Raw genomic sequence first — 239,732 nt, forward strand, 5'->3', positions numbered from 1 at the left:
CCCAAGTTATTCAGACTCCTATAATCTGATTTTTTATATGTTTTTTCTCTGCATGAGAATTAACATTTTCATTTATCAAAAACACAAGACTGTAGAAGCTGGAGTTTGGAGAAACTTTTGACAAAAGGTTAGCACAATTCTTCCTTCTTCATTTTCAACTATCTGGTTTTGCTGTAAATCACTAAAGACTCCCTCTATGTTCTTGTTTTTCCACATAGAGAAGATGGCAGGGTTACAGATAGGCACTTTTCTCCTGGTGAAATACTGTTTCAACTTGTCAAATTCTTAATGTTCTGTGAAAAGGGCATTTCTCCATTTCACTGAGGCTCAACAAGAACAGCCAGCAGGTATCTTATGTTTGCTGTCAAAAACAATTTTATAACCACCTTATGCATCAGTTTGTTACATTAGTCCCCGACTTAATGCCATAATGTTCTTTCCAGATGAAGCTCAGAGATCTGCAAAATCCATGTTTCCAACACAAGAAAAAACAAAAATCAAATAAAAAATGAAGAAACTAGATTTCTGGTGGAAGTCTTTGCCTCACCATTTTCCAATTAAAAGACGTTAATAATAACAGTCCTCTTACAACAGCCCATAGAGTTTTTCACCAAAACAAAAGGTAAGTTCGTAGAATCTCAAAATGTAACAAAAACATACGCGTTCAAAGCTTTTGCAATAATTTGTTGATTATTTTCCACTATGTTTTCTGTGAGTAAAGCTGCAACATATTTACTCCTTCTCTTGATCTCTTCTGAATTATTTGCAAATGCTGCCATTAAGTTTGCGGGATTTTTTTGCGTCCTTTTTCTTCCCATAGCAGATACATCTGGCCGAGTGGTTTTGTGTTTAGCTCTGTCTGTTTCCTGAACAGAGCCATTGAACAAGCTATTGCTGCTTCTAATGATGCACAGTCTTTGTTTATTTTTTCTACAAAGTACCTCTGGCTCTGGGTGTTTTCTTGTAGCTGAGTCTTTTTCCTGTATGGAGGTACTGACTGCTTGACTTTTACAGAAAAAAACCTAGAACAAAACTAAGACAATAAACTAGGGGAAAAAATTCTGGTTTTAACCATACTCTTCATTTTATTTTATTTTTCATCTAATTTTTCCTAGTTTATTATAATTATTGTTGGTTTATGCAATAATTAGAACTCAACGGTCCTAATTAGTCTCAGTAGTCAAATAATCAGGCTGTATTATTCTTACAACAGTGATTATTTGTTTATTGTTTTATTTTCTCAATGGTGCTATTGATTTTGCCATTGCTGCCTCTAGTTATGTCTGCTCTTACTCTTTTTTTTTTTCTTTGTCTACCATTTCCTTGCTTTGCCTCTTGCCTATTCCTATCACAGCTCACAGACCGGAGTCATCAGGGTACTTTTGTGAGTGATGATTGGATTCAGAGTTCTGATGCAAGTCTGAGGAGCTCAGAGTGAAGAGAAACAGTAAAGGTACAGGTCCCTGTGGTGCACCGTGGCTGTTTACCACCCACTCACTCCCATTCATCCAGGTACAATAGTGTTCTGACTGTCAGATAGTCAATAATCTAGGCCGTTGTGGAGGCATGCGCCGGTATTTTCAGGTCTTGTCTCACAGCAAGGCTGGCTGAATTGTGTTTAAAGCCCCAGAGAAATCAAAGAACATGGTCCTTACAGAGCAGCCTGCTCTGTGTGGATGAGAAAGGGCTCACTAAGGCAGGTAGACAGTAATATGGCAGAGTCTGTTTTATAGAGCGAGGCTGTGGAGAAGTGATAGGGAATCCATGGAGGGGATGAGAGGCTGGGTGCAGGTGAGAAGAACTTAGAGTACTCCTCTGAACTTAATGTAATGAAAATGTAATTTGGTTCATTAACTCTATTAAGGTTTAAGTTAAGTCAAGCCTTATTCCCACTCTCCCTAAAGTCTGAACCCTGGAAAACACATCCTTCACACTGTTTTGCTGGTCTTAATTATTTTTCTTTTTTGCTATGAAGATACTCCACAGATCAATATCTTCAGTTATTTATTACTCACTTAGACATGTTTTCCTTTGTTTTTGTGGTTACAATGAGACACAGGAGAAAAAATGCATTATGGTCAAAAGCCATGCGGTCAACCATGTAATTAAAGGTATCATACTTGGTAGACCTTCAAATATAAAAGCTATAAATAACCAGGTTGTTTTTAAGTGCATTTTCAGATCAGTGATTTTTTTTTGTTTTTGTTTTTTCTGTTCTGCAAGTGTCTGTATTAGGTCCTACACTTTCAGCATGTGACTTCAAATTAGGGTCGCCATAAAATGTCAAAAATTCCTTGTCCACATAGAAACGATTCAATAAACAGAGTGGAAATTAAAAGGGGTTTTATAAGCTCTTTTTGTAATAATAATTTTATGTGTCAGATGAGAAGAAAAACAAAAACACTTGCATCACGTAAGTTTTTTTTTCCCACTTACCATTCAGGGCTTAGGCAAAAAATAAAATGAATTAAAAGAGACTGAGAAAAAACAAATAACTTTTTTCTCGTGCTGGAGAAGAAAAAAAACTTTGGAAAATCACACAACTGATTTTCTTCACTTGCCCTTCAACACTTGCTCTTCTGAGAGATATTCTTTAACACTCTCTTTCTTTTCCACTCTTTTGGTTGTTTGCTGTAGAAAATAAGAAAAAGTGTTTCTAGTCAGACATACTTTACAGAAAAACACAGTTGATCAAACTTTGCACGCCATAATTTAATGTATGTTTATCCTTAATTTTTACTTGCACATAAATAATAAAATGTACTTTTTTAAAAAATATCGTCTCATCTTATGTGAGTTCACACTCATAACTGCACAATTTCACTGGCCAACATTCTATTTATTCCCTAGTTTACTTGTAATAAAGCACACAAAGTGCCCATTTCATCAGCTATTAGCTGTAACTGAAGCCTTTCTCTCAGCAATTAACTGGGCAAAGCAAGATGTGTTGAAATGGTGCAATAATAATTCTGAACCATAACTGGACTCTGTTAAAGTGGCCTACAGGGAGGTAGAAGGCAACTGTGTTGCACAAAGCAGATGGCATGGAGTAGGCTGATGGCATCAGAGCACACTGATACAAATACACACATGGAAACAAACACACACTTTAACATGCATTGTGACCCCTCTGTGCTCCCAACAACACCAAATGCTCCTTGCCATCCAACAGCTAGACATTACAGAATGATTAGGGAATGACACACAAACACTATCAGCTGACCACCAGACACTTTGAGCACATTGCTGCCAAATAAAAAGTCAGCTGGGCGGTTATGAGTTGGCTGCCTTCTCTGCTGATGAAATACGTCAGGAGGTTCCATTTCAGTCTCTGAATGCACAATATCAGTAGCCATAGAAAGTGTTGCTAATTCACAAAAGTGGAAAGTCATTTTCCTACTTGGCAGCTATAAGATGTGACTCATTTGTTTCTCTGTCTTCTCCTTCGTCTGCCATCTTTATCTGATAAAGTTTATATTAGGCAATCTGAGAGATATTCTTATCTTGATGTTAAATCCCCATGTGGAGAAGATAACAGTGTTCATGAATTTCTTCTGTTGTCTCTTACACAGATAAAACCCACATATATCTGGTGTTATTGCTGGCCAACAAACAATCTACATACATATAAAAAGCAATAGGTTGACCCAAGAGCTTGCTTGTATTCAACACTGCTTAGAAAGACAAATTTGAATATTTTGATGTCTAGCGTTATCAAATAAATCAAAACATGTTTTCAGTGGAGCTGCTGCAAAACTGCTGCTTATTTTACGGCTCAGTGAGTGGAGTCTCCAGTTCTCCACCAGCGCCTGCTGACTTAAGCAGCTGACTTCTCCACCTTGTCGTGCTGTGTACATTATGAGACCTGTAATTGCTTTATAGTTTAATTATAGTTCATTATAGTTGTAATTTGCAATGTGTGGATCTACAACTGCCCCCTTATGCTCAAAACAAAGTGTGTCCTTCCACACAGCCAACATGTCTTTCTGTCCAAATTTATGTGCAGCTGTGCTGTTCCTGAAAATAAAATTAACTCTAAAGCAGCCAAAATACTGGAAAATGACAGGGATTGTTTTATTTTTCGACAGAACAAACCTACTGATTATTTTCTCTGCTATATTTTTATTTTGTGTTAAAAAAAGATTTAGTATAATCAATGTGCAAACTGTGTGGAAAATGGTAGCCTACTTTACTCCTTGTGGATTTCTTTGACAAATATTCTCAAAACACTTTAAGTCACCAGTTGACATATATTCCACACAAACCAAGGATTGCATTGAAAGCACTTTGCTGCCACCTGGAGGTTGGAGGTATGCAAAATTTAGTTTTATTTAGCTGATTTGCAGTATATGGTATATATTCAAATGAAATGTCTCTTTTTAATGTAGCCTTTGCTTGAAAGTAAAAAAAATCACCAAAAATAATTTATGTATAATTAGAAATAAATTCAAGGGTCAAGTTTTGCTAGTCATAACATCCCTGCATGTTTATACCACTAATAGTCCAAGCTAAGAAATGAATTTCTCCTTAGGCATTTGCAGACATGCAGCGCTGTCAATCCAGCAAAAGAACAACATCATGTTAAAGCATAAAAACTTTAATATACTAATGGCATACTTTTCATGTCTGCATAATGTATTGATATTAGAATATACATTTCACATCATAACATATATTTTTTCACACATCTAACATATATTTCATGAATGTGATAATTTACAGTGTAATGCCATAAAGATATTTTTGTGTTAGATTGTAAAACATTTTACATTCAGACATAATAGTTTGTTTTGTAATATGACAACAGTGTGCAGTTGATGTATCATCTATATCAACTATTTAATTTGGACTCTGTTAGGGTTGAACAACTGCAGAAAATGAATAGATGGATGTTAGCTTGGGTCCTATCAGAGTGACCTGAATCACTGCTGATTCTGAAAGTAGCTGTTTGAATTTACCTTCATGTATTCTTGAGAGATTCTAAAATCAATCTTGGAGCAATGAGAAATATTTTTGGCACAGCTGTGCATGTTGTCCCCCAGCGTTTGTACACCATCTGCCTGCTGAGTGTGATTGATTAAGTCAGTCAAGATTCAGGAAACAGTTTCACAAAGGGAGTGTCTAAATACGGTTTGTTTATCTCCTACATCTGCTGAGCTAAGGAAATGCTAAGCATGAATAGCTTAATATAGTAAAACAAGAGGCAGCAGAGGATCAGTGACACTGTGAATTACATCTTTGTTTGCTTTCACCGTCCTTCCACCTCTTTACCTTTACCCTATAGGGAGAGTTAAACCCTGAGCAGAGTCTTGTTGACTTTTTGAATCATTTTAGTTTCCAAATTAGTTTTTTCTTTAGATAAAGTTTATTTAAAAAGTTTTCCTTTGTCAGGAATAGTCTTCAGAAACACCTACATTTTAATTTATGCCCAATTTCGATAAAGCATATAGCCAACAAGGTTCTGAAAAATTTAAAAGCAAACAGCAGCAATAAAATACTCTTTTTTAGGCTCCATAAGCATGCCACTTTTTAAAAGATTGAATATTGAAGGACAGCTCAAATACAAATTACAGAAATTAAACTGTTTTTAAATAATTAAAAGATTGCAGCTAAAGTAAATGTCATATCTTAAGTCCTTCTATTAGCTTAGCTCTAATTCATGCAAGAGGTAAACAAAGTGTTTCAATATTACTGGAGCAAACAATGATGTACAGCCATTTGAAGCTCAAACACAAACCATACATTCTGGTTTGATTTCAGGAATAATCAGTATTTTTTATTGCATGCGTGTCTCCTGTCATACTTTGACAGCTACTATTAATTGCCTTTTGTTGTGTATGCTGACAGAAAAATAATTTCATATGGACATAAAATCTCACAAGACTGAAACTGTCACAGAAGAATTATTATGGTTATTAAAATTACACGTAAGGAGGCTGGAGGGGAAAAGATAATTCTTTTCAAGCTTTCATTCATTTTAAACTTTTATTTTCTCTGTTTAGCATTAGATGCAATAATGCTGACAATTGAATGTGTAATTTTAATAAAATATGACATTTTTAAGCTATGCATTTATTGTGTGTTTGATTGTAAAGTTAGTTAGGGATGTCAAAAGTTACAGAGCATCCTTGTTTAAAAAAATCAGTTGGCAGATATTTTTGTCATGTAACTCTTCAATTTACACAACTATTTTTTATTGATAGAGCAAGATCCTGCGTTTCTTGATAAAACAAGAAATACATTTTTTTTCTGATAATTTGATTAAATATGAAAGTCATGCAAACATGCAAGATGGGTTGTTTTTGATTCTCTAAATAAATGAAAAAAAGACAGTTACCAAAGAAAACTGTTTTCTTTATTAAAATTAAGAGAACAAAACACAATCTGTTATTAAATTTTCAGGAAAAAATATTTGATTTAGGTGTGCATATTTCATCTTTCTCAGTTTGGCAGGGCCATAATGTCTAAATTGAGTGTTATAATCAAACAGATGTGTTGTCTTCCACTTATTTGTGCTGAGAATGCAAACAAAGCTCTTTGCCTAAACAAGGACTGGATAACTCTTGAAGTCATTGAAATGTATTTGGACTGAACAGACAAACTGACATGTCTTTCTTAGCAACTCTAAAGGGACAAAGATGTGGTTCAATGTTCCACAGAAACCTTTTAAACACCCCTATCTGATGATAGACTCACATTCTGGTTCCAACACAGATGAAGAAGATCTTCACTTCGTTTTGCTGACAATATCCTCTTTCTGGGTCTACATTTCCACAACCTAGACTAAATCCAGTTTGGGATGGTCTTTTGACTTTCTGAGTTATCAAGAGGATTCCCAGAATGTCCTTGAGCCAAACTCTAACTCCTTCTCCATAACCTCCAGACATGCTTAGCAATTTTTAATTAATCTGTCCATGCATTGTCTATGCCCAGGGTTAAGATGGAGCTGGTTAGTATCTCCAGCATAAATTGGACAAGAGGCAGAGTACACCCTGGACAGTTCATCATAGTGCAACACAGATGCACACAGAGCAAACAGCCATGCTTACACACATACTCACAGAAAAGGGCAATTTAGAGAGACCAATTACCCTAACAATCATATTTTTGGACTATGGGAGAACGGTGGAGCAGCCAGAGAGACGGGTACCACAAGAACATGAAAACTGTCCAAAAGAAAGACAAAAAGAGCCAAATGTCTTTTTTTCTTCAATTCCATTTACTTTATCCAACAGCATCCAAAAATGATCCATTTGAATAAATCCTTTCAGTGTAAACCAGACAAAAAGACAAAATAAGTGGCAAGCATAATACCGCTGAAGACAAAAGATTTAAAAATTTCATTTTGAATTAAAGACCTTTGAGACCAGTGAAACACTCTTCATCCAGTGTGTGTGTTTGTTTGGGCCATTAAGGTAGTCATTTAAACTGGCTTCACTACCCTCTCTTACAATTCATCACTTTTATAAGCCAGTCTATAAAGGATTTTATTGTAATTACGAACCAGTTATAAAACACTTATTGTTTAGTTTATTTTTGAAAACATGAATGATGTGAAAATTGGCCTTAAGACACACACATTCACAGCCTCACTGTTTCTTTCTCACTGGTGAGAAGAAGTGTCTTCTGTTGCCAGCCAGGATGATGTGGCAGAGGAGAGTCAGGATAAAAGTAATGCCAGCTGTGCTCTGCCATTACCTGGGACATCAACAAGAATCCATTTACTGACGCTCCCACTGGGATGTCCCATTATTCCCGTGTCAAGACTGCGGCTGGAACTCCTAATTTTCCCTCAGCTGGGAGGGAAAATCACACACAGTCAGACTCAAGATGAAAGCAGATCAGTAGAATTGCAAAACTACGAGTATCTGTGGTTATATACTCATAGTATGTACTATGAGTATATATATATATATATATATATATATATATATATAACACACACACACACACACACCCACGCACACACACACTCACACACACACACACCATGCTTGCTTCGACTGAAGTGACAATAACAATGTGCAAATAATCCTTTAAAGTCTTCAAAAGTTTTCTTTCGAAACCACCTTAGATAGGCTCCTGTTTAATATCAGCTATAGAGAAAATAAAACCAAAAACTAGGACATCTTGTCTAATCTGCATAAATAGAAATTAGTCTATATTAACAAATGAAACATGAAGATATAAATGCAGTTTTTTTCCCCAGAATTTCAGGCATGCCATATAAAGACTTATAATTTTTCACATGGAATTAAGAAGAGGTTATATTTAGAAGGGGATAAATCTCACTGCAGGTAGTTTCTGCTCCCAGAAGTCACATCCGTCCCCAGCAGACAACCACTAGCTACATATTAACTAACAAAACAGTTTTGTAAATATGCCTTACATGAATTTCCTTCTTCTCGATCACCCTGACATCATCCTGACTGCGGTGCTGAAATGAAACCAAAAAGCTGAGGGTGGGTGGCTGGGTTTTGCTGTAGTCTGACCAAGAGTTTCTAATTTGATTATGCGTTAAGATTTTAACTCAATGAACAGAACACCAGAGAGTCAGAACTCACTGCCAAAACCGCTGATTTGGCATGAAGTCAGGTAACTGAAGCTCCACATAATAAACAGACCAGCTCAGGAATTCATGTTCTGTTTATGAGCCACTGTGTTGTTCTGTGGTTTGGGATGCTTTCATGCCGAGTCTTAAGATGACCCACAATAAGAATAAAAACTCAATTTGTTTTATGAGTTCATAGGGAGAAATGATTCACTCTGTTTATTCTGACATGATTTAGAGGAAACTCCAGCTGTTCCAATTTGATGCAAAGCCCTAAATTTGTAGTTTTACCTTTTTAAAAAAAATAGCTTTCACTTGTTTTCTTTGTAAGTCATTCCTTTATTTTGCTGCATGAAAAAAATAAGGAGAGACAGAGCACCTTTCGACAAAGTTTCATTTATGACAACTTTGAATGCTAGGTGTGGAGCTATCAAAGAAAATGACATCATAAATGGCATGAAAACATTTTTATGGCACCTGCCATATTTACTTGCACACCTGATAAATACAGACTGAAATCCTCAAAACAAATTGTATCTGGGGAGGCTTTGCAGCACTATGTGCAGCAACACTCTAATTCTCACTTTGCATGTCGGAAACATAAACCGACATCATTTTCTATTCTAGTTTGTCTTTTTCTTGGAGGGTTTTTTCAGATTACGAAGCTTTACAAATATCTGCTTCATTTTAACGACATGCTCTCTTGTTTCCCCAATTTGAAGAAGTGGAGTCATTGTCTGTAATTGATGATAGAATGTCTCTAATAAATAAATAAAACAAATTAAAAATACATTAATATTTATTTCAATGTTTTAAAATTGTTATAAAATAAAAGTGATGTTGTTACAAACAATGTTTACACACCTAACCTAAATAATAGTATTTTTCTATTTTCATTGCAATGCTATTATAACTCTAGCAAACCGATTTAGTTTAAAGCTTTTTAATTATACAGCGGCAGTGGGTTTGCAGCATCCATGATGGCTTGTTTTAGTCATTTCTTGGTTGCTTCTGTGGAAGTTTAATTCCACAAATAAGTTTGAAACAGATGCTACAGACCTCCATTGTTTCCTCCACAGACGTTTTGGAATGAGTCAGCAAAACGTCAGAGCACCAAGATGTATGAAAAATGTCTAAATGAGATTTCAAAGAAGAAAGTGAAATTTATCATAAGAATTTATCAAGAGCCAGGGCCACGGAGACGCTCCTTAAAATAGCAATTTTAACATCAGGAACACAAGGAAGAAATCAAGAAAGCACATGTAGAGAAGATGAATAAAAATAAGGAATTGCAAATCAAGGTTTTCTCTCACATTCCTGGATCATCTTTTCCTGCTGAGAAAGAAATCATTGTGATTTATTACACCTGCTGATGCTGTGTTTTCTACTTGCTGCAGATGGTGTTTTCCACAAAACCTCAAACACACATTCAGCCAAGCAAAAGACACTCACACACCAAGATCCCACACCATCTACACACATGAAAACCTTCTTCAGCAATCATTATTTAACATAATTACTTAGCCTGAACCAACAGACGCTGAAAATAAATGCTTAGATTCAACCAGAAGGAAAATGAATATCTGGTGAAGTTGAACACTGTGGAAAATTCGCCCCTTGAAAGATGCTAAGTAAAAACATATTCAGACAGTTATGATTAAAAGCTCCTAATAAACATACCAAAACCTACAGTAAATGTTAGTGAGACCTTTACTGTATGTACTGTATTTTTTTCCAATATTTAATTTCAAAACAATGTTCATTAACCAACTTAGTCTAATAAATTATTGGCTCGCATTGAGTTACAAAAACAGGAAAACCTTTAATAGCAGAACTTCAGACTCCTATCTATAACTACAAAGGACACTACAGAACTCTCTGTGTAGTAGGAATTCAAAACAAACATTATATAGTGACAAAAAGCACTATATTTAATTATATTGATCTACACAATAATTAACCAGATAAAACGAATAACGGCAATTGAAATCAAATAACCAAACAAAAAGAACAAAAAAAAAAAACACAAACAAGGAAGTATACATTACAAAACAGAACATCGTCAATTGGTGTCACGACAAAAATGAAATTAACATGTGGATTAGGATATGCTTTTTTCCCCCTAAACTTGTCAGTTATTTTCTAATTTGAATTATTTTTCTGTTCTCTAATTAATCTCACCTCACAGATATTTTGAGAAAAAGTGGAAAAGGGAGGGGAAAAAAGAAAGCACACAAAAAGAGAATAATTAAATAAACGTATATACCAGAACAAAGAATAAATAAATAAATGGTAAGGATGAAACACCATGAGTCTTATTATTTGGCTCCCTCATTTCCCACCCCTGGTCTTTGCTTCCGCCATGGTATGGAGTATATTTTACTGAAATATTCCAGTTGGTTTTTATGTATTGTTGATTGTTGCTCCATTGGTATCTGTTGTGTGAGTAGATCTAGCCATTGTGAGGAATTGATTTTCTTCCTATTTTTCCAGCTAAGCAGTATTGTTTTCTTGGCGATAGTCAGGGCCACAGGCAGCAGGGTTTGGGTCTGTTTGGAGTTTAAGCAGACGGGAGGGGATAGTGGGACGTTGTGGCCAGAGATTTGAAACAGTTTGGTGGTTGTTTCTTTCCAGAAATTTTGTATTGGTGGACAGAGCCAGAATGCATGGAGGTGGTCATCAGTCGAATCAAGTGTACAGTGTGAGCAAATGTCTGATTCTGTAAGTCCCATGACGTGCATCCTGTGCTGTGTGAGGTGTGTTCTATGGATTATTTTATATTGTATCAACTGTATCTTGGTGTTGTTGGACATGTTGAAAGTGTTGTGACAGACATTATTCCAAAATTGACTTACCTTTAAAGTATTCTTTTACCATCAAATCAAAACTGCAGTTTATCTTGCAATTTCCACCTTCTCACTGAAAGTAAACTTAAGTCATAATTAGACTGTAATCTAATTATGCACCGATGGATGAGCTTGAGATTAGGGTAATGTCAGAGAGGCCTTCCAACCTCAAAGACTTGGAGCTCATCATCAGGAATAAATGGTTCTAAACACCGGTGGAGAACTGGGCAGCAATTATAAAGAGCTGTAACTTCTGTATTACAATGGAAGGTATAAATAAATTCTACATGCAATTCTTGTATTAATATTAATGTATTTTTTTTTTTGAAAATTGTTTTTCTTTTTACATTGCTTTATTGTTTTTTTTTTCTTTTAGAAAATAATGCCTCATTTTCTATCAGAAACAAACCTTTTGATTTAATGAAAATAACATTAAATCTAAATCTTGCAGGAGTATGAATCATTTTGGGTTCAACTGCAAATCGAGAAAATTCATGTTCCCAAAGTTTCTCCTTCCGAAATGAGAATTGGCAATAATGTCATTCACTAAAAGTGCAAAGTGTGTAAAGCTGATGTCCTAACATTTCCATCTGTAATTCACAAATTGCACCAAAAAGGTGGTCCTACTAAGTATTCATTAAGTGGTCACACTTTTCAGGTTTCGATTTCAGAAAAAAATAATATAATTTTCCTTTCACTTAGTAGTAAACATTCTAATTTGTGTAGTTGTATCATAAAACTTGCCTATAACGTACATTAGTTGCAACAATACAATATGAAAATGTTTAAGAGGCATGAATATTTTTGCAAGGCACTGTGATGCCATGACTGGAAAAAGGCATGTCACTTTTGTGTAAATAGAAGAAAATCTACAGCTGACCAGCTTTTTCACGTGAAGTGCTGTTTTTGTATTTTTTTGTTTTCAAGAAAACAGTGAAAACACACAGGAGGGTTGATGAGATCTCAGTCAGTTGTCTATGAAGAGTCTCTAAAATCCTGCATGAGCCACTTGTATTCCGCTGCTGTGGGTGGTCTCACAAAATCCATCTATTTCCTAGAGGGGAAGGAGTTTTGTCATTTTGGTGAGATTGAACTTGTCATCAACAGAAAACAGAGCGAAACAAACAACTGCTGTTTCTTCTCTTTTCTTTTCAACTCTCGGCTAAAGGCACACTCACCCATTCTGTTAGCCTTAAGCAGAAACAGAAAGTAGATCTCTTCAGATACGCATCTAGTTTATAGTTTATAAGGTTTACATATATGAAGAGAAAAAAACAATGACATTATAGCTTTTGACAAAAGAGAGGATAGGATTCATGTTCAGTTCTATTTTACTGCAGTAATTCCAGTTTCATCAGTCCACCTAATCTATAAACGCCACTTTTAAAACCTTCTCACTAAAAAAACCCTGACTTTGTTCCTTTATTTCTCACAATAATATTAGGAACGATTATTTGTGCCTGTGCTTTTCTTATCTGCCCATCACATGCACCACACTTGAAATGTCGTGCATGAAAATTGAGACATATCTCCATTTCCCCCCCCAAAGCTATTGTCAACTTTTCTCAGCCTCCTCAAAGCAGAGCAATTACAGTGTGGGCTGTGAATGGTCTTGAGTGAAAATCCATCTAAAATGTTAGGCTAGACTTGGAATGATTTGCAGATGAAGGAATAATGACCCACTGTCAGTCTGTCAGACAGATTAGATGGAAATTTAAGGAGCAGAAAATCAAGATTGCCTCTGCAATTAATTCACTATGAGTGCTAAAATAATTTTCCTTTTCAGGTTTCTGAAGACGTTAGAAAGCTAAGTTGCTGTAGCTTAGAAATGAGCTGCTGACTACAATAAAACTAATTTTAAATGTTCATTTTTGCTGTAATATCGCTGGATCAGCTGTAATACCGGTCACATTCTGCATGATCTTGTGTGATTATTATTTAAGTCTACAGTTACGTAGATAAAGTTTGAGCCATTTGAAACTAATGTTTTACATTCCTTCACTTTGAGAACAGATCTTGTGCCTTACCAATTTGAGAACAAAGTTGAAACAGAGTTACTATGTGTTGACATTTTATGTTACGGACTTGTTAAAAATAAATTATACCTTCTTTAACGTCTTGAGCTTTAGCATGCAAACAATTTAAAAATCATGTAAGTAATCCTATCAAGTACTAAAAAATGCATGTCACTTCTTTTTTTAAAATGTAATTGTATTTATATTTACATCTAAAATGTTAAAAAAAAAATCAGAGCGAATGAGTTGGAATTCAGAAATCAGTTAATCAGTTAATAATCAGTTAATCTAAGCTACCTCGTCTATTGCTGATCTTTTCCACCTATCCATCTCCACACTCATGATTAGCCTTATGAAATGTGCTTCTTACTCCACCACTCCAGTAATATAATCAGGTGAGAATTCCCACAGGTCACTCTCCTCCTTCACAGTCCGTCTGTCTGAGAGGGATTCCATCGTAAGTTATTGCTAATTGAATACCAAGTTCTCACATAAGGAATTGCTTTCATCTTCTACGTCTCTGTTGTGAAAACTCAATTGTTTGGAGGACAGCGATGGGAATCATTTCCTCTTGTATATCGAAGGTAGACTAAACTATTCTGCTTGTTTCATTCATTCATTCTTACTGAGTGCTGTGCTGTGCTGTCCTCCTCCGTCTTCTGTGAGGCTACAGATACCCAACTGGTGTGCTGGGTCTGCTGCGTGTGGCATTATATATATAGTATGAAAATCCATCTGCTTGCTATTTGCATTACAAATTTTGCTTTAACCATATTCTTTTACTCTTTTTGTTTTTCCTTACATAATTTATCAAATCAAAACTGCAGTTTATCTTGCAATTTCCACCTGACATAGTTTTACCTACAGATTTTTTTTTCCCAACTAAGACACAAAGAATCAAGGTTTTGCTAAAGGTTTTCTCAAAGTCTAAACGTGCACGATAAAGTGTGCTGTACAGTTGGTTTTCTGTGGTCAGAAATGACAGAAAAGAATAGGTGAATAAATTCAGCAGCACTGAATAATCAGAAGGGTTACCAAACAGAACCTCAGCTTTTAATGCTGGGGGGATATAATTTCATCCTCCACAAACTGTAAATGGTGGAAAATGTGAAATTAATTTATCTGTAGAAATCCAAGTTACATGATCTTGAATCAGTGTGAAAGATTAATTCTCCAGCTGAACCTGAATGTGTATCAGAATGTGTTTTTTCCTTTACCAAAGGGTGACTTCCACAGAAAGATGTCCACAATCTGTAACCAGTTTAAACCCTCATCAAGAACGATTTGATCTTCCGAACTGAATTCATGTTATGTGTGGATTATGCTGCTCCCCTGATTTTACTCTCCTATGATCTTGTCATTGCATCTGCTACTCTACTTAACTAATGTGCATGACTTTTTATTTTCTTTTTTGTTTTATGATAGAGTAAAGCCAAATGAGTTTGCTTGTTAAGAGGAAATAAACAAGTGCAATAATCTAAATAAAACCACAGACATTGTTTCTCCTTTGTGTTATTCTATTCTGTTTTCACAGATTCAGCACATTCAGTTAATTACACTCACCTGTTCCTCCCTCCAGGACTGATGTCCCAGTTCAGCTGAGGACACATATCAGTTTTGCCTGATTTTATCCCTGATTATCTGTAAATTCCCAGAGCCAAATGTGTAATTCCTGGTCTGTTAGTTTGGACTCCAAATCCTGAAGACTCTGAGTTAATTTGTGTTTCCTCAACTTAAAGCACAGGTGAAATTACTCAAGTGCCAGAGTCCTGCATCTTTCCTTGGTTGAACACACCTGATTTAAATCAATGAATTATTGTGAAACCTAGACATAATCAAAGACATAGTTAAGACCATTAACAAAATATATATATATATAAAAAAACACTAGTTACCTAATAAAAGCATTGATAAATTAATTTTCTCAGTTTGCTTCATTATTTATAAGACTTTTATGTGCAAATCATGTAAGGTGTAATTTACCATACATGACAACTTTAGTTTGAGACTCAGACTTGAGTCACACTTAAGCTACAAAATGAAAAGACTTCAGGTTTGACTTAGACTTGTGGTCTAAAGACTTTTGCATTGAACTTGGATTCCTGATCTGAGACTGGAGTGTTAGTTACATGTATAAGGAAAGTTTCTATGTTAGCAACAGATTTCAGCTCTGACCTACAAAGCTCATCTCTGCAAACTTTAATGTGATTGTCAACTTGTGATATTAATGGATTATAGTGTGGTAATTGCATACAATATGTTCATGTCAGAGATCATAGATTACAGTAGCTGAATAAAGCTTTTTGAATGAGGTCACTGTATTATCCTCACACGGACAGCAAATGTATGTTTTGTAGAAAAAAATCCATGACATAATTTTACATTAATCACTTCAGCTGTGTGGCCTGAAGTTGAGTTATGCACCAATGACATAATGATGTACATGGCTGCTCTGACAAAGTACTTCATTTGGCTCAAAAGCAAATTTAAATGAGTTCTGGGAAAAAGAACATTTGCATAATGTAACTCTCATGCATTTCAAAAGCTCTTTTTCTATGACAGATTGATCATACATCATGATCAATGAAATATATACATAAATTCCTAAGTCGAGACTGAAATGAAAGAAATTCAATTGAGTCTGGATTTCCCCTAAGCCACATTTGGTGAATATTTTTAAATATCTACATACATTCCTATTGGATGCATGTCCTTTAAGCAAGTTGCAGAGGATCTGCAGGTTTCTGTGGCTTCCAGCAAGCTTATGACATGATACTAGAAGATTAAAAAAATGTAACACAATTTTTCGCAGAGCTTCCTGGTAGATAGAAAGAGATACAGTTCCACTGTAACTTGCTAAGGGACATTTACTCATATATTAGTGCAGTGGATCTATATACAGTATATATAACTCTATATGCACTTTTTTTTTTACTTCAGCTCTAAATTCAACACCACTTTCTTTTTAATTGTATTATGTATTGTCCTATTCCACAAATTAAGCTCTCTAAATTATTAATTGACCTGGGGGTATGTGAACTTTTCACCAGCAATGTGTCTGGATATGATGAAATATATATTAAAATCTAAACTCTCTTTATTTGGTAACTATGACTTGTTGAGTTATTTGTCTGCTTACTAATTTAAATTAAATGATTATTTCCATTTATTCTGTATCTGTAAAACAAAAACAAACCAAACCTGTAGGTAATGCAGATTCCTCCTTGGAGCCATTTCTGGTGCATACTAGAGTAATTGTCTGATTCCTGCCTTTAAGAGAAGAACTGCAGGGAGTGCAGCACATCTTTGTGATGGGAAAGTCACAACTGAGTCATCACCGGAGTCACAACATGAAGTCATGACTCATTCTCCAGGAAAAAAATAAAATAAAATAAAATTTGGCCTTTTGCTTTAATAGGATCTCCAGTGCTAATCTTTAAGTTCATGAAGAGATGGTTCTTTCCAGGTAAACTGAAGATAAACACTTTAGGCATACAAACAGGTACCCAGTGAAGGCAAATATAATTTTTGCATTGTGAAACCAAGGTATTTTCGGCATAAGAGTGCAAGATGTGTTTGAATTATTTTGAGAATGCATGAGGTTTTTCTCTCAGAGAGTTGTGAAATGGAGTGTAACATGTTTTCCTTTCATCCATTGCTGTTAAGCATCTCTGTTAAGAAGCTGTCCTTCATGTGCGTTATCTTTATGAGATTTCCTTGCTGACCTGCTGATTTAATCTTTCTGAGAGCCTTCCTGGTGTCACGGTGTGTTGCAGAAAAGTGGAAACTGAGAGAAAGATCTCGCCTTAGTCTCCTCGGGTGAATAAGCCCTTTAATGACATTTTGATCAGCGAGGTATGTCTGACTCCAACAGTGTTGTTGAACCCACACAGACAGTCAACATCAGGCTTATCAGCACCTTCTTAGTCTTTAATTAGTCGAATTGTCAAATAGCAACAGAAAAAAGTCCTATACATTTCAGCTCCACGAAATAGAAGCTTTTTATCTCCTTGAAAATACTTATTTTGTGCTGTCAAAATAAACATGGAAGATGTCTGTAAAATTAATTATTAGTTTCTTTAGGACAGCTGTTTCTTTTTCATTTAATTTACACATTCAGAAAGAATGTTGAGGGCAAAAAAATACTTGTTTAGTAAGAAAGAAATCCCAATTTCTGAAAGACATTTTTACATATTTGTTAAGTTTTTTCTGCAAAAAAAAAAAAAAAAAAAATGAGCAGGAATCCAACTACAGATAGATTGAATGAGATTTGTAGATAAAATATGGAAAACTAAGTTAAAATATTAAAGTTTACAATGTTTTTTTAAATTTTTTTATAATAAAAAAACATGATAAAAAACAAATGACATATATGTTCACTAGACAATATTACAACATATTAATTTTTTTTCTAAATAATGCCTATTAGGATATAGAAAAATACATGTATTATCAAATGCTTTAGATTAAAATAAATTCTTTAGAAAAAAAATTAAGTGGCTGTTGATAAAAGAATGCAGGTCAAGTTTTATCTTACTTTGTAACATAAAAGTTGTATAAATGATTCACAGTAATAGTAATAAGTGATTACACTTACTGTTTCCTTTCATTCCACTACATGTTGCATAAGGATTTTCATATTAAATTAATCTTAACTTGTTAGCAGTATACTTTTAATTATTTCCGGTTATGTTTGAGAGTTTGATAATGCATCTAATTTCTCTAATAATGAAAAACTGTTAGTTTTGATGAATATTTTAGAGACAGATACAAGTCACGCTAGATTTAGCAGAAGGCGATGAAAACATAACTGTAGAAAAAAAAACATCCCTGCTCTCTATCAGTTAGGTAGTAAATGGTAGAACTGTAAGAAACTGTTAGAAACTGGTTTCTCTACTAATCTTACTAAAGAGGAAGATCAATCGAGTTTTTGATGTATTTTTACAAACAGAACAACATGGAGTTCTGCTGATCTTTTTAACAGGATTTAAGGGGATTGTTCTGCTCAACAAATGGGAATAAAGGAGGGATTTAGTTCCTTAGATGACTTTGGAAAGCCAGCCAAGATTCTGGGGAGATGCACCGATTTTTATCTTTCCAGGAAGAAAACTCTCAGACTTTGTTGGTTGAACACCACTCACCTCCAGGTCATCACATGAAAACCTTAAGCTCTAAGAATTATCTCTAATGAAGCAAAGGCTTTGAAGACTCAAAATGGATTTCACAGATCTCCTCGGTGGATGAAAACTCTTTAAAGTAGTGATAAAAATGAAGACTTTTCACCTGAACGTGTTTCCATTTAGAGTAACGCTGTCTTCTCAATTCCTGTCAGCCTCAAATTGCAGGATGACCCCTTGAATCCCTCACATGTTCTCTGGCTTGACCGGCTCTCCGGTCAAGCCAGTGATGTGTCTATTGCGTCTAGAAATTGTCTTCAATCAAGATCTTTAGTTTACTGAATTTCATTAAGGTAGGCGAGCATGAGCTTATAATTTTAGACTGTTGACTTCCCACACAGCATGAGGGAAAAATGCAGATATGTACACGCACTGCCTGACATTCAACCGTAACCTCAAGATGCCATGGAAACTGCAGTTGCTCTAGAGGGTTGCCATTAAATGGCCCAATAGAAAAGACATAATAGTCATTATTTGCCATTGGGATTTTTACGTCCTGTTTATATACAAATAAAAAAAATATGAAGTCATTTTTAAAATAACACCATCTGTTTGCATGTTGTCAGGTAGTTTAATTAAGTTTGCCGCCTTTGTTTAAAGATGTTTGTTGACCAAGTATATCCTGAACTTTGAAATGACAAATACTATCACTTTACACTTTAAATTTTAATAAGTTTTTATCAGGATTAGATGAAATAGGTTGACAAAATAAAGAAAGAACATGAAAAAAGGTTTTCAAAAGTGTGTTTTTCCATATAAAATTCTGAAGATTTTTGCATTTGTTTCAAGCTTTTTATATTTTGATACCTTAACATAAAATTCAGACATCTTCCCTAATGAATCCCTAATCACTGCTAATTTATGCCACCATGGTAACCACTGGAAAAGCATTTCACTATCTATTTTTCCATTCTTTCTCAAAATATGTATGAACATAGATTGTCTAAATGTTTGAAATGCTTTGATACCCTTTACTTTGTTGCCATTTGTCACTTTGCAATCACAAATCTAACAGATTAATTGAAATTTTATGTAATAAAGCAAAACATAATGAGTGCATGGAAAAGTATACATGGTTTTTAAGATGGTTTACAAGTGTAAGTTTGAAATTCACCATATATTTAACTGCTTGTATCAAGACCAAATGTACTAATGTTTAATTTGGTGAGAGTACTGCACAATTGTCTTCCAGTGAAAAATGGAACAAATGGATAGCAATTGATATCAAAGCTTTAAAATATTTGAATGTGGAGAAAGTTCCAGTTGCTTCATTTAATTTGATTCTTTGAAATCAAGAAACTATCCCAGAATGTCTTTCATGCCAGAAACTCTAGGGTGCAAATGGTCCCTGTTGTTTCTAATGACATGTCGTTTTCTTATAGCTATGAATGGCCTGTTAACCCCCCCCACCCGCCAGAAACTTTGACTAAGAGGTGAAGCATGTAAGGAAATGACAAGAAAAAAAATGAAAGACCACAACTGTGTTTAAAAAAGGACAAGTTTGTATTATGAGTACAAGAAAACATGTTGCTTTAGTGTTACGTTTCCTTGAATAAAACACGCGGAAAGTCCTCCAGTACATTCCTTATCTTAACCTCCAAGGTGAGCACAGACCCAGGGGAGTACATAGTGTGTCTAGAAGGAGCAAAGCATTTTTGGCCGATGAAAAAAAAAACACAAATCTCATACATACACATGAATCACATTATAGGAGGTGTATGCACACACCTGAAATCCACTCAAAAGCATCTCAAGAGATGCACAAACCAGCAAACAAACAAACAAAAAAACAAACTTGAAATGTAATCACATAACAAGAACAAGCACACAGTGCTCTAACATCGTTCAGAAATCTGTTGAATCATTCATGAGCAGCTTCCGTAGGTCATGGTCCTCTTAACTTTTTGCAGTGAAACTTAAAACATTCAGATGAGCGTGGGGAGTGATGAACTCAGGAGTGCTAGCAGTCTTTATAATAATGCACTTGGACCGTTTAGGTCAAGGATTTAATTCAGCCTTGGAAACCCTGTTTCCCTTTTATCTTGGTGAGGACTTAACAGAGCTAGGAAGCTTTGACCTAGGAGAAAAACTGTTTTGTTCCTGGAAAGGAAAACACATGTGATGTCTAATCAAAGACAAAAAAAAATGTTCTGGGCTTATCTCTTCTTGCTTCTGAAGCTCATTTCTCCCTACCTACACGGTCAAATACCAAAGAACAACCTTTAAAAATCTAAAGTAAAGTTTTTCTGTCACTAGAAAACAACCGGGAGCATCATAAAATAATCAGGAACAAGTCCAATGTATGTGTATGAAAATCACTTTGGCAATGTAGTTCACCTCTACAACTCCCCAGCACAGTAAATATTAATATCAGCTGAGCATTTCTCCCACACACTACACCACAACTGCTGGTTCTGCACAATACAAGATGAACACAGAGTGTGATTGGGCCAGCTCAGGCTCTGCAGTCCTGCAGATGAGAACACTAACACATTACCCAGCATCAGAGAAACGTTAAGCTGGTTTCAAGCACCCTGCACACGAAGAGACCTCAGAGAAACTTAGGTTAAGTTTTGACTGAGCTGTAAATTCAGTGGCAGTGCCTCGCTCATTCTCCGGATCCCTACAGTCCTTCCTGGGATCCGAGTTGCAGTCCCACTCTGAGTGTGCGAAGGCTGCTGCGTTCCTTTCAGGACTGCGCTGACGCTGTGAGAGCCAAGGCCGTTGGAGTTGTGACTGTGGGGTCGCTGTTTGTCACAAGCAGGACTCACGGGAGCCGATGTTTGTGTGCTGAGACTTCTTATTCTGCTCTTTGTGATTCCCGTTGTGAAGAACAGAATACCTGAGTGGAGAAAAGGGAAGGGAAGTGATGGGACAAAGAAAAATCACAAAAATTAGGTTAAAGAATGTTTAATTAACGACTTTTCAAGGCAAAAAAGTGAAATCCAAAAATAGCTACCCATCACAACTTTCAGAATATTTTTATGGGAGATGTCTTCTATGTTCAGTGTAGTAAGAAATCCTTTAAATTATTTAAAAAAGAAGAGTACATGAAGAGAAACGCGAACGAGAGAAATGCCTACAGTGCTTCTCTGTGCTCTCATGAATAGAGTAGTCACTCCTGACACTCCCTTGTGCTTTTTTTTTATGCCTGTCAAAGTGTGTTACTGTAGCTTTGGCATATGGCTGAAAATACAATCTAAATTTCTTGCTTTGCTAAGTTATGTTATGTCTATACATAACTTCAGATCATCCTTTCAATTTGATGTGTACATGTGCTCTGTAAGCGCGCTGATCCACACTCGGACAGAGGTGGACTCTGAAAATTATGACAGATTCAGATAACAACCTGTACATGTCATCTGAATCTCAAAAGATTAAAAAAGTTTCTATATTTCACTAACTGAACTGGATCACTTAGCCATATCCAGGACATGAGCTGGTATCGTCACATTTTTGTATGTTTAAATAGTTTGTTTTTTTAGGATACAAAGATTTAAATATTTACAATACTGGAACATGTATAAACTTCCTGTTTTGTTTTATTGTATTGAAACTTGCCCACATTGTCATATAATTAAGTTCCAGAATCAAGAGGGTGTAAATGATGCTTGAATATGTTGTGAGATATTGCTTCAATGTCATTGTTACGCTGATGATTGTCAAGTCTGCATTCCTTTGAAACAAATATTCTGACTCTGTTAAACTTTCAGTTTTTGAGCTTCTATGATAAAACGACAGGTCATATTATTCATCCCACATGGCCTTTGTGACACCCACCATGTTAATTTTTGCTCTTTGACTCCACATTTGAAGTCCACTGCCACTCAAATCTGTAGGAAAAAAAAGCTTTCCCAGCTGCAACAAATTGGCCAAATCAAAATAATTTTGTCCATGCATGATTTTGAAAAGATCATTATTGCCTGCCTTGATTATTGTAATGCACTATATTTCTGGGTCAGACTGGCTGCCCTCTCTCGAATGCAGCTTGTCTAAAATGCAGCTGCCCATCATTCTTGAGCTGCCTGCTCTTCACTGGCTCCCTTTGTGCCACAACACTGATTTCAAAATTAGAATTTCATTCTTAAAATGTTCCAGTGGACTTTCTCCACTTTATTTTTCATATTTGCTTCACTCATATTCTCATTCGCAGACTCCAAGGTCAGCGGACCAGCTGCTCTTGACCGTTCCAAAGTTCGGAGGTGATCAGGTTTTGGCAGCTGCAGCCTGGAAGTTGTGGAGCAAGGCAGGCTCCTTCAGTTTTGTCTTATTTTTTGTTTAAAACTCATCTTTTTTACATGGAATTTGACACAGCATGAGGCATTGTTCTTTTTCGTGAGTTGTTGTAATGTCTAACATTGCTTTTTGTCTGTTTTTACTTTAATTTCCATGTTTTATTTATTTTCCTAAAATACATAACTTTGGTTAACCATTTGTTGTTTTGAATGTGCTTTATAAATACATTGGATTGGGTTCAGAAATAAAGATTCCCAAATCTGGATTCAGTCATGATGTAAGAAGCAAAGTTATCTGGTCTGCTATGTACCAGAAAAGCTTAAAACATTAAATGCTTCCCTCTGTGAAGCTTGTAAAACAGTCAGATTCAAATTTAAGTATTTGGCGTGTGCCAAACTAATCGCTTAGGGAAAGAAATTGAATCTGTCAAAACATGCATTCAGCAGAAAACAAGCTCATAGTAGAATTTCTTTAGAACAAAACATGTCAAGAGAGCTTTAAGTGAAATATGACAAAAGAAAATTGGTATCTGTAACAGGCCTTACAGATCTGCTAGCCTCAAAACATTTGTATTAGAAATGTGCCTCACAGCACACAGGCATGCTTACATGTTATTCTACACATACAACATGAATGCTGGAACCTAGTTTTTTTTTTATTTTCTGTGTGTGGGGGGGGGGTCAGAAAGAGCTCACCTCAGGCTAAAACCATTACAAGCTGTTTAGACAAACACCCCGACCAAAGACACTTCCTGCTGCCAAACTGGCCGTGAAATACACCTTTCAGACAGCCACCAACATTTAGGGCTTTGCTGAAAGAAACAGACTTCAGATTCTCACCGAAGCAGAACACAAAATTGCTCCCACATTGCAGCGTTAAACCTTTAAACGGCTTCACTGTTGTGCTCTGAAAGTGAGCACACTGATGCTTCCAAAAAACTCAGTCACAATCAGTGCAACTGCCAGTAAATTTCTGAAAAGCTTCAGCTGAGCTTTTGACCAGATGCATGTATTGTAGCTGCATGCACAGCAATATGTAATACGTTATGTAACTCCTGAAATATAAGGGATTAGATTTTTGTTAATTGAAAAACAATTGCTTTGACAGTGTGTTAATCTGTAGTGTAATGTATTTAGCAACATTGCAACAAGCTCAAGTGATTCTATAAATGAAATGATGCAGTGATCTGTTCTGTTACAACCAGCTGAATGGAAAAAAACCCACATTACTGACCCAGTAAGTCCTGCAGAATCAAATTTAATCCTGTAGTTACCGCTATATAGCCACGTGACTTTTAGAGGTCTGAAATGAACTCATTGAGTGGGAAAATAGTGGCAGTGGGAAGATTTGTACAGCATTTTTATAACAACTGAAAGTAACATAACTGCTTGATTCTGCTATAAAATCAATTAGTTATGTGCCTGGAAAATGCATAATGCTGCTTCTTTAGAAGAAATTTGTCTTTGCATAACAGCCATATCTGACAGCATGAAATTGGTCTTCAAGAACACTCATCACAACAACCATTCTTAGGAGCACTGCAGCTTGTATGTCAAGCTCAGCAGATATGTAATTCCACCAGATGTTTGCAGATTGCTGCTGCCGCTAGTCTGGAGGGGCAGTGTGGTGAAGATGTGGGGAATGGCTGCTCTGTGAGGCAGAAGCTCGGCTGGGGACCGATATCAGCAGGCGTTAAGGCACCCCCAAATACTTGCCATGGGAGTTTCAAGGATTCCTCAGATGAATGAGTCAAAGCAACATTCAGAGTGTGTTTGATGAGGAAATGACATTAAATAAAGCTCAAAAAAGTCAATTTTACATTATACCCCCCTTTTAAATTCCTCAATTCACTATGCTGCTTCCAAACTCTTGTCAGCACTTTCACCCTGCTTCTTCACCCAACATGACAAACATAAATTGTTTTCAATACAGATGAGGGGGGTCTATGACTTGACAGAGCAGGGCTGTTTTGGTAGGAAAAGGGGGACCGACACACTATCATTCAGGACCTGGGTCTCCAGGATACAGAGTTGCCAAAAAACCAAAACTTAAACTTCAAACTTCAGCAAAAAAAACAAAAAAAAAACAGTGAAAGCATAAGTGCTATCATATGTGTACATGAGCAATGCTGGGTACAAAATTTGGTTAGGACACTACATACAAAGACAATGTGTAGTCATTTGGAGCATATATTTAATTTAATACTTGGATCAAATGAAACTCCAAAGCAGGACATGTGGCTCGATCCGTACAGTGTTTACCCGTGGTTTTATTTGTACACAGCTGAGCCAACAGGCCAACTGGCAGAGCAAGAGACAGGATGGAGATTTGTTTAATGAGGCCAGAGGAGAGACACAGTGAGACAGAAGGCCCGGATCACAAGCAGACTAAACAGTTCTACATATTTCAGGCAGCAATGTGGCAAGCATTCATCTTGATGAAGTCTCGCTGATGAAGACTTTGAACGGTCTGCACAGCAGACTCTGACATCTGATGCTACATGTGGAGGAGGTGGGAAGTAGAGATCTATCTGTCTGTTACAGCAACATTACCTCCAGATGAGTGTTATGTAATTTTAAAGAAAATTGATAAAAGGCGATTTTAAACCTGAACCATATAATCACATATTCTGGGCTCCTAATGGCACCGATTTCATCAGAAGCTGTGTGATGCTCTTCATTGAAGCATTGGTTTTACATTATTCATTTATTACATTATTAATTCTTGAAGCTGTTGAGATGCAGCCTGGCATTTATTTAAATGCAAACAAAGCACAATATGAAAAAGTCTTTATTAATTGTATACACTGAGGGAACAAGACTTTCTTGAAAATGTTTAGAGGTTTTATAAAATGGAACTTGTGATGCATTTTTAGATCATCATCTAACTATTTTCAAAGGATTGTTTGGTTTAAATAATTCATGAATTAAGTAGTTGGACCAGTGTTGTGTTTATATGTGCAGACAGTTTGTTCCATTTTTTGATTGAAACTATAAAAAATAACATCCTTGTTCTTTGAGATCATAGACCGTGCTTTAGCACAGAGATTCCCAAATAGGTTTCAGCTGAAATGTTGGTAAATAGTAGTTAACAGCAGAAGGATGATGCATTTTTCCTGTTCTGTGTCAGGTCTTAATCCAAAAGACAAAACTTTTCGATGCACCTTCTTTTAGATCTGACACTTACTGCTTTGTCCACAACCTTTCTGATATAATCATTGTCTTAAGCACTCACTATATAACATTTTATCCTGAACTGTATTGAAAGTGAGTCGTAAATGCCATCAAGCCCAAAGGAAAACTTTGAAAGGTGTTCAGAGTCTGAAGAACAATTGACAAAAACAACCTGAACAGATTATAAAATGAGTTCTGACTGCTTGGAACCAAAACAGAAATAAATTAGGTGTGATATTCTTTTAAAATAGCTATGCTATCTGTAGCAATGATTTTGTCATTAAGGAACATGGGTATACTTTTATAGAAAGAGGAATGTAGCAGAGCATGGCTACAGCTAATAAGGGCATGAAGACAGAGTCCTTAGAGCTACAGGAGAAAGCAGCTGGACTTCATTTGTTATAACATGTTTAAAAGAAATACAAGTGATTGTAAAAATCCACCATTTTTATTCAATTGTAAGCTACCTATGATGTTCAATATTTTGAAAATTACAATGCTATTTCTCTGATACATGCAGACCCTTATTAATGAGGTGGATATGGATCAACCCTTCAGTAACTCTCCCAGATTACAGCAAATGAGTGTGAGAGTCTACAAATGTAAGTCCCAAATGTTACTACTTTTACATCGCATAAAGGGCTGTTCTTACTGAATACTGATTAAAAACATGTCCGTTCTTCTTAGTTAGTAGTGCCATGCAAGTAGGAGAAGGTTTTAATCATGATGGTGAGAGTTGTTCTTAAACAACTCTCACCATTGTTTACATGTAATGTTTACATGTAATTACAGTAACCTCAAATGTTAAATTGAGGTTACTGTATTACTATATTGCAAAACCATTTTAATATAAAATGAAGAAAAACAAGAAAAATAAATGTTAGTCTTGATATCATTTAACTAACGTATTATTTGACCCACACAGTCATAGCAATCTAAATAAAATCTGTTGTTTTTTTTTGTTTGTAGCCTCATTCCTATAAATATCCATGAACACACAATGCCCTCTGGCCTGCAGCGTAAGCTCCTCTTTAATATATTGGATATATTTGATGAAAAGCTAAAACATTTTAGAGGTATTATTTTCTTCCGTGACATGCAAAATTAAAAGCAACAAAAGCAGGCAAGATACATTTACGACCTGCTCAACTTTGCATGACACTACCTAGTGATATAATAATCTGTCTCATGTCAGATTTATTGCAGTTCATGCATAAGCTTCATAGACATAGGCTTTTTGGTCCTCTCGTTCAGCTGCATTAACCTCAGGATTAACCTTCTGGAAATGAAACGCTGAAGCTCTTGCTTAGTCCGTTCATAAAGGAGATCTTAACAGAGTATGATTAAATGGTAAAAGTGCTCCTGGAGATGCTTAACCAAGGTTAATATATGGGTTAATGCAGTGGGAACACACAATGGGATAACAATCTGACCAGATTAAACATGGCAGAGAATTTCCATATCTAGACAAGCCTAAATATAGGATTCACTGTAAAACAAATACGTTAAAGAGGTAACAGGCATGTCTAGATATGGAAATTCTAGACATACCTGAATTGGTGTTTGTCATTACTATTTTTTTTATTTAATTTCAAATCCATAGAAAAGTCCATGACTTTTAGGAAAAAAAAAAACAGAAACACAACACTTGTGGTTCAGCCAATGTCCTGTTATTTTACATTTAAATTTGACCCTCATACTTTACTTATTTCATAAGCTGTTTATGGTTTCAAACTCTAAATTTCAGCATCACAGAGTTGAGATTTTATGTTACCATATCGACTCTATCCTGAGTGGATCAGAGAAAACGGAGCCCAGCACAATCTGGATTCATTTTGTGTGTGTGACAAACAGCTGAGGCTTCAATCCATGCAGACAAAGAAGATTTAAAACCAGAAACACGAGGCAACAGAGCTGTCCACTAAACCTGTAGTTTGAAATGTAGTAGCTAATCCCTAAACAAACAACAAAAAATACTTTCCAGGATGGTTATATTGAAAGTCTGTTTTTCTTTTCAGTCCTTCACTCTTCTGATTAGCCCTCTGTCAAACTCCTCTGGTGATTCTGGTCCCTCTCATTCAGACTATGCTACTTTACCAAATGACATGAACCTCTGAGGTCCATCTTGATATTTTAATTAGAGAACAACCAAGATGTTCATCAGAGAAGAGATGTGAGGTCAAGTTAAGCCTCCTGTGCTGTATTTTAGCTGCCTGGGAACAGATTTACAAATGTGAATCCTGAACTAATTTTGAAAACAAATCTAACTGAAAAAAGCAACATAGAAAGTCTTCAAAGCTTTACTCAACAGAATACACAAGCTTAGTGATGTAATTTAGGGTTATCCTCCCCTATACTTCTGCTTCATGCTGTGTTAGAAACGACTCTCTCACATCCTCTATGGTGGTTTAGTTTTTCAGGTCTGAATAGACTAAAGCATCACAATCAGAAAGCTTTTTCCTTCTTTGTCTTTGTGGTGTTAGGTGTGTGTTGTTGACCAAGAAAACATTTAAGAAACAAGTTAAGTCTCTCAGCCACATAGTACTTGAAACAAGAGCATCTTACTGAGAAACGAATCCACATCCTGCTGTGATGCTGATGATAGGGATGAAGGGGAACAGTAAGTACAAAAGCCTCGAGTTCAAGAAGAAAAGAAATGATGGCAGAAGATAAGTGAAAAGAAGTCTGCTTGAAGTGCAACAACACAACAGAAAAATATGTATTTTGACAAAGAGCTTGGCAACTTTTAAGAGATTTGAAGAAAGAAAGCATGTATAGTTGAAGCCAAGAGTGTGTGAAGTGATTTGTCTTAAAGGTATTGAGAAAAGTTTGCAAGAAAGAAGGTATGTCTTGATAGTACAAATAATTATATTTAAATGTACCATTACCTCTAAGGAAGCATTATATCAATGTCTTAGAAAAATAAAGAGTTTGATTTTCATGTTTTTTGGATATGGGAAGAAGGTCAGAAAGAATCCATGCATGGGGACATCATGAAAAATTCATACAGAAATAAAACAGATCGGCACAGAAATCCCAGGACATTCTTGCTGCAAGCCGCTACCAACTATGCAGCCCATAAAATTATACTTTTTATTCCAAAAGAGTGCTAACCAAAACCAGATACCCTTAAATAAAACAGAGTCTCACAAGTCATCTGGTTAGGCATCTGATCCTTTAATCTTAACATAAACACAGCTGTTCTGTGAAGGCTTCAGAGACACAACTTTAAACCAGAGGTGCTCCAGTGAAAGTAGAGCTGCATTTTGGTCAATATGTGGTAGAAGAGTAACTCTGCATATCAGTATCAACATGGAGAGGGTAGCATGTAGGGACACTTTACATCACTATAGAAAGATCATTAGGTCAGAATTGATGGGATGTCGACTTAAAGCACAGATGTCTGCTCTCTGATGTTAATCATAGGACAAGTATAGAACAGTAAATCATTTTAGTCAGTTTCCATTGTATATTATAAGATGATTCCTGCTTGGTTAAGTAGTGCAGTACTTACTCCCCAATTACTGCTGAGCTTTTGGTCCCACTTATCTTGCCGATTTTCCTACTCCCATGTTCCATTAGAAATCAAATAAATTGCAATTCTATCCTCATTTTAGCAGTTCTTCTGCTTAATCGTTTGTCAGTGAGTGAACATATTTATTTTTAGATGATTTAAAATATAGTTGACAACTGAAAAAAAGAGTCTGGATTTTCTTCAAGGTGTCAAAAAGAAACATGGAGAATTTAAAACAGATTACTACTTCAAGCAAATATTATTTGATGATCTTTGAAGCCACAATGTTTCGCTCTCGAATCTAAGTTCAGAAAAGGATGAACTTAGACTTGAGTCTAAGTATAAGCAGCTTTTCTGACAAGTACTACCTGAAAAATTAAGGAAAGAGGACTTTCAGAAAATGTAATCTTTCTGGCAATTTTTCCACCTCCACTGTTTGGTGAAGCTGGTCTGGAAGGATGTCAAAAACCATTAAGGAAACCTTGGAGATTTATTGCTGAGGCCAAAGAAACCAATCTGCAGCAGATAAACTGAGAAAGTGAAATACCAAAGGAAAGCCGCAGCACGAGTCTGTGTTATTTTCCCAGTGGTTCAGAACCAAGAACATTTCATATATGGTTTGAGGAAGAAAGTTTTTCATTGTTTTCAAAACTTTGAACATGTTTTTGTTCTAAAAAGCTTGGGGCTGACATTGGAAGACTCAAAAGAACATTAGAACCTGAAAATATGAAGTAAACACTTAAAGCTCATGGTTAATTAGTTGAATTTGTGCTTCTGTCTATCTCTGACAACATACTGTAGCTTCTTGCTGCTTTATGAGCCCTTGTCATATAAAGCATTACAGTGCTTGGAGAGCGCTGATTATTGCATTTTCCATTCTCACTTTAGTTGTTTCATTTTCCCCAAAACGGTCTTTACAAGTAGCTCCTCTTTTAAGCCAGACAATTTTCACTCCACTGAAATTTATTGCTAAGTTTATAAAGTGTTGGCATTTGCTGACATTGCATTACAGTATCCTTAAGCTTAAAAAAGCCGATTAATTCTGAAACCATATAATTTCATGATCCAGAATTTAAGATTGTTGTTTTTTTAATGTCTGTGATTTTAGTGAAGTAGATGCAACAAAACTGTTCAATCACCTTTCTTCAACTTCAAATATTCAAAACAGACTTGGGGAAAAAAGTCCAACCTTCACCAATAACACATGTTTACTCAGTTTTTTTGTTTGAATTAGAGAGCCATGGTAGGATCACCTTTTGGAAAATGTAACCAAAGAGGCTCCAGTGTTGAGTCTTTGGAGTGACTGAAAATGGATAAGCTTCACAAATTCTAAAAGCATTTTGACTTGTTAAAAATGATGTAAAAAGAAGAAAATCAGAAAAGTGAATCTGATGCAGTTTTGCTCTGCAGAGCATTAAAAAGAGGAAACAAAGGCAGGGGAGAATCCTTAACAACTGAAAGTTTAAAGCAGCGCTAAGAGAACGCTCCTCTCAGCCTGAGCTCTTCATCAGCATGTAAAACACCACAGCCCTTTCTCACCTTCTTCAGCCATTATAATCAATTGACAGCTAAACTCCCCACTGAGCAGTGTGGAAAAGCAGCTAATTTGCACTGTGTTGCTTAGTTCAAACAAAAACAGTCTTATTTGGTCAAACAAACAATTTAGACAGACAAATAAAACCGAGGAGGCATTTTGAAACCCTGGTTTTCTGGGGTCATGATGAGGTAAAGCATCAGATGCATCAAAGTGTTTGAGCCAGGTCAGCTTGTCATTTCTTCCTTCCTGTCTTTGATTTGAGGAAAAGGTTTTTGGCTCAGAGGGATCAGTTTGATTGCGTCCAAACTCCACTGAGACTGATGCTGGTTCTCAACACTGTGATAAAATTAGTGAGCAAAAGAGGGGCGTCTCCAGCCATACAGTCAATAATAAAACTTCCCTTGGTGACGTATCTTATATTTAGGATTGGTAAAGGCTAAACTATTCCTTGTAGTTAAGCTTAGACAGGTACCAAGGTGTACTAGCCACCTTTATCTTAACTTTCTTTAAGTGCTTCTTGATAAATTACACTTTCTAATAAAACGTACATATTATAAAAGACTGATCACACACAAAGCGATGTATTTCAAGAAATTATTTATTTTAATTCTGATAGTATATTTATTTTCTTTTGTTACTTGTTTGGAATTATTCAGTAACAACCAGTGATGTAAAACTGATTAGCCTTCACATTGCCCATTGCAAAGCAAATTAAATGATAACATTTAATTGTGATATATTGAATTAGAAATGCAGAAATGTTAAGGATTTTTAAAGTTTACGCTGCACATTTTTTGGGGGTTTATTTATTTCTAAAAACCTTTAATAAGTAATCCATAACTTGCAACATGCTATGTAAGGCAAATATATTTACATGAATAAACTTGGACATATCTGCATTCGGAGCAATAATTGAAAAGCTTTAAACTGGAGCTGTGACAGACGAGGCTGAATGAGGTCCCAAATTTATCTTCCCACCACACAGTGAGCACGATGGTGAGAGATGTAAAATACATCTCCAAAGCTCATTGCTGTAAACACAAACACATCCATTTTTATTACTATTTTCATACTATTTCTTCATCACATTTCCCCCACTTCAATTGTGCTGAGCTATAGCTGCTCAACCACTAGTAATATAAATCATCTGTGGGTATTGAGGGCAGGGAAAGTCCGTCCAAGACGTCAAAAATATTATTGCCATGCAGAATTAACATGAAATATGGCTACCTACCAAATACTGGATTTAACCAGTCCTTTGCAATTGTGATATTGCACACATTAATATTGCAAGTGATATATTGTCCAGCTCTACTCTACAATCATTTTATGCAAATTATGCGGCACTAAGGCTGAAAACATTGAACAGTAGTTTGGAAGGCAAAAAGCTTTTTTTCCTATTCATTCATTGCATACATAAATTTGTGTATTTGCTAAATACTACATATATTTTTAGAGAGATTGAGCATTTTGTTCAAAATTGACTAAAATTTGGCAAGAAATACTCCAGATATTTGTGGAAAAACAAATTAGTTTGTTTTTCCACATCGTTTCTGCTCAAAAATATCACTGAAGATGACTATTTTTTGTGCTTTTCTATTCCTCAAAAATGTATTCCTCAAAAGAATGTGCCAATTATTTACAATTTTCTTTCAATAAGAGTCTGTAATTATTCTGATTTAACAGTTTTTTTTTTTACCAACTGCCTTTATACCTTTCACCTTACCTGTAAACTCCCATTCTGAGCAGGTAAAACACTTAATGACCTTTTCTCGGTAGTGAACACTGACTTGCAGTGTTGAGGTGAGCAGCACTGAGGCTGAAAACACTGAACCTCCTGTTCTGTTTGTCTCAGAACATTAATCCGGGTTTCTGCCTGGACACATTCACAAGGGCACAGGGGTGAAATCTGCAGGACTCCAGGGAACACAAGGCAACACAACACATGTGCCTGCTTGTGTGTAAACCATGCAACATCTGGGCATACAACTGTCAGAACATGAGTGTGGGAGGTGAATTCTCAAAGAAGAGATACTAATAACACAGAGTTCAAGCAAGCAGAGCAATAATAACGTCATGGTTTCTTTGTGTGTCTGAGAGTGCGTGTATTTTTTCGGACTAAGATCGGTGTACTGCTGGATCTCATTTGATTATTTCTGGATGGCTGATATCTGCATCACAGCGTTCCTCAGCTAATTGCTTACATGACTGGAATGACAAGAAATTGCCACATTGTGTGTGTTTGTGTATGTGTGGAGCTGAAAGTACACAGTGTGCCACATAAGTATGCCAGTTGTATGTGTGTTTTACAAATGGACCAACTTTTGTGCACAGAAATACAGCCATCTGTCTGTATACAAATTACTCCAATTCTTCTGCAGTTTCCAATTCTCCACTCAGTAATATCATTTTTACTTTAAGATACTTTATCCTGCTGTGGGTTTTTCCCGCATGAATGTCTGACCTGTTTTCATTCGCAGTGTGCCACATGCTGCCATTTTATACAAGTCAATGGTGAACTGCAAGCCTGGCTCTAGCAGATTTGACACTAGGAACAAGCAGTGTCTGACTAACAGTGGATAAACTCCACATTAGCAGGCAAAAAATGCTGCTAATGTTTGCCCCTAGAAAACTTGTGCATATTGTTATCATGCATAATTTCCACCTCCAAGTTGTATAAATGTGTCCATTTATTGAATCCACAATGTGAATAACATGTTGAAAGCAGAAACCCAGAAATGATTCTTCTTACAAAAAACACCATAAATTTAGTCTCATAAAACCTATTTAATTTAAACGAATAGTGAAATATTAATAGTAATAATGTAATAGTAACAGTGATGTCCCAATAGTACTATATAATTTAAAACTCTTTAAATTTGCTACTCTGACAGCCAATTAGGAGTACAGCATGTTTAATTAAAAGACCAGATCTGAAACAGAATGAAACATCATGACAACTTGTGTGCTAACCCCACCCAGACTGCCACAGCATGTTTCACAGTGCACTGATTATACTTCATAACAGTTCTCTTTAAAATAGAAATAATGAACATCTGTGGAATGAAAGTGTTTTGTTTTTCCATTACTGATTTGGAGCTTATTATTTCCTGTTAGCTAACCAGCCAGCGTGCTTGTCTGGGCAGATGAGTGTCACCTACACTGACAAAAAGAAATTTTTTCTTTCATTATGTCACAGTAGAGCATTGATATAGCCAACGTTTTAACTTCACCTCCCTTTCAACCTGCCGTGAAAATTGGACAAAGGATTGCAGCTGGCTGGAGGAATGAATGTGGCTTCAGTTACCATTAGCAGCAAAAGAGTTCAAGGTTTAAAAATGGCTGGAAACAACTGCTAAGTTCTGTGAAGCTTCATGGAGTTAAACTGAGTGAGAAATAAAAGACAAATTCATAGTGAGAGGAAACATCATTAGCTGCATTACATTGAAATGTCCTCTGAATAAATGTATCAGTCTTTCACAACATAGTACAATTTTTTCCAAGCCTTGCCACTCTACATTGATTTGTAATGTTTCAGCAATGTAAAGTCATTGTTTCTGCTCAGGCTTCTTGATGTCGCATCATGACATTTCACTAGGCTGTGGTCTGAACTTTGACTAGGTCAGTGCAAAACCTTGGTTGCTTTCTTTATCAGCTAGCATGCTGAAGATTTGTTGCTGTTTTGGGGAACATTTTTCTGCTGATGACCTAGATTGGGTGAAGCTGGACAGATGGTCTCACACTTGACATCAGAAAACATTGTGTGGTTGCTAAAACAGGCCAGATCAGTTCCCTACCAGCATGTTTGACAGTTGGTATGAGGTGTTTGTCCTGACATGCGGAGTTTGGGTTTCTCCAAACATGCTGCTGTGCGTTACAGTCAAACATCTCAACTTTGCCCTCATTTGTCCAAAAGACATCTTTTCACAAGTTATGTGGTTTGAGTAACAACACAGTGATATTATCATATTGATTTTACAAAGGTAGAACTTTCTCTAGGCAGTGCCTCTGAGCAACCTGCTTTGTTCAGCCTTTTCCTAATTTATGTTTTCCTTTTTGTACTGTATTTGTTCTACGTGATGTTGTTGTCATCTCATCTCATCCTATTTTTTGTATCTTAATTCAGTTAATTTCAATTGATTTTAACTCCTCTTATAATTTGGTTTTGTTCATTTTTAACTCAGCTTACCTGAGTTTTGCTTATCATATTTAAACCTAGCTAAGTTGTTATCTGATCTTAGTTTGTTTTATCTTAGCACAGTTTACTTTATACTAGCGTATTTTATCCATCCATCCATCCACCCATCCATCTTCTTTACACCCTTGTCCCTTAATGGGGTCGGGAGGGCTGGTGCCTCTCTCCAGCTAACGTTCCGGGCGAGAGGCAGGGTCACTCTGGACAGGTTGCCAGTCTGTCGCAGGGCAACACAGAGACAAACAGGACAAACAACCATGCACATACACACCTAGGGACAATTTGGAGAGGCCAATTAACCTGACTCATGTTTTTGGACTGTGGGAGGAAACCGGAGTACCCGGAGAAAACCCACACATGCACAGGGAGAACATGCAAACTCCTAGCGTATTTTATGTTCATTTATTCAATTTTATATCAGTGTAGTTAAGGTTACCGTTCATTAATTTTGGTTATTACTTTTATCACCTCAGATGTTCTGTCTATAATTTGTGTAATTTAACACAGGTCTGAGAATACTTTATATTGTTTTTCAAGCTCTGCACAGTTTGAGCTCATTATCACTGGAAGGACTTGATGTTTGAATCTGATAGGTTCATTACTCCGTCGATTATAAGCTCTGAATATAATTACAATGGATGTTGAAGAAAGAGTTTTGTTCCCACTTGCTTCCGAAATTGTTTTGGTTCTCATCTGGAGTAAGCATCTTTCTTCATGATGCCATCATTCTGCTGCTTCTTTGTATAGATAAAAAATAAAGATTGCAACTTTTGGTAAATATATCTGGTTTTATATGAAAGAAACTTTCAGAATTAGAACAGGAATGACTTGGTTTTCTCTATAAACAACAATCCATTGTTTGTGCTCTTGTCTCGAACACAACCAAAAGAATTTTATAAATCAATGACATGTTTGGTGTCACTGGATCTTTCCTCTATTTAAGTACACATAATCCCCAGAATGACAAAGTGAGTTAATCCTACTGTAAACTTGATTTGGTTGTGTGCTAGTAAATATTTCATATTTGATAAAGTCCACAAACCAAAATTTGTTTTTGTGTCTGAACAATGATCCCCCATGTACCAGATAGTCTGTGAGCATTATGCTGACAGGCTTGGTTCTTTTGGTCTCTGCTCCCTTCAACCAAAATGTTGTATACAGTTTTCACTGCTCAGATACATTGGAAAAATACCTAACTTGAAGCAGTTGGAAGCAAGTTGATCTTTGTAATCCATTTAGACATTTATAAAACTTATAGCTTGGTAATTGGAAACAAAAGAAAACAAAGGTTTAAAGGACAATTGTGTTTGCTTAACATTTGAAAAGGGATTCCTGTAAGAGTCATTTACCATTTGCTGAGAAAAAAAAAAGGCTAAATAGGTCACAAACTAGATCTGCTTTATTCATCTGATTCCTCTACCTGGTGGAAGACAAGCCCAGGAAATGTGCAAATCAGATTTGGTGATCTTGGTTAATTAAGAGTCTTGATGCTTCTTTTTTAGAGTTAATTACTTGGTAAGCTCTTTAAATGTTTATTTTTCTGCCCTTCATTAGATTTAAACAAGAAACAAATCCAAATGGTATCTTTCTGTTTTATAAAATGTTAAATATTACAGCAGTTAGAACTAAATACACTACACAAACTACTTCTACAGCATTATTTTCTCACTTATTGCTAGATGAACTTGTGTGATAATTTTCCTTTAATAGGACAGAAAATGACTTCTATTTCCCAAAGAACTATCAATGCAGCATGATTTAAAAAGTAAAGTTTGTAAGATTCTAAAGATGGACTTCTAATTTTTTAAGTCTAACAGGCAAATAGTAATGCATTAGCGCACCTTCATATTGGACTAACATTGCACCATGTCAGGGGTCTGCAACTTCAATCCTCAAAGGCCAGCGTCCTGTAACTTTTAGATGTGTCCCTGATACAGCACACCAACATCAAATGGCTGAATGACTTCCTCAGTCAAGTTCTGAAATCCAGTGAGCTGATTATTTGACTTAGGTGTGTATTACCATGGAGGCAGGACATCTGGGTCCATGTTATACAGCTGCCACTCAACCTGATCATGCCCACACTAGACTGGCAATACTCCAAGAAGCCTGATTTACTGTGATGTTTTTAGCAACACAAAGAAGTTCTACCGCTGCTCTGGTTGCAACAGCAAGAGTCTCACAAGGACCTGATGGAAACAATCCATGTTTTCCCAAAACAAAAAAAAGGAAAACGAAAGGAATATGATTTCACTTTGCTTATGCGCTTTTCGGTTGATGATTAGAAAGCTTCTTATAGAAACACACATACCACACTTTCTGCTACTGCAGAAATACACCCACACCTCTAAATTGCACACATATGCTAGTTGGGTTGAGAGAGGACTAAGGAAAGTTCTGAGTTCTTCAGACTGCAGTTCAAATGCAAAACACCTTTGAACCAAATGCACTGTATAAACACTTGTCTTACCAACAATGCTTGCTTAAGAATTGCTCATTTATTAACTATGCAAAATAGTTAGGGTCAATGATCAGAATTACAGAGTCAGTATACACAGGCACATCTCAAAAAATGTGAATATTGCATAAAAATGCAATATTTCTTGCGAGTCACTGCAGAATTTCATTTTTATTATACTTTATAGAGATCATGAAATGAAATATTTCAAGCTATTAGTTTTTTTTTTAATTAACAGTTATAGGAAAAATATGTAGTTTATGTATTTTTGAGGTTTAAAATGACAACTTGTCATTTTAAGAGGCACTCTAGATAATATCTAATTTTTAATTTTTAATGCTTGAAAATTAAGTACAAAGCATCTAATAGCTGACTGAATTATGTCCAATTACTGGATGGTTAATTGACTATGTTTTCAAACCTTTCTTACCTTTAATCAGATGTTTTACTTTAGGTAACATTGGATAGATACAGAGGGACCTATTTTTGCCTTTCTTCTTTATAAACCTCCTTGGACACCAAATGCTCCACTATATAAGTGTCTCTGCCTGTTCACACACCACACATCTCTTACTGAGGCAACATGAATAATATAGAAGGGAAAGTAGAAAATTTCCTGCCAAGCTGAGCTCTATACCTGGCAGGAAGGAAAGATGACGTCCCTGCAGTGTGGAGTCCCGTGAGACGAGGCAGAATAAGTTCATATTTACATGAAGCTCAGAAAGAAGAAAATAAACAGGCCTGCATAAACAGATGCAGAGTAATCATGAATGAAACCTCAGAGAAAGTCAATATGTGTGTGAGTACAGGTTTTATGTATTGGCTTTCTGAATTTGTGAGTCAGCAAGACATGGAAAAGAATTGTGTGTAACCAAGAATAAAGAAATATATATTAAAAAAAAGTAAAGGAAGGGGTAAACAAATACTGCCTTTTTGCTGCATATCATTTTGTGAAGCTAAGAAGGATCCAAGAAACTGCACAGGATTTGAGCTCAGGTTTCTTTGTCTCTGCTGCCTAATTGCTAATCACAGTAGTGCCAACCACACAGGCCACAGCTTTATTTTTGGCGAAAGGCTTTGTTTGATATTCCCGCCAGGACTCCATGATGGAAAGTTCAAAGAATTCCAGACTTTAAACACATTTTGGTTTACCACATCAAACTCCACCAAAATGATGTTCTAGTTGTGGTTAATAACAGCAGGTGCTGGAAATAAAATGTAATTTAATGTCTAAGAGATTTGATGAAAAATAATACATAATAATTAGGAAAAGAAAGAGGAAGAAGGCAGAAATGTGACTATGCATCACAGGGATTTAAAATATTTAATATCCTGTAGTACATTTAAGAAGCCATGGATATGAAACAAATGTTCAAAATTACTTAAAAAATAGACTTGATATTTGTCAGTCTAAGCAAAAGATCACAAAATGATACAAGATCCCAAAGTGTTAAGTAATTCATATATTTTAACCTCATTACCAGAAAAAACAACATTTGGCATATGAAGGAATGACTTTTTGTATTTATGTGAACCAGTTTCATCTCTCAGTTTTCCTCGTAAACCGTGTAGATCCTAGGAAAAACAGAATACATTTTCTGAACACCCTTGCTGCTAATATATGATTTTAAAGTAAAATATTCCAAGCACATTTTAAGCTGTATAGTTGCAAACACTTAGATCAGCTTCAAATTTTCTCAGGATATTCAGGCCAGCGTCAGAATATATAACACTCCTCGAAGTTGCATAACACCCAGGGGAGCTTCATCCCTGAGTCTATGGGCCCCAGTTTGCATATTAAATCCACGACAATACAATTAGGAAAATGACTGACCTTACATTTGACAGCAGTAAAATGTAAAGTTACCTGTCTACAAGAAAATGGCTAGGATTAGGACTGTTTGTAACTGTTACTGCTGCTTACTGTAGTTTTGCAAAGTCATTTTACATTCCTTCAGGAATGCCAGAGATCATAATCTCCCTTAATCCCACAATATGGAAACTGCATGAGAGCTGCTCAAAGATCTACTAACTTGAGAATTTAGCACAATTTTGGATGCAATTCAGAAAATGTCAGCACACTGGAAGGCTCATCAAAAAAGGGAAGGAATTCAACTCTGCCTCTACAAACAAGCACCTTAAATAACAGCTCAACCTTAATAATAATAATAGCTGGTGACATGAAGTAAGCTAAAATCAATATTATACCCAGTAATATGAATATGTATTAGAAACTGCAGAATACATTGGCAAAGTCCCACAATTCACTAAAAATCCTTGATTCTGAGTACACACAGGCACACAGACAAAAGGGCTGAGCTTAGGGGTGACATGCTTCATATCCAAACGTATTCTTACATTTTTTTATTCTTACATTACATCTCGGAATGGTTTAGAAGTTAGGTTAAAAAAATGCATGATTTAGAATATTAAACCACTGCGGCGACAGATGCCAAGTTGAACCGAGGATGTTGGACACAGACATGCACATGTGGCTGTGGTAAACCACTTACAGGCTGTTTATGCAGACTTTATAGTGTGTGTGTATGCATGTGTGGGCCAGATGCATCCATCTTGTTTATAGTAATTGTTGTTTTCATCTTAGTGAAGCTGCATTTTCTTCTAAAAAAAGACAGAGGGAAAGATGGAGAGAGGAACAAAGAAACGGGAGACTGGTGTGACGCAGAGGTGAAGAGACAGCGGCCCACACAGCGAGTCAATTCAATTAGGAAGTGAAAATCCTTCCTGACCACTTTAATGTGGTTACTGATTGAGGGCAACTCTCTTGATGATCAATGCACATGTTTAGAATGCACTGTTGGCACCAGATCCAATGACAGGTTTAAAAGTAATTTGAATTCATAGGATCAGGATTTAATGTTGACCAGTCTGTTCCAGCAACCACAGCAGAACCTACTGAAGTTTGGCCAGAGCTTTCAGGGAAGGTCAAGTTGACTAGAAGGTCTTCTTCTACAAAATAGGTGATAAAATAAAGCACATGCCAGCACAAAGATAAATTGCTGACGATTTTATTTTAAATTCAAAACCAGAATGTTTTTTGTGTGCTGGGACTGATTAGTGTTGGACCACAGATACGTCTAAAACTGGCAGGGCACTGGGCTCCCAAAAACTGGAATAATTAACTCCTGTTTTATATGATTCTTTGCTCCAGCTCAAAACTAATACAAAATCTTCTTTGGCTATCCATATTTCAGTTTTTTGGATTAATAAAGAGTGTAATGTTTTGAATGATGTGTCTGAAATCAGTGTCGGCCCAAGTCTGTCTTGGCAGAAAAAAAGTGGAGATCAGATATTGCACACAAAATTTGGATCAGTGCAAAACGTCTGGACATCATCAAGCTAATGCCTTTTGAACAGCAGGTCCATACTGTTTAATGTACCTAACACATTGCGGGTACATTAAAATGAATTTGTGTTTTTCTTCACAATAAGTTGGTGTGTCAGACTGAGTTGAAGACTCACGTTTTTAATTTTATTTTACAAATTAAAATAGCCAGTAATAACAGACTTTCATAAAATTATTTTCCCATAAACACAAGCAGTAATAACACCAAACATGGGTGGCCTGTAAAAATGAAAAACACACCACAATTCAGAACATCTCCTCCAGGGTTCACTGAATGTTTGAACAGCAGCTAAAACACACAGCGGAGCAGTAGAAACAGCTGGAAACACACACACACGCGCGCACACACACACACACCTATTAAACACAAACACAATTTAACCTGAGAACAACAGGGTGCACAGAAAGGCTAAGTAAAGAACACATGGAGTAACTGGCTTACTGGCTTTTCAGATATGAAAAAGAAACACTACAGCAATAAATGCCATCATCCACATGACCCTTCTGACATCATTTGTTTTATGTAACAGGAAAAGATCCAAGGCTACTTGCAAATGGAAGTGATTTGCACACAGAAAACAGCTACTGCAGCAGAACCATACAACCATACAAACACTGTTTCCAATTTTTTACAAAATATAAATACATGTTCTAAAAAGCATTCAGCCTCCAAGTTAGTACTTTGTAAAACCACTTTTCACTGGATTTATAGCAGCAGGTTTCTTGGGAAAGGTTTCTACAATCTGTTCATACATGGGGATTGATCTTTCTACCAATTCCTTTAAGCAAATCAAACTCCACCTCAGTCAAACTGGGTGGAGAGCATCTGTAAGCAGCAATTTTCTCAATTAGATTTAGGCCTGGACTCATGCAGTGACGTAAGTCCATGGGCCAATCAACAAATGCAGTCTGGTGCCAATCAAATCACTTGCATGTAATACCCAGGTTGGCCTGGCTCGTGCCACTGCCGAGGTGGTTCCAGAAAACAGGGACAAACAGTGCAGTATTTGCAAATGGAGACAAATCCAACCAGGGCTGATTGGGGAACAACCGGTTACAGCCAAGCCGAGGAGAAGGGGCTTAATCAAAGCTTTCCTTGTTCAACCCGTCAGTTTTGATGGACAGTTTGCAGTTATGCAATACATTCTTAATTTTAAAATGATGACATTAACAGTTCTCCATGGCATATTTAGAGCTGGGGATGATTTATAACCTTCTGTTTTTACTGAGATGAAGGTACTGGCATCTGAACTCTTTTTACTAATTCGATTACTTTAGAACATAATACACTGCAATAGATTTCATTCAGTTATATCAGAATAAAAATGGTTGAACTGGATGTCACATTTTTTTATATTTTCTTGCAAAACATTTTGAACCATGTAATGTATCACTTTCCTCCTGCTCCATAAACATGTTGCTACTGTTGGTCTCACACAAAAAGGCATAATTAAAAACACTCAGGCTTCTTGTTGTAATGTGACTAAATGCAGAAACCTTCAGAGGATATGAACATGTTACCAGACATTGTAGTTCAATGGGATTTTATGCAATGGAGAAACACAAACCTCAGCCAAGACAGTCGACTTCCGCAACAAATAAATAAAAAAACTGAGTGACTGCATTCACTGACAGGTCTTTTCATGAGAGATTATCACTAGTGGCGGCCTTGCTAACCTCTGTCAAACATTATGTCAGATTATTATTTTGATTCTGAGAGTTTACGGTTTTGGCACAAAGGTCAACATGAAAAGAGGCTACCCACAAAAGAGAAAGTTCTGACTGACATGATTGCTTTTTTTTTCTCACATTCTTGGTACTAAAATGATCAATAAAGTGAGTCCAGCAACTCTTTGCTCATAACGTGTGGAAATATAACACCTTTACTTCTTGAAGAATGAACAACAGCATCACAGTAGCAGTAAAAAATGTCTGAAGAACTTCCTAGAAGGTGTATCTTCAGCAGCAAACACAGTTCAGCTGCTGGTTGGAGCAGGCTGTTGCGATATCTTCCAGTGAAGGAGGTCGATTTCAGGCAGATGATTATCTGAATGCATACTGCAGTACCATTTAAAGAGCTATGACAACATTCACACTTATAGCTCTTAAAATGGCGCTAGAGTCTGCAACAAGCTATGTTAAAGTTCCACAGCTAAAACTTGTCAGCATCTTTTGTTTATTGACAAACTAAACGTAGAGATAATCTAGAAATAAAAACAAATATAAAGAGCAGGAATGCAGAAATTTCAAAGTTGTACACTTTTTATTTTATCTAAATAAAACAAGTATCACCTTGTATCATCTGTACTTTTAGGAATTCGCACAGTCATCAATGCTTTGTAAAAAAAAAAAAAAAAAAACCTCTTAAGCCAAATATTAGTGGAGATGTATGTTTATAATCATATTTTAAAAAAATATGTGTTTTGATGAGGATGTTAATGGATCAAATGTGACTTTTAAAAATAATTTTAAGTAGGTACTTTAGGTATTTTTTCACTAAGTCAACACTTCTTTATTAAAATAGTTTTTTTATTGTTCTGGTAATGCTTTTATTAGTTGTAAGCACAAAATCATCATAATTAACAGGAATATAACACCAATCTGTGTGTAATTAATCTATATGTGTTTAACATAGTGCATTGAATTACTGAATTTTCAATGATATTCTAATGTAAAATTATGAAACTATATTTGACACTACGTAAAATATTAACAGTATTTTTCATGAAAACAATTTTTGTTTTTAAAATTCAAAAAGTTGTTTGTTGTACCGTCAGCCCACTCCAAACAGGGTGATTCATTTGCCACCAATATTGTCATGAACAAACTTCCTATTGGGACATCCATGCCCAAAAATATTGCATGTAAACATGTGACCGTAACAGATATGTACTTTTTATAATGATGAGTGTTTCTGGTTGTCGTAAACCTGGAAAAAAAAAAATCTTGAAATTATTTTTCTCTATAAGAAGATTGTTTTAATGAACACAAATGTGACAAAATGAGTTCTCCAATGTGTGTGTGTGTGTGTGTGTACTTTTGTGTGTAAGAGTGTGTTTCTTGATGTCTCGCAGCCTGTAAAGCCCTCCAGGGAGACAAACAGTGTTGAGTAGTGATGTAATTAGAACCAAGTATCTTGCCAGTGTAGCCACAAGTGCACCAGAGGGGTCCAAGGAGATTTAAGTGGACAAAGTGGACAGAGGAGGGACAGTAAAAAGATTGCCTTCCATTGCTTAAAACCTCTCTCATTCTCTTTAACATCCTTCTCAATTTCACTGTTTTATCGCCCTCTCAATTGAAATCAAGCTGTGAGCTGCATGTCCTGTAAATGTCTTGCTTCTCTACCTTCTGCAATTATCATAAATCACAATATAAAATATTTTCAGTGTTTTTCATCCATCTGATGTGGCAGGTCCATCCATTCTGTTAATCAGTTAGCATTATTTATAGCGGCTTTATCCAAATTAATTTACACATTTTGCCATGATTTCTTTAGTAAAAAGTATATATTGGACAACAACATGATCTAATTTGAGAAATTGTAAGCACAAAAACATATTGACGCCATAAAATGTGATCATTGTCCTCATTGTAGTCTAAATAAATTGTTACATATTGATGAATCTATAATAACTGCAGCAGTCTTCCCTGAATCCTTTTATTTAAATAACTCTAAATGCCTCACATGCTAATAAATGCCTTGGCAGTAAATGTTCAAACTAACTGCTGTCGAATATTAATGGTGACAAGTTTTGTTTTTCTCAAGTGATTCTTAGAGCGTTTTGCAAGGTTTCTCAGACTCCCAAATCATTCAGACACGTTAAGATGAGGAGGAGCTTCACCTCTACTACGATTTTCTTCAAAACGACTGACTTTGTACCTTCTAGCAATTTTACATTTTCTGCCCTCTCACAGAGTAGAACTGCCTCGACCAGTAAATGGACCACTTTTCATTCCGGCTCAGCTTGCTCTTCTGTCTGTCAGTCTTCCGTCACCTCAACCAAGATCCCAAGAGATGATAATACACATTCAGTAATACCTAAGTACTATCTGACATTAGACGTAATATACCTCATTTGGGTTTTCAGGAAAATACACTCCCTGTTCTGAAATGTCCTGAAGCCATGCACAACCCTATATTTTAAACCGTGGATAATGTTACCATAACTAAATTAGCTTCCTACTTGAAATTATATATTCTAGCAAGTTTTCAGCAAACATCTTGTGAAAAAAAAATAAAAAATTCTAATGAATTATTTATTTAATATAGTTTACAAGAAAGATCCTCAACAAATGATTTGATTGTAAACTTTTAATTAAACGTCTTAAATCGAAGCCTGGAGTCTGATAAGATGAATGAAGGGGATACTGAGTGCATAGAAAACAGTTGATCATAATTGATTTCTTTGTTGCATGATGATGTATGGCTTTGTATATGGCTACAGTATTTATTTATAATAAATAAAATATATAAATACATGGTAGGAATAGTAACATATAAGAATGTTGCCAAAACTGCAACACAATGTCATCTTTTGCATAATGTGAATGGGAAATCATAGCATAATCTAATGAGTTTTCATACATTTTTAAAATGTTTTATCAAATCACACAAACTTGTCAAATTAAGCAACATTCTGGACATGGCTAAAATTCAAAAGGCTTGGGTAACATCTGTCAGTGTTAATCCAGATGGATAGTTTTAATTTTGATGATTGTGGGTTACAAGCAAATAACTAAAACCTGACATTCAGTTATTCCTGTTTTTCTGGACCTTTTTTAGCCACACTTTTTCCATCCACTCAACTTTCCATTAATATGCTTGAATACAGATATCTGAACAACCAGTATTTTCTTCTTCTTTTTTTGCCTCTTTTGTGAATTTTGTGTCTTGTCTGCTGGACAATTTTAACTTACAGCTTAGTGTTAAGCAAAACTTATCGTGATAAAAAGACACAACAATTTGAACGCTATGAGTTTTCTTTTATGAATAAAATTACTAGAATAAAGAAACTTTTAGAAAGCACCAAAGTTAATGAGATGCGTCTGGAAATCGTAAGTTTCATTGCTTGTGTCATGGTGTGCAAGGTTTGACAGACTCACTTGACAGAACCTTGAGGTTCCCTAGAAATACAGCAGCTAGACAGGTACTGGTCTGGTGTTGCAGAACCAGAGCAACAGCTTGGAGGCAGAGGAGCAGCCACTGGAGAAAAAGGAGAGGGAAGAAGAGGAAAAGTAAAGGAGAATGTGGATCAAACAAAAAGAGATGAAAAATTGAAATTAAAAGTGCAATACCAATAAGGGATAAGAAAAATAAATGACAGGTAAGATGATGCAAAAAAGAAAGGTATAAATAAGGGAAAACAATGAAGAAAATGTTTTATAAAACAATCAGAATGAAGGAAGGACATGAAAATAAAGTGGAACCAATAATGGAAAGTGTCAGGAAAAGGCAGTTAAGCAAAAAACAAATGTAGAAACAATAATGTGACAAAAGAATAATAATAAAATGTGATGATGTACCAAGAAATGGAAAAAAAGATGCACAAAACACAAGATTAAAGGAGTAATTAAGGATGGTTGTTATAGAGGGAGGGGCCAGGAGAAAGAAAGGGAGGAGCAGAGAAAGGAAAAACAAGGTTAGTTTTCACCAAGAGGAGTCATCAGACAGCAGGCAGGAAAGACTTCAGAACGGGTGTGTAAATCTGAGTTTGTGATATGCTGTAGATCATTTCTCAATAACAACAGGAGAAAAAGCAAACCTGATGTGCATAAATATAACTTACAATAAAATGTTTTTTTTTTCTTTTTACCATTGTTTCTCAAACTTTTTCAACCTTAAATCTAAGTGTCTGTCGTTACAGGAGACAGACAATGTTAAATAACCGAATAATATTTTTTATATTTTATGTCCAGTACAATAGATTAAATACTTATAGTAGTAAAACTAAGATGTAATATAAATACAAATATTAGTAAAGTAGTAAAGTATGAGCTTCATTATCAGCAGTCAAATCTCAAAACTAACTGTAGGAATCACCAAATGCTTTGGGTCACATGCTCAGCAATACTGCTTCATATAAACAAACATTCATACATTTGCACAACAAAACCATGTTTAACCCCATATCAGGATCAGCCTGGAGCAGAATTTTTCAGGAAATTAATATTAAAGTAAGAGAAAACAAAAACAAGTATTTTGCTATTTTTGAAGAAGGGGGAACAGAGACCAGATCTGTAGATGTGCAAATCTAGTAGAGACATACCCCAAAACTGCAGTAAAAAGTGTTTCTACAAAGCATAAACTCAAGGGAACTCAAAACAAATGCATGTTGCACTTCTCAAATTTTAATTGTAAGAAAAGTTGAAGCCTATGTACGATTCTTCTTCATGTTCATGTGCTGTTTTAGCTTGGTCTGAAACATAAAATGCTGTAATGTACATTTAAGTAACATTACATTGAAAATTCAACTCAGGAACATTTTCAAGGCAAGGCATTGCATATTTGCAAGAAACTGTTTTTTTCACCAGATTCAGTTGATCCCTACTCTGACTTTCACAATTAAATTATTATCTATCTGTGGTAAAACTTTCTGAGCAGATTGATGCCCACACAGATCTTGTAGAACTAAGTTCAAACTGAAATGTTTTCTTTTTAACTCTAAAAATGTTGTCTCCAACTAGCAGCTACAGTAATGACCTCAGTCTGCTTTTGATTACAGTGTGAAGCTGGCATATGAATATTACTTTCCAAGACATTTGGAAGAAATTCGACTGTGACTTCAACAGGTACTGACATAATGAAAAAAGTTGGTTTGTGAATATAATGAGAAGATGAGAGAGAGAAAGTGATGGACCAACAGATTGAAAAAAACGTGGCAACCACAAGCTTACTGACTACGGTACACCAAGTTGAAAGACAAATCAGGCTGGGATATTGGACAAGAAGAGTCTGTGCGGGCGGGGGTGGATGGTTATTTCTTTCCCATTATAACAACATTCAACAGAGGAAAATGGAAAAACTCTTTTGATTTCCAGCAGTTTAAGAAACTTTGGGATTTCTTTGCTGCAGATAAAATAAAAGGAAGGCTCAACATGAAGCGTTTTAACACTGAGAATTAGATGCATCAAATTAAAATCAACGAACCTCTTTTTTTTATTGCATCTTACTGAAATATTTAACGAGAAGTTAGGCACAAGCATTGACAAACCAAATGAAAAGCGGTTTTATGCAGAAAATCTGTCTCACCTGTTGAGAGCATGGAAACCTGTACAAGACTGACTCTATTATGAATTTTGTCTCCCAGAAGTAATGTCTCAATATATGTCCAGGACTGAAATTGCATAATATAGACTTATTCCATAATTGTCTTTTCTTGACATAAGATTTGTTTCTAGTGAAGATACATCTCTCTTTACGTTAGCATTTTCAATCCTGCAGATGGATGTTCATTTATATAACATTTCAGAAAGGTTGTCTTCTCTCCAGTAACCTTTGTCGAATAATACCACTGTGGTTCACACAGTAATTGTACTTTGCACCCGGTGACACAGGCTACTATGGCAACCTGTTACCTATAATCAGCCCACTTCCTTCAGCTTGTTCATCCTATGGCTGCATTTCTTTGGTCTGAAAACGATGAGCAGGGAGCTGCAGCTGAAAACAACTTGATGAATATTTGTGCAGCCACAACATTCTCATTACTTTCTCTTCTTGTTTAAACAAACATCAAGCGTTGGTTTATGGGATGACATACGCAAAACCAAGCCCCTGACTAAGCACCAGTAAAAACATCATGAAATTAGAGGTAAATTGGATCATGTAAAACTATCCAAAGCTGAATAATTTGAAAGTAATTATCTGGGTTTGGCTTGGCTCAGGTTTAGTTGTTGGGCCCAATGGACTGACTTTAGGTTTAAGTGAGGACAGAAACTTCCTCCTTTCCCACATTTTAAACTTACGACTAATAACAAATGTGAATAACTACCGTCTTGTTCAGAAAGTGCTGACTTTACATCTGAATGAGAGCATGTGTTAGCCTGACTTGTATGTTATAGGTTTGATGTTGAATGTAGCTTTACAACATCAACAGCCTGAAGCCACCACTTCCTGTTAGGCTAACAGGAAGTGATAGGTAACAAACCTAGTGTGCAATTCAACAAAGAAAAAAAATCAAAAGTTAACAGGTAAGCTTTCAAACGTGCAAATACTGAGCAGTTACGACTGCAAAAACGTGATATGAACTTATGCCTTAAGTCATTTTCACTGGCGTATAACGATTCTCTAAAAGAAGCTGTAGTGATGCAGCAGCTGCTGCTGTTGGACCAGAAAGCAGGTGTGTTTTATGACACCATGCACTCTCACACACACACAGCAGAGTATTTTTAAGCTTTGTCCTTTCTTGTTCCTCACCTTCTACCTCCAGAATAATGAGCAAATGGAACAATAGCATGAAAAAAGGGAGAAACATTAGCCATTAATCATATTTATTTATGCCTGAATAAAAATAAATAAATAAATAAAATAGTTACTTTTACTGAAACCTTTTTGTTTTAGACTGACAAATTACTACCATCATGTTTACGGTCAGTATAATGTTCCTGTTTGTTTAAACGCTTCCTTAACTTTAAGCAAGTTACAGCAATACACAAACATTTCAAAAGTTCCAGTTCTATCTCATTAATCCAAATGACTTACCCAAAATCTTTGCAGAGGGTTTAAATCAAAGACGAGACAGGCCAGCGTGTGTCAAATCAGCAGTTTAAGAAGTTCCTCTGGAAATTAGTCTCATAATGTTATGGTTTGTATGCAGATATACATGCCAAACTAAAGCACATTGAAATTGATGTACTCTGAAGTTCATCTTGCAATTACACTGGTAATAGATCTTCAGCAAACTGTTTAAAGTTTGTTTAATTAAGAAAGAGGTCTTATAAAGGTTCTAATGTAACCTTTATAGTTTCATCTCTACAGTTTAGCGCTAATTATATTTCAAAAGTTAAAAAGTGTTTTTTTCTTTTTTTCACATCAGTCAGACTAAAATAAAACAGTTATTTCCTTTGAGACAAAGGATTGGTTTTGAAATGTTCCCGTTTTCTCCAGCATGAAAGCTGTTTTGATAAACTAATTATAAGGCTGAATGATTTGCTTCCTTCAAACATCTGCCTACAGTCCACGGTTTATTGATTAATGAACTAAAACATCTATAGTAAAAATTACAAAGTTTTTACTTTGCATTAAAAGTTACCTCCTAGAAAAGCCAAAGTTTCTGTGAAGCTTTGCAGTTCTTTGCTGTAATCAGTAATTTAAACAAGAAAAAAATCCTCCTTGACTCACCTTGACGTTGAGAGTTTTCTTTATAAATGGAGAAGGGAAGGGCAAGGATGGCTTTTTAAAGCTTCACTAAATTATACATGAACATGTTCTAAATTGTGAGAAGGTGCAATCTCTTTTTACCCTTTCAAAGAGACAGAAACACATTTAGAGAAGAGGCTTTGACATCTGCGGATACATAAAAAGCATGAAGATGTGAGAAACTAGGGACAAATAACTTTATATTTCCTTAGATTTTTTTTTAACTGAATAAGCTCTTACATAATCCAAGTTTTTTGCACTTCACCGCCGCAAACCTCCTGCTTATTCCAGATAAAGGTCATCATCTCTCAATCTAAACAAATTTGACACATTTGACTGAAGATGGCCTGTTATTGAATGTTACACTGTAATCTGCTCCCCGGCACCAATCAAATCCATTTGTCGCCTGAAGAGTAATCCTTCCTTTAATAAAATGAGGTAATGTATTTAGATGAGCTTGTTTCAATTCAATTTAAGATGCTAAAGTGCTTAATTGATTCTATTTGAATAAACAATTATGATTTAATTTGAGGCAGAGTCAAACAGTGTTGGCTCTGTGGCTGTCACAAAGGAGAGTGAAGTCTCTTCTCTATAACCAGCCCTGCAGATATGTAAAAAGAGAAAAAATTAACTGAATGATGTGCTTAAAATACAATGCACTGAAAAAAAATCACATTAAGTGGCGATTCCATTACAGGCTTAATTATGAAATGTATGCAGCTTGAGAAAGGATATGTTTCTGGTTCCTTGAAGAACTACTGGAGTTCCAAAGGAGTCAGAAATGTATTTTCAAATGAATGTTACAAAACAGATTAAACTGTCTATAAAACAGACAGGTACCGAGTGGCTACAAAAGGCTGTGGTGTCGGTGGTTGCAAAAGCAAAGACTTGGGCTTCAGGTACTTTAGAGAAAGACTTTTTGGTGGCTTCAAGGAAGTTCTGGTAAATTATTGGGTGACTCAGAAAGAGAAAGAAGGATCCTTCTCAGGGTGTTTAGTTTGGGAATGGAACTGCAGACTCAGACTGGGAATATTTTTGGCTGGTGAAAGGGGCACTATGAGAATCTCTACAGTCTGGTCACCATGTCTGCTACGGGGTGAGGAGAATTTGAGCACTTGAAGGGAAGCAAAGGGATTAAAAAGCTCCAAAGTGGTAGGGCATCAAGGATGGACACCTCTCAGCCTCCGTTGGAAAGGCATTTGTTAGGTTTCTGGAGGGAATGATGGAGTAGTGTGGGTTTCATTCATCATTTTGAAACAAAGATTGTTCAACGCAGTTTCTCACGTATTGGGAAAAAAAACCCCAAAACAAAACATGGAATTAAAAAGAAAAGTCAGACTCATTTTGTTTGATTGCAAGCCGTAGTTCAGCTACAAATCCTGCTCAGTGAATTCAGCTTACCAAAAAGCCAGTAGGAAGACAAAAGAAAAGATTTTAAAAACTGTAATTCTTTTTCTGGATCACCACTCCTCTAATCTCTTTGTGACAACCAACCAGCAGGGGGCACCCTAGATAGACAGCATTAAATTCGTTCAGCTTGAATTATTAAAATTCATGCTCCAGGTATATTAACTTAGACTAAGAATACATATTTTTTTCCCCTCCCGCTTACTGAGTTTTCCAAAAGTTTCAAAACATATAAACTACCTAAAACTGGATCTATAGAAGGAAGAGAAAAAACTGAAGAGACAAGGAGATATTGTATGAGCATCTCACTCTAAAACCCCTCTGTTTTGTTATTTTCTTAAACAACAGAACCTGTTGCACCATTTGCATTGTGATTTGTAATGGTTACCAATATATTTCACTGCTTTGCCGTTAAACTGAAATGAAGGTGACAGCAAATTAACTGCTGTGAAGGTGGAAGGTATAAGATCCAAAATCACACTCTACTGAAGTCTCCGTAAAACCTCAGACATGCCCTACCCCTTATATTAGTGTATCAAGCTACATTAAAACAGGTTTATTCTATTTTATCTGAGTGACTGAAGATAAGATAAAGTTATGGGAACTTCTAGTTCTTAAAACTATCAAATCCAAAGTGCAACATATCACAGAAACAAATGTATAATTGGCATTTTAAAACTAATACACAGTCTGATTCTTCCAGCATCAAATCAAAAGCTTTGAAGAATAGCTGTGCTTGCTTCAGAATTGATATATGTCCTTAGAACTAACAGGAAAAATAATTGTAAAATTCCACTCTCTTTAAAATTGTTGTTGGCTCAGTTTTTGGTGCTTTATGGCTGTGAGTTTAACCACCTCTGTGTTTTACTGCAGAGCAGCTGAAATAAAAACGTCAGCAGCATACCAGCCAGCAAAGTCTGAGTCAAAGGCTTCATCTCCCAGCAGGGGGGGAGCTCACACACGGTACATTTTGACTGCCACAAATGATGGAAACTGGTCATTAACTTTGCGTTTTAAAAGACCAAAACATAAATCATTTCACCTCTTATTTTTAAAGTAAGTATAGCAGGTTTAAAAATGAAGTTTAAGGCATTTCTTTTTTAAATATTTACTTCTTTATGCTTAATTTGCTTTCCTCCTCTCCAGATGAGTAATATCCATCTGCTTTTTAAATATTATGTTTGTGCTTTAAGTCTGCGATTATTTATGTCCTTTTTTGGTCTACCTGCAAGAGTAGCATTTCCTTCTCCAGTTCATTCTCTAACCTTTGCAATCCAACCCTCATGTACTTCACCTTAGTCATTATTCTCTCTAATTTCTCACCTCCACTCTGACCTATTAACTCATCTCCTACTCACTTCTTCCAAACTTTATCTCCTCGTTCTACTTTCTGCTTTCATCTCACCCTTTTTTCTTTTCTGCTTTCTCCTTCCTTGATTTTCTCTTTACGTTGTTTCTCCTCATTTGTTCTGAATGTGTTGTTCACCTTTGCAATTTGTTTATTTTTTCAGTTTTTAAATTATTTTAAATGTTTTTGATACTCCATCAGCCCTCTTTCTTACTACTTACCATATTTTCTTCATTTATCTATCTCACATTAAAATGTCCATCTCATTAAAATGACCCTTTCTGAATTTTATTTTGTCTTTCCTCTTCCTCTTTTGTGTACAGTGAACAATTGTTTCTCAATACTGCTTGTTGTCTTGGGACTGACTCTTTTTAGATAAATTACTCCGATGAGAGTATAAATACTCGGGAGGCTTTCTGTTACTGTCTGTGACAGAGTGTATAATGAACAGTGTTAAGACGCCATGGAGAATGAATGTATCATATGTCATTCCTTTACTTTGCCAGCTTAAGTGGCTGATTCATCATAATCAACATACATTTCACTGTTATGTTTGGAGTGCAGCAGGCATATATAATGATTCAATAAATCAAAGTTCATTGTGAAAAGTAATTTAAGGATTAGTCTCCTGACATATTAAGCAGTGGTTGGATCCAACAATTACCAGAAACAATTTGCTATAAGCTGTTTTTCTTCCCTGTAAGCAAACGAGTTAATGAAAAGCTTGCAGATTGCTGGTTTGGATCTCAACTAGAGTCCTAGAAAGGATGTGTTATTTATCTAATGTGTTATTTATCTAATATATTTGATATTTCAAGTCTTGTGAAGATTCTACAGTTATAATGCAGCAACTATTGAATTTAATACGCCGGGAGTTTAGTTTCTCATGATAAAATAAAAAAATGACAAAAAAAAGTCTCCAAACACAACAGCTTTGTCCTGTGCAGTCTGAATATATAAACATCATTTTCAAAATTTTACAAATTTAAATTCTGACAAAAAGACCAAAATAAAATTATTTATTTTACGAGTCTAAATCTCCTTAGGGCTGCAGTAGGTAACTAATAAAATTATGCTTTTAACCTGTTTTCTATATCCTCCCTGTTGTCCTGCAGATCTGCAGAAACAGAGGTGCAAAAAGTGGGTATGCAGCGCATGCAACGCATAGGGGCGCAGCAACAGAGGGGGCGCCAAAACCCCGTCTGGAGGGGGCGACGCACCGATTATGTTTTCCCATACAGTTCAGCGCGCCTCACGCTCCTTCACCTCTCGCACATAACGACATACATGTAGCGAGTTTTACACTCGACGTAGCGTCGCCTCGGGGGGAGGTGGAGGGGGGTGTGTTTGAGCGTCGGTCCTTCACCCTGAAGTTCCTTCCCTCGGAGGGGGTGGGCGCCGATTTATGTTTTCGCATCCACCTGACTAATGTGCAATTGTGCCACTGTGCAGAAATACACATCTTCCAGTCCGAAGCAACCAGTCAGAGCCAGGAGGAATCGTCTCAGTGTCTATCATGCTCATATATGTATGAATCCAAATTAACATATGAGTTGTAATAGTTTTTTTAAGTCTTGATATTTCTTGAATAAAATTCCTTATAAGACAGATTTTGGAAAATAAAACACACTGAAATCAGCTTCCACTGAGTATGAATGTGTCGTAGTTTTGAGATCACAACATCTCTTTTATGCTAATATCTGGAATAGCATAAAATGAAAAAAATGAATGAGATTTTTTTTTGTTTGTTTTACTTCCTCTGAGTAATAACAGGGCTCATCAGGGACATGATTTCAAAACCCTGAGACTGACCGGCAATAATTCCACCATGGGTCTCACTCAACAGGAGCCTAAAACCCAATCTGGGCCACTCTGACATACCCCTGGCATTTTAAAAGCTCCGACTCTCACAGCTCAGTGGCTGCGCTGTAATGGACCATGTGGGAAAGGCTTACATAAAAAAGGACCCAATCCACAAAACTCTTCAGTAGAATGGGCATCTGACTGAGCCAGTATTGAAAATAGTTATGTTTTGGTCTGTTTTCGTGACTGCCCCAGGCAATCTCCTCAACCTGAGATTCTGCATGTCAAAGCAAATGAAATAGTGTCATCATTTTTTATTGCTTCAATGTGCTTTCAGTTGATGAGGAGTGATGTTTGTGCAGGACATCAGAGGACAGAGTCGTGGTGTGCAGATGTAGAACTGGTAGGTTGAACTTATCCAAGTTTATTTTTCCAGTGCTTCTATTCCTTTTACACTTTTCATGCTTTTTGAATCATGACTCCTTCTGTCAGCCCCCTCAGTTTGTATTTTTGTAGAGTCCCTCCAGACATCTTAAACTCTGCTGCTGATTGAAAATAAACCTGTTCCTTTTAGCAACAGTTTTTGATTATATGACGTGTCCCCCTGTGATCTCCAATGAAACGTTTCATTATCTGTTTTGCTCATCATTTTACCCATTTGAATTTTCCTTTGCATGCAGACAATTTACTTGTATTTTAAAGTTTTTAATCATGACCCATGCTTTTCAGCTACAACAACTAACAATGAGTAAACTATTCTTAGCAAGCACCTTGGTTTCACATTACTAATGTGACATAAAACTGGTAAAATTAGACTTTTTAATCCCTTGTGCTGTTTGATCTACCCACCATCGCATGGTCTCTTCTCTTTTATTTTAAAAACAGAGCAAACAGTCAGAACCCAGTTAATCAAAGATGTTTTAAAAATGTTCATGAAAGCAAGACTACAAAAAGAAACTCTGACACACCTTTGTCTGCTCTAAGGAGATTGCTTAAGTGTAGCGTCCATCAATCTATTGTGTTTCGCTTATCTAAGATGATTTCACACTGCTATCATGTCTGAAAGGAAAACACATTACTGCAGACAAATCCTCAGTCTGTCTATTTATCTCTATTCAAACCCTCTGGACCCATCCAGAAGGGAAGAGGTTCATTGTTCCACAGTCAGGACAAAAGCCAGAATGCACTTCTTAAACTTGAAGTTTGACTTTAACACAGAAGAGAAAATTTTCCCTGTAAATCAACTACTTCTACCTTACAAAACACAAACCTATAATTTTCATACAGAAAGGATCCAGCAAAACTACACAAGTTCAACAGTTTGAGGAAGTAGAAAGCTTTCCTAAACCAAAAGTAAAACTTACCTACAAACTGTGATATTCATTATAGGCTCATTAAGCTAAGCATTAAACAGACGAGGTTCCAAAAAGTCCCGTTAAATGCAACATTTTTAACAGGATACCTTTTGGACAACAGGGCTACGTTTTGATGGCTTTGGTATTCAAAGCAGAAACTTTGACAAGTGGTACACAGACCATAGGGTGCCCCTATGAGTCATAAAATGAACCTTTCTGAGTGTTTCTGCAGTCCAGCTATTCAGGTTCAGGATCTCAGGGGACACCAGCACTTAATAGATGGTTACCAGCACACAGCTCCAACCTTGCAGAGCCGTCAGTGAATTTTAGAGTCCTAGCAAAAAGACAGGAGCGAAAATGAGCGAATATATACTGTAGTATATATATATATATATATATATATATATATATATATATATATATATATATATATATATATATATATTGGATTAAATACTGGCATTACAAGGATTAGGAAAATCTAAGTGAAGCAGGACCAAGGAATCATTGAAGCCTCTAGGGATTTCCACAGATGCACTGAGGTGTAATGTTTGCAGCCTGGCGACAACTGAATAGATGATATCACATTGAGTGTTGCCAGGTAACACAGGTAATCCCTGGAAGAAACCATGAATGGAAATTCACAGTAGTTCAATATCTAGCGTGTGGAAATATTACATGCCTAAAGCTGCAAAAAAAAAAAAAAAAAAATCAGTTGATTATTTTTGCTTAATCACTTGAAATCAGTGACCAACAGGTCAAATAGAAAGATACACTTTAAAATCTGAATTTTTAAAGTGGATTAAGCGCATCAACACAAAAAACTGCCACCATTTGCCTTTAACTTGATGTACTTATGTTGGCATGAAAACTGATAATCCTTAAGAATACATTGTATGATGCAGAAAAAAATAATTATCTTGTGATTTCCTCATTTTCTGTTGCATCAAAGTCACTCACTTCATCAGAAAACCTATGGCATATTTTTTCCTCTGAAAATAATCAGCAAGTAGGACTTAAAACATATCCAGAAATCGGGCGAGGCTTGAACAATAATGCAAGTAACAAAAACTGAAATCCCTCCTCTCAATAATGTAATAATTGCAACGCAATAATGTTAGAAGTTTTTTAACATAAGAAAATGTAGTGTTCACTATCGAAGCACTTGAATAGTTAACCGTGTAACAAATGAAGGTGACATGTTGACTGTGCTCTTCTTGAATGTCAGCACATTCCACTAATTAATCTAATTACCAAATAAATTCAAAAGTTAACTGAATAATATTTATCCACTTATAAAATAATACATTTACATAATAAGCCACTGAACAACAATCTAAAGCTTTTGTGTAACACTGGGCCGCACAACAATAATTAGATACAAACCTCACAATAATATTTATTCTTAAAAGAATGGATATGACTATATTAATCAGAAAATATTAGTATAATAACCAGAAAAGGTTTGTTTTGTTTGCATGTACCTTTTCCTTATAATCTGAGGCCATTTTCATAAACTAACTCCTACCAATAGAGGCAATTCAACCAGATGGAGATTATATAAGACGCATTATCTTCCCATGCCAGAGGATTATGCAGTATGTAAATATGACATTCACTGAGACACAAATAATTATTTAACGGACACAGATTTGAAAAGTGAATTATGAAAAAAGTAAAAAAAAGAGAGTACATGATTAAACCCTCGATGATATCAAAGGTTACAAAATGCCTTTTTTGTTACTGTTTTTTTACATCTACACTTTACATGTGCGATTAATCTCTGTCAGCATAAACAGGATGAAGATGACATGAAAAGGCTAAAGTGACACACTGCCATTCATGAACAAAGATACGATTCTTATCGAGACATAAAGACGGATGGAAAAACACTTAACTGGCAACTGGGGAGTATCCTGAACATAATGTCCTTATCAGCGTGAAACATGAGCTCCAAGTCACAGGTTTAGAGAATAATGATCATTTAAACCCATAGGGACTAGGAGAAATTCTTATGGAATTAAACTCATCTCCATAACACCTGGAAAGAAGTTAGTTTGTTCTCAGATGGCTCATGTTTGCAAATTGTATTATCCTGATGTCAACAGTAACAAGTTTTTAAGATCAGACAACACACTAATGTCTTTTTGTAAATTGTATAAGGCTACCAAAGCAAAGACATATGGTAGAAATATAAGATATTAAATTATAAATTCACCTGTAAGAAACAATTAAATAGTTCCACCGACAACATAGGACCTAATATTTTGCTTTTGTCAGTGCTGATTAGCGTCAATGCATGTTATGTAGGTGTTATACTTTTGGTACAAAAATTATATACTGTAGTCATAAAAGGCAGCTTTAAATGACCAGATGTGCTGTAACTCGACAACTCAACCTTTTAATTCAATATTTAAAAATTAGGAAGTTCCTCATAATTTTCAGTCTGTTTCTTCTTCAAACATGTGATTGTTTTAAACTGTTAAATGAGATTCCAGCAACAGTTTTTTTTATGTTTTAAAGTAATAAAAAACCTATTGCTAATAGGGCTCTAAAATAAATGAATGTATGCGTTTCATGATGTAAACCTTCCAAAAAATGCATGTCTTAAAGTTTACACATAACAAAATTTTAATATAAATCCTCTGTTGCTTGATGCCTCAGGACTATATTCACAAAAAAAAAATGGTTTATAGAACTTACTTGAGTACATGTGTTGAACCGTTGATCTGCGTGGCTGTGCAGGTTGTCCCTGTTGCCATGATGGATGGCCTGCGATACCTCTTCCTCCCGCAACATAGGATGATGAGGAAGGCACGGCGGAAGGATTTGTTGAGGAAGGCGTAGAGAATGGGGTTGAGCATGGAGTTTATGTAACCCAGCCACAGGCAGGCGGTCCACAGCTGTTCGGGCACTGTATAGCCTATAAATGGGTCCACCACGTTGGTGACAAAGAATGGTGCCCAACAGAGGCAGAAACATCCCATAATGATGCATAGAGTCTTTGCTGCTTTTGTTTCTGTTCGCATGCGGTGGTTGCGTTGATGGTCAGCAGACTCTGAAGTCGCACCTACTCCTGGGCTTGAACCGGAGGTACCAGGAGTGCAGGCCCCAGCCCCGCCTGCCCGCTGTAACATGCTGATCTGCAGGGCGTGTGCGCGAGCCGTGATGTAGATCCTCTGGTAAGCCAGCACCATGAGGACCAGAGGGATGTAGAAGGCCACCAAAGAGCAGGTGAGGGCGTATGGCTTGTTGACCATGAAAACACAAGAAGTGGAGTTGCTGCTTCCATTGTGGCGCCTCTCCTCAATCTGGGAAATACATGAACAAAATACATGAAAAAAATCAGATAACGTAAATTTTAAAATTAGATATTGATAGTTTTGAAGAAAAAAATGCTTTACAAATGTTTATGAAATTCAGAACTATTTTAAAAACTTCCTTTCATTTTTTTAGCCCCTCATAGCACGTAAACTGCAAAAGAAAGTAAGAATAAACTCATACTCCTCTCAGTATGGATTGCTGAGGGGGGAGACTGCATGGTTTGAGTTATTTGTCGACGTATTGTCACCAGTTATGTTGAACACTGTCTTCTCTTGCAATTTGTCAGACAGAAACTTTGCCATAATATGACGTATATGGCACAGATGAGTTTTGGTGTATCTGAATTGTCCTTTTATGTTGTCAAGGTTTTCGTTGTCTGGTTTATTTAAAAACATGGCATACTATACAATTTTCTTTGCTAGTGACATACCTCTGTATAGTGTTCTTGCTTAGTATATTGTTGCATAAAGATGCATATATAACTTATTTTAATTGGTCATATAAATGTAAGTTGTGCAGCTTTCTGTCAGGGTGTTTATCAGAAGAGACTAACACTAAGATTCTCAGTAATAAACACTCTGCATGGGTCTGGTGTAATAGAGATTCAGGCCTGTTTTTCTTCCAAATGCCCAGGAAACACAGTTAAAATTGTATGATTTTTCATAGTTTCATTACACCTTAAAACACAGGAGATTTTGAAGAAAAATCTGGTTTAACAGAAAACACCTTCAGTGACAGACTGCTGCATCCTGAGTGCACAAAGATGCATTATCGTAGATCCTTCCTCCCAGCAGCAGCTGCTCTACATACTGCTTCTACCATAATCAATAAGTGCTTACATCCCTGCTGGTATTATTTGCAGTTTTACACATCTTAAATAATACTTCTGCTGGTATGATGTATGCTATTACACCTGAATATCCCCAATGTGGGACAATGAAGGGTATTTCTTTTCTACTCTTTAACTGAGCATGTAAAATAGGTGCATTTGCATGATAATTCAAAATGTCTGGCCAAATAAAAGCAGAAGTAGTTAACCAAACAAAAATCTACTGTCTCTGGTGCATCTCAGACAAAAGAAATGCAGGGCTAGCTGAAGAGAAGCATAACCAAAGATTGCAGACTATATTGAGAGATTATGTAAGAGTAATCAAGGATTGATTAGTCTGTAAACTCCTACTTTGTTAAGTAAGGGCAGTTATATACTTGATGAATTTAGTTAAATTTGTACATTCCACCTCATTCAATTTCTTTTTATTTGAGCTTAAACCTGAGAATCACTTTTTCCTACTTAATTCTGTAACTAAATCTTTTATTTATCTTTTACTTTAATACAGCAAAAGTGTAAAGCATATTTAGTATGAGAACTTGAACTTCTGAACTGTGATTTGCTGTGGTATAAGACATCTTTAGACTTGAAACAATCCATTGAAAATTCCACATTCTCCCCTGTTCATTCACTACAACCCAGCCTCCACACATCAGCATTAATCCAAGTGAAATCTGTTTTACTTGTGTTGTACACTCAGCTTAGGAAAAAGAGATGAATAAAAAATAAATCTCCATCCCCAGATGGAAGCTTCTTTCTTTTCAGTAAATAGTCTGTTAAAAATGAAACTTTAAAGATTTTGTTTGTCAGTGTCTGTTAACGCTGTTGAATCTCTTGCTTAAAGGGACACAGCAGTAAGAGAGTTGGGTTATGAACGGGATAAAACACAATAACTTGTTCATTGGACACAGCCATTAGTAGGATATAGCACTTCCAACTTTACAGCTTCACCTTGGATGTACACTACATGCATATCTGCTCTGCTGCAAACCAACAGATGCTTCAAAAAGCCAGCAACGAACAGTGGTGACATATGAAATGACACCACTCATCTTTGAGTGGTGTCAAGGAAGGACTAACTTCTAAATTAGTAATGGCTGATGGAATTGGAACTGGCAGATTTTCAATTTGGTCGACTAAAAAACAACTGTAAAAACACAGTAAAAAAAAGGGAAAAAAATCAACCTTATTTAATCCTTCTTAAATGGTTTTATATTCAAATTCTTGAAGAGAAATCTAAATCGTATAAGGATTCTCAACAGTGCGTCATATCTCCAATACTTAATTACAACATGACTTCAGTAAAGTGTCTGGAAGCTGCTAAATTACTGTTGTCTCGTGGTGCATCATTACAGAGCCCAAAACCAGACTCAAAACTTGTTGACTTGTCTTGGGATTGAGGGTGAAACCGTCTCTTCTCTGGTCAGTAGATACAAGGAATTCCTGAAAACCACAACAATAACATAGGACAGCACAAACAACTACCGAGATGTTGCAAAGTCTGCCTCTTGTCACCTTAGTCCTGGTTTATTTTGCTGAGTTTCAGAAGCTCTAGTTTGTGCCAAAAGTGACTGGCTTCACAGAATATTCAAACAGCTCTAATTAGACCCGCAGAGATCTGCTGCCACTGCATGGGGCTAACTTTGGATTGCAGCTGCACTAAACTCATGTTTGTGTGTATTTGAAAAAAAGGGAATGGAATATGTGTGTGTATGTGTTCTTTGACTAAACTTTGGCCAAACTGAGCGGTCCAGTCTCCCCCTCGACGAGCAACTCAGACGTGATTTCGGCTGGCAATAAGATGGAGGAGCTAGAGAGATTTACTTCTGTATTGGCAACAGTGTGTAGCATTTTTAACACAGAACCTGAATTAATTTGTCAGATAAGTCTTTCAATAATACTTACAAATAAAGTTTAGAAAATTATTTTATTTTGTAGCCAGTGTTACCTGACAAAAAGTATTGTCTGTCTGTCTGTCTGTCTAAAGAATCAATTCTTGGGTGCTTGGGCTTTGTTTTTCATTTGTGCTTTTTGATCTTTTATTAAATTATTTTAGGTTATTTCTTCCATTTAATTATCGAACATTGTGGAACATTAAGCTAATATGCTGATTTGCTCTCAGTTTTCTGCTGTTGACTTTGTTTTTCCACTCCACTGCTGCTACATACATGCTCGGTTTAAAGAATTGCTGTAAAGTCAGCAACTAAATTCAAATGATTTTCTACTCATTACATGCTTGTCCAGAAGTAAATGGTGCAAGTAACTCCATTCAGTGGAGTTACTGACTTCCTCAAACAGAAACCTTTTAAACCTCTTTGAATATTTAACTATGCTTACTGTACTCCATATAAAACCAGACGTACATTTCAACAAGTTACTTTAAATGCTAAACTTTAGCATTTATATAATAATAATACAAAATTTGCTTTTAAATACTACCCTCCTTCCAAGAAAACATTTTGATTCTAAAGTAAAAAAAATGTTTTGGTTCAAACTTTCGGCTCTTCAAATTAAATAATTGAGAAAATATATTGCTAAAACAAAACACTTCATTCAGAACACATCATTTACATTTTAGTTGAAGAAACAAAAACTGACAGCCTGTGCTGTCGGTGTTTCATTTGGTGGCATGTTTACGCTGTTTTTATGGCAACATATGAGGCATTTCTTCAGTCTAGTAAACAAAGATCCACGAGACAACAATTTATCTCATTGTTGCATGTGGACACTAACCGCTTATACAAACAATGTTCTGAAAGACTTGTATTTGCGATTATTTTTTTTTATAGCTTTGTTTCCCCGCAGTTGCTTTGTTGCTCACTGAGATGTTCAACATATTTGACAATAAATAAAATACATAACTAAGTAACCAAAAGTCTAAAATAAATCTTTTTCAAGCTGTAACTCAAACTCCTGCGACTCACCAGGTGGTCGATACCGATGCTGTTCCAGCCCTGCATGATGGGCAGGAAAGAGATGAAAGTGGGAATGACCCAGCAGCCACCGATCATTAAAGCCACTCGCATGGGCGTCATTTTGTTCCGGTAGACCAGCGGCTTGCAGCAGATAGCGTAGTACCTGCAGAGAGATCATTGCAGGGAGGAAAATTGCATCAGCTCAAATCAAAAGATTTAGCAGGTTTTTCAGTTCATCAGAAGCAGCCAAAAGAAATCAAGCTGCCAATAAACTAACAAGTATGAAAATTAGGTTTTATCCCAATGACAGCAGCCCAGCCTTTTAATCAAAAGTATTTTGTTCATGGGAAATACCAAAAGTTGCAGTGTGCTGCTCTGATTTTCTTTATCATTCTATATTTTAAATTAGCTCCTTGGCATGATTAGCAAAACTATGCTCCCATGAATTTGCAAAAACATTCTAAGCCAATACCCATAATGCATTAAATCTCTACACAGAAAAGTTAAAACTGAAAAAAAAAAACATATTCCACACATTTTATTCAACTGTCATGTCTGAACCTAGATGTTTTTGTAATTCTACTGTCCTTATTTATTTTTTAGTTAATATACCTTGTGAATTATTTTGTGTATTTGAGCTGTTTTCACTGCAGATAGCCTGCAGATTAAACAAGTGGGAATCAACTACTTGGTTAGGGCAGCAATATTTTCTGGATGAGTCAAAGTTAGGTTGCTGCAGTGTTGTAATTTTTTACAGGATAAAAAAAAATCTAAAATGTTCTGTAAACATAATCATTGTGTTAGTGTGCAAACAAAATATTTGAGTGTTTTACAGCACTTACATTCAAATATATTAATAAAATCAGCTAAACAAGATGAAAACCTAATTAAAGAGAAACGATGTTTGCTGTTTCTATTGCATATTGTGGGTAAATGCTCCTCTAGGACAGAGGACATGCTTTAATTATTTGAAATATATGGATGGAAAGACCTTCTGACTTAGAAATTATTTTAATTCTGTTTTAATGTTACCAGTGATAAATTATTTTATTCTGAATATGACATGCTCTGAACTTTCTACATGATTCTTCACTGAAAATAGAGCCGATGTCACTGCGTTCTGTTTATCCACAACAAAGTACAGCACAAAGCAGATATTGGCTATTTTTACATGGAATTCTGTCAGCTGGAATAATGTACTTGCTGTGTTAAAAACAAGAACAAGATCAGAACTATGAGCACACCTGCTAATAGAGGGGAGAAAATGATATTGAATTATTATGATGCAAGGAGTTCTGGAGCTTGTAAAGGAATTCTGCTACCACAGTTTGAAATCTAATGTTACAGATTTCAACCATGTGCAGACATGTATACAATATAAGTCTATTTTTACAGATAGCTGAACATGTTGATATGATTTGTTTGTGATTAGATTTTTACTTCTTTTTATTCATTGCTACTTATCCATTTGTTGTGTTGCAAGCTTTATCTTGCTGCAGTGTAAAGTCTTATGCATTTCAGTGAGAATAAATTAATTAAATTTTTCATATTCTTAATTTAATCTTATCTCTCTTACTTTTTCTGATGCTTAGATGCTTAAATTAAAAAAACAGTTCCAAAATTTTAGTGTCTTTCTTATCCATCAGACAATCAAACTTTAGTGACCTGGGTTCATAATTAAACAAAGAAGAAAATGCACATTATAAAAACACTCAAACATTATAGGCAACATGTTTACTAGCAGTTATTACTAGCTATTTTTTCGTATTTAAAATAAAAGCAAAAGCCCTGAAACTGCCATCGTATATTCAATGCTCAAATTCTCCAAGCATGCATTCCCATCAGCTGTAAATCTACATCGGCTTTATTACTACAATGTAGTTAATTTTTCATCATCTACCTTTATATGTTGTTTCATCATCTGGCTGATAAAATCTGTGCTTCAGGCATTTTGTGTACAATATAACTTCTACTATCTATCCATTTTCTATACTTGTTCAATCCTCCTCCTCGTACTACTACTTAATATCCTCAGCAGTTACTGTTTATACCTCGTACAGGTCATCAGTTTATTACAGAAAGACACAGGACAGACAACCTTGGCTGTCCTTGGTCATAACTAAAGGACAGTTAATTGCATTCACGTCTTTAGTCTGTTGGAGGAAGCCAGAGTACCCACAGAAAACCCTCAGAATGGGAAAACATGCAAACTTCACGCAGAAAGGTTCAGAGTATAGTTCAAACCCAGACAGCATGCGATCAGTCAGTGGCATCCAAATAGCTACACTTTATCTGGAAAGGATGAATAAAAATGCAAACATATTAGATAATTATGTGAAGGAAGGAAGGAGGAAACAGATTGCTGGAAGCCATATTAATATTAAATACACAAAATAAAACAAGTGAGACAAAAATACATTAAGATAAAAAAAAAAGTGAATAAACAGAAGAGGGTTTATGAGATGAACGCATACTGTAACAAATCTCCTTCATGTCTGCATGTGGGAGTGTTTGTTTGTGCAAAAAAGCCGGAGCTTAACTGTCCTCAGATTACAGGAAACTGACAAAGTCAACCGGCTAAACTTTCTGACCTGATGTTTCGATGTCTAGGCGTATATTTGCAAACAGGTTATTTGTGTGGGCCTTTGAACATTCCAGCTATGCCAAAAATAATGTCCAACTGCATCACATGTGGGGCACAGTATTTAAATGTGGACTGATTCATCCACATCAGTGCATGTATTGTGTATTTTTGCAGCAAAAATAAATATAGAGGAAGGTATGACGTGCAACATGGGTGAAAATATGTGCAGGTGGAATACATCTGCTAAGGGGGTTATTTTAGTTTAAATCAGATTTTTCTTGTACTCAGCTATGGTTTAAGGTATACTCACTACAGACAGCATCATCTACAAATATCATTTCACATTTAAAAACGCAAGCAGGTTTTTTGAAGCCATTGGGTGGTATACGATGGATGTAATATTTTAAAACTAAAAACCTATGTGTCTTAGGACAACGGGCTACATTTAGATATTGTGCTAACGCTGAAATATTGACCCTGAGGCTCACTTCTAATGTTTTCACTAATTAGTGTGGCATGTTTCCTCGTTGTGGAATAGTGGATGCTTAGAAAGAGTTTTGTAAGACCAAAAGAAAGAACCATGACCTGATTCTTAGCACAAAGAGTTGGTGGTTTGCCATGTGCTCTCCTGTTTGTGGTGTTCTTGGGCAGAGTCTGTTCAGATCAGCAGGATGGTATGTCCCTTACAGTCAGGGAAAGTCTTGGGATTTTCTAAAATGAGATTGATCGAGCATCTGAGGAAAGGTATGTCTGAGTATCTCTCCTAGTTTTGTTGTCCCCCCTACTCAATCTTGCATAAACATGGAGGTATGTATATTGAATGCTGAAGTCCAAAGCCTCCACAATCACCATCCATGCCCAGCTGAAACATCAGCCCACTGTGATGTCTGCAAGCCCCACATGAAGGATTTTACATGAGAGAACTATCTAGTTTAGTTCCTCTGCCAAATGTGGGTTATGCTGTCAATTGTGTTACACATAGCAAAAAAAAATCCCATCAATGTTGTTATTAATTTTAAGATCTTTTTTTTTTGCGCCAAAAATCAGATATTAGTTTTCAAAAATTTTCTCATGTTTTAGTCAACCCCAAATCTTAAAAAAAAAAAAAAAATGAAGTAAAATTCCTTACTGGGAAGATGACCACTTCACTTCACTTTCTTGAATTACGTAAGACAAGTATTGTAGTAAATTATGAGGGATTCAGTCTGAAATCATCTGAAATCATGCTTCTACAAGAAATAACTATCGCTTGTATTGTTTTAATGAAGGGAATAAGTCCAAGTTAAAGTAAAAATCTTGTATTGATCATATCAACAGTTGAGAAAATTATTATAATGTTGCTACCTTCTAGAAAATAAAGGATAAGCAAAAATATGTATTTTTTTATTTATCTTGGTTGTGCTGCTGCTGCTATTCTATCTCAAAGCACAACAAATCCCAATTATTTCATTTTTAAAAATACCACATGAATATCTGATTAAGCTTGGGAACATTTTAAAGGAAAGTTTTGACATCTAGCTCATAAATTTCTTTTCCGCAGAGGCTGAGCTGATACATTTTTTTAACCTTTGCCTTTTCTCAGGAGGCTGAGTGAACACTATGCTCTGCTGCAGGAGCATTAGAGCTAATCCAGTTTATGCCATCGTCAGTCACTGTGGATGCTTCCCTGCCTGCTCCTCTGTGATCCTAACTCATTACCTACTTGCAGTGCGTGGCATTTCACAGCCATCAGTAATTTGGATTGCTTGTGTGTACTGTGTGTGGTCTCCATGTGCTGTGGCATTAAGAAAAAAAAAGGTCAAGAGGCCCTTTTTCTCTTTAAATTCCCAAAGTAGTTGTGTTGAAAGGTTGCAGATTGATTCTTTAATGGTGGATGTGCAGGTCTGAATGACAGAACTCCCCTTCAAGTCTGCAAATGTGAGTCCTTGAATTTTGTCAATACAAGTGTCCAGATCCACAGACACACGCGACTTCCAGCACGCTGTATCCCAGCAAACCCCCGCAGCTTAAGTGCTCACAGAAAGGAATTAGATGTGGACAGAGGAGCACATTCCTATTCTTCAACACATTAGCCTGAGTAAGATTAGAAGCAGGCAAAGTACAGTTGAATGGCAGCATGTCATGACCACGGGCACTTTAAATGGCCCCTTCTTCCCTTTGATCCGCAAAACACGTCGCTCTGTTTATTTCTGACATTTTTATTCTGACATTATTTACTTGAAAGCTGGTTTCTGAGACCAGCCAAACCCAAAGTGTACTGCTGTGCTCTACATTCGCATGCAGCAGCAGCACATGTGACATCTGCAAAGGACAACTGTCTACAGATTAGAATTCAGAACGCCATGCACAACATAGTAATTATTCTTATCTGGAAGTAAACAAAACTGCATTGCTTTAATTTTCTGCATTACTGCTGTACATTGCAAAGATTAATGAACATTTGCGAATAGTATTTCAGAGAACGTCAAATGAAGTTACAGTACTTTAGTGTTTAGATTTTAGATCCAAAAAGTTCAGTGCTACATGTGGAAACCTTGTTTTTATACACTTGTATGAGTCATAAACTTCATCAATAATGTGTAAACTTTGATGCAGTACTGATGTTAGCGTGACTCTATGAGCATGTAATAATGTTTGTCACAACTGAGCGTAAGATATCCACCATCATCACGTTAAAATGTGAAACGTACCTGATTTTGGAGCAGTGTGATAAATCCTAACAAATAGGCATGTTGGTTAGTTAATGGAAACAGAAGATTATGATGAATGCTTTGATGTTTAGGTAAATGTGGGCTATTGGAAATTTCCAGTGTGGTCCGTATGGTGCTAGATTTTAAATATCTTACCCTTTAACGTTGGGGCATGGCATGGCTGTTTGAATATTTACCAATATAATGCCTTTCGGAATATGCCTGTATGAAAATATAAAATAAGTACTAGTATTCATCTTTTATCCACCAGAATTGCTTCTACTTTATTTAATTGTGCTCTACACCATAACATGCTGTAAACAGCATTCATCTTCAATGTTTGTAAAGACAAAAAGCTGGTTAGGCAGCACAAATGAGCATTTTACTTTGCTATATCACTTCATCAGGACAAAACAGATACTCCAGTGAGTATGCAGTTATATTTCTATTCTCTTAAAAGACTATTTTATTCTCAATGCTCATTTCCTGATTTTCTTCTGCTTTATGTTGTGAATATCTCTGAGTTAGCCACTTTACTACTGAATGCCTTTATGTTGGTGCATCCTGCTTGCAGCAGTTATTTTCAGCCTCTATTCAGAGGCTTTTTCAGGATCGTCAGCTTAAATTATGAATAAGAAGCTTTATTTGCAGCTGCTCAGTTTTATTTCATGCTACTATTCAGTTCCCTTCTCTTTTTTCTTCTCATTTTTTCAGTGTGACTTTTTTGTTTTCTTTGTCACACTTACAAAGAAAACCTTTGTTGTTTGTCAGCCAAGTGATGAAGAATAAAGCAGAAGCTTCTGAGTGTTGATGTCCTTACTTCACTTTTCTTTGACGAACTACACATTAACTTTGCTGTCATTGCTTTCATGGCACTCACATTTTGTTTATCTTTTCATTTTGTTCATCATTTGGTACTTTAGTTAGTTGACATTAAACTCTGACTTGTTTGATGGTAATATATCTAAAGTTTGTATTTAATTTGATCATGTGTTCCAGATTTCAGATACCTATACTGGCTCACCAAATGTGTTTCATCGACCCACATAGTAGATTTAAGATAAGGGAATTAATATTCAATAATTTAGTTATTGAAAAGATAAGGAAACACGACTACATAATGTAATAAAATCTTACCCCTGATTTTATGAACACACCATATGAAACCGCACCAGATTGTATAGATGAAGATGCAGATATTTGAAAGAAAGTTGTATTTCCTACAACAAAACAAGCATAGATAGAACACATCTATCTATATCAATTTAGGCTTTAAGAAAGTAAGACATAATTTCTCTATTTTTCATCTCTGATTATTTTAACATCTACTTGCACTTGCAACATGATTATGTTTTAATTGTGTTCCAGGCTTTACACAGTTTTGTGAATGTAAAAAATGTGCATCTTTACGTGATACATTTAAAAGTCTCTTGCCTTCTTCGTCATGCATCACTATATGCTTCCCTAAAGATTTACTATAAGCAGAGGATAAATGTTTTCTTTCTTCATTGACTGTTTTGTTTAGGAAGCTGGAAGCTGCAGATGACAACAACATCCTTCTTCCCCATCAGTCTCTAAAACATAAACATGTTGAAAACGGTATTTCCACCTGCATTTCATGCAGTTGACACCTGAAGCTCTAAAACATTTAGATTATTTTAGGTTGGAACATCATGAAACAGTTGCTGATATAAAAATAAATACATCAACATTGATCAATTATGGTGCTTAAAACAGAGATTTGCCTTGGCAAAGCTGAGATAAGAGCAGTTCATTTTATTAAGCAGCTGAAAACCTTTTGAACATAAATAGGGCTATTGCAATAGTTGCTTTTTAAAGCACAACTGCAAAAAAACAGATTCAGACAAATATAAATACTGTCCAGATGGTAAACAGGCTGTCTTAAAGTCTGTTATAAACACATGCTCCATCCCTCTGTAAGTTAATGGATAAGCACACAGACGACTGAAATTGTGGTTTGCGTCCAAAATGTGCTTCTTGAGCCTGGTTTTCCACAGGAGCAGAGGTCAGGCCTCTGGATAACAGTTTTTTTAATATTTTCTTGGCTATTCTGATAAACCTGTGGCAGCTGGCAGCCCACAATGCAGAGTGTGAAAATTTGTCTAGAGGCTTGATCTTTGAGCCACCACTCTACCTGTCAGAAATCAATCACAGGTTTTCTCTACGGTGAACAGATTCCACTTTCTCTCTCTCTTTTTTTTTTTTTTTGTTTAAAGCCACATTGCACATTGACCTTACCATATCATTTATAAAACGCACATCCTTGATATTAAAGCCAGAGTCTCTTCCATCCAGGTGAATATGTTAGCACAAGAAAATAAGAAAAACTGAATCATGTGTTAAAAACTGAACTTTTTCTTCTCCACTATTGCTAATCTATGCCTGCTATGAAGGATTTCTGTATACATTTCTGTAAAAGTCAACTACTCAACTTAATTGATTGCTTTTTGATGCTACATGGTTGTTCAGGAAGAGGCAATGCTGCAAGTCAAGGCAATCTGCTGGACTTCCTTAGACAGAAAGCTCTTTAAATTAATTTAAATAATGAACTGAACTGATGCACTGTGAAATAACTAGTATAAATTGCAAAGTATCTGTGATTAAATGTGAAACAACTTATTTTGTATATACATACATGTATAATATATGTATATTGTTTGTTTGCTCAATTAGTAAAGCATATTTGATTTTTGCTTCTCACTGGTAATTACATCACTTCTTTTAGGAGATGGATAAACAAGATGTTTAGTTTTATTTAATCACTGAGCAAGCTGCTCTTCCTGAAATAATAATGTCAAGCCTCTCTGCCTCTTGGACAACTTCGACCCAAAACCTCACATCAGTTTTGAAATTCAGAATATACTTCAAATTATATGTGATCAAAAGCTTCTCACCTAAAGCACTTAACCCCAGTTTTTTTCCCACAGAGCAACTCGGTGGTTTCCACTGATATGTTTTATCATTATCTGTGCCTTCAGGGTAGAGCTGCATGTCAGAGAAAATGCCCATCTATAAGACCTTGCTCCAAGCCACGGCCTTGTCATCAGTCCTAAACAGTCTGTGAGCTGAACGACTTTATTAAACATCCATTTGCCAACCTATCCAATGTTCTGCACTGAATAGTATAAAGGGAGCAAAAAGTTTAACCAAAAGATTTATGAGCTTCAACTAAAATAATAATAATAATAAAATTGTGCTTGTTTTTTTCTTTTAAACAGAAAACATCACTAGCATGCGGTTGAACCAACAGTTTCTGCCTCAAGATGTTTGTCTGACCTACTTCACTAAAATAAACATCAAAGTTCACAAGATCCTTAAAGGATTTCAGTCCTTAGTTAAACTAAATAAAACACCTCTGGGAATACTGCCCAACTCAATGAGGAGATGATTATTTTCTCAACAAGATCGTCTCTGAAGCTACACAAATGCTTGAAATGTATTGTTCTAATCGGTGCTTCAATGTGGTAAAGAAGGATGCAATCTGCGGCGGATTGTATGCTGCTGTGCAAAGTGATTAATCTTTAAATTAAGCACCATTCAACTCAGGTCTGAAAGAAAAACTAAATCTGTAGGTTGTGATATAAAGAACCCTGTATTTTTGAGTTTTCAGAGCTAACTTTTTGCAGCCTCTTTATGAAAACTTAACATATTTTTGATTTTTGGAGCACTATTCCTGAATATTAACATCATGTTTCAGATGAGTTTACCTGATGCAATAAAATGAATGTCAAAACAAATTGTTCATCTAATAGGAAAAAGTCATTGTTGAAGCATCAGTAATAAATGATCAAACTCAGACAGATGCATTTCTGCACAGGGAGGAAGTAAGTATTGGTTCCAAAAGACTCTGATTGAGAGAGATTAAGCAAAACATAGCATTAAATCTGATGAAGCTTGTTCCAGTTGCCAGTGCCAGTTTTTGTTATTCATTAATATTAATATATCTGTGTGTCTTGAATATTTTTAGACCTCTACTTAGAGTCACACTTAGGTTTTGCTTCAAAGGCTTAAAGGACATCTTCATTAACTCATGGTCAAATCCTGCAGTTTTACATAAGAATATTATTTCATGCTCTATTTCTGTAAGCCTTTCATATTTACAAAAAAAGTTGTTTTTTTATTTTCACTTGTTTTACTTGGGACAATGAGAACAAGCAAAGCTTGGGAACTTCAACTCTTACTACAGCAGAGGAACTGGATAAGGAAAAGCCCGATCTGACACTAGACAGAATAGACCTGTCATTTCAAGGAACAGGATCAGGTTTCAGTGCACATGTTAAACCAAAAACAGTTTTTCCATTTTGTTTTTAAATTAAAATAACTCATGATTTTTAAAACTGTTTTGACATGTCTGAGGTCTTACTTTGAGTGTTTACTGTGCAATATTCAGATGAAAAGCATCAGCATGTCATAGTTAAAGAAGAAAAGGGCAAGTAAAACAGAAAATGAATTCAAGAGTGAAATACTGGATGATGTGGAAAGACAATACATCTTGTTCCTTAATAGCACAAAGATAAAAGCTCCAACAAAAACACCCAAACAGGCAGCCAATTACAGTAAGAAAGGAAATTGGATTCACAGGAAGATGTGACATGATTTACAAGGAAATTGTGGTAATTGTTTTGCTATAAACTAGAAATGGAAGCACTGCTGTGCCAGTATGTGAAGGCAGCTGCTCATATAAAAGATGACAAAGCTCCTCCAGCAAGGAAATTTTATGAAAAGATCATTTCCTCATCCGTAGCTTGTCTTAGCTGAAAATTGTCCTTGGTTCTTATTAGCTGATGTGAGCCACCCACATACCATCCCCATTCTACTTCTGATTCTTAGGAATCAGACTTTGTTTGAAAGTCAGTTCAGCTAAATCTTCCTTCAGTTTTTATTTTTATTTATTTTTATTCTCTTTTATTCAGTACTCCCCAAATTTGTTAGCACAAATGTTCACTTAATAATATAACATGTGTTGTGTTTTTGAGAAGAATTAGAAAATGTAACATAAATATATTATTACAAAAGTATGCAGTTGTAATATGCTGTAATCTACAGTTGTCATGGTTAGCATACTGAAATAATAGTCTGAAAAATCAATATTGCTACAATAATAAGATATAGTGATGATGTTGCACCAAAGTGTTGATAATCCCAATAAACAAAATGCTTTTTTACAAACCAAAGCCACAGAAATAAAATTCTGCCTGTAAAATAAGACTATACTGGGGAATATTTATTATGAACATTTGTCTCTGAGGAGCATGTATGGTAATTAAGTCTATTCAGTCCTAAATCTACTTTTCCCTCTTACCTCTAGCCTTTAACATTTTGGCACAATGCCTTTAGTACCTAGGCACTTACACTGTCTCTGTATGGCATCTTATTTTATCTGTAGAACACTGAAAGGTGTGTGTGAGTTTGCCCAGTGTGCACACAACATCCTCACCTATCTAGAGCGATGCAACAGAGGTGGAGAATAGACGCGGTTGTCAGAAGAACGTCCAACGACGTCCGAACCAGACAGAACGTCTCGCCGTAGATCCAGTGCTGGTGGACCAGCTCGATGGCACCAAACGGCATCACCAGCACTGACACAAGCAAATCAGCAAATGCCAGAGACACAATGAAATAGTTGGTCTTGATTTTCCTGTTGGAGGAGAAATAAAAAAAAGAGATAAAATATGAACAATCATTAAACAGAATAGAACTGTCAATTTCAAGGGTCAATATGACAAAATTATAGATCAAATGGTCAGTCAAAAGAATAAAATTATTAAAACGTCAAGTTTAAATTCATACTTTTTTCATACCGTTTTGTTTTGTTTAATCTAACCAGAACAAAATTAAATGCAAAACCCATTGTCGAAACAGGAATAAATGCTGTGTAAATTGAGGGGCCACAACCAGTAAAAGCCTTATTGTTCTGCATTGAACAAAGAATTGTAAGTGTTTCCTATTTATGCTGCTTTGGGAGAAACTAAACAAACAAATTAAATGTAATTACAGAAAAACAGGGAAACAGTTCAAAAGAAGCTTTAGTGGTGACAAAAATCTACCCCCAAAAATAAACTAAAAAGAAACGGTTGTTTTATTTTTCATTAAGCCGATTTTTTTAAAAATTAATTTGTATTTTTCAGGAAAAATCAAAATCACATAGTTCAGTTTAAAATAAAAAAAAATAATAATTGTTTATTCAATAAAAAAAAGCTAAAAAGAAAGCCTAAACATATTACTTACCCTGTTAAATAAATGGAAAAAGATGTTATTCAGAGTCCTGTCCAGAAGCAAGCTAACACTGCTGAGAATAATTTTATATCTACTTTGCATTTGAAAAGTATTTTTAACCTTTAAACTTATGCACATGTTGACATATTACAACCATAAACTAATCTATTTTTAAAGGACTTTAACACAAAGTAGTATTAAACTGTAAAGTAAGCAGAGTGACATTTAATATTTTTCAATAAAATTCAGAATTTGAGTTTTCCCCGTTATCTCATACATGCCTAAATAAAACTCGGGCATCGCTGAAAGAAAGCCAGAAGATGTCTTCTGGCAGTTTACCACTGAGGGTACAGTACATGTGTGCAAGAGGTTGCTCTTGCCAGATGAATCAATAGAAAAAATAAATCAAAATAAAGTCTTTAAACTTCACATAAAACAAAATGTGCAATTAAAAAAAGGTAACATTTTTCAGTTTCTAGATATGCAGACATTTAGAAACAAATTGTGTAGTATGTGCAAAGACATACCACCAAAGATTTAATTAATGTGAAATATTGTTTAATCATCTATTTAATTATCTATCTATTTAAGTATTGACTCAAAGGAGCTGAACACTAGTCCTCACCACAGATTTGTGAAGTGAATGGAAAAATGATACATTGGCTTCAAAATGTTCAATTATACATCAACTTTGTGTCGGAGGTTTGGTTATAACATTACAAAACAGAAAGACATTTAAACCTTGCAACTAACTCACTGTGTATGACATTGCTAAATGTCTCTTGAAACATTTTATTTTAACCACATATATCTTACAAAACAACTGGATTTAACAGGAGCTGAGTAAGATCAAATATAGCACAGAAAGTCTCAAAAGACCTTAACAGTTCCCTAAACATAGACAAATGACCTCTTCCACACCAGAGTGTCCTCCACTTTACTATTAATTAGGATCAACTTGGAATACCAAATGCAATCAAGATAATTTTTCATTCATCATAAGAGCTGGACTGCTTGATGCAATGAAATGGGAGCAAATCACTACAGGGTACATCCTCGTATCCATGGGGAGCCTCCCAGAAGAGTGAAATATTACATCACATTGACACCTGTTATCACCATTAGGACAATAAAGATTTTGTCCCAAAAATAAAAAAAAGATGCATGGCAAACCTGGGCTGATAAAAAAAAAAAAAAAAAAAAAAAAATATATATATATATATATAAAAAAAAATTCCCCTCTCACCCTCCGTGGGTGGTCTCTTTCATCCTCTGAGCTCGGGTCCTCTACCAGAGGCCTGGGAGCTTGAGGGTTCTGCGCAGTATCTTGGCTGTGCCTAGAACTGCACATTTCTGGACTGAGATGTCTGATGTTGTTCCTGGGATCTGTTTGAGCCACTGCTCCAGTTTGGGGGTGACTGCCCCGAGGGCCCCGATGACCACAGGCACCACTGTGGTCTTCACCTTCCAGGCCTTCTCCAGTTCCTCTCTGAGGCCCTGGTATTTCTCCAGTTTCTCATGCTCCTTTTTCCTGATGTTGTGGTCACTTGGTATTGCTACATCCACCACAACGGCTTTCCTCTGTTCTTTATCCACCACCACAATGTCCGGTTGGTTCGACATTACCATCTTGTCTGTCTGGATCTGGAAGTCCCACAGGATCTTAGCTCGGTCATTCTCCACCACCTTTGGGGGTGTCCCCCATTTTGACCTCGGGGCTTCCAGTCCATATTCTGCACAGATGTTCCTGTACACTATGCCCGCCACTTGGTTATGTCGTTCCATGTACGCTTTCCCTGCCAGCATCTTGCACCCTGCTGTTATGTGCTGGACTGTCTCAGAGGCCTCCTTGCACAACCTACACCTTGGGTCTTGTCTGGTGTGGTAGATCTGAGCTTCTATTGCTCTGGTGTTTAGGGCCTGTTCCTGGGCGGCCAGGATGAGGGCCTCCGTGCTGTCCTTGAGTCCAGCTTTCTCCAGCCATTGGTAGGATTTCCTGATATCAGCCACTTCAGTTATTTGTCGGTGGTACATCCCATGTAGGGGCTTGTCTTCCCATGATGGTTCCTCCAGCACCTCGTCCTCTGTTCCCCATTGCCTGAGACATTCGCTGAGCACATCGTCCGTTGAGGCTTTGTCCTTGATGTATTTATGGATCTTAGATGTTTCATCCTGGACAGTGGCTCTCACACTCACTAGTCCTCTGCCTCCTTCCTTACGGCTCGTGTACAGTCTCAGGGTGCTGGATTTGGGGTGGAACCCTCCATGCATGGTTAGTAGCTTCCGAGTCTTAACATCCGTGGCCTTCATCTCTTCCATTGGCCAGCTAATTATTCCGGCAGGGTATCTGATTACTGGTAAGGCATAGCTGTTTATTGCACGGATCTTGTTCTTGCCATTGAGCTGGCTTCTCAGGACTTGCCTTATTCGTTGGAGGTATTTGGCTGTGGCTCCTTTCCTTGTGACCTCATCGAGGTTGCCATTTGCTTGTGGTATTCCCAGGTACTTGTGGCCCCATTCTTAAGTCGGTATCCGTAGCCAGTCTTGTTGATGATTTGGCTGAGGCCTATGCAGAACAGCAGTGGGGACAGAGCATCTCCTTGGTATATGCCACATTTGATGGACACTTGTTGGCTTCAAGGGTGGTTTTCCACAGCCCCATCGAGTTTGCAATGAAGGCTCTTAGAGTCCTATTGATGTTGTACATCTCTAAGCATTCAATGATCCAGGTGTGTGGCATTGAGTCATAGGCTTTCTTGTAATCAATCCAAGCGGTGCACAGGTTGGTGTGTCGGGTTTTGCAGTCTCGGGTGACTGTGTGGTCTACAAGGAGTTGGTGTTTGGCTCCTCTGCTATTTATGCCGATGCCCTTCTGTGCCGTGTTCATGTATTTATCCATGTGCCCGCTTATCTTAGCTGCTATGATGCCTGACATGAGCTTCCATGTTGTAGAGAGACAGGTTATCGGCCGATAGTTGGATGGGACTGAACCCTTTGAGGGATCCTTCTGGATCAGGATTGTGCGCCCTTCAGTTAGCCATTCAGGGTGAGTCCCATTCTGTAGCAGCTGGTTCAGTTGAACTGCCAGTCGCTCATGGAGGGCAGTGAGTTTCTTTAGCCAGTAGGCATGGATCATGTCAGGCCCTGGTGCTGTCCAGTTTTTCATACTTGGACATCTGCCACAGTGATGGTTACCGGGGCTTGTTCAGGGAGGTTGCTGTGGTCCTCTCGTAGAGAGGTTAGCCACTGTGCATTGCTGTTGTGGGACGCCTCCCTTTCCCATATGCCTTTCCAGTATTGTTCAGTCTCCAGCCTTGGTGGGTCTGCTCTGGCTGTACTTCTTAGGTACTGGTCTTTTCATTGCACCTCTTTGAAATGCCGAGCATTTCAAGGATCACTGATGCTGAGTTGTATATCAGCTCATTGGTTTCTGTTATGGTGTTGGTAGGGATTGTTCTCAATGCTGCATTCACATCTTCAATGAGACTTTCTGATGGTACTTCACTCAGCCGTTGTAATTGGTGTCGGGGTTGCCTGGTGTTCATTCGGGCCACGATTCTCTCTCTCAGGTCAGTTGCTGTCTCGTTCAGCTTTGATAGTTCGTTCATTACTGGGGCTGCATACCCAGTCTCGGGGTGGGGAGTAGTTAACTCCCCCCTTTTGCCGTAGCATTTGTGTTGTACCTCGTCAATCTCAAGTTGTGATAGCAGTTGCCGTTTGCGGATGTTGGAACACTGAGCTACTAGTTGTTTGGCAGTCATTGTAGACTGTGGGTGTCGAAGTAACCATTCCACCCTCAGTCTTTGCATGTAACCCCTCTGACTAGGGTTACTTGAGTAGTAGCATTCCAACAGATCCATGTTTTCGTCTCTCGCCCATTTCCGTCTTGTTCCAGTAGCCCATTTTTCATCAAGGTGCTCTGGTTCCCCAGCACCTGACGCAGACCTTGTTTGGCCGGGCGACGTCTGAGCCGGCATGTTATGCGTATCAATGTCTCTCATGGTATGAGGTAGGCTATATAGCTCCAAGGGTCTTGCCTAAGGACCCACACTGCATAGCTCAATTGCACAATTGCACTGTTGTAACTCGCCCCAGCCCGGATTCGAACCCCGGTCTCCCGGGTGGTAGACTGGTGTCTACCCACTGAGCTATACAGTCAGCTATATATATATATATATATATATATATATATATATATATATGCACAGTCCAGAAATGTGCAGTTCTAGGCACAGCCAAGATACTGCGCAGAACCCTCAAGCTCCCAGGCCTCTGGTAGAGGACCCGAGCTCAGAGGATGAAAGAGACCACCCACGGAGGGTGAGAGGGGAATTTTTTTTTTTTTATATATATATATATATATCTATGAGCAGTAACAGAGAGAAAAAGAGTAAGAAAAAGAAATTTAAAATTAATATGGGTTTCTTTATGAACAAGAATAGACTAGAGGTAACCTTTATTGTCCCACAGAAAATTCAGGGACAATAGTCTATAGAGGAGTGTGAAAAATAAGAAGGGGACTACATGCATCCATGTTGTTGTTCATCAGAGAGCAAAAAGACAAGTAAAACCAGGTCAAAAACTAAAACTGAATGCACCTTGATTGCTCAGTACAGTACTCAGCCTTTTCTTTCTCACAAACTGTGATTTTGTTTGTTGTTGAAGCATTGTATGATGGAAGACTCTACTTGGAAGAGAAAAAAGAAACTTTGCACAAAAAATAAAAAGTGCCTTTTTCCACCGCAAGATTTGTATAATAGCAACTTTGAGTGAGGGAGAAATGTCACAGATAATATTCTAAAGTTTTTTTGATGCAATGAAGTTGGTAATTGGGCTTCGTTTTAAGACCTTTTGCATTAGACAGGATTCCAAACATCATACTGATTAAACATTTTACGAAACATTATTAATCCATGTATTAGCAAGATTATTACCAAGATTAGTGCTTTCTAGGCACTGATATAACGTCTACACATCAGGCATTCCTCAGAAGACTTGATTTTACTTAAACAAAAGCTGTATTCTGAACCTATAACATTATTTACTTTTTTAAACCAACTAGAGTATATTTCATGAATGAAACATATTTTTTTCTTATTTTTACATGCTAATACTGTGTTTACTAAAGCTGCAGTCAGTAAATTTTATAAAATTATATTATTTATATACTTGTTAAAAGCACAGCTATGTCCTGACAGTATAATATGAGGCATAATCTATGAAAATATATGAGCTCCTTTGCCTCCTCCTAGTGGTCCTACTACCATCTGCAAAAATACACCACCCCAAGTCAGAACCAACCAATCACAGCTAAGAGGAAGGTCTTAGTTTTGTTAAACATGCCTGTGTATGCGCTGCTGAAAATAGTCAGTTTGCTGAAACTGTGCTAGAGAAACAACTTTTTTTTTCCGAGTTTTGTCCTTCAGCTTTAAGGTCTTCATCAAACATTTGAGGTATAAATACAGTTTCCAAAGCCTCCCTGTTTGAGCTGCTATATATTGAGTCTACACTTAACAATGAGTACTGTCTAAATAAAAACCATACTCCAGTGACAAAGTAAGGCAAATAACTAAAAATAAAGTTACAATATTCCTATGTCAGGCTAACTTTAGAGACTGTCACTCAAATATAGATGCACACTCTCCATTACTTTTAGAAAATCAGATATTTGGAGATGTCCCAGTTATGAGCTCAACAAAAAGCAGAACTGCCGATACAGGGAAATATTGTCTCCTTATAAGCCAGCCAAAAATGTCAGAGACCTATTATTGATGCCAATTTTGTTCTGATTATGCTATTTCTGACATATCACATCTGTCACATCTGTCAAAAAAACAAACAAAACAAAAAAAACACAAATTCAGTTGACGAGCTTGTTTCATCAGATCTCTAATTTTTGTTTTTAGTCACTTCAACCAGAAAACCAATGATGCAAAGAAGTTGTTCATTTAGCTGCCCTGTCCTCTTCAGTGTCTCTGCTGTGGATGATCTCATTTTATAAATAGCAGTGGTAAGAGCTGACTGCCGTAAGGCTTTCCCATCTGCTCAGCTCTATCCCAGACAGAGCCTTCGAATAAGCTCTGTCTGATGAAACCAACCAGCAGTCTGCTGGTGGCGCTACTGAGTATGGACAGACACACACGTGAGACACAAGAGAGCGTGCAAAAAGATGTAGAGAAATGCTGCACATGCACACACCCAAACTGTAGATGAACTAGCAGATGTTTATCCATTACGCGCTCACACCTTCAAGCTGGCAGTAATTTAGAACAGTTTAGTAACATTTAGCAAGTCCTGAGGGGAAGCGTTGTGTTTAGTTAGAATGACAAGTTGTGTTACTGCTTCCAGAATAAATAAACTTTAATAGAAGAGACTTAGTGCGAGTTTGGAGAAATTATGGATGGACATGGTTTTGGGTGAGCGATGCCACAGTGCGAAATTAAAACAGACTGCAACAAAGAAGAGGAAAGACATCAACACACCAGAAATCATATACAAGTCATTTCTATCTTTACTAAATTATCTCTGTTATGATTACAGAAGCAGCAATGCATTTAAGTACACAGAAGGTGAAAATGTTTTTTATACTTATAATCCTGTGCAACTCGGCTGTTTACATGTTTGGGAGGATTGTTTTGTTGCCTGTTTTTTTCCTACATTGAAAAGTGGCCCTGGAAGACTTCACTATAAAACAACTTAACATTTTATGTTTTCCACAACATGAGCCCTATTTAATTGATGCCCAATGATGAAACGTCTTAATTTCTGTTAAATGTTTTCATAAAATTAATTATAAAACATTTTATTCAAAGATAGATCACTAAACAATAAGATAAATGTTTCAAAAGATAGAAACTATACCCCCATTTGGTGAGCATTACCCCTTAACAACTTTCAAAACATAAAACAAGAATTTTTTATGAATAGTCACATCCATGGTTTTGTAAAACAAACATGAACTTGGTCATCTGCTGGATTTCCTCTTTGTACTTGTCCACATGGTACATTAAATTGAAGCTGGGAAAAAAAAATTGCACAACAGCTTCATGAATTTTCCTGACACTTTCCTGCAAATTTCCTGGAACTTAATGGTTATTTTGTCCGAGCACCTTAGATACTTTCTTGGATTTTACAAGGCACTTTCAAGAAACTTTAATGACAGTGTCTTAATTACTTTTTTAAAATGTACCAGTTTTATAACTGGGACACTCATGGAACTTAGAATTGTTTTTTCCAACACTTCTGTCAACAATAAATGCCATAAAATAATGTGATAATCTTTTAAGTCCATATTAGCCACCTTTAGTGACTGACTGATTGCAGATGCTGCATTGATCCAGATATTGATTTCACCCCTACTTGTGAACATAACTCCAAGACACAACTCAGGTTGAGGCATGAGTCATTCTCACAGATGGAAGCCCACCTTTTCCAGCTGAGTACCTGTCTTCTCTCTGGTGGTTTCACACTTTGAATTCAGAGGGGGTCTCTGCTTGATAAAGCCAGCAAGACCGCATTATCCATAAAAAGACAGAAAAGAAATCGTTATCTTATAAAACTGGTAAGCTGCCTACCACTTTGTGTCTGCATTTGGAATGCTGAAATATATCTGCAATTGAATTGACAGAGCTTCCAGATGAAGACATGTCATCTATGTGGTTCAGGGAAGTGAATGAAAGTATCAGCATACACTTATGTATAATATGAATGAAACATTCTCTTCATGACAGAAGTTCTGTGAAAACACTGAAAAACAAACAGAAGAATCGCTAACTTAAGTCCAAATTATTGCGAGAACCAAAAGTTCCTGACACAACAACAGTGTCACTGCTTCCAGATCTGTTCAGTGTCCGGTATAAACAGACTGTGTGGCAGCATGTTTCAGTGTGTGTGGGTATCTTCCCCACACACTCAACATGTCACTCTGAGGGAAACAAGAGCTTGTGTTTGTGTGGTGGTTATTGATGAGCAGTGCAACACCCTCTGAACCACCTTCTGCTGGTATCAGCTCCTGCAGAAGAAGCTGTGGGGGGTTTATGAGGAAAATGCCTCCAGGTTGTTTAGCAGCTTCCCTTCCTTGCAAGCTGAACACACATCAATCCAACTGACAGCTGAAGTCCCAGCTAAAGTATTCAAACCAATTGAACTTTGACATTTGTTCTCAAATTACAACCACGATCTTCAAGTGATGCACCAACCAACAGAAAGTGGAATGAAAATGGTGGACAGTTTTTACAACTTTCATCCCTAACAAAATATTTTGCTGCAATTACAGCTCCAGTTTTTTTGTGGATTCTCTCTACAAAATAGCTCATACTAAGTCATGTAACATGTGAATATAAGTTACACATATGGATGTAGATTTGGACTTTGACTGAGCCATTGTAACAAATGAATATGCTTTATTGCAGCCGTTGTAGCTCTGGCAGTAAGTTTTCAGATTATTGTACCTTCCACATTATTGTATGTGATGTGGAAGGTACACATCACATACCCACCCCAGCCTAAACTTTTCTGTTTTCGTTTTTTCTCTACTACTATAACAGAGTTGGAGTTATTACAATAACTCAAATTCTACTTCTCTGCTTAAAACCAGCAACCCGACAGCATGATCTTACCACAACTATGTGGGGATGTTGCTTTCAAGGGAATGTGGAGTGTAGGTTTTCTGTCACACTTAGCATTTTTGAATGGACACCATTTTGGTTTCATCTAATCAAAAGGAGCTTCTTCAACATATGTGCAGATTAAACTTTCTACGACTGTCTTCTTTCCTCTCTTCTATAAAGGGCAGATTTGTGGATAGTTGTCCTATCATACAAGAGATTTCCCCACCATAGCTTTTTTAGCTGCTTGCATAAACAATGCTCTCCTTGACTGGTCTATCACTTTAAGTTGATGGCCATTGTAAGTTTGCAACACACTCATTTCCACTTTAAAATGGAGGATTAAACAGTGCTCTACGAGATGTTTACATATTTGGATGTTTTTTTATTACGTAATCCTGTTCCTGATTCCTGACCTGTCTGGTTTGCATGTTGCACTTCATAAATCTCACCAATTAGGCCTTTGTGGAACAGCTGTATTTATATATCAAAATTAAATTAATCACAAATGGACACGTCAGAATAAAAAAGCTGCATGCCACAATTTTCAGATCATCGTTTATTAAAGAGATGGATCCATTTCTTTCACTTAACTATCCACAATCTACTGTTACGCTTTCAAATAAAATACATAAAAATCTGTAAGATTAGAGTACAGTAAGATAAGAGTAAATAAGGGATTTCCTTCTGAAACTATTGATTGCTTTTCTGCTGCATGTTTGGTGGGAAACAGTAAATCCTATTTTCCAGTGAAGAACAGTTTTGACAGTTCTTAATGAGATGCTCTGAGTTCAGCTTTATTTTTGTAAGGATTCTTCACCCAAGGGATACCCCTATTGTGCAGATGTGCATCATATGTGTAAGTGTGTGTCCCTGTGCAAATTTCCCAGCAGGCAGTAGGGCAATGATGATGGGAGCAACAAAGGCCCTGGATAATTATTTTCTCCACAGGGAGGTGAGACAACATAGCAGAGAATTTAAATTAATGGTTTTAAATGAACACTTTTGTATACACACTGCATGAATGAATGTCAAAGTCAACTGATTTTCATTGTTCACAACTAAAACATCTGGCCACACTGCAATCTTTCAATGTGCGTCTGCAAACAGACAATCCTTCATGTCAACATGACGAGACAGAGGTCACCCCGAGCTATGAGGTGTCATGAGATAAGAAAAGACAAAGATGGGAAGCGAGAGAGAGAATGAGAGAATAAAAGAGATGACACAAGAGCAGAAGAGGACAGGAGGAGAGTGAGGGACAAAAAAAATCAGAGATCACAGTGACAGCGGCTCCCACGTGAGGAGGTCTGCCTGCTGGCTCTATCACAGTCACTACAGCTTCACACGCACTGCTTGAGTTTCTTATCTGAATGAAAAGACTACAGAACCAAAGACTATTGTTACAATCCATTTTGTCCACAGCAAAAGTCAATTTATTTTCTGCCTCAAGTAAATCCTGTCGAGATTTGTAGTCAATGTTTAAAGAAAATCTTTATATGAAATGCAAAAGTGTTTTATATAAACATCTTTTGTTCATCTTTTTCATCTCCTTATTAAACTGAAACATTAAAAGCAATAGTTTTGCTCATAAGATTCCAGGATCAGAAACTAACTGTACGCAAGAGACGCTTTGTTACAAAAAGTAATATGGAAAGTAATGGATGGGGAAGAGAAAGGAGCTTCCTGATATTCCTTTGAGTATTTTTATTTAAATCTACTATATAGAAACAAGATTGTATGAAATAGACAATCAAACCTATATAATGTTTCACATGAAAAGGTGATAAAAGCGCAAACCCACCTGAGTTGTCTGTCCTTGCACACGGCCACCATGACCAGCAGGTTTCCCAAGACGCTCATCAGCATGACCAGAGACAGGAAGCAGATGAGTGCTATCCGCTTTGGCATGCTGTCACTGAAAACCACAGAAAAACCCACATTATTCTACATGCTGAAAGTGACACCACTATTTGCAAACTACTGAGAATGAAATTAGTTTATTTTGGCTGCATGTAGGCAAGTAAAAATACTGAAAAATATGTGAAGACAAGAAAAAATGTATGTGTTTTTGTGATATGCTATTGTGTAATGAGAGAAACATGTTTATTCAAGTAAAGTCTGCTATTCTGCTCTTACTGATTGCTTCCACCTACATAAGCACTCAAAAAGTTTAATACCACAGAGAGTAATAGGTTTCACATCTTTCTTGATTAGTAATAAATTGAGATGTAAGCAGATGTATTAGCGGCTATAGCAGCTGCACCTGAGAAGAAGACGAAGTCAGAGACACCTGCAGGAAAATCAGCTCAGAATGGTTTGGCAATCAAAACTCTCATCTGTGACATTTGGTAAAAGCATTTTTAGAAAGATTTTACACAAAACTTAATGCGCAAAAAGTGTGTGGAAAAAACTGCAGCAAGTTTCTAAATGCCATAGGTAAATTTTATGTATGCATCATTGGGAGCACCTATCCGAGTATGACAGCCTTTGTTTATTCCTTAGTTTATCTGGAAACTACATATATTGGTTGCTGCACGTTTATCAGATTTTTTTTTTTTTGCTAAATACTAGAATTCATTTTCTTTCCAAACATAATAGTCATCTCCTCTTTATGGCAGATCATACTTTTTGACATAAGTTTTTTTATTGCCATGGCCAGTCACAGATAAGACTTTCATTTTTTTAATCCAAATTGATCAGATTTTACTGATGTAAACATGTAAGAACAACTCAATCTGGATTTCTACCGGTCAGGATATTTCTAGTAAAAACGATATGATGCAACTACATGCTTATGTAATCATTTACAAATCCAAATTGAAAGAGTTTCAGTAATCCACACAATGTTAAATTTTAGAATACTTTCATTGTTGTTTTATTAAATAATGTGAGGCTATTGTGCAGTGTATCAATAATTAATGGCAAATTCATGCTACTCTCTTAATTGAAAATTATTCTGTTAAAAAATAAATGTTAATCTATTGTAAAGTGCAGAATTTTCAAACATAAATGATGGCGCTGTGCATAATGTGACCTTGTAGAGATTTACGGTCTTTGCATCAGAAAATGAAATTAAGGGGGAGGTCACAGTGAAGACAGTCTCTTGTCTGGGATCATTGTTTCAGGAAAAATTAAGTCCTTCTGCCTCAACATAGCAAGAAAATCAGCAAAAGGCTAAACTACAGAAAAATGCCATCACCATCGAACACTGAAGCTATAAGATCTGTGTTTTGGATCCATGATCCTGTATACCCAGGTGTACCCTGGTGATCAGATTTAGCAGCTTTCAGGAGTGGGCAGACGGCCCGGTGGCGCCGGTACATCACTTCTGTCAGACTGCTAAAGGGCTCTACATGTAACATTTACCAATACCATAAAGAAAAAAATAGTTTATATTTTTCCTTCAGGATGTTGTACGAATCTGCAGATGTAGCATTTGTTACTATGGGTATAACGTTGGCCTGGCTTAACAAGACATTTGAAGGTGCAGTAAAAAATCTGGTATGAATAAAAGCTCACAGAGGGAGCTGTGTGGAGTAAGAGGTCTATTTAAATGGCGTGTTTAATCAGAGACTTGTTTGACATTGGAACTGCATTAAAGTAATTCCCCGTCTGTAGCACTTAAAGACTTGACACGAAACAAGAACTCGGAATGTCAGTGATAAAAAAACAAATATATATATGTATGTAGTAATAAACAGCTTGAGTCAGAATGTCTCCATCAACATGAGTAATTTCTATGTGTTTATGTTACAAGCCTACACACACACACGCACACACACACAAAAAAAATCCAGAATTGATGGAACAATGTCTTTGTGGATTTTATGGTGTGTCAGTGTCAGCTGAGTTATGATAATTTAGCTCCACATTGGGTACAGAAGTCGTGTCTGGTCCCTGTCTGCCAAATTATTTGACTCTCAGCATCTGAAGTTCAAAGCTGAAGTGATCACATGCAAATGAGGCTTGTTCTTTGATCAGTGTTTGCAACGCACTAATCAGATCAAATGGGAACTCTGACAGCTTCTCAGCAAATGTATTATTACTGAAAAAGGAAGATACAGGCTGAATAAAGCCACTAATATTCTTTGATCTTAAATTTGCAGGATACAAAGCGTAGCATTTCTTCTAAATGAGACTCCGATAACTGACTCAGATAGCCATGTCATTGTAGCATCATCTACCTTTTAATATGATCGAAATGGTGATGGGAAGCATATAGTTTAAGTATACTTTTCCATGCAAAAGACTGTTGGGTTTGATGACAAATCAATCAGATTTCATCGAGTCACTGACTTGCAACATTCATGCCTGAAACTTCTGGAAGGTTGGGAAATTCAGATATCTATCTCCAGTAGTCATTGGAGGAAAGGAAGCTTTCAATTTGGTCACCTCTGCATCACATTCTGTTAATTCAACTCTTCAAGATACTCATTTCAAAATTGTCTTATATTTCAGACAGTTTGGAAAATAATTACATTTTGTTTATAAATGCATGCACAAACTCAAACTTTGGGAGTGTGTGGCAACTTTACTTGCAGGTTTGAAAGTAGAGCCTCCTAAGTAAAAGGACAAAGCGGCTATGAAGTTCTGATTACACTGAGCAAAACACAGATTAAATATTTTATAAGACTCAGTAATTAGATTTTTTTTAAACAAAGTAATTATAGTTTTCATTAAATTCAGTACAAGGCACAAAATATGTACGAAATATAATAAATAAATATGTGAGAAAGAAGTGTCTTCAGTTTAAATTTATTGTTTTTTGTAACAGATTCTGATATTGACGATTGTAAAACTGACCTTAATACAGGTATAACTAAAGAGGCAGTTCCCCTATTTTTTCTCCTGTTTCTCGTCTTTACAGTGCTTGATGAGTTTTAAACTGAATTTCCAGATGTGAAACAAAAACTCTTTAAGTGTCACATAAACTTACAACCTTTTTCAGTGAGGATGGCCAAAACAATCACAGGCACAGAGAAAGGTAATTCTGTAGCCCTTATATACACCCGACCTTTTGACCTGTAGCTGAGTTTTGATTTGCTGTGCAATCAGCAGGCAGAAACCTTAACTAGGCCCACAGACACACAATGGATTTGTAGATTCACTGGGAAAATAACTTATTTTTACAAGGTTTAAAGGACTTTAATGTATTTCAATATTTTGTCTTTTTTTTTTTTAACAAAGATGAATAATCTAAAGTGATATGAAAAAGTTTGTCTCCTTCCCAACTTCCTTTCTTTATTTTGCATGTTTGTCACAATTCACGATTTCAGAACATCAGGCCAACTTAAAGACAACCCGAGTAAACACAAAATTCAATTTAGAAAAAAAATCACAATCAGAATTCCTGAATTGTAACTGTGGAAGAAAGCAATATGAAATTTAAAAAAATAACTGCTTTTTTTGTTTACTTGTGTCGTCTTTGACTAGTTGGTTTGATGCCCTCAAACACTGAAGAGTGACAAACATGCAATAGAAAAGGAAATCAGGAAGGGGATGTATTATTTTTCACACTACCACAGTGCAAAAGAGGAAAATACCTTTTAAAGACAAAGAAAAAATGTTGTTTTTTTAATGTTATTATTTTAAAACCCTGCTTACTTAGCTGCCCTTACTGGTTCACAATACATTTTTCAATCAAAGCTTTCGCAGAAACTCTCCTCTGGAGATTCGTTCCATTATCGGATAACGGCATGAAATGAGCGATTAAGTTGACACTGATTAGACCCAAAGAGCAGTGACTATAATGACTGACACCACTGACACACTCTTTGGGCCAAATTTGGGCCAAATTCTGTCATGGTCCCAGTTATTCTGAAACTACCTTTCTGTGAGGCAGAAGAAATTACATGTCTGACAGAATTACCAGAGTGATCCGACATTCTGAATCATCAAAGATGAGCTGATTGCAGAAACTGTCGGTCCCTACCTATTCCCACCTCTACATAACTGTCACCGTTGCAGGCTGTATTTGTGAAAATGTCCCAATCTTTACTGAGTGCATCTGGTCCAGAGAGCCTGAATTAAAACAGAGTACTTTTCTCACTCTGCTTTTGGTCCTCCTGAGTGCACATGGGACCTTAATGTGCAACATCCAGCACTGATACATCATTTAAACGCCTTATTTAACTTCCCTTCAGACGTTCAACTGAGGACACAACAACTTCAGGAAAATTATGTTTGGAAGAAAGGTCCCATGGGGCCAAATAGTCAACAATGAAAGTAAATACATAAACATAAATAATAGAAACAATAAGGGGATCATTTTATAAATGTCATGCTTGTGGCACTATAAATAAGTCTCTAAAAACAATTTAAAATAAAACACCTGAGGGCCATTTGTTTAGAATATTGAAATAGTTGATATATTACTTGAACAAGCTGTGTATGAAGTCACAATGAGAATCTTAATGCTTTAATGGAATGGAGCATATTTGCTGCACCGTTTTCCAGGTTTTCATTCATCTTGATTATTCAAAGTTGTCTAAACTATCTCCCATTTTCTGTTTTGTTGAAGTCTGACAACTTATAATACTTTTTCTTTAAATGAAGATACTTTTGTTTGTGTACCCTGACCTGAATGTGCACTGGCATTCTCTCTTGAACTCGCCATGACAAATTAGTTCTGCTCTGTTAATTTCCCAACAGAAAATGAATGGGAAATGGTTAACACAACACATTTCAAAACTTCAGTTTTATCTTCATATATTTATTTTTAGGCTCTTGTAAGTAGAGCCAAGATGCTTGCCAGTCAAGATTTTATCATGTTTCTTTTTTATTTATTATCTTCTTTATAAATGAATGAAAAATACATTTTCATCTCATTGAAGATGAGTATGAGGATAACTTCATTTAATTCTTGGTCAGTTCAAACAATAAAAATAACTCTTCACCAAAGAATAAGAATACACTTTGTTGTTTTTATTATTTAAATGAACTACTAATCTTCTTTTCTGCCAAACTCTGACTTTTTTTCATTTTGTTTGCTTTTTCCAGGATGCTCATTCCCAACACATTACGTATGTGTAGAAAGCCATCAAAATTTACAGTTAAATTTAACAGAAAAAAAGAAAATATTTTGAAGGCCTCAGTGGGACTCCCTAATTGCAAACAACAGCTGTCTGTCCATTGGCGTTCTCTCTCAGCAGGCAAAGACAAGTGCTCCATTGTGCAGACGAGCACCAGAGGCCATGGGTATTGTTCAAACTGGTATCAAATACTGTTTATCGTCAACAGAAACAGGGAAAATGTGTTGGCGTAGCAGACAGGGACACAACAGACTCCTGCTGCCTAAAACCATAATGGAAGGAAAGTTGAAGCCAAAAAGGAGAAATAATTATGTTTGAGAGCTTTGGAGTAAAACTGAATTGTGGATGCAGGTGACTAAGTCGACAAAGGATCTTTTTTTTTTTTTTTTCACAAAAGCAAAACCACCAGAGTACACAGCCGTTTAACAAGCTAGCGTGTGCTCATTCTAAAGTCTAACAATGCCTGGACAGAGCCTTTGACTTTAGTTGTTTTAGAGTCACTAAATTTGACATCTAGTGACTAAAATTGACATCTAAGCTATGAACAAAAGAACCTTACAATAATTATCAAAACTGCAGCCAGTGAAGCACTTTATAGCTGAACTAAACCACATATTTACAAAATCTGCCACTCCGTTATAAATTACGTTTTTTTGCACAGCTGTAATCATCTAAACACTTTGGACATCAGAAAGAGATTATTCTATCACAGAACCGGACAGGAAAATAAACTATATAAAAGATGTCAAGCTAAAATGACTACAGAGAAGAAGAAAAAAAAACACCATCTTCGACATTTGGCAATACAAATTAGACATGTTTTCAGCTGGTCTTGTCTGGTGTGACAAGATGTTTTACTTATGATGAAGGTTCCCTGTTGGTCTTAGAATTTCCCCAATAAGTGGGCTGTGTTTTTTCTGTCCCAGCAGATTATTTTCTTTGCTGTGACAGGCCCTTTTAGAGCACACGACTTGCAGCAAAAGTTTACTTCAGTTTTCAGATCCTGACATGGCAGGTCAAACTTGGAGTTTTGCTCCAATTATGTTTTGTTATCTTTACCTCCCCTGTGACAGGAGTTTCACAGCATGTGGCTGTGCAGGAGGGAGCTGGCAACATGGTATGAAACACATGAGCAAGCACATTGTGCTTGCATTGTTTTGTGCAAAAGATAAGTCTAATGTGTATCATGTGTTTCACAAAGTTTACTGTGAAAAACATTTTATTCCAATACTGAAGAAAATGGCTTTGGATCAATTTCAGGGAGTTGAATACGAATGTACTATTTATTTTTACACAGAAATGCACAGGTAAGCATTTTGTGGAAAATCACATAATGAAGAAAATGGAGAAAAAAAAAAGTAATTTTGACAAACTGAAAATGAGGCAAACAGCACCTGCATCAGATGAACTGAAGATGTAACGTTTACAAAAGTGGTGCAATCACAATCAACCAACTGCAATCAGTCAGCCACAACAGCACACAAGACATCTGCCTGTCAAAGCCATTTTGATGTGCTGTTGCATGTCACTCAAACCTCGACTGTGACAAAACAGGAGCAGCATGAGAGTATGGCGTATGCATTTTGATTACTAACTCTTCCATGTCAGCAGGTCACAAATGTAAATCATGGCTCACAGTATAAACTGACACAGACAGCAACAACAGCTGATAAAAGTGGACTTTTTGTAGTCATGTCCAAACTAAGCCTGTTTATAAGTCCCATTCTTCCAGGCATCTCCATGTGATATTAGATGTTTTTTTTTTTTTTTCTTTTTTTTTTTTTTTTTACCAGTTCTGCATTATGCAAATTTCAACTCACTTATTCAGTTCTGGTGAAGGGGCAGATTTTACGAAGTCAGCCCTCATACATCAAAGTCACATCTCAGGTGATTGGACTGAGTTTTAATCAACTGTCAGATCCGTGACGAGAGCTCTCGTTGCTTAAACATCGAGGTGGATATGCCTCTTTCAGCTGATTGGCTTCAAGGCGTCTTGCTAAAATTCACCAGAACGCTCAGTCAGGTTCTTCCAGGGTCTAAATTTGAAGCTGAGTCAAATTAAACTGTGGAAAACCATAGCAACAGCAGGGATGCCAGTGACTTTACATCCACAGCCTGATTATCGACTGATCATTAGCTTGCAACATTATAATGTAGCAAACTTTTCCTTATGAGGAAATTTCTTAAAGCAAAAGTCAGACAAACGACCAAACTAAAAATATTTTTGAAAACAAATGATTATATGATTATACAATGATTATAAATGTTAAGGACACACTATGAAACAAACCGAAATTTTAACTAAGAACGGTAATATTTGCAATCTGATCACTCTTGGGTTCACAGTTTAAAGAGAGCTGACAGTTAGTAAAGTCTTACCCTGGTACTGTGAGCACAGTTTATTTTGCTGCTGCATTTTGTTGATTATTCTGTTATCATTATCACTTAAAGGACTCATTACAATTATGGCTGGTAATTATGGTTGAGCTGGGAGAATCTTACAATTACAGGCTAATCTTTTGCTATTCTTTCTGAAAAAGAAGCACCAGCCCCAGTGTCCTTTTACCTTAAATGCAAGCAGAGCTCTTAATAATAATGGTAATTAGAACATCTTTTAAAGCTTGAGCTTTTATGAGAATTTGAAACATTTAGAAAAAATGTAAGCTGCAACCCCAGAATGTAGTCTGAGCCTAAAAACTTTAAGATTTGAGTAAGTTCCGATCTCTACGTAGTGATGTCCAGTCTGACAGGCAAGGTTTAACCTAACAGCAGAGGAAGTGATTTTCCAAGAAAATCACTTCCTTTTTTAATTTATTTAATAAAAAGCCATTTAGACCTGTTGTTTTCAATGTGAAGTAATCAGAATGAACAATTTTGTGTCTGCACACAGTACAAAGTCAAGCTTATTCCTGGTGCAACTGATCCTGTTTGTGGTGAACAGGATCCCAAGGCAAAATTCCCTCATTTGAATATCCAGAGTATCAAATTTTGCTTTTTTTGGTTCATGTGTTTTTGGGGGGGGGGGTTCCTGGTAACTGTTAGCCACAACATTTTGACTGCGTAGCCTTAGAGTGTGAAGTTCTCTGTGAAAAATGTTTTCTTTGAGGCAATGGTTCCTTGTCTAAAAAGATCATCTGCTCCTTCCAAGTTGTGGTCAATCTCTGACACAGGAGAAGAAACTAAATTACTTTGGTGTTTCGTTTGCAGATGATGGCAGAATGGAACAGGAGATGGATAAACTGCAGCAGTAAAAGCATTTCTGCTGTCTGTCATGGTGAGTAAAGCTCTTGATTTGTCAAGATTAAGTTGACATTGCATACGCAGGCAGATATGTACATATTCCTTTAATGTTGGACTGTTAATCTCAACTGTCTAGATATACAATGCACTGAGCCTTGTTCCTATTTTTCTGTTGATAAAGGAAAAGAAAAGTAAAAAAAAAAAAAGATAAGGTATGTAATGCATCTTAAAAACCTAAAAACATGCAGACAAAACAAATAATTGTTAGTCAGACTTAAAATATAGAAGGGAATGAAGCAACAACAGCTTATTCCTGTTTCTAAGACTCACTGACCAACTCACTGCACGATTTAAACTCAAATTAGTGACTGAACACTGCGAGGATTGTTAACTAACGTGGAATAAGAAATACTGCGAGTCATTTTAGCCTAATTATCTTCATACCAATTTCCCTGAAGGCACTTTCTTCTGGCAGCTTCCAACACACAAACACACACATCCCAAAGTCTAGGAGACAATCTTCAGACAGCTCAATACAAGTTCAGTTTCATCCAATTACTTTACACCGGTTTCTCTGCTAGAACATCCATTTTCCTTTAATTATCAGTCATTCACTGGCTTCTTCCTGATGCTGGCACTGCCTTTTAATACGACAGGGGAATTCTGAAAATTGTTTGCACCTGGGGCCAGATCTCAGGTTTGATGCAGAGCTGGTATTAACACGTTCAGTCCATGACAGCACAATCGTTTCCCTTCCAATACTTGCTTTAATTACCTAATAACTTCTTTCCAGAAAGAAATTGAATATTGTTGTTTTATTTTAATAATGGCCTACACCTGACTTTTCTTCTTTGTCTCTCTAATGACATTAAAGAGAATAAAGGTCAAATATTAATTATTAGTTTTTTTTATGTTCAATGTATTTGATAAAGTAGCAGAATTTTTTGTTTCCATTATGGATGGCACTTCAGTCTGTTTTTAAGAGGACCGAGAATCAAAACCCAATTTTGCATTTCATCAATCATATGTTTAAAAGTCAGATAAACAGAGAAACACCATTTGCAGTCAAACATGTTTTGAAAAGCTCAAACCTTCTTCAAATACATTTTTTCCCTATTAGCTAAGTGATAAATTTGTGGATTTAAGAATATCCCTCGATCTCTTCTGGGGGGAAAAAATGTGGTGCTGTTGGTTACAGCCAAATGCCTGCCTGGGTTGCTAGGCAACATGTTTTGACCAAGTGTAAATGATGGTCAACAACGCACCTGCACTTACTCACATCAAAAATCTTGTACATTTTTTCAGCAGCCTGATTTGCAGAATGTGTACACACAGGTCATGAAAGGCCACTGCAATTTGCACATTTTGTAACTAAAACAATGCAATATATGTGCTGCATAGTAAATAAAAAGTCCAGAAAATCTCTTCTATGTTGGTTTTGTCAAAACTGTCAAAGCATCAAGTTGAAACAGACCAGTACGCTATATAGACTGAAATGCGCAGGTAGCCTATCCCAGGTGTTAGCCAACCCACGGCTGGGTAAGAGTAGCATTTTCAGAAAAACAGCCAAGAGCACTACTCAAGCAACAGTGTCCCTATTCAGTTAATCCATAAATTCACCCTTTATAGAAGAGTAACGAGGAAATTAAACAAATTGTTAAAAGAAAACCATGAGAATTCCTGTTTGCATTTTTCCTCAAACCACAGGAGTCACATCAGACATGAGGAAGGAGGCGCTTTCGTCACATGAAATGAAACCTGAATGTTTATGCCTATACAAAACAAGGTAGTGGCGACAGCATCATGCTGAGGGCAGCCTTTCCAATTATGGTTGCAGTTTTAAATGTTTTAAGAATGTTAAAAGAGAACAGAACATTTAGCCCTAAATACTTTAAAATAAACATCCAGGATAAACTTGTGCATTAGATGATAATAAACTATGGACTACAACATCTGAGCTCTACTAATTAAGAGACATTAAGAAATGAAGAACACACTGCAACAGTGACCTCTGTATTTCATGTTGATCTCTTTCCTGTTAGAGCTGTTTATCTTGTAGGGGGGTTGGGAGACTGATGTGTGGCGGCGCAGTCTTCTGCCTGGGGATGAACATCTGCTAAAGATTTTTAAGTCTGAGTGAAGTACAATATTAAGGGCTTATAAAACAATTCATTTTCTGAGCTCCGAAAACTAAAAATAGCTGAAGACAAAGATTCATTGACATAAGAAAAGCAGGGATAGAAAGCTATAGGTACAATGACAAAGATAGAGGGTGGAGAAAATGTATAGCGCAAAAGATTAAGTCTGTGAGGCAGTTACGCAGATTCAAGGGAAATAAAACAGGCGAGAGGTAATGGTAAAATCTGTTCTTCATTCTTCACAGTTCATTACAGGCCTTCACACACTGTACACCTCGCTTCTTTTATATTCAGAGACATCCACATGCTGACTAATAATTATTTCTATAGAGCAATATATATTATTCCAACAAGGCGTTTTTACTGAGGTAAAATTATCAAAATAAAAACAAGACTGTTGTAGCAATGAGTAAAAAAGTTGTTTTAAATTGATAAAATGGACACCACACGAAGTTTGATTTCCAAAAATCAAAAAAGGTTGGAAAGAAAAAATATTCAGCAAGATGTAATTATGTGAATAAAAATGCATTACTGATATGAGGTGTGTGTTTCCATTACAGTTTTTCGAAATACAATCAATCAATCAAATTATATTTGTATCATTTCAGCAGTAAGGCATTTCAAAGTTCTTTACATAATTAAAATAAAAACAGCATATGACATTGAATAAACAGTGAGAAAGAGAAAGAAATTAAAAAAGATAAAAACAATAATTTCGATACAGCCGACAAACTACCTCATCCTATTGAAAAAAAACCAAACTTTTCCAAAACTGGTTTGTTTCCATTAAGCAAATTTACTTTTCATAATTGAGCAGTTTCACCGTCAATGGAAATGCAGCTATTGACAAAGAAACATTCTGTTTTCCTTTTAAATAAATATGAAAAACCCAAGCTTTTTGTTGTGGACAATAACATGAATGTCATTCATGTTATCAATGTTATAGTTTGTCCTATAAAAGTCTGTGTTTTTAACCTGATCATTACAACATATTTTAATCTATTTCTGTAAGTTGCTTTCCTTTAACTACTAATGCGGACGTGCTGCATCGCCAGGAACACAAACTTTTAACTTTTCTTTCTTTCCTACATAATATACTGTCATAACTTTCTTTTTATTCACTGTTAGGCAACAAAAAAGCATATGTGCTTTTAAGCTGAGTCACTATCGCAGTGCTTGTAAAGATCTGGGGGAATAGGTGAATTTTGGGGATCTGCACACATCACAGACACGATGCGTTTACTCTCAGCGTGCAACAACCCAGTTTTGTCCCAATAATCAATGAAAGCAGCTGCACCACCTACAGAGAGCATGCATTCCTGCTGCTAAGCCACGAAGGCAAAGTGTGAACTTCTCATCCCTCTCATGGTGAACCTGCAGGGGCCGGAGTGCATACAAACCAAATCTGCCCACTGTATTGGAACAAATGTACTTTTGTTAATTAAGCCGTAGTCAAGCCTCAAATACAGACACAGTGCCAAGCAAAAGTATTTACTCTCCTTTAACTTTTGCAAATTTTGTTACATTACAAACACAAACTTCCATGTAATTAATTTATTTACGGTTTTAAGACTCAATGGGTCTAAAATATTTTTAAGAAAAAAAATCTTAGAGATGCAACAATAACAAATGCCCTATGCCAGTCAAATAATATTATCATTTCTTCATGTAATCCAATCAAAATACACAATGAGCTTGTAAATGCCAGGTAAAATAAATTTTTTAAGCAATGTCTGCATGATGCACCAGTTTAAACATGATATCAAAATAATTTTATGTCAGCGGAACAGCAGGCACCCTATAACAAAAGAAAGCTGCTGCAGCATCAGGGGCCTTATTGACAAACAAATGTTTAACCACAAGGTCGATGTACCAGCTGCTTTTGGCATCATTTATCCATCTCTTTCATCACACCCAAGCCACTGATCATATCAACCAATAACTCAGTCAGCAATAAACCACAGCAAACTCTGCAGTAGAGATGATGATTAATAAAAGGTACATAATCAGTACACAGTGAATAAGCGTTCAGTGAGGGGCTGAACATATTCTCTGCAGATAAAGAGATTGCTGTTGTAGGAAGATAGAAAAATATTTCAGTCAACTTTAAGCTCCAGATTGAATATTCACCACTTAAAGATGCCCCAGTAAGGACTGACGTGGCCAATGGCCTGATTAGCAAGTTTCAAATAATTCTGTATGTTTATATTTATTTCCTAATTACAACATAGTTCAAAGTAACTTTTGATTCAATAAATGCAACTTACACCGATGATGGGAGAAGAATGTCCCAAAGATGTATCGGTTTTGAGTAAAACAGAAAATAAACAAATATGCTGTATTTATATACGTCTATAGACTTAAATAAAAGTGGGATTTTTCAGTTGTATTGCCTTTATTTAAAAGAAAAACTAAATTAATATTTTCAGTATTTAACCAACAATATTTTTATCAGGAAAAGAGGAAATTTTAATAAAATGGGGAAGCAAAATCTGAAAGGAAAAGAAAACTCCCAGTCTTTCACTGATTGTTTTGACGTGTCCTCAGAGGCAGAAGTATACAGCACAGTCATGGCTGGAGGCTGATGAGCTCCGAGTGGCTCGAACTGACTAACACTTTGAACTTGCAAGTATTGTTTTTACTGTTTCTTAACAAGATAGTGCAACACTATGCAATTATGCATGAGCCTGTTACCAGTATAATGGCATAGTTGGGTTTTATTACACCGGAGGTAATACAATTTCCTATAATACTGTTTAATTTAGAGTCGCGACAAAATGACAGTAAAGGACTTACATATATCTGGCTGAGTGGAGCGTATGGAGTGCTGCTGTACCCACACCTATTTCTGTTCAGCACTAATAATAAGGCTCCTAAAATTGTCATTGATTGCATGAATCATAAACAACACTCACCATCCATGATTCATTTTAGGGTAATTAATATAAAAACCTTAGTTGGAAAGCTTCGTGTTGAGTAGAATTAAAGCTACAATAACATGTGAAATACTTCATATTTTTGGGAGCTTTAAGAATGATTATTGCTTTTCTATTTTCAATAAAATAATTTACATTATGTTGTCGATATTATTCTTTCAAACCACAAGGTTTTGGACTGTTTTAGCTTTTCTTTCCATGACTTAGTACTTTTCTAAAGCGAACTATGGTGAACAGGGTGACTGTACAAACACAGATGAAAAAGGGTGGACTACAATTTACCAAAAATTTTCCTTTTAAATCTGTTGAACTACTTAGTCCATTAATAAGGCACAACAGAGTCTCCACCACACTACTTAAAAAAAGTCATATTTTTAATGTCAAAATCTTCATTTTAAAAATAACTGCTGAGGTGGATGAGTAATTTTAATATTAAGCTATGTACTCGAGCTTCATCTTTCTTGCTTGTTATTGTGTAGGGAATTTCCTAGTGTCCACACTACAGTAATGTTCACAGATTTATAAAGTTTATAAAAGGAACTGCATTTCAAGGATCTGCTCATGTTTGCATCAGAAATAATTCATTTTCACTTCTCACTGAGAAATTTGGATCAGTTCAGAGCTTCATAGTGCAGCCTGATCCATCTTGAAAACCCAAGGTGCAGGTTTCCACCTACTCAGCAGCAGTAAAGCTGACTTTTCACCACATTTAAGAACAGACGGCCGACAGGATAAAAATTGGAGTGTGCACCTTTTGCCAGACCAAAACGCTGCTCTGGTAGCCCAAAACATGTCTAGCACATGAGGAGACTGGATCCCAGAATGGCAAAATGACAAATTAGAGGCAAAAACAGGCCTCCTCATTTAGACCTGTCATATTTGATTATTATGAGCAAAAAAGAAGAAAGACAGTTTGCCATCTGTGAATAATTCAGACAAGGTAACACAAAGGTAAAGTGTGAGTTGATTTTATATAAAAATGAGTATGTTTTATTGCTGCATCAGTATCTGTGGAGCTCACTCATTAGTTTGAAGAGTTATCTGGCAAAACCTGAGTCCTAATTGCAGCGAATGTTATTCTTGTTTTCTCAGAACTATATTTCTACCATGTCTTTATTTAGGTTGGATTGCTGATTTTCAGGTAACTGATGGGTACAGCATGGTTGAAACAAAAAGGTTCTGGTTCATGTTGATGTTGTTTGATCTTGGTAAAAATGTTTAAGTTTTTTCATAAGTAAGGTTTTTCATTACTTTTTGCTTATGCTTATTTTGGAGTTAGATACCAACAGTCTAGAGGAACAGTTTTTTTTTACAGTCATGCATTTAACATTTAAAACTGACCTTTCCACAATGTCCCGCACAGTACAATGCCTCTTGTCTATTTAAAACAGACACACAAAATAGGAAAAAACTACCACTACTTCTGGAATGCGTAATGTGAAGAAGGGCCACTTAATGCTATTTCTAAACTAATAAAATCCTGTTTATTAGGAAACTACTTTACATTTGGAAATGGTCTGGGCTGTAAAAAACTAAGTGAGATCAGCATGGGAGCAGGGCACCTTGAGACTGCAGGGGCTTAGAGGCTAACATTAGCAAATGTCAGCAATGGAAAAAGAAATGTCATAACTTCAGGTCAGCTACCATCCTGCTCACAGGAAGAAATGTGTTTATTTTTAAGCTGCTGCTTTAAATAACAGTTATAAATTGTTGCAAGTATGTCAATCTTTTAATGCAATTACATTTATTTGTAAAACATGAAATCAGAAATGTGCTTATTGCAATAATTATTTGTAAACAGGTTTATAACATTACCAGCCAATCTTGTTTTATAACTCCTCTTAAATGAAGAAATAGGAAGCTGAAGTATAAACTTCTTTTATCACGGTCAAGCCTTCCAGGGTCTCAGAAATATTACCACTGCTACTTAACAAGACACTAATATGGAAAATTATGAGGCTATTTGTTCTGAAATTTTTTTAATCTTGTGCACTAAGTGCTTAATTTCTGCCTCAGATTCACAAGGCAGACAGTAGAAAATACAAGCAGATGAAAATGCAAATCTTGCCCAGCAGAAACAAATTATCTACATCTGTGTTTGTCAGTTATATGCAGATGACTGTCCTCTGGTTCATGCATACAATATCCAAAATGCATTATCAGACCCTTTTTACTTGGATGAACTATTTTAGGCTGAGATATGACTTAACGTCTTTTTCAAAAATAAAATTACATTCAAAAGAGTAATTTGCACATTTGTCAATTGTAACAATTTGGTGAATGTCTTACTCAGATAAACAGACCACATTTTATTTAAGTGCTTATTTGGTAATTACAGATTGCAATACTTCACTTGTGCTCTGCTAATATGATGTGCAACACTGTCAAATACAACACTTTTATATTTGGAATATTTCCCAGTTCTCACTTCTCTTTGTTCATCATGTCTATTCAGAGTATTTTCAAAATGGAAAAGCACTTTCCACACTTATATTCTGATATCTGTAACAGATTAAATAAAAGAAAACATCAGCGTCTACTGTAGTACTACTCACTGTATATTCTGAACTACAAGTCGCAGCGTAGTTCAAGTTGAACTAGTCACAAAATTGTGTCATGAAGTGGGCAAAAAAACACTTCAGGTCACAGTTGAGAATAAGTTGCATTATTTGTCCATGTAAATTATAAGACCCAGTGACATGTTCAGTTAAATGCTTTTCAACAAGCTCACAGATTGATCTGACATACCAATGTTCACGCTCTCAATCAGGGTAGTCAGGAACACCTCTACTGATGAAGTGCGTAGCGGAGCGTAGATGCATGAAGCGTAAATCTGGGATGATAGCGAGGCGCTTGAGTTGAACAAAATGATTTACATTCACTTCCTTGGCAGCTACCCGGGTGTGGACATGTTACATACTCTGTTCACAAGCCTCAAAAGGTGTTCTCAAAGTCTGGAAAGGTAGCACCCACAGATAGATACAGCTATCTAGATACACTTTGGTAAGAAAATTTGACAAAGTAGTGCAAATTGTCAGAACACTGACAGCATGCTCTTAATGTACCCAAATGTGGACTCGTTCCTCCAGCTGTGGCTCTCTAGCTTCCAGCCCATGATTAGCTGTCCTCACAGCTGCATATGGAAAAAAAGAGTGATATACACTCCAGAAAAAAACGCAGAATGTTTTGTACTGAGCAGGAGCTGCACAAACCAACAAGACTGTCAATAGTATTGGCTGGGTGTTACAACAAACAGCTATATTGTGATCAATGAACACACTGTACCAGCATCAACAGGTCCTACAGACATCACCATATAGAAAATCTTATTCATATTAGAAGACTTTGCTACCAGTCTTCATTATTGAAATAAAAACCTTAAGAAAATAAAACACTAAAAACCGAGGCACTTTACTATGTATTATGGTAAATAGTCTGTACTTGTACAACGCTTTATCAAGTCCAGAGGACCTAAAGCATTTCACAAAAAAGTCCTAAAAAGGCATTTGAAAACAAGCTTATGTTTTGATCGAGGATGGCTAGTGTCGCCTAAGGAACATTGTCAGAAACTCTGAATAGTTTCATGAGGTCCACAACAATTCAAGGATAAATACAAGTTACAAGATAGTACAAATCCTGTCAGCCTAGGCACTTGAAGCAGATTTTTTAATTATTATTATTTTGGGTCAAGTATTTGTCTTTTATCAACAATGCATTTTGACAAAGTCTTATAATTTGTCAAAAGTAAAATCACAAACATCCAGCCACTTCTCATAAAAGCAGTCCTCTGCACATCCATTCATTGAACTCGACTAAGTACAGCAGCTTTTTCAAAGCAACTCTTAGTGCTAAACACACAAAAAAAGAATCGGAAGAGGGAGCAGAAAGAAAGTTGAGGTAGGAAGTTGATGAAAAACAGCAGCATTTGCATTTTATGAAAGCAATGAAAGTTTTTATAAAGTTAAAAATAATACAAATGTTATCATTGTGAATTTTTTTCTATTCTATTAATTTTGAACTATGCCTGCAAATTTCTCACATACTGGCCTGCATAGGTAAATCCACCCACATCAACATAACATTCTGTAGAGGATGCCAAGAGATGGGATGTGTGAGTGGATGGCCTAAGAGATTTTTTTTAAAGCTTCATGCTGCCTTCTGAAGAGGAAGAGAAAACTGGTGTCTGAAGCTGCATGTGCCTGGAATTACTATCAGTGACAGGTGGGATAAATCACCTTGTCAGGCATGAATGGGAACCGGTTGGAACAGTGTATAATGAAGCGCTCAGACCGAAAAGTATCCAGACACACTCTGCACCTCGTGCAGGCTCTCCCCTGTTTAGGGAGGATAACAGATCTGCTGGCTTGACAGATTTCAGTTTTGTCACTGGAGAGTTTAGCATGCTTCGCTTCACAGATCTGATCCAACCTTAGCTGAATGAAAGCTACTGCCTCCTGTTTGCTTGTTGTTTTTTCTTTTTTTTCTTCTGCATGTGCATGCTCAGCCTCAAAAGTCACCAAAGCTTTTTATATGTATGGAGGATTTCTTATTGAGATTACATAAGCAGCTGCTGAATGAATTATTGAGTCTGTGAATGAAAGTGACATTGCACAATGTTGCCTCCTCTGTCTGCAGACGGAAGCAGACACTGAATAGTACAAATGGAGATTCAACAAATTGATGCAAATCTTCTATAAATGAATGTACAGAGAGAAAATCAGTAAAGAATGAATATGTTGTTTGAGGTGATGGATGATGAATGTATTTCACAGGAAAATGCAAAGATTTTATGTGAAAACATGTGAGGTATAACTGGATGTATCCTCTACATAATACAGTAATTAGAAGGTTTGGAATTATATATAAATATATGGTATTTTTTTATTGAGAGACTTCATAGAATCACAGCAGCACATCCAGTGTTTAGGTATCCAACTTCATTATATTTACATGCACTTGCTTTTTTTTTGTCTCATTTTAACAGTCTTGATTAGCAGCTCAGGTTTTCTGAAGGTTTGCCTGTTCCAGTGAGTTGCAGTTTTAGTTGTCATACTTTAAATTTGCCAACATGAAAATGTGATTGCATGTATCATTCCTGATTACAAAAATTATAGCAGTAAATCCACAGAGGACTGGCCAAGATTTAAGAAATTGAAATTCCCGGACCAAGTCAGAGTCCAGATCTTGATCACTTTGAGGTGCTGTGAGGTGACTTGAAATTGGCTTTACTCCTCAAACATCTCACAGATGAGGGGTAAAGAGTAGGGCAAAGATTCCTCAGACTCATGCCAAAAACTTATAGCTACTAGAAGCATTAAATAGCATTTACCTCAGTCTTAGTGTACATTTTGGTTCATTCCAGTTGTTCAATGTGTAAAAAGAGAATTGGTGTTTTTTATAAATTACCTTCTTCTTAATATGTAGATAGGAATTTAACTATGTGTATATAGGATTTTAAAACAGAATAGTGCATCAGTTTCTTGTCTGAAAACCTTGGATCCTTTCTCAAATGTCCTGAAGCCACTTATGAATAAAAACTACTGGATCTTTGAGACTGGAAAGAACATTTAGGCTGGATTAAATGTTAGGTAAAATAACTACAGAGAAGCATGCAGTCAAAAGTTTAAAAATAACTTCCAGGAACACATCAAATGTGGTGAGAAGAAGAAAAGTAAATCAAACATTCACACACCAAGAACTGCAGCAGCAGGGTGGAAACACCTGATGAGCTGAATCTGTTTTTTTTATGTTTTTTTTTTTTTTTTTCCAAAGATCAGTCACTGGGCACTCAGTGTGACTTCCTGCTCTGCACTAGTTTTCATATCCACAAAGACAACTACCTTTCTTTGGTCATCATTATGTCTTTCACAGTGCCGCATCACATCTTGCAGATGTCTCACCAAATCCACCTCCTCCCCTGAAAAAACCCCCACTGTTGAACAAACTGTAAATAGGGTTTAATCTGAGTCTGATGCAGTTTCCCAGAAAGAAAGGAATCACAATGGATAGATTTGAGAACTAATCCAGAAGGGATGATCTATTCCAATAAATCTCATCAAGACAAAGATGAATGAAGGTGGATTGGAAGGAGAAGAGTGCAGACAAACCCTCGGGGAGATGAAGGGGCAGAAGGATGCCAAGAAACTGTGTTTCCTTAAATTGCAGATAGAAAATGAGATCCAAAACCAACAACATGGCCCAAAAACAAAAGAGCAGCTCTTGCAAGCTCTATGCTAGAATCTGCTGAGTGAGTAGCATATATTAGTTTACTTTTACTTTGAGTACATACTCAAAATACAGTTATTTTTCAGCCGACATAGCCTAACAGAAAATCTATAGCCAGCTGTAGAGAGGAAACCAAAAGATTGTTTCCAAAAATCCCAGTCAAAGGTAAGAGTGTTGTTTCTAATACTAGAACCAATAATGAGTTCTGTTTTTTTTTTCAGTTTATCTATGCACTCAAAGATAAGCTGAAATGAAATCAAGACTCAAGCAAGACTGACAGAAGATGGAATTTAGATTAGAGGACATTAACTTCTGAGATAACCTATGGAAAACAGAGGAGTATTGAGGAGTCACAATTAAATTACTCTTGGAAAAACTACGTCCATATGCAAGTGATTTTCAACATAACATCTAAAATCAAACATACTTTTCTTTTAGAAACCTAGGTTTTAATATGAAAACCAGCAAAGCTGTGTGTGTCGCTACAGTAGCATCGTTGTGTGCCTGCCAATGTCAGTTCATTGTAAAAAGAGCACAGAAACAAGTCTTTAACAAAGTATTGACCTCTAAGCTAAGGTTGTACAGAATATCATCTTTACAATATTTGTTTATCCATTGATAATATCACAAAAGTATGTTTTAGAATTTGTCAATGTTTTAGTTCGTATTTAGACTGCCAATAAAATATCCAGCCTGTTCAGATGTGAGAATAACATGCAATTTATTGTTCAGATGCATTGATTGCTGATACTAGCAGCTTATAGAAAATTACATTCAGAATTTATTAGCAAGGATACCTTCAGACAGTCCATACAGCGATAGATACTCATGAGAAATTAATCACCCATTCCTGATCTAAAGCGCACAGCAGCAATTTGTCTTTATTTGCACCCACTCTGCCCATAAAAAATGGGCTTTAGCAGAGCCACAACTACCACAGCAAATTCAACACTGCTGCATGTAAAACATAAAAACTAATTTGTTACACCAGTGGCTTTGGCAACTTAAGCGCATTCATATGTGTCTAATCAGCAGCCAAAATCATGAAGCCCACAGTAAGAGGTTGGTGAATAAGCTCCTCTTGAAAGTAGCAATGAATCTCTCTATACTTACAATCTGCAGCTAATCTTACGTAATGCGTGTCATGGACTTCTTTAAAACAAGCAGCTGTGTCATCATTTCTCCTGCAGAGGCATCAGGTCTTTGTGCTGTGTGACTTTCCAGATGTTGGACTGACATTTACAGCTTCCATTTTTTTATATCGGACTCTGAACTGATCATCAGTGCATACAAACAGTTCTATTTCCGTCTAAATAACATATAAATCAAATTTCCTCCCGACTATCTATAGGTAAGAAGCTTTAAGTATCTTCCAAATTAGGGTTTTGATCATGGTATACTCTGCTATGAATAACACATCAAGAATTGTTTTCTTTTTTCCACCATCCTGCTGCCTTAACAGAAACAATGAGTCTGAGTAACAACCTCTGTGATTTCCATTGGTAATCAGCTTTAACACCTGTGTCAGTGCAATTTGGATTCTGTATGATTTCATGTCATTGCAAAACTTCAATAACTCTAATTTTGTTTTGCTATAAAACAGAACAGGTTTAACCAGCAATAGATGACATTTGAATAATGAGACAACTGAGACGAAATGCTGCACCTCTCATATTAAAATGAATATTATGCAAATTTTGGATCATCAATAACTAATGCATGATTTTTTCCCCCCACTCAGCAGGGCTGTATAATTTGCACTTCTACCTATGTATGCAATGTACTTGTGAATTAAAGGTGACAAGAGACTGTGATCATAAACAGTGTTTTAAAAAATATGAGACATGAAAAATATATCTTTTCACCTAGTTAACAAGCTTAGGTGTGACGTTTCATAAACATCAGAATCATGTTTTGCGTTACAACCTATTTTGGGTAATTAAATACTTATGAAACTTTGATGGCAAAAAATATGTAAATGTTCTCGTTAGATCTATTACTTTGAATGCAAAATAAAATATAGACTCTGCATTTAGATGTAAACTCAATGATGCTGCAACTAAAGCTAAACTGAGAAAAAAATTATCTTGTGAATAGTTACTGACTTTTATATGCTAAAAGGAATCAGTGCTGTGCACAAATGTGTTTAGGGGAGATCAGTCATAAGTAACCTTCAGCATTTATGCCATTATTTAACTTAACAAGACTGTGTTTTAAATTGAGGAGCTCAGAAAAGCTTCTGGTACTGTAACTAAACCTCGTTCTGTTTGAGTGTGAAAAGCTGCTGTAAAGTGATGGAATCCTTGGGCAAACCACAGCGATTTGTTGTACAAGAGTCATAATATTTTACGTAACGGAGACTTTCTGATTTTTTGCTCTGTGTTGCAATGGAAAATCTTACTCTGCACTTTCTGCATACAGCAGAAGAGTAGTATCACAAGATGTAGTCAGCTTTCTGACCTTTAACCCCAGGGCTTGAGTGGTGTTCCAGTTTTAATTAAGACGTTTGTTTTCATCACTTAATAACATAGTTGCTTTGAAATGAATCGTAAAAACACTTTTTTATGAATCAAATCTCTACCTCAGACTTTCTTGTTGCATAAAAACAAAACAATAGTCTAATACAATCAGTGTACAACAGAGCTGGTGTAACCAGACTGTTATAATCAATATCATTGATGACGCTGACTTGTGACATGAAGATTAGTAAGCATTGTTTTATATAATTTTTATTGTCTTAAACAAGTTAGAACTGTTTTCCTTCAAATATCTATGTGAAGAAAAGCTCCTATCTCAGTCTGCAGGAGTCTAGTGTGCATGCTGCATTGATTGACAGTAAGTGTTTTGTTTTAAATAATAATATCGACAGATACTGTCACAGTTCAACACTCAAATGACAAAGATTATAAATGTTTTTCAACATTTTCAAAGGAACTACTGCTCTAAAGTATTAAAGTATGTCAAGTTCAATACCAATAAATAAATAAGAGGCTCTGTAAGATTTTGTCAGACACATTTGATGGATTAATAGCTAAAAAACGACAACAGGCGCTACTGACAAGATGACATAAAACATGTTTTAGTTTGTAAAGCTGCCAAATGGATTATTACATTGTTTAACGTTACCCCTCCTTAATAAATATTAATTTACTTGTTTAGATGCTAAGAAGTAGACAAATCACATTTGAACAAGAGAAACTCCTTCAAGATTCACACTTAATAAATACAAGTAATAACTAATTAAGTTACATGTAAATGTGAGTTTCTAATTATTGCACTTTGAATGAACAGTAGAAGAAGAGTGTTGAAACAGATACTTTTCCCTTTGGAGTTGCACTCATGACTAAACGGAAGCGTTTATTGAAAATTTCACTCCAGCATCATCATATTTGTTGTTGTGATTTCTCAGCCTTTAATTGAATTTAATTTAATTGAGACTTAATTATATTTATTTTTTGTCATTCTGGGGGTTACTAATACAGCAAATGTCAAACTTTAAAACTGCAAACTACATAAATAATGAATATGTTCTCTCTCAATAATTACTCTGTTAATAATTGATGCATATACATGTGTCCAGCCATGAAGGAATCAGGAACAAGAAAGCCCAAAGGGCATATGGAGTTACTAGCACATCCTGGATCTCTGGTTTCTAAGCTTTACAGTGATGTCTGAAAATGTGGCCATTTGAAAGTTACTTATGATATGTGTCATTCTTCACCTCCAGCCTTTTCATTCATAGTTAAATGCAAAATTATTATTTTTGCCATACTGAAGGTGTTGCTTTTAATACAATACAGTGCAAATATTTGTTTACATTTTGATTCGTGGTATGTAAAAAATGTGAAGGTGTATTACAACTGATGAAATAAAATAAGATGGTTGATTTTGATGAAATATTGGCTCCAGACACTGAAATATGTCCACCTCTGCACTTGGATATTTGGTAATAGCGTCTGCCAACAGTTAAAGGGTTTTTAGAATACTTTATTTTGTGAACAATTAATAAACCTGAATGGTTTATGTCAGGGATGGGAGTTTAGCTTTGAATTAGGCTTAGAAATTATGAACATAAATTATTCAACTGTACTCTGTCTGAACCAAACTTGAAATTTCTGAGGAATGAACTGTAACACAAAAATAACTGCTCTGTAATTTTTTTTTTTTAATGATAAAATAAATTATTAGTGCACTGCAGTGCTATTTATGTGTTTCTGCATTTGTGACAAAACTGTATAACATGGTTTCTTAAAGGCAAAAGCAGCATTTCCATAAAATTACATTAACACTATGTGTTATTCAGATGCCACCAGACTAAAGGAGACAAGCATTTCTCAAACACAGTTTTCATTAATGCATACACTTCAGTGTATCCGTCAGATTATTCCTAAAGCTAACCAAAGTTAACAAAAATGAAGGGATTTTCAGTTTACAGGAAGAATGTGCATCATTTTGTTTCTCATTTCTAATTAATAATGAATACCTTAAAACTGCATTCAGTATGAAAACATTATTTACTGTTTTAATATAATATGAGAGTATAAATTCACGTTTGAATATAAAACAACACTTGGGATAAGTGTTGGAATAAAATGCTCAAAAGTATACCATTGGAGTATTGTAGCAATGTGTATCTCTTTTGTCTTCTACCCGTTTATCTTTTCATCGTCACTTTTTTGCGTCAAAGCAACAGTGAGAAAAATACTGGAAAACTGTGGCTAGTAAAAAAAAAAAAAAAAAGCTCTCATCTCTCATCTGCACCTTGAAATGCTTGAAACTTTACCAAGCAGAGGAAACTGCTATTTTTACAATCCAGAGCAGAAAAAATACCACCCAACAGTTTTAACGTGATCTGTGTTCAAATGAAATCAACAAGCCTGAAGGGGAAAACGACTACAGAGGCAGCGAGTGGTGAGGCAGAAATCCCACAAAGCCCATTGTTTCCTCAGCAGAGCCAAACGCTCCTTAAGAAGATGAGAATAAGCCTGAAGCAGGAATCAGGACTGCCGATTCATTTTTGAGCTGCAGAATTTTGATACTGCTGTACTTGACACTACACTACCAATGGGTGCAGTTTTACCACAAAGACTTTAATAGTAAGTGCACACTAAAATAAGTAACTTAACTTATAATACATTTATTTTGTGTTTTTATGCTAAATTAAATGACTGCTGAAGGACATATTCAGCTTTATTTCTGCACACAGGTTTATGTCTATGAAGATTGAGGGTAGGTTATAAAATCTATTTTTGATGTTCTGAGATCTGGACATGAATGATTGTGGATAAAAATAAAAATAAAAACACACACAACCCAAATTCCTGCATTGAGGCATTTTTAATTTTATGTCAAGGCAGCCCTATGAATAACAAAACTTAACCACTTTGACATATAATAAATAGTAAAAAGAGCACAGTTAACATTTAGTTGTTTTTTTTGTTTGGCACATAATGAAAACAAATAGAATAAAACAAGTAACAAGCTAAGCTTTTAAAGTGAACTGAACACCAAGTGATTATGCAAATTTTCTATTTGTTCTCAGAAGAAAAAAGAGCAGATGAGCTGTAAGTTCCAGTAATCCAAAGTATTTGCAGAGGTAAGTGATCACAGACCCCAGCTAATATCTATGAATACTTGAAACCGCCACTGAAAATGCCTATAACTGCCTATGTTCACATTTTAAACACCACGTATATCATATTATGAATTAAGATGAATTCAAACGCATTTTTCTGACACTTTGAGCTTGGAGCATTATATGAAAGGATTTTCTTTCAATGCAAAGGAGAACTAGGGAAGAAGCTTCTCATCTAAGCTCCTTGATAATAAATAATGCAAGTAAACAAATGAAACTATTTAAAGAGTTGTTTTGTTTCTTAACAACAGCTGAAAACTAGAAAGTTCCCTGTTTGACCTGTTTGCAGTTGCATTGAGAGTGAATGCAGACCATTACGGGTCACTGACTGGTCACATTAAGGATGACAATGATGGGAATTTTATGGTGTGGAGGAATGTGTTACACAGCTCCCACCGTCAACAAACACCAAACAAATGCTCATCATCCATGCGGATTTAACTGCCTCTGGTAAAGTTTCACAGATATGCCATACATACAAGCTGTTTGCACATTGCAATAACATCTTACAGAGACATGATAGCATAGTAAGTTGTATTTTATTTGTCACCCAGTAAGCATGTGAACATCAGTGTGGATGTTCAGTTCAGAAAACACCAGATCTCAAGACATAGAACCTCACAGCATCTGTGTTAATTAAGGACACTTAGCTGAGCTGACATAAGAACATGTTGCGTGCTATTATATGATAGTTTATGTCTTGATATATAAAATAATAGTAGCATTTTGGAAGAATGGACTACATGAAAATATACATCAGACAATTTCACACATGTAGCTGACAAAGACCAATTTGTCGACACTCATTGAGAAGTGATTTATTGTTATTAATTTTCAACTGCAGGACCTTACTCTCACTGAAAAACCTAACATTTGATTACAATATTTCTATTCAATGGGGGGAAATTTAACTGATTGGCATGTAGACATAATTTACTGGCTTCCTGGAGAATTGGTGACATCAAAATATAATTTTTTAGGTGCAGTTTTCTAACCATGACCTTTGCAAATGTCTTTAATCTCCCTCATATCCTCCTCAGTGTGGGTGGCTTCAAGTTATCTCAAGTCCTTGTTCTGAATATTGGTCAGCTATTAAAGGAAATGGGTCTCTGTGCCACATCACACTTATATCCCAGAGGAAATAGAAAATCATAAACTCATGATTGGAAGCTCTAAAAAACTTTGATAGACTTTAAAAAAGCAAAATATGATTACAAAACTAATGTATTTTAGAGAACTTGTCATTTGTACAGTGCACTGTATTGAGCCATGCAATGTAGTACTACTTTAGTGTTTTTTCCCTCACTAAATAAATAAAATTAAATTTACTATTTTTTTTGTGTGTGTGGAATTTTTCAACTGTGGTAATGGCTGGATTTGATAATATTGTTTTACTAAGAAAGTCAACAAACTTGTCACCATCTGTACACATAATCTTTTATGATCAGTAATTGTTCATATTTGCACTATTTGTGATATATTGTAAAAGTTATTGGAGATAGGTAACTTTCTTTGTGTGTGGTGCATTATGCAGAGTGATCATTTTTAGGAAGCTTAATCACAATGACAGTGATTGCACAACATAAACGTTGATTAATTCTCACCTCTCACTGACAAGCTCCTCCATCACCGGCATCTGGCCTGCAGCGCTGACATTCATGTAACCATAAATGCAGAGAGTCCCTGCAGACACACAGTGAAAGTTAAAGAATCATCATAATCACTTATATTATTAAAAGAGAACTTTAAATTGCTATTATCAAGCAATTCCTTCTCAGAAGATTGCATTAACATAAATGTGTTAAACTGCATCACGATTATGCAAATTGAATACTTCTGTTTGACATTTCAGTACCACATTGTGCAAATCTGTTTTCACTGCAAAATTAGATCTTTGCTTTTAAAGTAGACAATTTGCCATAAGGTGCAATGCTAAATCATACTACAATATCTAAGTCAGCAAGAAAATGTATTATGATCAATTAATGACCAAGCCTGCTTGCACTCACATAGCTCAAACACATGTATGATTTCTCCTCATATTTTATATTTCATGTGTAAAAGTCAACCAGTACAAAGACTGAACAAGACATTCCCTTTGATAACATTTCCACTGACATGCAAGTGAGATACATAGTTTGGACAGGGAAGGTCGGCCTGGTGGAGAGGTCGGAGACAGCGGAGGATTCTGACCTCATTCATTCCCTGAATAAAAAAACTTGTTATGCTGCAACCATATGGGTAGCTGTCAGAACCGGTACGTCATGTGGTCACTTAAAGCTAACATTCCTCTGTATGAGGCCGACAGCAAAATGAGCAAAAACCTGTTATATCTGCATTATAAAGTGTAACAAAATACACCGCAATGCCTCAGGCAGAGGATGGTACATGTAGTGTTATGCAACTTGTGACATAAACAACAAAGAAGAAACCGATAAAACATGTACAGCACATTCAATGTGGCTGTACATTGCATAAGTCCATTACTTCTTGTACTAATGGGCTCAAGGATGGGCTCACATGTACTGCAGTATTTTGTAAAACAGACTTCTTATTTTCACTTGTCAACACGAGCAACTTTGGCAATAAAATCTGAAAATAAAGTTGCTCATAATTATTTTTTTTGTTACAAATAAGGAATATTTTTGCCAACAAGTTATTTTAGGATTTTGCTTGGATATTTGTGTTCATGTCTCAATAAAAATTACTTTTAAAACTAAAGGTCTAAAGGTAAAACATCCACTCTTCAAAAAAAAAAAAAAAAAGCCTGGATTTCCTCAGGGAAAGTCTTAATTTAAATATGAGCATAAATGAATCCCTCATTTTGTTTTGCCAGATCTTTTTCTGACAAAAAAAGAAAAAAAGATCTAAATAGAGATATTCCAAAAACAGTCCAAAAGCACAACTACCCACTAAAGTGCTTGGTTCAATAATTTAAAAGGATTTATGTGGTGTTAAAAGCATAACAGTTAACTATAAGATAATGTGTTTTTGCATTCCCAGTTAAATTGCACAATGTCAGCTACTATGACATATAACTCTATCAATTTCAAATTATCTTTTTTTTCCCCCCTAAAGCATCAAGTCCAGCCTTAAGAGAAACCTCATGCAGTATCACAAGTAACTGGGAGCCCACAGCTATCTGAACATCTTTGTAAAGGCCATCCAAATTCTGGGTGATTTTCAACAGTCTCAATCTGGATGGATTGGGGCTTTTTCCTGTGGTTGTTTTTGTTAAGTCATTCATTTCCCTACCTGTTTAGTATCATGCATTGGCTGGAACGTTTCCCAGCTGTAATAGGGAACGAGGCAGGATACACTTTGGCTGTGTCACAAGTTCAGCACAGGGTCAGCATGGAGAGAAAGATGACAAAGATGCAAGTGCACAGTTCCACCAAAAAACATTAATTCACAATAATTCATGTGAAATGGTGCATAGGGGGGAAAAACACCTACAGACCAGGACAATATGCAGGCAGAATCATGGAGATATTTTCTCACGACAGTTACACTGCTTACTGGGAGTTTTTCATTAAAACTAAAGCCAGATTTTAATAAAAATAAGTGTGACTGAACAATGTTTTGCAGCAATAGTGATGAAAACCCGGTCGTCTCCACCTCCTCCAGTTTAGACTCAACTTCACACAAGGCTTCAGCAGACACACATAGCTTCCCTCATTAGCAGCTGAACACAAGCCGAAGCAGCACTCTGCTGTCACCAACAGAAAACTAACTTGGCTTTTCTCTCTCTGATTGAGACCTTTCAGTCAAGCTTCACACAGACATTTTGACACAACATTTTACTACCAGGTGCAGCAGTGGAATTTGGAAGTATATGCAAAGTTTATTTTTCCATATTTAATCTTTTTCACAGGAAGAAATTCAAGAACAGAGTAAGACTTTATGTGTATTTCGTGTGTAATTAAGACATGTTTAGGAGTTAAAGACCATCCTTCAAAATCATCTTTCTTATATAATGTTATGGCATCACATAGTTACATATCTGCTTTGTGTTCTGCCACAAATAAAGATAAACAGCTTCATGTAAACAAAGCTGCAGTATTGCCTTCCAAGGAATCTAATGCTGTAGCATCCGCAATTAGATTTATAGCTATAGCTAAATATTTTTTAAACATGCCAAAAGCTTGTCACCACTGTTGCAAAATGTATATGTGTGATACAATTTCTTAGCAGCGACACAATAATAATGAGTCCCAATTCCATGCAACAATATGTAGACACTATTACAAGTGATGATGATTCACTCACATCAGCATGCCAACTTGTGTCCAATTAAATCATTCTAGTATCACTTAATAAATCATGAAAACCTCCAACAGATAACCAAGCTCTTGCCAATCCAATAGTGACATACAGCATAGATTCATTAGAGCATCTCACCCAAGTCAAGCAATGCAAAAGGACCTTCTTTGCAGACTTGCTTTGAATTTATCAACCTCGGCTTGATAAGTACTATTGGAACATCCTACAATCATAAAAGTTGTATTCTTGGTAAAAAAAAAAATAAACCAACAATTTTAAGAAAGAGTTCAAAACTGTTTCAATAGAAATATGTGTTATAAATATCAGAGAAACCTTACCAGAAGACAGGAAAAACTCCCCAACCAATACAGCTGTTGCCAATTTTGTGTTTTTATTTTATGTTGAGCCAAAATTGTGAAAGGCTTTTACCAGCTCTTATTTTTTTCCCAGCAAAATATTCATGCCACAATTTTGGCTTTCAAGAATGAGAGGTTGTTTGCTCTGGCTATGATTTACATAAATATGGGTGGTTTTTCTTTTAAATGGAAGAAAAGTGCCTCATTTGAATATATAACATTTGCATCAGCCCTTGCAGAGATTATTGTGTAGCCAATCTTCCTTTGCACAAAGGTTTAGAACAAGTTGAATGTGCAAACCCAAGTTTTACCTAAATCTTAAACCCACGTTTTAGTTTACCTCCTACTAATATCTTTGTGCTTTTGCCCTTTTAATGTACCCAATGTCAGCAACAAATTGGGGTTGCTGTGGCTTTGCAGGATTAAGACATGTCTTGCAATCAGAAATTTTCAAGTGGCTTCTACTCCAGCTTGAGTTAAGAAATATTTTGACTTTCATCACCAACTGCACTTATGACAGTTTAATTGAAGTTGCTGTAGCATTTTTTTTGAAACACTGCTTTATTTGTTTGAAATAAAACAAAAAAAAAATACAGTTTTCAAAAATGACTGTGATTCAACATTCCTAAGATTTCGAGGATGGCAAAACATGTCATCAAAAGTTGGTTCAATATTTTATGTAGAAAATTTTGCATGTGCGTAGATGAAATTACTATGACAGTAGTGTAAAAGCTTCATATTTTATTCTGGAAGCGAAACAAGATTTATAGTGAAGTTACAACTGGAGCACATGTCAAGTCGAGCTCGCTTATCAAACATGCTTGAATTAACAAATGTTATCTAAAATGATTCATTTTAGATTCATTTTAAATGAAAACACTTTTAAAATAATAAAAGAAACTTAAGCATTATTGACAAGACTAGGTAAACAAATACACATTCCAAATGAAAAGTAAATGGGGGACAACCTACTTGTTTTAAGAAAAACTTCTTAAAATATTGTGTTTTACAGGGAAGTGCAGTTTTTCACCCGAAGTAAATGTAACCCACATAAAATGTGGATGCCTCTTTAAGAAACTGAGGTTGGGAAAGCTAGGTGGTCTACCTAGCCAATAGGAAGTTTAGTTTCCAGTGAGTTTAAACCAATCAGAATTCAGACTGCCGCTGCAAGACCCGCCCTTCCGCAGCATCGACTGTGTAAGCGAGAGAGATCCGGAAACGATTAAGCTGGGCAGCGTGAGAGTCTCTGTTTTAAAACAGTTATATAACTAAACAAACGCTTTCCCAGATCATCCGACTTCTAAGCTGGATGCGTGAAGTGGAAAGAAAAAGGAAAAGGAAAGACAAGTTAACTTTTTCTGCTGAACACCGTTAGAGCTGACTCGTTAGCTCTAACGGCCAACGGCTACTAGTTTAGCCCTAACGGCTACTAGGCTGACGGTTTAAGTTCATGTTCTCCGTTCAGTTGAAGGTAAAACCTAATTTATATTATATTCTTACTTTGTTCACAATTAAAGCTCATATTATCAAGGTTAAAGCACGGAAAATATGCCTTATTACACTATCTAGTGCCTCACGGGTCCGGACTGAGAGCCACCATATTGTTGTCCCTAACGTGTCGCATTGAGATCGGTGAGCATATTCTGTGCCTTTCATTTGGGTTTTTGTTCTGTTTATCACATTTTTGTTGAATAATATTGTTTATCTGAACTATTTGATTATTAAAATGTAAACTTTTACTGATTTTGGATAAAATGTAATGTTTAATATTGTTTGAAGAAATGCTTTTGTAATTTACAGTAATTGATGTCAAATATATAGAAACATGATTTAAGGATTAAAGCTAGAACAGCTTAATAAAATCCTATGATTCTGCTGGTCCTGTCTGTTGACAGGTCAGGTTTTTTTGTTTATACTGGATTGTTCCTGAGTTGGATTCCTCCTGTGACTTTGATGGCGAGCCTTCCCACCTGGACTTAGAAAGAACTGGATTCCTGGATTCCTTCTTTCCCATTTGGAGTCCTGCTGCACCCCACGGTGTGGTAGGCCGGTACCACTCACATCTTCACACACAGTTAGTTATGAGTGAGACCACTGACTGACATTTTTCTTTTTATTGTTTAATCCTGGAATTTCTGATCTCACCTTTTGGACTGGTTTTTATTTGGTACTTTGTAACAAACTGCTGTGTAGGAAATTCTCCTCATGTGAATGGTGTGGAGTTGAACCTAATTGGAACTGGAACTGATTGATCTGTTGCCTATTACAATTTAGAATTCAGATTACCAGGGTGCACCCAAAAGATTCAAAACTGAGAACTAGCACTTGGCCAAGTATTTGTATTATTTTTTTTTGTATTTTAATGTGTGTAATTTTATTTTCATAATTGTGTGTCTTGTATAACTGTTTGTTAATTTCATGGTTTATGTCACTAAAGCCAGTTGTTTTTTTAAAATTCATTTAACTGCCTTTGTGTGTCATTTAAACACCCCACTATGCTCCGATAGTCGAACCTATTGGCCCATTCATCTAATATATAAAATACCCTTCTCATCTGTGTTACAGAGGAAGCTTTGGCGAGCGCAGCCAGGAGCTAGAGTGTGTGTTTAAGTGTCAGACATCTTACCCCTGTTGTTTGAACGTCCCAAGTACTTTTTCTGAAAAGAAAAATGGATGTGGTACTCCGGGAGTCCGTACAAATTTCCCATTCTGTGGTTGTTAGTGGTTTAACAGGGTCAGAGACAGATGAGGAAGTGTCCACCTTTCTCCAGAAGTATGGGTCCATTAATCGTTACATTCGCTTAGATGATCCTAAGTCAGATTTCCATAAAAACATGATTATTGAGTTTTCACATGAGACTGCCATGCAGACATTAGAGCCATTGTTGCCTCTTCAGCTTCCAAGCACGACTCAAGCAGGCATTGTGTATGAGTTAAAGGCTTTAGGAAGTGTCTACACATTAGATGCCAGAAGCAAAGCTACTAAGATGTACATGGAACAGCTCTCTGAAATTGCCAGGCTGAGTGGAAATTCATTAGGGGAAATGTTGAAGGAGGAACTTAAAAATCTGGTTTCATCTGCAGAAAGTATTTTTGCCCAATCACCTGAGACTGATCCAGAATCCTCAGCTTCACAGAGTCCAACCCCACGAAAAGACTCAACTAGCCAAAGAGATGTTTCATCTTCTGAAAACCCTCAACCAGTGACGCCTACCAAATCCACGATTTTGACACCGGCAAGTGATCCAAGTGAGCCTTATATCCCTTCCATTTCCAGTAAAAACCTGATTGATCTCAACCCCCCACAGACTTTTTCTGTTTCATCTGAATCCACCGCTATGCCCCTAATCGATGTTAACCCACCTGCAGTTCAGCGAGTGGTGGTTGAGCATGTGGTGCGCAGCAATGATAACTCACCCCAGTTTGCTTCACCCAGTAGACTCAGAGCTTTTTCAGGCAAGAGTCCACGTCCAACCCATGAAGCAGATTATGATACATGGCGTGCAAGTGTTGAAATTCTTGTCAGAGACCCATCTGTGTCAGACTTGCATTGCACACATCGTATATTAGACAGTCTTCTTCCTCCTGCTTCTGAAATGATCAAACATTTGAGCCCACAGTCTAATCCCTCAACTTATCTCAAGTTGCTTGACTCCGCTTACGGTACAGTTGAAGATGGTGACGAGCTTTATGCTAGGTTCATGAGCACGTTCCAGAATGATGGAGAGCTACCTTCTGTTTTCCTGCAGAGACTGCACACTGCTCTAAGCAAAACAATGAGACGTGGTGGTGTGTCCGCTCATGAGTTTGACCAACAGCTTTTAAAGCAGTTCTGTAGAGGTTGTTGGGAAAACACTTTAATAGTTGATCTTCAGTTGGAACAAAAGAAAGAAAAACCACCTACCTTTGCAGAACTGTTGCTCCTTCTTAGGACAGAAGAAGATAAACAGGCTGCAAAAATGACTCGCATGCGACAGCATTTTGGCCATGCTAAGTCTGGCCATAACCCCAGCAGGCAGCGTGCCATGTCACAAGTGCATATTGCACATGACACTAATGATTTGATAAATAAAACTGATTTTGAGATGCTCAAGCAACAAATTGCTGACCTCAGCATTCAGGTGAAGAGCATGGTGTCCACGGGCCAAAAGCCAAAACAACCTAAGGAACAAAAAGCAAAGTCTGTTCCTCTAAGTGTCACACATGAAGCCCATGTGGTGAAACCAAAAACAGCCCATCAGCATCCCTCCACATTTAAAGCAAATGGCAGACCACGTCCCTGGTACTGTTTCCAATGTGGAGAGGATGGCCATGTTGTTTCAGTTTGTGATAAAGCACCAAATCCTTCCCTTGTAGCAGCTAAGAAAAAACTGCTAAAAGAAAAGCAGGCTGCTTGGGAAGCCTCTAATGCTTCTAATAGTGAGACACATTTAAACTAGTGTCGGCTCCCATAGAGGGACGTATGGGAGCAAAGTTACAAAACTCCAGTCCCAAAACCATGAAATCTGTTGTCAAGAGTGTTGAGGTAGAAGGGTCAAAATTACCACATGGCCTTGTGGGAACTAAAACCACAGCTCAATTATCCATTGCAGGGAAAGACACAAACTGTCTACTGGACACAGGTTCACAAGTCACAACTGTGCCCCAGTCCTTTTATGAAGAACACCTTTCTGATCTGACCATTCATTCTTTAAATGATTTGCTTGAAGTGGAGGGTGCTAATGGCCAGTTTGTTCCCTATTTAGGATATGTTGAGCTTACCATCACCTTTCCTAAAGAGTTTGTTGGCTCTGATATTGAAATTAATACTTTGGCCTTGATTATTCCACACCTCCGCTCTACAGCCCATGAACAGGTGCTTATAGGCACAAACACACTCGACGTTCTTTACGCTGATTACCAGAAACTTTCACCTTTTCAGCCTTTGATGAATGGATATCAGGCTGTTCTCAAAATACTTGAGATACGACAAAGGGAGTCTAACCACAGCCTTGGTTGTGCAAAACTAATAGGCAAGCTGCCTAAAGTCGTTCCTGCAAGACAGACCGCTGTCGTTGAGGCTTTTGCTCATGTTGATCGTTTCAACATTCAAAGAGATGTCATTATTGAGCAACCATCAGCTTCTTCTCTACCGAATGGGTTGCTGGTTTCAGCGGTTGCAGTAACTTTACCAAGCAAGCGCTCATGTCATCTTCCTGTCGTACTGAGAAATGACACCAATCATGACATTGTCATTCCCCCCAAAACTATTGTGGCAGATGTTAATGCTGTAGTACAAGTGTTACACAAAGAACATGTCGCCAGTGAGCCAGACTGTTCTCAGTCTCCAGCAAAGTCTTTCCGAGAGCTAAGCTTTGATTTTGGAGATTCACCCTTATCCACTGAATGGAGAGACCGAATAACAAAAATGTTGAACACCATGCCAAACGTTTTCTCTCAGAATGACCTGGATTTTGGCCATACTGATAAGGTAAAACACAGAATCAAGCTCAGTGATGAGACGCCTTTTAAGCAAAGAGCCCGCCCGATACACCCCAATGATGTGGATGCTGTGAGACAACATCTACAGGAACTCCTAGATTCTGGAGTCATCCGGGAATCTGAGTCCCCATTCGCTTCCCCAATCGTTGTGGTTCGCAAAAAGAATGGTTCTGTTCGTCTGTGTGTAGATTACAGAAAGCTGAATCTACAGACCATTAAAGACGCCTACGCTCTTCCAAAACTGGAAGATGCTTTCACTGCACTTGCTGGTTCTAAGTGGTTCTCCGTCCTAGACCTCAAGTCAGGTTACTACCAGGTCGAAATGGAAGAAGCAGACAAGTATAAGACCGCATTTGTGTGTCCAGTTGGATTCTGGGAATTTAACAGGATGCCCCAAGGAATAACAAATGCGCCTTCAACCTTCCAAAGACTGATGGAAAAGTGTGTTGGTGATATGAACCTAAAGGAAGTTTTAGTGTTCATTGATGACCTGATCATTTTCTCATCATCACTGGAAGAACATGAACAGCGCTTGCAGCGTGTCCTTGAACGATTGATGACATATGGTTTGAAACTGGCACCAGAAAAGTGCAAATTCTTTCAAACGTCAGTAAAATACCTTGGCCACATTGTTTCTGAGAGAGGTGTTGAAACCGACCCAGAGAAAGTTCAGGCCTTAAAGACCTGGCCAATCCCCACAAATCTTAAAGAGCTTCAATCCTTTTTAGGATTTGCTGGATACTACCGACGATTCATTCAAGGGTACTCTACTATTGTAAAGCCCCTTAATGAACTAACTTCCGGTTATCCACCACTCAGAAAGTTGAACAAGAGACAGAAGGTAAATGCAGGTTCAGAGTATCGCGACCCAAAGGAGTCCTTTGGTCAGCGGTGGACATCCCAATGTCAGGGAGCCTTTGATGATATAATAAGAAAGCTATCATCAGCTCCAGTCTTGGGATTTGCAGACCCCCAACTTCCGTATGTCCTACATACAGATGCCAGCACTGTTGGCCTTGGGGCTGCATTATATCAGGTTCAAGATGGTCAATCTCGAGTCATAGCTTTTGCAAGTCGAGGACTTTCCAAGAGTGAGAGAAAGTACCCAGCTCATAAGCTTGAATTCTTGGCCCTTAAGTGGGCAGTCACAGAAAAATTTTCTGATTACCTTTATGGTACAGATTTCACAGTAGTGACTGACAGCAACCCACTTACATATATTTTAACATCCGCAAAGCTTGATGCGACGGGGTACAGGTGGTTGTCCAGTCTTTCTACTTACTCATTCAGTCTTCAGTACAGATCGGGTAAGCAAAATCTAGATGCCGACGCACTCTCTCGCCGACCTCACGATCCACCAAAGGATGATTATGCATCCAAGAAGGAAAGCGAGAGAATCCGGCAGTTCACACTGTACCATCTGAGTAACCTTCAAAATCCAGAAACTGTTTCCCAGGAGGTGATCAAGGCTATTTGTGAACGTCATCTGGTCATCTCATCAGTAGCTGATGTTCAAGCTACCACTCCTGGGTTGACATTGGTTGAATCCCTTACTCACCAGTCCTCAGCAATTCCCGACTGCTTCCTGCAGGAGCAAGTGGATGGGTCCCCTCTTGTCCATTCATTTTCAGAAGAGGAGTTGAGGCAAAAACAAACCTTAGATCCTGCTATCAATGCAGTCATTGTACTTTTGGAGTCTGGTGAAACTCCATGTCCCAGCCTTAAGCTGGAGTTACCAGAACTACCCTTGTTACTCAGAGAGTTGTCTCGGTTGGAAATACAGAATGGAGTGCTCTATCGTAAGCGACAGGATGGTCCAAACATCTCATATCAGCTCGTGCTGCCTGAGGAGCTAAGAGCTACGGCACTTAGGAGTCTTCATCATGATATGGGCCATCTTGGAGTCGAACGAACAGTAGATTTGGCAAGAACCAGATTTTATTGGCCAAAAATGTACATGACCATAGAGAAAATGGTTAAAACCTGTGAGCGATGTGTTCGCCGAAAAACACATCCAGAGAGAGCCGCTCCACTAATGAACATTAAGACCTGCCGACCCCTTGAACTGGTGTGCATTGACTTTTTGTCAATAGAGCCAGACCGCTCAAACACAAAAGATGTTCTTGTAATAACTGATCATTTTACAAAATATGCAGTGGCTATACCAACTCCAAACCAGCGAGCACAGACCGTAGCAAAGTGCCTCTGGGAAAACTTCATTGTTCACTATGGTTTTCCTGAAAAGCTCCTTAGTGATCAGGGTGCTGATTTCGAATCAAAAATCATTAAAGAACTCTGTGAACTTATTGGCATGAGGAAAGTGCGCACAACCCCTTACCATCCCAGGGGAAATCCGGTTGAAAGATTCAATCGCACTCTTCTTCAGATGCTTGGAACACTTGATAAGTCAGATAAACTCCACTGGAAAGACTTTGTCAAACCTCTGGTACATGCTTATAATTGTACAAAGAGTGACGTGACTGGATTCTCTCCGTATGAATTAATGTTCGGGAGACAACCCAGACTGCCCATTGACTTGATCTTCAGATTGCCCACCAATGCTAGTAAGCAGACTCATTCCCAGTATGTTGGCAATCTAAAATCTCGGTTGGAAGAAAGTTACCATATTGCTACTAGTAATGCAGCAAAGAATGCAAGTCGCAATAAAGCCAGATTTGACCGGCGGGTGATTGAATCAACCTTGCAGACAGGAGACAGAGTTCTCGTACGAAATGTGAAGCTGCGTGGAAAACATAAGTTGGCAGACAAGTGGGAGGAGGATGTTTATATTGTCCTCAAGCGAGCTGGAGAAATGCCAGTTTATACTGTCAAACCTGAAAGTAAAGATGGACCAGTGCGGACTCTGCACAGAGACTTGCTTCTGCCATGTGGATTCCTGTCAGCAGCTGCAGAACCTGAAACAGTCAAACCTCGTCCAAACAAGAGACCAAGAACAAGACAATGTCCAGTCGTCGAGAGTGAAGAGGAGATCATCTCAGATTTGGATGATGTACCTGATTGGACATTCTTCCCTCGTATTATATCAAAACCTGATACATATGTTGTAGTGCCTGAAACTCACAAGTCGAGTGAGCCTCCTTGTGCAGCCCAGAAAGCAGCAGAAACAGAGGAGTCTGTAGTTTCCCTCTCACCTGATGCTCCAGCAACTCAGTCCCTTGTAGGAGATGGAAGTACTGGAGATATTCACGGTGCATCAAGTATCAACTCACCTGAAAGTGTCAACTCACCTGAAAATGTCAACTTACCTGAAAATGTCAACCTACCTGAACATGACAACTCACCTGAACAAGCAGAAGTTTTACCTGAACTGAACTCAGTTAACAGATCCCCCCAGTGTTTGGATTCACAGCAGTCTGAGGAAACTCCTCCAGATAATGAAATAAGCTCAGATGCAGCATATGATGATGGGTGTTGTGATGCAAATGCACCTGTTACTGCCCAGCCTGAACCCTTAAAGTTTCAGACTGATGGACTTCAAGATGGTGAAACATCCCTCCGTCGCTCTCAAAGAGTGCACTCAAAGCCTAATAGATTAGAATATGTAAAACTTGGAAATCCGCTGATAATGGTGGTGAATTCTCTTTTCCAGGGTCTTAGTGAGGCTTTGACTAGCTCCCTGAATGGTTTTGAGAATGTACCCCATAATTCTGTCAGGCATGTGTAAGCCGTGTGACGCAGTGTCACATTGCAGATGCCCAGGGACTGGCATACCCTTCAGAGGGGAGGGTGTAACCCACATAAAATGTGGATGCCTCTTTAAGAAACTGAGGTTGGGAAAGCTAGGTGGTCTACCTAGCCAATAGGAAGTTTAGTTTCCAGTGAGTTTAAACCAATCAGAATTCAGACTGCCGCTGCAAGACCCGCCCTTCCGCAGCATCGACTGTGTAAGCGAGAGAGATCCGGAAACGATTAAGCTGGGCAGCGTGAGAGTCTCTGTTTTAAAACAGTTATATAACTAAACAAACGCTTTCCCAGATCATCCGACTTCTAAGCTGGATGCGTGAAGTGGAAAGAAAAAGGAAAAGGAAAGACAAGTTAACTTTTTCTGCTGAACACCGTTAGAGCTGACTCGTTAGCTCTAACGGCCAACGGCTACTAGTTTAGCCCTAACGGCTACTAGGCTGACGGTTTAAGTTCATGTTCTCCGTTCAGTTGAAGGTAAAACCTAATTTATATTATATTCTTACTTTGTTCACAATTAAAGCTCATATTATCAAGGTTAAAGCACGGAAAATATGCCTTATTACACTATCTAGTGCCTCACGGGTCCGGACTGAGAGCCACCATATTGTTGTCCCTAACGTGTCGCATTGAGATCGGTGAGCATATTCTGTGCCTTTCATTTGGGTTTTTGTTCTGTTTATCACATTTTTGTTGAATAATATTGTTTATCTGAACTATTTGATTATTAAAATGTAAACTTTTACTGATTTTGGATAAAATGTAATGTTTAATATTGTTTGAAGAAATGCTTTTGTAATTTACAGTAATTGATGTCAAATATATAGAAACATGATTTAAGGATTAAAGCTAGAACAGCTTAATAAAATCCTATGATTCTGCTGGTCCTGTCTGTTGACAGGTCAGGTTTTTTTGTTTATACTGGATTGTTCCTGAGTTGGATTCCTCCTGTGACTTTGATGGCGAGCCTTCCCACCTGGACTTAGAAAGAACTGGATTCCTGGATTCCTTCTTTCCCATTTGGAGTCCTGCTGCACCCCACGGTGTGGTAGGCCGGTACCACTCACATCTTCACACACAGTTAGTTATGAGTGAGACCACTGACTGACATTTTTCTTTTTATTGTTTAATCCTGGAATTTCTGATCTCACCTTTTGGACTGGTTTTTATTTGGTACTTTGTAACAAACTGCTGTGTAGGAAATTCTCCTCATGTGAATGGTGTGGAGTTGAACCTAATTGGAACTGGAACTGATTGATCTGTTGCCTATTACAATTTAGAATTCAGATTACCAGGGTGCACCCAAAAGATTCAAAACTGAGAACTAGCACTTGGCCAAGTATTTGTATTATTTTTTTTTGTATTTTAATGTGTGTAATTTTATTTTCATAATTGTGTGTCTTGTATAACTGTTTGTTAATTTCATGGTTTATGTCACTAAAGCCAGTTGTTTTTTTTAAAATTCATTTAACTGCCTTTGTGTGTCATTTAAACACCCCACTATGCTCCGATAGTCGAACCTATTGGCCCATTCATCTAATATATAAAATACCCTTCTCATCTGTGTTACATAAACATCTCCTCCACCTTTCAAATGACTGATTCACTTGAAAACAGACAGGAATGGACAAACCTCTAGGCTTGCTTTGACAAAAGACAGTAAAGATTTGCTACCCATAGGTTGGGAAGGGATGAAGTCTGAGCTTAAAAACCAGATAAGACCAGGAGCCGATCGCATTATACGGTAAATCTATGTTAAGTCAGAGAAAATGAAATTCCTATCCTTAATACTTGGACATAAAAGATAACATCATAAAGAATCTGAGATTGATGTCTAAAGAACAATGTACAAAATCAAAGATAACTTCTTCATAATGATATAAAAAATGTATCACATATTGAAGTGGTTTTAACATAATCCTGAAAAAGAAATAGCCCATCTATGTTTGCTTTATGAATTGTACAACCCCTGGCAAAAAGTATGGAATCACCAGTGTTGGATGAGCAGTCATTCAGACATTTCATGCTGTAAAACAAACTCGGATCAAAAACATGATACAATATTAAGGTCATTCCAAAGTGCAACTTGTTGGCTTTCAGGAACACTCAAAGAAATGAAGAGAAAACATTGTGGAAGTCAGTGAATGATACTTTTATTGACCAAACACAGGGAAATAAATATGGAATCACTCAATTCTGAGGAAAAAAGTATGGAATCATGAAAAACACATAAACAAAAGACCATTCAAAATACATCACTAGTATTTAGTTGCACCATCTTTGGCTTTTATAACAGCTTTTAGTCTCTGAGGCATGGACTTGATGAGGGACAAACAGTATTTGGTGCCTACTCTCTTTGATAGCAGTTGCCAGATCAGCTTTGCAGGTTGGAGCCTTCTTGTGGAACATTTTTTTCAATCTCCACCACAGGTTTTCTATTGGGTTGAGATCTGGACTATTTGCAGGCCATGACATCGACTGAATGTGTCTTTCTTCAAGGAATGCCTTCACTGTTTTTGCCCTATGGCACGATTCATTGTCATCTTGGAAAATTATTTCATCATCTCCAAACATCTGTTCAATTGAAGGGATGAGAAAACTGTCCAAAATGTCAATGTAAACTTGTGCATTGATAGAAGAATTAACCACAGTCATCTCCCCAGTGCCTTTGCCTGACATGCAGCCCCATATCATCAAGGACTGTGGAAATTTGGTTGTTTTCTTCAGGCAGGCCTCTTCATAAATCTCACTGGAACGGCACCAAACAAAAGTTCCAGCATCATCACCTTGTCCAATGCAGATTCTTGACTCATCACTGAAGACAACTTTCATCCAGTCATCCACAGTCCATGATTGCCTCTCCTTAGCCCATCGGAATCTTGTTCTTTTATGGTTAGGTGTCAATGCTGGTTTTTATTTAGCTTTCCTGTATTGAAATCCCACCTCCTTTAGGCGATTTCTTACGGTTCGGTCACATACATTGACTCCAGCTTCCTCCCATTTATGCTTCATCTGTTTAGTTGTACTTTTTTGGTTTTCAAGACAAATGACCTTTAGTTGTTTGTCTTGACGCTTTAATGTCTTTCTTGGTCTACCAGTACGCTTGGCTTTAACAACCATTCCATGCTGTTTGTGTTTGGACCATATCTTGGATACAGCTGACTGTGAACAGCCCACATCTTTAGCAACCATGCGTGAAGGGTTACCTTCTTCAAGAAGTTTCACAATCCTCTCTTTTGTTTCAAGGGACATTTCTCTTGTTGGAGTCATGGTTCTCGCCACTCCACTTCGTCCAGCAGCCCTCCAAGGTGTCATGACTGCAGGTGTTTTGAACTGCACACTAACGGGCACATCTAATCTGGGGCAGGTGTCCATTTAGGGAAAGGAAATAGACTGGGTGTGTCCTTTTTTCTACCTCCAATTTGAGTGATTCCATACTTTTTTCCTCAGAATTGAGTGATTCCATATTTATTTCCCTGTGTTTGGTCAATAAAAGTATCATTCACTGACTTCCACAATGTTTTCTCTTCATTTCTTTGAGTGTTCCTGAAAGCCAACAAGTTGCACTTTGGAATGACCTTAATATTGTATCATGTTTTTGATCCGAGTTTGTTTTACAGCATGAAATGTCTGAATGACTGCTCATCCAACACTGGTGATTCCATACTTTTTGCCAGGGGTTGTAACTGAAGGTCAGGTATGGGAATAGTGAGTGGTAAAAGAAACTCAGAATAGGATGGTATGCCAGGAGCATAATAGTTTCTTTCTGCTGTGTCAGATCATTTTCTGATAACTATACGGTTGGATAGAAATGTGAAATATGCCACTCTTACTGGCAGCAACACATCTATCACTGTAGTGCATCAACATATAGCTTGAGAACAAGAGTCAGGTAGTAACTTCACAACCTGCTTAGAAAAAGCAATGGCAGTTTTTTTTATGCTCTCCAATTTATGGGTCAGTGCTTAAATTTTTGTAATTTTTGTAAGCCATGTTTCCACTAAAGTCCCAAAACATAAAATCAAGACTGTATCTTAGTTACAGTAAAGTATATTTATGTTTTGAAAAAATTATTAGAGGGGAGACATTTTGTATTTTCCAGGCACTAGTGCCATTTTATAGCGCAATCAAGAACCCACCCTCCCAACCCTTTTAAAGGAAACGGTAAAAAAAAAGTGTCTTCACTTACTGAACAAATTTCTATCTGTCGCAATAATGTGCCTGATGCCAAACAGTCCATTTGTAAAGGAATGTCCTCGAGAATAAATCACATTAAGAAAATCATAAAGGTTTACCTGTTGTTGAAATTATGCAGATCTACAGTGGCAGAAAATGAATACCAAACTCAATAGAGAGAAACAGAACTTATTTTTAATTGGGTAAGAAAAGTTCATATACGGAGTTTCATACTCATAAAAGCATTTTACTATATCCCCCTATTGCCATATTAAAACATTGCCAGAATAAAGACATTCCTATCAAAACAGCCTACAAATTAACTTTATTATTTTCGTTTTTTTAAAGATTTGTTGTCACTGGTGGCCTTTATTCATGAGTAGTTCAACAGAGACAAGGGCAGAGAGAGAAGGGCGGACATGCAGTAAATGGCCCCAAGGCTGGGAATCAAACCTGGGACTGCAGCCTTTGCATAATGTGCATGTGCTCTGCCACTGAAGCACCTGGTGCCCCTTAGTTTTCCTTCCTTAATTCTCAACAAGTCCTTGGTGAAATTACAGAATAGGACGGTATGCCATCCTATTCTGGATGGCATACCATTTATTTTTGTTATTTTCATTTGTTTAAAGTTATACATTTTATTATTCAATACATTTATTTTATAAAATATAATTTTCTTAAGCTGAACCCTATTTTGTACAAGTCATATAACAATTCCCTTCAATTCCAAACATATAAAATACAGGTGAAGGTACCCAACATACCCAACAATGATGCAGAAACAAGAAATCTGATCATGAGACTGGGATTTTCCACAAGCCTGAACTCTCCTTGGACCCATCTTCAGGTCATGCCAGTCCTACTGAGTATGTTTTATAAAAGACGCGACAGGGGAGGTGAGGCAAGCTCGACGCATGACAGAGCTAATGGGAGAGGCTGCTCAGAGGGTTTGCTGGAGCCTGTCAGCTCTGATCCAATCACACAAAGTTAGAGGAAGTAGAGTTCAGAAAAAAATATAGGATATTTGAGGAAATAGATGAGTGACAGATAATGAGGTAAACGGGAAAATGAAAAGGAATGCCGAGTTTGAATGTCTTGGAATTTGCATTCACCAACAACTTTATGGATAATGTATGTCCAAAAAACTGATATGAAGACCCGTTAGTTATATATTTGGGTTCCCATTTTATTGCTGAAGCTAGTGTTGCATTGCATTTTTGGCTAGTTTTGATGCCAACAGAATCCACTGTAACAATTTAAAGCAGAGGATTGATGAAACGCTTATTGAACACATTGTTAGAAACTCACAACTAGACAGAAATATTTTGCAAAGACGCTGTCAAAAGTGCTCTCTTAAAAAAAAAAAAAACCTGACACTATCTCTGGAAAATTGATGAGCTAACTTCCAGTTTGTAATGGTAAAGAGCCTTTGATAGCATGAGTTTGTGTTAACCTGTAAGTGTGTTTACCTTGCACACTGTTTTCCCTACGGCAATTGAGAATCAAGCTGGCAGACAGCATCGCATACAATATTAAACGTTCAGCCAGCAGCTGCTCCTCTGAGTCTGAATAAAGTCATGCCAGGATGTTCCTAGATTGATGTAATATTCCTATCCAGAGACTACGTTAATCCCACTCTACATTTTCTGCTGGAGAAAAGGATCCAAGTGCCAGCTTTACATCTGATTTTTGTTGTTTTGTTTATCGGCCCTTTATTAACTCTAAAGAGGTAGGTATATTGTTTTTTTTACATAATACAATACCAGAGTGACTTACTATGTACCTCATTTAACTTGAACTAAACACACACTAGCCTTGTTTTTTTTTTTTTTTTTTTCTGTACAAAATAAATACTTAATTTTCTCTGAGGTACAAGTTGATAAAACTTTAAGAGGTAAAATGTTAAAAAGTTTAAAAAGGTTTAAGGTAACATAAAAACAAATAACTGTAATATTTGTTTCCACCTACTTGATATTTAAGTGGAAAGGAAGATATTACAGTTTGAGGAGGAAATCCGAGTCATCCCTGTCTTCTAAATAGTACAATGTTATCCTTAAGGGGAATTCTGATGTGGATCAGCTTGCTATACTTTTATTAGTGGAGATATGAAGCTCCTCCACGAAGGACTGGGTCTGCTCTCATGTTCTACTCCCAGCATACCCATAAGACCTCCAAAAGGCAGCATTTAGGAAGCATCCCAAACCACCTCAACAGACTCCTTTCAAAGTGCAATTCAGAAGTGCTATTACCAAGCAGGAAGAAGAGCACCTTATCACTAAGGTTCAGCCCAACCAGCCTACAGAGGAAACCCATTTAAGTAGCTTGTATACAGAATCATGATCTTCTAAACACACGATTAATGTATCATGACCAAAGGGTAGAGCTGGAAAATAAATGAAGCAGTAAATCAAGAGCTTTATATATAACAGGAATCAGCAACCACTGTGGACCACTCTGCTAGTTTTATATGGGCACATAAAAATCAAGAGCCTTGCTTTTCTAGTCACCTTCTTCACTTTCACAGGATGGATAGGTTCTCCTACTATTGCAAATAATAAATATGCCTAGTTTTCCAAACCAGACACCTTTCACTGTAAGATCATTTCTGAAGATCATGATTATGAGCACAACAAATGGCGTCAGTGACAAAGACAAGTCCAGGTGAAGTGCAGACAAAAGACATCAGCTCAGCATTGTGCCAGACATGGCTCTTGTTTCGGTGATACCCTAAAAGTAAACCATCAATTTAAAAACTAACAATTCACCCAGAAAGTTTGATGGTGGAAATGGTTGCAAGGCCATTTGGAAACAACAACAAAAAACATCTGAACTTAAAAGTTAACCTAAATGATCTAATTAAGAGAACAACAAAGATGCAGATCTGGTTCACTGTTCCATGACCTACAAAGAATGACCCGCTCCTCCTTAATTGAAGTTAAACAATTGATTGGAGCCTTCTCTTTAACACCCTGATGTAGATTTCCCAAAGAACACGGAGAGATGTGATCCGCTGCCATTCTCCAGGTAACACTGAAGAGGCTTGTCAACAATATTCAGCAACTTCAGCATCTCAGGTCAACAACTACTTGAGAGGTAATCTCTGCAAACACTACAACTTTACCATCAGTAACCTGTCTGCAGTGTATTTCTGCTTGTATATTCTGGAAACAAGTTTGAGAGGTGCTAGATTATGGAATACCTTTCCGCAGCAATGTCTCAGTAAAACACAAAATAATCTAGTCCTTACGATCCCATCCCTTGTCAAATCAGCTTACACTCTTTATAATTTATAACTTCCTTAGAAGCTATAAATATAAATTAATAGTTTTGTCACCACAATTGCAGGATTATATAGCATATTTGACAAAGTGGCAGAGGACAGAGAGAAATGTTGAACTTGCTGAATGAAAATCAAACAATTGTTGCAGAAAAACAACTAAAAAGGAACAAGAAAATTACCAAAGGACAGAAGCTGTGAGCACAAATAGCAAAGTTACTGAAAACTCCAGAGAACCTCAGACTGACTGACTGGAGTATTGTGTGGGTGGAGAGTTCATCTCTGTTTGTCAAACTCCAGCTTGGAATGAGTTCAGGTCTCCTGAGGTTCAGCCAAAGGTTTCTAGTGAAGATGGGGGTAATTATCAAAACTACGCTCCTGTGCACAGCAAACACTGACTGACCTCAATACAGAGGCCTCATCAAGGAATTAAAGCAAGCAGTTATGCACTCTCCTGTACACAGCATATGGCTGCAATATCCTAACACTCTGCACTGCCATTTACAACAGGTCAGTGTAAACATGTTTTGCACAAGCTGCTAATTTAAGATATACTTTCACTTTTTCCAGACCAGTTTCATCATCAGTCAATATTTAGACAACTTTTACACCCTAAAAGATATTTTGTAAGAACATAGTGCATGACTCATACATAGCATTCATAAGACCCCACGCCGCTGGTGTCCGCAAAGTTTCAAAAATATTTTGCTAGTGTATTAAAATAAAAGCAAAAAGCAAATGCCACAAAAAAGCATCTAATAGGAAATGTGTTGTTTCCTATTAGGAATGTGTTTAATTCTGGTAGATTTCAAATTTTGAATTTTTTTAATAATAAACAATGTATTGTTCATAGGGCTTGTAGTCTTTATAATAAAATGGCAGAGAAAATACATCATCCTCTGGTTGTTTGAAATACAGATATATAGATTTTTTTGTAAAGTATAATACTCTGTACAATTATTTTCTTAATTAAACTTATGCACAATTTTGTATTTGAATATTCAAATATATTGATTTTGTCTATGTATCTACATTCTGAAAAATCATATCACATCAGTAAATACTGGATAAAAATACCATGATCATAACGGTAATAATTTAAATGGTAATAACTCTAATAACCTAATCATAATGCAATGTTGTGGCTATTGTTGATTTTTAATTTTAAATCAACAATTGTTGTGATGATAAATATTGATGATTTGATCATCACTTTTACTTCACAACACCAAAGAGCTACAGAACTTTTTTTCTAGCTGGTGGAAAGTACTAAATTATTTTTTTCAAAGCTTATCATGACTTCAATAGTCTCCTGGGGAAAACTATTAGAGAAGAGCTGAGAAGTGTACAAATTATATTTTCCAGAGAAAGATACCATCCAATCACATTAGAAAACATTAACCAGTGACGGGAACAGTTCTTTGTCAAGCAGAAGCTTTCAGACTAAATTTCAGTCAGTTAGGAGACAAACTCAGAAGTACAATCCAGTTCTAACACAAGCAGAGATCAACAACGCATAGAAATATAAAGCAATATTTTATCAATTATGTCAACAAATGTCAGATATAACAAACATTTTTCAGTTTAACACATCATCACATGGTAATTTCAAACAACATAACTTGAGAATTACAAAGTATTTCAAATAGAATCTCCCAAGCTTACAAAATCACATTATAAAAATTAAAGCATCAATTACAATTAAAATACTGTATGTCATGCATTTTCTTATCTCTATTAGTATTTTATAATTTTACAATCTGCATTCTTGTTCCTTAAGATCTTCTCTTGTTCTGAACAACTTTAATGCAGTGAATCTCTGATTTACCTTCAATAGGAAGATGGAAGTAAGAAGTCATAGTACATGCTCAATGCTTCACAAAAATAAAGATCTGAAGGTCAATCTTCTGCCTCTTACAGCCAGAAGCAACCTAATTAACAGGAGAGTGAAGTACTTGGTCTCATCTTAACAGCACAATGCCAATTATATGTTAATTGTCAATCTTTTTATTTTCCAATTATGAATTAAGTAGTTGAAGACAGCTGATTAACCAGCTGAAATTTAAATTAGACTGAACGTTTAATTTCAGCAACTAAAATTAAAAGAAGACTTTAAATGTATTCCCCACAAAAACAACCATTAGTGCTGAATGTGCCATCCTGTTGACAGAATGGCTACAAAATAACATCTGGTCTGCAGACCAGGTAGTCCAATACATGCGGGAAGCTGCAGTATATCGCGCAGGATGGATCCGATCAAGTGGGACAATCCCAATGCAGCAGATTTTTGCAGAGTTCCCACGTTTGTTGGACACACCAGGCATGGTGAGGTTATAAGATCAGTTAAACACTCAACTTCAATACCATGTATAAATGTACAATCAGACTCAAAATATCAAACCACCCAGAACATGAAAGGTTGAATTCAATAGATCATTTCACTTTTACATTTGATTTGTATTTTTTGTCTTTTCTGATCGTTAGATTTTGTTTTATATCCAGTCTTGTGGAAAACTGACAGAGAACCGGAACACCTTGGTCTCATCAAAGATCATTCGCATGGGGAAGAAGGAGAGGAGCAGTCTTCTGCCTGAGACTGATTTGCTCCACAACGTATTGAAGCTCAAAACGGACATTTTCTGAACTATTTTTTCTCCTGTGGCTCTTTTTAGATTGTGTAGCATTTTAATCTGAGTTTTTCTTTGACAAACAGAGTGATGTTGCACTGCAGCTGCTGCCAAACTCCTCCCTGTCCCGTACAGAGTTGGGCGAAAGGTGGCCAGACCCAGCAACCTGGAAGTCCGGTAAGCCTTCATTGACATCCAGCCAGTAAGTCTATCTTCATGTCAGAATGAGTTCTTTGCTGTTTAAATGTAATTGAAACCAGAAGTTTAAAACAAATATGCTGTTTTTCCTCACTGTTCTTCTGGTCATTAATCTGGAATTTACCAAGTCCTAACTGATGTGAAATGAGAATTGTAATGTCATGAGACAGTGTTGACCAAAAATACATGTCTTTTTATGTAGCATATGTAAACTTCAAACGCAAGGGTCTTTTGATGATGTATCAAACAAGAATCATATAAGAATTAATCAAAAATTATTAGTGGGGAATGTTCCTCCTTACCTTTAATCCTTGTATGTCAAAATGGGGTCCAACTGACCCCACACACGTAAAACCTGTATCATTTTCTATAAACCTCTACGTTTGCCTCAGTCCCCGCACACACAAGGGTTAAAATAACTAAAGGCTTGCTTTCTGCTTTTTCCACACACCAGATTGGGACAAACATGGTGGAATATCTTGGAAATACAGCAACATAGCACCCACGTGTTCTCATGCTTGGGGACAGGTGTTGCTGTTCCCAAGCATTTGTCATCATAAATGGAACTGCTTTGGAATATCCAACTCTTTTGGGGACTGTTGATGGCCATTTCAAAGCTTTCTTTGTTTTTGATGTGAGTTATCCGAAGTCGTGTATCCAGATTTGGGATTTTCTCCAAACTGTGATATATGAAATCCCAGGAAACAAGTCACCCCCGATAAAATTAATGAGGGCCCAATTAGATGCCATGGAAGAATAAATGCAGTTCTTCAATAACCCTTAAATAACTTTTAAATGTTCTGACTTAAAAATCTTTTTTGTTACTATGTCACTATTTTTTTTACATTTCTGTCAAACTGTTTTGATGAAAATATTTCTATATGTATATACCAATAAAGTTAAAAAACCGGTGTGGTTTTAATCAATTGTTTAATGTTGTAACTTTTACATGTCTGTGTTAAAAATGTCATGTATGTTGGAATATATAGCATTTGCAAATAAAAGTTCTTTTGAGCTGTTTTTAGTACAATTTTTATAGTGAATTTTAAAGTAAAAAAGAAAAAAAAAAAGATTTGTAATGGGTTATAAATTTCAACTCAATATTGAGTAATTTTAACTTTGAGCAGTGGTCAATTTAACCCAAGCTTTGGGTTGTAAGTATAACCCAATATGCTGGGTTAAACCGTCAACCCAACCCACTTGAGTTAAAACAACCTAGCGTTGGGTCAGTCCATATTTGACCCAGCGTTGGGTTACGTATTGTGTTATTTTTAACCCAGCAGATTTTACTGTGTGTGTGTGTGTATATATATATATATATATATATATATATATATATATATATATATATATATATATATATATTTCTAATTAAATTCACCAATTTTTTTTTCCTGTAGGTAAATTGAGTGTTTGAAACTTTTTATGCTTTGTTTCATCATATTTTTTTCAATTGTTTCTTTATAAATATTTAGCGCGACAGGTGTGGTGGAAAGGAATTGGCTGCAACAATTTGAAAAATGTATGTATCAGTTGTAGAAACTTTGCATTTCTTTTGAATGTAATTTGTAAAAAAATAAATAAATTTCTTTGTACTGTTAAGGAAGACTTCTATGAATTAATTAATTTTGGAAAAGTCTGGCTCTCTCTCTTCCTTGGATCCCAGGTCCTCCCGGCGAGCCACGTGTAGTCACTCAGAAGAAAACAGCAATGCGTGTTGACGTCACAGAATTGCAGTTTAATCCAATAGAAGACAACGCATAAAATTACAACAGAAACTGCAGAACAACAGAGACATACATTCATTTACCTGACATAAATGGAAAGAAGAAGAAGGAAAGAAAGAAAAGCAAAGACGTCTTTGGAGAATTGCTAGAGCAAATCTAATTTGTTACTTCTGTGTAGAAAGTTTTATAGTGAAGGCATATTCTTATCTTTAATTTATTCAAATAAGGCGTATCTTTGCTCATCCAATCCAGGAGCTGTCTCTGACCCTCTCTCAAGCCATGAACCCCTACTGTTTTATGGCTCTTTACAGATGAGTGTGAAAAGCTAGAACTTCCACTGTATTGTTTTCCCACACAGACAAAAGGCAGCCAGAATACGTTACTGATTTTAAAACCACAATTAGGCCATTTGAATCAAGACATGTTAAGTTTTAAAACTAGCTTATTTCAAATTTATTTTCTTAACACTACCCTTCCATTTTTTTAAACTTATGGGGCCAAAATTCAACCTGTGAAGATTAACAGTTGCCGATCCACCACCACCTTCTATTCATCAAAACACTTTTCTTTTGATGTCAGTGTGAGTTTCATTTCTGATTCACTGCTTTTCATCATCTGTGTTGCAACCAGCAGACCTAACCAGGTTCTTTGAAATTTTGGAACATCTGCAGTGACTTCTGTATTTCTATTTCCTGGAAGTCAAGCTGCATGACGGAAACATGGCACAGCTCAGTACTTTCATGCACAGTGGGCAGCATTCTGCATTAATGAGATGAGTCAAATGACATTTATGGAAATGCTCCCCTTCTTAATTGTCTCCACAAATGCTCATGCATTTTTAAATGTCGGCAATGAAAACCTAATCCCCACCACAAGTAAGAAAGAGTAAACATTTTCTATTTGGCTACATAATTACCAGTGTCACATAAAACTTAAAATTAAAGTGGAGACTAACTTTAAAGGTAGTTGGTCACAAGGGAGTTAATTAAAAAAAAAACTACCAAAAAAGAGGAGAAAAGTGGATTCACAATCTACGGCTAAAAGCAGGTACCCCACTTTCTAACAGGTAACAATCACATCGTGTAAATTGTATTTTCAGATATTTTATTGGACATTTTCTTAGAAGGACAAGCATCGATATGAAAGGTAAGATATATTATTTTTACTCCCTAGCGTGGTAGCCCCCAGAGTGCTAATGTTGTTAGCAGCTAGCTCAGTGCCGATTCCCAGACAAAATATGTTTATTCAGTGGGACTTTCATGCTAAAAAAAAAAAAAAAAAAAAAGCTAAATAAATTAAATATAACCTACTCAGCCAGACAGTCGCAGTGAGCTGTGACTATTCCCCCACATGGTTCGTGTCTGAGCACGAACAGACACGAACATAAAGGTTTCTGTAGATCGCTGCGAATGGTTGACCTACATTGGACCCGAATCCAGCGTCCCACATCGACTCAATATCAATGTACAACTCCAGCATTTATTTGTGTTTACAGAAGCTAAATAAATTATTTACCAAGAGGTCCAAGCACATAAAAATAACATGGGTTAGTTTGTTGTTAGCAATAGCATTGTTATCATAGACTAATTACTTAAAATAGCACAATTCATTACTCACCTGGCAGAAACAAGTCGACAACCATTTAATGCTTATTTTTATCCTAAGTGCTTGACCCAAACAGACTTTTGAAAACTTTCATCTGCCTCAGCGTATGAGGTCTACTCTGCAGCTCCACATCAACCAGAATGAATATCCTTAGCAGACAGTAAAAGGGGTTCTCCACAATTCCAACTTTTACAACATGTTTTTGTGAAAGAAGGAACCTACCCAGACTATGTTTAAATACTAAATATAAAAATCAATATTCAAATTATTTAAATCTTAAGGTAAATATGCTTGTAACAAGTAGCAATGCAAATGACCAAACCATTTGCATTTTATACATAGTCTGCTTTGCTTTTTGTTTTGTAAACCATCTGGGATCCTACCCCTATTTCTAACTAGATCAATTATCATCTGACTCCAATGCTCTGAAGGCCAAAACCAGAGCAAACTCTCATCGCCAATCCTTTTCCCTGTCGCAGTTTTCCTGGAGGCAGTTGTAATTACCCATTGGACATCTGGGCAGAGTTTCTGTCAAAGTAAAGGGACACCTATAACTCTGTTTGTCTGCATTTGACAGCTGTAATTAAATTTGTCTGACTGTTGGGGAGGCACAGTTCAGCTGTCAACTGTGTGGACTTGTAGCCTGGGTAATATTTCACAGTGACACAGTGTGAACAGACATGGCCAGCACAAAGCTACCTTACGCCGCCATTCTGGCAGAGAGGATGCTGTTCTCCTGAATACACTTCCACACCTTCTGATGAATTTTCCAATTTAATTTAAATGCTAATTTAAGTTTGATGGCAGTCTTGGGGCTCCTCTCTTTGAATAAGCAGATGGATGCGCCTCCTCTGGTTGCTGCGTTGTATTTAGCTCAAGTAAGCCTCTTTTCATTCTGTTGATTCCTTCAGCACCTCTTCTTCACATGGAGGCCTCAGCAGTAGGAGTGTTACGCCCAATTTGCTAAACGGATAATAACGAGCGTCCTGTGGTCTCTAGGTACATGTTAGGACGCTGTGCAGCTCATAGTCTATTTACCCTCCACTGGTGAAATCCACTGAGTCTTTTATGCAATTTCCATTTGTATGTTGCTGTTCCACACTCATTTAGGTATCGATCACAGAATTGGAATGAGCTCCTGAATCATTTATGGCCGTATATAACGGGGAGATGGAAAAGGGGAGAAATTTAAAAAAATACCAAGTGCAGTAGAAGTTGAGGAGACAGAGCCACAGATGGTAAATATCAATGAGGAAACGGGCACTAAAAATAAAAAAGACAGGGGGGAAAAGGGCAATAGGGTTGAAATGAACACATTGGAGGTAACCAGAATTTATCTGAGTCTGTGTCTTTTCATGCTATTGATTTCTAATTTTACCAGGCATGGTATTACGCTTCAAGGACATTGATCCCTGTAAATGTCAGTATGAACTCAGTTAAAGACCGCTGACTGAGAATAAACTCTGACTTGAGGTCAGGTAGTTAAAGATTTTATTTTATTTTTTTTTACTTATGAGTAGAATTCTTCCAACACAGAATTTGTCGTCAAAATGTCATAGGAGACATTTCAATTACAGAAAGACAAAAACTTCTCACCTAAAATGTCTACTGGAGTGTTAGATATCAAAGCTTTACAGGTGAATAAAAAATATCATTGTAATGATAATTTATTTCAATAATTTAGTTGGAAAAGTGAAATTCATATTGTTTTTAATTATTACGTAAGAAGTGACATATATTGGTGTAACCGATTTGTATGTGTTCTTTGTTATAATTACACAAAATAATTTCCATTACAAAGATTGTTTTTATACTTGACAAGCTGGAAACCATTGAAATAGATACAAACTTGATTGAAAATAGATGAAATGGATGGAAACTTGATGGCACACACAAACCTGATTTACAAACTGGTTTGTGACATTAAAATGAGAAGAATGGCAGCTGTAGTAAGCCTAGCACATCTCCCTTCATGAGTATGCAAAACTCATGCAGGACATCAGAAAGTGCAAAATATTGGGCAAAGGATACTCTCCGTAAGATGAATATTTGAGTTAATATCTGACTGTAAAGCAACAAGGATTGACTTTCGTTTTGTTGTATGCTTTTGCTTTGTGTGGACCTTTGAGCAGGCAGTGCGTAATGTGCTGTCTTCATCTGAATAAACGGAGTAACCGTTCATATCAGGCCTACTGAAAAATGGTGAGGAAATTCACAAGGTGTGGACTGCAGATGGAGTCAGTGCTTCAAGAACAATTTCCCATCATGGATCCAAGACATCTGCTACAACTGTCAAATTCATTGCATTAAGATACTCCTGAAGCTAAGATAAGTTAGCTTTGTTTAAAAAAGAAAAAAAATAATAATAAAAAGCTGGACTGTTGCTCAGGGGTCCAGAGTTATTTTTTTCAGATTAAAGTAAATGTTGCATTTAATTTCAAAATTAAGGTCCCAGAGTCTGGGTGAGGAGTGGAAAGGCACAGAATCCAAGATTGAGTTCAAGCTTGTCATCATTGTCAGTGATGATTTAGTGTGCTGGTGTTGGTCCGCTGTGTTTTATTAACTCCAAGGTCAGCTGTCTATCAGGTTATTTCAGAACACTTCATGCTTTTCTCTGCTGACAACCTGGAAATGCTGATTTCATTTTCCAGCAGGACGAGGCACCTTGACAAAAGTGCAGCCACCTGGTTTAATGACTATGACTTCAGTCTTTGACTGACCAGGAAAACGTAACTCCATAGATAACCTGTGAGCATACGCAAGAGAAAGACAGTACACAAACACAAAAAAGGAGATTTTAAAGCAGCTTTGGCTGTCTTAATACCACCATTTCTGATTATTGCCACATTCATGCGAAAGAAGCCACAACCAAAGAATGAGTACACATACTATACAATACTTTTCAGTATTAGCTTTAAACCATAATCACCAATATTATCAGAAATAAACATTATGTTACTCTATGGCAGATAAACTATGAATTTAACTTTTTTGACTGAATTATTGAAACCAGTGAAATTTGTTATGATACTCTAATTAGATGTACCTGTTTTAGTATAAAACACCTGTTCATGTCCATTTTTCTTCAGATATAAAAATGCAAGAAAATAATTTTGTGTATCTTAATCTTGCTTTGTACCATGATTCTTGACAACATTTAGAAGATTTTTCATTATCTGCTTCATTAAATGCTGGGGACCTAAAAACACCCGAGGGCAGAAATTTACGTCAGCTGGTATTTGGCTCAGATATTGGCTTGAACTGAATGTCAGAACACTCGATAACAGATGTTATTGCCTGTTGGCACATGCACTCTGAGCAGACATCAAAAATCTGACCTTTCCTACAAACTGACTCTCTGGCTGTCCATCTTACTGTCTGTCTATTGATCTTTGCTGTGTAAGTCCACAGGACCTTTCTAAGTGCCATGCAGGAGGATAACTCAGAGACCTAAACAGAGGAGGCCATAAAAAGCTGCTCCACTGTCCAAAGTGCACAAGGAGAGAGTGACTCACAACCATATAAACTTTGTCACTGAGGATTGTAAAATCTATAACCAGAGAACCTCTCATACACACTGAAAAAAACAACACCTTTAAAGCATCAGTAATATAAATGCCACGGTCAGTTAGATGCGGTGTAAAAGCAAAGCTGAACTTTAATAGGCACCATAAAGAGAAGAGTAGAAGAAGAACACAGCAGATGGAAGACAAATGTTAGGGAATGTGATGATGATTTTACAGAACACTTCTGTAGGTTGGGGTTATGTAATAAGTCATCGCCTCCTGTGTGTCCTTGAAAATAACAATAAAAAAATTACAGAGTTCCTTTTTCCCTTAAGATAAAGACAAGAATTTCTTCATATCAGGGATGGTAGCAGGCAGACAGGAGGCACTGTAAATAAAACACTGCTCATAAAATGATGAAAAGACATAATTTGTCCACTCAGTAACATTACCTGAAATCTAACACAATATTACTCTTCTAAACCATTAATACTTTTTGGAAAGTCCTTGAAGTGACTCAACTTTAAGATGAAAAAATGTAAATATCTCAATCAATTTCATTAATGGATGTCCGTGTCCAATCTTAGGTACTGAACCTGATGGTCAAATGGCTGGCTGGCTGTCTGTCTGTCTGCTCATCAGACAGACAGACAGACGGACGGACGAACAAACAGATACATAAACAAATAGTCAGATGGTCGGTTGATTGTAATGTAGAAGGATGAAAATATATCCTATGGATGGACAGTCAGATAAATTTTTAAACCATTTTTATACTAATGAATTGCAAAAAAAAAAAAAAAAAACACAGCTGAATGCGTTTTTTTTTTTGTTTGTTTTTTTAAACAGGCATGCTAGAGTCAACCAAACTAAACCCTATTTTTCTCTTTGAAGCTTTTGAAAAACTATGGAAACTATCATAGCACTTTTAAAATGTAGCCTGGAAGCACATCAGTTTTGTTCTCAGAATTAAAAGGTGTCTCATTTTAAAATTACAACATTTTACTCAAAGAGTTATTCTAAGCAGGAAGATGAATTCTGCCCCAGAGTGACTCTGTCACCAAAGACTTGTTTGGAAACCAAAAGCCCATTAAAGACTCAACCAGAGCAGACCATTAGAAAGTGACATAAAGGCCTGTAAACACAAAGTGAATCCACAGACACAAGAGAACAGCAGGGATGGTTCAACCACAGCCAGCATGTGTTCCCAATCCCATTAGCTTCACTGGTTGTTTCTTTTGACCCGCATCAAAAGGAACTACAAGCATGTAGGTCACAGACATGCCTGCAGACAACTACAGCTCATTAGTGACCATCAAAAGTGTACCTGAATAAGTCGGCCAGAGTAAAAAAATAAAAAAAAACTCATGGCAAGAAAATTGTGCAGTCAGTTTTTGAATAGTTGTACAGTTACGCCTTTTATTTAGACAAGAATTTGTTCACCTTTTCAATTGCTACCCTTTAAGGAACATGTTTACATAGATAAATACATATAAAAGGAAACTGACATCAAAGAAATATTTAAAGATATTTGTTTGTACATTTAAATTAAATTAACAAACCAATTAGCATATTTTTGAAATAAGCAAATATAGGATGAACATTTTTAAATATCCAATGTTATCAAGGCAGTAATTTCAAACCCTTATACAAAGTAAAGTCATAAGTACGAATTTTGGGATGTTTTGTTATAAATACAATTCAGGTGATTACAGTTCTAGTTTTAATACATATATGTATGTGGATGCTCAGTTTTACAATTCCCACTAAGTCCAGACAAAACTGTATCCACAGGATAGGGAGAGGAGTGTAAACCTATTTCTAAAGCCTTGAATGTTCCCAGGACCTCAGTGACCTAAATAATTGGAATACTAATTGGAGGGTGTTTGGAACCATCAGAAATTGGCCTAGATAGCCTTGTCTAGCTAACTCTAGAAAGAATCTCTGAGAGAATGAGGAAAAAGACTCTGGGTGCTGGTTGAATAAAATATATATGTATAGCAGTTGTCTTGCATTATTATTATCAATGCCAAAATGCCATTAAGTTTTAATTTAACCATTTGAAATGTTCACTAGAATGAAAGCAAAGATCTGAGAAGGTTCTTTTATGTTATTTTTCTAATTTTGTGTTAATGCTGTTGGTCAGAGGCTAAACTGAAGTCTTTAAAGCGCAGAATCAAATAAAGCTTATTTGATTAGAATCAAATAATTAGGTCATTAGAGGGAGTTTGTAGAACTAGGCTGCACGAGGATGTAATTCAGTCACTTGACACAGGTGTGTTGGACTTGGAACACATCCAAAAGTTTCAGGGCATTGGCGGTTGAAGACAGGAGTTTGACATCTATGCTTTATGTCAACAGTGTAATAATCTTCTGATGGCTACTTGTAGAAGAAAAATGCAAGTCATGAACGAGCAAATCATCTCAAACCTGTTTCTGGAACATGACACCGAGTTCACTGTACTTTGATGTGGCAGAACAGGAGATTAGCACTATCAGACTAACAAATCTGCCACAACTGCATGACTTCATTATGTTGATATGGACCAAAATCTCTGGGGAATGTTTGCTAGACCTTGTTTCCAAGCAATAAAGAATGAAAGCAATTCTGAAAGCAAAAAATGATCCAATCCAGGAACTTGCTAGTGTAGCCAAAAGCTTGTAAGTGTAGATGAATAATTTCACATGATTTGTTAGTGACACTTCTACTTTAAAAAGTAAATTACTTTAAATGTACTGTAAGCGTAGTTTGGTTTTAAATGTGAATGGATGTTGAAACATAGGTGTGTTTATATTAGTCAATTTATCTTCTCATATTCCCACTTGTTTCCTTGTATTTAACTATCGTTTTGTCCATGAAGGGGTTTCCAAATCTTTATTGTCGTACTATAATTCTTGCATTATTATGAAGCTATTTCCTAGCACAGTGGCTCAGAAATTATCACCTAAACTTGACCTCAGTCCACCTCCAAATGTCGGAGATATAAGTCATCTATCTACAAAGCAATGACTCTCTATTTGATTATGTTCTCTATCTGCTGAGAACTGGAAACTTGGACCAATAAAAACATAAAAATGTTATGCAAATTATCTTGCCTTTGCCAGCAAGGCTTTTATAAAAAAAAAAAAAAAAAGAACAAATGGTCATTGTTGTGAATATGCTACTTGGACTTTACAACTGTGACAGCAGACACCTGGCATGTCTTTTAAAAAAGCAGTTCACTATGAGGATATTTACCTAAAACCACAAGATTATCAAATAATTCCAACTTTTTCAAGTGAATTGTGGTTTTAATGAAGATTGTTTTTACTTTAATAACCACGTTTCTTTGACTTACATCTCAATTAGTTGTAGGAAAACTCCAGTGCAATTCAAATCCAAAGTGATGTTAGAGGTCAGTGCTTAGACCTCACTTAAAAAATAGTCACAAAACACATTCAAGTTTTTGTTCTTAGGTTATGAATCAGTAATAATTTAGTCATTGGTGCTTAGCACTTGGCATGTTGCTGCTAAAACTAGATCCTGTGATGGTACTACCTAGATATTTGCAGTCATGGTAAATCGACATCAATACCCTCTTTCAGCTCTGATGTTTTTGTATCAAGAAACTAAAGGATTCCATAATGTCATTATTTATTAAACAAACATCTTGCCAAAAAGAAAAAGCTCTGAGTGTAAAACCTTTTTTCAGCCATTCTGTTGTAGATTTGCTGCTGTGTTTGGGATCACTGACCTGTTGATGACCCAGTTTGGACCAAGTTTAAGCTGTCAGACAGATGGCCTCATATTTGACTCTGAAATTCTTTTGCATACAGAGTAGCTCACTGTCGATTCCATGACTGCAAGCTGAAATCATCTGCCCTCCACCATTGTCCATGACATCTGCTATGGTCTTATTCTGCTTATCTGCATGATGCCTTTTTTTTAAATATTGCACTGTACATAGAATGACTTAACATTTCTAATTTTCGTGTGCAAAACAAATTGCTCCAGAAGTCTTGTGGTTTATTTAGATGCAGCAGCTTTGCAAACCAATGTCTTCCTGCCATAAAGAGAAGAGACTCTTTCTAAACAATTCCAAACAAGCCATACAATAACTGTTGAGTATTTTTCAAATTGTGCTGTCATGTGTTTTAACATTTAGCAAGCTGACTGAGGCCTGTATAAACTGAGATGCTGCAGGCAGTTCATTTCTTGTCATTTCTCTGTGCAGTACACAGCTTCAGCTTGGGGTGAATTTGCTTTGACATGAATCCCATGGAAGATTGTCAGCTGTCTTAGATGTCTTTTTTTTCCCTCTCTGCATGATGATTAACTGTAGTTTTTTTGGAAATGACCTCGTAATCTTTTCCAGATTGAATGTCAGCAGTTTCTTTCCCTAATGTATTTCCTCCTTGACACTGTGACCTGTATGATTTTGATAAGCTGCCTGCCAAAACTTCTGCTTTCCTAGGTGCAGTCGCACCTAGCTGCTAATATGCTTTTTGAATTATCTGAAAGCATGAAATATGGACATTGTTTTTCACACATATATCTTCAATTGTGACGCCATTTATCAATGATAAGAACAGTGAGGAATCTATTGTCTATTTGGTAAACTTCAGAACAGATTTAAAAAGTGTCATAACCAGATAAACAAATACATATTTTTTCTCATATGTAAAAGCAAATTGGAAACAGTTGTACTTCCTTCTTATCATGAGTCATAAAAACAAAATTATGTCCTAGATAACTGTAACACAAATAAATAAACACATCTAGCTTCTGTTAATATAATAAATCAAAGTGCATAGTTCTGCATTCCTGATCAGCATTTTTTTTAAATATATCTAGCAGGCAGGAGTTTGTTGTTTTAACAGAACTGTCAAAAGTCCAGGACATATGCAAAGCAGACCAGTGGACAGAGTGTATCTCAGGTAAAAATAGGATGCATTACATCAGCTTGTCACAAGTGCACAGGCTGGGGTTTCAGGCTGACTCATTTCAACTGGTCAGTAAAAAGACACCGCTCACCAGACTTCAGTTTACACACCCAAGCAGTGATGCAAACCTGAAATTTCAGTATGCAACTCCAGCAATGTGTATTCTCTGTCATACTGTTTTCACACCAGGAAAATCCTTTGGTCCACTTGTTTGGTCCAGATCAAAAGCAGACTTCAGTTTTTTTGTTTGGTGCGATTTGCATTCAAATTGTTTTTTTTTTTTTGTTTGTTTTTTTTTGTGTTTTTTTTTGTTTTTTTTTTGCAAGTGGACTATAATTGAAAAATAAAGCCACACAGCTGACAATCACTGCTTCCATTCCACAGGTGGACAGATCACCGACGCAGAAAAAGCAAACTTTGGAAGTCCTGGGTGCAGAACTTCTTTTGTGCACAATTGTGCTGGTATTATGACTGTAATACCATTTTGAGTGTCAAGAACAGCAAAATCAGCTGCAAGATGCTCTGTGCCCCCGACCCACAACATGCTTCCATCAGCATCACTGAGCAGAAAAAAGTAAATCAGGACCTATTGCAGTACAAACAGTAGTAGCATTGGCAGGAGTCACTTTTACCATAGTGGCCAGCAATGGTCACTGGCCATTAAATTTATTGTCACAGCAGTGCAATCATTTATGCTTATGTACAAAGTAAAACTTGCATAATTGAGACACCACAAAAATTAAATATCACCCACAAACTCTTACAGCTCCTGTTGCAGGTGAGCACCCCAGATGGTCACATGACCGCCACCATACCTCACTGTTGCTATGGCATTCCCTTTCAGAGTACATCTGTTAGTTTTATGCTAGATGTTGGAACATGCAAAGTGGAACTTCCAAAAACTTTCACTTTTCTCCAAACCAAGCAATTTAATACCTAAAATCACACTTCAAAATATATTACTAAAGAGACTGGCTGCATAGTTAAAAACAACAAAAGTTTTAGCAATCACCCTTAAACTGTCTCATTTCTTCTTCGATAAAAGTCAAATGACAGAAACTGATATTCAATGGGGCATAAAATTACCTTGTATGCACAGGATCATCACACTGTTCTGTCTTACAAACACAAAGGTAAACCCTCAAAGGGTCAGATGAGGTAAAACTTTTCCTTTTGACAGTGATCCAAGACGTTAATAGATGCCAGGTGGATCCAATAGAGAAGCTTTCAAAAAACCAGTTACTCAGTAAATGCATCACATTTTTTACTTTTATCAGCAACTTTATGGGATGAAATGATAAAAAAAAACATATTGGGATAGTACTGAAGTGGCTGCTGTGAAAAGTAAATGTTCTGCTGAAAAATTGGAGCAGCGTACGATGACGCTTGACAGAATCATGGTTTATTTGTGTTAGCTGCCTCGACTAAATCTCAAACCGTTATTAAAGTTAAAGGATGCCATGACAGCACTTAATAACTTCTTTTGTGAAAGCTTATTTTCTTTTAAAACACTTTGTGTATCTTTCCATAAAAGGGTGTTTGAGGAGTCAGTCGTTAAAATGCTAAAAGAGAAGAAAAAAAAGTTTCTTTTGCAGCAATAATAATCCATAAAATTTGGGTGGACAACCACCTTCATAACATAATTATTCAAATCAAGTGCTAGGAAAATCTATTTTTAGCCTAAATTACCACAAATGACTTGATTCTGACATTCTTGGAGCAAAGCAGGAAGACAGCTGGCAGACGCTGTTCGTGTCACTGACAGTGAGAAAACTGAGTGAGAAGGAGATGACATCTGTCTGAAGCAAGTCTTCTCCTAGAGGGAAACATGGACACTTCTTGTATAAGCTTTTTTTGAGAAGCTAAAGCATACACAGGCATGATAAACTGCTTTTCAATCAATGTGTCAAACAGTTAGATATAATACATGATCAACTTGATAAAGGTCATTTGCTCAGGTGGAAACAGAAACAGAGATGATTATCTGATTTGCTTAAAGGGACGTATTATGCAAAACTGACATGGTTCACCTTCATATCATTTTATAATGTCATTTCCTCGTTAAACACATACTTACGGAGTGGCATGCTAACCATTCAGGGGTGCCTTAATACTTACTCATACAATGTGCAGCCTATTTACCCAAAGTTCTGACTTGGACCTTCAATTTCCAGCCGAACTCTGGCCCCAGAGAGCAACCCTCAACCAAACTCAGTTCCTCCAGACTAGTGGCAGCACCAATTACCAAACACCTGCTGGAACTGCATGCCTGCTCATCAGCATGGAGAAGCGTTGTAGGCGGCATGTCAGAAAGGGTATGATGCAAAGTCAAACTTCTTTTAAGTTGTTTTTGATACCTATAGCATTTTACTCAACAACTAAAGTTAGCAAAGTTGCTTGATTTTGCTGTAAAATGGAACTATGTGCCTGGAAAATACAGAGTACCTCCTTTAAAACAATTCAAAGATTTCATTTGACTGTAAACTTTTGCTTTGGAAGTTGAAATGTTCATAACTACAGTTTTCAACACAATGGAGTCGTACTTATACAGAAAAATAAAAATAAATTCCCGTTCAGAATAAAGCCTACAAACCTGTCTCACACAAAAAGTCACAGTTGGGCAGTAATCAGCATGATCTTTTTGTGACACTTTAGCAGAGATGACATGGTTAGAAAGACTGGGGCTGAATGTGTGTTGGTCACGTCATTCTTAAAGCATTTAACGTGATAATTTACTTATTGCATGATCAATTATCTGTAGTCTTTTGAAAATAGTTTCAGACAACAGAGGTGCTTGAGGAACACTTGATTTATTCAGTTTGGCACTTGAACAATGGCAGAAATGTGCATCGGGGTTATAAGATTAAACCTGTCAGATGAATTATGCTGCAGCTGCAGTCTGTAGACAAACTCATGAGGCAGCCCATGAGCATTTATGCAGATTTGATTAATCACTGAGGACAAAATACTGTCTCATCTAAAAGGTAAAACATTGAAATAATATTTACACAATCTGAGATATTGTATATTTGAGAACTAACTGATTAATACAGTGTAATACTCCAAGTATGAATGAATAAACAAAGGATGCAAAAGTCTACATAATTTGCATACATTTATATTTAATGAAGGAATTGATTAAAATGAAAGCTTACCCAGCACAGTTAACACATTTTATTGAAATAACTTTTATTTTCATCTCTTAAATTCAAAGACACCCTTACAGAAGTCAGGTGTATGCATAAAGTAGCATTTGCTGCAACTCAGTTTTTGTTTTTTTCTACTTGATCATCGCTTAGATTGTTTTCCATATGTGTAAAACATATTAACAACCTTTTTATAACTGCTGCCATCACAATCACCTCTAATTCTCTTAACTCTTCCCAAGTAAGAAATCATTAACTTTTATATGATTTAACCTTACCTCTGCATCATGCTTTAGTAGAAATACTGTCATTCTTTGCATTCCATATTTCTGTATATTTAATGAAAACCCTAATATTAAGAGCCTAAAACAAAACAAAAAAAAATGTTGTGATTTGAGGTTGTGTGTTTTCTTTTCAGAGTCAGATTCTGACATGGTATTACTGCCTCATGAATGGACTGCCTAGACAGGGGCTGGCAGATGCACTGATGAGTTCTCACCATCCTTGCAGCCTAAGGTAAAGAGAGATCCTTTGCAGACGGACATTCAGGAACTGATGTTCAAGTGTCAGCTCGAGGAATGCTTTGCTCTCTCTCTGTCTGTTTTTTCCTCTCCAGGGACTTGAAGAGCTGAAGTGCTGCATTTCCTTGGGTAAAGTCTCTCCTCAAAGTGATCTCTTTCCATGTGAGCACTGACAGTTTTCTGAGGGCCCGATTTCATGTGAAGCAGAAACCCAGTGTGACTGACCAATAAACTCTGTGTTTTAATGTCATTAGCAACCAGGAAAACTGACATAACATTTCATAAAAGTAGTTATTTTATTGTTCTCTTGTGTATGTTTTGATTCTCATGCATTTTTCAAAGGTTGTTTTTATCTGCTTCCTTCTTTTCCTTTCAGTGCAAAAAATGCATTTCTCCACTGTGTGGATCAATTTACAAAAAATTGAAGAATAAAAGAAAAGGTCAGGCATCTGTGACAAACTGCTGTATGTAATCAACTGAACCTGCAGAGTGAGATGTACAAATGTAAAGTTTATTTTTTGTTCATCTTGTTCCGAGGACTTAAATATATTGGTGAACATTATCCAATTATCCAGAACAAACCTGTCATCTGCATATAATCAGAATGTTTTCACTATACAAATGCTTTCCTTACCTTTTTGGAATGTTTTCAACATTAGCGGTTTATTTACAGTTTGACATATTTCTTTTAAAATGTTTTCAGCCAATACTGAATAAATAGATTTCTCCACATTCAGAGAAATAGATATATATATACTATTTTTTTATTACATCTGTCAGTGACAGTGACATTAAATGTGCTGATTTAAATGACTAATTTAAATGTACAATCAAATCAAATGTAACAGACATAGAATCATATCTATTAGGATATAAAATGGTGCAAAAACTTTTTTATGTTTCACCACAACCACATACAATGCCATTATATTTGCAAAGAAAAACCTAGCATAACCAGAATCTAAACTCTCTAAGCTCACATTCACCAGAGAGTAAATGACATCAACTCTCATCACAGTCTCTCATCAAGCACTTGTCAAATAAAGTTATACTCAAGCTCCATGTACTCTTCATGTTTCATATAGCTAACATTTTCCATCAGTCATGGAAATTATACCTGGACAACTAACAAAGAGAGGCCTGGAGCTGAAGCCAGTTGAGTACCATTTGTCTCTCCTACTGCACTAGTGGGAGCACTTTGGCTCCAACAACAAGTGGAGTTGTTTGGAAAAGTCTAGAGCTGGTTTCCAGCGGTTGATTGGAAAAATGTTCAATGTCGAGGCTGTTGACAATTTGAAATGGTTACAAACATCATGCATAACCATGAAAGTCCCTTTTGTTGATTTATTAGACAGAAGCATAAAAATATGTTCATGAAAAAAGACCATTTGTTTCTGCTCCATTGTGCAGATTAGATCGCAACAGAAATAAGAGCAATGGATGCAATTTCATTTTGGCAAGAACTCTGCCTAGATCAAAACTACGGTTTTTCTTTGATATTCAGATTTATTAAGAAAAGAAAATATGAATCAATATTTGGGTAGAACTAATTTACAAAGCAAGAATAGCTAGTTTCTGAAACATGGTAAGTACTTTGTTGGAACTGACTCAAACTTATAAATCACAGGGAACTGTCAGTTGACAAGCTGTACTATGAGGTGACATAATAAAATTATGTCCAGTAACTTAAATTGTACTTCTCTGGAAATTACCAGGTACTTTCCCTAAACTTACCTGGTACTTCCCTAAACTTGCTAGGTACTTAAATTGAAGTAATGGGGTCATTACGTAGTAAAGCCACAGGACAGACAGCCATGAATTTAAATAATGTAAAAAGGCAAGTTCCTGACAGTACATGGAGCCAAAACAATAAACATGTTAGTAAACAGTCATAGATGAGTTCCAAATGTGTATATTGTTAAGTTCAATTTAACGTATTTTGCATTAAAACTGTAAGGTGAATTCTGGAAAAGGGCTTTGTTATTATGATTTTCTATTTCACTCATGTCTACTCCAGAACTGGGTTATGGGGTTGGATTGTAATCCTCTTGTGCATTTTTTTTTTCCATCTAGATGATCGCGTTCTGATTACCTGTCAGCCAACAAACAAGATTTGGAGCTAAATGCATTCCACACTGCCAGATGTACTGCAAACACGCATTTCATGCACAGGTATAGTCCTAATATTTATCCGCCTCATCTATTTTCTGAATAATTTCACTTCTGTTTGTGTCGTCTTTATCTTTGGCTTTTTCAGTATTTCTTATGTTGGTTGTATTATGAGGTAGAACTACATCTTTTTCTCTTTCATTTCCAAAAAGGCCAAAGCACTTTGGAAAAGACTTCCATAAAATGAGAAAGCACTCAGATCTGGCATTGCTGCACAATCCACTGAGTGGTTTAATTCTGGGACTGGAAATGTTTTTGTTTCGAAGTATACTGTCATAGTAAAAAGAAAGTACACTTTCAGTCAGTCCTAAAGCTTTGACATACAAATATTAAAGAGACTTTTCCCAAGTTCTAAAACAAATACTAATTTTAAACTTTAACTATACAAAGCAAACAAAGCTCCACATATATTGTCATGCTGCAAATGACCAAGTATATTTCTAATAAAAGAAAAAAATATTAAATGATTAATTAAATTAAAAAAAACTACAGATTTTTCCAAAGTTTTCATCTGATTAACTAATATTCAGAATAAATCAATAGCATAATCTATTATTAAAATAATCTTTGGATTAAAGAGCCCTAGTTCTCTTTAATCCAGGTCACATCTGATCAGTGAAGTATTTCATATTTTGGGCTCAGTGAAAAATACTCAGTGAAATCCACATTCCTTGAATAGTAGTAAAATTATCTGTCACTAGCAGTTAAAAGCAACCTGAAAAGTGTTTCCCACATTGAGCATTGATTGTAAGCTTTGGGTTTGCATCATATGTTTTTCATTTGTCAATCTGTCAACATTTGTTGATTCTATATAATATCCAACATACAGCAGCACAGACAACTCACAGGTGGCAAGGGATTGTTCACTGCCTATTTCACCAGACACAGGCATTGAAAATGTAAGATTATTCTTATTAAAAAAAAGATAAGGTCTAAAGTTAAACCTTTTGTTTTTATCTTTATGAGATTTCCAGGAGGAACCTGCCAGACATCCACTCTCCCAGTATCAGCCCTTAGTTAAACCAGTCTAACTAAAAACAGCTCTGAAGAGGGTTTTTTTTTTTTTATAATACCAGCATGGATTTCACCATAAGTCCCTTATCTGCTTCGTTCCCAGACACTTCATATACTGGAATAACAACCAAATATTATAAATCAAACTGCTTCTCAGGGTCACATACATATAATAACTCTTATAATATGTAAAAAAACAGACTCTGTTAACCTTTTTTTTTTTTTGCCTTTTTTTGCAACTGCATTATGTGGACAGCTCTGGCATTTATGAAAAATGAATAGGGCAGAGTTCAATGCTTGACTTCTGACCTTTTTGAGCATCTGGATAGGAAATATAGAAACTCGATGACCAAAAGACTAAATATGTACAAAAGCACATATGAGCCAAGTTATAGATTAGAAATATTTGTATCTCCTTTCTTCAATATCTGAAAAAGGAGACATTTGTTCTCAGCAGTATGATAAATGGTCCACCTTGTTGAGAAAACATCCACTCTAAAGTTAAAAATGAAATGAAAGTAGTACGAGTACCAAACCAGCATTAACACAGAGAGTTCAATGTTTTCAAATGATATGCTTATCATAATGCCTTTCAGTAATAAAAAAAACATATCACTACACTCAAATATCCATCACTGACTTTTGAAATAAGATATCAGATTAGAATGTTGACTCCAAGATTATGCAAAATCAGATTTTGGGCATCAAATTATTATTACACGCTTAATTAAAACCGCTTTCTGACAAACACACAGACACACACACGCACAACTCCCAGAAATTTGTAGTCACTTGATAGTTCTATAGCGTTATCTCTTTCGAGCCACAGGTTTGCAGCCAGGTACTGTAAATGATTAGATATGAACCACAAAATCAGTTGGTCACAGGAACTGGTCTATTTTCAGTTTTTAGGCCCTGATCGGTGACAGTCCAGTCACCAATCAGGGCCCAAAAGGAGATGTGACGAAACAGAACCACACATGATAAGCACTGTGACCCCACTAAGACAACAACACTGTAATGACGTGACAAACACATGAAGACTCAAAGATTGATATTTTCTCAGATAGTTGAGGTTTCTGCAGGAAATCAGATGGAGGAAAACACAGACCCATTCAAAAAATAGATTACTGAGAAATACATTTAATTCAGAAACGTCATCATCAAGTGTAACACTATAGCTATAAATTAATTACACAGGCTGATTTTTAATACCTCAATTTATCTTAATCCTTATGATTTTCTGCCCAACGGTAATGAAAACACAGCATTTAAAATTAGAATATCACAACGGATCAATAAAAATATTATTTTAAAAACAAAACTGTGTGGTTAAAAAAATGTGTTTAACACAAACGAGACTTAGTGGGATGTTTATTCTAATTCATTGAATATAACAAAACTGTTTCATAAAGACTATGGTTACAGTTTTGCATATTATTGTGATTTCATGCATTTCATTATTTGGAAATGTAGGAAGAGTACATTTTGCTCGCCAAGCCTGACATTGCTGAGCCGAAGTCTCTGTGAAATGTTGGTTAACACAAACTGAGCCAGAAGGTAACAAAAACAGATGTGTCTGTCGGTAATCTGATATAACACAGAAGGCTCCATTTTCACACATTTAGTTAATGAATAAAAATGTAAACAAAAAAGTGGTTACTGCTTTCTAATTTTCCAGCCAAACTGATGAAAAAAAAAAAAAAAACATTTAGAAAAATTAGTTTTTGAGCATTAAAACTAATTTATTTACATAAAAATATTTACATTTAATAGTGATGAAATCTAAATGTAACATTGTATAAAATATTAGATGTTCTGTTTGCCAAGTTTTTAAAACAAAAATTTCCCTCCAGAATCCTCCGAAAGCATTTCTCCTTCCGCCTTGGCGGATTCATTCTGCTCTGTTTAGCTTTTGGTCTACTGTGAGAAGCTCGTCAAAAATCAAAGTGAATCTTGACTCTACTCCCCAGGGTGAGCATCTCCTCAGAAATGGAGTGGAGTAAACGGATTGCTGTTCAGATCACATCACCGTGCAACATTTGCTATGCGAATGAAGCAAAGTGCTCATAAAACTCACTCATCTCAGGTCATCACCCACATAAAAATGGAGCCTACAATCTGTGGGAAAACCATAAATTGTACCTGTTGGCTAATTTTGCATTAGGATGTACATAGGCAAACTAAAGATTATCTGTGTGTGTTTTTGGAAGTGAAACGGAGATAAGATCACCAGCTGGCATCCGGGTTGTTAATCAGAATTTGTGCAACGAACAAGGTCAGAGATCATAATTACAATCATGTCCAAATTTTTCTGCTTATCTGTCAAATACTGATAAGACAGTGTTTGACAGAGAAACATTTGTGCTTCCAGTTCAGCCCTGAAGCAACAACATTCTTAGTCAATGCAAGATTTCAATCAGAATAACTGTTAAAATAGGACAGATTACATTAATCAGCATTTCTATAAAATAAGAAGCTTCATTTTTTTAACTAAGTCCAAGCGGTTGGGTTCTGTTTGTACAACAACAATAATATATGCGGAATGGGAAATTGAGCCAAAGCTGCACAAGCACCATAATGAATAAAACATTTTTATCTACAACAAAAAGGATATCTCACATGTAAGCTAAAGAAAAGCAGAGCTAAAACATTTATTTCACAGTAGGGCTGAAACGATTCCTCGAATGATTCGAGTACCTCGATTACTAAAATTCCTTGAGGAAAATTTACCTGCCTCGAAGCTTCGTTAATTTATGTTTTATTAGTTAGCGCACCGTGTTCCGGCCGGGACTTCATTTGCGTTGTCGGAGCTCTCACTTCCGCCTCTGAGTTGTTGACAAAAGCTAAGTCTCAGCGGCATGAAGTCCAATCTTCAAGATTGGCCCGTGGGGATTTTATTGATTGATGATAATGCCCGACTTTTTATCGTTTTTGGGGAACCAATAAGCATCCTTAAAATGACTGGGGGAATGCCTGGAGTACGGCAGCATTTCTCCTCCGGGGCTGCTGGTTGAAAGCGAACGGCGGGAAGAGCGCTGAGGTGAGCGGATAGATTGAACAGGGCGGGCAGCTGAGTAGCTGATGCTTACCGTGTAAATGTAGCTTTACCGACGAACCGCACAATAAATTTCATATCCCGGTCTGAAGAAACGGGTGGCGGAGCGCATCGTACATGGCTGGTAGATGAGTTTCTGAGTGTGACCAGTGAAGGTGTCGTAAATATCCCGTATTGCTTCCCCCCGTGTTCGTCCCCCGGTCTAACGGTTCGTCAGTCCGCTGGTCTATTTCCTCCCCTCCACCCCATGTTCGTTCATTCGCCCTCTCCTCCCACTCCAGGCGGCATTTCCCGTATTTTCAAACCCAAAGCGTGACAGGTTAGGTGGCAAGGTGAGTTTAATTAATCTATTAAACTCACTGAAGATGAATACATAAACTAAAAGCTGGATTGTAGACATTTTTTATAAGCATATTTGTGAGCCTGCCTCTTTGTTATTAAATTCAATATAATTTCAGATTTTTCTATAACTTTTCTTCTGGTTAACTTAGAAAGTGAGCTATTATTGTTACAGGTTAGTTTTCTAAACTACAAAAAAGCAACTGTTAGGGATGCTCAAATATGAAAAATTGGACTGATATTGATATCTGATAGTAACACCGGTATTATGCCAGATTTACCAATATTTCATTTTATAATTTTTTTTATCCGATTACTCGATTAATCGTAAGAATAATCGATAGATTACTCGATTACTAAAATATTCGTTTACAACAGCCCTATTTCACAGTAATGGAAGTTACTCAAATCAGTCAACAGTGCTGCTGTTTAATTTACAGAAAGCCAAAAGAAAAGAAAAGAAAAAAAAAACTCACACAAGGTGCATTAAATAAAATCTCATCAACTTCCATATGTCCACTCCAGAAACATTCCCAAAAATATGAGAGCAATATAATGTGAAAGGCAATTGTCTGCAGAAATCTTTCAAGACTTGTGGAAATATTCCACTCTGAGATAAAAGCCGAGTGTCCATATAATCATAAGATAAGAGAATGTGCAATGGCTGCAAAATGTTTAAGACACATTTTCTTCCAACTGAGTTTTCATGTTACTTAAGAGTTGCTACATTTATTCTGATTCTCACTTGATACAATTTATGGATACAAACATGTGGAACAGCAAAATCTCCAAAATACTTTTTACACATGTATGGAAAAGACAATTCTTCCAAATCCAACTTTTGGAATCATTTTGTCATTCAAAAACAAGTTTCCATGCATACATCTCTTACAGTAGCTTACATTCCCAGCTCTGATAGTATTTGCTACAAAAACAACAGTGATACACAGACAAGTCATCCAATTTTCAGCTGAATCTACCTTGACTGCTGACTTGCTTATCAGTAATTCACAAATCAGATCTTTGTCTACTTTGTGAATGCACCATACTAAGTGCTACAAGGTTGCAACAAGATCATTTGATGTAGCTGCTGTTACTGAAATAAGACAAAATTATAGTTAGGATAGGAAAGTGAAGTTAGGAGACGCACAAAAAGTGCAAGAAGCTATATAAAAGAAAATATTTTCTACATAGTAAGACATATTTGCAGTCCAATGAGAGAGAAACACAGAGTGAGAGTAAGAAAATAAGGCATCCAGAATATAACAGGGAGGCTGGACATGTTAAACCAAAGTTGGTCAGTTTTATATATGTTGGATTTGGGAATGTAGGCAAGGCTCTCGCATTGCTTGGTTTAAAAAGCACAAAGGAAGAAAATATGGGTTTCCAAAACAACATTACAGAGATTTACTCCACCTCCACCCTTCTAATAGTTTTTTTTTTAAATGCTGAGTTTTCAGCTGACATTTTCGCAGCAACTGCAGTAAAGGACAAATCATGCTTTTTTAATCAGCTCAACTTGAACAATAAAAAAAAGAACTGCATGAATAAAATAGAACTAGAGAAAACTCCAAAAAATGAAGGCAAAGCATTTGAAAATAACATTTGAAGATAACATATCAATGCAGAATGTTTAGAGCACGACATAGAAACAAACACATAGCAAAATATAGTTGTGTGTTTCAGTTTAAAAAGGTGTCTGAGTGTTATTGGAGGTGAAGGCAGGCTCCATCAGCCTGAAGCCTGCATGCATGCATAAATAATGAGGAACTATATTTGCTTTTTCACATTTAGGGAACTTGGCTTGTGCACTTATCTGGAGCAACAGCGAAAGGGAGCAAGCAGCAAGGTTAACACCTTAACAAGAACAGGAAGGAAGAGTGCATATCAAAGTCAATCTATTTTGTTAAATAAGCCATTACATGATGGAGAACATTTTAAATCGAATTAAAAATGGCATTTTATGTTATAGTTGTTGAACAGTTTGAGCCATTTTGACCTTTCAAACACTATTTGGATGGTAAGCCATGAAAGTCTTCCTTGAAAGAAGGCGGATATTGGCTGGCTGGGTAACAGGAAGTTCAAGGAAAGTTGAGTGGAAGCAAAAAGTTTGATAGATAAATGTCAGCCACTGAAAGGGACATCAGTGGCTCTGAGAAGTTTGTAAAACAAAGTTTAAGAGTTCTAGTGAGATTTACAAGGAGTCTGGAGATCAGCTTGAGTCAATACTTCAAAAGCCAAACATTTAAATTTATCAAAATTAATATTCAAAATTTCTAAGTATCTGAATTTTGTGATTTTGTCAGTTATACACCATAATTATCAAAATTCCCAGAAATAAACGACTGAAACATATCACTCAGTGCGGTGAATCTATACTTAATGTTTTCAGGCGGAAGAATCTGATCCTTTTTCACCCACTGATGACTGGAGGAAACCAGATTATTTTTATCTCTTTGCAGAGCAATCTCTGTCTGTGAAGATCATTGAATCAGCTCCGCATTTTGAGTCTCATGTAAAGTGGTTCTAGTGATGCAGCATAGGCATCAGGATCCTATTTCTATAAACCAAATAAGATGGTACGTAGAAAGACATATGATGATCCAGATATATGATCATCCAGATAGAAACATGCACAAATAAATTATGCATACATAAATATTTCAAAATAACTCATGAAAGCTATATTTGCATTAAATATGAAGAAATTTTGTGACACAGATTTACACAAAACATGTTGATTGTACTTCTCAAAGCACCAGTGCTTATATTCTTCCCCTTTAAAAAAAAAAAACAAAAGATGGTAACGGTTTGTAGTTTGCTAATGACATGTGAATTATGTTATTCATTTTAATGAAGAATACGGTGGGAAGAGGCAGTGCTGTGGAATGGCTGGATATGTTTAAAACCACAGGAAATAATAAGATTAAAGAGCAAACTGAACTAAAACAACTGAGAACTGGAAGGTTAAAGTAAACAAACACATAAATCCAGGATTTTCAATCACAGTTTTGTTATGCCCTCGGTGTAAAACCTAAATTTAATCCAGACCCAAACATACACAATTACTATGATAGTATTTGGCTTCAAATTGTGGAGGAAGTTGTTTATCAGAAGCATCAGACTTGGGATGTGATACAAAATGTCATTCTTGATTTGTCATTGAGGAACTTGGAACACTGTCCTTCAAATCTTGGCCACTTTCATCTTAATCAGGCAGAAGCATCCAGGTAATTAGGTTTTCATCCAAATATCCAAATATATGACTGGCAGGCAAGACATTAATGACATTTGGAAATTTAATGGATGTTTGGTACATTTTGCAGACTTACTAAATGTACATTTTCCCTCAGTTTACAGTAAACTATTTGTTGTATCTAAATAGTTAAATTAAACTTGAATTAATCTGAGGTTCTTTTCACCTGAGAATTTCTTGAAGGGATAGAGCGACTCCAATACAATATTGCTGTTACATTTTATAATGGTGTCATTTTTGGATAAAGCAACAGATCCGCCCACATTGACTGGATTTGAAATTGAACTTGTCAGAAGAACATTTTAAAAAAGTTGCAAGGGGATTATCTTCTAAGCCTTTAACAGAGGCATTAGGAGGCACACACTGGGAAAAGAAAACCCTATCATGCTTTTGCATTTTTATGCTCTGACTCCATGTCTGCACCATTCTTAGAGCATCAGTCTTGCATGTGAAGTTTTTTTTGTTTTTTTTTCCCCTGCATCTGACAGCACAGCCTTAACTGCATAGCCTAAACCCAACCAACACAGCTTTCACTTTCAGTCACATTTAATTCTAGGAATAAATCTGTGTTTCAGATTGGATTCCCATTTTGAACTGGACTCTCACAGCTGCCATAATTATTTTGTGCACATAAATTACTTGGCATGAACTTTGCAACTGCTACCTTCCCACTGCTTGGCCTCTGAGGACAGAGTGTGGAAACTAAACTCAGAGTGCTTCTCTAAAACAACAGACCTGCAACAGCATTTATACACAGTGTCTTAAATGAGTTACACATTTCACAAGGATAATGCTTTGATTGCTTGCATCTCTACACAAATGTTACTTAGAAGAACATTTGTTCAAGATATATTTTCCCTGGAGACAAGATCTTAAACTAATTTCCAACAAAAAACAAATGTATCCATGGTATAGAAAAAATATTTGTATAGCATACTTTTCATATATTAGATATTCAAACACATTAAATATATTAAGTTTGCAAGTAATTGGAGAACTAACATTTTGTATCAATCTATAAACAAAATATTTAACTAAAAGTGCTTCAGATGATTTAAAATTAAAGTGTACGCTGGTTTACTTTAACTTTAATGCTGCCTGTCATCACTGTCCTCTGTGTCTGCCTTTTTAAGTTTGTATTTCTTCTCTTTTCTTTGCCTTTCAATGAATTCTGATGCTCTCTGTAGGTTTTCCAAACATTTTTAGCTTTAAATCAATGCTCCTCGTTGGGTTTTTTCTCTCTGAATGCCTGAGTGACGTACATGTTCTGTATTTTTCACAGGCTCTTCTGGTTTTCTCCTTTTCAATATTCTTTTGTCATTGCACCAAACAACTCCAGGCATGTCAATAGTATTCCTCATACTCATATTTTTTTTATTTTTTTTTATTTTACTTTTAAAGGATTTCCATGAAATGGTACTGGCCATATTTTTGCTAATGGTAGGACTCTAAAAACATATCGACACAATAAGCATTCTCTATTCATTGGGGATGTTTCTGTTGCTGCAACATGTTATGCATTGTGATGGTAATTTTGCCTCAAATAGCTTTGCACAGGGCAAGTTATTTCCAGGTTTATTCCAGGTTGTTTTTTGAAGCAAAAATGAACCGTTGGTGGCCAAGAGAAGCGACATTGTCATCCATCGCTGTTGTTTGCATTTGTCGCTTGTATGTCAAACTTATAGGCATACCAGAAACACTCAAAGGCTTTATAGCTGCTATTGCCACTAACCGCAGAAAAGTAAATTTATTGGTTTGGCAGCTTTTTTCCCGTATTAAGTGTATTCATCATTTGAAAACTGTCGTTTGTTTTTCCTAACCCTTGACTGATCACGATTTGTTAGATGACCTAAAAAGATTTTGTGACAGAATGAAAATGAAAACATTTGTAAGGGGACAAATGCCTTTTTGACAGTATTGTATACAATACCTGAAAAATAGCAGCCAATAACTGCCACGTTCCAAACAGCCTATGCTATATTATGATATTTTATTGATATATATTTTGAATATTTCTTTCAGTCCAGCTACTTGCACAATAAATCTGTGAATGAGAGCTTTCTACAGTGAACATCTGCATTCTTCCATTTCACTTCTGATGATAATTCAAGCAGTTATAACCCAGATCATCCATGCGTTGGAACAGATGTTCCAGCATAAAGCTGGACTACTTGATAATTGTGTTTACATGTTGCAAGTATTAGAGCATAAGATATATTACTTTTATCATTCATGTCTAGGCCATTTAAGTCCCATCTGTATACATTAGTTTTGAAAACATTTATAAAATATGTCTGGAGGTATGTTTATAAAAAGTGCAGCTTTTGAAGTGTGTTGTAGTGGCTCACCTACTCTTCACACATTTCATCCAAAGTGCTCCAAAGAATATATAATGGCTGTAAGTGGTTCCACGCAGGACATAAAGGTTTTCTGACATGTTCTGTTTATATTTCTATGACTTAAAGTCCCAGTTATGCCTTGAAAAGGAGCTACATAAAAAAATCCATCTTAATTTTCTGCTGTTTTTTTCTAATACATTATGTTGTGGAGCTTTGATTCAGATTCGTTATACCAGACATTGAGTGTGGCTCATTGAGGCTCCATTCAGAGGCCAATCTGACAGCCAATGAATAGAGCTAATTACCCCTATTCAGCTGCTCCAACACAGAGGACCAGGGAGAGAGTTTAACATTTTGACTCTGCTCAACAACATGCAAATCGCATCCTCTGCATGTGAAGCTGTACTGAACGTGTTTGTTACTCTAAACAGAAGATTACCACTAGTATCTCAAGCTAAATCTTGGCAAAATCGATTTAGCACATTTACAAATCCTCAAATGACGTGTTTAAATTATGTTCTCAGTTTGATTAAGTTGTGATTTTGGCCAGTGGCTCCAGGGAGTTTTAATCTTTTCATCAAGCATAACATATTCAAACTGTTTCAGAGATGATAGAAAGAGGAAGCGGTTACTTATCTTCTCAAAAACACATCAGAGATGTTCATCCACGTAACAATTTGACGATCGTGGGAATCTGTTTCACTCACTACTGTGCACCATATAGTACATCTTAATGTTTTATCTGGGTTAAGTGATGCATTGTGCATATTGCGTTTACTATTTTTAGCATTTTGGATCTTCTGTGTTTCTACAAAAAACCTTTTCTGTCACTTTTGTAATCTTTTAATCAAATGTTTCATGTTAGTGTTCAAAAGAAGTCTATACATTTTCAGATGTACCAAACAAGCAGATTAAGGATTTTATGTTAAAAATGAATTTCCACCAGTTTTCTACCCGTCTTTGTACCTTTTGCAGAATTTCAGTCTGCCTTTGATGTTTGTATTAGAGGTGACTGTTCTGCTTTTCTTCCTGTTACATGACTGCCCTCCAAAAGTCTTTTACTTATCGTCCATGCAAATTGTCTTACATCCACCTGATGCCAATGCTGAGCAAGCTTTACATTAATGGTATAATTATTCCAGAGCAAACTACTCGGAAAGGAGACATCATTGGTGCTTGTTGATCAGTCCAGAACAATGTAAAGTCTTCTGCATTGCAACTTGTATCATGAATGTGGATTGTTTGTTGTTGTTGTTATGAAGAGTGTTATACTTTTAAAAAGTGATTAAATTAAATTGATATCCCATTTCATGTGGCATTCTTTAATTACAAGAAAGCCAGTAAAAAAATAATGACTTGGGTGATTTTTAAGAAAAAGTCAGGATTGTCTTTTATGTTTGCAGGTAATGACATTTTACTCAAAATACTTGTTGAAATCTGGAAAGATTCTGAAGAAATACTTTCAAGAAAAATTAAACTATTATTAATCCATTCTAAACAATATTCCAATAAAATCCTGTTAATTAAGTACACTTGACAAAATTTTCTGGTATTTTAAGTGTTCCACATTTCTGATGCATTTAGTTGCTTTCATAATGTGTTTCTCTACAGCAAAATGATAAATGGTTGATAAGAGTACAAGTACATTGTCAATGCATTACAGGCAAAGATAATCAGAACTACAAGGACTAGTCTAATGAGCAAAAACTGTTTTTCCAGCAATGTAATCAAATTAAACAAATGATGTGCAAAAGTGGGAGGAAAATTCCAGCTGCCTTGTTGATGTTAATCTAAATTATATGGCTTGTATGTTTGTATGCATTCATAATTTCTCAGAAGTATTAATCATATTTTACTTAAGTTTAAGTGAATATCCTTACTCAACTTTTTCACTACTGCTAGAAGTTTGCTGTTAGTATGATGCATGTTCATCACCACATCATTAGAAAGACAAACGACAACAGAAGTATGGCAAAAATCTTTGAACTTTCCAGAAAGAGGAACCCAAACAGGCTGGAGAGTAAAATCAATCCATTCATGGGTTGCGTTGGAGCTTAGATTGGTCTCATTTCTCTCATATCTGCAATGCTTCTGACAGACTCCTAAACCGGGACTGCTAGGCTTAATGGGAATGTCTCTGCAGCCTCCTTGCTCCCTGGTGAGACACATTATTGTTTTGCCATGAGCATCCACCTTTCGCTGCTCTAGGAAATAACTGCACTCTTGGCGATTGGAGCGATAATAATGGTCACTCAGACAATGGCACAGAAAGGATTTTATGCTACATTTGCTACTGTGAAGCCAATCCTCTCTATTCTATCAGATTTCAAGAAAGAGCAGTCAACACAGAAACTAAACTTCTACTAAGTTCATTCCAACTTTTTTTTGCTCAATTTCCCTTTAAACAAGATAAAAACATATGTCTCATTCTCTATATAAATGAATAAAGGAGCTGAATTGTACAAGATTGGCAAAAAAAAAAAAACTCAAATCATTTGAAATATTAGTTTATTCTTTTATTTTTGAACAATTTAATATTGGATTGTCACTTTAAATATATATATATATAAAAATGCCCCCGATAAAATATTTTAAGCCACACCACTGTATTGTAAAATCTTTAGGTAAGAATAAGGTATATTCTGTTTTCACATGGATTTAAAATCAATTGCACCCAGTGAGGACCAAAGTGTATTTTCTTTCCAAGCAGTAAGATGTTTATTTTTTAGGTTGGACTTTAAATGCCAATACACTTACAAGCTTCATTCTGTTGGTGATGATCTTTATGTTATATTGGATTTTTGTTGATTGCACCATTTCACTTTGACTCATCAAAATAAAGTGTAAAGTTGTTAGTTTAGATTGTGTTAATAATTATTACAGATCTTGAAGTGCAGAATGCCAATAGTTTAAGGTTGAGATTTTGTTGAGTTTTCACCTTAAGCCCTCACAGAATGTGCATTTAAGAAAACCCTGAATTTCATAAACTTATACCTGGGATGGGAGCTACAGAAAAAATGCTCAAATTTCTGATCACAAAACTCCCATCCCCGTCATATTCTTGTCCGGTCACCTCTATGGGTCGTGCCAATTACATCCTGGCAGGTGCTGAAAATGCATTTTATCAAAGTGCAGACACTGCAGTTGATTGTGAATTTAATACAGTAGATTAACCAGAGTAGCTCCTTGGGACACAGCAGATGTAGTGCCAGATGTGTTACAAGCACAGTCTCAGAAACATAGAATGGCAGTTAAGACATTGGTATGTGGGAAGTAAAGAAAGTGACTATTGATCCTGTGCAAATGTTTATGTCTTTCCACCAGAATAAGCAACTGACCCCTGGCTCATATCAGTGTCTTTCCTCCACGATGCATTTAAAATGCAAGCCCCAAATTATTTATATCTCCATTTTGGAGCTAAATAAGCAACAACAAATGATAAATAACTCTTTCAAGTCCAGAGGATTCCCAAGTGCTTCACATATTCAGTCATTCACATATTCATACACTGCAGGTAGCAAGCTACTGGATAGCAGTCACAGCTGCCCTGAGGCAGTCTGTCAGAGCCCTGCCTCATACCAGGGTGAGGTTGGCATGTATCGGCGCCACCAGCAGACAAGGCCGGTGAAGTGTCTGCCACGGACACAACAACTGAGGCAGATGGAGCAGGGATTCAAACCAGCAACCCACCGATTGTGGGACGAGCTCCTATCACTGTCACCACCAACAACAACAAAGCACAATCTTGAAATCTGACTACAAAAATGTGGTTCAAGCTAAAGCTAAGACTGCAGGAGCCTATATGTATGTGGGAGAGTTATGTTTGTCACAGAATGATTGGCACTGAAAATTATTGATAATCCAGCAATAGACCACAACCTTTGTTAATTTAAACCCTGGGCCTCACCCACCACAGCAAAACTGTCAAACAAATTATTATAAAATTAGTTGTCAAAATCTAACAACAAAAGGGCATTTTCCTTTTCACTGGAGGATTTTTCCCTCACAAGTTTGCCAAAACGAGATGTCTCCTTGACTTGAAAGTTTGTGGCAGAGTTTAAAATGAAACCGTGAAAGAGACAGAAACGATGCCACCCACCCACACTGGAGGCAACGAACATGAGCTCACTGTCAAACTGAACAATAAAAGAACTGGAATCAAGACTACTTTTATCAGTCTTTTGTGATGACATTTCAACCCACTCATTCCTGCAAACATCTAAGAACGTCAAATAAAGTTTTTATCCGTGCACTCCAAAAAATATAAGCTTCTGGAATAACCTTCATGAAGCCCTACGCCAAGGGTGCCCAAAGTCGGTCCTCGAGGGCCGGCATCCTGCATGTTTTAGTTCTCTCCCTGGTTTAACACACCTGCATCAAATGATGGCTCATTAGAGGCCTAAGAAGAGCATTGACATACTGAACAGGTTGTTACTACCACCAGGAAGAGAACTAAAACATGCAGGACGCCGGCCCTCGAGGACCGACTTTGGGCACCCCGCCCCTGCCCCATTTAAAACGTGTTAAGGTCTGTGCCAGAAAACCTAACAAATAAAATTAACTCAAATTCTGCCAAGAAAAGTGGTAAAACTTTCAGTCAGACTGATGCCAGGAGCTTGTAGATGACTAAGCAAAAGATGGTGGAACTTGATAATTCACGCAAATCAAATATTAGGTTGGTATTATGCATGTAAGAAAATCTTTATCATAATCAGCATCACAAGTGTCTTTCATAGCTGCAAAGTAATTATCAAAACATAGCAGGAGCATCGTTGCCTAAAGTCCACCACCATCAGACACCATCTGCAGTGTTGTTGTGGCTCCCTTCAGCCTCGTCAGCTTCATATTTACATCATCCACCCTGCATGCAGACTTATTCTGCCCCTTCATGTATGTAATGACAAACGACTGAGTGTCAGCACATTAACTGACATTCTGGACTTTCTGCCCTGCAATCAAAGTTTCTTGTTGTTCTGTACAATGTGTACCAGACTGTGTGTTACCAAACCACTTAGCATCAAAAGTCCTCTATTTGCTTCCTATACTGACAGTTCTATACAACAACATGGTAACTCAAGCTGGTTAAACCCTGTTGCTGCATTCTGATTCCAGAAAGACAATGTGCATTTTAATATAAAGAGCAAATCACTCCAACTTAAATCTTGCATGTTGATAAAAATAAGATAAGAAAAACTGCATATCAGCATTCAGACTGATATGCAGCCTGAATGCTGATATGCACACTAGACATTTTTTCATTATCAAACACACACATACACAAACATGTGCATACACACACATACTGCAGCTCTTTAGGGCTATCCACTAATTAAATTGAATTTATTTACTTTGCAGATGAATCAAAATAAGGTGGAATAACAGGTGGACCAGTAGATATGTATTAAAGTCCACATGCATTTCAGCATTATATGAAGAGAGCCAAAATAATTATATGAAATATTTTAATCCACGTACATCAATTTTAGACACTCAATTTTTTGCTTTAAAACTGATTCATCGCTCTTTTTGGGTACTAAAGTCATAATTTTGTCATTTTAACAGATACAATCTTGGCAAAGCCTACCATCATGTTATGTAATTTACCACTTGTAGATAAGTTGGATAAGTGAGTTGTTACTACTGTTTAGGGTCATGAAGGCAAGGCATTATTGTTGACTTTGTCAAAGGAGACTTTGAGCTTGAACAACGTTCTCAACCACCAATGGAAGAACCAGTGGTGTCCACATTGTAATAAAACATGTCAGTTGCTAGATTTCAGGTTCATGGGTCATACTCCTACAGGACCGAAGGGGGCAAAGACTTTTTTGAGTTTGATATTATGTTATAATGTTGTTCCCTCATCAAAAACATACCTGGAGTGTTGCTTTGATTCATGCATGTTTGAGAAATCCTTGAATCTCCTGCAGCAGACATTCAGGGAGTGCCTAAATGCTTGTTCATTCAAAAAACAGTCTATTTCCACAAAGTTCCTTCTTAGAAATGCAGTTTATATACAATTATATGCCCTCTAGTGGACTACCTGAGAAAACCTTGAAGGACAGAAAAAAATTAATGCATAAAGAATGGTTGATGAAAAAAATGACAGTCTTATGCCAACTACAACTTCATCTATATTTTCAACAAGCTTGGGTTTATTTGTAATCATGAATCACAAACATTACCTAACCAAAAGCAAGCCAACAAAAGGTTTTGCCACTGGAGATGCATCTGTTGGTTTTCTGAGTGCGACCCTTTGGCACCATCCCCCCAGAAACAGACAGCCACTATACACAGCACTGTACTTTCCATCACTGCTTAGAATTCCCCTGCAGGGATCCAAAGGTGGATGCAATATAAAATATTAGCAGTGGGTCAGCTCATAGTTAACCGCACAGCATAAAACATAAAAATTGCAACAAAATGCCTCAAAGGTTTTGCAGAGCACAATATTTCACTTCATCTTTATAGGCTGTCAAAAACAGATCTGGGTAAAATTTCACTTTTTTGCTATTTTCTAGAATATATTTCATGTCAACATTTTTCATTTATTTAATTGCCGTTATAAAAAAAATGGTTATATATGAGGAATAAAGAAGCTCATGGTACCAGTATGCCATTAGTAATCACAAATGCCTCAGCAAAAAACAGTTAAAATAGTGAATACAATCACAGGCACATCTGAGAGCAGAAGCTGATCTATATTGAACTGGGTCTAAGGGAATTTCACAATCAGATGCAGAGCTGTTTCTACAAGCAGGAAAGGTAGAAAACGGTAAATTTTCAAAGAATCGTCTAAGGAGACCTATCCCTCATACTAACACCAGGAGTCATTTGTGTGTAAAATTGCAGTTATCTGGCTGCTCTCCAGCTCATCTTGCTTGTTGAGGGCAAGCTCCAGACTGTAAACTGTAAATTATAAAACTGTGATCCTCCAATCAACATCTGAGCCAACAAAACGACACATTGTACCTCAACCTTTGATCGATGGAAAATGGATTGTCTGCACGATTAGACCATAAATATTACATAAAAGATTGCAATCACAGGCCTTAGCCCAAGTCATTGTGAAAACGTTTGAGCACAGAGAAGACAAAACTGTTTTAAAAGAGTGATGAATTCAAAATATAAAATCACAGAACTTCATACTCAATTTCTGAAACATAAAATAACTTCGAATGTGAAAAAAAAAATTAAATGATTGACCTCCACAGCCCAAATCATCTATTTTCATTCAAACACTTGTAATTTCTTGTCAGCATGACAATCAAAACTTGATAAATGAAGTATGTTCTACTGTAACCTGTCATGTCCAAACCTGTAATACAATTCCAGCCAAATTAACTACACATTAAACAATTATCCAAAAATTTAACAGAACTGAAAATACTGGCTTTTCAACTTACAGGATTTGGTGTTCCCCCACAGCCTCCTGCTTCAACAGGCAAGAAGCATGTGACAGTTCACTCCGTGCATTTATCCACAGCCCTCCTTATCAATGGATCTCTGATCGATTTAAAATGGTAGCTACAACTCCACCTGGATGTGCAGGGGTCAAATGTATGGAAAACGTGCATTTAGATTTAAACTGTTTTGGTGCATTTTACAGTGAAAGTGAAATGAAACTTGGCAACAAACGCCATACAACGTTATAGGGGATTATCCACTAAATCCTTCTGAAAAAAGAAAAAAATATTTATGGATTATAAACCCCTGAATTAGACCTAGTGAATCACAGAAGTATAAAAAAAATAAAGAAATAAAAATTTCTGTATTCTTAATATGTTCACTTATTTGAGGAATTCCGACACTAAAAGTGGTTGCACATGACAGGTGTGTGAGCGACAGCTTATCTGAAGAGTTCACCCTTTCACGCAGAACATAAACAAACTGGAAGCGGGCACAGAAATGCCTGGCAGAAAGAAGTGGAGTTCACTCACCATTGCTCTGTGAAGGCGCCGGGTCCTGAAAGCATGTCACGACACTAAATACCCATGAGCCAAAACCCCGCTGCTCTTTAGTAAAACAACAAATAAGTAACAGAGAGAGCAAAAAAAGAGAAAGAAACCGCAGGCTGTAGTTGACGGTCGGGACTGCTCAGCTGAGTGGAAGGAGCGCAGCGCAGCAAAGACCAGTGGCGGAATTTGGAGACACGTCCGTGCGCAAAAAGCCGGCGAGCTGAAGAGCGCACTGCCGGTTGGGACTCTGGAGACAGGGACACTCTGTAAAAAGAGGAGTGCAGAAACCCCTGCAGAGAGTTGGGGGAACCTCAAAGGTTTTTAAAGGAACCGCGGATTGTGTCCGGTCAGTCTGCTGCGGAGGAGTTGACGCCGTTTCGCTTTGTGTGAACTCACAGCGGACATTAAACCGCTCCGGTCAAGTCCCTCCTCCTTTCTTCAGCCCTGAAGTAACGGAAGCACTCACTCGTTCTCGCAGTCTCCGTCACCGACACACTACATTTAACTGACACGATCCATTTGGCCGAGGCTGTCCCTGCTGACGCGCTGCTGATTGAAATGACCTGTGCACGTGTAAGGAGACAAACTTTAACTTTCATTTAAACACAAATCTTGAGCGCACAAGAAATGTATGAATTTTGTTGATCTGCAACAAAATGCAACTTTTTGTTATTTTGTTCTCACGTGGCCAGCAGGCTGCTTTTAGTCAGTGTCCAGAAAACAACACATAGATAAAGCAGATAAATTAATAAAAAGTTAGATTATTTTCTGAATTCAGTTCGAAAAGAGAAACTTGTGTATTTTACAATGTAACATAGTTAACCGTTTATGTTTTGTTCAATTATGGCTACAAGTAATAAAAAAACACATTCAGTTTGTAAGAACATTAAATTTGACATAACATCAATATATAAAAGTAGGACTTTATTACAAAAATGTTAAGTAACTACACAAAAAAGAAAATATGTCCCATTGCATCTGTTTTGAAACGTATGTGGCTTTACAGAAAAAAAAAAAAACATCATACTGACAGTCAAACATGGTGATGGTGGAATGAAAATGTGTGGTGCTTTGTTGGACCTGGGTAAAAATCATAAATGTTTATCTTTGAAATAGAATACCTGGTTATCAGTTGGTGACCTTTTAATTCGAGCAGGTTCTGGTTATGCAGTAGAAAAGTCATCAACAGCACACCAGGAAGTTCTTGGCTCAAAACTCATAAAAGTTGTGAAGTTGCCTAGTCAAAGTCCAGATTTAAATTGGATTATGAAAAGTCATGCCATGGTCTTAAACACATTTGCTCATATTTAAAATCTTACAACTTTTTATGACACAAAAAACTGTCACAAAAAAGCAAAAAAAAGAACAGCAACCTACATAATTTATCTCCTTTCTCATTCAAATATTGAAACAGACATAAAACCCTTGGAAAAGAGCTGGCTTCCACAGAATTTCTGTCTGTTCCACAAAAATTCCAGTAAACTTTTTCACACCTTAAACTATGGTTGATGGTGTTTCACTTAATGGCTTGATTATATGATTAATCAGTTAAATACATTTCACAAGTTCTTGCTAGAAGATGTCCTAAACAGTAGTGGCAGTATTAAAAGTTTAAAAAGTTTCTCTAATAAGAAGATGTCTAATTAGACATGTAATTATAATCACCCCAAACTTCCCTCCGGGCTTAAATTAAAGACACCATTGCTCATTAGTGCATTCACATGCATTTAAAAGCACCTTATTAACATTCCCCCTTTTTTTATTCTCAGCAGGAACTTTGACACCTTTTGCAGATCAAAGTCAGTGCGGTTTCTCCTTCAGTTTTACTTCAGCCTTACCCGAACACCAGGTGGCACAGTGTCTTAGACTTTGAAACAAAAAAAGCATCTTACATTTAACCCTATGCCAAACATGCTAAGAGAATACTGATTAAGCAATGCAGGGCAAGAGGAGACTTTTGTAATGAGGAACAACTGAAAAACGTAATCATATAGATCCTGGTTTGAATCCTTACTTTTAGTATTTTTACTTGATTACATTGTTGTAGCTTTCTTTTGAAGGTCTGGTGGTAAGAGTCACAAAAGTCATGAGAAAACATCTTTCTTACTTGAAAATTAAGTGAACATCCTTGTGTCTATCCAGAGGTATTATAAGATAAAAGCAAGATCTGTGCAGGTCAGGAAAAAGAAAAGGTGAAAGAAAGGTTCCCTCCCTCTCATCATAAACTGTTGAACCCTAACCCGTCTCTGGCTCATTAGTCCCAGTTTCTTCCTGGCATCTGTCCAATCTTCATCTCCTACTCACTTCTCCATCCAATATAATTTATGGTTTGAACAGATCTGATCTGTTCAAACCATATTATTCCATATTATTCCAGTTTTCTAACTCCATCCGACTATTTGTTTGTATTATTTTTTCAGGAAAAAAAATAAAATAAAAACTAAACTGTATCTACAATGCATGGTTGAACATCTTAATTTAATTGGTTGCACACGAATGTAAATTTAATACAAGAGCCTAAATGTAATAACATGCAACATTTTGACACGTTATATGCGACAAAATTATCTCCTCCTATAGGCCAAACAGTAGTTTAAGAGTAACAGTTCAACCCAATGACAAATAATACTCTGTCAAGTTTTGTCAAAATGTTGATCAGTGATGTCTGCTGGATGATGGAAGGAGAGATAGCCCAAGGCCAATTTCTTGTCCCACCTACGATTTATCCCTGAGAGATAGCAAAAAATGACCTCAACTAACAAGCAGCAGAAGCCTCCTCCTCTCACTCTGAGTCACAATCTCATTTTTGCCAAATCCATCTAAAAATAAGAAAAAAAGAATGTGACTCAAGCACTGATGTGACAGAAATTTGGAAAAATAAACTGACTTAAACAACAACTTAAATTTTTGACATATAGAGTACACAGCATACATGTATATTATTTTCAATGTAACAAACACACATTTTGCAATGTAATATAAGTCACATTGGTTTTAAGGCAAACCAATGTTTCTTAGGGAATATACTTTTTTTTTTAGATATTTACTTGAACCAAATCTTAGAGAAATATTTAAAACTCTTAAAAACATTTTTTGAACATTATTATTTAATAATCTAAAACTGTCATGAAGTGGTGGTTTGGAGGTGGTGAGGATGAATGCAGAGACCCAGGTTGTGAAGGAGAAAATGATGAATTTAATGAAGAAAGCTCAAACAGTCCAATACAGGCGGCACGGCAGAGAGTTTAGCACAAAGCTAAATACCAGTAGCAACTGACGACAGACTGTACATGGAGCAAGCTAACCAGGACTTAAACACTTCAACTGGAGAGCCTAGAGGTACGACAACAACTACTGGCATTCGACGACAGTAGACGACCCGACAAGAGATAAAGACAACATGTGGGCTTAAATACACAGGGAGGGTAATCAGGTAACTAGACAAACCTGGGAAGCAATCAGCAGGGAAGACAGGACTAAACATAGAAAACCTCAACAACAACTACACAGAAAACACAGAACATAACAAAAACATAAATTTGATGTACAAGAACTGAGTAGTTAGCCAGCACTTATTCCATTTGGTGGCAGTTTACATTACTTTCTTCAAACAAAAGCTAACAGCTGTCAGGCAGAAAAATATAAAACAACTAATATAAATCATGATTAGAAAGTGAGAGATTTGTTTTGTGCAGCAGATCTGAGTTTGTAATTACAAAACCAAGCAATAGAGGGCAGAGAGAGGGAATATAAGACATGCACAAAAGAAACAGAACAAAACCTGCATGACCAATGTTTGTAAAGAAAAACCTGGCCTTTGTCCTCTCAGAGCCAGATCAGCTTTGCAGCTGAGATGAAGGTGTGAAGATGAAACAAAAAGAAAAAGCTAGCCTGCTCTGTTCAGAAAAATGAACAAACTTCCATGTGTGCTGCGATTACATGACAGGCTTGCTGCTTTTAAAATATATTTGTAGAAATCCAACAGATGGACACATGTATACATTTTGAAAAATGAGGTGATAAACCAGCAGTTACACATTCATCTCATAGCTACAGCTGGTTGTGAGCTGTTCCGGACTGTCAGATTACAGAAAGTGCATTTGCATAAGAAATTGTGCAGTGCGACTAAAAGCATTTTGGCTGCACTGACGTCTGAGCTGGATGATATGAATCATCTGTCTCATGCAGATAATCAAATCCAAATAGAGGCTTGGCTGCTGATTGCATTTAAAGTATCTATAACCAGCCACTTATTTCTCTATGAAGCCTGATGTACCACAATGCAACACATAAAGCATCTGCTTATCAACATCACCATTGTCTCTGTGTCTTGGAGTTGTCTGCACTGCTGAAGCATGTGTCTCATTAGGCTAGAAAGAAAAACAAACTTTGAGCATTCGCTGCTGATGTATGTCAGCATCAGGCGATAAAATATGAAGCCACTTCTTCACGAGGTTGATTATTGTGACAGAAACATGTTTTTTGTCCTTCTGCTTCACCTATTTGGGTGCAACCTGAACTTTATTGGCTTCAAGCTCATGCAAAGTGATGTCAGCTTCTTTTTTCAGACTCTTGTAAAGAGTAAGAGGGGAAAGGGAGAAGGTGAAGTGTAAACTAAAAGAAAGAACTTAGAGCAGGACATTTACTTACAAATGTTTAAAGTCTGCATGCTTATTCTCAGGTTTTTGTTTTTATATTTATCTTTTCAAAGTAAACTTTTTTTCTCACACGTTCACATTGAGATCTGAATGTAGTAGCTTAAGCTTAATATCTTGAGGTTAGATATTAATGTATCTGTGCAGTGTGCACTTGCCTTTTGATATCTTTATTCCAGTTTTCTAAATTAAAATCAACAGCAGTTTATTTTTTAACATTTGATCTCCACTCTGAAATAACACAGTTAAAAAATGTTGAGCTAAATATTTATATACATCAATTAAAGAAAACATTCAAATGTTCATAATTAAAGAGAAATGTACAAAGGTAAAATTTCAAAGCACAATTAGTTTACTTCAATAGAGTTAATTGTTTCCGTCTGTCCATACATCCACTATCTACTTATTCAAGATTGGGTTGCTGGACAGGTCCCAGTTGTTCCTGTTTTCAGTGAAAATGTTTTTTATTTACTATGTGGATAAAAGCTGTATGTCTAGATATCAAGTTTTTTTCTAAAAAAAAATAAAAAAATAAAAAACCTTGTCATAAATTCTGGTCAATCTTTTTGGCTAATAGGTAATAAACTTAGAAGCTAAGTGTAAAACACAAAACTATACTTCAAGTTTTTTTCCCAGCACTATTGTAATATAATTATTTGTTTCATTTGTGTCTCATCCAATAGGTCAAACACTGAACATCATTTCTGTTTATCTCATTCTAATGAGCTTAATTAGTCACTAACAAGCTTCTCAAAAACAATAAAAGCAAGCTGTGACTGTTTCTGAGGGTGTTTGTTTTATGATTCAGTCAAGTGGAGACTTCACAAAGGCAAACTGACGACACCTTTGAAAGTGAATGAGGGCCCTTGGTGGGAGGGACGTAGATAATGCCAGCAGTTGTTTTATGGGTCACATAAATGCAATTAAAAAAGTGCCAAGTTGTAATTAAAGAATTGTGTTAAAACGGTGATAAACCCAGATAATATTCATGCCAATGTGATTTTTTAAATTATTTTATTTGCTATATTAGTTCCAATAAAACAAAGAGAACAAGATTAAATTATAATTATGAGATGTCTATTTGTACATATGTGATTGAGTAGCAAGCATAAATGTGTGGCACAATCTTCAAAGGTCAGGAATCAGCTTCTCTTTTACTGATCTTTCCTAAAGTAACTAAATATTTATTGGTTTAAGTAATCAGCTTGTGATAGAGGAGCCGTCACAAGCTGGGACATATTCCTACAGAAAAGTTCTTGCAGACATCTTTCCACACACACCCAACACAACTTACATTTTCTAATAAATTGTTTTTGGTTACAGTTTTCTTTCTTTTTTTTTTCAGTGTTGTTATTTTTTTTATTTATTTTCTATACTTTGATAAGAGTTTACTTGAGTTAGAAATAATTGTTTTTTTGTTTTGTTTTTGTCTCCTTGTGGGCGGAGCCTGTGAATACAAATTAGGGCTCTGCACCGCATGGAGTCAGTCTGAGTTTAAACCCTCAAACAAATCACACTGATGGCGATGGACTTCTGAGCTACTATAAAGGCACTGCTGTTTTATTTTTTTATTTTTTATTTATGTATGCCAATTGTAAATATGCTGCATTCTTCAACTTTTTTTCACCTGAAGATGAGAGAGCACACAAAACAACATCTAAAGTGAACTAGAGTCTTATCACTTTTGTCCAAGTCATAACAGAACCCCAGTTATTTTTAGGTGCAGTGTGTTTAGAAATCCAACATGTCAAAATATAATTTTGTAGGATTTTGCAAAAGAGGTTATTAAAAAAAAGAAGAACACATTATATGATTAATCAAGTAAAATAAAAGAGGCAGATCAGATTTTACAAATTTGTGAAACATTAAATTATTGCCAACTAGATCAATAAGAATGGAAATTTGTGTCAAGTGTTTGGAATCAGTAAAGAGAATGGAAAGAGCAAAAATATTTAGGAAATGTGGATTAACTACACCTAATTGTTTCATTTTTCTGTGAATTGTTTTATTTTTAGACAGGGAAACTATTGCAGTATAATTTTATTTACTCTTCTAAATAGTTGTGCCAGTAACCAGGTCTGTGCTTGCATCATTGAAAAAGTTTATCTGCATATTCAGATCAATGGACAATGCATTAATACCAACTGCTCTATAGGACATTAAAGGACAAAACAAGACAACGTGATAGGTCAAATAATTAAAAGGATGGGATAAAAGAAAAATAGAGCCAAACCCTTTGTCAAATTATCAGACCAATAAATTGGAAGGATTTTGATTATACATTTTGCATCCTTGGATAGCCATTCTTATTTCAGTACAGTAGTGGAAACCTTTGCTCACACGAATAAAGTTTATTTTGGGTTACATAGAAAATATGATCTGTTCTCCACACTGATGCTCACATGAAAGATGTGCATTTTTTGTGTTGACTTCACTGAGCAATAACCTCTCCACCTCTCCACCTCTCCTGGTTTGTAATAGCTTCATATAGAGTCCTAACTACCAAAATATACAGTGCATTAGATGCTGGAAGGTGCAGAGAAAACTCAACCAAACTTTCATCTCTCCTGATCTTCACAAATGGAAGTAGAACTTTGTGATGCAGTGTAATGACTTCCCATTATGAGTTTTCCGGTTTCATGGGTTTTATCCATCTCACATCTCAAAAAATCATCAGGTAGAAGTTTGATTCTGTAGCTCAGCTTTTTCCACTGGTGCACCAAATGTTTATTTCATAGGTGGACAAGCACAGAAGTTAGGTGCAGCCACATTTTTGACTGCATCATGTTATTTAACATCTCTGTCAGATTAAGGTAATATTGACTGGCAAATGATTAACAACCATAAGCTTGTAAACAAAGTATTTGAAGCAGAATGTCTAAAAAAGCAGTTAAGGAGCTTATATGAGCTAAAATTGGACTTGAACTTAATAGAGGGACTATTCCTTTTGCAGCAATAAACTATGTTATCATCTCAGAGGCTACTGATAATCTGATTTAAATCCGCCATGGGATTGAACAATTTTTGCTTAGCCGAATTGCAGTGGTTAGATTGTGAGAGGAAACCAGAGTACCAGGAGACAACCCATCCACATGTAGGCAGAGCATAGAAAATGTATCCAAAACGCCTCCACTTTAGGATTTAAACCCAGGACCTTCATGCTGCAAAGCAACAATGATAACAATAGTGCTATTTTTTTAACATTGGACAAGGTGTAGTTCCTGTTATCTGTGCTCTTTTTATTTCCCTTGCTTTGAATTATGTTGTGTATCAATTATGCTTTACAAATAACCTTGCATTGCATTGCCTGCATTCAGCTGGAATCTGAGACAAGACTGAACATTAGCTTTTCGAAGACATTCTCCATTCAGTCTTACTGAGCTCTTTAGCAGAGTAAGGGGGAAATATTTCAGTCTCTGGACTTTCAAAGCTGGTAGAGATACATCCCAAAAGACTGAACTGTAATTGTAGGAAAAGGTGATTCTTTGAAATGCTGAACTCAGGAGATTGGCTCTGAATATAAATCACATAGTCACAACAATTATGAGCAAATGGAAGGATGGGGGAAAAAACAAATAAAGAAAAACAATGCAAGACCCCAAGGCAGTTCAGATACATTTGGAGCAGCTGTATGCATCTGATAACTGAAAACTTGTTGTCCAAACACATACACTTACAAGTGTATATCTTTGCCCTTTCCTGAGAGGTTCAGCCACGTTTAGCATGGCTCTGCAGAAAATGAGTTTCCAATTTGTGACCTTGCAGCAACTTTTTCTGAAATAGACTTTTACTGAGCCAGCCCAGAGCAAACATTTAGTTTGGAGTGAAGTCATTTCAAACTGGGTCACCTTTAATTCTTTCAGGTTGATTAGACATATCATGAAAGAAAGAAAAGAAATTCCAAAGGCACAAGAAAAAGAAATGTAATAATACATCTCACCATTTGCTGAGAAAAAGCAGCACTTTGAGCTAATTATAATCAACATATGAACAAACTAACAGGAACTCTAATTTAACACTTCCCATATGGACATTTGCTTAGTTTGTTACCAGCAAATTATGTGTGAAGAAGCAATAAAAGGATAAATGAATTTAACTGCACATGCCATTATTCAAAGGGATCAAATAAAAGAAAAGAAAACAAAAACAAACTTTTGTATTCATTGAATTACACCAGTCTTTGGTTCTAGTTTGAGTTATTTTACAAATTTGTTGGAACTTCATTCCTCATTGGAGTTTTTTTTTTAATCGCTGTTGGCTTCATGAGCATTTCTCAGGGGTTTTCTAGGCTTGTATAACAAGCTGCTTTTGTGATTCATTTAAAAAGGAAAACGAAACTCAGATTTTACCACTGGAATTTGTAAATGGATGGATTAAAATCAGAGTGGTCCAGATTTTAAGCCTATGTTAGTAAATTTCCATTTTTAGGAGAAAACTGTGATAAAACATTGTGGGGAAACATCAGTCAGTTGAAAAGGTCTTCCAAAGACAGCAAAGAGCTTTCAGCAAGAAACAAACCCCAAAAATACATCCAGAGCCTTGAGTGAAAAAGTATGGAGTAAAAATCTCCCCTGAAATTTGCTGTTTAAATAAGTTTGACATATCTGATTTAAAATGAAGACCGGTGTTTGTATGTTATTCCTATCAAATTTAATTTGCAAGTAATACTAGAATATTGTGATAAATTTGTGTAATGCTTGAAACAGGGTTAGTTTTTAAAATCAACCTTTGGACTTCACATCAATGCTCAATCTATCATCTGACAATGGAAAGAGTTTATTAAAACTGCAAACCTACCAAGACATGTCCATCCACATAAACTGAGGCCAAGCAAGGAGAGCATTAATCAGAAAAAAGGCTGAGATGCCTGGGGTAACTGTGGAACAGCTGCAAAAGATCCACACTGCAGGTGGGAAAATCTATTGTGCATTCCACAAATCTGACCTTTATGAAGGAATGAAAAGGAGCATATGGACAAAACTTCTCTGGTCAGGTGGCCGAGGTGCAAAATGCTGTGCATGGCAGAAAATGAACACTTCACATCACATTGAGACACTCACCCCAGTTTAAAGCAAGCAATGCTTCAAAAAGGGGTGAAGAATCGCATGCTCTCCTTCAGAGGGGGAGAGGGAATCTGGTTAGTGTTAATGGGTAGATGGATGGAGCTAAATACAGGAAAACCTGTTAAAAGGTTCAAAAGAATTCACGCAGAAGTCCACTTTACAAGTTGCAAGACAACAACCCTGATGCCCTGGATGCAAAGGAATGGTTTAGATCAAACTGATACGTTAGAACGTTCCAGGAAAAGTCCAGTATCCAACTGACAGTCTGTGACAGCACTTAAAAATTACTGGTATAATCTACACTGTCAGACAATTTTGAGGAAAAAAACAGGAAAGAAATTCTTGTTTTTTTTTTTTTTTTTTAGTAAAATCTCACAAAACAAACTACTGCTAATAAACTTCTGACTCTAAAAATTACTCCCAAAGCAGGGCTGAATAAACTTGGATACTACACTTTTGATATTAGGTTTGTAAAGAAATTCCACATGCATGAGTTTATTATCATTCCACTTTGCAACTATGCATTACTTCATGTGAATATTTCTCATAAAATCCCCCCCAAAAAAGTTTGTGGTCAAAGTACACAGGTATGTCTTTGCTCATCTCTGAGTCATTTCAACACAAAATGCAGCCTAATTGCCTCTGAAAGTATCTTCTGTGCTTGTGTGCTTTTAATGTAAAAATACTTTCCTCCAAAAAGCCTGCAATGATGTCGCATCTTATTTGAAGTGTCACTCTGTTTTTTTTTGTAAAAGAAACATAATTTGTGAGTAAGACAAGCTGATATCTAACAAGAATGGCACAGTGCATTACACTTGTTGTCTTGACAACGTTTCACTTCATTTTAGCCTGAACTTAAAATAACTAAATTACTATCACCTTTCAATATACATTTTTTGTAGCTGTTAGAATTACATTTTCTTGAAGCTTTGTTTTAAGATGTCCTGAATGTTTGCAAAAAATAAATGCTCTTCTGTGCAGGTAAAAAGGATGGAGTAAAAATATTTTCTGTAATTTCTAGAAATTTTGACATTTTTATACACATGGATTTATTTATTTTTATTCCTACTTGTGTATATTAACCAGTAATAAAACACAGCTTGCTTTTAGCTGCAGACAGAGGTTCTTTATAGTTGCCATGGTTTTTTTGTGAGTGTCTGGACCGCAATCTCTTCATCTGATTCTGGCGAAAATCTTCTGCAATACTCAGTTTGTCCGCTTACCTCCTGATGTCAGGGAGAAATAAACCTCTGATTTCCATATTAAAACTCTATTATACAGTCTACATGAAACAGCAAGAAAACAACACAGAAAGCAATCCATTTCTGATCTAATGCTGTTTTTTGTGAGACTTTCACTGAAAAGATCATCACTGTCTCACACCCCAATATTACTGGCTAAACTGATGAGTAAAACATATAAATTCACCTTGAATATGTTTCAAAACAAAAACATTTTGAAACAACTGTCCAGCTTTCATCATCCGTTTCAAACATTTTGAAAACTTGAAGCATTTTTGATTTACTTGCTCAAAATTTGGTTCTGGACATCATCTAGAAAACTGGAATGCACACGTGATGAACAGTTTTTTGAGAGTTACACAATACATGGCATGCAAACCATATACTTCCCAACATTCATTGAAATAGATTTAAAGTTACTCTAAAACATTTTGTTACTGTACTTGCTGATGCATGTAGCTTCTGTGAACACCAGAGCTTATCCTTGTTTCTGCCTTTTCAGAACATTCCTGTTATTCGACAGCATGCAGCAAGGTTTTGCTGCAAGCCTCTCACCCGCAGCATGTTAACTCGGTCAGTAATGAACAGATTAAACCTGAGAGGTCGTGACTCACCATTTAAATGTTGACATTCAGCCACGTGAAAGTCTTGTCGTGCATAAAAATCACATGTGATTCATGCGAACTGATGATTTCAAGAAGTAAACTTTCTTAGGAAAATGCTTTATAAAACCCATTGAGACCACACCTGCTTCATTTCAAATTCAGTTTAATCTTTTGGCAATTGTAGACTTGTTTGTTTTTCAAAAATCTCTTTTTTTTGTAAAGAGAGACCTGGCCAAGAATTACAGCAGCAGCAGACCATGTAAAAATAATCATTTTGCACTTTCAAACACTTTGGGCCTGACCTTGTAAAGGATTGTGCATATAAAAAAATTGACATCATGCAAATCTGATCTAAATACAACATACAAATTTATTGCAGACACAACAAATTTAGCATGTCTGCCTTCATGAGTGTGTAGAACGTACGATGATCAGAAAGTGTAAAATATTGGGAGTAGAATATGCAAAAGTAATGATTTACATTTGCAATGCAATTTATTAAACCTGAACCATATTGCTAGGTAATGCTTTTGCATTTATTTTTAGTATATTTGAATAACTGGTGTTAACCGGCACGCAGGCATCTCTGCAGTCACTGTGGTAAGCAGGAGGCAGAAGACAGAAGACATTACTTCTCAAATATTTGAAACATTTAAAGAATGTGAAACAAAAGTTGTGGAGTTAAATACACTGGGTTTAACTCCAACGTATAGCTTTTGCTTTTCAGACCAAAAGCTATAGCCATTTGATTTGTCTACACAAGAGGAATGTATGACATTTTATTGCTGGCAATGATGTCGCGGCCACGCTCCCCATGGGGTTGTTTACAGCTCACAAAATATCTGGTAAGCTTCATCAAGCTGGCGCATTACGTGCATCACAGCCAAACAATAGAAAATTGTTAAAATCAGGTTCAAACATTTAAAACTCCAACAGAGACTGCACCTCCACCAAGCAGTCTTTTTTTAGTAGCCAAGGGTCCAGACCCTCTGTTTGGAGCAAAGCATTGAACAAGGGGCTTCTTTTTACCAGAATCGAATTTAATGAGTAATTTCTCTAAAACTTTCCTGGGAATTACAGCTTAATTTCCTTGAACTTTGTTGTAGCCAATTCCCTACAATTTATAGGTTACCAGGTTTCTGGAAATCATTAGATGTTTTCTTAGAACTTATAAGGAACTTTCACGAACCAGGCTCCTACATTGTGATAAATGTCAAATATTTTATTGTTTTTTTTTTTTTATATATTTGATTGACTGATCACTCTAGGGAGGCTCCATTCCTGAGATTTTTATTTTACATGAACCCTGAATGGTTCCATAAATATTTGAAGGATGGTGTCATTGTATGCAATTAATTAGATGTAGCCTTTGCAGAACCTCCAGTAACCAAATGAAAGAAGTCATGAGCCGGTGAAAAAGGACCACAGGTCTCCACTCCTGTTTGTCAGGTAACATTGACATTGGGTAGGTCCTCACAACCTTATTTTGAGAGAAATATTTTTTGAATGCATCCCTGAGCTGTGACCCTGATGCTCATATTTTTATAGCATTTTAAAAAGCAATGCTGGGAATTCCTTTAATTGAAGGTGTACTAACATTCCTGCAGAGATTGTGTGAATGTAGCAGCATCACAAGACTGCGATAAGCAGGTGCAAAGCTTAAAAGGTTAACTTTGCAATGAACCCAATGTCTGAAGGGATTTTTATTTGTTTTTACTTTTTTCTCCTATTGCATAAGCACATATAATTAAAAATGTATATGGTGTGTTTTCCTGCAGCAGAAATTGGTGTGTATCATGGGAGAAATAACCCAATTAAAACCAGCTTGTGTAGAAAAGTCGCATGGGAAAGGGATGAATCAACCACCTTCTATTCTTTAACTGGGGGTTCTCTATTTTCTTGTTTCTCTAGACCAAATAAGGGCAGACAGGAAGTATGAAGATTGGCTGTAATAGTCTGAACCATTCCGTACCCAATTTATATTCGACAAGTTGACCAGTTCACCATTGTTCCAGTTGAGCAAGCTGAGTACAGCTGGATGCACATAGAGAAGGTAATTAGGTGTGGCGAACACACACACGCACACGCACACACACACACACACACACACACACACGCACACACACACACACACACACACACCTACATACGCACACACACACACGCACACACACCCCCACACGCACACGCACACACACACACACACACACACACACCTACATACGCACACACACACACACGCACACACACACACACACACGCACACGCACACACACACACACACACACCTACATACGCACACACACACACGCACACACACACACACACCTACATACGCACACACACAGAGTATGTCTGTCTATCTTCACAAGGACTTTTTTTCCACTGACTTCATTTTTTTTGGTGGGGGGAGAATTGTGCCTTACAATGTGAGAAATACTAAAACACACTCTTCAGACTTTTTATGGCATGCTATGCTTGAAAACAATCCCTCATTCTTTCAGTCACTCACTATATTTGCTCACAAGATACAGTGATAAAAACTGTTTACCTTTTTCAACCTTTTAAGTTTCATCATAAAATGAACAGAAACTAACCCCAAGTTAAGAGATCTGCAAAAAAGTAAGTACACCTGAAACGCAATAAATGCAAACTTTTAGAGATTCATTAAGCACTGTGATGTACTTCAAGTTTTTATGTCTGTTTATTATAATGATATGTAAGGACGTGTGTGGATGTAGTTGGATCAAAATGCCTGTCAGTGCATGGCTCAGACTTCCACGCACAGAATCCAAACTCCTGAGGTCAAATGTGCAGTTTTCCCAGTCAACGATGATTTGAGGAACCATGTCTTTGGCTCCAAAGTCAGCACCACCGTCGATGAGCAAATTGTAGAGCACTTCAAGCTTTACTCCACTGACAAGCTTAAGGGAGATGTTGATTTTATTTTCCAGCAGGACTTGGCATCTGCTCAAACTGCCACAGGTTCCAGTGCCTGGTTTAATGACCATCTATCACTGTGCTTGACTGGCTAGCAAATTGGCCTGACATGAACTCCAGACAGATTTTAGGGTGTTCAAGCAAGAACCCAGAATGTGGATGAGAGGAAGGCTGGTATTTAAGCAACCTAGACTTCTGTAACACTTCAGCAGTGCTACATGCTAATCTCCATGTCATGCAACAATATTGCAGTAATTACTGAGAAGCACCTGTTGATAGTTTGTGTTTTATGGGTTAGACAATGCATGTTAGTAACATAAATTACTATGCAGAGAAAGACAAGCTGTCCAGATTTTTGTCCAGAGCAGAGTTTGAGAAGAGTTAGGAGTCACTGTATATAGAATTGGCTGTGCCAGCCGTTAGATCCCTGCTTACACGTTCACTAGACTGACAGCAACAACACTATTGATCTACAGCCTTTTGTGCAATGGAGCACAGTTCAGACACCTTATTGGAAGCAATGGCTTTGAAATAGTGTTTACCACTGCAGCTGGAAATGCAGAGACCTCTGCAGAAAATCCTAAACACAAAACTGAAGTTGCAAATGTGACTCCTTTTTCAAAACAAAAAGCCGTTCATGGACAGGGTGTCCAATAAGTGACAACAGGACCCTGTGCTCATCTGTTAGTTCATTAGCACATGTACTGATGAATTAGTGGTTGTGCTGTGCTGCAGGTGTGTTTGTGTGCTCATGCTTGCTTCAATGTGCATTGAACGGCTGGACTGCTGTTCACAAACATAATTAGCTCTTTAATCTGAGTCTCTGAGCAGAAACAGAAGTGATTTGAAAGGACCCGGCAGCTCCCTGCTGCTGCTTGTTGCTGAGAGAAACCTGTCTCATGTTTCCAATTAGTCGATTCAGAAACTGTTGGACATTTAGATGGAATAAATATTCCAATATAGGAGGAAACATTTCAGGGCTGTGAAGGGGATAAAACGAGGGACTCAGCTTTTGCTCCACTCATTTTGTGTCTTATCAGATTTAATACAAAGAAGCTGTGAAGCTTTATTTAATTCAAAATTTTCAATCAATGTCAAACTAAAACTATGCTGAACATGAATACTGTAACAGCATGGAAAACAATTTTTAAAATGAAATGGAAATAAGAAATAAATGTATTGCTGACTGGAAATGTTCATTTTCAGCTTCTCTGTTTAAAACAAAATTAAACATTTGGGCATGCAAAGCACATAAACACACACTCAATGCAAAAACATATAATGTGGTTTTAAATATGAGCATGAAATAAAACTTGCACTATCCACCCACCGATCCATTACGACGTGCCTGGAAAACTATTTTTATCCATTTGTGTCTGTGATTTAGTTCATCTAGTTCTTGCAATACAAATCAGAAAAAGTTTGACTTGATTCCTTTATTCAGAACTTCTGAGTCAATGTTTTGTAGAGTTACATTTCATATCAAATTCCATATGGTTTATTTTAGTAACTCCACCTGATGATTTTGACCTGTTACCTCACATTCTTCTGTATTAGAACCTGAGTTAAATATTGATTAAATCTTTTGGTTACGTTTGTTTGTTCTTCCTGTCTTGTTTATCAAACCAGATAATATTTTGCTAATTTTATTCCTATTTAAGTGTGTTTGCTACTTGATACCACTGCAGAAATGATGTAAGTAATTCAAACTAAATTGAATGAATTTACAGAAGGTGAAATAGTTTTTCCAGACCTGAAAGTGATCTCACAAAGGGACACAGAAGGACTTTGTTCACACAGCAGCAGATGAATTTTACTCCGGCCCACGTTATCTGAACTCTCTAAACCAGAGAAGCTCTCATTAGTCTTCTCCTTTTTATTTGCCTGTCAGTAATTTGTTCCCAATTTTGTCCAAAGCAATCACACCACTACTTGTATTCCTATGAAAGCCCCCTGCCTCTTTCTGATCTGTTTCCCCCACAATTGGAAATGTGAAGCCTTTAGGAACAACAGGTGGGAGACCCTCAGAGATTTGTTGTCAGTGCAGCTGACTAAGCACCAACTCTTTGGCTTGCTACGTTTAATTTAAACTGTTTAAGTGCTCGTGCTGCTACCGTTTGTGGAGTTTGCAGATCTCCAAAAACAGACATACTGTGAGAACCTAATAAGGATTTGGTTCTCCAGGTGTGATGGATGATGCAGGATGTTATCATAAAAACTTTGAGTCTGCGTGAATTCATGATTTTAAACTGTTTTAAAACCATGTCCGTGTTTCCCCTCTGATACGGCTGAAAGAAATTTTCCAACTTGCCTGACTGACATTTAAACATATATAAATTTAAATTTAATCTTGAATTTTGCATGTATGACAACCCTTGGGAAACCTAAAGCAACTAAAACACACAGGAACAAAATGTAAACAAAATAATTTGAAAACATTTATAGAACCTGGTTCTATAAATGTCTTCTAATTGGACAGAAACTGAGAAATCAAGTTTGCCATAGAAACTAATTAAACAAAAATGGAGAAAATATAAAATGGCCTGCTATAACATTAGCAATTTAAAGTATTTCAGATTAGAGTTTAGCTGAAGGACATCATAATCAAATTTATAAAGCGATTATTTGCTTTGGTTTTCCTAATTATAATTTCATCCAGTCCTGACCACCTTCTTAGAGCGTTTCCCATTTCACCATTTAGTCTCCCAACCATTTATTCTTCCTCAGTTTGCCCAGTTACACAAATATTTTCACATCGGGAGCAACGACTTTCTCTGACGAGCAAAGGCAGGGAACCAGAGTCTGACAAAGGCCAGAGTTACAGTTGATTGAGTGTCTGTAAGAGGACACTTCCAGCTGGAGGCCTTCCCTCATCTTTGCTGCAACGCTTAAACTTGCTTTGACTTTTCCCAAAGAAAGACCTTTGGAAGATTTTTTTTTGAAAATTTGCAAGTGTATTTCTGAGGCTAAATGTCTTCAAAAACACCATCTGTTCCCAGCAGGTGGCAAAAAGAAGCCTAATCGTCACATAGATCATTTTTCAATTTTGTCACGCAGGAAGACAATGATTGTAATGTCTGATGACTCAGATACCGTTGCTACAAAACTCAGCATGATGCCTGCAGAACAGCTTTGTTCCCCACATTTCTGAACCACATATTTGTATATAAATGTTCCTACAGTTTTAACAAAGTTGCATTTAGATCAATCAAAAATAATGAGTTGATTATAGACTGACAAAAAAATGGAGTCAGAATTCTTCATCTCATTATGTTTATTTTTGTTGTCATTTTGGAAAATATTTGACAAAAGCAAATGAAAAACTCCAAGTTATTTCAAAGTACTATCACTCCTTGTCAAATTTGGTTCAAGTGAAGGAAGAAAGTCTTTTGGGTGGGGAAAACAATCTTTACCTTTGTTAGACAACACACAGGGCAAGTCAGTTTGTAAAGGCACATATAAAACAATCACATATAAATAAGTGATTTATATGTTTAAACACATATATGTAAAATTATCCACTTGTCAGATTTCAAGTCTCAATCTGTTGGGCCTCATCTTGGCCCAATAATATGAGGTCCAGTTCTCATCTTGATGACTACATTTCTGAATGTCACGCATGTTTTGTGCAATTGTGAGGCAACTTATAACATCATATTGTATTAGGTTTTACAGAAGAGAAACCACAGATGGATAAAAATGTTTTTATTTCTCAACGATTGCCAGAACAAAATTTCAGATGTGGAAAAGAAAAGAAGTATCCAAGATTCTATTGAGAGATGGATTAGTTTTTGTCGGTGTTTTGTCATTCACGGTTACATACTTTGGAGCTACACTTTTCAAAATTGTAATTTGATTGACACATGCATGTTCTCACATTTCTCACTAGTATCTTAGTTTGTACAAGCTTGTAAACATCTGAAACACATTCAGACGTATAGCACAAGTTTGTGAATGAGTCTGTGTAATTAAAGTATGTGTTTGACATGTTTCTGATGGGAGGTACGCTGTGAATAAGCGAGATGTTTTCTGTCAGTGTGGATCCCAGAGGTTCGTTGGAGGCAGGCAGTTTTCACACTGCAGCTGGCAGCGTCTCTGTGTTGATCGATTCCCTCATAGCAAAACATGAATCAACCTTTTTCACTAAAAGTGTAAAGAAACTCCAGGAATTGCATGGCTGTCAAAGAATATTTGAAAACAACCTTTATTTCTGTTTCTCAGTCATCTTGTTTGGTCTTTTCAACTGACTAATATATTTGCTTCTAGATTTGTCTGACTAACTACAGTAACAGTCAAGAAATTAGACTGATTATAGAAAATTCAATTTATTTCAGCAACTCAATTCATTAGGTGAAACACAAATTATACATTAATTACCCACACACATTTTGAAGTCTTTCTTTCTATTAATTATGATGATTCTTCTTTTACAAAACCAAGAGATTTAAGGTTAAAATATTAGACTAAAAAAATAAAATTTTCAATACAAAAATGTGGGTCTAATGAAAAGTATGTTTCATGCCTGCATAAAGATTGGTGCTTTAAAAGGTGCTTTAAATAGGACCAATTAGCCTAATTTTTATGCATATTCTAATTCACTGAAAATGTTAAGAAAGTTGGTTTCTTATTACCAAAAGACAATATATGCAAAAAAAAAAAAGGAACATAACCTTTTGCAAAATAAAAAATGACTTAAGCCACTATTTTATTAAGGTAACAAATTGAAACCAATGAACACCTGAGAGCCAGAGGAAACAGTTACCCTAATTTGAAACAAAATGTAACATATTGCACTATTCTAACCTGTCTTTTTAAAGTATATATTTTGTGTTCTAACATAAGGATGTTTACATATTTTCCTATCATGCTAAGTAACTTTTTAAATATGTTTAATGCCTGTATGCTGTGAGAGTGGGAATCTGATGTGAAATTATAAATTCTAACTGATTTTAATGAATGGGGTATGAAGTCTTCAAAGAAGATATCCCATTAAGTGCATTTCAAGGGAACATCAGCTGTCCGTCTGTCCAGTTGGCTGTCATTTCGTTTCATATGCTGAGCTGATGTGAAACGAGGAGTGTGTGAATGGGTTTTTAATATGAAGTGCTAATACTGTTTAATGTCAGGGCTGAGCATCTTACTGGAACAGGACTTGTTGGCTGCTCTTCAAAGTAAATTTGGCATCATATAATTCCAAAGAGTCTGGGTAAATAGCAGCCTGGGGCTTTGTTTTCTCAATTTCCATCAAAGCTCATCTAGTTTTTCTGAGACGATTTTTTCCTACTTGCATAATGCAGAGCCATGTTTCTGTAAAACTTTAACACATGTAGATAGTGAAAAATGATGTGTCAACAAATGTCTTCTTGTTCATGGCATTAGAACTATGTTAATCATTATGGACTGAGCTTCAGTGAGTGTATGGGTATGTGAAGGGTGTTTCAACTGAGAAATATTTTTGCCAATAAACATCCAATCTTTAGCCATCTTCCTTTCCACTGAAAGTTTTGTCCAAACCAGAGATCAGGGGTTTACATTCAACAAAGCAGACTCGATTTTGGGAATTTATAGATGAGAATACCCACAAACTGTTGCATTACATTCAGATTACATTTAGGCACATAATTAAGAAAATCTGGTATGGATAATAAAATTTTTTACCTATTTATATAGATCATTTTTAGACTTTTTTCTCCCTCTCCATATCTGAGAGGGCGGTGTCCCAGCATCCCTTTATGGATAAGCTGTCATTGGTTACAACGTTGATTGGGTGGGAGTGTTGTAGAAGTAAATTTAAAGTACAAGGCTGACTCTACACAGTGCTGACTATGAGCCATCAGATGGAGAAACATGCAGAAACATTCAGTTTTGAGGTTGGGATTGGCAGTTTCAGTTTTTATTGCAATGCATCTTAGAGATAACTGACCAACAGAGTGAGTTTGGTTCTGGAAGTAGCTAGCCTGGAGAAAATAAATAACGCCAAAAAAAGCAGGTAATTTGTTTATAGTATGACACACTGCACAGAACATGATGATGTTCACTGACAACCACATGAGCATGAGGAGAGCGGAGGCTCTCTGAAAGCAAAGGCAGTCACACTTTGATGAGGGTCTCTAAGCTCTGACATTTAACAGAAGTGACTCACAGTGCTAAATTCATTGCATGCAAACACGCTGCTTCCAACCAGACATTATTTCAGAGGACAAAGGGAGTTTGAGGGTCTTGAAATGTCTCTCTGAGCAGGGCAGCTTGGAGGTCAGATGTCAATCACTGAGCTGTGAACCATCAAGTGTCTGTTTGATTGTTGTCCTTTCAGTTAAAGTGACTTGTGAACCTTCTCAGACAAGGTCTCACACACACAATTCACAAAATACATTTACACTTCCGCCGGGTAAAAAACCTCGATGCTCCTTAATGTCAGCCTCTTGGGGTAAAAAGCAACCTTGGTATACAAAGCTCTCCATATGTATTGGCTCCCCTGGTAAAGATATGGGAAATGCCTCACAAAAATCTCACAAGAATTGAAAAAAGGCCAACCATTTTTGTGTTTGTTCAGAGGGGTGACACATTCCAATATTAAAAAGCAAAAGAATCACCAGTGGCAAAGTTTCTACCCCTATAAACTTCTTTAACACAAACTGACTTAATTTTGAATGAGTGATTCACAATTATCTATTCTCCTGGACTAGAAATAAAATGTGAGACACAGGTCTCCTATCATCTGGCCATTATTATTTTTTTGTTATTTTTTTGTTACAGTAAAGGAAGTTTAAAAAACTGATGTATAGAAAGGGTGGCATCTTAGGCTCACCAAATCTCCATGAGATAAAATCTAGATGCTGGTTGGATGCTTAGAGTATATGCCAGTGTACTTTTCATCATGAAGAATCTGTGTTGCTGTGCCACGAATGCTTAAATTTCTTTAATGCACATGTGTCAAACTCAAGGCCCGCCGGCCACATGTGGCCCGCCATGTCATTTTATGTGGCCCATCCCAGCATTTTATAGGCCGATGATTGACTTAAAATTAGTTTTGACCACGAATTGATTACAAACTACATCTCCCACAATGCATTCTGATTGTTACCTGCCAACATTACGGCTTCTCGCCACTAGAGAGCAGCAGAGTCGCCTCAAGCTGCTTATTGATTTTCCCAGCGAATAAAACTGGGACATCGACAAACTAACATCAAAACGTCCAAGAAAAGAAAAATCAATTTACAAGTAAGACTGTGAATGAAGATGTGTGTGAGTTGGTGTCAGGGCGGCAGGTCGCGCTAGACGTTATCTTGACCGACAACATAAAAAAAAAAATCGGTCGTGTACTATTTTTATCCGTGAAATTACAATCATATTAACATCGGATATTTAGTCGCATTTTATGCGGTTTAGTTAATATTCACCGTGAATCCAGATCCCATCACAAATTAAACATATAAATGTATCTACATCTAAGGGACTTCACTTAAATCTACATCTAAGGGACTTCACTTAAATTAGCATCACTTCACCCGCTGGGGTCTGAACGCACTTCCTCCTGGTTCCCATCTGCAGAAAAATCTGCGCTAATTCATCAGTCAGTTGGATCTGTCTGATCCAAACAGATCAACTGAACTTTGTGAGTGTTTTACCCTGTGCGGTCCGGTGTGCGCTTTTACCAGGATTTTTTTTTTCTTTGTTTTTGCGTGGTTTCGCTTCTCCTAAAAGGACAGATGTTACGTCTGCAGCTCCTCCAGAGCGCCGCTCTCCTGGGTAACATGCACCACGGCTCCATTTGTTAAATCCGCTGGATGAGTTACTCCCAGCGGTTTCTAATTCTTCGCAGTCCGCAGTGGTTGAGCAGAATACTGCGCATGTTACAGTCTAATTAACTTTTGCATAGTCATTTATTTCCTCCAGATAAACTACCGGCTCCTCAAATGGATTAACACAACGTTGCATTCTCTTTAGTTTTCTCTGGTCTGTAATGGAGACTTGAATTTAAGCTCCATTTCAACCAAAGGTTTGTAATGCGCTTCCTAACCAGACGCTCCAAAGCGTCCGGTCCATAACTCTACAACACGCTGTCAGCTCCCGGTCAGAAAGACGCATTTAGTTCAGAGACCATGAGATGATATTCAGAAAGGATTTTTTTTTTAATTAATTGATTTCAGTTGCCTCTGAGACTAAATCTTTGCATAAAGTCTATAATGTCTGCCCATGTGACTGTTTTTATTATTTGTTTGCTTACCTTTAAACACAGATTTAAATATTGTAATTTTTAAACTGAGCAGTAATTTTACACCCATGGAAACTCAAATGTAATATTTAAAACTTCAATACATAAATCAGTTATTTAACAATATGAGGTGTTTAATGTATTTTTAACATTGCATTTTTATACATTTATGGTGCCCAAGTCTAGTTTTCCAGAGCTACCATCTGCAACTTTAGATGCATTTCTTCTCTAACACACCTGGACCATTGACTCATTATAAGCCTCTACAGAACTGAATGAGGGAAGTCAACCTTTTGTCTGGGTGTGTTTTAGCAGGGATGCACTCCTGATTTGTACCGTCAACGTGGCCCGTTGAGGGGGGCCAATATGCTGAAGTGGCCCTCGGTGAAATTGAGTTTGACACCCCTGCTTTAATGTTTCCTTTTGCTGCACATGATGCTCAGGTTATTTCATCATGATTCAATAATTAAAGCTTTCATCTTCATTCCTTTCAGACAAAGTTTATCAAGATTTGGGAAATTTTACAGGAAAAATAATTTTTTCAGGGAAAATTTTCTCTAAATTCAATTTTGAATTTAGAGAATAATTTGAATAGGGTGTACCCTTTTCAGAGATAATAATTACTTTAGGCTATATGGCACATTTAAAATATCTTTGCTGTGACATACCTGTGACATTACCTCTATCAGTTTCTTCTTCCTCTTTTATTTAATGCTTTTAATTGCTGTGAAGGTTTTGCATTGTCTGCCATTACAATGATAACCGAGCCTCATTAATCACAGGATTAACAGAAGCTCAACCAGTAGAGACATGTTGACTCTTTTAGTTTAGGAACAGCAGCTCAAGAGACTAACATGGACATTTTCTACTTGGAATCCAAACCGGATCACTAAGAGCTCCAAGCTTTGAAAGGCCACAACATCTCCACCATTTATGAAAACGTATCAATCACTTTGGGCCAGCAATGGTCCTACTTCAGCAAAAATGAAGTACATATTGCTATTAACATGTTAATTTATGGAAGTTAATGAAATCTTCAGTTGTGTTGCTAAATTTGTAGATTAATTTTGTGACACTAACCTTTTTTTCAGCTATTTTGATTTTATGACAAATTTATCAGTCAGCTAGCAAATTATATATTTACTGTCTAGCGTGTTTTAGATGTATCCCTGCTCCAGTACACCTGATTCAAATGATTGCCTTACCTACTTATGCCTTCAACTGCTGCAGAAGCCCATTAATCAGCCATTAATCTAAGCCAGGTGTGCAGCAGCAGGGAAACACATAAAACATGCAGGACGGTGGGCTCTGAGGAGCAGAGTTGAGGATCTCTGCTTTAAAGTACCACAGAGGAATTTTGTGTGTTAAAGCACAATGTACCTTCATAAATTTTGAAATGTTTTTGATTATCATGCTATTTTTAACTTTTCACAGATCTGAAAACGATGGTGTTTGTTTTCTATTTCCTATTTGTACAATAAATCCCTTTCATGAAAAGAGGATGCACTATATTTTAGCAGTTGTGCTCTAACCTCATGTACATAAGGTAATTTAATTACTGCAACAGATGATTGACATTGTGAACTGCCTTGGTAATATTAAACCATATCAGTGCATTGATCAATTACTTGTATCAATACATTGATATTTTGTCCTTGCATATTTCTGTCTGTTCTGACCAAATGCTGCAAATATTTTTGATTCCCTAAGAAGAATGCAACATTTTGAACTATTTCTCAGTTGTTCAATGTGCTGTGTGGCTTCTCCTTTAATTGTTATGTTACCTTTTACCCTCAGTTTTTTACATGTTCCAGTGAAATTTGGGCATGCATCATTTGACAGAGAAACAGATTTTATAAAGGGTAAAAAGTTGCATCTGATATGTCTAGTGACCTGAGAGATCAGGGGGGTCAGATTTAAGCTAACATGACAGCAAACATCTGCTACAGTCTGTGTCTTGAAGCAAAACTGGATTCCTGCCATGTCCACATATTCTCCTCAGTATGTGACATTTTTAGCTGAAAGAAACTGGCACACAGGTCATACATTTTGAGGTGAAACAGCCTCTTTCATTTCTGAAATGTTTTCAACCATATGAATCCTTTTGAGCATAGTTAGTTGGGTGCACAAGGCCAAGCCTACCCAGGAACACTAATTATTGACTCATTACATCATTTAGATTTAATGAACCAAGTCTGATGTGGTGGACATTGTCAGCAGGCTTCAAATCACATGGTGCTGGGATAGTCAAATCCCTTCTGCTGGTGCGCAGTGTAAACATTAACAGTTGAAGTCTGGTTCCCAGTTGGATGTGTTTAACTTTTAAAATGGTCTGATATAAACGTATAAAAAAGAAGCTTTATTAAATGTTCAAACTGCACATTTATTATTTTGCAAAGAAGTATGAGTCCTCAAAGAATTTTGAAATGTTTGACTCGTTTACAACTGTAAATCACACATTTGAAATTGTTTATTTTGTTTCTTCAACTTTTTTTTTTCTCTGAAGCGCCTTAATAGTTGTTTTTCTTCAGTTCTAATGATTTCAACCTTTACTGGAAAGTTATACAAAGTTCAGTCTGTCTTCTCTTTTTTCTCTGACTTGTTTCTTCCTTGACCAAGATAGCTGACATTCCCCACAGAGTGTATCTGCTTCTGCATTTTTCTGCATTAAACTGGTTTTATCTTGTGATCTGGAATTACTGAGAGCTGCTGGGTTAAACAGCAACACAATTCTAAAGTTGTTAAAATAGCCCAATTATTTACATAGAAGATGTATTTGTTACTGAGGAAATAAGTAGAGCTTTGAGCTCAATCTATGAGGATTCACACTAATTCCTGTTTATGCATGTATTTGCCTTATCAAAAGAAATGTGGTACACTATTGGTCCCAATCTAAGGGCTTTTCATTGCTGACCGAACGACAGAAAGAAATTGGCTCCCTCACAGGGAGCAGGGTTAAAAAAAGGCAGAGAAATGGCTGTACAGGAAGTTTTGGTTACAAAGCAACAAATCCATTTAAAAGGAAAAAAAGAGTAGCGCAAATGAGTTTTAAGAAACATTTTGAAAGAGGTCTAAAGAAGACAGAAGCGAATATGTCGAAAAAGCTAGCCCCTGAAATGATAGGTGCATTTAATGCAGCAAAAATGAATTGTGTGGATACAAATGGACAGGATTCAGATGGGAGATGAGCAAATCCAATGTGAGCTAGTGTTACAGTAGATTACTGGTTCCTGAGCTTTTAGGACTCTGGACATGAAGCCCAGGTAAAAATCCAACCCTGCTTTTAATAGTCTGTTCACTGCCTGCCTGTTGGTCTTAGTGTGTGTTCACCCTGTGACTAAACCTGTGAAATTGCCAGAAGTAATTGACTTTCTATTGAAAAGAGTCACAAAATTGACTAAAATGATAGAATAATTATTTTTTCAAGTGGGTGACATAAGGGTGTCATGAACCTGTTATAAATATGTGTGTCAACAACATTAATGACACCTAATGATCATAACTGTTGTCATTAAGTGACACTGGGGTTTTGTAACATCTGTATCCTAAACAGCATCAACTTTTACATTACAAAAACGTGTACAATTGTAGGACATATTTAGCATTAAACCCATAGTCACAATTACAATGTAAATGTGGCCCTCCTTATGAAAACAACAAAGTTTCAAAGGTAAATTCTTACTTTCACAAAACTATTCAGTAACTAAAGAAAATAAACTATTGCTTTGAAAGAAAAAACTTTATAAAGAACATAAAACATTTAATGCAGCAAAAATGAAATGAGTGCATTGTTATTGTAGAGGGAAGCAGCTAAAAGACTTCTTAAAAACAAAAAAAAACATTTATTCTTGAATAAAATTAAAATACATTTACATTTTGAACATTGTTTATTTTTCCAAGCTTTTCCATTATTTTGAATCTCAGCTTATGTTTCACATGTTTTGTTTGCAGATAGCTTGCCATATCGGGTTATCTTTTTAGCCTACCATGTTGTCTTCTAATTTTAGTATGTTCTTATGTTTTTTCTTTAAACTGGCAGGTTTTATGAATCACTGAACCAGTATGGAGAGATTAGCAAACCTCGAACCATTGCTGGGGATTCAGAGGCTACTTCAAGGCCAGTGTGAGGTGGATATTTTCAAATTATCCACATTACTGACTGTGTTTAATGAAGCAAAGCCACCGGGTTTTTTCAGACAGTCCAATTCAAATGTGCTGCTGCACATGACACCCTTTTAATCATGAAGGTGCACTTAAGCCTCAAGTGCTCTCCTTATTCTTTTTCTGCATGCCTGCACACGCCCAAATCTGGTACTGCTCATTGCCATGGCTCCTGCTACGACTGCCGGTATTTCAAAAGCCTTACTTCACATTCGGTGCTCCTTATTTTCCATGTCTAGCTTCTTTCTTAAGGGGCAAATCAGAAGTGTCTCTGTACATCCTGCTGAGCTAAACTTGATGTTTTCTTCTGCAGAGCAACAAGATCTGAGCCTGTCACAATTGCAAACATGTCTGAGTTGGGCTGTTAGGGTTTACATGCTCATTTTGGTACTCTAAATAAGTTTTAGTACAATAAAAAAATATTACCCATGCAAACTTCACATGTAATTCCACATTTACTTGAATGTAGTATTAATATTTGGTAGTAGTGAGTACTGGAAAGCTTAATCAAGTTCCCAGCACTGGTTACCACACTTCTAACTTCATAAACGGATGGCAAAATTACAGTCCTTCTTTATGGTGTTCAGAATCCAAAATCCTAATTGGACTGACTGAAAATTTAAACAATTCCTGGACTGATTGTGATTAATCCATTTTGTGGTTCCTAATCACATAATTCAGCTAAATTAACACAAAATTCTACCGCCCACCAAGTCTTTCTTTGTATGTCGCTGTGGTTTGGATGATCTTAGCCTGACATTTTCAAAGTTTTTCTAAAGAGGATTCCAGCCCACATGTCAGAGTCATTGAAATCCTCTCCAACAACTCCATTTGTTTCCCAAACTACTAGAAATGACATCATTGTCTGCAGTAATAAAGGATGGCAAGTCATTTGGCTGCCCTAAAAACAAATGCTTTGTGGTAACCCTCCTCTTCAACCCCTGTACAGTGAACTATAACTAACCCTATAAAGTTCTATTAGAATAAGACCTATTTTTGTGCTGTTTCCACATTTATTTGATGCAAACCAGTAAAATCATCAAAAAGGTCAGGGGCAACTGACTCATACAGTCAGGATACTTTGATTTTTCTGAGGAAGATTCAATTATCCTAAAATCCTCAGTCTGCAGACTCCAAAACCTTAATTTTGTTTTTAAATGTGGAGCTAATTTGAGAATGTGAGGTCAAACAATGGTGGGTACAAACCTTTCTCTGACTGTAACCGTTGCCAACGCTCAAAGACAAATACTCAAAGCCCATCTGAATCTCTTTAGCGAAATCAGTCTGCTAAATGGATTGATGGAGGAATTTCAAGATTTCCACAGATAATAGCTCAGCCAGCAACAATTGAGCTGCTGATCAGCAGATCAGCCCTACACTGTACTGATGCCAAGCCAAGCAGTAATGTTGATGATAAAAGTATTTTTAGCTGCAGATAATGAGGTGTTCACTAAAGGAAGGCTGTTGTAGGCAATAAAATGTTTATTTTGTTGCTTAAAAATGAGTACATCAAACTTATTTTGATGTACTCAAAGCTAGTTTAAACTCAAAATGTTAGATTAGTTCTTAGAAACAAAAAAGACTGTGCCATCTTCTTTTGTTTGTAGATTGATTGGCCCTTTTCTGTAAATTAACTTTTCTTTATGTAGTTTCTGCAAACTTAAAATAGGATCGTTTAGATTCCCTGAGGAGTCTGTTATCATCCCTGTATAATTTACCATTAATACCAACTGTGAAAAACAATTGACATTGGCCTCCTTGTGGTAATCATAAGTAGGACAAGTGGCACAATGTTTTTCTTGCAGACCCCTACCTGAGCCTGATAATTGGTGTTGGGTGTTAAGATTAGACATCTAACACTGATGTCAGCAGCAATAAAACAGGCATTTATTCATATCCAGACTTTCTCATCTACAAAATGTCAGTATTATCTTGACATGTTCTGCAGGTTTTTAATGTGGTAAAGCTATTTTTCTTGGGCTGACGTTGAGCTGTGATTTCTTGTGGGAAAAAGCAGACTAGAATTAAGATTCATACCCTTGTTCCTCTTCAGTTTAAGATGTTTCGAAACAAAAACACATTTTTCCTTTTTTGAGCCACACTATTTGATTCACTTGTTCATTTTCTAGTTCTCTAATTGTAATGGTACATTACCTTTACTCACGTTGCTCTTCCCTGCCAAAAACAAGAGGAGCTGAGGAGGACTGTTTTTTCACTCCATTGCAAAGATTGGGAGGAAGTATGGTTTGGCATACAGCTTGTGTTATTTCAGTAGAATAAGCAGTGGGATTTTTTTATGGATTTGTATACTTAGCAGTTATGTGAGAGACATAAAATGTGGGGAAATGTAAGACACGACGTAGTGCATTTGCATGCATGAAGAGTGAACTGCAGTGACGACATATCAGGAGACAGGAATAAATAGGAGCATCTGTATGGCAGTATATCACACTAACAAAGTATGTCTGAGTCCAGGCCTCTTCCTGCTACAACTCAACAGATGGTTAACAGAGTTTGGGTGATGGCTCAGAAATATAAAATCTGATTCAATGATATCTTCTGTCTTCCAATTAATGACATAACTTCTTATGAGAAAAAATAAAAAATAAAAAAATAAAAAACATATATATATATATATATATATATATATATATATATATATATATATATAAAATTAAGACTGAGATTAAAGTAGCAATACTACTGGTGGTAATATTTTTTTCTGAACACATACTGTCATACTTCTTTCATGATGGAACTGGAAGATGTGTTTGCACAGAAACAAGCTTTGGCCTCGAGGACTGCAACAATTCCAAAACAATCTTATCTAATTTACTGCAGCAATATAGATACTTTCCACTGTTGTTCCAGATGTAAAAACTCTCATGTTGTATCTATTGTGACAAGGGGGATGTTGTAATGACGGTAAAATGTAATGTTTACTGGTTTTCTCAATGGCTGACTGTGTGGTGCCTTTTATGACTTTATAGTTTTTTGTGTTTTTATGATGTAAAGCACTTCCAATTGCCTTGTTGCTGAAATGTGCTATGGAAATAAACTTTTGATTGATTGATTGATTGATTGATTGATTGATGTTATGAAATATTCTCAGCAAGATCCCTTAGTGACATTATAGGAGAACAAAGAATAAAAAATAATGAATAGAATATTATTTATCAATTTAATCAAGTTTAGTTGCTGTGACTTTCTAAAAGAAGTTTGATGATTTTACACTTAGACAAGTAAAACATTTTCAGTTACTTAATTATGTATTAGAATGACAAAATTCATTATAAACCATCAAAGTTTTAACTACAGAGGGCGACTGTGCCTCTGTGGGTTGAATTGTTTTCTTGTGATCAGAAAATTATTGATTTAATTTCAGCTTTCTCCTGTCACATGTCAATGTGCCCCTGGGAAGGTGCTTAACCTCAGGTTGCCCACCGATCTGTGTATAGGAGTATAAATGTGAGCGTTTATGAGAGCGAATGGGTGAATGTGGCTCTAGTGTAAAGTGCTTTGATTGGTCAAAATGTCTGGAAAAGCACTATAGAAGTTCAGCCCATTTACCATTTATCTTAAATATCCATGTTATTGTACATGGGCAGCACAGTGTCACAAGCTTTTCATTAAATGTACAGCACAGTGATTTGTCAACTTGCGGCAATGATCAGTGTTTGAAACCCCGTGTTCTCTCTTCAGGAAAGTGACATGGCTGCTACCTTTCAAATCACTGCACAGGTCTGTGAGTGAACGCTTAAATCGGCATTACTGTCAGTCTGAGGACGCACAGCAGAAAACAACAGACAGGCCTTAGTATTAACTCTGACAGATGATTACTTCATATCAACACTGCTTTCGGCTCCAGCGAGTCACCTCTAAAAGCTCCAGCTCAAAAATGACACACATCACTTCAGCTGTTTGGAGACAAGCCAAGCAGCCTGAAGGCACAATGTGAAGCTGCTCCGCTGTGACTCTGGTGACACAAAGACTGAGGATCATATCAAGTAAAATCTGATGTCATTAAGGTGTCCAAAATACTCTTTTGAATGAACGCACAAAAATTCATTGTGGCCATATTTCATTCTTCTCTTTATCAATTCAGATGATAGTTGATGAAAATTATGTTAATTGACCATGTAATCTCCTTAATCTCTGCCATACTTTGCTTTAGTTTTCTTAAACTAGTTTATAGAGTTTATATATGGCTGCATATTTGGTAATGTCAAATATGTCAAAGGAAGTTCTACATTTGAGTACTTCCTTCTCTTTCAATGCATTTGTTTCTATTACTTCAAGAAAACTTTCACCTACTCAGCATTCAACCTGCTTTTTGCCTCATTGCCAGAGGCAATGTCCCATTAGCTTTTGGCAGGGAATCCATTGAGATATTCTACATTGGCTCTGCATTAGTTAAAAGTTATTGTCATTCAGTCCGTTTGGTAAAAGCTGCACAAATGGAGAGAAAAGTGCAGCTATAAATGCACCTTAAAACATAAAAAGAGGACTGGGCATCTTTGAAATAAGATGCCACAAACAATTTGGTGTAGACGTTCCTTTGACTTTGCACATACGCTTTATTTTTAAAGTACAGAAAAAAAGAGGCCCAGACTTTCAGATGGACTGTCTGTAAGGTGAACCTCCTGAGACAGAATTCCAGCATAAAACTAAATAGCCAATTGTATGAGAATGTAAAAGGGATACTGGAGAAACAATTTTCACACACAGTACAGATCTGTGTGAAGAGTTTCCAGGCATAACATTTAAAACCCAGAAATATGTTGGGAGAGCAAATGTAGAAAGGTTAAAGAAAACAGACAGGTGATTTAAGTATTTGAAATTTAAGATTGTGACAAAGACACACTTTAGTTTACCTTGAAAAGGAGAATACTAGACGGTCTGATATATTTCTTCCTTTCTCTCCATTGTCTATGACTCTTTTTCATGCAGCCTTGTATCGTGCATAAGAGATATTTATGACCACCCCAATTATGTCAAGGATATTTTGAAGGTAATTGGGAGAGAAACAGTTTGTATAGGCGAAAAGTCAAATCTCCAGCATTCAGTGTTGCACAGATAAAAAACCCAGCCTACCTCTAACATGACAACTGCTGACCACATATATTTTCACAGCAGTTTTGTATTTAACAAAACAACATAACCAAGATCCCAGTTACCCTCTTCACCAGTCTCAACATAGTGCACTCATCCAAATGCTTAATTAACAGCGTTATCAAAGATCCCGTGATAAAACACAGCTTTACAGTGTAAAATGCCGTCAGCACAGACTCCAGGTCCCAGACCAAATCAACCAAACAATCTAATTAGCTAAAGAATCTAAAGATTAAAACATAATTAAGGGTAACTTTGGGCTTTTGTCAACCAATTTTACGTAATCTGAATTTAATCCAACCCCCTCTTGTTGATTCCTTTAATATCGGGTTAATTAAGCAATGCTATCTCTGCCTGTCAGACAGGCGTCCACAAAGTATCCACAGCACAGTTATTACAATGTAAAGGCCATCTGAAATAGAAAAATAAACTATGACAACATATAGATTAAGCAGATATGATAACTATGACTGCCTGAAATGTATGGAATTGGCAGGCCATAAATAACAAGCAGTAATGTAAAATTTTGCAGCTCACCTGTAGTTTCATTTTATGGCAGCATCTGGAGTTATAAATTTATTTTAATATAAACATTATCTATTAAGTCTCTTTCAGCAAGTCATGTTCACACACTGACACTGATGAGCAGCAGAACGTATAAGAATTTCATTGAATTTGACCAATTTGGTAGGAAAAATCAATTATAAACTCAAAATCCTATCACAGTTTTAGAGTAAGGTCACACATTTTGAGTGTTCATATATATAACAATGCATGTTAATTAAAAAATTAAAATTTTCTCTGAGAAAAATACTAGTGAATGTAACACTGCATTTGGTCAATACTTTCATAGTTTGTCAGCAGTTTAAAATTACAACTCATATCTTGTTAAAGCAACTAAGTCGGGAAGTTGGGAAGAGAAAAAAAGGCAGCAGAGGTGGGGCTTGATGCAAAAAGAAGATTGGGGGAGATTACACCAAAAACAGACAAAACAAATGACAAACAAGCAAAAATATTTATAATTTTAGTGACATGACTTTCAGAAAGTGTTAATCTGATCAACATGTCAACTTAAAATCATACATGAGCTTTTCTCCATGTCATGAGAATTGGTGGGGGGGGGCTCAGAAAGTATAAACAGGACACCTGCTCGAGCCAGACAGTGTCTGTGGGCTGGACGTGATGCCAGATTAATATTTTTAGTTATGGAAAAGTTTAGAGATGTGCCAAAGCAGCAACTTTTATCAATATTGCATATTACCTTTGCTTCTATCTCCCTATTCTCCATCTGGAGACTGAAGGACAGAGAAATAAGCATCCTATTCGTAGCTTAGTGAAAAACTATTTTCCTGCATTGAAGGATTTTTAATTATGTTTAGTCATGATTTAAGGCACACTGGTTGAAACTGGACTGATTTTTTTATTTTTATTTTTTTTAACCAAAGACACTTTATTTTGAAACTTTTCTCTGCCCTTTCAGCCCCTTATTTTGATTTTATAACTTTCGAAACATTTTTGGTTGTTTTCAGAAATAGAATAAGCTTTTCTTAAATCATACATTGTGTTTTCCTTTTTCTCTTAAGTTTACATTGAGTCCATAAAATGGCAACTAAAAATCAGCAAAGTACTTTAGTCAAGCCTTTATCCTCACACCAAGAGGATAAGGAAAAAAATGTACATGGAAACATTTGCTTATCATGCTTAAAAATCTTTGATGATGAGTTCTTGGTGTTCCCCTGCAGAAAATAACCAACAAAGGAGCTTCAATGATAATCTTAACTGTTAAAATACACTGTTTTAATTATCTAAACACATAAAAAATGCAATTACCTCAGATGCGTCCCATGATGCAGTCCTACCATACTTGCCAGGGCTCAGACCCTGACAGCCCCTGACAGCCCCAGCCCTATTTAACCCCTGGGACCACTTCTGGAAAGGTAGTTTTGTTGACATGGAGCATACAGGCATGGTAATAAAGAGTCAAGATGGAAAGACTTCACTAATGAACATATAAAAGCAATTGCTGCTCTCACCAATGTGTGAACCATTAAAGCCCCAAACTATCTTAAGTCCATCATTCTGAAAACAGAGACATTATTCACAAATGAACAAATATTACCGTACCTGTCACAACAAACGCATGAGACATAAGGGGATCTTATAGACCTATTTATCTTCCAGACAAGAGAGACATGCATTCATTTAAATATGTAAATAAAATGAAAATAAACACATGCATACATACTGGACACAAACACATAAATAAAATTACCTCAAATAGTTAAAATACCTAAAATATTGATCTTCCAAAATACAATACAAAAAATACAATGAATAAAACAAATGATAAGATATGACCTCACATCAGATAAGACCAATTTATGAACACATTTACAATTCAACTTTGGTTTGCAAAGTTGTCTCTGAATTAAAAACAAGACTTCTGGAACAATTTCTATTGTAGAGAGTAAAGTTGAGATATCTGGTCATAGCTAATGTGCAACACCATGTTTGGTGAAAACTAATCACAGTATATTAGTAAAACACATTATATATAGCAGGTATCAAGCATTATGTTGAGGGTCAATTATCTGAGCCATTTGAGTCCCAAAGTTTGTCAAAATTCCTCCACAACAAGGTGAAGCTTCTATTTTGTTCCCTTTGCAGCTCATAGGGAAACTATTCCTCCATTCTGCTTTAAATCTGTGTCACATTCCTTGAATTTGTTGGAAAATAGACCACTGCTTCAGGTACAGGCCGATAAAAACAGGCTCCACAAATCTTCTGGGCCTCGTCATCATCATCACCTGAACTTTGTTTGTCTTTGCCTGCTACCTCTCTGACTCCTACAACATAATGAAGAGTTTGAGGTTTCCTGCTGTTTTTTTTTTCCTTGCACGAAACGAATGCTGTTACACCTCATTACCTCTCCTTCTCCCTGCTGAGGTTTGTCCTACTCTAAAAGAGAAGGAGAGGGGTAGAGGGCGTCTGTGCATAAGGAGTAATTAGAAATTTGAATAAATGATAGACACCTTGCTAGAATCCTGACGAGTGTTTGACAAAAATAGAAAAGTCCATCGCAGTCTGGGTCTTCTGGGGCAAAAGTTTTGACATTCAATAATCATTATCTAAGAAACGAGCAGTCTGAAGTAAGTCCTGACTGTGTTTCAGTGGGGAATTGTGCACCGTGGTAAGATTAGGACATGCCATTTGAGTCTAAACATAGCTATTGTTTTCTCTAATGACAAGGAGAAAGATTGAGTTGGGAGAGTATATGCCAGTACAGGTAAACAATCAAGGACATGTGGACAATTAGTCAAAAAAAGAAACGGTGCTGCTAGAACCTTCTTGCAGCATATCTGGTGACTCATTGCAGTTTTAAATTCGCTCACCTTTTCTTTTTTTAATTTTACTTAACATCTATATGATGTAAATTCAGCACACCATAAGCACATCTTTAGTTGAGTAAATCCTCACTAATCGACTTGTCTGAAATTTTTGTCTGATCCTCCACAAAAGACTGACAAAGGGATACGTGAGTATTTATCATGTCCAGTGAGAAGATGGAGTAACCACCTGCAAAGATGGTGCAATCAATCACTTCAGTATGCAGCTCTTTTCATGTTATCTCCTTTTTGGCACATTTCTGTTTTATCTCCTCCTTCTCTTTGCTTTCAGGATAATATCGTTGTCTCCTGGTGATATAACAAGACTGATCTAAGCGAAAAGAGAACGTAAAAGAAAATGATAGTGAAACTAGAATCACATCAAACTACAAAACAATAATATGTGCTGCTGCTTTCATCACCACTTCATTCTAAGTTGGACTGAGATCTAGTGACTGAGGAGGCCAGTTGAAAAGAGAGTGTTAATTATCCTGTTAAAACAAATAGTTTGAAATCATTTCAAACTGTTATGGAAGAATTATGGAAGTAGACATAAGTAGATGTGGACACTGTGGTAAGAAAGGGATGGACATGGTCAGCAACAATACTCAGGTAGGCTGTGGTGTAAATATGCATCAACATTGTGTAGACATCGTTACATAGAATAAAAGCTGACATGGAACAAAAGGGAAACAAACAGTTAAGCTCCAAGTCTGAACAGCTGCCAGTCGACTCCCTGTCTTGCATAGTTATAAATAAAATTCTTATTTTTTCTTTATTGAAAAGGATAGCCTATATAGGGTCTTTGCTCAGTGAGGAGTCTGTCACTATGACTACAGAGGTTGGACTTTAAATTGGATCTGCATGGGGTGCTTAAATTGCACAAACCTTCAATGAGATGAGCAGAAAGGGAGGGCTAGAAAGATAAGAAGGTTTATCATGTCCTCTGGGAGTCCATATGCGTCATTCTTTACCAGCAAACAAAGCTGCAGGTTAATAATGAAGAATAAAGGGCATGAGACCCATTTCACAAAGAGGAAAAACCTGCAAAAAATTCTGGTTCTGAATGTATGAAGCCTGATGTTCACACCAAGATCCTGTGTTTGTGAAGGAGAAACCTCTTTTCTGGAGTCACTAACTCCCTGCTACCTGTCCAAACATATCAGTCACATTAATGAGTCCAAGGTCCTTTTTAAAGCATCAGACATTTTGAAAAACATTTTTGGCTTAATCGATTCTATAGATCATAACTGATAAAGAAGCTGTTCGTGGCAGTAAACCAGACAGTCACATATCAGCTTTTATGTGGAAATGGGGTTTCAAAAAATAATGTAACTAAGTTACTGTCTGCTTGAAGTAGGATTTTTAGGATTAGCATATTTATCTAAATAATGCAGTGACTGTTGTTTTGGACTGGGGCTGCATCATCTACAGTTTTGGGCGTAGTGTGTTTGGCAGCATTACACACTTGCCGGGTCTGCAGGATGAAAGTTGAATTTAGAGACAGTTACATGTATGTCAGATTACCAGCAGAGCGTTAGTTAGGACTTCTTTAAAAATGATAACATATGTTGCTGTAGAATCAAAATATCAGAACTAAATGTTATTCAGAAGTCTTTTTACAATAATATAGTTCTAATTTTATTATATATACACAATAAAATCATATTTATGTCATTCTTTGTCTTTGTGAGCTAAAATATTGACAATGTGGAATACAGAATCTGTTGTGTTGTTTGCTTTATATTAGATTTACAGTATAAGTGGTAACATTATGCCAATTTTATTATTTTCTGATCTACAAAACCCAAGAAATTAAAGAGAATGCCTCTTTCTACAGTGAATCACCATAGAAAATCTAGTAAATAAACAATGCGTGGACTGAGGTTGCAGTGTTTGGTCATCAAGCTCATCATGTCTTTTGAGGGAGTATGATAAAAAGGCGACACAGCAGACGCACAAAGTGCACTTCTACCACCACAACCTGTGCAATTGGAATAATTGACAATGAGTTTTATTTAACTGTTGTTTATGGCCACACTTGCTGTTTGACCTTTTGTTCCTTAGCGTTCCAGTTCACATGTGTGCAGCCATCTATCAAACGCCAGCAGCTAACACTGAGCCCTATCTTGCTGCAGCAGGGGCCTGGCATGAGAGGACGAAGGCTGGCTCTGGGCTCACAGCGTGCTCACATGTCTAAAGGGTCACTGGCTTGGAATCGCTTCATTCAGTTCACATAATAATCGTTATCGACAATATACAGATGAACTCCATTCACACTGAGGAGGGGCCGGGGATACAGAAAGAAAAGAACACAATGAATGAGGATCTGAAGGGAAACAGGGCTGTTTTTAATCAATAGTACAGTGGATAAGAAATGCAAAATCACTTTTCGAAATATGTGACTCATACTACCCAAACTTCCCCTTTTGAGATTCTACAGCCAATCAATCATCCTTTTGCCTGAAACAATTTGTCTGCATGTACCGCTCCCAGACACATCCATCCTGGTCTTGTTTCTTTAATTAAATTTGGCTTTAATATCTACACTCAGATCAGACTGACTCCAGAGGCTGTACATCCCCAGCGGGCTCACCATGGGTGAAATTAGACCATCAGTCTAATTTAACAGCTTTTGCTTCCATCGAATTTACTCAGTAATCAGTCTGTGGACTCTGCCCCTCCTTTCAGAAAACAAATATCATGTGAGTTTTGGAGGAGCAGTTAATATCATTTGAATATTGAATATTAAATCCAGTTGTATAAAAATCGCAAGCATGGATTTAATGCAAACGTTAAGTAATGGAGGATGTGATGGTAAAAAAAAAACAATAAACGTTTGGACTTCTAGAACAAAATCCTAAAACGTTAAGCTTATACAAGTTTATCCCACTCTTAATTTTTTTTATGTTTTTCAGAATTATCTGTCCTTTAAAGTCATCTTATACAGTGTTTTTTTTTTTTTTTTACCTTTTTGAAAATTTTTCAGATTTTAAAGGAATAAAGACTCACTCAATACTTTTGCTCAATATTCTAAAAATCTTGAAAATATTAATGGAGTTTAGACATATATATTCCAATGCTTTTTGTGTTGTTCTTCAAGTCAGGTTAAAATATTAAGGGCTAGAGTTTTAACTCCAGTACGAGTCAACAGTTTTAAATTTAGCCAACAGGAAACATCTTATCTCTGGTCCAAGGTGGGTTGTTATGTAGTGCCATGTGTCGTCCTGGGAAAATGCCCATATTGCACATATGGATTCCTGTCAGTAGCTTCCCAAGCTAAACTGAAATGAACTGATCTGAACCTCATGGCAGCACCAAATATGCAACACAACCTATAAAATACATATTTCTTTCTATGAACTTTTTGTTTTAGCTCATTTGAGACACTGATGAGGGTCTCCTGGCCTTATATTTCCAAACTGCCACAAAGCTGAATTAAAGTTGTCAAAGTCAATGTACCACAACTCAGATTTCATTTTAAAGCAACTATTTATTACTTTGTGTTGTACATTATTTTCTCTCAGTAGCCTGAAACAGTCAAAAAGCAATCTCAAGACATGCTGTTATATCAGAGCAGACATTTTATAATCAAATCTATTTTAAAATAACATTTAAATACATTTGCTTCCTCCTCAGAACTCCCACATAAACTCAAAGTACGCTCATAAGCAGTCTTTCGTTTTTAAAACAATCTCAGAAATTTGTCCTAGTGTTTTAGCTGCTGACCAGTGCAGTGACTGGAGGTAGCAGTGGGTGTCTTAATGAGTTTTAAATGGACTGTAATCACAATTTCCCCAATTTTTTATTTCTTCTTGCAAAGATAAGTGTTCTAAAAAAAAGATGTTGACTGCAGATTAATGGGGTAGTCTGCTGATTTAGACATGACTGACAGCATTGAAATTAAACTAAATCATGAAGAGGCCACAGAGACTGACATCAACAGCTCAAAAAAGGCCTGCCAACTCACTGTGTAATCTATATCAGAAATATAAATATATTTTTGCCTTTCCATCGTTCTTTATCGACTCAATTGTGTTGCATGATTGCCAGTTCACTCAGACATAAACGGAGTGAGCGAGTCACAGAATAACCACCCCTGCAGTCCCATTAAATTGACACCAATCTTTAATTCTCTGGGGCCCAATCAATATTTATCCCTAATAGGTCAGAGAATTGATTTGGCCTGAAAAGATTTTCCATGGCTCTGTGAGCCTTCAGGGCTGAGAGAATGAAAAACTCTCACAGACACATAAATTACACATTGAAAGAGAGAAATTTCAAACATTTGTGTGATTCAGGTGTAATTTAGTGACATTTGTCATTGCACTAAATGTGAAACTTAATGACAAGATTTTATTTGATCTATGCACTAATCATCAGTAGTAATTGAGGGTTTTTAACCTTGGTGACATGCACATGTGTGACATTTCTTTAAGCACAAAATTGTAAAACACCATGACATTTTAAATTAAAGTAAACTGTATATGTGTCGTTTGGATCATTCAACAGACCAAATCAACATTGAAATGGTTAATCCGACATCTAATGAAACATCCTATCTGTGCCATTTCTGGTGCATGACCGAGAAAGCTCCAAAACTGTCAGACGTTATATAAATCGACTAAGTTCTGTCATACTGGCAAAAGGGCTTGTGCAAATTATTCAGTTCAAGACTGGAAATAATTGTGGTTCACAGGATTGGCTATGAAAAGAAATATTTCTTAAAATGAGATTAAGCTTAAAATTATGCTACTGCAAAAACAAATAAAGTTGTTTCTTTATCAGTGTTTTCCATGTTTTATCACTTCTTGATAATTGGGTTTCAATATTCAGGACTAGATCCAGGATATCAGTGTGATACATCTGGCATATCATTCTGGTAGTGATTAAAACGAACCTTGCTGATTGGCCGATTTGTTCCCATGCATGTACCAGATGTTTAGAGTCAGTATCTCACCAGTATGTCCTCTGCCTCTAGCAGACTGAATATAAGTACAAGGGCATGTTGGACGTGCAAGCTCACTGAGCCACAAAACCATCTGGTTCCCTATGATCCACATCAAAATGTACCAGTCTGTTTACGCAGATGTACCAGGGTTCAAATCAGACGCAAAACCCAACAAGTCAGGGTCATTTCATGGGACATACAGAGTGGACAAAAGTGGCCGTAGGCCTGCATATGGTACTATCAGGGCTGGACCAAAGCTTCCCAGATTCAGTGGGAAACGATTAGAGAAATATAGAGCTTGACAGATATATGATGAGAGTTTCCAGACTCTCTGAAATGATAACAAATCTGCATGTATGCAAAGAAATTGCTGCAACTCCTCAATGATATTGCAGTATTGAGGACAATACAGTCTAAAATTAATAAAAATTGAAATGACCCTCTGGAATAAATGGTAATTTATTTTCAGAGATGCACCCAAAAATAGTTTGAATCCCTGCTGACTGTTACAAAGCTTTCTGAGTACAGACCCTGCAACAAAAGTGTCTACAGTCAATGCTGCTGGAAAACCATGCAATTAGTTTTCTGTCTGAAGCTTGGACAAGCCGTGTCAGATACCATATGAATTTACAGACTTCTCCAGGCTCCTGCCATGTTGCAACAAAAATAAGTCAGAATCAATAAAGGAAAAATAAGCCAAAGCAAACAATCTGCCATGCTACTGTTTGATTTATGTTCTAACCCTCACATGGTAATGAGCTATTTTTCATTGCTGAACAAACAGGATAACAAATATGGGTGGATTTTGCTCAAGGGGTTGTAGGATTGTCCCAGTTGTATGACAGCCAGTTGAGGAGGTTCCAGCATCTGGTAGGGATTCCTTTTAGATGACTCCCAGGAGGAAGTGCTTTGAATGTCCCACTGAGAGGAGCCCTAGGGAACAGCACCTTCCCACTGGAGAAACTATTACATCCATAGCTGACTTGGGAAGGCCCATGTGCAAGAATATTTGTCTTGACGGTAAATTCAAAGTGCTCTTTACATTTTATCCTGGGCTCAATCATGGGAGTTAAACTCCAACACCTTTTACAGATGGATTTAAAAAACATTAAAGCTATGAGGCTTCTCCTCACTACTGCGTAATAGAGCATCTTTAATAGTTGGCATTTCTGAATCTGACTGTCTTCAACAACATCTGTTTACAGCTTGGACGATTTGTGAATCTGACTGGGAGTTAGTCATAAATGGACTGTATTGGAACAGATTAAATTTAAACAAATGAACTGGAGTGACATGTAATTAAATTAGTTTGGGATGGAGGAGACTAAATCAGGTGATTTAAGTCCTTATTATTGACATAAAAAGGAAACATTTTTCAACTAAGGTAACTGAGACAACATTTTGTTGTGAACGACTGTGGTAAACATAAAGCAGAATTCAATTTAAAAAGTTATTGCTGCCATATTAGAAAATTGGTAGTAATGACTAAACAACATAAACAGAAATATAGCCTAAGCATTTAAATGTTTCACACACACGCAGCGGGGTTAAAGTTAAAGCTAAAAGCACATTTTGATTGGTAAAGAGCAGGAAGATAAAGCCTCCAACAGGAGGCAAACTGAATATGCTAGAACATAATATGATTTAAAAAGTATTCAACCCCCCACCAAAGTTTTGAAACAATATATTTTACAACAAAAACTGGTCACTGCTATGTCTTGATAGGTTTACAGTCAACCTCTTTCTTTTTTTCAGTGAATAGTTTTGACAGTGCTGTGTGAGATGAGCAATACTTGACGTATTATTTTACAACCTAACTCGGCTTTAAACTGTTTACCAATTAAAATCCATAACCTGACTTCTGTTCTCTGTAATCTTTTGTGTTGCAGTTTGTTTACTAATGGTCTCTAACAAAATTCTTAGGTCTCATATGACAGCTGGATCAATAATGAGATTGAATTAAATGGATGTTGGTCTGTCACACAAAATACTATCAAAAAGTTGTGGCGTAATATGACAAAATGTGGAAAAAGTGGAATACTTTTGCAGGCACTGTGTTTTCATTCAGAGTTTCTTGCTGTTCATATACATGTGCAGGTGTGTGTGTGTGTGTGGGGGGGTGTGTGTGTGTGTGTGTGTGTGAGGAACTAGTTCATTCAGCTGTATCATTTAGAAACCTGTTGGTGAGCTTTCCGTCATACATCTGATTTCCTAAGCGGTTCTGTCCAATAAAATCAGGATACTTTGCTGTTAAATGCTCAGTTTTCCTTCAGACTGGTGACTCAGAGCTGACGGAGGAGCTGCAGTGACATTTATGGTTCAGTCGGAGGCAAAGCCAGATAGAGAAAATTTAAGGTCGGCCTGCTCAATCAATTGACCTTAGTCTCAACCAACTTTTTACTGTTTGCGTCATCAGGATTTATATGTTGTTTTGCCTTTTCCCTGTAGGTATACCCTTATGAGGCACTCCTGGACTCTCCTTGTGTGTTTGTTAGTTTATTTGTTGTGATCAAAGTTTGACATATTTGTTTTCCTACCAGAGATTGTGATAATCAGAGGGTAATGGTATTTATGATTTTATTTGGGATGCACAATCTCGATTAATAGAAAAATAATGTATTATTTAATTTCCATTTCTTTCCATTATGTGTTTTGCTATCTGTCTGTCTGGAACGAAACCATGAACCAAAAGTATGATATCAGTCACCCAGTAAAATTAATAGAAATAAAACAACTCTCATTTAGATAAGATAAAGTATGAACACTACAGCAAACAAGATAATTTATCCAATGTCAATGAAAACTTGGCAAAGAATTATTAGAGAAATTAGAGGTGGTCATTTTTAAGCATGTTACTGTGTCATTTGTAATAGGAAAATGGAAAAATGTTACATAAAACTGACATTTTAACAATGTCTTAATCTGATGTTTCATGTCTAAAAAGTCTGTAGTCAAGTTAAATAGCTTGACTACAGACTTTTTAAAATTTTCTTAGTTAACACCTTTCTGCTTTTTTTTCAAATTTTTTATTTATTTTGGTTGAACATTTGAACAATGTCTTCTCACAACTGTTAGTTTAACCTCCACAACTTTTGTGAAGACATCACAGAGGCAGTTTCTTAGTCATTCCAAAAAACAAAAATCCAAATGCTTTTGTACATCCATCAATTGTTTCCATACTATTCTCTACTGCTTTGACAAAATCTGTCAAGCTAATTCTATTTCTTTAGCATTCTTTCCTAAAATATGTTTTCTAATTCAAACCATTCCTCTCAGGTAAATCTCACTTTTTTCACTGATAAGATGTGAAACATCCAGCTCTAAGTGCTCATACTGTGTAACATTTATTTTTGGATGTACAAGAATGATTTACAGTACTGCAATATTGTTTACAGCTATTCACAGCTTTACCCTAAGGGGTTTTTCTTACATATTTGTTGTACTTTACATTTGTTCAATGCTTTGAACATCAGAGTTGCAAACAACATCCATCCAACCATCAATACAGTAATGCGTAACTTATGTATAGATTTCAAATGGCTGTGCAAATACACTATCTTGAGCATTTTTAGGTAGTGTAACCAAGATCAGACTTTTTGCGATGGAATACACAGGGAATTTTCATAATAAAAACATGTTCAAGCCATTTGACTGTCTTGTTCACAAACATGATGGTAGGAGTTTTTGCTTTGCAGACACTGACATATTTGTTTTCGGGAATTGATTAATCATTATCCATTTTGAGCAAGTGGCAAAATTTGTAGGTTATCAATCAGGTTTTGTAGATTGTAGCTAGTTGAGAAATGCTCTCGTTTTTGTGCAGATGTAAAGGCTGATGTGCGAAATGCACCAAAGCGCCTGGCAAAACTGAATCTATTCTTGAGCGGCTCATGGTTTTTGTTTTTTATCCTATGTCTCCATCTCGTGGCAAAATGGTGAAAAACATCTTTTCTCCGATTGGCCTAATTTGCGATGTGCTTCTTTCTGATTGGCTCTTAAATGCACACCGTGACTTTTAAAGTTTCCGTAGAGAAACAACTGAAACTGAACTATTTTCTAGCATTATTTAAGTAAAATCATGTTACAAAAATATTAGTTTTAGTCAGTATAAAATTTACGTTTCAGCCTATTTTAATTTATGGACTAGCAACTAAACACATGATCGCTTGGAGCTGAGGCGTGTTCATAAACGAGGAGGTGTTCTTGTTTCTGGTCGGAAGAGAAAAGTGAAAGGAGTTTTTGGGATATCGAAGTTGTTATGAGAGCTTCCACCTGCGGGTGTTTTGACAAAATGAGTGGATCTAAAACATTTCTAAGCTCAATATTTATTTTCTTCCTGGTGGAGTGCTGCCTGGTTGGTTGTGATATAACGGACGGAAACACGGAGCATCTGAAGAGGGAGCACTCTCTGACGAAGCCTTACCAAGGTAAGAGGAGCTAGCCAACCGGATGGTCGGACTGTTTTCTTCTCCCACCGCGTTTCAGAAGGTTTCCAGTGGTCTCACTTGCTCAAATGAACATTTTTCTGGCAGTTTTAACATGTTTTAACATCGACTGTGTCAAATAATAAGGTAGTGGATAAAGACGTAGCAACGTCAACAACACGAAATAGCTGAACACAACACGAACTCGTGTTTTCTGTTGCCCAAACAAATATCCTCTGCAGTCTTAGTTTGAACTTTGAAGTCAAGTTACCAGGCATAGGCTTAAATAGTAGCACGAAAAGACTCTATAGAAGTGCTAAGATTGTTTTATTTTTATCTTAGCTACTGATCTTTTATACATGTGTAGACCCTAAATGTTTAAAAAGAAGGCAAATACGTGTGTGTATGTTTCAAACTCATTCAAAAGGCTTCTTTAGGTAAAATGTTTTTATCAAACAAAAGAAGTTAAATTTCCTTCTGCTTAAGCACTTAGATTAGAACCATCTAGACCCCTCAGATCTTCTGGTTCTGGTCTGCTCTGCATCCCCAGAACCAGAACCAAACGAGGAGAAGCAGCATTCAGTTTCTATGCACCACGGATTTGGAACAAACTTCCAGAAAACTGTAAAACAGCTGAAACACTGGGTGCCTTTAAATCTCAACTTAAAACCCACCTGTTTACAGTTGCTTATGGCAATTGATGCCTTCTATGTATTTGCGAGTGACTGGGAGTCATTACGCGTATATAAAACCCTGTAAATTCTAGACTAACAGGTAACCAATTAATGCACAAAATCCGCGTAGGACAGCGAAAGTCCTAGCGCAAAATTTTTGCGAAACAGGCGGACGGAGCCTGGTGCTGCAAGGCTGGAGGCCTTGTCCTGTTAGGCTGTAATTTTATTATCTTTTTATTACTTTCTTTTTCTTTCTCACTGTTTAACCCTGTAAATTCTAGACTAACAGGTAACCAATTAATGCACAAAATCCGCGTAGGACAGCGAAAGTCCTAGCGCAAAATTTTCGCGAAACAGGCGGACGGAGCCTGGTGCTGCAAGGCTGGAGGCCTTGTCCTGTTAGGCTGTGATTTTATCTTTTCTTTTTATCTTTTTATTACTTTCTTTTTCTTTCTCACTGTTTAAAATTATGTAAAGCACTTTGAAATGCCTTGCTGCTGAAATGTGCTATACAAATAAAATTTGATTGATTGATTGATTGATTAGGATTGTCACATCCTGGATGACTGACAATCTAACCCAGCGTATCTGTAGACCTTTTATTTAATACTCCAGATTTTTGTATATTAGCCAGAGGTGCCAAAAAACAGAGCAGTTGTAGCTAAGTTTTATATTGTATTGCTCTAATTCAGTTTTTTTTAAAATAAATGTTATACAGCATCTTATGTTGTATTTTTCATATATTTGTAATTTATCACTCTTATTCTGTTTTTGCTTTAATGTGCTGAACAGGTTTTGGGTAAATTTTTGTTCACTCTAAGTGAAGAGCTTTTTTTTGCTCCTATGGCAGATTTTTGGTTTATACTTGAAACAGGAGCCTGAAGAATGAGGTTGCTGAGCTTGAAGAGCAGCTTTATAACTGCCTGCCGTTTCCTATCGGTGCCTGGTGAAAGCCTCATACTACACGGATCTAGTCTGCATACCTGTCAGACTATGTAAACAGTCATCGAAACGCAGTTCAAACACAGACTGTTTGTTTTATGGACACAACGAATTGCTGTTATAGAATAACACACAAATCCTAATATATTATGGCCTGTGTTTGTATATTTAATTTCACATCTGTCTTTTATTTTTTTTCTCAAACAAATTGTATTTGTATTGAGGAAAATATATTAGTGGTTAAGTGTTATTTTTCTTTATAAACTTATCAAAGCTTTATGCAAGTTGAATGAAACTAAAAGTAACTAGTTGATTTTATTTGTGTGTTTTCCTGATTTCTTTTTCATATGTATTGCTACCTTATATTTTCAGAACTTTAATTACTACTAATAAAATTAAAACAACTTTACTTGAGCTTTATTTGTTGGTGTGCAACTGTTGTAGCTTTGTGGATTTACAGCTGTATCATATTTGTTTAGGCAATGGTAAGAGTACATTGAGAGTGAAATGGAAAAGTTCATCTTTTTCTTTTCATAAACTCTTCGAGGCATTAATAATAATTAAGCCAAATTATTTCATCTCAGAAACTCACATGAACGAGTATAATAATCATATATTTTGAGATAAATTCAAGCCAATAATGTAGAAGTTGAACTTCCCCAGAACAACAAATTGGTCATTTTAGGTTTTTAACATCCAGAAATGTTATCAAAACTTCAAATTAACCTGCCGTGGAAGCAACTTGTGTTCAGCTTATAAAGCCGTGATAGTCTTGCAGGTTAAAAAACACATTTATTAATTTAAAAGCTCTGATTTTCGGCTCAAAATAGGATGTTGTTGTAGACTGCACCTTCAGGGGTTGCTGATTTCTCTTTGGTTCTCACATGTTTCTTCTGAAGGTGTTGGCAATCAGTGGGATTTCTGGGGAAGCACACTGGTGACGAGCTCATATGTCCGGCTTACTCCAGATGAGCGGAGCAAACAGGGATCCATATGGAATACTGTGGTGAGAAAAAATTATAATGTATGCTCTCTGAAGTGAAGTACTTGCATGATTTGGTTGACGCTTTGATGAAAAGGTGCCACAAAAACCAAAATCCAGAGTTAAACTACCAACCAAGTAGAGCAGCAAGTGGACTCTTGTTGATTTTGATCCTATTGATTTAAAGATTTAAAATACTAAAACTTCACAAATCACAAGTCTCAAATGTATTAGTGTAGAAATCCAACACAAACATTTTCCATTTGAATTGATTGATCATTTGAATCTTATCGGCCTCAGTGATCTGTCAAACATCTACCCAAAAATGTGTCTGAGACATGTGGTTTTGGCTAAATATTGAAAGGGCTATCAGTAACATTTTAAAGGAACTTGCTGAAAGAAGTTTTATTGTCATTGAACATTCAGATCTGAGTCTTTGTTCTCACTTCAGTGTTTATGCAAATTCCTTGCAGCCTTGTTACCTGAAGGACTGGGAGATGCATGTGCAGTTTAAAGTTCACGGATCAGGAAAGAAGAATCTCCATGGCGATGGCATCGCTCTCTGGTACACGAAGGACAGACTGCATCCAGGTACATTTTTAATCTCATTCCCCGTTTCTGCTGAGGTCTTTTGTGGAAGAAACTCGTGGCTGAGCTTTTTTATCTGGTCTTTGTCTTTGCTGCAATCATGTTTGGATTTAGTAATACAAAGAAATTCACAAAACAACTGTGCTTTTGTTCTACAAAGTTTAAACATATCTTTTGATTTCAAAAATTTTAGAAATCAATTTTTTTTTCCTAATATTGCTTTGAAGAGGAAAGTCTAATAGGACCTTTATTTTAGAAGTAATACTTTTGTCATTAAAAAAATGCTGAATTAATTACATAGTTTCATCAAAAACTTATGCCTTTCTTTTGTTTTTTGTCACTTTGAGCTGCCTTGCTGCCTTGTCAATAAACCTGCTTTAGTATAGAAAATTTAGGAAAACCACATTCCAAAAATAGCTTTTTAAATTTTTAAAAGCAGGATGGATTATCAGGCACAGCAAAACAGGGACGATTCATCCATCCGTCCTTCTATACCTGTTTATCCCTGCAGGGAGTCTGGTGCCTGTCTCCATTCATTGGATTGAAGACAAAGATAGCTTGAAGTGTTTTTGCTAAAATAAGTGGTTTAAGGTTTTTAAAAAGTCATTGAGATTTTGACGGTAGAAAAGGAACATTAAAGAATTACAAATATAATAAAATACAGACTTGAATATAGACAATATATAATTAGCTTAGATGTAAAAATGTAAATCCAACCATTTTCATTCATATTGAATGATCCTCGCTGCCATTGTGACTCCATCATACAATATCCTGATGTTTGTTTCCATCGCCACTGCTTCTTCTCATATTCGCTCTTCACACAGTGTGTGTCGTTGTCTGCTCATGTCTTGCATCATCTCTGCCTCCATCCTAGGCCCTGTGTTTGGAAACCAAGATCAGTTTCATGGCCTGGCTATTTTTTTGGATACCTTCCGCAATGACCTCCATGGAATGGATGTAAGTGTACAGAGTGTGGCTCCTGTGGATTGATCCGCTTGTTTCTTTGCAGGGCCTGTGTTTTCCAACAATGCTCACTTCCACGGGCTGGCTGTTTTTATAGATACTTACTCTAATGATGATTCGACGGATGTGAGTGGTTCCTGTCGGCATGCTCTTAGTCTCGTTTCAGTGCTGAGTTTGCTTTCTTTTTTGTAAAGCAGCATGCTGTCAGAATGTGGAGCATGTCAGCATCTAAAACTCACAAGAAGTTAATTATGTATGTTAAGGAAAATTGTCTACTGTAGTTCTGTTAAACTGTAATCAAATCTAAAAAAAAAAGGTCCTTTGTAACAAGATAAATTAGTTAAAAACTGCAGCTGCTTTTTGTTATGGCTGGTACAAAATTAGATCTGAAACCATTAGCTTAGTTTTGCATGCTGGAATCAGTTGTCAGTGCTGCTTATAAGTGAAGGAGTGCCTGAACTCTTAAGTTGTTTCATTTGCACAATTTATTTTGCATTCATTTGCTTCTCATTTTCGTTATTAATTTGACTATAGCACTTCTTTAATATTGTATGTTTTTATCCAATGATTTGTCCAATCACCAGCGCTCCTTCCCCTTCATCTCGGCCATGGTAAACAACGGCACAGTGAGTTATGATCACGGTAAAGATGGCCGCTCATCGGAGCTGGGAGGCTGCTCAGCTGACATTAGAAACAGAGACTTTGACACGTACCTCGCTATCCGCTACTCCAGAGGAAGACTGACGGTAAGCAGTGAAACCTTATGGTTCTTTTTTTTTCTCTTGGTTTCCTGAATCAAATGATTCTACACCTCCTCAACACACAGCCAAGCTCTACAGATATATTAAATATTTGATACATACAAACATGCAAAAGCAGATATGCATCTAAAATCTAAACGATTCTCAGGTCCCATAGCTACAACATGTTTAAAACTAATAATAGAGAATTACACCTTTATTTTCACCAGGTTATTTCTGTATAGTTTTCCTTTTTATTTCTTTAAGTCAAGAAATGGTTTCATAAAGGGAATAGATTCTGGGTTTTTCCAGAATAGTTCTCTTCCACTGATTTCTTCAAACCGTTGAAAGCAGCCTTTTATATAAGGCTTTCATGCTAATGCCAGTTTAATGCCCAAGTTGATCCTCACTTTTCTTACATAAAGACATCTCCACAGCAGCTTTTCATTTTGAGCTCTTTGGGTTTCAAAGTGTAAAATCTTTACTTATTGCATCATGAGGGAAATCACTGAACCCCGTCTTTTTTATATATACCTAAATGATTTAATGTTTCGTCCCTGTATGTCTGCAGGTGATGGTTGACGTGGACGACAAGAACGAGTGGAAAGAGTGCATCGACATCGGAGGTGTTCGTCTTCCTACTGGATATTTCTTTGGTGCATCAGCAGCAACTGGAGATCTCTCAGGTAAAGTCAGAACTGGGACGTCTGACAACAAAGATGAAAATAAGTATGATGCTTAATTGACTTTTTAAAACAATTCTGTGGTGCTTCCATGGTTTTAGTTTGGAGACATTTTATTGAAATTGCATATTTAAATCTTGAAGACATAGTTAACAGTTCATGCTCATTTGTTCCAGATAATCATGATGTCATCTCTATGAAACTCTACCAGCTGATGGTGGACCACAGCCCTGAAGAGGAGAACTTGGACTGGACTAAAATCGAGCCCAGCGTCAGCCTTTTCAAGTCTCCCAAAGGTAGATCAGGATTTCAGAGAAACAAACAAAACAAACATCATTTTTGGCAAAATAGAAATCAATACTTGCATCTGTTTTCCAATGATTCATTGAAGTGCTTCCATCAAGGTTATCCATTATTTTCTGTCTTACAATACAGTAAAGTAACACTTGAGTTATTACATTGTGAACTAAATATCTGATGACTTCCCTGCTACATCTTGGTTTTGCACTAATCAGATAATATACTCATACTGCTGTTGATTACAGTTTTCTGATCTTTATAGCAAATAACCGAATGGCTTCAAAAATGTCTTCAATGTGAAAGTACTTCAATTTGTACAGAGTGTGCAGGTCAGGCCACTTGCAAAAAAAGAAGACAAAAAAATAGAAAGTAAACAATGGTTATGCCTTTTTTCCAATTTTGTGTAGTGTATAATTAAAAAATCTATTTGGTTCAATAATTGAATGTAGGAGAAAAAAAAAAAGTTTTTTATATTTTTGCTTCAAAGAGAAAAAAATCTGCCTGAATGTAAACGGATCATTATAGGAGTAGTTTCTCTAGTATGGATATTGTATCAGTTTGTTTTGTGACACCTGTAGCATTGGTTTATTTATGGAGAACTGCTTCCATATTCTCTCAGTTCACCTCAAATTTGTGGATAAGTTGGTGGTAGTTGCATAGAAACTTCTGTCCAAAACCATCCAGAGGGCAAATTAAAACTAAAACGCGATTAATCTGATAATACAAATATTAAAAGCAGCTAATTTGAGATTTCTGACATGAAAGTCAAAACAATAAGTAAAGGATGAGAATAAAAGCAAAACCAGTGATAACATGGAAGTAGTGGAAGTTTAAACTAACGGTAAGACATCACAAAGTGCATTGAAATGGATTATTTCTCCTGTTTTTCCACAGACAACATTGATGATCCCACTGGAAACTTCCGGGGAACGCCCCTCACAGGTTGGAAGGTGTTCCTGCTCCTGCTGTGCGCTCTGCTGGGAATTGTCGTGTGCGCGGTGGTGGGAGCTGTGGTTTTCCAGAAGAGACAGGAGAGAAACAAGAGGTTCTACTGAGCAGAGAGCGGAAACTCGTCACAGAGGTGGAGCTTTGTTGTGGAATGAACTGTTCCCAGATGACAGAACGCAGAAGCGCATTCAATGTGAACTTTTTACTGAAGATTGTATAAATGTTTATAACTTTTAAAGCACTGCATTATGAGTGAATCATGGTATGAAGGTGGAGGATGAGCGGTGACATCTTCAGTGACCCTAAATGCTGATCTTTGTGTGCTTGTTCATTTATTGCAGGGTTAAAGTTTAAACAACATGGAATCCAGTCTGTAAAAGATCAGGCTGTTTGTCTTTTTTAAGCCACCTGTTCTGCAAAAGTTAATAATGACATCATGGTTTAGGTATTTATTTTTGTCTTCCAACTGTTTTTTACTTCTTTTTACAAAGAAAACCTCTACCATTCAAAAACTACTCATTCAAAATACAAAAAGGATTTAATCTAGTAAAATAAAAAATATAAACGTGTTTGACCTGTGACCCTGATCAAGGTGAGAAGATCAAGTTTTATTTGTTTTCAGCGTTTTGTGTTACTGTCATTCTCTTTCTGAAAACCAGAAACTCTGAGGCTTCCTCTGCAAAGTTTTGAGTTTACGTTTTGTTTCATGTGGACATGTGTTAGAACAAACTTTGGTAGCTGTCTGGGGTTTTAATGCTTGGTTTTTTTATGCATTGTCGCTTTAAGTGTCAACGGGTGGATACTGTTTAAAGTCTGCAGTTCTTAATTCTATTTTTTCTATGTTTCAAACTGTCAGAAAGAAACAGGTAAAGCAGCATCTAGCTTTTTCTAATTATGTTTTACTCAGTGGCTGGAAAATAAATTCATCTAGAAACATTAAAAAAAAGGTATTCAAAAGAATTTGGGTTTAATCCATGAAGAAGAGGTAAAGATGGTTAATTAAGCATCTTTTTTTAAAGTGTTTGATCAGAACATGAAAAAGAAATTGAGCTCCTGTCAATTTATAATAATCACAATCATCTGGTGATCTCTTCAGTTTGCCTGTACTAACGGATATAAAATGAGGGGGTTTGTGCTTAGAAGCTGTTTTAGTTAATTTAATGTGTATGGCTGTGTGTTGGCTATGATTTTCTGATTTATTTTTATTTTATCTTGAAATGACATCAGTATGTGGATCGGATTCTAACTTTTACAAAACCTTTATAAGTGCAAAGGCGTTAATTTAGATTGTTTTGTTATAAAAATACTGTTTGATTTAAAACTGTTATGAAATTAATCTCTCATGATTCCACATGTCGAACCCAGTTGTTAATTGTTTTCCTATTTTCTTCATTATGTGATTGTCCCCAGTCAGCAATGTTGCTGGTGAATTCATTAATACAGTGTTAATCATGAAATCGCAGCTAACTGTATCAGAGCTTATTGTTGCACTCATGAATGTTGAAGCTCATAATGTCTGCTTCTTTTATTTTGACTCCAAATACTTTTCTTGCCATGTCAGCTTAGTTTGTGATGAAACTTGAAACGGCTCCACTCATCAGAAATAATTAATAAAAATGAAAAAAAAAAAAAAAATTGTGTTTTAAGTATTTTAAATAACTACGTTTTTTTTTTTTTGTATGTCTATCCTGGCAGCTTAGGCAAACTTTATGGTGGATCTAGTCAAGTAAGCGACATTAATTATTGGTCTCTAGAAACGCATGGTTAGCTTTACAAGGAAGCAAAGAATGCTGCTTTTTGTTTTTAAAACTTCTTTTATGATTAAAATTAGTGAGCTAATTTTCAACTGAGTTTATATATCTAATTTAACTGGTAATATTAAATGTACAGTGCTATGAAAAAGCAGTAGTTCTGTTGATTTTTCTTTTTTTTGGAGAGTGGTGAGCCTTCCCCGCTTTATTTTATTGTATGTAAATGGGTTATTGTATGTTTGGTTCTCATTTTTACGTCTTCTATAGCAAATATTTTCTATTTATTTTAACATCTAGACTAGTTAACCGTATGAAAATTGTTCTTCAAGGAAACCAGCTGGTCTGTTAACTGAATTCTGTTTGTTTGTATAGAGCCATATTTTCTTTAAAGTAATCTGAGCCAACTTCATATAAACAAGTTGAATTCAAATCCATTTTGTAAATCAATAAGTTTAAGTAGCATCACATTCAGTACAATGAGAGTCAAATTCAATCAAGTTAAAAAGCAATTTCAAACAATTTTCATCTGATAACTGAAAGCCAATATTAGATCATTCCCACTGTTTTTCCTCCCTGCTAGAGCTCTTTGATGTGTCTTTTTGGAGGCCTTGCAAAACTGTTTTGTGATAAAAATGTTTAATTTATTTATGCTTGCATATCATGATCAATTAAACTGAAATTAAAAATTATAATCAGAACTTTAAATGTAAACTTCAAAATGCACATTTACCTTAAATTTCCTTAAATTTCTGAACATATTTTCTTTTTATTTTACCCACTAGATGGCGATGTTGTGTTAAAATTTTATAATTTCCAAGACTAAAAAAATCACACTACTCTTTCTGTCAGTAATTTTAATAATATTGTAGGCCAAAGGTCATGTCTTTTTTAACAATTGTCCTTGACTTTTTATATCCTACATCATAAGTTTATTTTTGATAATTCTGCTTTTGTTGGTGCAGCAGGGCAATTCGACAAAGCATTGACGCTTTTATTTAAACATTGCTAGAGCAGTAAAGAAAGGCATCGCATTCATTTTAAATGACGTTTTTCAACTCAATGCTCTTTCTTTTCACGTATCGTCTCCTGACCTCTGGAGCCCACAGGTCGTTTGGAGATCCCTCCATCTGCATTCTCCAGTACTGTATTCACAACTCTAAAGGTGTACTGAGGCACTTGGTTGAATTTTCACAATGTAGCCCAGCACCACAGTGCAGCCTCCCAGCACTCATAGACTAATAATCCAGCTTCCAATTCGTCAGCTGAATATATTCTGCTGTTCATAAGAGAAAGAAAGAGATGGAGGCAGCAGTTTAAGTAGTCCATGGCCACTTTCATACCTGGAAGCCATGATTGACTGGAAGCCTGACTGACAGAGCAAGCTATAGCCTCGGGTCGATGGCTTAAACCTTCCCACCTGAGCCGCAGTGACATTTTCGTCCCAGCACAGAGGAGACACATGCTAGATCCATAGCTGGAACTCAGGGTTATTCTCCTATTGCATGAGTCTGTCCATCCAAGAGTAAATTTTATAAATATCAATAATTTGTTTGGAATGAGTCACAGTATGAAAGACAGATTTTTTTTTTAATGACATGCAATAGAGAGACACTTTAAATCTTTCACTTGAGGTTCTGTAGCTTGTGCTATTATTCCTAATTAATGTTTAAGGTTAGTTTATATGTCTAAAGTTTTTTTAAGAACCTTAAATTGATCTAGTCAATCCTCAATTCACAAACCCAATTTTAGGTTCAAATTTAATATTTTTCCTTTACTTAACGCTGAGACTTTTTCCTTTCTTCCAGTTTTTTCCCAGTTGATTTAAGTTATATAAAATCCTCCAGAGATGCAGACTGATGGAATTAACACAGGACTCTAAGTGGTGCTACTTGCTGTGAGCTCATCTCTATTTGTAGGACATTCATCTGTGTCCTTGGCGGACAGAGCAGAAATCTTTTCTTTGTTGATAGATGCTTTTATAATTCATTGAGAATCCACTTAAAAAGCAAAGCTCTGACTGAACCAAGCGATTGTTGATGATTTGAAAACTTTGATTTGGTGAAATTTTAAAGGCAGAAGAGAGCAGAGCTCAATGTCTTGTCAACAAACATTTTCTAAAGGACTACTGAATGTTTCTTTGGAAACCAGTTTATATTCAAAAAGCTATAGGACATTGCAAATTATTTCTAAACCTTCATAGGCATTTTATAAAACCAAACTTCATGTTTGACCTTAGTTTGTTCACATAGTGTCACATTTTGACCTGATAAATATGTGAATGCTTGAATTACTTGTTGATTGCACTGAACTTAGTTGCATCTTATTCTAGTAGCAATAAAATAAGAGTTGATGGCAGCTGCTGTAGTCCAGAAGCACAAGTGCACCAGCCACAGCTAAGGCTTGGCAAGTTTGTTTGTATCTAACATTTTGGCAATTCAAAGTCCTTTACATGATAAAACCATAAAAGAGTAAATTACAGTAAAATGTTACATATTCTCTCTGCATGACTACACCCAGATTTGAGGCTTGATCAGTTGTTTCTAGCCATGATAAGTGAAGCTGTGTGCTGACTCTTGGCTGTTTCCTTTTTGTAATCCACACAATGATTTCTTTCATGCATCTACTCAAAGCTTGAATGGGTTCATAGTCCCCTGGTGACATTGTAATGTAAAGGTGTGTAATTATTAATTATTAGATATGGCCTGAGCTAATGGGAGCATCTAGATATTAAACAGGAGGGGCCCCAATATGAAGCCTTGGGGAACGCCACGTCATTTTTTAATCATATTCAATGTAAAGTAATTATCAGGGAATGCTCGCATTTTAACACAGACCATAGTTCTGACTGATAGTTTTTTATAAGTGTCTATTAAGAATGACAATACTTTAAGTTTTTTCAGCATAGACATATTAAAATTTACAGTTAATATTTAATGGAATTAGTAAATTTTAGCTTGTAAAAGCACCTAGGATAACCTTCAATGTTTGATGTTAACATAGATAGTCTGATGTTATGATTTAATCTCTTCATGTTTGAGCTTAGTTTGTTCACAAATAAATGTAAGCAATAGCAACTAATATTTAATGACTGCTTTTAATAAAAAAAATAAAAAAAACATTAAAGTTGGCTCCCTCTCATTGATTCCACCAAATATGTAATATGTAGTGTTTGCAGAGACGCAGTGTTTGCACTGTCTCTGCAAACACTGTTAATGGTGGTGAAACAAGGACTCTAAATCAAATTCTTCTTGTTGCTCCATGCAGTGCTAGCCATTTCAAAAAATAATCATTTATGTTGGATTTGAATACCTTCTGGCCATCTCTGTGTGATTTAAGAAGACTGAAGGGAAGTTATCTTTGTTGTCCTTTCAAGCAAAGTAGTGGCAGCACCTTAGCAGTCCACTCGTGTATACGTAGGCAAGCTTTGCTGAACCACATAATGATGAGAGTCTCTGCAACCAATCAGCCTTGGAATGTGATCATATCTGATGACCGAAGGAAAACATACCCTGTAGTCTCTCTCTTCAACATGACAGACCAGAACAAACTGCTGATAAAAGACGCCTCAGTATGTCTGATGTCTCCATTCCACCAAGTATAAGGTTGGTGCATACAAACAGATGAATATATCGTCACGTGTAACAGTGATGATGCTGATAGGTTTAGCTGAGATTGAGAATCCTCATATATGGTTAACAATGGAAACCAAACAAAAAGCAACACAAATACGTCTAAATTATCGGCTGACTGATTATTTGTTCCTTACTCCACATTTTGGTCTGAAAACAAAAAATGCAACTGGTTGTATTTTTAACAAATTCCTCATCAAGGTAGATAGATGGGTTCAAACCATCACTTGGCAATTTTGAAACAGAACACCAATGTTTACTTACACCAATTAAGCATGACATGATGACTTCTGACAGGTGAAGTGAAAAACCCTGACTATCCCTTCATCATGGCACCTGTTAGTGAGTGGTAGTTAGTGAATGGTATATACTTAGCAGCAGGTGAACATTTTGCTCTTAAAATTCATGTTCTGAAAGGGGGCATGTGTAAGGATTTCAGTGAGTTTGACAAGTTCCAAGTTGTTAACCATGTTAAGACTCTCTAAAAAGGTCTTATCCTCCAATGGGAATGTAGTTGTAAACGACTTGGCACTTGTCAAACTTACTCAAATCCTTACATGGGGCCACTATTGTAACTGTAAAGCATCCAAAACAAATAATTGTTTATTAATCGTTTGATGGAGGATCAGTAATCTCATGTGTTTACTTGGCTTCTAAACTCTCTAAAATTCAATCCAATCAGTCATCAATGGGTTCTGCTGCACAAACACCAATCTATGGATGACCCCTCCCACAGCTTACAGGACTTAAAGGATCTACTGCTAAAAGCTTGCTTCCAGATGCCACAGCACAAATCCCAGGATCTAGTAAAGTCAGTGCTTCAATGGGCTAGACTGGTTTTATGGGAGTATATAGGAAACCAACATGACACTCAGTCGATGGTCATATTGGTGTGCATGATCAGTGTAAGCCCACTTTACTACATCAAAAAAAATGCAGGAAGCAACAAGTCACATGACTTTGACATGAGGTTCATCATTTTGTGTCATGCACATTATATGGCAATTTGTGTAGACGACCACTAACTGCCTACAATACAAAGAAGAGGGAAGCAGAAATTTAATTATATAGAAATTATGTAATAATTTGGCTTTAAGGTGCGTCTCGGCCTGTGGACATCCAAACTAGTTTAGATAAATTTATTAATTTATCTAAAATGTGGGTGTTATGTAATGTTGTAAAGTATTGGCACTTCACTCATGAATTACAGCACAGTGTTAAGCTCTGGTCCATAGGCGCCAGTGTCCTTTAATGATGAAATGTGTCCCAATTTCAACATTCCAGAATCACATTAGTAGGATATTTTACAGGCCTCTGCAGAACATAATGACATCCTGAAGAGATACTCAGCCTTTTGATCTGGGTGAGTCAGAGCAGGTCCTTGTACTAGAGTCAAACAATGTGAAGATACAAGCAGAAATGATGACATACATTGTATTTACTGCTGTTAACTGGAGCCACATCATAGTCCAAGCCGACAAACTAATAATGATTTTTTGGGTTCAGGTTATGAGTCCAACTCTTGCAACATTTGAGGAGGTTTCAGGTGGTGCATGTCGACATGTTTGACTAGAAGTGAATGTGCCTTGAGGACAGACTGTCTCAGGAAGGGGGAATGTGTGGTATTGGCCTCTTTGTCCCCTGAAGAAAATATATTTGTATGTTAAACTGAGGGGTCTTCAGCTAAGTCCAGGCATGTAGACAGAAAGGAAGTTTGTTTCATATTTCCAAAAGTATCCAAAAACGGTCTAACTATAAGTGAAAATAAGTCAAAGTGTTTGAAGGTTGTTTCACGTCAAGATAAGTCAGGCTAAGCAAGCCAGGGTCAGTAAATTGTTTCCAGTAAGGATGAGAGAAACTATTCAGCAAATAAAGATCTGATGAGCAAAATCTTACTCCTGCACGTTTATTCCATCAGCAAAAAGGCGGTAGAAGGACGGACAGCTCAAAACCTCTAGGAGGATGAGCCCGTTGGTTTGTGGTTTATTTTCAGCTATGACTTACTGTGAGATTAGAATACTTAAATACTAAATAAAATATACCATCTTCTTTGCAAAGTGACGGCATATAATACAGCTGTGAAATAAGGAAAGGAAATGAATGTTTCACTTTATTTATGAGGTAGAAAACTCTGTGAGGTGAGGCACGGCTTGTTCTACCACCCGTCATCTGTTTCCCATCTGTGTGAATAAGAAATATACAACACTGATCATTATAGTATTCAGACATGTTTGGAATGAGACAGGTACATACACAGCACCCCCTTCCTCCACCCTTAAAACAGGCATTCCTTTTCGCTTTAATTCAGTTTTGATTTCCTTTTTTTAAATATATTTTCATAATGACAGATGAGGTCCTCTTGAATCTTTTTAAACCAGCTTCTGGTGGTCAAAGGGCTTAGACAAGTGTAAAAAATAATGGATATGGATTAGGCTCCAATAAAATTTGACGAGATCAATGTTGGAACACTCACTCAACCATCTCGACTTCCTCTGTTTATCCATTAAAAAAGTAACATGTCTGTCTATAAATCATTTATTTCATATTGCCTTAATGCTTTGATTAATGTCCATGGCAGTACCCATGACTGCAGGTGATAAACAAGTTGAAAGGAAACGAGTTTGTCCCTGCACTGCATTAAGTCGCGCTGACAGATGCAGCTGAGGAGTGAAGGTGGGGTCATGCTCTGCATTAAATCTGTCGGCATAACTCTACGGAACAACTTTTATTCCACTCTTGTTTACGAGAGAGAGAGAGAGAGAGAGAGAGAGAGAGAGAAAGAGAGAGAGAGAGTGAGTGTTGGTGCATGTTGGACTGAAGAACACCAGGCAGGAGTGGGTACAGTACCCACAAGTTTTACTCAAATAACAGTAGTACTACTTCAACATATTTCTACTCTAGTTAAAGTAAAAAGTGGCCGTCCAAGAAATTACACAAGTAAGTGAAAAAAGGTATTCAGTAAAATGAGTCTACCTGATCATATCAAGACCCGGGGGGAGGGGTGATCTGTAAGCCAGAAGCTGCGCAGAAAACTGAAGATCTAAGGATGAGCTTTGGGGAAAGAGGAAGGGCTTTGTGAGAGAAAGCATTAGAAATATTAAAAACTACAAGTAAATTAACACAATACTATATTTGGTCTTCTCCATCTTTAATTTCAAACCCAATCCTCCATCCTCTCCCAACATGCTGTACCATCTTGTCTTCCTTGTCACTCCTTGATTCTTGACCTCTTGTTTTTCACGTGGTGTCTGCCTCATATTTAAACAAAAGCTGATTGACTGGGAGCTCTCAGCAGTCCAGCATGTGACTGATGGATGACACATGCTACTAGCAGGTGAAGTTGGAAAAACAAGACCCAACAAACGCAATAAAAGGTTAAAGATGCCACTGACCAATCAACACCTGACGGTCCTGACAGGCTGAAGTCATCAGGTGGTGACGGATTGCCTCGCGGCTGATTTGCTGTCTCGCTCAATAACTGTTAAACGTGTTTGAAGGACAAATGATGTATTTTAGAGTCTAACTGAAGGTTTTGACTTCAAGTCAGTTTGCATTTGAATTTATTTTTTATTTTTTTTGAACATGTATTTTGTTTTGGTAAATTTGCAACTATAACATTATTTTATCAGAATTTTTTATTCACAGTGTAAAACAATTATTGCAACATACTGGCTGGGTCGCACTTGGCAGTGGTGGTTGATATGCTGCTGTTCTGCAGGAATGAAAAACTGAAATACGCTGGTGGAAGGTTCAGGAATAAAATAACAGGTTGCAGAGATGAAGATGCTCATGTAATGTGTTTAAGCTGTGATTTCATTTTTACTTAAACTGGAACAGTTTAGGACAAGGTAACGACATGGCAATGGAATTGTTTTGCTCTCTCTGTGTGACATTTACAATGTGCACCCACTCTTTCAGTCCTGGCAAAGACTGAAGCATTTCCATATGGAAAAACATATGGATTGACAAGTTTTAGTTTGCTGCCATGCTGATGGTACAAATGCATTTTTTTTTTGCATGGAAATTAGTTTGTGACCTTTAGAAATAATCAGATGAGCAATATAAACTTCTATCTTTGAAGCACTTCTGTTATTTATAGCTGTAAAAATGCAGGAAACATTTTCACTGGTTCTAAAATGTTTAACAACTTAGCCCAGATTTGGAAGATAAGTAAAAAAAAAAAATTACACATCTATGGTGTAATTCTCCATTTACTTTATGATACTGAAATTATTAAAAACATCCATATTGTAGAATATGTTTAGGTAATTAGCAGAAGCTTTCATGATTTTTCTTCAGGAACAAATTAAATGAATTTGAAAACGACTCTGCAAAACTGAGATATCTGTTTTAGAGAGTTTTCACCACAAATACAATCAAGATATTGCATCAAATATCACAGTGCAAAAATCCTTCAAAGACAAACCAGAGGAAATTTGAAAAATATCAAACAAAATCGGAGTTTATGAGCAGATGCTACCATCTGACAACAAACATTATTCAGGGATAAAATTAGGTCTTGTTTTGCAGATGTTACGTGCGTTAATCAGAGAATTTATTATTGCTGCTAGATGACTAATTTTCAACATGGAGGTGAGAAAACATCAAATGCTGGAAGCAGGGTTGTTTTTTTTTTAGCAAATTTAAACAGAAAATGCTTTGAATTATGGAAATGTTATGAAACTATTTGAAATCGAGACATTTGTTTTTTCTTTTTAAACAGGCTTCAATTTGTTGGTTGTTTTATGAGTTTCAAACTGTAACTGCACTTAATGATTCAGAACATTTTCTGTGCAGAAACCGCAGACTGTTGTCTCCCAATCGGTGTTTAATCACTTACAGCTGCTCTTTCTAAGGCCTGAGTTCTCACCAGGCCAGTTCGGATCATAACCATTCCCAAAAACGCCATTATTACCTGGACCAGATGGACTCTGAGAGAACCGTGATGCAAAGCTGTTGAGAAACACAAATGTGAAAATTTACAGGTTTAAGTCTCAAAGACGATTTAAGCTGGTATGTCAAGACAGCCACATTTTCAAGTATGAGAGCAAGTTACAACCACAAACTTCCACGTCTTTCATTAGGACTTTATATCATAGACAATATTAGGTACGATTTTCTTTGTTTCCATTACTGAAAACACACTTTGATCTACTTCTTGGCTCACTGTAATCTAGTGAATGTTAAACACTGACTGATGATAGGAAACTGGAGCTTGTCTTCCTGTGTACAGATCTAAAAGAACCTAATAAATCCTGTTTCTGCATTGATATTCATATAATAACATCTTCTGAACATCATATTAAACCTACCTGGGGTCCTTGCCAAAAAAAAAGATAATGATAGATTGTTGATGACTTGGCTCAAAATGTAGCATTTATTCTTTATATTGATATCTGTTATGTGTTTACTGGAACTTTTATAGCCTGCAGCTGGAAGAGAGTTCCAGCTTAAAATCCGCAGACTGCTCTGCTTGCGAGTGTTTCTGGTTGCCCAAAGCAATGTGATTATTGAATAAAGTTTACTTTGATCTTTCAAAAACAGATTATGGGGGAAAGATTTTCTTGCAGAATTGCCAGTGGGGGCGCTTTAAAAAAACAACCTCAAGGAAGGGTAGTTTAACTTCACAGCTTCCAGGGTGGTTCTGTTTGTGTTAGCATTGGACCTGGATAAGCTGTGTTATGTAGTGAAACTTGAATATTATTGAAGTAAGGGAGATTAAGAAAGTGAGTTATAAGGCAACCCATACGATTTTCTGCAGGTGAGATCATTATACTGGCATTGTGATAATCATGCTAATGTTAAAAAAATATTCCCATGAAACAAAAATGTTTTTTTCTTGAGAAAATCGTCCCTAGGTCTTTCAAACCAAGTTAATTTATTTTTTCATCCTTCCTATGATGATGACATGGCACTCAGTCTATTAAGGAGATATTCTATTAAACATGTCCTTTGTCCTCCTTGTTTACCCAGAACTGAGGAAACATCTATAACAGCTGTTAGCTGTCAATAGGCCACTCTTTCAAAATGGTGATATAAACAGAGATGGCAGTCAGCACTTGCTGATGTCTACTCATCAAAGAAGGAAAACACAAGAACAAAGCCTAAAACAGCCACACAGCTGTTAAAGTAAAAAAAAAAATGCATTTTTGAAATGTATACAGCATTAGTGGCATCAGACTGTGTTCTAGCAAAGTATGGCATTTCACACAGTGATCCACTCAAACCTTTGACCAATGTCTGATTCTGTTATTCAAGACAGGTTTTTGTAATAAAGTTTTCAACCAAAGATAATTGAAAGTCTGCACATAAATTGTTATTATGATGCATATGAGGAGCTGGAAGGGAAACTATTGATCCAGTCTCATGCATGTGCAGTTTCATAGTCTCTGACTTCCCCCATAAATATGTATGCTAGGTTAATTGGGCACTCTATTGTATTTTGTGTGTCTGTTGTTATACATGTCTTCAATGTTGTAAATGCCAGTTTATTATTGTCCCTATAATACTCGATTAAAATATCGGTATATTTGTAAATGTCTTGGAACATTAAAACAAAATAAAAAATGAAATACAAGCACCTAATAAATAAATTAGTAAATGTAATTACAACATTGTGTTTGATTGGTGTCGTTGACCAGCTTTTAATCAAATTATCTCATTACTTGCTTCTCTGCAGTTCAGGTTTATCAGAAATGTCAGTCCATTCAAGAAAGTCTTCCTCATTTTATTATTTCCCATCATTCCTTATAAACAGGTCAGCCCCTGAGGCAGAAACAATTAATTTTATAAGCAACAGAATGCAATAAGCAGGAATTTATTAATTTGTTACCTCCTCACAGAGACTTTCATAGCCTCTTTAAATTATTAGTTTTTTCATTTGTACAGATAATGCTTGTTGATTACATGTCCAGCTTCAGTATTTAAACAGCTGGTGCCATTTATCAACATATCTATCAATACAATTGCATATAACAATATCAGCTATTTAGGACTTCTTTTATTAAATGAATGTAGCTTTTTCAATGTCCTACCATCCACTTACTTATTTTTTGTTCCTGTACTAACAAGGTAATTACATTCTTGACCTCCCATAAAATCAGAAATGATGCTCATGTCAAGCATGTCGAAACATCGATGGTAATTTATCGTAACTCATACAGCATCAGTAATTTCATCAAGGGCTTTCCGATTATTAAATCTGGACTTTCTCTCCAGCACACATGATAATGGAAACATAATAAACCATAATAATTCTCAGCATTTGTGCTGTGAATTATCAGGTGTGGCAGAAAAACTGCCTGAGGAACAACTGTTCAACAATGATGAGTTTTTAAATCTATAGTGCAGGAATTGCATGACATATTTCTGATGTCTGCTGCCCATGTAATTGTATTGTGACCTTTCAACAGGTCACCAATAACAATAGCTTTTAACCATTTATTCTGTTATGCAATGTGTTTTATTCACTTTAACTAACCTTCAGACAATATAAATAATAAACTGAGACAAACTGGAGATTTCATTAGTTTCCCTTTAAGGAACTTCATCTCAGCTGCGTAGAGAGGATCAGTTTCAATAAGGAGGAAGAAAACCTGAGTGAAGCAGAAAGATTAAAAGAGCCTTCCAAGAAAAACAGAAAAAAAAGAGCTTAGTGGTGATACGGACCAGAAGAAACATGCGGATACAGACTCAGAAGATCAAGGAATTCATTTGGAATCACTTTCTTTCACAATGTCAAACAGACAGCTCTCATAACTGAACAGGTTTGGACAAACCTGCCATGCCTAAAAAAGCAGTGTTGCCAAAATACTTACTGTAGATATTGTCTCCAAGCTCTGGGGATCCGAACCAACTTGTCAACATCTAAGCTCTTCTCTGCAGGGCACCAACAAAGAACAATGAGGCAAATTTTCTCTGGGAAAAGCTGATTATTCTTGTTCAGAAGGGCTGTAATTAGGGACTGTTTTTTCTATTCAGCTGCTCTAATGTGACATTCCACCCTCAAATGGAATTGTAAATCATGCTGACAAGCTGTAATATCAAAGTAGAAACTGCCTTGCTCAGTGTCAGAGGTCAGTAAACAGTACAGAAGGACACATTTATCCCATGCTGGTCCTCAGATCAGGTCTCTCAATTGCTGGATGTTAAGGACACCAATAGAGAAGCAGCGAATGATAAAAATCAGAATGCTGCTTTTCTTTTCTTTTTTTTTTAAGTTAAAAAAAAACAGTAAATGATGCCACAATATATTTCTTGCCCTGGTGTTCCTTTAGACAAAGTAGCATTTTTCCACCAAATTCAGAAAAATGCTACTTATTTTATTTTATTGTATTTAACTGAATAATTTAATTCCATTTCATCTGTGATGACAGAACCACCAATCAACAATAAACCAGAAATTTAATGCACTTAAGCAAGATCTTTGTTAATCCACTTCCAGTTGGTTTCTACTTTTTTCTTCGCTAAAAGTAATTTCTGGCTAATTTGCAATACATTACACTACCACACGCAAATATGCACACACACACACACACACACACACACATACACACACACACACACACACACACACACACACACACACACACATACACACACACACACACACACAAAGACACACACCTACACACACACACACACACACACACACCCCCACGCGCACACACCCCCACACACAAAGACACACACCTACACACACACACACACATTTACAACATTTACATGCAACAATTTTAATGACCCACTAAGACTTTTCTCTGGAAGCTAAACTGAATTAAGATGTTCATATCGAGTCCTGACCTTTTGTTCTCTGTCACATGTATCACATTTAGAAAGACATCAAGTCTAGTCATGTAGCTACTGAACTTGATGAAACACAAGGAGGTAACTAAGAAAGTTTAGGGGCTTCCTCCCCTGTAGTTCACAGTTTAATGACAGGGGGCACTAAAGAACGGAGAAGGTGGCTAAGCCATGTGTTATTTCATATTTGACAGAAGAAAACAATATGATATGTGCCCCATATTGTTAGAACTTGTCAAGGTCCAAGCCAGTTGTCATCTCCATGGTGATTTAAAAAACTGATTTCACCAAATGAGACATTTCACCTCTTTATTTTACAGTCTTATTGAAATACATCCTTCATCGCATTGATTTTTGTTGACACACAAACAGGACTTTAAATTTAACGTCTCTCCTCTATGTACAACGCCTTTGATAGAGGAGAAAAAAAGCTCTAAACACAGAATCAACAGTGTTTAGTCAATACATGACACAGTCCCTTTAGGTTATTGTTCTTCTTTCATTTTGAAAATGTTCTGCTTCATTTACCCATTTCAGAGAACTTGTGTGAGAAAACGGAGCCTCTTTGTTCTTACCTTTCTAAGAAGTGGTTAATGAGCTATTATCCACTTGGAAGTACAGTCATAAAAAGTAAACTTATATTTACCATTTAATGATATAAAAAATAGCCTGGTACCTTTCAGAGCTTAATAATAGGTGGTCACAGCTGATGGAAATGGAAGCCGCATCCAGGACTGAGGCCTCTGTCCATGGGCTGTACACTCTGCCCCCTGCAGCACCGTAGCACCTGAAGCTGGTCACAGTTGGAGACAACATGAACCCACACAGGTTGTATCTGAATTCTCCCTATAAATTAGGGAACTTTTTTGGGGTGAATTTTGTTTCCTGTGGAACAACTTTTAGCTGCAAAAATGTGAACCAGGAGGTTTTTTTTTTTACCTTCAGTCATTCATTAAAATACTGTAAAGGAAGTTCTTTACAACTCTGATAAACATCAATTACTACCATAGCAACATATATAATGTATTGTATTAAACCACATTTAAATAACAGATCTTTGGACCTCAGTCATTAGTAGTTTTTTAAGCTGCAGAAGGGTGCCTAGTCCCATACTGACACCACCTTGATTGCCGTTCATATAGAGATTTGCTGCTGTGTCATCATTGTTAATGATTACAATGTGACCAGATCCTGTGGCTAAAAATGCTGCCCAAATAATCATCTCTCTACCACTTTACCAGACAGCTGCTGTGAGGGTTTGTTCAGTTGTGCTTTGATTAGTTTTCTTGAACGATGTCTCCAGTATTGGTTTCATTTGCCCCAATAACATCGTTCCAGAAGATTTGTAACTTTGCAAACATAGCTGAAGTGGCCATAATATGTTAATTAAAAAGGCTTTGGCTTCAAGAAAGACATGTTTTCTTTTTTAAATGTGCTGTCATACATTTTTACCTTTAACGTGGAAACTCGGTAGAGTCTAATATGGAGCTCTTGTTTTATTTTGTAATTTCTCTTTGTTTTGGACAGTGTAAACTTTGGGTGCCATTGTTGCACCAGCTTCTCTTTCCAAATAACCTTTCGCTTTTGTTGCTTACACATTCTAATCATTACTTAATCAATGTCTACTAATTAAACATAATTACCATGGAAGCAGTCCTGGGGTACTGTGGCAACAAAGAGTTGTTTTTGTTTCTGCATTTATTAACTTGCCTTATAGGTGATTGGCCCATGATTCCCTGATTACTGGATGTTGAGAGAGTTCTTATTTTCAAGATAAAAAAAAAACAGTTTCAGAAAGTGTAATTCTAACTCTAACTCTAATTGTGTGTATGAAAACTGTCTTTCAGAACCATTAGGCCTTTTCACTGTTGGTTGACATGTGAAATCTGTAGGGTAAACAATTTAGAAGTTTTGTATTTAGTTTTTTTTTTTATAAACTTGAGAAAATAGCATCTCCTGCCACTTTATAACCCCATTTGTGTTTATGTGGAGTAAAAGTGATTAATACCTATTCATCTGCAGGGAGTTCAGGAGTCTGACAAAAGGCTCATTTGCATGAAGGAACCGTATTGTGCTTCCTCACACTCTGGCAAACAGTTGACCAAACAGGGAGTTAAAAAAGTACGAGCCATTATCCTGACTGAAAAGACAGAGCTGCCAATAAAAATAAAACTGTCAAGAGAGGCTTGAGCACATGCAGCACAGTGAAATGCTCGTGTGTGTTTGAGGGTGTGTGAGATGTTGGCAGAGTTCTTGTCCGCCTTTTACAAGTGTGTTTTCAGGAGGGTTAGACACGCTTCACCAACATTGCACAAGTGAAAAGTCCCTTGATCATTCTCCAACTACATTATGTCTGCTCAGTGTTCAGTTGTGCGCTGATCATGTGTTTGCGTGTTTGTTTTTATTCACTCTAGGGACACAATTATATTTACACATTTGCATTGAGGGAGAAGTTTTTCTTTTTGGTGGCATAGTGGGAAAGAAAAGCTATTGACGGTGTTTTGTCCTCCAGAGAGTTCCTTTGAGTCAGTGAGGAACATTTGTTTATTTTAATAAACAAGAATAATGTTTCAAAGCTAATTTATAACTCATATTCAACCTTATTACATACAGTGTTTCATTCTATGTGTTTATTTTGATTTAATTTTTTTAATATGATATAGAACTAATGAAAACACCAAATTCTGTTTCTCAGATCATTTAAGTATTATATCATAAAACCAAAATTTCGCATTCAATCAACTCAGATTCTGTGCTCCCTAACACTTTCTTCATATTGGTGGGCCTCCATTTACAAAATAAATGTACAAATTGCTTACAAAGTACATTTTCAACCACTTTGCAGCAATGTAGTAGCTAATCTGCTCCATTGTTTCAACAGCAAGGACAAAAACCACTTGGTGTTTTCTGAACATGAGGTTTGGCAGTCAGTGAACGCCTCCTTTTCAACACCCTGTTGTAAACTTTCCCAGGGAGGCTGAGAAGATCCCTCAACAGTCGGAGCAAACCGCTTGGCCAAGCCTCTTAAAACCTGGAACTGCCACACCAGTCCAAGGTTAAAACCTGGTGCCTCTGCTCAAGTGTTGTACCAAGAGACAGTGAAGAAACAAATCTGATTAGTTGGCTCCACAGCGCCCCGAAGCTCCAGCATCTTTGAAATATTCTCACCCCTGTTTTTCCTTTTCTGAGTCATCAAATTGTTTTGCTTAACTTCCTTGAAGCCAACAAGTTCTTATATATAGCCTCTCTTAATTTCTGTCATACCAAATTATTGCTGCAGTTCTTTTTTGTATGCATGAAAAACATGACATTATCCCACTTTGTTGCTGCTATGAAAGACGCCTGCTTGCAACTTGGATACATTTTGAGTTCAACAGTGTGTTTGGCCTCAGGATACCTAAAGATATTTGTACTGAAGTGTAAATCTTTGAGAGTTCTCTTTGAGCTATTTCTGAAAACCTAAATCTTCGTATTGTGTTCCACATCATTCGCAGAGAAAGGATTTTTACTGGAATTAACAGGCTTTAAGTTACACACATACACAGAGGCAGCTTATGTCAAAGCTTATCTAAGGTACAGAAAATACCACTGGACAGAACAAGGTGT

The 239,732-nt window shown here is 36.5% G+C and overlaps 2 protein-coding genes and 2 long non-coding RNA genes across 4 annotated transcripts; 3 read left to right on the forward strand and 1 right to left on the reverse strand.

The window, feature by feature from the left end:
• Window positions 1-20,073: 20,073 nt before the first annotated feature.
• On the reverse strand, window positions 20,074-171,703 carry htr4 (5-hydroxytryptamine receptor 4). Its single transcript, XM_014997801.2, has 7 exons — window positions 170,351-171,703; window positions 112,335-112,413; window positions 85,327-85,440; window positions 74,138-74,338; window positions 63,415-63,568; window positions 59,041-59,648; window positions 20,074-21,431 (listed from the first exon to the last, which is right to left on the reverse strand). The coding sequence occupies exons 2-7, from the start codon at window positions 112,388-112,390 to the stop codon at window positions 21,344-21,346; spliced, it is 1,221 nt and encodes a 406-aa protein (XP_014853287.1). The 5' UTR covers window positions 112,391-112,413; window positions 170,351-171,703; the 3' UTR covers window positions 20,074-21,343.
• Window positions 116,412-117,808, forward strand: LOC148156917 (uncharacterized). The gene is made up of 3 exons (XR_015764454.1): window positions 116,412-116,820; window positions 116,919-116,981; window positions 117,245-117,808. It is a non-coding gene; the product is annotated as an uncharacterized LOC148156917 (long non-coding RNA).
• Window positions 124,581-125,998, forward strand: LOC148156918 (uncharacterized). The gene is made up of 3 exons (XR_015764361.1): window positions 124,581-125,009; window positions 125,108-125,170; window positions 125,434-125,998. It is a non-coding gene; the product is annotated as an uncharacterized LOC148156918 (long non-coding RNA).
• A 43,194-nt stretch (window positions 171,704-214,897) lies between the features above and the next one.
• Window positions 214,898-223,579, forward strand: lman2 (lectin, mannose-binding 2). Its single transcript, XM_014997805.2, has 8 exons — window positions 214,898-215,124; window positions 217,637-217,743; window positions 218,193-218,310; window positions 219,185-219,267; window positions 219,858-220,019; window positions 220,585-220,699; window positions 220,873-220,992; window positions 221,891-223,579. The coding sequence occupies exons 1-8, from the start codon at window positions 214,956-214,958 to the stop codon at window positions 222,049-222,051; spliced, it is 1,035 nt and encodes a 344-aa protein (XP_014853291.2). The 5' UTR covers window positions 214,898-214,955; the 3' UTR covers window positions 222,052-223,579.
• The last annotated feature ends 16,153 nt before the right edge of the window (window positions 223,580-239,732 follow it).

The sequence above is a fragment of the Poecilia mexicana genome, unplaced genomic scaffold (assembly GCF_051168715.1).
Source record: "Poecilia mexicana isolate PSO_F unplaced genomic scaffold, ASM5116871v1 scaffold_10, whole genome shotgun sequence".
NCBI lineage: Eukaryota > Metazoa > Chordata > Actinopteri > Cyprinodontiformes > Poeciliidae > Poecilia > Poecilia mexicana.

Coding starts and splice junctions, on each gene's coding strand:
- htr4 (XM_014997801.2), bottom strand. CDS start 112,390: ATGAATGTCAGCGCTGCAGGCCAGATGCCGGTGATGGAGGAGCTTGTC. Junction 63,569..74,137: donor TGTTGCATCGCTCTAGATAG/GTGAGGATGTTG, acceptor ATCTCTCTGCAG/GTACTACGCTATCTGCTGCA. Junction 21,432..59,040: donor GGTTCAACACATGTACTCAA/GTAAGTTCTATA, acceptor TTCTCCACTCAG/GTATTCTGTTCTTCACAACG.
- lman2 (XM_014997805.2), top strand. CDS start 214,956: ATGAGAGCTTCCACCTGCGGGTGTTTTGACAAAATGAGTGGATCTAAA. Junction 218,311..219,184: donor GAAGGACAGACTGCATCCAG/GTACATTTTTAA, acceptor CCTCCATCCTAG/GCCCTGTGTTTGGAAACCAA. Junction 220,993..221,890: donor CCTTTTCAAGTCTCCCAAAG/GTAGATCAGGAT, acceptor GTTTTTCCACAG/ACAACATTGATGATCCCACT.